Source organism: Phoenix dactylifera, chromosome 16, assembly GCF_051530095.1.
Source record: "Phoenix dactylifera cultivar Ajwa chromosome 16, Ajwa_hap1_PhDact_Kaust_v1.1, whole genome shotgun sequence".
Classification (NCBI taxonomy): Eukaryota; Viridiplantae; Streptophyta; class Magnoliopsida; order Arecales; family Arecaceae; genus Phoenix; species Phoenix dactylifera.
Window position 1 is genome coordinate 19,868,628 of NC_143205.1, and position 279,606 is coordinate 20,148,233.

General features: G+C 39.7%; 28 protein-coding genes, 1 long non-coding RNA gene and 2 pseudogenes across 63 annotated transcripts; 12 read left to right on the plus strand and 19 right to left on the minus strand.

Annotated features, from left to right (window-relative positions):
- The first annotated feature begins 4,096 nt into the window (after positions 1–4,096).
- Positions 4,097–17,373, plus strand: LOC103716654 (myosin-1-like). Of its 2 annotated transcripts, none has more exons than XM_008804750.5 (23): positions 4,097–5,000; positions 5,589–5,690; positions 5,772–5,915; positions 6,011–6,161; positions 6,273–6,300; positions 7,274–7,439; positions 7,648–7,711; positions 7,838–7,851; positions 7,939–8,023; positions 9,406–9,509; positions 9,650–9,788; positions 10,788–10,906; positions 10,989–11,141; positions 11,224–11,313; positions 11,470–11,547; positions 12,372–12,530; positions 12,627–12,830; positions 14,178–14,383; positions 14,485–14,620; positions 14,862–14,991; positions 15,118–15,264; positions 15,360–15,433; positions 16,575–17,373. In XM_008804750.5, the coding sequence occupies exons 1-23, from the start codon at positions 4,668–4,670 to the stop codon at positions 17,247–17,249; spliced, it is 3,501 nt and encodes a 1,166-aa protein (XP_008802972.1). In that variant the 5' UTR covers positions 4,097–4,667; the 3' UTR covers positions 17,250–17,373. The 2 variants fall into 2 exon arrangements, with proteins under 2 accessions (XP_008802972.1, XP_017701094.4); XM_017845605.5 differs by having other exon boundaries at positions 4,153–5,000; positions 5,576–5,690.
- A 147-nt stretch (positions 17,374–17,520) lies between these two features.
- On the plus strand, positions 17,521–20,599 carry LOC103718580 (pentatricopeptide repeat-containing protein At2g13600 pseudogene; annotated as a pseudogene). The gene has a single exon (XR_015974117.2). The product of XR_015974117.2 is annotated as a pentatricopeptide repeat-containing protein At2g13600 pseudogene (transcript).
- Positions 20,600–20,956: 357 nt separating this feature from the next.
- On the minus strand, positions 20,957–28,000 carry LOC103716648 (B3 domain-containing protein Os04g0676600-like). Of its 2 annotated transcripts, none has more exons than XM_088712723.2 (8): positions 27,879–28,000; positions 24,975–25,238; positions 24,476–24,591; positions 23,665–23,745; positions 23,311–23,411; positions 22,132–22,178; positions 21,984–22,060; positions 20,957–21,382 (listed from the first exon to the last, which is right to left on the minus strand). In XM_088712723.2, exons 2-8 carry the CDS (start codon positions 25,174–25,176, stop codon positions 21,098–21,100), a joined length of 909 nt encoding a protein of 302 aa, XP_088568849.2. In that variant the 5' UTR covers positions 25,177–25,238; positions 27,879–28,000; the 3' UTR covers positions 20,957–21,097. The 2 variants fall into 2 exon arrangements, with proteins under 2 accessions (XP_088568849.2, XP_088568848.2); XM_088712722.2 differs by lacking the exon at positions 27,879–28,000 and adding an exon at positions 25,657–25,891.
- On the plus strand, positions 27,967–31,575 carry LOC103716632 (uncharacterized). Of its 3 annotated transcripts, none has more exons than XM_008804725.6 (6): positions 27,967–28,232; positions 28,448–28,570; positions 28,724–29,459; positions 29,536–29,641; positions 30,200–30,405; positions 31,118–31,575. In XM_008804725.6, the coding sequence occupies exons 3-6, from the start codon at positions 28,747–28,749 to the stop codon at positions 31,386–31,388; spliced, it is 1,296 nt and encodes a 431-aa protein (XP_008802947.2). In that variant the 5' UTR covers positions 27,967–28,232; positions 28,448–28,570; positions 28,724–28,746; the 3' UTR covers positions 31,389–31,575. The 3 variants fall into 3 exon arrangements, with proteins under 3 accessions (XP_008802947.2, XP_089784071.1, XP_008802940.2); XM_008804718.6 differs by having other exon boundaries at positions 27,968–28,232; positions 28,640–29,459; XM_089927945.1 differs by having other exon boundaries at positions 28,448–29,459.
- Positions 31,576–33,678: 2,103 nt separating this feature from the next.
- On the minus strand, positions 33,679–35,943 carry LOC103716625 (putative GEM-like protein 8). Its single transcript, XM_008804707.5, has 4 exons — positions 34,908–35,943; positions 34,724–34,804; positions 34,176–34,450; positions 33,679–34,101 (listed from the first exon to the last, which is right to left on the minus strand). The coding sequence occupies exons 1-4, from the start codon at positions 35,074–35,076 to the stop codon at positions 33,910–33,912; spliced, it is 717 nt and encodes a 238-aa protein (XP_008802929.1). The 5' UTR covers positions 35,077–35,943; the 3' UTR covers positions 33,679–33,909.
- Positions 35,944–36,521: 578 nt separating this feature from the next.
- On the minus strand, positions 36,522–44,047 carry LOC103716590 (Duplicated homeodomain-like superfamily protein). 7 transcript variants are annotated; one of them, XM_008804647.5, is made up of 4 exons: positions 43,535–44,047; positions 43,350–43,431; positions 42,618–43,244; positions 36,522–37,376 (listed from the first exon to the last, which is right to left on the minus strand). In XM_008804647.5, the coding sequence occupies exons 3-4, from the start codon at positions 42,989–42,991 to the stop codon at positions 36,881–36,883; spliced, it is 870 nt and encodes a 289-aa protein (XP_008802869.1). In that variant the 5' UTR covers positions 42,992–43,244; positions 43,350–43,431; positions 43,535–44,047; the 3' UTR covers positions 36,522–36,880. The 7 variants fall into 7 exon arrangements, with proteins under 7 accessions (XP_008802869.1, XP_008802884.1, XP_008802917.1 ...); XM_008804662.5 differs by having other exon boundaries at positions 42,618–43,241; positions 43,535–43,974; XM_008804695.5 differs by having other exon boundaries at positions 43,353–43,431; positions 43,535–43,972.
- Positions 44,048–49,380: 5,333 nt separating this feature from the next.
- LOC103716582 (putative protein arginine N-methyltransferase 6.1) lies at positions 49,381–61,005 on the plus strand. The gene is made up of 13 exons (XM_008804629.6): positions 49,381–49,916; positions 50,834–50,899; positions 51,009–51,077; positions 53,185–53,220; positions 53,743–53,808; positions 55,110–55,178; positions 55,366–55,443; positions 56,871–56,949; positions 57,388–57,482; positions 59,648–59,732; positions 59,873–60,081; positions 60,175–60,293; positions 60,392–61,005. The coding sequence occupies exons 1-13, from the start codon at positions 49,635–49,637 to the stop codon at positions 60,432–60,434; spliced, it is 1,296 nt and encodes a 431-aa protein (XP_008802851.2). The 5' UTR covers positions 49,381–49,634; the 3' UTR covers positions 60,435–61,005.
- A 2,635-nt stretch (positions 61,006–63,640) lies between these two features.
- LOC103716573 (protein ASPARTIC PROTEASE IN GUARD CELL 2) lies at positions 63,641–65,363 on the minus strand. Its single transcript, XM_008804619.6, has one exon. It carries the CDS (start codon positions 65,236–65,238, stop codon positions 63,826–63,828), a length of 1,413 nt encoding a protein of 470 aa, XP_008802841.4. The 5' UTR covers positions 65,239–65,363; the 3' UTR covers positions 63,641–63,825.
- A 13,433-nt stretch (positions 65,364–78,796) lies between these two features.
- LOC103718571 (Leucine-rich repeat (LRR) family protein) lies at positions 78,797–81,192 on the plus strand. The gene has a single exon (XM_008807461.4). It carries the CDS (start codon positions 78,874–78,876, stop codon positions 80,962–80,964), a length of 2,091 nt encoding a protein of 696 aa, XP_008805683.4. The 5' UTR covers positions 78,797–78,873; the 3' UTR covers positions 80,965–81,192.
- Positions 81,193–81,607: 415 nt separating this feature from the next.
- Positions 81,608–83,252, minus strand: LOC103716563 (high mobility group B protein 7-like). Its single transcript, XM_008804608.4, has 8 exons — positions 83,131–83,252; positions 82,894–82,976; positions 82,730–82,778; positions 82,538–82,645; positions 82,376–82,433; positions 82,234–82,278; positions 82,035–82,124; positions 81,608–81,931 (listed from the first exon to the last, which is right to left on the minus strand). Exons 1-8 carry the CDS (start codon positions 83,235–83,237, stop codon positions 81,890–81,892), a joined length of 582 nt encoding a protein of 193 aa, XP_008802830.1. The 5' UTR covers positions 83,238–83,252; the 3' UTR covers positions 81,608–81,889.
- Positions 83,253–86,375: 3,123 nt separating this feature from the next.
- LOC103716555 (uncharacterized) lies at positions 86,376–90,800 on the plus strand. The gene is made up of 4 exons (XM_008804597.5): positions 86,376–87,096; positions 87,182–87,284; positions 89,753–89,951; positions 90,468–90,800. Exons 1-4 carry the CDS (start codon positions 86,980–86,982, stop codon positions 90,526–90,528), a joined length of 480 nt encoding a protein of 159 aa, XP_008802819.1. The 5' UTR covers positions 86,376–86,979; the 3' UTR covers positions 90,529–90,800.
- A 1,999-nt stretch (positions 90,801–92,799) lies between these two features.
- On the minus strand, positions 92,800–94,480 carry LOC120104257 (uncharacterized). The gene has a single exon (XM_039115118.3). It carries the CDS (start codon positions 94,375–94,377, stop codon positions 93,082–93,084), a length of 1,296 nt encoding a protein of 431 aa, XP_038971046.1. The 5' UTR covers positions 94,378–94,480; the 3' UTR covers positions 92,800–93,081.
- Positions 94,481–101,720: 7,240 nt separating this feature from the next.
- On the minus strand, positions 101,721–103,546 carry LOC103716547 (uncharacterized). The gene has a single exon (XM_008804586.6). The coding sequence runs from the start codon at positions 103,129–103,131 to the stop codon at positions 101,836–101,838; it is 1,296 nt and encodes a 431-aa protein (XP_008802808.3). The 5' UTR covers positions 103,132–103,546; the 3' UTR covers positions 101,721–101,835.
- A 12,963-nt stretch (positions 103,547–116,509) lies between these two features.
- Positions 116,510–128,050, plus strand: LOC103716535 (uncharacterized). 5 transcript variants are annotated; one of them, XM_008804568.6, is made up of 13 exons: positions 116,666–116,922; positions 117,456–117,510; positions 118,129–118,415; positions 118,505–118,579; positions 118,698–118,756; positions 118,845–118,980; positions 119,508–119,604; positions 119,769–119,835; positions 123,866–123,964; positions 125,462–125,551; positions 126,171–126,325; positions 126,925–127,026; positions 127,744–128,050. In XM_008804568.6, exons 3-13 carry the CDS (start codon positions 118,163–118,165, stop codon positions 127,838–127,840), a joined length of 1,230 nt encoding a protein of 409 aa, XP_008802790.2. In that variant the 5' UTR covers positions 116,666–116,922; positions 117,456–117,510; positions 118,129–118,162; the 3' UTR covers positions 127,841–128,050. The 5 variants fall into 5 exon arrangements, with proteins under 5 accessions (XP_008802798.2, XP_008802790.2, XP_088568357.2 ...); XM_008804576.6 differs by lacking the exon at positions 117,456–117,510 and having other exon boundaries at positions 116,510–116,922; XM_088712231.2 differs by lacking the exon at positions 117,456–117,510 and having other exon boundaries at positions 125,453–125,551.
- Positions 128,051–129,304: 1,254 nt separating this feature from the next.
- Positions 129,305–134,864, minus strand: LOC103716524 (Cwf18 pre-mRNA splicing factor). 2 transcript variants are annotated; one of them, XM_026808471.4, is made up of 6 exons: positions 134,732–134,864; positions 134,368–134,535; positions 132,352–132,516; positions 129,955–130,087; positions 129,756–129,870; positions 129,305–129,605 (listed from the first exon to the last, which is right to left on the minus strand). In XM_026808471.4, the coding sequence occupies exons 2-6, from the start codon at positions 134,523–134,525 to the stop codon at positions 129,547–129,549; spliced, it is 630 nt and encodes a 209-aa protein (XP_026664272.1). In that variant the 5' UTR covers positions 134,526–134,535; positions 134,732–134,864; the 3' UTR covers positions 129,305–129,546. The 2 variants fall into 2 exon arrangements, with proteins under 2 accessions (XP_026664272.1, XP_026664269.1); XM_026808468.4 differs by lacking the exon at positions 134,732–134,864 and adding an exon at positions 134,660–134,678 and having other exon boundaries at positions 129,366–129,605.
- Positions 134,865–143,889: 9,025 nt separating this feature from the next.
- Positions 143,890–154,325, plus strand: LOC103716517 (Prolyl oligopeptidase family protein). Of its 2 annotated transcripts, XM_008804547.5 has the most exons (11): positions 143,890–144,367; positions 145,128–145,408; positions 145,497–145,691; positions 146,308–146,654; positions 148,450–148,741; positions 150,130–150,288; positions 151,232–151,597; positions 151,993–152,058; positions 153,088–153,136; positions 153,218–153,341; positions 153,981–154,325. In XM_008804547.5, exons 1-11 carry the CDS (start codon positions 144,055–144,057, stop codon positions 154,060–154,062), a joined length of 2,274 nt encoding a protein of 757 aa, XP_008802769.2. In that variant the 5' UTR covers positions 143,890–144,054; the 3' UTR covers positions 154,063–154,325. The 2 variants fall into 2 exon arrangements, with proteins under 2 accessions (XP_008802769.2, XP_088568353.2); XM_088712227.2 differs by lacking the exons at positions 153,088–153,136; positions 153,218–153,341.
- A 1,880-nt stretch (positions 154,326–156,205) lies between these two features.
- On the minus strand, positions 156,206–157,358 carry LOC103716507 (NDR1/HIN1-like protein 6 pseudogene; annotated as a pseudogene). Its single transcript, XR_015973895.2, has one exon. The product of XR_015973895.2 is annotated as an NDR1/HIN1-like protein 6 pseudogene (transcript).
- Positions 157,359–163,468: 6,110 nt separating this feature from the next.
- LOC103716496 (Tetratricopeptide repeat (TPR)-like superfamily protein) lies at positions 163,469–166,997 on the plus strand. Its single transcript, XM_008804526.6, has 3 exons — positions 163,469–165,386; positions 166,008–166,631; positions 166,706–166,997. Exons 1-2 carry the CDS (start codon positions 164,087–164,089, stop codon positions 166,475–166,477), a joined length of 1,770 nt encoding a protein of 589 aa, XP_008802748.2. The 5' UTR covers positions 163,469–164,086; the 3' UTR covers positions 166,478–166,631; positions 166,706–166,997.
- A 1,926-nt stretch (positions 166,998–168,923) lies between these two features.
- LOC149751159 (uncharacterized) lies at positions 168,924–177,827 on the plus strand. Its single transcript, XM_089927692.1, has 3 exons — positions 168,924–170,155; positions 170,242–170,430; positions 177,670–177,827. Exons 1-3 carry the CDS (start codon positions 169,498–169,500, stop codon positions 177,825–177,827), a joined length of 1,005 nt encoding a protein of 334 aa, XP_089783818.1. The 5' UTR covers positions 168,924–169,497.
- LOC103716476 (phytochrome-associated serine/threonine-protein phosphatase-like) lies at positions 175,622–184,084 on the minus strand. Of its 9 annotated transcripts, XR_015973893.2 has the most exons (12): positions 183,906–184,072; positions 182,772–182,918; positions 182,594–182,661; positions 181,657–181,714; positions 180,956–181,066; positions 180,794–180,844; positions 179,691–179,834; positions 179,503–179,598; positions 179,274–179,345; positions 178,115–178,200; positions 176,272–178,025; positions 175,622–176,198 (listed from the first exon to the last, which is right to left on the minus strand). XR_015973893.2 is itself a non-coding variant. In XM_008804507.6 (11 exons), the coding sequence occupies exons 1-10, from the start codon at positions 183,984–183,986 to the stop codon at positions 178,117–178,119; spliced, it is 912 nt and encodes a 303-aa protein (XP_008802729.1). In that variant the 5' UTR covers positions 183,987–184,072; the 3' UTR covers positions 177,731–177,868; positions 178,115–178,116. The 9 variants fall into 9 exon arrangements, 6 of the variants coding, with proteins under 6 accessions (XP_008802709.1, XP_088568358.1, XP_088568359.1 ...); XR_015973892.2 differs by having other exon boundaries at positions 176,272–178,200; positions 183,906–184,071; XM_008804507.6 differs by lacking the exon at positions 175,622–176,198 and having other exon boundaries at positions 177,731–177,868.
- A 3,590-nt stretch (positions 184,085–187,674) lies between these two features.
- LOC103718561 (wax ester synthase/diacylglycerol acyltransferase 11-like) lies at positions 187,675–193,398 on the minus strand. The gene is made up of 5 exons (XM_017845168.5): positions 192,874–193,398; positions 191,254–191,823; positions 189,910–190,266; positions 189,136–189,273; positions 187,675–188,055 (listed from the first exon to the last, which is right to left on the minus strand). Exons 1-5 carry the CDS (start codon positions 193,063–193,065, stop codon positions 187,885–187,887), a joined length of 1,428 nt encoding a protein of 475 aa, XP_017700657.2. The 5' UTR covers positions 193,066–193,398; the 3' UTR covers positions 187,675–187,884.
- A 3,649-nt stretch (positions 193,399–197,047) lies between these two features.
- On the minus strand, positions 197,048–210,518 carry LOC103716466 (uncharacterized). Its single transcript, XM_008804478.6, has 10 exons — positions 209,980–210,518; positions 207,922–208,156; positions 207,512–207,598; positions 207,215–207,381; positions 205,684–205,826; positions 205,418–205,595; positions 204,706–205,318; positions 203,202–203,314; positions 201,151–201,394; positions 197,048–197,804 (listed from the first exon to the last, which is right to left on the minus strand). The coding sequence occupies exons 1-10, from the start codon at positions 210,102–210,104 to the stop codon at positions 197,577–197,579; spliced, it is 2,133 nt and encodes a 710-aa protein (XP_008802700.1). The 5' UTR covers positions 210,105–210,518; the 3' UTR covers positions 197,048–197,576.
- A 503-nt stretch (positions 210,519–211,021) lies between these two features.
- LOC103718556 (pectate lyase 1-like) lies at positions 211,022–212,326 on the minus strand. Its single transcript, XM_088712824.2, has 4 exons — positions 212,058–212,326; positions 211,636–211,983; positions 211,397–211,526; positions 211,022–211,288 (listed from the first exon to the last, which is right to left on the minus strand). The coding sequence occupies exons 1-4, from the start codon at positions 212,309–212,311 to the stop codon at positions 211,070–211,072; spliced, it is 951 nt and encodes a 316-aa protein (XP_088568950.2). The 5' UTR covers positions 212,312–212,326; the 3' UTR covers positions 211,022–211,069.
- A 1,863-nt stretch (positions 212,327–214,189) lies between these two features.
- LOC103718545 (uncharacterized) lies at positions 214,190–216,441 on the minus strand. The gene is made up of 2 exons (XM_088712991.2): positions 216,037–216,441; positions 214,190–215,303 (listed from the first exon to the last, which is right to left on the minus strand). The coding sequence occupies exons 1-2, from the start codon at positions 216,353–216,355 to the stop codon at positions 214,516–214,518; spliced, it is 1,107 nt and encodes a 368-aa protein (XP_088569117.2). The 5' UTR covers positions 216,356–216,441; the 3' UTR covers positions 214,190–214,515.
- A 3,283-nt stretch (positions 216,442–219,724) lies between these two features.
- LOC148699794 (uncharacterized) lies at positions 219,725–223,097 on the minus strand. The gene has a single exon (XM_088713087.2). The coding sequence runs from the start codon at positions 222,268–222,270 to the stop codon at positions 219,772–219,774; it is 2,499 nt and encodes an 832-aa protein (XP_088569213.2). The 5' UTR covers positions 222,271–223,097; the 3' UTR covers positions 219,725–219,771.
- An 874-nt stretch (positions 223,098–223,971) lies between these two features.
- Positions 223,972–231,683, minus strand: LOC103716417 (pyruvate kinase, cytosolic isozyme). The gene is made up of 3 exons (XM_008804402.5): positions 231,149–231,683; positions 225,477–225,938; positions 223,972–225,020 (listed from the first exon to the last, which is right to left on the minus strand). The coding sequence occupies exons 1-3, from the start codon at positions 231,404–231,406 to the stop codon at positions 224,208–224,210; spliced, it is 1,533 nt and encodes a 510-aa protein (XP_008802624.1). The 5' UTR covers positions 231,407–231,683; the 3' UTR covers positions 223,972–224,207.
- A 1,070-nt stretch (positions 231,684–232,753) lies between these two features.
- LOC103716425 (uncharacterized) lies at positions 232,754–238,451 on the plus strand. 8 transcript variants are annotated; one of them, XM_039115125.3, is made up of 10 exons: positions 232,758–232,989; positions 233,085–233,163; positions 233,726–234,119; positions 234,191–234,578; positions 234,669–234,810; positions 235,715–235,806; positions 236,398–236,521; positions 237,428–237,539; positions 237,894–237,939; positions 238,047–238,451. In XM_039115125.3, the coding sequence occupies exons 3-8, from the start codon at positions 234,107–234,109 to the stop codon at positions 237,536–237,538; spliced, it is 870 nt and encodes a 289-aa protein (XP_038971053.1). In that variant the 5' UTR covers positions 232,758–232,989; positions 233,085–233,163; positions 233,726–234,106; the 3' UTR covers position 237,539; positions 237,894–237,939; positions 238,047–238,451. The 8 variants fall into 8 exon arrangements, with proteins under 8 accessions (XP_088569215.1, XP_038971053.1, XP_038971054.1 ...); XM_039115126.3 differs by having other exon boundaries at positions 237,894–237,932; XM_017845526.5 differs by lacking the exon at positions 237,894–237,939 and having other exon boundaries at positions 232,760–232,989; positions 233,726–233,776; positions 233,999–234,119.
- A 736-nt stretch (positions 238,452–239,187) lies between these two features.
- LOC103718539 (structural maintenance of chromosomes-like protein, putative (DUF3531)) lies at positions 239,188–246,398 on the plus strand. Of its 2 annotated transcripts, none has more exons than XM_039115123.2 (8): positions 239,188–239,851; positions 240,552–240,639; positions 240,732–240,817; positions 242,125–242,203; positions 242,286–242,345; positions 244,036–244,157; positions 244,261–244,332; positions 245,743–246,398. In XM_039115123.2, the coding sequence occupies exons 1-8, from the start codon at positions 239,472–239,474 to the stop codon at positions 245,843–245,845; spliced, it is 990 nt and encodes a 329-aa protein (XP_038971051.1). In that variant the 5' UTR covers positions 239,188–239,471; the 3' UTR covers positions 245,846–246,398. The 2 variants fall into 2 exon arrangements, with proteins under 2 accessions (XP_038971051.1, XP_088569214.1); XM_088713088.2 differs by having other exon boundaries at positions 239,199–240,139.
- Positions 246,399–246,980: 582 nt separating this feature from the next.
- Positions 246,981–258,070, minus strand: LOC103716408 (uncharacterized). The gene is made up of 7 exons (XM_008804393.6): positions 257,568–258,070; positions 253,992–254,236; positions 252,104–252,788; positions 251,654–252,017; positions 248,876–248,970; positions 248,050–248,244; positions 246,981–247,864 (listed from the first exon to the last, which is right to left on the minus strand). The coding sequence occupies exons 1-7, from the start codon at positions 257,751–257,753 to the stop codon at positions 247,220–247,222; spliced, it is 2,415 nt and encodes an 804-aa protein (XP_008802615.2). The 5' UTR covers positions 257,754–258,070; the 3' UTR covers positions 246,981–247,219.
- Positions 258,071–260,334: 2,264 nt separating this feature from the next.
- On the minus strand, positions 260,335–268,849 carry LOC103716400 (uncharacterized). Its single transcript, XM_008804382.5, has 6 exons — positions 267,865–268,849; positions 266,823–267,040; positions 266,532–266,724; positions 266,353–266,438; positions 265,872–265,963; positions 260,335–260,898 (listed from the first exon to the last, which is right to left on the minus strand). The coding sequence occupies exons 1-6, from the start codon at positions 267,949–267,951 to the stop codon at positions 260,648–260,650; spliced, it is 927 nt and encodes a 308-aa protein (XP_008802604.2). The 5' UTR covers positions 267,952–268,849; the 3' UTR covers positions 260,335–260,647.
- An 8,406-nt stretch (positions 268,850–277,255) lies between these two features.
- On the minus strand, positions 277,256–277,971 carry LOC149751160 (uncharacterized). Its single transcript, XR_016398747.1, has 4 exons — positions 277,833–277,971; positions 277,673–277,728; positions 277,475–277,575; positions 277,256–277,393 (listed from the first exon to the last, which is right to left on the minus strand). It is a non-coding gene; the product is annotated as an uncharacterized LOC149751160 (long non-coding RNA).
- Positions 277,972–279,606: the final 1,635 nt, after the last annotated feature.

Sequence of the window (279,606 nt, forward strand, 5' to 3'; positions counted from 1 at the left end):
TCATTTGATGGGTAACATCTTTCCTTTAAAATGATGCTAGACAACCAATGGTGCATATAAACAATTCTTAAAAATTAGGATCAAAACCCCAAAACTTTTGAAAAAGCACCAACCACCTAGGAACGTGACCTTCTACCCCTAAGAAAGATTTAACCCTAATATTTTCGGATCGTCCAGTATTGATGTGCCATCCAAAGGATTAAGAGCTCTTCATGAATCCTACTTCTGCTCTTGTAGCACCTCAGATAGTGTTTTTTACCTAGGAGCCCCCACCTCCGAGTTTTCTCAAAGTTAACTTCGATGGATACGTGCTTGATGGTGGCAGAAGAGGTGGTGCAGGCTTCGTCATCAGGAATTTGGACTCCAGGGTGGTTGCTGCTAGCGGGTGCCATATCTTTGACATCTTTGTTCTGAAGGCGAAATTGAGAGCGGCGTGGGCCGATCTGGATTATGCACGACGTATTCTGCAGGCTAGAGCAGTCCTGCCTGAGGGTGACTCCGCCACGGTGATCGGTTAGATTCAGGGAGCATCGATGGCGTAGGTGGGTGTCACCCTCTGCTCCAGAATATCCGGGCTATAATGAGAGGCGATGTTGCATTCCAGGTCGAGCACGTTTATATAAAGGCCAATGGAGCTGCAGATTGAGTGGCTTTGTATGTGGTCGATCACTCTGAAGGACCCTATGGATCGAAGCAAGAAAGGGCTATGTACATTGATGTGTTGTTTTTTATTTTTTTTTGGATGTATTCACACTAGAAGTGTATAAGCCATCTGTTGCAGCAAAAAAAAAAAAAAAAACTATAACCATTCAACACTTTTGTACATTGATTGGATCATATGGTGACGGTCGCAAAATTAACAAGCATGGTTTATCTGTGCCATGTGGCCACGAGGATTTGTCAATCATCAAGCAAGATCAGAAAGGGCTAGTAGATCATCCACACAGGGAATCCATGCTTCATTTTAGACAGCCCAGCAATTACTGTTGCCTATTGATAACCCACTCAGTCACCAACTTCTTCTCCACTTTTCTCATTTCTTTTCAGGACACCAACACATGGTTTGTTTAGGTCATATCTCATCTTCTCAACTCATGACCATTAGACCCACCACCTTTTGATGCATATAAGGCAATCAATGCTCCTAAAAAGCCATCCATTTCTCACTCAAGGGCAGCCAGCATAACTGTAGGGCTTCTGATTCCTGCTAAGTTGGTGCCAATGTTCTGCAGACATCTGAGCAAGTGTCTTCTTGAAAGGATTTGGACATGATTGGACTTTCCAGTAATGTATGGTCTTGTGGGATTTGCAGTTCTTTTCTCTCATACTGTGTGATCATTATCACTATCCAGTAGATTTTGGTTTAATGTCTGTCTCATGCTTTTTTTTTTTTTGGCAGATTGAGAAGCCAACACCTGACCAAGTTCTTTACAGCTCACACCATTCTCTGTTGCAGACTTTGGACACATTGGTCCCATGCAAAATACCCATCCTTTTCTTGATAGGAGTCTTACAATCTCATGGATGTTCATGGTTAGATCAGCTAGTTTCGATCCATGAAATACATGTGCATGAAATCTATGAGACGTATGATGGACAACAACATCAGCAATACTTAGCAGCATAACTTCAGGTTAGGTAAATAAAGTCTAGAAATATGTTCACCTGCACTTTGATTTGCCTTGGTCCTTGGTGGAAATAACCTAAATAGATATTGGGTAATTTAGCTAGATAGCATTGTATGAAATTGAACTTGAGAGGGTATAAAACTCTTAAAACTTTGCAGCACTACATTATAATAACTTTTTGCATGTAACATGGTTACTGATTGGAGCAAAGTGGCAATTGCACGAAAATTTTTTGCGAAAGAGCAAATAAATTTGTTGATAGCGTCACTTACTATCTAAAAACATCGAAAGCAGCTATCATATGGGTAGCTTGTCACTGCCTTCTCTCCCATAGACACTTGTGCATTATTAGCTCATGATGTTAACTCAACACCATTTGATGGGCCAAGTTTATCATGCAAGTTTAATAATCTCGCAACTACATCTTTCAATTACAAGTGCCCGAGAACTATAAAATATATTAATAAACAGGAAGATTTCATCTTCAACATTTCATCATTTGTATGCTTTTTTTCTTTTTTTTTTCTGAGGGGTAAGGGAGGCAAAAAGCCACCCAATTTTTTTTTGTTAAATAGAAAAAAATATTTACATAATTATACAAAAGAAGAAAATGATTAGTGAATGTTATAGTATAGTTTTTATATTTTCTTCAGAACAAAATTTGCATCCAACAGAAAAAAAAACTCTAAATACAATCAAATAAAATAACATACTTGGCCCACAAAACAACAGATTTTTCAACGATAATAAAAAATCACTATGGCGATATATTCTTTATCCTTTAACAGCTTGCTTCTTAGTCATACTTAAACAGTGATAATATATTCTTTATTCTTACCCAGATTTTTTCAAAGTCAAGCATCAGCTTCTGATTGCACAAGAAAGACCAACAGTTAAAAGAAGCTTAGTCCCTTCAAAACTTCCATTTCACTCTTCTTAAAAAAATATATAATTTTCTCACTTTCTCAGTCCTCCATCCAAATACATAAATCTCCCTGCACGGAAATTTCAATAAACTCATGAGACTTGCTCCTATGAAACTACTCTGGCTAACGGAAGCCTTGGCAAGAATTAATAGCAGAGGATCTTCTGCAGCCATACAAGTCAAATGGTGGTGTTTGGCAGAATAAAAATGAACATAAATGAAGCTCTCCTTCCACTAAAATCAAGACCCCAGGTTATAGTACATGGGTTAGAATCAGACAATAAAAATTTTGCTATCTACTCCAGTTTTCGACGTTTTCTGCAACAAGAACTATGAAGGTGTCATATTAGTCCAAGCAATTTGTACTACCCTATATCTAGAGGCAGTCACGCACACTTGTTTCCATTGCTTTATCAAAAGAAATGAATAATATCATTGTTATTGCACCAATCCTACGACTAGCTACCATGAAAGATAGGTTTCATGATCATGACGTGATGCCAATTGTCATGACATTGCTTGGTACAAATGTAGCTGGGTCAATTAGATTTTTTTTTTTTTTTTTTTTTTTTGTGTGGCTAAAGTGGATATTTTATACAACACGAGTACATATACATCCAAAATAATTAGAAAACAAAAGGCCACAAAGTGCCCGAGACAACTCCCCCTCTCCGACCTATATAATGTCTCTGAAATGGCTGGCTACGTAGGCAGTCACTCAATTTGCAGTTCTATTTGCTTCTCTAAATAGATGCTTAGCCTAGAAGGCGGGTCAATTAGATTTTGGCCTTCTATAGGCCGAATTCGAGCCATAGTTGCATCGAATTGAAGGATATTTGGTATGCAAAGCAGGGACCATCTCATCACTCATTTAAAATATCCGGAGAAGGCTAAGCAATTGATGCAATTTAGGAGGGATCGGTGTAATTTTGTTAGGAATTGGCCACCCATTGAGTGCCATGTCAGCACCACTATAGTGATCTTTGTTAAACAACATAGCATGTAGAAAACTTTGTTTTCTGCCACTTGTTCGCTTATTTGGTCAGGCTAGACTTGTAGTTTTATTTTAAAATCAGTTCTTAGATTGGGTCTAAAAAAGTCTGCGTAGATCACGAGCCAAATCGAGTTCGATCTGCGCGATTTACGCACGAACCGGTCGGAATTCGCATCTCAATTTGAAACTCATGCCAAACGGGTCGGATCCCGGTCCGTGGTCTCCGTTCGGTCTAACTCGTAAATACAGACCGTCGGTCCGTCATCCGACGGTCTACGTTTAAAACGGGCCCGTAACGTTACTCCCCCGGGCTTCCTCCCCTTTCCTTCCTCGGCTCCTTTAACAAAATACCCATTCAATCCTCACTTATTATTCACATTATCGATAGTGTCTTTGTTATTTATGAAAGGAAAAGGGTAGTTTAGTCATTTAGATAACTCGGGGCAACTAATCTCGATTTATTTTGAAATGAGGATTATGATTTAGAATTTTTAAACGTTGATGACACCATTAAAACCCCTATAATAAACCTCTAAAGGAGTTTATGACGATAATAATGAGGGCAAAAAGGCGGTGAGCAGTGGAATTGAAAAGCAACTCGGTTCTGCAGTCTCTTTGAAGAAGGCTCGTCGACGAGACCCCAAAAGGCCAAAACCCTCCTCTCGAGTCCCTCATTCTCTCCCATTTCCTAGGGTCTCTCCGCTCCTGGATCCGTGGAATGTCTCTTCGATCCCCACGAAATCTCCTTGTTCTTTGCTCTGGATCCGAGTTCCAGCGCCATTCTCTTCTCCGAAGCCTCTAAAAGCTTCTTCTTTTAGGGTTTCGCAGTTGAGATCATCTCAGTTTGACCGCCATTTTCGATTTAATACGTTTTTTTTAAAATATATTCTGCTTCCATGCTGTTCTTGTTCAAAGGATTGCAGAGGATATCGTTCCGTTTAATGCGTCCTTTTGTTCGAAACTTTTTCTCGATCTTTTAGGGTTTAAAGCCAAGATCTTGCGGGAAATTTCAACTACTGAAGGAGGTGTCGGTGAATCTTGGTTTCTACGGGTAAAGGAGTGTTGGAGTGTTGCAGGAAAGAGTTGTTTTGGTCTCTTAGTGGAGATCGGGGAGTGTCGGATGGCGTCTGTCGGAATGCTGTCGCCGGGAACTACAAGGAGCCCATCGGAGATAACGACATCAGAGATCTTTGCTCGGAAATCGTCTTGGACGCCGCTTATAGTGGAAAACAGCGACACCAAATCTACTGATGTTGGTGCTGTTGCTGAAGAAGAAGGTTTGGAGGCTGCTGAGGCGAATGAAGAGTCTCCCTACAGTGCGAAGAGTGCCTATAGTAATGAGAACAAGCCTTCCGACGCGGATAATGGTGGAGATAATATGGTGCCTTCCCGTTTGCCTGCTACCTCGCTGGAGTCCAGATGGAGTGATACAAGTTCTTATGGTGCCAAGAAGGTAATTTATTTTTTTCTTGTTTTAGTTATTCACTTGCCCGTATTCTGTTTCTACTCTATTTAAGATTTCTTTGACTTTGATCTTCCTGTATATTGGAAACAATCTGCTGCTATTTCTTTGTTTAGATGTGATGGTTGCTCACCTTAGCGCTTGTTCTTGGACATTATTGTACCCGGTGATGTGGCGTCAGGTTTTATACTTAACTAGTTTCTGATATAGCCCCCTTTTCCATGTCGGCAACGGTATCTCATGCTTGTCTTGTGTACCGCTGTCACACTTTCAACAGAACAATTGTCATCTTCTAAAAAAAAAATTCACATTAATTGTCACTGCTTCTTAAAATGTTTGTACCAAAACATGTTTGTTATTATCAGAAAACTTGTTATTCTCCTGAATCACTCTACTGCCTGTCTCCTGTTATGGTAATATTGTAACTGTTGATGTCGACTTAGTCTTTTAGTGAGGTTATTGAAAATTTTATGCATGCAAATTTGGGTTAGTATCATATGATAACAATACTTTATTTTAGTATGATCAACATGCTGTCTATTGATTGCAAGACCTACATGTTGAAGTTCTTTGTTTCAGAAGCTTGAAGCTTGGTGCCAACTTTCAAATGGTGACTGGGCATCGGGAAAGATATTATCAACTTCAGGGGAAGAGTCTATTGTTTCTCTTCCAGAGGGGAAAGTAAGCTTTATTACTGTACTTGTTACGGTTTTTCTTCTTCTTCTATCTTTTTAGCTCATGTCATAATTTTTCATTTTTCAGGTTTTAAAGTTTGACACTGAGAGTCTGTTACCTGCAAATCCTGATATCCTTGATGGTGTTGATGATCTCATGCAACTTAGCTATCTACATGAACCATCCGTGTTGTACAATCTGCAATATAGATACCTCCGTAATATGATATATGTAAGTAGTTCTAGTTGTTACAACTTTTCCCCATTTATTCCGAAAGTGTAAATGTACCATTTATTGTATGAAACTTCTCTGTATTTGCATCTTAGACTAAAGCAGGGCCAGTATTGGTTGCTATCAACCCATTTAAGGAAGTCCATTTGTATGGAAATGATTACATTGAGGCATATAAGCGGAAAACAATGGACAAACCACATGTGTATGCGATAGCAGATACAGCTATTCGTGAAATGATAAGAGGTAACATTTCTAAAGCTTGCATCAGCATTATCGCATATGGAAACAAGGGTATAATTTATGTGTTCCTATGATTCACCTTAACCTCTAAGATTTTGTTTTCATTGTTTGCAGATGAAGTCAATCAGTCGATCATCATAAGGTTAGCAGTTTGTTTTTAATTGCTTTTAAGATTATTGGTTGAAGATGGGGCATGATCACTGAAGTTTCTTATTAGTTCCATATTGAATTCTTGGCATGCCCCTTGTATTTGCATGAATCATTTCTTGTTAAGAATATAATGTAATACAATATTTGCCACTAAAAATGAATTGTGAATTTAAAGAGACTACTGACAATTGTAGCCCTTGTTGTTGTTTTGTTCATTTAAGTTTTATTTTAGACATGCACATAAACATAATTTGTTACATGCAAACGTGAAGCATGTTTCCTTTGGCTTCAGCAGATTTAAGATATGTTAAACAAAAGCCATGTTTGCTCTTTTAGAGTTTTTTCTTATATTTACAATTAGCAGGAAGCGGTAGACTAATCAATCCTACTTAGTTGGGGCTGGGCTGGATTGGTGTGGTAATTAATTGACTGCAAATTTACATTATCGGTACTTTTTACCACATTCTGACAGGAAATAAACTAGGACTGCAGCCATTAATTGCTGCATGAAAGGAATGGAAACGGTTTAACTGAAGATCCATCGATAGCACGTATGTTACATATTAAATGTTGGCATAATATCATGCAACAGTTCTGCTTTCATGTTAATGGCCATCTGGGAATCAATCTAACGTTTGTTAAATGTAAGCAAGTTGTTTTATCCATGTGAGACACATCTTTTACTTGATTTGTGATGGTTTTACTTAGCATTCTGTACAATTTTTTTATTTTTGGTTTTTGTTGTTTGTTCAACTTTTGGTTGTATTATGATTCCTGGTTGTTAGAAGTGCTTTAGAGTTGATAATATAGAGAGATTTTGTGAAGGCTGTAGCCTAGTTTAACAAGGAGTTCTTTCTAGATTCGAATTGGCACGAAATGTGTATAAGCAACATGTAAGTTAATGAAGTTTGGGCCAAATCTGTTTTTTGCCCCTTCCAAAACTGACTGCCTTCTGCTTTTTCCAGTGGTGAAAGTGGAGCAGGGAAAACTGAAACAGCAAAAATAGCAATGCAATATTTGGCTGCACTTGGAGGGGGCAGCGGAATAGAGTATGAAATCCTTCAGACTAATCCAATACTTGAAGCATTTGGCAATGCAAAAACATTAAGAAATGACAATTCCAGTCGCTTTGTAAGCTTTCTATTATTCGCTTTTGAACTGTTTATCTTGCAAATTGCTTATATCTTTCTGTGAATGACCTAGTTGATTGCACTTACATAAAAAGTTAAAATAATATAATATTCTGTCAACTATCCCACGAAAATCATCAAGCTGTTCATCCTGGGAGCACTATCTTCTTTTTTTTTAAAAAAACAATATTTTTTTGGTGTTGATGCAGGGCAAGCTAATTGAGATTCATTTTAGTGAAACTGGGAGAATTGCTGGAGCCAATATTCAAACTTGTAAGTCATATGAACTGGGTCAAACTTTGAGAGGTCATATGCCAATCACCTTTATTTCCTTTTAACTGATTTTGACTGTTGCATTCTTTTTCTGTTTTTGGCAACGCAAATTTTATATCTGGACAGTTCTGCTCGAGAAGGTATTTGATTTGTCTTGTTGCCTAGCCTATGTTGATTTTTTGCTTTATGGTCTGTTATTTATTTTGATGTCTTAATATTTTGAGCAGTCAAGAGTGGTACAGTGTGCACAGTGTGAAAGATCATATCATATATTTTATCAGCTGTGTGATGGTGCTCCTTTATCTCTTAGAGGTATACTGTTCTACTCCATAATTTGCATGTTGTGAGTATTTTCTTGAACATCTCTTTGCACTGTAGTCTGACAATACAGAGTGCTGACTTATCTAAATGTGAATTCAATACTCTGATCTTTTCAAATAGAAAAATAAATTATATACAAGGCTAGAAGTTGTGCTGGATGGTGCATAGTGGGTGGTGGAATCTCAAGACTTGGGCTGTTTATGAGCACAAGCTCCTAAACTGGCATTTGTTGGAGATCAGAGTTTTTTTTATTGTGGGCCTACTTTTGGTCAATAATTTTGATTAGCTCTCTCTTGATTATATCACTTTGATATCTGCATATGCTTTATGCTTTAATGCTACCTAATCTAAGGTAGTTCTAAGTTTAAATAGAGCTTAAAAAGATTTCTAGCATATTTCTGAAGGAAGAAAACCTAAAGTTAATCATGATGATCTCTGCTTCTTGAATGAAGAACCTCCTTGGATTATCAGATATGGGTCATAGTTTGTTAAAAAAAGAAAAACAGAGAAGGTATATCTTGGAATTTTGAAGTGTGTGAACACAAAATGGAAAACAAATGATATATGTGATCCAAAAATAAATATACATGCAGACAGTCTTCGAATGATAATCTGAATTTAAGAGGAAATCACCAATTCGATCCTCCAGAGGAGGACTGTAGTGAAGATACATGTCAAATTAAATTAAATGCTAAACAACTGCTGAAAATTAAATTCCTTTATTCTTGAGCATAGATGCTTTCTCATTTTGTCAATAATGGATGTTACTTTTATTCTCTTGGTGTATTTTAGTTAAGAGCTTTTGTACCATGTAAGAAAAGGTGCATATAATTGGAATACATATACTGTTATAAAAGGCTTGTGTATCAATTTGTTCTCTGGAGCAATCTCGAATTCTTCATGCATCTGACAACCAGCAAGACCACAAAACTAAGCTTTGTTAACGGAATAGTGGATCAGAAATATATTATATCACCTTTTCTGTTTCTTCTACTGATAGCTTTTGTTAGCTACCCACAATAAATCACTTTTATTGTACATATTGATTTTATGAAGTTTATTTTGATATCTTCCTGCTTGGCTTTGTAAGAAGATATTTGGGTAGCTCTAGGCTTCGCACTTCATCTCTTAGCTACATGTTAATTATGCTTTAGATTTGTTTTTGGCGGGGCTGTAACTATTTGATGCATCTATTTGTAATACATTGGCATATAATGACATCTGATAGTCAAAAATATTTTATGTCTATTATTCTGTAAGTTACCTATTTCTTTTGATCCTATACCAACTGATTCCAATTTTATAATATATATTCATCTATTTGCCTACTTAAGTCTCCTTGTTTTGTTTGAGTTTTGCTTATTTTGAAACAGAGAAGCTGAATTTGAAATCTGTGGATGATTACAAATACTTGAAGCAGAGCAGTTGCTTTACAATTGCTGGTGTTGATGATGCTTCGAAGTTTCATTCTGTGATGGTACTCGATCTTGTTGTCCTGATAAAATCGTGAATTTTCCATTGTTAATAAATATGAATATAAATATCAAGTATTATGTATTCTTCCTCATCTTCATTATGTCATTATAATCACATTCTGCCAACTTGACTCATTTTCAGGAAGCTATGAATGTCGTCCATATTAAGAAAGATGATCAAGATGCTGTATTCGCAATACTTGGTGCTGTTTTATGGTTGGGCAATGTCTCTTTTACTGTGATTGATAATGAAAATCATGTTGAAATTGTGGAGGATGAAGGTAAATTCTTTCAAAACATCTTCAAGCAGTTTGAAATGCTATTGTCTTTTGAGCTACTGTTGGAGTCATTGCTTTCTGTAAGGTATTCTGTTTTACCAAAATGATCGATCAATCTAGATGTTGTATATGATGATAGAAGCACTAGTTGATGATGTACCTGTTGTCATGGATTGTAATTGTCATGCCAGCATACTTGATGCAATGATGTCAATTCTGGTTTCCTTTTTTGGCTGCACTTGTTTAAGTGACAGCATAATTCTTCTCAATGGGATGCCTGGAGGTGAACAGAAATCTGAATTGATTATGATCTAGTACTTCAAAATTTTAACCTAGGTTTAAAACATTGGTGTTGGTACCCATACAGGTACCTTACTGGTACTATATTGTACTATTCCAACATAATATGCCTTCATGTGACAGCAGAGCAAATATGAGGGCACTACATGTCAGTATTACTGGTACAATTTGATACAGCCGGTCTGCCTTGGTACTTGAGTCCCTATTTTTAACTATAGTATTTTTAAGAGTTTCTTGGTGATACAGACTTTGACATTTTGTTTAATTGTATGAACCAAATATCTCTTCTGTAAATTTTTTTTTTTTGTTACTGCTAAAGAAAGATAGATCAAAATCAGTTTTAGGAGAGCATATCTACAATACATAATTAACTAGTTATGTAAATTTTGTAGCTTTTGATTTGGAAATTGATTGGTTGAGTAATTTATATTTCTGATTTAATTTTATGCCCAGTGTATAATTGGTTCATTGAGGTATGAGAAATTAGTTTGAAATAAAAAAATGATATGTGAACGATTCTGTATTTTCTATCTCTTTTTGACATTGTTATTTTTGTCATCAAATATCCTTCCTGTAGTCTTGCTTTTACATCAACAAGAATACTTGGATGGTTGAAAATTTCAAAGTCCTCCATTTGCTTAGCATCCACTACTGGTGAATTCGCTTATGTTAAAGTGTTTCTGATGTCCTGTTTTGTGTCAGCTGCACTTACTGTTGCTAAGCTTATTGGATGTGATATTGGGAGTCTAAAGTTAGCCTTATCGACTCGAACCATGAGAGTTGGCAGTGATACTATTGTTCAGCAGCTCACTCTATCTCAGGTTACCAAGCTTTTGATGTAGATGCATTGTGCTATTTTTATGTTAATGTGATAAATTTCTCTAGCTGATGTCTTCTTTTTAGGCAACTGACACAAGAGATGCATTAGCAAAGTCGCTGTATGCTAGCCTGTTTGAGTGGCTGGTAGAACAAATAAATAAATCTTTGGAAGTAGGAAAGCTACGGACAGGCAGATCCATCAGCATTTTGGATATCTATGGCTTTGAATCTTTTGATGTATGGTTCTTTTGATGTTATTATGCATATCACTGTTGTTGCATGGACAACCATTCAACATTGATTTCATGTTATTTTGCAGAAGAATAGCTTTGAACAATTCTGCATAAATTATGCTAATGAAAGGTTGCAGCAACATTTTAACCGCCATCTGTTTAAGCTGGAGCAGGAGGTAAGTTTTCTTTATCTTTAATCAGATGATATACTGAGATTACGATCTTTGCTATGCTTTGGCTTATACCATGAGACCCAATAAGATTGTTTCCTTTATTCTATGATATGAACATTTTCACTTACTGGTTCTCTTTCTTTTTGATCATTTGCTCAGGAATACATCCAAGATGGCATAGACTGGGCGAAAGTTGACTTTGACGATAACCAAAATTGTTTAAACCTCTTCGAAAAAGTACGTGTGCTATTATCTGTTCACTTTATTAATGATTGATTGCCTATATATCACTTGTTAATTCTGGTATGTTATCTTTTCTTGAAATAAATGCCAACAATAAGGTCAATGGAACTGGCAGTGGTGAAGATTATGCCTCTTTTTTTTTTTTGACATGTAATGATTTTATTTGCCCTGAAATTTATTAGACAACTGCTGCAATGTTGAATGATATTAGTCCAGTGTTTGATAAAGATTAGCAGATAATCTCTGGTTAGTCTTCTATTCTTCCAGAGTGGCAACAATTCTTCTCTACCTATGCTGGTCAATGATTATGATTTCCAGTTGTTTTGCATCCAGTGTCATGACTGGTGGCTGCTTTTTGTTCTTTCACAATAGAATATTGAACTCAAATGGTGTGCCGTATTCAATATTTGGGGTTAGCTTTCCTATCTATATCCCAAAACGCCCTGCCATTTGTCCGAATTAGGACAGTTGAATGCCTTTGCACAAATTTTTGACAAATTGTTTAAAATATTGGTAGACACAGATTAAAGTGCATATATACTGCATTATGATGCATTTCATAGAATTGACATCATCCACATACAGTGCAACTCATGCTCCTAGCTTGGCCATATGTCAATTGCATTCTCTTATGGTTAATTTATTTCATGTATAATTAATCATTTGTTTATATGCACGTGTACACTTCTTCTATGTGTTTTAGTCTGCTGTTGCTTTTTTTTTTGTGGGTGTTCAACATGTTATAGAATCTTTTCTGTTTTTAGATAGAATGTGGAATAACTCTTGTTGGTGTTGACTTGCTCTTGTCATTCAATCAGAAACCATTAGGGTTATTGTCTCTTTTGGATGAGGAGTCTACTTTTCCCAATGGTACCGATCTGACTTTTGCAAACAAGCTCAAACAGCATCTTAATTCGAATCCATGCTTTCGGGGAGAGAGAGACAAAATCTTCAGTGTCAGTCATTATGCAGGGGAGGTTGTTGCTAAGATCCTTTTTAAATGTTTGTGTGTGTGTGTGTGTGTGTGTATTGTATTTTTGATTTACAAAATTTATTTTGTCTCCCATAATCAGGTGGTGTATGACACATCGGGGTTTCTGGAGAAGAACAGGGATCTTTTACACATCGACTTAATACAACTCCTAGCTTGTTGCACATGCTGCCTTCCTCCAATGTTCGCATCCAAAATGCTTGCACAATCTGCAAAGACAGTGGGTAATATTTATAGATCTAGTGGAGTGGAATCCCAAAAGCTTAGCGTTGCAACAAAATTTAAGGTAAATGCTTTCCAGGTCTCAAGGCATGTCACTGAATCCAATTAATATAGAATTTAGATTGAACCTGTTGTCATTTACATAGGACACTAGCAGCTATGTATTTTTCAATGTACTTTTATTACATATATACAACTTTTCTCCTCAAGTTAAGAGGTGGTTCGTTTTAGTCTATCTGAAGCTATAAGTTTTACATTTCGAGTGATTTGTTACTGGGAGATGCTAATGGTTCAGTATGGTTGTCTGGACAGTTCTGCTTTTCCTTTGTGCTTTCTGTTTTTGATGCTCATACTTTTCTTGTCTTCTTCTGAATTGCCCTAAGCATGAGAACATGGTGCTCACACTTATTGGGTGATCCTTCTTGATTATAAGAGTTTTTGGTAATCCTAAATGTAACTGGAGATATTTCAGTAAAATTTTCTGAGTTTTTAATATCACTTGCCACTTAAAAGGAGATGTAGCTACTAGCTGCAAGCTAGACATATGTTAAGGGATTGTATAGGTTAGTCCATATTAGATGCAATTGCTAATGTAGCTTCATTAGATGATGCAATTTCTGTACCTTTTGATAACATAATATTTTGCACCATATAATGGAGAGTATGCATTTCAAATAATGAAATTTAGAGCATTTTGATGATGAAAATTTGCCTCTTTGAAATCGAACTTACTAACTTGTTAATCATTTGAAAAGCACAAATATATAAATATTTTGTTGTTTTCAGGTATAATTTTTCAAGAGCTTCTTGTAGTCATAATTGATCGGTGAGGTTGTTAAGCTAGTATAACCAACGGGCTTCATGTATCACCAGGAACTGTCAAAAAAGATACATAGGCTGGGTTTAGCCTCTCCTGGTTGATGATCCTTTGCTTGTTTTATTATTTGTTTTTTTTTCCATACGGATAAAACTTATACAATATGAGAACTTTCACTACCTAACAATCTATTTGTACTGCAGAGTGATAAACTTAGTGCCTGTTTGGCATCATCGTTTTTTCTTTTTTTGTTTCTCTTAGTGAAATACCACATGGAAATTGATGTTGAAGATGGCATTTGCACAGAGCTTCTGATATCTCTTGCTTTTATTTCATTATTTTTGAAATCAATAAATCTTTGCTACAAAAAGCTCTACAGATTTTACATAATTTCAAAAGGGTTCAATGCTACATCTTGACCAGTCTAGTTCTTTTTTTATTTTCATGTGTTTTTGAAAACAAAAACAGAAAACAAAGACCATACCATTTATGCCCTTAGCATTTTTATGTTGCTTTCTCAGTTTTAAGACTTGTGAATTCATTGCCTTTGTGCGAGTTCCTCTTTGAAGTTCTAACTTGGTCCTTGGTTTTCAGGGACAATTATTTCAACTGATGCAAAGACTAGAGAGCACAACACCTCACTTCATACGTTGCATTAAGCCAAACAATTTGCAAGTGCCTGCAACATATGAACAAGGCCTTGTGCTACAGCAGCTGAGATGTTGTGGTGTCCTTGAAGTTGTACGCATATCAAGGTCAGGCTATCCCACGAGGATGTCTCACCAGAAATTTGCCAGAAGGTACAATAATGTTTCTTTAGACCTGTTATCGAATGACCTAAATTTTTCCTGTCACCGTGGTACAGTTTATGCATAATGTTCTTGTTTCGTAATATTGCCAGGTATGGATTCCTTCTTCTTGAGAATGTTGCATCTCAGGACCCACTTAGTGTTTCGGTGGCAATTCTTCAACAGTTCAACATTCTTCCTGATATGTATCAAGTCGGCTACAACAAATTGTTTTTCCGAACTGGACAGGTATGACTGGTACTCCAGATGATGCGAGTCTTCCTGGATGACCATCACTATCTAAACTAGCAACGACAAGAAGTACTGCTGTGATCCTATCATATTGCATCAGATCTGGCTATTGCCTTTTTTTTATAGGAGTACTTTATTATGGAATGAGATTTATAAAACCCTACTCTGACTGTTCATTTCTTGTCCACTTAATATACGACTACTTGCATTTTCTTACTATCTGAAATGACATCTATAGATTGGTGCACTTGAAGATACCAGAAATCGTACTCTTCATGGCATTTTGCGGGTACAGAGCTTTTTCAGAGGTCACCGAGTTCGTTGCTATGTGAAGAGGCATCAGCAAGCCATCATTACATTGCAATCATGTATCCTTTTCTCTGGAATAATTTTAAAATATTGTCAATGAAATGACAACAGAAACACATTTATGAGGCTTCTTTATTATTGTTTTTGGTCTATTGAATGCTTAGCAGAAATTTATCCTTTTGCAGTTATTCGTGGGGACAAGGCAAGGCGAATGTACTCAGTTTTGGTACATAAGCATAGAGCTGCTGTCATTTTGCAGAGAATTCTAAAATCCCAAACTACTAGAAAAGAATTTGTGAATGTTCGTAATGCTTCAATAGTAATACAGTCTGGTAAGAATCTCCATTATCTGTCTACATGCTTAGTGCAGTACAATATAGTTTTGTGTGATGTTCTTACCTTTACTAACTGGATATTCGTGTTATAGTAATTCGCGGATGGCTTGTTAGGTGTTCGGGAGATGTTATACTGAACGCATCAAAGACAGTTGTAGATACAAAGGTACACTGCATCTTTTGATTTATTTGATATGCTGAATGGTGTACTCTGCCATGATGTAATAGCACTGAATTACTGATTTCTTTGCCTAGGAAGCAAAGCAGCTACAACTAAATGTCCAGATCAAAATTTAGCTGACCTCCAAATTCAGAGGCTAAATTAGCATATTAGGATTTTGACCAATTAAAGGACTGTTTCCATATGCATTAGCATAGTTAGTACTGATAAAAGTCTGAACTCTAAATAGTGATCAAGAAATCATGATGATGACCAGGTGGATTTTGCATACATAAAAACGAGCCAAATTTTCTTGTGCAAAGATTATTGGTTATACTGCAATAATTTTTTTTGACTTCTGATTTTTTTCATCTTTTATGGGATGTATGGATGCATCTAGGGATAACTCTCATGGCAGTGGAGAGCCAGCTGAAGAGAAGACTAGCAGGAGGGAGTAAAGGGATCCGGGAGGATCATGGACCCTGCAATCCATCTAATAAAATGATTTCCGTGTGCCGGAGATTTTGGGATTGCTTGATCAATCATTCTCCCCGATCCCCCAAGATGTTCTCTTCTACCACTTTCCTCCAATTCTATCCTTGTGGGAGTTATCCTGCAGATGCAGTGATTGGGCATCTGCAGACCCTTTAAATTACAGTAAAATTCATGCATCAGTCCTTTTATTCTTCTTAGTTTAATAATTTTTGACCAGAATGTTTTTACATCTGGCTATCTGGACCTCTAAAAGGTGAGGTATTTGCATGGGAATATATCTGCTCGTCTCTACTGCAAAGCTAGGAAGTGGAGTTTTGCTATTTGATTTAGTCCTGTTGTTTTTTTAGGTACCCAGGTCTCAACCTAGGATCAGAGAGTTATCCTGAGCATTAATATTTTTGTGACATCATATTTGAGGCTATAAAACTGCAATATCTTATATCACTCTTCAAATTCCTGATTCAACTAATATGCTTTTTGACATATATTCTTTGACTCAGAAATTGTAGGCCAACTCAACCTTGAAGCAGTTCCGTATTAATCCTTGACACAAGTTTCTTGAACCTCTCATTTATGAAACTACAAATAAAATACTTTAATTGTATTTGCATTTAGCTCATTAATTTTGATCTATGATTAAACTCTGTCCTAGGTAGCGGAAACTGACCAGGTGCCAGTCAAGTCATCAGTCCTTGCGGAGCTCCAAAGGAGAATTCTTAAAGCTGAGTCCGCTTTGAGAGAGAAGGATGAGGAGAATGACATGCTTCACCAGAGGCTTCAACAATATGAGAGCAGATGGTCAGATTACGAACAGAAGATGAGATCCATGGAAGAAGTCTGGCAGAAACAGATGAGATCATTGCAGTCTAGCCTCTCCATAGCAAAGAAGAGCCTTGCCCTTGATGGTGTAGATGGGAACTCTGATGGGTCCACGGACCAAAGCTTCTGCACCAATGGGAATCTCACTGGAACCGAAGGCCTAGAAAACAAAGGGCCGCCTCTGGGATCACGACTTACTGGCAGAGAAATGAGCGCGAGCCTGAACATTATCAGCCGTCTTGCCGAGGAGTTTGAGCAACGGAGTCAGGTTTTTCTAGATGATGCCAAGTTCTTGGTGGAGGTGAAGTCAGGGCAGGCGGAGGCAAGCCTGAACCCAGACCGAGAACTAAGGAAGCTAAAGCAGACGTTTGAGACATGGAGGAAGGATTATAACTTGCGGCTACGAGAGACTAAGGTTATAATACACAAACTGGGAAATGATGAAATTAAAGCTGACAAGGTGAAAAAGAAATGGTGGGGGAGGTTGAACAATACAAGGGCTATCTAAGTCATTTCCCGCAAATAGCAATCCTTTTGTTATTTTGAAACGGGAAGTTGTTGTTCAGAATCCATTTATCTGCCATTGCAGTTGTAAAAAATAAAAAGAGCACGGTGCCTTTCAGTTTTTGTTACACCTTCTTATCTTCACCTACAGCTTGAACTCTGACAAGTATAGGAGAGCTTAAGAATCTCCAAACATGCCACTGGACCTGCAACAGGATGATTGGCTACCTGTTGTCCTTTTAGAGATTGTGAATGTTTGATCTGCAGTGTGGGAGATATTATTGCCTACACCGTGTGCACCAGCATAGACGTGTATGCAGCCAATCATTTCTATGGTGGTGCGTCAAGATGAATGAGGCCTACAGAAATCATCAGCCTTATTGATTGCATGCATGCAGGCAATAAGGGCAGGGACTTGGTGTCTTATGGATCCACGTACAATTCTACATCCTCCTAGGTCTCATTAACTATTTATGTGCATAGGCATTGCTTTTTAGCAGGAGATTCGTATGTCCTTCGCATGCAGTAGCACAATAATTTAGGGAGTGTAAAAAAGAGGAGGGGGGAACATCATGGGTTTTTAGCAGGCAATGATTTCTTCCACTTAGGCATCCGGATTAGCTATATAAGAAATCAAATTAGGAAATACCTTTTCCAAATCGGTGCATGTATGTGCTCTCTGGGCAATCAATCAGCTCTCAATTTGGACGTTTAAGTTTTCTTTCAAAGGAAAGAGCACACTTACGAAATAAGAGGGTCCTACTTAAGCCTTTGTGCGTGCCACTTCATATAACGGGCAACTTCGCCGGAACGCTGACCGACCTTTTAACTTAAATAAACAAAGAAATAGAATGCTTTGCTTCTTCGACCAAAATATTTTTAGGGTTCTTGGTGCTGCACATAGAAAGTTTTTTTGTTGAATACATAATTTTTTTTTTTTTTTTTTTGTCTCATCTACTACTGAATGGGTAATTTGCTGTTCATCCACTCCTTGCATCTTATCCGCTGTTTGCATATCGTACCAATGGGATATCCTTTCAGGACACCCGTTCTTTCAAGAGAAACTAAATACAAACTTCATGGAGGATTATACGGAAAGCATCAAAAAGCGTACTTAAAAAAAAAAAGTTGAATGCTCATAAGAGTTGAACAAATAGCGTCAGCATTATAGTAATGGATGTAGCCAACTTCCTCCGAGAAAGAAGCCAGTCAACCCACTGCATGGTTTTGCTTTGCAATTTGAAGGAATTTTTCCGATCCAAACTCTTATACCATTTTGGAGCATCCAGTACTCACATCCCATTCTTCTACAGATTCTCTCGTGCCCAAACGAATTGATTGCTCAAAATTTCATAATGAAATTGCTGGAAGTTTAAGAAAATGACATCAAACCTAATCATTTAGGTTTCGATGATTACTCTCAGTAGAAGAATTCCAATCTCAGCGCCAATTGAGGTAGGCTGCGTCCTGCCTCGTCTCCTCAAGGGGTTTAGGGTTTAAGGATTTATCTGAAGATTTAAAGTAGCGCGCTGGCTCTCCCGCCAAGGCCATCCCTCCCAACTCCCGCTCCGGAGGGTGATGAGTCCGAGCAACCTGCACCACCTTTTGAGTAAATGTGGAACCTTGAAGGAGCTCCTACAAATCCACGGCCAAGCCATCACGCGAGGCCTCCACCCCCGCCTCCAACCCCTCTCCTGCCAAATCCTCAACTCCTATGCCCGGTTCGGCCGAACCGTCGAAGCCCGCGATCTCTTCCTCGAAATCCCCCACCCCGACTTCATCTCCATCACCAGCCTCATGTCAGCTTACCTTCAAACCGATCATCCTCACCGCGCCATCTCCTTGTTCTCCGAAATGCTCGCCTTGGGCCGACGGCCAGATGGCTTCAGCATCGTAGGCGCCCTCTCGGCTTCGGGCCGAATAGCTGATCCAGCCATCGGCACATCGCTGCATGCTTTGGTCTACCGCCATGGTTTAGGCCACGAGACGGTTGTCGGCAACGCAGTGATAGATATGTACTGCAGAAATGGGAAGATTCGGAGAGCCCGGAGGGTTTTCAACGAAATGCCTGCGAGAGATGCGGTCACTTGGAGCAGCATGCTGCATGGGTACGTCAAGTGCGAAGGACCTGAATCAGCTTGCGAGTTCTTCGACGAAATGCCGCGGAGAGACGCAGTCTCGTGGACGGTGATGATCACAGGTCATGTGCAAGGGAAGCAGCCGGTTCGGGCTCTGGAACACTTTCGCCGGATGAAATCAGAGGGTCATGATCCGACACTGGTCACGATTGTTGGGGTTCTCTCGGCTTGTGCTGATATCGGCGCGCTCGACCTTGGCCGTGCTATACATGGGCATATCAACAAGACGAAAAATGTAGGCTCTGATGTTACTGTTTATAATGCTCTTATAGATATGTATGCAAAAAGTGGGAGTGTCGAAATGGCATATGATATCTTTAAAGAGAGTATTTATAAGGATGTTTTTACATGGACCACTATGATTGCAGGATTTGCTGTTCATGGTAGTGGAAAGCAGGCTATGGAAGTATTCTTGGAGATGCTGAGTGCAGGAATTGAGCCAAATGAGGTCACGTTTTTAGCTGTTCTGTCGGCATGCAGCCATGCAGGATTTATAAACGAAGGGCGGAAATGGTTTGCGAGTATGAGCAGAGACTACAATATCAGGCACCGACTCGAGCATTATGGGTGTATGATTGATCTGCTAGGACGAGCTGGGCTGCTAAACGAAGCAGAGAGGCTGATAGAAAAGATGGGTACAGAACCAGATGGTGTTATATGGAGATCGCTGCTCAGTGCGTGTCTGGTTCATGGCAATGTTCGATTGGCTGAGATTGCAGGAAAGGCGATCATGAAGAGAGAAGCAGATGATGATGGGGTCTGTGTGCTTCTTTGGAACTTGTATGCTTCTTCAAATAGATGGGAAGAAGCTCTGGAAATGAGAAGGAGAATGAGGAATAGGAAGGTGGTAAAGAAACCCGGTTGTAGCTGGATAGAGAATGATGGCTTTGTTCATGAATTTTTAGTGGAGGACAAGACGCATTGCCAGCGAAGAGAAATATTTCTGGTCTTGGAAGGAATGGCGAAGCAGTTGAAAATGGATGACAGTGTTCTTTTATTTCAAGAAGCTGATCAAAGGTAATATTATTCAGCATGCACGATACTATTGTTGCATACGAGTTTTTTACTGATTGATTAGTGTAATCTTTTTTTTAATTGAAGATCTGTAAGTGCATAAATTATAACCAATTTTGTTCAGCAGCATCAATGCTTGTAAGATTCTACAAACATCATGCGAATAGCCAATTTTTTCATTATTAACAAAAGGTTATTTGTAGATATTGTGTCTCTTTTTAAGTGCAGCTAGCTTTCAGGAGAATTTACCATCACAAGAGGGGTATAAATGGGCCTTGAAAAGCCAAATTAGTCAAAGAATGTTGCATATCTCCTCAAATGATGATATAGTATAGTTCAAGTTACTAGGTTAGAGATGCATGACGAAACCTACATTTGATTTCTCGGTACATTATCTCATCATTTTGTTGTGAAACTGCAGATAATATTAGGGGTTTTGAGATGATAGCTTTTTTTTCTACTAAAAACCTTCTAAGTGTTTACATGATGTACTTTCTGTATCATTAAACAATGGAGACAGAAACATAAATCCAAGGTCAACAGAATATAAAATGCAGCACCAGTACAAACTTTAAAAATTCAAAAGTTACATGGAGATGTTTAATACAGAGATTGGGAATCCTTCCTCCAAAAACTCATAGAATAATCGACCAGCTGACCCTGTAACTGAGAAAGAAACATGTTTCCTTAGGACTGTTATCTAAGGAGGGAGGTTTTGAAAATCAGGACCAGCAGGGTGCCCATCAAAATCATTCAGGACACTAGTCCTCAAGGAATCATTTCTGGCCATGGTGAGAGAAGAATGGCTACCCTGTCCCAAGCTTTTACTTGGCTCTAGACACAGCTGGTGTTTGGCACCTCTCACCTTCCCGATTCTTGACAAACAAGAGTTGTCATCTTTATTCAAGTTGCATTGGTTCATGGTGTGACCATGTAGCAAATCCACAGATGTAGGCAGTCGATTGCACTTCTTGCTTGCAACCGCCTGAAAAAGAAAATTGCAATTAGATAAGTCAAATCAAATTTGAGGAAGGCGGATTTGGTATTTTAATTGATCAAATTATTTTGCACAGCCCTTTTAATTTGTCCATATCAGGAGAAGCTTGCATATTCAAGATTCTCATTAGTTGAATTTCAAGTCACCCTCACTGAGCTGTCCAAACCTGCTGAAAGCAAGTTGTTGAACAACGTAGTGCGACAAAGTTATCATCCAGTTTCATCATACTTGTAACATTGTGGGCATGTTTTCATGAGGGCACGGGCACATGTCAGTGTGCATGTGAGGGCAGGCAAAATCATGTTTCTGATAAATATCCTAATAATTTATGGTTGCAATAATACAGCAGAATGAAAGCTGGGTACATCCAAGGAAGGAAAAGAATTATCTCTTAGATGAAGAATCCAAGAGTTAACTGCTACCTTTAAAGGAGACTTCTATCATGGATGCAAGAGGGAAATTAAGAAAACCTTTACAAGAGACCTCTATCAAGGAGACTTCTATCATAGATATTTATCATATCTACAGGCAGGTCAGTTCAATTATTGTATTATGCCTTCAAAAAGACAAAGAAATGAGGTTTACTTACATAATTTCCAGATGCAGAGCTTTTGTAAATAATGAAGAAGTCCCCTGCCTCAAGACCGTGGGTTCTTACAAAATCACCTGAAAAGGGGGAAAATAAATCATCAAGTATACAGTAGAAATCATCCTTGGTGCTACCGAGATCTACAAACCTGTAGTTTCCATAATATACATTCTACTTCTGTTGTTTGGCCAGAACCTGAAAACACAGTAAGAGAAGGTATACAGCAAAATTTTTAACAGAACAACATATAAGCTTCGGTCGAACAACATAAAAGCAAAATTTTCATTACTGGCACTTTAGCTTGTTGATTCAAAAATGGAAAAACAAAAAGAAAAGACTGTTTTGCAGAAAAAGCATTATGTTTATCCTTTGCTCTTTTTTAGGGAGTCAAATAACTTTCAATTGTTTCAGCATAATGAAGAATTTTACTGTCTTTGAGTAGTTGCTATTAAAAACAGTACAAGTAACATGGATTAATATTTGGCAAAAGATTCTGGATACTGAGATTTCTCGATGTAACATCGAGAATACATTTTAGGACTGCCGATCATTTCTAACAACTACACTGTACAAATTTACACGTTTCATCTTTTGAAAAAATATGTCTGGGTTGCCGCCACCATGTTTGAAACTTGGACATCTCACATGAAGGAAGGAATGCCAATATTTTAGCTGACAAATTTAGACTTTCTTTATTTGTTAACTTGTAACATTAGTTTCAAAGTTTTGAGAGGTGATTATGTGTCCGAACTCTGGCCATGAGAAACTCCACACTATTTTACCATTATTATTATTAGTAGTAGTATTTTTGACTCTCTGCTAGTATAGTGTATGACACAGGAAACCTATTTTAGATGGAATGGTGCTGGAACTATATCTATTTGATGCATCACTGTCTCCCTTTATGATATCCTTTTTTGTATCACAGTCTGTTAGTTTCACGTATACCTTGAAAGTTCTAAAACAAAAACATTCCCAGAAATTCAAGTTTATTTTAAGAATTCTATTGTTCAGAAAAACAAGAAAAATTATTCTTGTGGGTATTTATTATTTTATCTGCAAAGCTTCTGTTTTTCTCTCATAATTTGTCTGGAAAGGAGTTGCTGCATGACTGAGATAGCATGCTTCAACTTGCGTAGTTAAATTTCTTCAAATATACTGCTATGTTTTACAAGTGTTGAAGCAATTACATTATAAGATTCAAAAAAAAGAGAAGGGTCTGTAGTTTTCTCTTCATTTGGTAAATGATTACATTTTTAGAATTACAATGACAGCTCATGTTCCGTCATCTTTTGATGATCTGGGATAGTGTGATACAAGTAAATACCTGTACTTGAATTTCCATGTTGTTGGAAGTATCAGGTCATCCATCTGCAGCATCATTCCATCTCTTTCAGATAAGGGAGGAAGGTTAGACTCGGCCTCCTTCTGCAAATTGGTATGAAATGGAAAATAATATCATTCACTCACTCACCATTCTTCATGAACATAGTATGAAGATATTTCAGATATTTACAGTTGAAGTTAGAAAGTATGATCCATCAATACTTCAGGAAAACAAAATTTAAACAATCAGTTCATTCGTAGTAGCATACATATCAACCTCATTACAAAAAAATAAGAATAATAAAGGAAAGGCATCACTTTCACATAAAAATGACAGGGTAAGAAGACTTCATACCTTAGGTAGGACTATTCTCCCAATTCTTCCAACATCACTATTTGTTAACTCTTTTTGTACAACCATTTTCAATTCCTCCAGCTGGATTACAGGAAAATTCATATCACTTTTCTTATGTAAGAGAATGACGGATCACGAAATCTTTCTAGAGTCTGCAATGGTATTCTCTCTGATAAATAAGATAAAAATGCAGCAGTGCTTGATAACATGCTTCTCAAGTCTTAAACAAACATGTAAAGTCTCGCTCCAGATGCTCGACCCTCAGCAAGACTTGTAACTTACTTGAAATGCCCCATCAATTTTGTTAGCAGCTTGTTTATCAGCTAACATATATATCTATAATATTACACAAACACAAAGGAGTTGATAGAAAAATTTTGACCATACATAGTGCACATGCAACAGCAGCAGCAAAACTATTTCTTCCAATGATAGTGCCCTCAAATGAAAGTTCAATTAAGTATTGATTTTAAACATCAAAAGAATGTTAGAAAATCAATTGAATGGCTCGAAATCATATCAAAAAAGAAAAACATGAATGCCTGAAATTAATTCTAACGAACAATTGAATATCAATTTTTCAAATATTGATCATTAGAGGTGATAAGCTGGTGTAGCAACAGCTCAAATTCAAAGCAAAAGAACATGTAAAGACAATTTGTTTCCATCATCACATCCTTGCAAAGACCCCCCGCCCCACCAAAAAAAAAAAAGTTCCTAATTCATCATTCTCCATTGATCGAAATTTTTATTCGCATCTCATGCTGCTCATGCCCATCTAACGATCTACAGAAATCTTCAGAACACTCACCCCATGATTCATAGTCTCCTTGACATCAAGATGTCCATCATCCACGAAATTCATTAGTGAACCTCTTGTAGATGCTGAAAGAACGTTTGGTCCAGCCATAGGATTACACTGGCAAGCTGCAATGCAGCAGAGCTTTGAAGTTAATAAGAGTTGCATGGATTCATATACCGGTCATTAAGGGAATCAAAGGGCTGTGCCCTTCAGCAAATACAAGAAGCTACTACTAACAAGTGCAGTACAATTAACTCATTGCAGAAATTCATACCAGTTCTATTCGCAACACATGATATATAACAGCGGAGATTAGTCTTTGCACCATCTTAAAACATGTCATGCATGGTACAGCTGTAGTGTTAATTATCATTCAAAAGCTAGTTTCAGCCATTTGTATTACTAGAGCAGATGATGTTCACCTAGGATCTAGAAAAATGACATGAGACGTAAAGATGCTTCATAAAGGAAATTAGAACTGAATAGTTTATGTACAGAAAGATGTTACCTGATTCAGGATACAACTTGTTTGGAGTGTTTGGAGAGGAGCTTTTCATTTGCATCTGAGAGGTATTAGAAGGGTCTTTGATCGCATCGTTATGTACTTTCAAATTCGAAGCAGAAAATGGATGGGGCAGATCATCATATAGAGAACCATGATATGAAAGTAGATAATTCATAAGATTTGCTCTCAGTGCGTTAGTTGACATTGGAAAGATAGACGTGAAAAGTGAGTCTAAATTGTTAGAGGAGGCCTTGAGGCAGTGACAACCTATAGAAAAAGAAGCTTAACTAAGTCAACCTTAGTTTCAAAATACAGAAGAAAAGCTCGATATACTGTAAACAATATATCAACATTACTATAGATTCCAACGATACTTCTAATGAGAGCGGTACAAATAGTTGTCAACTCAAGCCCAGACAACACTGTGTCATTCATCAAGAATACATAATTCAGCATATACAAGTTATAGATTTATTTGATTAATGTATTTGGGTTGATTCACCTACAATATAGACCATTCAACATGATTAAAGTTAGAGGAAAAAAAAAAGAAGAAATGAAATGTAAGATCAAGTTATAAATTGTGAATTGTGTTCGCATCAATCATTAGTTTTCAGAATCAGATTAAGCACAGGCATCAAATATAAAATACACGAAGCATTCACGGCTCCACGCAGGCTGTGACCTAGTTGGAATTGCAAGGCAGGAAGCTGCAACGCCTTTGACGACTCCTGCTCAACCTGTCCAGCGATCATTTCATCCCAACCTCCTGTCGCTTCCACTCCATTCGACGCCGTTTCCTCGGCGCTGTCAAATAAAGGCATCATCACCAGCTTGGTCACCGGCTGTCCCGCCGAACCAGAACCAACGCCGGCGCCTCCTCCCGTTGCCATCTCCGAAGCAACGACGAACTCGGCGGTGACTTGACCTCCTTGGGACATGATTAGGAGGAGCCAAAATCTTAGAAAAACCACTAGATATATATTAGGAGGGAGGTCATGCGAGTGTCAGAATAATGGTGGTGTTCCTTTCATGCGGCGTGGAGAATTCTAGAGTTCTAGAGCAGATTATGAGTTCATTTTGTGCCTAAAAATAGCATGGGAGAGAGAGAGTGCATGCGTGTGTGGCTTTGGGAATCGGCAAGGATATATTGGAGGGCGAAGTCAGAAGTAATAAGAGAGGAAAAGAGGAGAGAGAGAGAGAGACCCAAGTGGGGGAGTAATGAGGCCGGCCGAAGGATATCGACGTCCAGGTGGAAAAACGAAACGCACCGGCCGTTATTTTGCGTGCCCCACCTCCACCATTAATGGCGTATCATAATACCCTGGGCTCTTCTTTTGAAGCAAACTGTGAAATAGGAACTGGTAGGATGAGAGAATGGAAGCTGGCCTTTTTTAGGGTAGATGACGACATTTGGGTACGCCGTGGTGCTGCGAGATAAAGTTGGTCCCATCTGCTGTTTCGTAGCGTTAATGGAGGAGGGGAGCGTTTTCGAAGCTTTTGCGAAGTGGGGCGAGGGATTGATGGTGGAGTTGTTCCCGAGCTCTATCGATGGGGTCTACGTGGAGTCCATCCATGGAATGGTGGTTGATGCTGTGATGGCGGTGGTATCGGGTAGGATGAGCCAATCATTGTCGTCCAACCGTTGGATTTCTGCCAAGTTGATTCGGTCAAATTGACCGTCTTCCATCAAGGGGAATAAATTTAAGAAGAAAGATCTTCTAAGCCACCCTACTCTAACGGCACCCAATTTATATTCCTGCGACCCTAGAAGCTGTATGCAGTCATCGCAGTGATGACCCCAGGATGATGGAAGATGTAGATGGACGTAACAAAACCAGTGTATTTGATTACATTTTCAAATCGTCCCCACTTTTAAAATGTTTGCTGAATCTAATGATCTAGACCCATCCTTAAAAAATCACCCGAAGATAGTGACGTGGACGTAGAATTTGGAGGCAGAAATATTCCTTCAACCAGAATTAAAATATTAAAATATATGAAATATATTAGGAATAGCTTTAGTACTCGGTGATTTTGGATTTTCATAATATACTAAATAGATTTTGGATTTCTATAATATACTAAATAGATTAACCGTGAATATCCTAATATCTTTAGTCATTGGAACATAGCATACGGTAATCTTAGATCATTGAAGATCAGATAATTCTAAAATAAAAATTATTGGTGATCTCGATCACAATAGCAATTCTATTTAGATCACCAGATGCTACCTAAAGCGGCCCATCTAAACCTACGGGAAGTAGTCGGATTTATTGCAGTCGTTTAATCTTTGCTCATTGGCTTATGGCATGCAATGTATGTTAAATATAAATTCAGCATGCACACGTATGATCTAAAAATACATGCAAGAGAGTACATTTTTAGTTTCATCATTGATAAAATGTTTCTTCCAACAAACGTATGAAAAAAATATGGAGGTAAAACTCGACATTGATGTTGGAGAGTATGGTTCTGTATATTAGCATTTTTTTTATGAATTGCACTAATATCTTAGTACGATTTCGTAAGATAGTAATCTTGGTGGTTCGATATGTGAAAGTTGGGTCGCACATCCTTCAATTCCACAATCAACAAAGATACAAAAATTTTTTCCAAAAAAATAATAATAATTGCACAAAAAAATAATAAATTTTGCTGACTAATAATAAATTAAAAAAAGTCTACATATCATATATAAAACAGCATGCATAGCTATCAGTAAAAAAAAAAAGAAAAAGAACAAGACTAGCTTGCTAATGAGAGGAAAGCTACCTAAAATAAAAGATGATTACAAAAGTAATGCCTATAACATGCACAACCTATATATTCCACGAATTAGTATTTTAATTTTTCTATTTCTCCACTATTTTTCGTTCCCACGTACTGGACGACATTCCTTACCATTCGTTCACCTTGATATCTATGCCTCATCGCCAATGTTGTTGCCGTGAATCTAGTCAGGTTAGACGGTCCTTTTCATTAAATTCGGAGCTTCCTTCCATTTTTTCCGCCGCGCTCTGCTCTCATCTCGTCGCCCGACCGTCTAAAAAGCGAAATAGCCCTTCTTTTCCTCCATTTTTTTTTCACTCCACCTTCTTAATCTTTTCCCCCTCCGCCTCGTCAATCCAGAAGAAGGAATCCCTCCTTCCCTCTCTCTCTCTCTCTCCACAACGAAAAAGGAGAGGGAGGGAAAGGGAGAGAGAGAGACAGAGACGAGAACTAAGAAGAAGCCTTCGGACGACGGGAGGGAGACAGGTCTCAATCTCTGCCCCTTTCCTTTTCTCTAGATTTTCTTATAATTTTCTTAGTTCTCTTAGACGAGAACTAAGAGAAGCACGCTAATTTCGGGGACCGCGCTCGGTCGGCGCTGTTGTTTATCGTCTCCTGACCTGGCCCTGCCTCAAGCCGCGCGAACAACCATTTCATTTTTCTCTACTCTTTATCTCTCTCCCTGTTCTATAACGTTGCAGGATGGAAGAATAGAAAAGGAAGGAAGGAAGGAAGCAAGGCCTCTTCTCCTCTGGCGCTGGGCTTGGCTGTCGACGCTCTTTTTTGACAGCCGAGCCGGCGCCTACCTTTCTCCCAATTCCTCGGTGAGTCCCAACTCCCCCTTCACCTTAATGCTATTATAGAGTACAACTAACTCGGTCAACAATACCCAGCAAGTTTCAATTTTTGTTCCTTTGGCTCGTCCTGCTTCCGCGTAAAGCTCTTGTCTTTTTCACCCCCTTCGTACCTGCAATTAGTTGGAACGCGTATTTCCGTCCTGATGGCTTCCCTTTCCGGCATTCTCCACCGGCCTCTCTCCACCGCCGCCGTCATCGCCCTCGCCGCCGTGTCGACGGACCTCCCCGACCGCTTCTCTCCCTCCAAGCCATCCGAACTCGATGCCGCGTCGCCACCCGCCTCAGCGGTGGTATCGGAGCCTCCGCGGCACCCCCGGATTTCCTTTGCCAATCCCTCCGGCCTCTCTTTCATCTCCAAGGTTCAAAATTTAAGCCTTCACCATGTGCCGGATTCTTTGTTCGGATCGTGTTCGATACCAGCTGCTTCGCCGCCGGTCCTCCGTACCGTGTACCGCTATGCTAAGTTGGCCGAACCTGCTAAGTTCGATGATTCGACGCCGCCGATTCCTTCGTCGCCGGCGGAGGTTCTGTATCGATGGCATCCCCCTGACCCGAGAGCTTATGGGGTGTCAGGGAAGGATGGTTGCTCGGCTGCCAAGTCTCGGACGGTCGTGGTTTTGCTTGGCTGGCTGGGAGCGAAGCAGAAGCATTTGAAGAGATATGCGGAGTGGTACACTTCGAGGGGCTTTCAAGCCGTGACTTTTACCTTCCCCATGACGGATATCATCAGCTACAAGGCCGGCGGTGAGGCGGAGCAGAACCTTGAGCTGCTTGCTAACCATCTAGCTGATTGGGTTTCGGAGGAGAGTGGGAAGAATTTGGTTTTCCATACTTTCAGCAACACCGGCTGGCTGATGTATGCTTATTTCTATTGAGTGATTTCTCTTTTGCAACCCACTTCATGACTAAACTGTTCGGTTATCTCCTTGCAGCTATGGAGCTATACTTGAGAAGTTTCGGAAGCAGGACCCTTCAATAATGGGGAAGATCAAAGGTTCCATTGTGGACTCGGCCCCTGTTGCTGCCCCTGATCCACAGGTAAAGAAATTTATTAGCTATATTAGCACAATTCAGTACAAAATATGCTTTTGTAAGCTTTCTAGGATGTATATTCCTTAGTTTTCATGATATGTGGTCTGCAATATGTTCTGGTGCTTAATTTGTCTTGGATACTTTTTTGTAAGCATATTTAAGAACCAAAGTCTCTTTTCTTTGTTAGAAATTCTAGTACCTGTTCTTTCATGTTTATGGGATCTTCCGACTGTATAAGAGTTGACAATGACCTTTTTAGTCAAGTATTTTCCCACAATTCACATTCATCATGATTTGATTGGTTTGCATCGTTTATCATTTGCCTGAAAATAGCACACCCTTACTTCATGGGAACAATAATGTACACATTGATAGTAGAGTAAAATCCGAGCAAAGTTTGCAGGTTATATCTCTTCTTAAAAATCATCCTCCATCTTCCTGAAGGTTAAAGTTCATGACATTTACTTATGCTTTTGTGTTATCTGGATTCAGTTTTCGATGTTTTTCCTTATTTTCCCAAGGTTGTACACCCTAAGAATTCAGTTTATCTTGTCCATGTTGTAGGTTTGGGCTTCTGGTTTCTCTGCTGCGTTTTTGAAAAAGCAGAGTGTAGCAACTAAAGGAATGCTGAGTTCAAACGGATCGGGGAGTGGCATGATGGTTGCTGCTGATTCTGGTGTGAAACCTAAACCAGCAGTCATGGAGGTTGCTTTGCTGGCAGTATTGGAGAAGTTTTTTGAGGTTGTCCTGAACCTTCCTGCTATTAACAGGTAGCAACTTCCTTCAGATTGGTTACCTGTCTGTAATCTGTAACGTATGATGAGTTTTTATTCTTTACAATCTAATTAAACAGTACATTCATGCTCAATAGACTCAATCAAGTATAGGAGTTGATTTGGATCTTATGCAAGTCTGGAATATTCTGGATGGTTGCGCCTAGGAAGACCTTAGCCCTACATTTATTTTGAGTACTAGGCTAAATAGGATTAAAATCTTATAGTTTGATTTTATGCAGTGGTTGATAAGAGCATAGGTGTCCCATGGTACCACGGATATGGATGTTTTAGATGGCATATGCATTTGTATGCACATATTTATTTGTGTTCTGATAGCTCAAGCAACAGCATCAATGAGCTGAATTGGAGTTTGATTCAGGATAGTGCATGCATGGATGCAGAGGGAGTTTGCTTTTTTTTTTAATTAAAAGAAGAAAGAAGAAAGATGCAAGTGTGTGTGAAACACTTCTTATTGATTTTACCCTATCATACGGCTTAAGGAAGTTTCTTTTAGATGTCAAAATGTGTTTCCTGCAAATTCCAATAGATATTTCTTCTTATGGCATTGTCATTGAAATCTCCATGCTATCCATGAGATGTTGAACTTGATATTATGTTTGTATTACTTGATTGGTTCGACAGCTATGTTCTTGTTGACTGATATATACCAAGATATTAACTGATAATTTGCCTGCACTATTAACAGGAGGCTCTCAGATGTTTTGGATGTGTTATCATCAGACCAACCAAAGTGTCCGCAGCTGTATATATACAGCTCTGCTGACAGAGTTATTCCAGCGAAATCAGTGGAATCATTTGTAGAGAGGCAACAGAGAGCCGGGTATGAGGTCAGGGCATGTGATTTTGTGTCCTCGCCTCATGTCGACCATTTCCGAAGCCATCCAGGTCTCTACACTTCTCAGCTCACCAACTTTTTGGAGGACTGTGTGCTTACCGGTTGCAAAGATTTGTCATAAGTTCTACATATAGATATATATTGTGATGCTTTCATTCTTTTCCTGGCATTGATCTGTTTCTTGCCAGGCATAGCTAATTCAAGAGAAATTGTTCAAATTTCACTTGTGCATACATCGCATGATTCTAATATAAGAGCATATAGTTACAAAAAGAAGGAAATACATTCAATCGTTTTATTTCCCTGCACTCTTGAATTGCAATCAAAGAGCTTGTGCAGTAAATATTAAATGGCTAGTGCTTCAGCAAATAGCAGATGTTGTGGGGGGGGGGGGGGGGGGGGAGGGGGCCTTGAATTTAGTCCCACATCGGCTAGAGCGGAAAGGTTCCGTGCCTTATAATGAGGAGGGCGAAGCCTTTTCCTTACGAGGGCCCTTTTGTGGGACAAAACCGTGAGGGCAATCCCCCCGTCAGCGCTGGACGCGCGGGCCGGAAACGTCTCCCTCCGTCAGCGCTGGACGCGCGGACCGGAGCGCCCAAAGCGGACAATACCTCGTGGGGGACGCGGTCTCTTTCTGCTCGGCTCGGTTGGGACTAAGGCTGTTGCCGGGGTGAAAATCCCGCAACAGATGGCGCTAGAAGGAGGGCCAGCCTCCTCTCTCCATTGACTACCCTCCAGGACTGTGGGGGCCCGTTGGGGTAAAACCTGGCCGGAACCTTCCCGCTGGGGGGGCTATGTTGTGGGGGGGGAGGGGGCCTTGAATTTAGTCCCACATCGGCTAGAGCGGAAAGGTTCCGTGCCTTATAATGAGGAGGGCGAAGCCTTTTCCTAACGAGGGCCCTTTTGTGGGACAAAACCGTGAGGGCAATCCCCCCGTCAGCGCTGGACGCGCGGGCTGGAAACGTCTCCCTCCGTCAGCGCTGGACGCGCGGACCGGAGCGCCCAAAGCGGACAATACCTCGTGGGGGACGCGGTCTCTTTCTGCTTGGCTCGGTTGGGACTAAGGCTGTTGCCGGGGTGAAAATTCCGCAACAGATGGCGCTAGAGGAAGGGTCAGCCTCCTCTCTCCATTGACTACCCTCCAGGACTGTGGGGGCCCGTTGGGGTAAAACCTGGCCGGAACCTTCCCGCTGGGGGGGCCATGTTGTGGGGGGGGGAGGGGGCCTTAAATTTAGTCCCACATCGGCTAGAGCGGAAAGGTTCCGTGCCTTATAATGAGGAGGGCGAAGCCTTTTCCTTACGAGGGCCCTTTTGTGGGACAAAACCGTGAGGGCAATCCCCCCGTCAGCGCTGGACGCGCGGGCCGGAAACGTCTCCCTCCGTCGGCGCTGGACGCGCGGACCGGAGCGCCCAAAGCGGACAATACCTCGTGGGGGACGCGGTCTCTTTCTGCTCGGCTCGGTTGGGACTAAGGCTGTTGCCGGGGTGAAAATCCCGCAACAGCAGATATATAGGTATATGAAGAATAAGTTTACAAAACAGATATTTAGAGTGGCGAATGATTTGCAAAAAGTTTTAGCAGTTGATTCGTCATGATGTCATCCCGCGTACTATGCAGAGACATGCTACGGCGTGATTTTGGATGTTGGGTTGCTTTGCTCTGAACAGAAATCTGCACATGGATGTTTTCTTGAGACATACACTGATGTAATCTGCCTCTAAAAATTGCATTGGTTTGCCGATATCGTGGTTCTGTATGACAGATAGGTTGCTTTGCCCAGAACAGAACTCTGAACAGCGACACTTCTTGACATGTAGCTTGCTGTAATATGCCTCTAAAATTGCATGGGTTTGCCAAAATCCTGGTTCTGTATCATAAACAGATATGTGGGATAGCTCTTATCTTTCTCTATTTTTCCAAGCGAAATGTGGGATTAATCCTTGATCCAGTGGAATTACAGCACCTGTCTCTCAAATTGCAAAGGTCATTTCAGTATGCTGGCGATGGTAATACAGTCTAAGAGTCCAGTTTTGAATGTACTTGTGAGATGACGATGACGAAGAAGAAGAAGAAGAAGAAGTCCATGGATGGTTTCAGAGGCAAACAGGATAGTTGACTTACATCTCTAAGCTAAGATAGTTCAACTCTAAGAACTTCTGAAAACAGTTAAAAGTGCTTAATGTGTTCATAGATCATTAGAACAGGTCCCAAGCACAATAGTTATGTTAAATTAGGGTCTCAATTTTACAATGAATGTCATGAATGTGTGGATCAGTAGTTTTGAATATATACCCACTCTAGACAAAAGGGGCTTTTGTCTGTCTGCTAGGTTGCAATGCTGGTATAAAGACTGATTATCTAATTTATGAGGTCATCAATAATGTGAATTATTAGTAGTCTCACATGAGAATTCACCAACAAAACACTTGTATTTCACTCACTCATGTGGCATACAATGAGTACACATTCATGGTTATGTACAAAAGGCAGGCAAGGCTGATCCTATTTTGTGAATGGCATTTAACTGACTCTTCTGGAAAAAAAGAGTGGAGAGCCATTTCTACTGATTACAACAATTGTGATTTTCTTCACTCTATGTAGATAAACCATATGTTGAGGCATCCAACTCAAATCAACCAGTTTACTGCAAAAATCTTGCTTCTGAATCTGAGATAGCTTGCCTCAAGTACATGAAAGATCTCTGATAACTAACAAAACCCATAAACCAGAACTCAAATTCATCCTTAGTAACTATCTGCATGTACTTTTCGTTTGGCTTGTTCGCATTCTCACTCTGGCTGGCTCTCTTTATCCTTTCTAATGGGATCAAAACCTGTGAAAAGAGAACAAATTCAGCCAAGGCCTGCTGCAAAGATTTATTTAAAATGGCTGTAAGCCTAAAAGTACCTTGTAGGGAACTCTGGCCAATTCTCCTCTGGGAGAAGTGAGCGTTAGGGATCTATCACTACGGAACGTAATCTTCTTAGTTGAAATAAAGAGCAGCCCTGCAATAGGACCGGCCGTGGTTGACAGATAGCACTGAAAAGCCTTCAGCAGCTTCTCTCCTTTTTCAACAGAGAAATTTTGTCTGAAGACTCTCTTGACGCCTCCTGCTTGAAGAATCCTTGCACCCAAGCTCAACTTTCCCTTCACAGTTTCGGAGATATTGGGCCCCAAACTGACTGCAGAGTTTATGAAAGTGCAAGACATAAGTCCAAGTCATTACTTCTAGCAGTAGCAATCACCTACTGCCCTATGTATTGGGCTAAGCTTGTGAGCAATGTTTTCTGTCACAAGAATTTCAAGTCATTCTCTGACTGATAATAACTCGTAGTTATTGTTTTCTGGGTTTAGGATTCTTCTATTTAGCACCTATAGTTCGATCATCATATTCTATATGAAAGTAGCATTGGTTTTTCCATAATTTGAATTGAATTGATGAGATGGACAATTACCATGATCTCGGATGCCTTTCGCGTAGCTATCTGCTTTTTTGCTGAACTTGCTCATCCAATCAATCGCTGAACCCACTCTTTCTGCAAATAGAGAAGAGTTCTTTAGAACTTTTCCAAAGGCATTGAATAACATACCATGTGTCCAAGCATGTTTGATGAAGAGAGGAGGGGAGGTGGTTATTACTCTGTCTGAATTGGGAGGAACCATATGAGGTGGACTGGAGACATAAGCTACCAGCCTGAGAAGCAGAAGCAGGTTTGCCTCGACACTCAGCTGCATATCTGACACAGGTGATAGGAATGCCAATGACTTGATCATGGCTTGGCTTCTTCACATTTGATGAAGCTTCCATCTCTACTTGTCTCCTCTCCTTAAGAATGTCCCTCTGGTAGATGTCCTTTGGTCCAGAGAACCAGCAGGTAGGCCTTTTATAAGGTGAAGCAACCTTTGGAGCAGTGATTACATCCAAATAAATAAAGCACTAAATTAAAACACCACTTCATGATGCAGAGTCATCAGCAGCTCATTAAAGATAAATTCTTTGTTGTAAATCCAAAAAGAGAAAAAGAAAAAGTTCTCAATTCTTTTCTGTTCCTTAACTCTTAAATGAACTTGTATGGTAGAATCAACCCTCTACTCTGTTGCTGGTCTTTTCACAAAGTGGGGAGAAAATATGTCAAGATAAAAAGAGAATGACATACAGATGGGAATCAAAACTTTTTCTTAGTGCCTTCCATGTAATTCATAGCATATTTCCCTGATAGGCACACAGGTTTCTTATTATCCTATTGTCAGCAGAAGCAGAGGAAAAGAAAACATTATACACTTGAGTAGAGGGAAATTATTTTTCACACAGAGACATGCCATGTGCCTGGTTTGAAGTAAGGCAGCAATGCCCTAACTTTTCCTTTATGTTATTTTCTGTCATATTATGTTCCCCAACTACATCTAGTGCACTGACGCATCTCCAGGTCAGCAGTTTATTGTGCTGCCTGTCTTCATGGGCCACTTTATAGCAGCTTTCGAGACAGGAGGCTGGCTTACTTGTCTTTGTCTAGGTGGAAAGTAGATAAATGAGAAGGACCAGAGTAAGCAATTCATAACAAAATCCATTATTAAAGGATGAAGACCAAAGCAACCTTCTGATGTAAGGAAAACAAACAAAGTTTGTAAGATTGCATCGGCCAACAGAAAGATAGATGCATTGTTTACTCAAAAACAGGAAAAGTTTGATGCATTACGAAAACCCGACGATATATTCCTTATCTTAGGGTGATTCGCTGCTTATCTGTAAAGCTAACTTTTCCTGTGCTTTCCTTAGTCTGAGGTGGAAGGCTATTTTAAAGGGCCTTCCACTATAACTGCCTCCTTTTAGTCAAGATGATACAAACATTCGGATCAGATTGGATTTCCATTCAAGGTCAAGGTCCACTCAGGTCATGCAGTCACAGGACAAAATCACCAACCATACCATAACTAACAATCTAGAAGGCCACCCTTTAGATTGGGTATCTCAAGCCACATTTTTTTGGAGCTCCAAAGAAAAAACTCAGTGGTGCAAGTCCCAACTTGTCACAGCTATTTTAAATCAGCCACCTGCCTACCACGAAAAATTTTTGGACTCTAAGATAAAAGTGTTGCAAATACCACACAACGCTTTCGTTTAAATAATTCATAGAGCTAAAGGTAGAACACATACCATCTTAATGTAAAAAAAGATACAATAAACAGACACAAAGGATTATAACGCAACGAGGAAGAGTCAACTTGAGATGGAAAGAATTCAAAACACATTAATTAATGCCATGGGCTTCAGAATCCTGCATTTATTAGTTAACGTCATAGCCTTTAGAGTTCTGCATTTATACTCTTACACAAGTAGGAAGAATTAATACATCACACCATAACAGGACTCTCATGACCTAAGAGCTGCTCTCGTCTCATGTAACAACCACAACTACTACTTAATGCATGTGAACAGATCTTAACTACCGTTGCTATGGCTTATTTAGACATGATGCAGCAAGTTGACAGAATTCGACTATAGATTGAAACAGCCAGCTTATTCCACATCGAGGAAGAGGAGACAATAACAACACAGTAGGATCAACTCTCCCTTCTTTGTACACTAGGAGATCCTTTTGCTGCCGCTTATCTCATCGGTGAGATGTAGGAGGCATTGGGTAGGTCACTGGAGCCATGTTCATTGGCGCACCAGGGACTACAGCACCAGCTACTGGGGCTCCCACTCCATAGGCCATATGGGGTGCAGCAGGAACAGGCATATTAACAGGCGTGCCTACTGCAGAAACAAGGGGACCAACTGGCTGTCCTATTGTGGTTCCATATACACCAACTCCAGGAGGACCGCCTGATGGCTGAGAGGATTGCTTAGCAGATTTTCCTGAAGTTGTCGCTCCCCCATTTATTTGCCCAGTGATTGGCCCTTGTGGAGCTGATATCTCTGCATTAGTAACACTGGTGATATCATGGATGCTTGATCGTCTCCTGTCTTTGTTCATTGAGTTCAAACGAATAAAATATTTCTGTGCATGGCTTGCCACCTGCGTAGGTGTCCTTGATATTACAAAGTTTCGAGAAATGCTCCTCCAGTCACCTTTGCCATACTTATCAAGTCCAAGAAGAAACAATCTGTGGAATCAAAGATCAGGTGATAGATTCAAATAAGAGCAACTACATTCTCAGTACTGGAACCTAGCAATTATAGAATATCGAATAAAAAATATAGTGAAAACAGCAACATGATTTGATGCATATGATATAAGAAGTTATTAAATTAAAAAAGTGAAAAACATGTTCTAGATGAACATGATAAACATTTGAAAATATTCAGGTATGGAATATTACTGTGCAATATATATGCATTTCCTATTAAGCAGTCGATGTTTTCATATTAAGTATTGCTGCCATAACAGCTTTCAATGAACAAATCTAGCATCATGAGCACAACAAAATTAAGAACAAGAACAAAATTTTATGTAATCAAAGGGTATCTACTGTCCATACTTTGTGTTTGTGAATTGTGTAGCACCCAATGTGACCATTGATGTCACAACAAAGCCATCCATGAGAACATTGACTGCTTAATAAACAGGCACCACAGAGAAAGATCTAAACATGTAAAATGGATATGAATCAAATAGTAGATTCTCCTATATATAAATATTTATACACATGTAAAATGAAAAACCTAAATTATTCACATCCTAATATGTCCTGTCTATTTACCAAATCTGCAAATCTCCCTAGAAAAGTATTATCTGAATGATTCATATAGAACTAAATAAGGGAATCAAGTAAAGAAATATTTATTCATTCTAGTCACTGTGTGATGTAAAGATCTGGAAAACCAACTAAAAGAAGTTGCATTAGGCTTGTTTCCAATACATGTCTATTATCAAAGTAACAGTTATTCAGTTTGGAAGGCAATGAAAAGAAGATATTAAATAAGCAAAAGGATGCATCCAATAATTCATATAAACCGTCACATTTTGTAGTTTCATTAATGGTTCAGCTCTGGTGGGGTGGCTTTGACATTTGAAGTTTTCCAACTAAGTTGCCAAATAACAAAATTGGTTATCCTCCAAGAGTCTAATCCACAATAAATTTCTAAAAGAAGGAAAAGATAGCTTGTAATAAAATTATGTGCAAAATCGGTTAACTGGATGATACCATACTTTTAATACTCAGGCTCATCATAATACTTGCATTGGCATTTTATTGTTTAAAAAGAAATCTTTCATTTCAAAAATCCTCAGGTGATGATTTTAGTTCATCTACAAGTATTAACTAATAGAACAGAATCTATAGCGACATCAGAGCATCTAGCATTATTTATTTCTGAGACACTATGTTACTGATAAATAGGTGATGATTTTGGGCTCACATGGAGGGCCATAGGCAAGTGTTACACAATAAAAAAGCAAGCCCAGAAATAGTCACAAGAAATTATACAAGTTTTTTACCCATGCTCAAGATAACATCTAACATGTCACATCGTCCTACAAGATTTCTAGTCATCTATATTTTGATAACACTATATTTTAAATAATATTATAACTAGTATAAAAAACTGAAAGGCTCAAAAAGAAAAAAATGTAGCTCATATAACTCTTAAAACACATGAACAGAAACACTAAAATAATGGTTTCATCCTTTGTCCATTCCGTTCTTTCTATTTAATTACAGTTTCTTTTACTGATTCGCATTAGCATCAACAGACTGACAGGATCAAGACTAAGATGAATTGGTATGGAAGTGAAATCCACATCATTATCATCATTGTATGGTTAGGGCTCGAAACAGGCTGGGCTAGGCCACGCCCCTACCCAAGCCCAGCCTAAAATTTTAAGTCGAGCTTCGGACTGGTTTTAGGCCTGAAACTTTTAAAAAATCCAGGCCCAAGCCCAAGCTCGGGCCTAACCAGAAATCCAATTAGGCCGACCCAATTTAGTCAAAGCCTCTCCCAACTTCTGGGCCCACAGCATCCACTACCACACCCACCTCATCAAGGTTTTGATCTCATTGAATCCTACCAATCTGAGCCCTCCTGACTCACATCGGCATTGGTGCCGCTCAAGAATAACCACCAATGCCAATTGGCCCTCCTGATCTCCCTGCCAAGATCTTCGATTGGGAGTGGGATCTCATCTATTACGCCAAGGTCCTCTGGATGCACAAAAAGATATGGATCACTGCCGGCAACATCATCCTCGCCGGCCTCTGCAATTGCTAGGATGACAAGGCCGATGTCATCCTCAAGTACATGCCCAATGCCTATGGTGAGCTCCTCGAGAGCACCTGCCTCGACAAGGGTATCAGTGGAGGTCTCGATGAGGAGGATGAGGGTGCCAGTGATGACTACATCGAGTTTGAGGATGATGACATTGACAAGATCTAAGAGAGCTCAGGGGATGCTTTGCCTCCATGTCACACCTCTCACACGATCACAGTTGAAGCCTAGAACCCCTCACGCAATCCGGGCTCGAGTTTGAGCTTAGTTTCGAGCCTTGTGTGGGCTCAAGCTAGGCTAGGGATATACCCAAGCTCGGCCCGAAAAATATATGGGCTTTATATTTAAGCCCAAATTTGACCCAAATTCTCTTAGGCCTACCCCATAGCCCGACCCGAAGTCGGCTCCCTTTGATGGGCCTCGAGCAACCCGATCCCATTTCCAGCCCTACATATGGATTACACCTTTAGCTTAAATGAGTTCCTTCTTTGTGAGTTAAAATGCAAGTATCCACCTCATAGCATGCACACACACTTCACCAAATACAACCCTCAATATATTGAAAAATTAACTGATTCTTTCCGGCTTGCAACTGACCTATTAAGCTTCCGCACCATATGACCAACTAGTGAGTGACCTTTGCCTATGTCAGCCCATACTCTACCAGATAACAGCCCTGTGTCCAGCTCTAAATTGTTTCCAATACAACTGAAATACACAAGTTGTCCTGAAATTTAATGAATTAGATATTGTTGTCATGAGCTTCTACAAGTTAAATGGTTGTCGCCATGGTGATTGAAACAAAGAAGCTGCTATCTAGGTTTTTCAAAGCCAGCAACCTCTCCAGGCTTTCACATATTACTGGCTAGTTTTGTAGCTTTTCAAAATGAGCAGCTTAGTTACAAAGGCTCCTAGCACTAATTGGCCATCTGAGCATTTATAGAAAGTACATGAGTAATCAGACTGACATCTAACCTGTTCTTCTCCTTCTTTAACTATGAATGGAATAGCAGTAATATTACCTTGAAAATCATGTGAAACGATATCACTTATGGGATATTGACAAGATTTAACATTGGCAACTGGTTAACTTATCTGGTTATATATTCCGATTTTAAATAATTATGGACCGACCACTCTCACTATGAGAGATCGATGTTGGTGTAATAAGAATATTAGATCGGATAAAATAAAACAAATTTAATATATGAATACATTCAAGTCTTAAAATTGTGGATAGTGAACGAATTCCATGCAGTTCAAGCCAAAGAGGAACTTTCAATTTTAACTTTTATGGAACAGAAAAGAAAAAAATGTATTAACATTAAGGGGCACATTTATTTACAATTAGTAGTCAACCACCTATCTTTTAGATCATGATGTCCTTAATACTCATTTTGAAACCTTCCCTTTTGTTCGTGATTGGAGGAAGGGGAGGAGGGTGGGGGTGCATGGGGGAATATGGGCTCTTGACCATTAACTTTGTATATTCACATGATATTAAGTCAAGCCAGCATTTCTAACTGGCACGTGATCCATCACTTCTAGTGACTAAAGAGAAAAATAAGAGATTGAGGAAAAGGTTGGTCACTTACGAGTCACTCCCAAAGTAAATAAACTTGCTCAAAAAAAAAAAAAATATATATATATATAAATCAAGAAGAAATGTTAACCACATGCTGAGCGAAAAATGATTTTCAACTGCTCTGTTCAGATGGCAGGAAACAAGCCTATGAGGCAAGCCGCTCCTTTGGGGAGGCAATAGAGCCTTGTTCAAGATGTAGAGAAAGTTGGGAAGAAGGAAACAAAGAAATGGGTGCAATCCAACTTCCACATAAAGGCAATAAGGAAATAGGAGACCCAAAAAGGATAGAGCTTGGGAAACTCCTACAAATAACTAGACTGCTTGTGATGTTGAATGAAGGTATCTAAGAGTACTGTAAAAAGGAGGCATGAGAACAGATAGGAGAAGAGCGAAAGAATATACTATTTTGGCCATTGGCACTGGTTGAATTGTTGAAAAATGTTGGCAAGATGGTGCAACAACAGTGAAACTGATCAATTCAGAGAGTGGTGTATTGGTTTACTATGAATGACAACATTAGGTTGCACTGTATCTAGAAGACTGCCATGGTAGTAGGAGATAACTAGAACTAGCACGACTTTCGTTTGCTATCAACTATCATGAAGCAGGGAAATATGGAACAAGAAACAGAAAAATTACAGTGCCAATTTCTCTTAGAACTGCGTTACAGTTACTGTATGTAATATTAAACAACAGGTAATAAATTCTAATACACCATAGGGGTCAGAACAAGGAAGAAAGAAAGAAAAGTGAAAACAAAAGATTCATCACTCCTGTTTTATACTCATCAATCAAAACACTTAATGGCACGCATGTTCTTAGTTGCTAAGTCAAAATAGGTTATAATGGCCATCTCCTGTTGGTTCATAGTTCCAGAACACCCTAGGATGGTGCCATACAGTAGTACCATGCTATTACAGGAAAAATGGAAAAGCATTTTTAATGCTTAGTTGTTTATAAGTCATGTTTTTTTTAATAACAAAAACTTCTTGAAAGTGCACTAGCCAACTCCTTTAGTCTCAACAGATTAGATCTGACACAGATGAAGGCTGATGTTTGCCTTCAATTGTTAAAGGAGAACCAGTAGGCCTACCAGATAATATCAGGAAACGCATAGTCCAAAAGCCAGCAGAACATGTTAGCATCATTTTATCAGGGCATGAAATGATGTCCCTAAACTGCTAAATTGTTGAAAGCAGCAACATTGAATGGATGCAGCATCAGAAGTAGATAGATTAGAAGTCATTTTAGAACGTAAAGTCATCCACAGTGAATTAACCATAACAGTAACCTCAAAAATAAAGTTCAATTTGACAAGAAAATTTGCTGAGTCATCAAGAACTTCATATATTAAACATCTGTCAATGTACGGATCCACATGGCAAACACCAACTTTTCTTGACAGCCAAATCTTGACTAGTTAAAGATGCCCAACTATGATTTTTTTCCCTCAATAAAGAAATGCAAAAGTAAAAATCAGTAAAAACAGTAACATAAATAGCATCTTTTGAGCTAATACCTGTGAAATCTGAGAAAGCTTAAAATATGAGTTTACCTGTGTTCATCCTCAGTCCATGCTATTCCTTTACGACGCTCTTGATCAGACCTTGATGCCTTACCACTATGACTAGAATCACCATGTGAGTGTCCGCCCTTTTTTCCGCTGCTGCCTTCATTGGCCTGGTCACCACCATCTGAGGAAGAGGGGTAGCAAGGTACAGGAACTCGTCCAGATTCGATGGCATTGACGTCTTCCACTAAAAGCTCATAGTGGTGCTTGATATCCTCAAGAGTTTTTCCAGGCACATCAGCCGCAATTTTCTCCCACCGATCACTGCAATCCTCAGGATGAGTCACCAGAGCATTCTCAAATGCCTTTTCCTGCTCCCGGCTCCACGAGGAGCTGCTGTTTGCCTCTTCCATCACCATCTTCCCCTATTCAAGCTATCTAGCATATAATTTGTGGAAAAGGAGAGATTGAAACAGCTGAAAGGAGGGGCTAACCAAGGTCCCTAAAACCAGAACCTCTCCAAATTCATCAACACATACACACAAGGTGAGAGCTTTTCTTTTCTCTAATTTCCCCTCTCCAAATTCATATGACTGCTAGACCCTCGCAGAATTCTCTGACAGCTCTTGGGAATTGGATCTGGATTACTTCTTCCAATGACAACAACACCTGCTGGCAAATTGATAGCTTGAAATTTAAGCAAAGGAGTTAAAATATAACACCTCAGGCAGGAAAAAGGATAGTAGATGTGTCAGAAGCGGGGCGAGGAAGGGTTACCACCACTGCCACAAGGAGCCAAGAGACAGTTGCACAGGGAGAAGAACAGAAGCTCGCCAGTCCACAACAAAAATAGGGCTTTCTGGAAAATGCAAAGAAGACCGTGAATCGAGGCCACAATTGCCAACCCTAGTGATAGAGGATGAATCAAGATTCAGCAAGATCAAGGGAAAATATCCCGTTACCTGAAACAAAGGTAGCAAGTGGGAAATTAGGGTTTCGATTGCGAGATGGAAAGAGACCAGAGCAACCAGACAAAGAACCAGTTGAAGACAGCAGAAGGATTTAAATCCCGCAACCCAAATCCCTTGATAAGTTCACAGTGTCTGGTCCACGGATATGAATCGTTCGAGCCCAAAAAAATCCTAGCCTTTTCTATTGACATCTAACCTTGCAGTAAAAACTAAGAATTTTCACTTCTATTTTTACACTGAAGTCAAAACTCAAAACCCATCACCAACAAAAACCTCTTTTTCTCCACCGACTGATGTCAAAAGAAACAATCTTTTCCTCTAAACACAATTTGATTCAATCGGAATGATCCCTAATACTCCAATCATTCAAATCCAATTCCACAAAACTTCTCGCTAGTTCAGCTTGTTTCCACCGAACTGCCGAAACCCACCAAACAAAAGAATCCAAGTTGCCCTTTAGCGACCGATTGGGACGCAAAAACCAATTTTTCTCCTACCAAAAAGTAGACAAAACTCCACCCGGCGCTCCTCCCACCAAGTAATAGTCAAGCAACGATTCCAGCCACTTCTTTATATCGTTTCAATTGGATAAAGACCATCCACATCAGTAAAAGCCCGACCCCAATTTTCTTGTCTTCTATCCAGTTTTCGCCCGCAGTAAGAGCACACATCCAGATGCCTTCACCTCCACCCAAACACCCATTCATCCAATGCTATCATAACTTTTAAATCTTTTAACCTTTACCACAGTAAAAGGAAGGGGAAAACAAGAACGCTACAAGACTAGCCAGAGATAAAGGTATGATTTTCCGGAGAAAAAAAAAGAGATTTTTAAGTGAAAAGATGATATTTTGAAGTAAAAAAAGATCGAGATTTTTACCTTGGGGAGCAAGAGCTGTGCGTATGAATCCAAGAATTACGCAAACCCTGGGAACCGCTTAAGCCGGAACCCTCTCCGGTCCCCGCATGGACTGGGGAGGGCCTGTCAACCAATCACGACCGTCCGTGCTTGGCACGACGGCCGTGATTAGCAGAGCCCGCGGTCCAGTCATTCACAGCTGTCATGCCAGAAACGGATAGCCGTCTTGCCAAAAACGGATTAGCTAAAAAACGGATCGCCGTGATTGCGCCGCCAGTCCTCCCCATTCCAAGCCAAAAAAACCTCCGCTTGCTTAAACCCTGCAACGGAATTGAAGCTTTTGAGTCGATGGTTTTTGAACCGGACCCGGTCCAGCCTCCATAGGAAAACCGGATCGGTATGCAAACAAAATGAAACTAGTGGCGGCTAATTTTGATCAGAGGACACTTTTGAGTCACGTCCGAGCACGCACGCTTTGGCCAGCGTATGTATCCACGTGGCGTGAGAGGGTGTGGGGTTGGGTGCAATGCAAGTACATGCAATGAGAAAGGTTGGAGATCAACCGCCAATCATTACAAGAGACAAGGCCTGAGTGATTCAATTCATGACTGGCTCATGAGCCTGATGACTTTGAACAGTGATCTTGACCTGCTGAATGGCCGCATTCATATCGAATCTAGGCGCAATTATTTTTGATTTATATTAGCAGTATTTAAGAAAGAATATTATTAGAGAGGGTGAGCGACATCCATGATCAGCTAAGGGTCTTCTGGGTATTGATTCTATTTTTCTTAAAAATAAAATTATGAAAATTCAGACAAAAAAAATATGTTTGATATTATTATTTTATTATGTTATTTTTTATAAAAAATAAAAATAAAAAATTCTTGCTTTCAATATTTTTAAAATTATGAAACTTGTGTTTTTTTATTACTATCGCTAGCATTGCCTCTACCACAATCATCGCTACCGGTATTGCCAACATCATCACCGCCTTCATCGAATCACCAGCACGTCCACCACTGCCGTCACTGCCATTATTATCTTTGAGGATCCACGTGGGTGCATATTTAGTCTATATCTGTTATGTGCTAGGAGATCTTAGGTACTTATACAGAATTAAGAAATATAAATAATACTTTCAACTGATATTTTTGGATGAGGTCCTCGGTTGTTACAAAATAATATCAGAGCGGATCTAATCTATGGCCCATATAGACTAGAGAACATATTAGTGCAGGCCCTTATAGGCTGACCATGGTATAAATGATCGAATTTATTGTATTTATAATTGGATTTGACTGAATTTGGATGAATTAAAAGTATTTTATGATTGGATTTGATTGAATTTGAATCTTTTAACCCAATGAAGATATAGAGGCTTAAATGGGAGATTACATGAGTATCTATGTAGATGCGTGTTTGGTCTCATATAAATTATGCACTCGAAGAACTTTTGGATACTTATATAGGAACAAGAAATTTGAATAACACATTCTAATTAACTACATTCGGCGAAATCCTGAATATTACAGTATCACTACTAGCGTGGCATCCACCACACCATTGCCACCTTGCAACATCTGCTTCTACTATTATTGCCTCTATGGCCATCACCATGTTTGCCTTTAAAATAATCAACTACACTAAACATCTTTTTTTTAAAAAACAAGATTAAAAAGAGGGGAAAAAAAAAAGAAAATGACACCAAATGACATCTGCAACCCATATTTTTGCTAGTTAACAAAGCCGGCCAGCCAACCTTGCCAAGTTGTAGGCAAGAAGCATTGATCTAATAATACATTCATGATTAACAAGTCTTATCTTCTTCTAATTATTAGTCAAGCTAAAGCTTGCCTATAATGCCAATTACTTATGCTATCTTATGTCATAACCAAGAAGTTTCATTCCAATTATTTGGGATTAGCTTTTTATTAAGGTTCCTAAAATTATAATCCGGTACAAAGTCACCTAGAAGTCATCACAATTATATATTTCACCATGATCTCGTGTTCTCTCCGTTCACGTGAATTTTGTGGGAAGCTGTTGCGGCGAAAACAAGAGTCAGTGGAGCCCCAAGGTGGTAGCACAGTTGGAACGAGACTTTACTTCCTTCCACCAGCGCAGTCCAGATTCGAAACGCACGGGCGTCGATTAAATATTGGGGACCGTATGCTTCCTACCTGGATACGCTCGGTGAAAACGCTATTTAGTCCAGCTGACACTGAGATGGCGCTGGAATGACGTACTCACATGTGAGGTGACCCACGAGTCGGAAAGGGTATGAGCAAAAATTTCTACCCGCATCGAACATTTTTTAATGGAAGGGGGGCTCAGTGGGAGCTGCTACGCAGATGAAGTTTCCCCTCCCTCTCCCCTCTCCTTTTGTCCTAGCAAAAAAAAAAAAAAAGAGTCAGGGGAACAAGCGGCCGAGGGAATCGCCGGGGACCAGAATCCCTACAAATGCCATGCACCGAGGACTAGAGAGAGAGTTGGTGGAAGATCAAAAGGCAAAGTATTATTGGGATCAGAGAGTGAGGTTTAACCATTTGTAAGCACATGAGAGTGCACCATAAGTCCATAACATGTTAACGTCGGTCATTTCCCTGCAGCCTGCAAGCAGGACACCATGATGTTCTCTACAAACAAACTTCGCTACCGGCCAATTGTGCCCATGCCTTCGGTCCATCACTCCTCCTACATCTCAGAAAGAGACAATTGGAGAGGGTCTGATTCGTTTGGAACGATCCGTAACAAAAAGTTAACGCGTGCAAGCGACGCAGTCATCTCCTGCAACCAAGCCCTTGAAGGATTGAGTCTGACATGATTAGTATTATGTAGATTATCACATTTTTTAAGTTCTCTGGTTTAGAGGTTGGATCTAGTTCTATGGCGCCCACCATTCTTTCTCTAGTCATGGTGACTGTAATGACTGATGACTGACTCTCTGATCGAGGGCTTTTTATTCCAACCTTTTAAGCCTTACTCATGCAGAAAAAATCCAAAATTTCGGACAGGTATCAACAACAAAGAGTAATGGTTGGTTTGGACCATGACAATACTAATTTAAATAAGAGCTTTGATTGTTAAATGGTACTCATTAGGCAGCCAGACAACCCTTGTAATTATGCTATAATAGAGTCTAACATGACTTCCTGATAACTAGTAGCCTCACAATCAAAGATTTTGTTCCTCCTAGTCAAACAACACACACTTCAAGTCTCTTTAAAGTCAAAACTAAAGACCCAACAATGCACTGAAGAGCTTGCTTAGTTCTCTATTTCTTAAATAAGCTAGAATTCTTAGGTTTCTAGCTCCTGCCCGAGCCATATAAATCCCATTCTTGGTTAAAGAAATAACATTTCAGCGAACTCATAGAAACAGAGCACATGTTGACACGGTTGCTAGAATGCTAGTGTAATACTCCAAACTTTATAGCATTCAATTGCCTTGTAGTTTTTTTTTTTTGTTTCATTGAATCTTTGGCTTCTTGTACATAGTTGTGTTTTTAGAAACAATCTAATTATAACGGTCACTTGCCATTATAGAAAACCATTATGACACATATAAATATCTTGTTGATATCTCTAAAATTCATGTATGTGAGAAATCATTATATGCTACCAAGGCAATCAGTCACATAACTATATTGAAGCTGACAAAATGGAGCATCAGAGGGATTCAACTCAGTATATCAGTATAAGAATCTTTAGAATAGGATTTCAACTCAGTATGTTTGGAGGTTGCTTACGTATTTTAACCCTATGTGGTGGTTCAGAATGTGAGGAATGGGTTTTTGAGGCATCTGAGGCAGTCTGAAACCTCTTCTTGGGTGAGTGACATTGCTGCCATCTAATGATGGAAATCCTTGGTTCTTTGGCATTAAGAACTACCTCCAAGGTCAACGCTTCCTAAAATATGCAGTCACAAGGAACAAAGAAGCCAGAAGAGAAATGTGAATTGGGGCTTGTCCTAGTTGTCACAACTTTTTGCTTAGAAATTAGAATTCTAAATTTGATTTTCAAATAGTGCATGCTTAAAAATATGCACTCTTAACTAATTACTAGCATGGATTGGTCTCCTCTCTTTTTCTTTCCTAAAAAGATTACATGTAACCTACTTAAAACTGCATGATATTAACACTGCTGATTTTAACCTAAAGTGCCAATAAAATAATGCAAATTTGAACCTACCAGCCAGAAAATAAATCCCCAAAAACATATACATCCTCCTTCAATAGATGTGCCAGAAAACAATTAACTTAGCTTGCATCATACAAGAACGATACACAAAACCTAGCCTTTGCAATCCAATGAAACACAAATCATACTTCATGAAAGACAATCAATACCACAACTAAAATGAAAAATTTATAATATAAAAAAATCCCATCTGGCATAGCTTGTGGGTTTTTTTTGATGATCTAGTTAAGACTAGACACATAAATTAAGATTCTACATATTGTCAAAGAGATAGCTAAGAAAGTTATTAGTGCAGTATCATTATCATTGCTCTTCGACCGTATATCACTATATCCAACCTCATTGCCATAGCCAAACAAATTAAATTGTTGATGTTCCAAAAAAATTTTATTTGTATTTTGTAGATTAGAAGGAGGGGTTAATTTCATCTTCCTATTCTATCCACCCTACCTCCCAAGAGGGGACTCTAATTGAAATCAAGCCCCTACCACCTTGCCATTTACCATGCGAGCAATGACTCTTCCTAAGCTGCATATTTACAAAAAGTATTACACATAAGCTAAACAAGAGAATTAGCCACATAATGATAGTAAAGGAGCAGTGAAAATGGATCATTAATGACAATCAAAATACTTGCACCAGTCTTTATGTTATCTGCTCTTTTCTGATTTTGTTGGTTGTACTCAACTTGTGAGCTGGTGAAAAAAAAAGAAAAAAAGAAGAAAAAAAAGAAAGAAAAAAAAAAAAGAAGATGCTGTTTGCTGTCCGAGAAAGACAGCCGAGTGAGAGATACCAAGTGTTCTTGGAGCGCTGGACTGCTGCTATTCGTCGTGCACGTCGCCGTGAAACCTAGAGGAAAGAATTAAAAGAACCCAAGCCCCCAACCCTTCGAATCCCCTCTGCCTGCCCCTTTGCCCTCTCCGCCCTCCTCGAACGCGAAAAGGAGGAGCGTTTTCTCTTCGGATCGCGATAGATTTCCTCTTCCCTTATCCTCGACGTGTCTCCTCTTCCTCCTCGGCTGCTACTCGCGATGATGTACGGGGATTCGGGTTTCCGCAACGGCTACTCGCAGTACGGGGCGCGGGGGGAGCCGCGGTACCGGAGGGGGAGAAGAGGGCCTGGGGACTTGCGAGGAGGGCGCGGACCGTTTAGGGTTTGCTCGTATTACCCCTCTTCTTCTTCTTCTGCCTCGACTCCTTCTTATGCGCAGCCGCTAGAGGGGGATAGGGCTTCGTCTCCGCGGTGGTTGGAGTTCGATCGGGCCTACTTTCAATCTTACTCCCATGTCGGCATCCATGAAGAGATGATCAAGGTGAGACGTTTTCTCTTGTTGTTTCTTGAATCGTTTTTGCATTCTTGTTGCGGCTGGGACGGGTTCTGTAATGTTATTTTGTTATAAAACAGTGCTGGAGTCAATCTGGAAGGTAATAGGTTACTGCATTGTTGGTTTATCTATCTTTTTTGGAGTAACGGTTTGAAAATCGTGCATTTAGCAGGTAGAATATTCATCCCCCTGTCCATCCGATCTTTTTTTACTAGAAATTTGTTAGTCAGTCAAATTTGTCGGGTGTTCTGGGATTGAATCTAGTAGGTTCTTTGATTTCACTTGCTTCTGTATGTTAGACTCTATGGTGGAGAGATTTCACTGAATTGTGATATCAGATTCTGGCTTTGTAAACGGATGGTATTAGTGGAATGGGCAACATAAGAGATGAAGGGTAGAAGGGACAACCTTAGCAAAGTTTCTGGTGAAATCATGTAGTTATACCTATTCATTTGTATGGTAGTATTGTATGATTTCCTTATCGATGAGGCTATGAAATAGTTTTCCTTTTTTACTAGAGATAGATAAAATGCAAGAATTTTGTTGTTTAGTGGAGAACACACGCACTATTGGTGTCAGCTTAGAATGAATGAAATGGTCTAAAAACACAACTTTAAATTTTAGGTTCATGATTGACATCATCTTCATAAATAGTACGATGTCCAAACAATCGATCAATAATCTGAAGTGATGAATTTGTTTTTTCTATGTAGCATAATATCATCTTCCTCCTCATCCTCTACATTTGGCCTGGATTGTGCTACTTTGGGTGGAGTACCACCCACTGTTATATCTGTTGTCTTAGAATGTGGTGGCAATGGTGCTATGCAATTGAATTTGAATATCATATTATCATATAACAGTTTGTGTCTCGACAACTTTAATAATATGATTATGGTAAATAGGATCGTTTGCGGACTGATACTTATCGGGCTGCTATCATGCGACATCAACATTTCATTGCAGGCAAGGTAATACTCTCTGCTACATATGTAGAAATTGTACTGAATTAAAGATTAAATGTCTACAGCTCTTTGCATCTGATTTTCCTTCATAATACAATATGAAATTTTATTGTAGGTTGTTATGGATGTTGGCTGTGGAACGGGAATTCTCTCTATATTTTGTGCTCAAGCTGGTGCTAGACGAGTAAGATATGCCACATTTCACATTACCATTCCACATCATGCATGTCTAACACGAATGTGATTAATATTGTACAGTTATTGAGTTACATTGTCTTCTTTGTATGGTTAAGCAATAAATTTTGAACCAGTGGAACCATCCAAGTACAAATCACATCTGCATTAAAATTGTAATTTTATCAACCTTCAGCACACCATACACCATAGTAACAAATTTAAATAACACTTAATTAGAACCACAAAATAGTGAATGAAGCAAACTCATATTCATGTTGCATGATGTTATATCAGGAGAGATCATTATATCATGGAGTGAGTAAGAAAGTAGAGGCACAATATAACAAAAAAAGAAAACTGTAAGAAAAAAAGGTCTGAGTAGAGGTTAGCATTGCATATCATTAATGCCCCTTTGAGTTTTGGGTATCATAGTATCATATCTTTATAATCTTTCAGAGTTGGTTGTTGCATGCTTCATGTATTATAAAAAAAAAGTTTTCAGACTCATCTATTGGTTTTTTTTTTTTTTTGGCTTTCCATCATGTAAGCCTAGCATTGATTCCCTAATGGTATTGACATGACTGGAGCAACAAATATGGAATCTATATATATGCAGATGTGGAGAGACCTCATGGTAATTTGGGTCAGAGCGAGAATGTAGGACCTGTAAATGGATACTAGACTGGATGTCATATAGCCTAGTTATTTATAGATCATGACGAATTTCCTGCCAGCACCTGCCGCATAAATTCCATGTTGATAATCTCAGTGGTCATGGACTGCATCTATCACAGTAGCAGAGTTAGGGATGAAAAATAATTTCCTAATTTTGTCTGATGCCTTTATTTGTCTAGTACATGACTCTAGAAGGTCAAACCTGTACATCTAGGTTGGCTTCTCGATTAAGCGGCTGATATGCCCCTTTGTAGAAGTGTCGAGGTGTCATTATTGGCATGTGATCCCATCCTTCCACGCATAACTCCACCTTATGCTGCCAATCACCATCAGGATGATACTTTTCTATACAGGGCTACTTAGGTTGTTGATGTTAGTGTAATCATGATATTAAGTATCATCAGGAGGCTTATTTTTAGAGTATCTAAGGATTTTTTTACAAGCAGTGCTAAATCCAGTAGCACTCTTACCCATGATGGACAACTAATAAAGTTAATCATCTGGATGGCTTACCCTATCTTTGACCCAGTAAGTATCCTAGGTTTCTTCTGCTGCAGGCTTGTCTTTGACCAACTGATAAATCTTGTGGCCTAAAAGAATCACGTGGATCTACTTAATCATATATTAGTTCTTGTAATATGTCATCATTGCTGTGTTTGTTGTTGGGGTCAATTATGCCAGCCATATTCATCTTATCAAGCTTGATGTTCTTTCATTTACTGAACTGGACATGATTTCTAAAATTGCTGGTTAAGAGTATATAGAGCTTAAACATTAATTCATGAATTTCAATGTCTATAGCTGCTGGTTAGTGAGTGAACTTACATAAAACTATAATTGACTTCTATCTAGTAATAGCCCTATCAAGCTTAGTCTTGCTGCTTTGAAGCTTCCTATCATGGGCAAAACTTAATTTGTTTTTGTAGCTCATGTATGTAATGGTATCTTGGTTTAGATAATTTGCTTCAAATGTAAACAATAGATTCAAAGTTTTAGTATTCTGCTAGAAATCATATGTCTGACACCTAATATTCAAGTGGGTTTGCTTTAATGAGTTTTACTATCAAAACTATAATGCATGCAGATGAAATTAGAGGATCTCTGTTTGTATAGATAAAGCTCTCCCATACTATGTGCTTATTCTTCTCTTTTCTGGTTAGACATGTACAGATATAGTATTCCTTAACATACTCAGCCTTAATATTAAGAGTTAGGTGGAGAATTGATTAGTAATGGAGTTAATGTACTCTGAGAACTATCACTATTTATACTTTAAGAGTAATGCTTCAAGCTATTTCTTTTTTCTTATAAAAAAGGTTGTCTATTCACATTCTAAACTTTATGATTTAGGAATAGGTGTTCCTTTTTCATTTTTCTTTTTGTTATGCAACAAAAGCTTCATTTCGCTTTCAAACTTCTTGGGTTGCTCATGTTTTCAGGTCTATGCTGTAGAAGCAAGTGAGATTGCTGTTCAGGTACATTCTTGCTTTGCAAAATTATAAAATCAATATGTAACATTTTGTCTTATTTTTTTATTAATGTTTTCTTCTTTTGTCTATTTTGCTTTTTGCTCTTTATAACCAAAACCTCAACCACTGAACCTTGTGCCAGCTATAGGGGTTTGGCTTTATGGATCTTGATTCACTAAGCCTAACATTAAGTAGTATCCATTCCAGATCCATATCATAGCATGACATGCTTTTTGAATATTTTCTTATTGTAAATCCATGATTATGGATTTATGATTACTGAAGAACAATCCAAAAATGATAAGATATCAGCCAGCATCATATTTACATGCGTATGTTCCTTGGTACAAAGGCACATGGAATGCACTTGAGAATAAAATAAAACATCCTTTTGATATACATTTTATTCCACTTATCTTAATTTGTTACAGCTCCTACATTTCTACTAAGGTTTTGATGTTAAATTGCATGATAGTTCTGAAGAATAAACATTGCAGTAATAAGTTATTTTTTAAAACATTTCATCAGGCTAATGAAGTTGTGAAAGAAAATGATCTATCTGACAAGGTCATCGTCTTGCATGGACGAGTTGAGGTAATTTTCTGCTGATACATATTTGTGATTGCTCATTATTCTTCTGTGTGATGCTTATTTGTATTGTTGCAGCGCTTCTAAAGTGTGGTAGTATCATTCTGTGCAAATCTATAAATTACAAATATAATAAAGTCATTATTCTAGTCAATTTCTGAATTTTGCATCTAATCTGTAGAATGATATAATTTCAACAAGTTTAGACTAAAGATTAGAGCATCGTAATGCTGTTCATCAATGCTTGGTTTTCAGTAGAAGAGTCAAATTCTTAAAAGAAAGACAGTTATCATAAATAAATATGAAATAGTCTACAAAATAATTTCAACAAGTTTAGACTTTTGTTCTTTCTTCCCATTTTCTGTAATTGCAATCTCATGCACCTTATGAAATCATTATGTAGGTTTTTAATCATAAATTGGTTTTTGTTCTCCCACTACTGATTAATGTGGACATCATTCATCTCATATATTCCCTTCTTCATTCACTTTCATGCAACCAATTAATTTGGAGATCATTCAACTCATAAGCTCCCCTCTCCCTTCACTTTCATTCAGTGACCTAATAATAAGGAGACTCTGAAAGCCACTGGCCAAGCTAATAGAGTTGCTGATATGGTGGACACCCCACTCCCCCGACAAAAATAAAAAAAAGAAAAGAAGAGACTCAGGAGAGAGAACAGAGGTGGTAACAAAAAGAGCTGCATGTAGAAAGAACATAGCCAACATCCATATTTTTGTGTAGTCTATTATCAATCTTGTTGTGCTTTTGTCACATTATAGTTCCCTAATCAAACTATTGTATTGTAAAAAGGCCCATTATATATGCTACCTTCTTTTGTAACTATGATGATCGTCACCACACCCCTACACCAAAAATTGCAATCACCTTGAACTATATCAGCTTTGTAGCACTTATTTCTTATCTTTTTAAGAATTTAAACTCCTTCATTTCAGTTTTTTATTTTTCATTGGGGATCCAAATCAGACTTGATTCCCCTAATGATATCAATCCTTATTTTGTTTCTGAAAACTTTCATCTGAAATTTAAGCTGATCAGTTAGAGTTTAAAACTTAAGATAGTAGCATGTTTTTGTGACACTTAATATGGTTTATTATGGAATTCTCATTTAGAGGTTTTATGTTGATCTTCTTTCTTAGGTGATCCTAAAATGCAATTGGGGTCTGCAACTAGATGCTGTCTTTTTCCTTGTCCAAGATTGTCCATTGATTTTCATATTTTATCCAGATTGTTTTTACAAATGCGAAGTTCATGTTTGCAACTCATCCTAAACTTAATGACTGCAGGATGTTAACATCGAGGAAAAGGTTGATGTCATAATTTCTGAATGGATGGGCTATATGCTTCTTTATGAGGTGCTTATACTGACCTTTGTCTAGATGTTTTTTTTTAAAGTTTATTGATACTTGTATGAATGTTTCTGATGAATACATGAATTTGCATGAGGTATTCCAGCAGAACGTCTGCTTACATAACACATGATCCAAATTTCATTTTTCTTTTGATCCATATAGGTCTCTAATGCTGTGGGTTCTGTTTCAGAGTATGCTGGCTAGTGTAATATTTGCCAGAGATAAATGGCTTAAACCTGGGGGACTTATCCTTCCTTCACATGCAACGGTAATCTATCATTCCCTTATAGTAGCTCCAGAATACTTTTATTAGTTTCCTTTTCATGCTGATTTATATAAGGTGGTTATTAAAACATGAAATAAAGTTGGAAGCTATTGTTATAAGAGAGAGAGTTCTCTCCCCCTTGGGAATGAACATGCTTCTTCAACATTATACCACTTAAAAGATTCATGATATGATTGGAATGTTTATTGCAAATTTAAGCCGGGCTTCCAAAATTAAAAGCATCCACATGTAAACCACTTGAAATAATGTAGAAAAGTAAAATCTGCACAAATATTTTTTGGGAAACTTTTATATGTGTGAGTCTAACCTTGAGATGTAAGATATGTTTCTTCAAGTTGATGCACATCAGGTTGGTAGACATGTGTTCATCAGAAGACTTGTTCTTTCTAGTCCTAGACCTCTCTGTGGAAGTGTTGACTAGCCAAAATGGCTGGTCTAATATAAATATCTAAGGAAAGAAAAAGCAAGAGGGTGACTATGTGGGTGAGGTGGCATAGTTTAGAGGGATACAGTGAAAGATTTATATAAACTAGCACGCATCATATGTGAATTTTTTATATTAGAACATGGCATGATGCATGTTATGTCTCTTATTCTAACTGATATCACATGAGCATTATATAATTTGACGAGCTATGACACAATAGTTAAAATTTTCTATTTAATAAGAAGTATTTTTTCCATGAATTCACTTATCAAATACACATCCTAGTGGTGCACCCATCTATATTTTCCTTTTCATTCCAGCTATGTTTGTAAGTTACCTTATTAGGGTAACGCTTCTTTATAACACTTCATGTGCCTTTGGACCCCTTAATGTTAATTAATATTCTAGCCTTTGTAGTCATGACAATTTTTTCTAGTCAGCTCAGGCATTCATATTAATTGTTGATGTAATTACATGGATTTTGACACCTCAAATTTCTTTCCATTTCCTCCCAGTTTGATATCCGTATGACTGTCGATATAGTTCCTTATAGTTTCACGTCCTGAATACCATCTCTTTTCATCTCAGTTTGCTGTCTCATATTTAGCAATGCTATGTTGTGTGGCTTTAATTACTCTACCAAGAAATCCAAAATTATGGCATGATTATCCCTGTTGAAAATATTAGAAAGTGCATAACTGATTTTTTAGGAGGTTTATCATGACATTAGAAACGGAAAATATAATTGATTTGCTATATAAATTTGCAATGACAAGGCGTTGTAACCAGGATCAGCTCCTAAAGGCATCAGAATACCCGTAATATACTGTTATTCTGAAACAGTAGAATAATAACTAATAAAAGTTTGTCATTGTCTCAATTAGTTTACCAACCAGTATGAGTGATATGTTGATTGTAAGTTTTGTTGTATAATAGATGTTATTTGAAACTCATGCTGGACAATCTTCTGTCTCTTTTGCAGCTTTACATGGCACCAGTTACAGATAGCGAGAGGTATCGTGATAGCATTGATTTCTGGCGTGATGTCTATGGGATTGACAGTAAGTGTGCAGTAATTACCCTAACAAATTTATTATTTGGATAGGGAAGCTGAATGTCTCTCCAGAATAAGGTTGTTGAAGTATCAGGTGCTATTATGTGTTTGACCATGTTCTTTGAAACTAATCAGAACTAGGAAAACCAGGCCATGGGCAAGAGGAAAGGATCTAGTTAAATGGGCATTGGAAATATATATCTATCGACCAATATTCATATGCATGCATGTGCTGGGGCATAGGTCTATGCATGGTATGCATGGTAATATCTTTGTTTATTAACAAATTCATTAGAACAGTTCAAAAGACATGGCCTCTCAGTTTTATTATCAACATGAGTATGATGTTTCCAAAAAAACAGATCATTTTTCAAATTGCAGAACTATATCTGTGGTTTGGCTTGAATTTTACAAGACATACATGAATATTTTTTGATGATTGCAGTGTCTGCAATGTTACCACTTGCAAAACAGTGTGCATTCGAAGAACCCGTTGTTGACACAATTAGCGGAGAGAATGTTTTAACATGGCCTTTTGTGGTGAGTCCTTTATTCTAAATGTTACTTATAGCCCATGTTTGGTCAATTGTCTTGTCTGATCATCATAATTTTGTTGTTAGAATTCCTTTCTGTTTATTGGTAAGCTATTGCTCTTCCTAAGAAGTTAGAATATGGTACTGCCAGTGTTTCAAGTCTCAGTTCTGGTGGGAGTGCCAGTCATGGCTGGCTCAGCATGTGCCGTGCCAATGCACAAGCCAAGCTATTTCAAGTCACTAGCTGGCACAGTATATGCCATGCCAATTCACAAGCCAAGCAACACCTAATGAAATAATATTAGAAAAAAGAATTAAAGATTAAGAAAAACCTTTTTAAAATGAAAATATGATTTAACTGATGCTATGCCAACTTTGTGCTGATCCTGATTCTGGCCTGGCATGGACCAGCATAGGCCGGCACTTGAATCCTTAGGTTCCACCAAAGTAAGTCTGAGATGCTAGTTTAACATTTGAGCACCACAGGTAAAATTTTGCACTTCCATGCATCTGGTTGGTAGATAACAATTGGGCAGCACTTACTCAAATATCAGCATATATCAGACAGATTCTAAAACAAATGGACTGCTGATTCAACTTAGGCTATTCTTTCGGCACAAAATAAGGTTAGTCAAGCTCCTATAGTGCATGGTAAGATTAGAAGAATGATCTAAGAGTGCAATCAAGAATATCATCATTATGCTGATATTGATCGGTTACTTAACAAAGGAAGCAATTTGCCACTCATATTGAAGAGAAAATATCTTAGTAGATATTATCTTTGATTCTTGAGAGTATTCCACAATCTCATAAATTTTATATGATTTTCTTTTGTGTCACCGTATGGGTCTATATTACATCCTGCTGAATGAGACTCTCAGACAAATGTCTTTATCCAATTCTGTGTTCATGTCCATGCAGCTCCAGATATAAGCTAGTGTTTGCTATCTATGTTCTTATTTAATAAGCCTATCGACCAGTAATACAATTGGCTCTCGGAGGTTATGTTGATAGATCTTTTGAAGATAACATTTGTGGCTGCTAATAGTTAAGTTGGCTCTTGAAACAGTGGCATCAAGGTGTTCCTTTTTATTGTGCTTTGCCTTGTCAGTATTGATCTGTAGATAAATTTTAGATATGTGCTCATATGATACTTAAATATTTATTATTAGTCTCATGAAGTAATATTAGAGGGAAGCTTTTCAGGGAAGGACTTGTCTAAGTTAGCTCCATTGGATGGTAGGGAGACATGCCTTCTTGGTTATATAGTTCGAACTCATGTGACCAAGGATCAAAGATTTAAGGTTCTTCCAGACTTGGAAAGAATCTAGACAGAAAAAAAACAAGGTTTGATGCGGGAATCTTTATCCATCTATGATTTACTAGTTAAAGGCTAAAGAGTTAATTGAAGTGTAATTCATAATGGTAGATAATTGCAATTAGTTTTTTAAATAGAATAGTACAATTGGACTTAAACATTTTACCAAGCATATAAATGGGGCTTCACGATATTATGATGTTCCAAGCTTGGCGAAGAATTGCAAAACTAGCTCTTTCCAGGCTTTGGTTCACAATTAATTTGGAAGAACTGAGTTCAAGAGAACGTATTACCCCCTCTATCCTTTAGACTTATCATTAATTGGGACTTAGGACATTTTCTGGCCTTACTCTATGTAATAAGTTGATGTCTACTTGTTTACGAGGTCTTTCCTTTCCTCCTCTTCTAGGTATCACAGACAGCTCTCGCATTATTTTTGGTAGTGCTCCCTTTCTATTTTATTCTGGAGTCTGGACATTTTTAATCTCAGGAAGTTTCATCGTGCAAGGAAAATGGAAACAAAGGTAGGTGGTGTTGTCTCATTGCAGATAAAGAAAAGCTGCAACAGAGAATTCAATACTAGCGGGCTTCCCTTGGCTGTGACCATCATTGTATCTAATTCTATGGTGTTACTTTATAGATACATGAGAATTTAGATAAGTATGCTCTGGTTGTGCATTCTTTTATGTGAAAGGTAAAATTAATCAGAAGCAAATTCTTATTTGTTCGATGACTACTTTTCTTGGTTATGTATACAACTGATTACCTTGGAATATACATGATTCATTTTCATGCATATATAAATTGGAGGGTGCCTTTTGTGAATGAAATGCCTCTGTGGACTACATGAACAGGTTAAGTATGTGGATTGCTACACTGTCACAGCTCAAGAGCTTGAATCTATTACCACTAAGTATAGATTCGCATCAATGATGCAAGGTAAAATATAATTATATACAATTGCATGTAAAATTTGTTTCTTTGCAACCCTCCATTGGTCTCTATACTCCTGTTCCATTTAGAAAATATATTCTGTTCAAAGAGGAGATAGCTTACATTTGTTACATCTTTTCTGGAAGCCCCTCTCCATGGATTTGCTTTCTGGTTTGATGTCGAATTCAATGGGCCACCAATGTTTCCATTGAACAACCATTTGCATTTCCCTCCTGCAAATTCATCGTCAGACTTTTATGCGCATGGTTCTGGCCACAGAAAGAAACGGGTTAAATCTGATGACGTAATTGTGCTGTCCACTGCACCTGAGGATGCTCCAACACACTGGCAACAGGTTATCAATCTCCTGTCATTCTCTCTTTATTCATATTCAATGGCATTTTCTGTTCTTTCTCTGGCCTGAAATCAATTATTAAATATTTTGCAGACAATGCTCTATTTTTATGAACCTGTAGAGGTGAAGCAAGACCAAATTATAGAAGGTTCCATAACGTTATGTCAGAGCAAGGAGAACCCGAGGTTTCTGAATATTCACCTTGAATACTCGTGAGTGCTTAAATTCGTTTTTAGCTTAAAAAGCAGGTAGCACAATTATGTGTTTTAGCGACCTCATATGCCTCTCTTTTTGGGCTCTATGCTAACAGCTCAGGAGGCCGATCTTTTGTAAAGGAGTCTGTTATGCGATGATTTAATATGGGTGTTTCCCTTTGGTTGCTTCCAATTGACCTTCATTAGCTGGAGTCAGTATGGCTGGACAATGACAGGTCAGCTTTGATGATATCGTGCCTTGGTTTGAAGACTGAAGGAACAAAGTGACTTTTTTTGACATTCCATTTAACTTGGTGACGCGTTTCGGCCTATGGGAAGAGATGTTATATGACAAGTCACCTGCAGGTGGCTGCATATATTTGCTATGGAGGATGCCCTTATTCTGGGCATTATATGAGATCATTGGTTTGGATGGCGTTGTAGTTTTTAGGATCAGACATTTCTCGCGAGCTGCTGATGACATTTAGATTCAGCTGGCCTTGTCATTCCTGCTGAGCTACATTCATTGAGTTCAACACCTTGGGCATTGTCATCCATATACTGTATGGATCAAAGCAATGGTGTTTCTGAGGTTCATATGACTATATTTTGCATCTGTTATGTTAACCTACAAATTTTTTGGTAGCTTTTATGATTGATTGTTTCTTTTTTAAATATTTGCCATGTACCGAAAACCTTTTTTCTGAATTGAAGAAAGAGTTCATTAGCATACTGTGGAAATGCCAAACGACCTATTTACTCTAGGATATTTTTTAAGATATTACCCTCTTTCTTTCGCATGCTCTCTTGGTGGTTGGTTTCTGATGCTATGCTCCTAGATATGATTTGCTTAAAAGTGATCCATCCTCGAGATGTCTGAAAATTGGGTGCATGTTTGGTTGAGTATGAATCCTCTACTTTCTTAATATCCAGATTAGCAGAAATGCAGATGATTGTGACTTGCATGAATAATAAAGTTTAGAAAACCGAATTAAGGTATTTGCTATCCTGCTGTAATGGGAATCAGATACTACGTAGGATTTGACAAGAGGATCTTGGATGTGGATGTCCTTTGTCCTGTTGGTAGGTTTTTCCTTTGTTAGCTAGGGTTCTACTTTATCTTAGCAGTTAGGAAGCTGTTGCAATGTGGTGATGAGAAAGCGGGAAGTAACATCGTCGAGGATGAATCCTGTGAGTTTTCTCCAGTGGCTTCAAAGTTCTCAAGCCAATCTTGTCTTCTCAAACATGTACAAAGGTACCTTCTGAAGGGGAGAGATTATCCGTATCCTTGACCAGATACTTGTGGCTTATGTAAACCAAAATTATGGGGCCAGATTTTTTTTTGTATATTTCAATAATCAATTTTTTGTCTCAAAATTTCCTCCAAAAATGGTTACTCTGTCCAAAGACATAATATTTTTTTTATCTAATCAAATAATAGAAAAAAATAGCGCTGCTATTTCTCGTTACTTCCGGCTGTTCCTCACTATAAGACCTTGATGGTAGCTATTATTTTAGTAATTATTTAACATTAAAATTTCAAAAAATTATTTTTTTGAGTCAAATAATAGCTGCTATAACCATTATAATGGTTATAATGGTTAGCTTGTTAGGAAGTGTGTCCTTATTTAGAAGCTGATCCTTTGCTACTTTCTGTCGCTCATCTCTCTCATTCAATTTTATTAATGAAGCATGATGGCTTCTTACTCAGTTTTATTCATGCCGTACGATGGTTTCGAGCACGACGAAATTAATAGATGAAATATGATGCCGATATTCCGACAACGGGGTGGTGTTGTTGGAATTGATTGAGTTGACAGCAGCATATAAGGCTGAGGCTTGTAAGAAATGAAAGCAGAGTGGGATCCCATGAAGCCCGTGACCTGAAAATAAATAGGCGGCCATTATCCCGTCCCTTTTTCAGGCAAGCTTAGTCACTTCCAATTCATGATTGTGTGCTTGTCAGAAAGATGGATTTCTCACTGAGAGATTAGGCTTGTGCTTGATGCCGCATGAAAATAAGGTGCTTTGCTTCTAATAAGGTGCTGTTTAGGGAGGGTGAAAAGGTTCGATAGGTAGCCCTGGACCCAAAGCTTGGATTCCCTCCTCTGCATGTTTGACACATGAAGGACCCAATTTTTATCTTCCTCGACAACCTTTTTGTTTCTCAAAAGAATCAAGGTGCTGAGCGATGACTTTCAATTTGCCATTCCTCATTCAAACTATTAGTTTGGAATTTATAGTTCAAATCTAAATCACTGATGTCAACAAAACTGGCGACTTGCTAATTGAGGTGGTTGGCACTCTCATGTCCTGCCCGATGCAATTAGCATCCAATTGCTCCTCCAACCTAAGATGAATTTATTGTGTTTTGATTGAATAAGAGGAATGAAACCACTAAACTCTCTCTTGCCACCTTCTGATATTCTTTGTTTCATAAAATAAGGTTCCTGGCTGCGCATTCTTTTTAACTCATGCCAAAAGGATAAGACTTTATTATAAAGCTCCATCAGCAGCAATACAAGATTCTTAGCTTCACATTCACGATCCATAAACTCAATAATGACTCCTAAGTGCTCCAAAAGCACTCCAAGGGGTTCCGGCCTGTTCTTGGAACCAAATAAAGATAAGCTTGCATATCCCCAACGATTCTGGCACCAAGGCCATGGCCTTGTCTAAAGCTGCCGTCTCTTTGCTTTGGGGGATTCCTCCCTTTGTCCGGTGTCACCAATCCTTGACTTTAAGTGGGCCTAGGTCATTGAGGAAACCCAGGAGTGTGCTGTATTTGAAGCAAGCTCCGCCCAAACTGGGAAGGACAAAGAGGAAATACCCTTGCCGAAGTCATCGGTTAATTTTTTTTTTTTTTTGTAAATGCGGCAATTTATATAGTTCTAACTTAAGTACATCCTGTCAAATCACGAGAAAGCAAAAAGTACAAAAAAAAAAAAAAGGAATATCTTTGATTCGCACCATCTCTGCCTGGTCATGGGCAGCAACCCCAAGGTGAATCACATGCCCTGTTGGGTTCACATACTCGTATACTGTACATTTGCGTGTCTTTTGTGCGTGTGTATGTGTGTGTTTATGTATGAGAGTGAGTGAGCGAGCGAGCGAGAGAGAGAGAGAGAGAGAGAGAGAGAGAGATTGTGATGCTGGTATTAAGCATAGATTCTAGTGAAATCTTTTGAGTTTATTAAGTCGTACAAACCACAAATCTTATTATGTTGCAAGACAGAACCTCGACTTGCTTGAGTCTGACAGTTCATGATTTGTAGGGGACCCTTGGATTCACTTCATAGCCCATGCTCCGCGCATTGCATGGTATCTAAGAAGTAAACCATGGCAATAAATTGACAAAATTCGACTCGCCAAGTAAGATACATAGCAACATTAAAGAATTCAGCAGCCAAAATAGTAGGCTCCCTACAAGTTGTAATAAAATTATCTCATAACCCTGAAACCCATAAACAGTTACACTGAGCACATTTATTCTTCTCAGTAACATATAAAGTAGTAAGGTTTCTAATTGTATCATTCTTCACATTATTGGCTAACAAGTAGTAGGCCCAAACCCCACAAAACCATTGGCAGAATCCAACGTAATCTGAATACCTTCCTGCTGAATATTCCCCAGTATCGACATCCCCGACGAGGACGGAGCAAACGCAAAACAAAACGTCCCCGAATCGTCCACCGGTATTAGAAAGTTTCGTGCCGGTAGCGTCAGTATCGTACCGCCCGAAAAATAGAACGACACGGTCGGCACCCGCACGCTCTCGTACCCGGCTAGATCGTAGCACGTGTCGAATATCGACACCCCCGACCCCCGTGGTAACCCCACCGCCCCCTCCACGAATGCGTCCCGCAGCGCCTCGTACGCCTCCCCCGGCAGTCTCGTCACCGCCGTCCCGGTGTCCATCACCACTCCCCCCTCCCCATCCTCGTTTAATTTGAAGAGCTCTTCCCCGAGCGGTAACCTCACGCCGCCGACCCCGAGGCCGGAGAGTCCCACATAGTAGAAGCTGGGGGCGCGTGGGCTGCGGAGGAGCGGTACCCAGACCGCGCCAACCGGGACGGCCGAGCTCCGGCCGAAGAGTAGCGAACCGGTCGAACCAGACCCTCGGCTCACGAGGCAGTAGCTGAAGGCCCCCCCGACCTGGCCGCCGAGCTGGCCCACGAAGGACATGGGCCCCCAGCCCAGACCCAGCAGACCGGCCGCCCCGGTGAACAGACCGCGGTTGCGGTGACCGCACCCGATGGCGACGTTCTGGACCGCGGTCGGCCCGAAAGTCAACGTCTCCAGAGCTAACGTCCCCTTGGTGTAGGAGCCGTCTCCGTAGGAGACTTCGTAAAGGCAGAGGCCGGCGCCGCCGCAGGAGGCGGAGGCGCCGGCGCGGGCGATGTCGCAGATGGGGGATTTGCATGATATGCCGGCGAAGGAGGTGGAGTCGGCGGGGTCGAAGACGGGGTCGGACTGGGCGTAGCATTGGGTGCATGGCCGGCACTGGACCCACACGATGTCGCTGCCGGAGTCTATCACCATGAACTGTTCTTTCGGCGGGCTGCCTACGCCGATGCGGACGAAGTATTCGCCGCTTCCTTCGTCGAGGCCGGAGACGACGTCGGAGCCAAAGTCGTCAGGGTGGTAGCCGGCGCCGAGGCGGCGGAGGAGGAAGGAGACGCGATGGGAGTCTCGGATGAGGCGGTCGTGGAGGGTGGAGTGGTTGCGTCCGGGGAGGGAGTGGCGGTGGAGGAGGTTGAGGAAGAGCTTGTGGGGGTCATGGTGGTGGGATTTTTCTTTTTGTGGGGTGGCGTCGGGAGGGCGGTGGCCGGCGGTGAGGTCGTGGAGGTTGACATGGTGGAAGTGGAGGGCGAGAGTGGTGAAGGGAAGGGTGGAGAGGAGTTGGAAGAGTAGTAGAATGAGAGAAGGTGTTAAGGGCGGCACCACTTCCCTTTGTCGCATTGCTTTGGTTTGTGTGAGAGAGCTATGATGGTGTTGGGGTGGGAGGGGTGGGATTTATTTGCGAGGGTTTGGACCGTGAACCGTGGAGGAGGTGATGGTTGTGTACGTTGCCGGTTGTATATATCTATAGTTTTGGTATTTAGCTACTTAATCCTATCGGACGCATGCAACACGCGTGACAGTCAATAACGGGCACGGGGATTTTAGGAATGGATGTATGATATGATGATAATATTAACCAACCAAGAGGCTTAGATATTGATATTTTAGTGTGTAATATATTTGCATGATCTTGTAAGCATCCTCTAAATTTTCATTTATACGTTTCTTGTCTCTTTGGAATGTTAGATGAGCTTATAAGTTCGCAATTAACTGAAAAGAAGCAGTGAAGAGCAGGAGTCAGGGGGCTATCTTTGGCATGAAAGAAGATTCATCTCTAATTCTTTATCGGCTAGTTGTTCTGAGATCCATATAGATAAATAAATGGTAGAGTTATTTTGAGATCTGTGCAAATAGATGAATAAAAGAGTGTGGAGTGCTTTGAGATCTATATAGTTGATAATCCAATAGTACAGATTTGTGTGAAGGAAGATGAATTGCATGCATCCTCAGCGCAAAAAGTAGAAAGGTGCATTATGTGTAGGAAAATTAGTTGGATATGATTTCAATATTCTTTGAAAGATATTTCATGTGCACAAGCTTGCCCAGAGATGTCGAAACATTTGATGCAATAATTACATGATCGGTACTAATATACAATAATGAAAAAACAACCAACCTCCTCTGCAGTGTGCAAGCCACGCCGCAAAGTGCTGTACAACATTCGATAGTAACCATCAGAAGATGGACTGCCATCAAACAATATGTATCGGTATGACTTGTTACACGTATTGAGAACTGCACAGTGGGGCCTCATAAAAAAATTTCTATCAAAGGTGCGCTCTTTTCTGAAAGATTTTTATTCTTTCTGCATCAAGTAATTAAAAAAAAAAAGATTTAACCAGGATGAACAACATGAAGCATTGGTTTGAATATCAGTAAATGCACAAGTAACTCAAAAGGTTACCAATGAAGCATAGGAATTGGTGGAAAGCATCTGAGTGACTTTTTTTAGTAACATTTCTGTGTCAAAAATTTCTCGACTACATCTTGTAAGCATTAAACTTATTCCCTTGTATGGACCATGTATTGTGGATGTGATCGATAGGGATGTCTATTTGGTATTTTAACTCTTTCATTTTAACTTTTTCAGCCTTTTTCTCTTTCAGGTGTCGCTGCTGCTGGTTTTTTTCTGCATCATTTGTTGAGCGGTAGCTTTCGCACGACTGCTTTTTGGTAAAAGACGAGAGGACGAGAACTAGTTGTCTCACTTCAAGCTGATTGAACTGAATGAAGCTCTAGAAGTTGATAAGAATACTGTAGGTTTGCATATATATTTACATGCGTCTTCTTAAACCATTCTCCACTTCCCAGCCGTTCATTCCAAACACCAATCGGCACTCCACACGTGCGTGTCCATATCTTGTTTGTTTGCCTAATGGAAATGATACACAGAGAGGTTCTTGCGAATTAGCCTTTCGAATTCCTACTGTGCCAAGTTTATCATTCTTTATGAAGCTTTTTTCTTCAGTTTTTTTTAATTCAAGCACAAGACTCTGGTGGCTCTACGCTGATATACAATATACAATGGAAAAGCAAGCATGGCATTACGTGTCTACAGACAGGCAATGCTTTATTTAAATGGCATTTCAGTTAGGTTTGCTAGAATGATCTAGTTCTTTTAAAGATCACTGAGATTTGTTGAATTTGATAGTTGAAGCTGGCTCATCATCTTGAAGGCCAAGTAAAAGCCACAGCCTACCATATTTAGCTACGCCATACCTTCATCAACAGGCTTTGGATCTTAGTATGCTTGTATCCAACAAAAAAAAAGAGCAAAGAAAAGCATGCAACATATTGAATATGTTCGGTGCTATACTCAGATAATCCTGACAAGATGTGGGACTTGAATTCTGCAGCCAAGGTAGTATACTGAAGAGCGAAGACTTCGCATGGATGCCATACGCAATAATTTGAAGTACACTTCCTATTAAGAAATTTATCTTCGATGTCGCACACTCTGCAGGGTGAAAAACTTTCAAAGCATTGTTGGTAAGATGCTGACATCCCTGAACTTGAGCTCTTCAAGATGGTATAAATCATGTTGGGAAGTGGTTTCAGTATCCTGACAAAACTGAACTTGAGGATTCAACAGCTCTCCCAATCCTTACCTCTTGTTTAGCTTCTCTTCTACGCACAAGCATGGAAGATATCAGTGGAATAAGGGAGTCATGCATCCAATCATAGAAGACTGTTATATATTTATATACAGGGCTTGCCACAGGATATCCAAATTTATATAGAGGACCTACTTCCAGCATGGTTATGGCCAGCACTATGTATGATATGACAGTTGTTCTCTGGAAGAGAACAGCCTGAGTTTTAGCAACAATTAGGAAAGGAAAATATCTGATTACTACCCAACCTAATTTCACTTGGATGAAAACTTGTAAGAACCCTCAAATTATAAGAGAAGAAATCTCATCAGATTTTATACGTTTTAGTTTACTCATTTTATTTTGGAAATGCTCAAATCAAATTATAAGGATAACCAATTGAAATATGAAAAAGAGGGGGAAAAAAAGGAAACCCCTTGATCAAAGATCCAATGTTTGCATATGTTCGCTGTGAAATCATACAATGGTAACAGTGGTGTATATCATTTATTGGGCTTACACTGTCTCTACGAAACTCCATTCAGAAATTTCTAAATAGAGAGTTGTAAGATCTATTACTGTGATGGAAAATATTTAAAAAGCAAAAGGCCGTTTTACTTCAAAATCAACATAAATCTATGCTTTTATATATGCCTGTCCAGTAATAAGCAGAGCTTTTTACAATCAAAACTAAATCCTCTTATAGATGCATATTAATTCTCTTGATGAATTCAACTTGCCATGGCAGATAGCAACTGTAAAGTATCAAATGCCATGCATCCATACATTACATCACACTTATAACCATGAAACCCTCTATCTACCCTTTTTTCAAGGTATGAATGTAACATTCTAGGTTTCAAAACTGCACCAATTTTATATCCATTGCTCTAAATCAACATCAAATCAATTTGAAAATTTGTAAGAGATCATTTTTAGCTCTGCCACATAAATTACATGATCAGAAAAATATACCCGAGATAACAAATAGCTATATATCATATCATTATGCTTATAAGATGGTCAGCAAGAAAGCTGAACATTATGGGGCATAGTGACTTCTGCCGCCCATAAAAGAGCTTGGCCTTTTCATTGCGCTCTACCAGGCTGATGTAAAAGAGTTTATTATTTCTGTATATGCTATATTTTACTTGGGAGCCTTGTGAGAGGCTTGCATCATTTTTTAATCAGTAAAATAACTCATACTATTAAATAAATCCACCTTTTAAGCCTAATGAGTGGGCAGAGTTAGTTAAAAGGCAAGATCACAAATCTGTGGTTATGTAGACCCCTGAATCATGGTGGCGGCAGCTCATTTTATTAGTGTGGGGTTTGGTAAGTATAGCTACCACTGAGAAGTGGAAGGGATATTCAAACTAGATGTTCAAAAAGATAGCATGCTACTGTTGCATATCATTATTGTAGAAAGGTACTCTCATTTTTTTTTACTCCTACCATCATTCATGCTTGTCTAAAGTCCCTCAACACAAGAAGTTCGAGCAGTGCTGCAGCGAGTGGAAAAATGGAGTTTTATCAACACATATGAGCTTAGGTATTTGTTAAAGCAACACATATCATTGGAACTATGTAGTTTTGCATCACATTACAAGTCCAGAGGAAAACTTACTACACATTCCTGGTCAGAGCAATTCACCCCTTTCAATAACCAACCAGAAAGTGATCATACCGTGATGCTGCTGAATGAAACCCTTCAACTGCTCAATAAACATGCTATCTAAAGCATTTAATGAACAGACTGATGCTAAATTAAGGGCTTTCGCCTGCCAAGTTTGAACTGCACACTTTATTAGGTGTTCAAATTCATAGATGGGGTTAAAGTAGTCCTGAATTTTAAAAGCCATGAGTTCAACCAAAATGGTTTCAGATTAGTGCTGCAACAGGAACTGCACACAATATAAACTATTGAAGATAACATGAATGCGACAACACCAGAATCTGGTGGGCTAAAAAGAATTCATAACAAAGTGGAGACATCACCAAGATGAAGAATGGAAGTTTGGGAGGTTGTGGGGTATGCACGACTTTCCAATTATTGAGGCATTATCAACAGAAAAGCAGAAGTTATTTTAAATCCAAGTGCTCTCTCCCTCAGCTTTTGGCCTGTGGGCAGGTAACATGTGTCTCTCACAAGCTTAGTGGTGCCACCTTAAGTATAGTACCTTCTTCTTTTCTAGCAGCTAGGCAAGCTAAACCTATAGAGTAAAATAAGATTTGAGGAGGACAATTTGGTCTAGTTGCAGAGAGGAGAATGGATCCCTTCTCTTTTATGAGTTATGAATCTTCGAGGATCCTGAAAGGGGAGAGATGATGCAGCCAGATGCCTTTTAAACTAAACTCTCTTGCACTGAAGGAGCTAGCAGGATGCACTAAAAGGAAATTAGCATGAACTCTTGGTCTGATAAAGATGATGAAGCACAGAGGCAAGAAGATAAAAGCAACCACTTGAAAAGGCCAGCTTTAGCATTGAAGATCCACTATTATTTTTTTTTAAGAAAAGGGTTGTTCGTAATTCGAAAGATGCTAAATTTCTGAGATGAATGCCTTGCATATAAAGGCATACCAATTGATTTTTCTACCCCAAAGCTACAGAATATATCAGAAAAACATGATACTCCACTGCTTTTCATATTTGACATAGCTTTTTTCAGCAGCAAAACAATCAAAAGAAAACTAATACTTATCAAACAACACCAAGGGGTCAAGAATTCAGCTCTGGAATGGTACCGGCACACTTCATGAAGATTAATATTCATGAAATATATTTCACAGAAGCAGATCATCTTGCCACAAAACGGATAAATCCACAAGGTCTATAGCAACAAGTCCTGAGAGCCATATGCTTTCTGACATGCATCAATCAATGCTTAGACCCTGATGCTAGTAAAATGATGAGTAGCTACTCAACTGGTTCCATGTCACTTTCCATAGTAAAGCAAATACACAAGGAATAACAGGAAGGAATTACAAGATGAATCTTTGTAGAGCTATAAGGTTGCAAGATAAGCAAATTATAAGGAATAATAGTTCGAGCAACATAAAGCAGAATGCCTGGTATCAAAATAATTATCTACTCAGAATTTCAAATTTGTGCTCTTCGGGAAAATGAACACAAGCTGTATCAATCGCATATTAGAGTTTCCCATGCAGGCAAAAGTTGATAATGGTGGCCGTCACAAGAAACCAGAAAATTCTGTATCCTATCTTGCTTGCTTATTTATTAGTCAGAAAATAATGGAAAGTTTGCTCTCTCAAGGGTGGCTACAACTGGGAGTGGCTTAAGGGTGGCTTTGGGAACTGCTCTTTAAGTCTGAAACCACTCCAAATTTGGACACAAACCCAAGACAAAATCTAGAAACATGGTCAGGATAGGGGTTGAATAGGTAAACCCATACATCAGTTGGGTTTTGAACAGATCCATTTGCTCTTGTCTACAACCTGCTCCAAATCTTAGATATATGCACGAGGAAATTCTTTCTGGTTTACACCCAAGTCTTGGACCCATAACTAATTTGATACTGAACTTGTCCCATTACTCAATACAACCCTAAGGACAGTGCTTTGTTCCCTTCTCAGCACTATCAATGTAGGCAAGCCTGCGCTCTCACCAACTTTCCCACTTGAAAAACTTGTTTATCAAAATGCAAACTAAAGTTCCTTCACGAAAGAGGTCCCTTGAGAGTTCTTTATTAGTAGAAGCAGCACAAAGCATGCCCTAAGAAATTTAGAGAGAAATCCTTTAACGTTCGGACAAAACTAGTTGGTTTTGTTGAAAGATAACCAGAAATCAGTGAGTGCATAGGTCTTGCCCCGGTTTCATTCTATTCTAAGTGAAACCAAAAAAAAAAAAGAAAGAAAGGGACTTCGAATTCATGTCTGAAGGTGGACTGCATCCATGCATTAAACTCAGGACTTCTTAGTTCTTCGTTGCAAGAAATCGAAATACTAATCAAGCTTTGAAGCAATTGCACTGCATATTGATGGATTGATCCAATGGCATGATAATAAATCTCAGAGGTTTCTCTAGAGCTTGGGTGCCGCTCTCTACTCTTCATGGAGGGTTGCAGCTTATATATATAGTAATTGTTTCCAGTAACGGACCTTACTGATCTTTCCCCAGAACCATTTATCGTGGCCACCGAGACGTCATCTTTGTGAGAGATGTATTGAGTGTGAGTTCCTCCTCTCTGGATTAGAGCATGCTCAACCAGGGATCTTCGTGGGACGATTACAAAAGAAAGAGAAAGGGAAAGGTTTCGTAATTAAACTACAAGAAAACAATGGAATGGAGTACAAGACGCTTGCTCCTCCCCCTAGTAAAAACTCCTTAAAAGAAAATAACAAGACAAGTGATTGATCTGCCTAGTCTAATATATACATGCACAGGAGGAGACTATATATGCAATGAAATAATCTTTAAAAGAGTCTTGAGGTACTACTAATGTAAGATTGTCTACCAAAAGAGATCATCTAGCCTTCAAACAGAAGAGTCTTGATGAGCTACTGTAAGAAATATGCGGAGTCCGCGGTAAATTTAAGGGATCAGCTGTGTCCTTCAGTCCCTCAGTTGACCGACAACTGGCTACTCAATCAACTAGTTACTTTGGAAGATCTCCAAGCATAGGGAAGTGTCTGGGTGTACAAATCTCTCCAAAAAGGCTTCTTTCTCTCCACTGATCTGCAACTCTGCAACTCACCAACAATAAGATTAAGGCACGCCTTGGTTCATGGAAGTGGAGATATTTGTCTTGGCCTGAGAGCTTGGCCCTAGTTAAATTTGTGCTGGGCATGCTACCCCCCCATTCGCTTGTTTACAAACTGCTCGGTTCCTATACATTTCATTCATCAGCTGGACTCCTTATGCAGCTCATTCCTGTGGGAACGTAAGTTGGCTGGACTCGTTCATCTTCTGGGACATTATTTGCACCCCAAAGAAGACGTACCGGAGGCCTAGATTTCCCAAAGATAGATGTTTGGAGGAGAGCAATGATTACTAAGACTGTAGGAAGGGTTGCGTTTGCACCATCTAATCCGTGGAGTAAGGTGGTCAGGGCCAGGTATTCCTTTTTCTAATTCGTTTTATTATAAAGCTCCTCGGGATATTTCACCAATGGAAGTCCCTGGGCTCCCGTGTTTTGGCGTCTCCGGTCGCCCCTCAGGTGGGGAGGCCCCCCCCCCAGCCAGGAAGGTGGTCAAAGACTTCACCACCTTCCTACCGTGGAATCCACCATTGGAACATTCAATGGTAGCTTTGAGATATGTGCACGTAGATGATTGAAAAGCTTAGAGTGCTTTGAAATCTGTGCAAGATATGATCCAACTGCCAACATTGTCGAGATCGAACATTCCATCGCATGGACGATGACCAATCATTCTTTCACGCAAAGAGTACAACCCGAAGCCATAGTTGTTGGGACGGCACCGTATCTTTAAGGATTCACCTTCCTTCATGTATAGATGGATGAATGTCAAAGTTCAAAGTGCTTCGAGATATGTGCAGTGCGGTTTATCTAATGACGGATTTGAATGGAAGATACAAACTTTTTTTTTTTTTTTGCTAGGAAAAATACAACCCTTCTCCGGAGTTGTTTATTTATGCAGTTAACCATCTACATGCAATTCAAGTCTGGTTAGAGAGAGATTCAACAACAATTGTGCCATGGATCCTTGGTATCTTAAGGTTGAAGACCAAACTATCCATATTTATTGAGAGGGGAATCAAGTGCCAAGTCTCCTGGCCAATTTGGGTTCACAGACCGAGCAACTCACTATTTGGATTGCCGTCTTCCCACCTCTAGTGTCTTTGTTTGCATCTGCTGACGCCTTTGGTGTTCCTTGCATGAGAGCGTAACGAGAGCTTTGCCTATCACCCACATAAACCCTTTTCACTATCTATTAACACATCACCTTGGGCTCTAAAGATGGCCTTAAGCAGCCCAAATACAGCCTACCAACGTTTAAGTACTAGGATTAGCTGACTCGGCCCAGTCACGCTCTGAACGACAAAGAGAGACTAAATGAAACAATATAATCATGGAGGAAAGATGATAAGGCTTTGCGAAGAAAGGTCATCCAATCTCCTTTCTCACCAGCCCAATACCCCAGCCCATAAGCTAACAAACAAATAGCCCATAAGCTAGCAAAAAAAAAAAAACGTCCCACCGCACCTTCTGCCAAAGCCCATTGGCCCATTCTTAATCATGTTATTATTGCTTCTTTTTTTGTGTGTATGTGTGACAGAGAGAGTCAAATAAGTACACCAATGAAAAGTGAAATGTAGCGGTGTCAACAACAAAAAGTGCAACAATTTGGGACCTCACCCAAAATGGCTAGCTGGAAGGTATTTTTTTGGGTTTCTTAGTCCTGTATAAGTATCCAAGATCTCCTCGGTGAATAATCGATGTGGAACTAAACACATGCCCGCACGGGTCCTTACATACTCCCCTATTCAAGCCCTGACATCCTAATCGGGCTAAGAGTTCAAATCCATTCATATCTAATCACAACCACTACAATCGGCTTATAGTCAATCTTCATGAATCCATACTGCAGGATCCTCTAGTCCACATAGATTATGGGCCGATTTCGCTCTAATACCATTTATAACAATTTAGGACCTCACTTAAAATGGCTAGGCGGAAGGTAATTTTTTGGATTTCTTAGTTCTGTATAACTACTACCGAAGATCTCTTCGGCGAATAACCAATGTGAGATTAAACACACGCCCACACGGTCCTCACAAAAAGAAAATCACGTAATTATTTGTGCCTCCTTCTAGTCTCTGAACGTGTCCAATCAAGAAGCAGAGAGGTAGCGTTGATGGCGGACGAAGAGCTCAATTGCCAGCATTTAATAGTGCTAAAGGTCCCGAGCAAGGAAACACAAAGCCAAGATATCGGCTTTCTCGCATATAAATTGAACGAAAATGCCATAAAATAAGCAATTCAGAAGAAGTCTAAAGGGCCTATGAAAATGAAAACAGTAAGTGAATCGTTAAAAAGGGCAACCGAGACCCCACAGTTCCTTTCCGAGTCACTGATGTTAATGAATGCAAGCAGGCCTGTACCTTGCCATCTCCTCTTGAAAGAAGCTTCTTTGAACCTTTTATGAAAGCCATTAATCATTTATAAAGACAAGGATTATTTCGGTTGTTTCTCCTTCTCGGTCTCTCTTTACTTCGTTTAGCTCTTTGGTGGAATTCAGGTTCTAATAACAAGCTTGTGTCCACCATGACACTAGTAGACCCCATAGGCTCATGGCCCGGCTACGATTTCCAGCTAAACCCCAATTATATCATGCAATGTGCCAATCCTTTGTCACGATCACGATATTATTACATCCATGTGAATCCTTGAAAATTTCTGGTCTTGGAGGACCACAGTGTCATGCATTGGAAGCTCATTGGACCTTCTTTATATCCCCATTAGGTGTCACCTCACTTATGTTGACTCTTTTGGAGTATTAATATCATAGCTGCTATATATAGCTGTGCTTCATCTTGTTGTCTTCATTTGATTTATTTGGGCACCATCATGCCTCAAAAAATCTTAGCTAGCCACCAAGTGATTCCATGAACATGAGCACGACTCATAGTAGTGTAGTCGCAATGCATGGTAATGTAGTCATTGCTTAGAACACTTTCTCTCTCTCTTTTTTTTCTTGAAAACTTTCCATGATTTTGTTTGCATAGGATAAGTACTATTCAAATGCTATTCTGTTCATTTTCACAATTCAATATTTGGTAAGCCAAAAACATTCTAATCAGTAAGTAATCACTTCTTTGATTTACTAGAAGAAAAAAAAATAATTTGGAGTCCTAATTTGTGCATGAAAGGTGTTTATGTGGTTTGGACAAGTTGACATAATTTACCATAACATACGTTTTTATCTGGATAAACTATAAACATCAATTGTCAGTAAGAAGGACCGCTAGCGCCATTTTCACAACTCATAAAACTTAGGGCCCAAAATGTTGTCCTGCCTTTTTTAACTTTAATTTGCTAGTACTGCAAATGTGCAATTTAAATGCACAAATTCAAGCCTAGCAGAGCTGGAAGAGCCTGGCCTTTCATAATGTTGTTTGTGCCATCATTTTCAACGGTGTGAAGTATTCAAGCATATCATGACGCTACCCTATAAATTGGCTCGTGAATCACCTAACGCATATATTATGAGGACCCGTGCGGGAGTCTGTTTAATCCCACATTGGTTATGCATGATTTTGGATACTTGTACAAGGCCAAGAATCCAAATAACATTTTCTGGCTAGCCTTATTAGAGAGGTTTTGGGATGTGATAAAATGATATCAGAGCGGGTTTGATCCATTGCCTATGTAGACTAGAAAACATTATAGCAAAGGTTCATGGGGCTGGCCACTAGCTAATTGTAATGCTTGTGATTAGATTTGAATCGACTCAAACTCTTAATTTGGCAAGAACGCCATGACTTAAACGGAAGGAGTATCTAAGGATCCATGCGGGCATGTGTTTAGTTCTATATCGACCATGTACTAGGTAGATCTTAGGTATTTATACAGGACTAAGGAAATCAAATAATATCTTTCGGCTAGTTTTTTTGGAGCAAGATCCTCGACTTATTTGTATCAAGTGTTGTCGAGTTCGATTGGCAAAACGATGCCTGACCCAATTGAGATATCAAATCTGGGTCACAAACTGAAAGCAGTCACCAACTCCTGAGTCCTGAGACAATGTGGTCACAGCCAGGTGCGCCATTGCTAGCCATGCTAACAAACACAAGCCTGCCTCATGTGATGTTATGATGGAGAAACAATGTCATCATGAACTGCCTTCTAAGACTAGCAAGTAAGTGATGGAAGGAGCACCAGAAAGGTGGACATATTCAATGAAAAGAGAGTATGTATCCCCTAATAAGGTTCATCAGCCTATCATTCTTGTGGTGTCCCACATAGATGATGCCACCGCGTAAGTTCCACCAAATGACCCGAGTTGTAAAGTTCACCAAGCTACTAATTCCACTGCTGAGGTGTGGTGGTTATATGTGATTCTAGCCTTTGTCGCATATATGGCATAATTATATCTTTGAAGCAATCATCTTCTCTGTTCTGGAGTCACTCCCATTCAAGTTTGATCACTGATGGAAATTATTAAAGGAAAGATTTATCTAAGATCCTGTTAATGATTTAAGATCTCAAAATGATTTTTCGAAGATATTATTAATTCTTGGATTAAGTTGAGAAAGTTCTGTTTAGGTTATAATTCGATAGTTTAGGTTTGGGTTCTTGCATATGTGAAGTCTATGAATTCTGTGAAATAGTTTAATTTTCGGAATAAAAAAAAAAGAGTGATTTTATAATTTTAATTAGAGCGCAAGACACATGTGAGATACATATAATTTGGCTTTAAAGCAAAAGGAAAGGGAGCAGGAACAAAGTTGAAATATACTGTTCCATTACCAAGTTTCCATGGCTATCGAGTACTGTCTGTGAAAGTGTGGCTTTGAGTGTTTATGTAAAAATTTCCTCTAAATAGTTTAGAAATTTCCATATACCAACCAAGCTTTTATGATGACCCCAGTCCCTGGCTATGTGCTGGACTCAAAACGGACCTAGAAGATCTAGTCAAAAGCTTGGTCCAAGACTGTCATGGGCACCACACTTGATGGAAACTCAAGTGGACCCATTACTAGGACTACATTACCATATCATAATGTCTTCTTCTTCCCATAGCCGTGATTAGCGCAGGGCCAAGAAGACCTGAAAATATTTTGGTGATCGAGATCAGGAAATTGTACGAGGGAATCACAAGACTAAGGAACTTGTCTTTTTTATTTTTCAAATAGATGCTAGATTCCATGCAACAACTCTGCTATGGTTTAGACTGTGAGGTTTGAAGAGGTTCTTCTCCATGCAGCTCACCACCACTCTTCAGTCTTCGTTCATCAGCCAGATCATAACTATTGACATCTTTGAGGCAGTTGGAGAATTCTGTTAAACTTTCTAATGAAACCTAATTTTTCGTGCAAGATTTATCGTCTTGATACTGAATCGCATACCAATATTATCTTTTTACAATATCGGGATATAGTATAGTACGAAATAGCAAGATATACCAAATACCGGTATGGTAGGAATATTGTTACAGTATGATATGGTACAGTTACCGACCGATACCATAAATCTTATTTTCGTGTCAACAAATTTACTTTATTAATTAAAAAAAATGGTAACTTCCCGAGTACTGGGCTATACAGTCTTCCTGCATAGCATAAATCAAAAGGAAAGAAATCTGATGGGTGTATGATCTGGATCACACTAAACAAGGGATCTGTAAAGAGTCAATGTTACAAAACTTCAACCTGGTGACAGGACTAGCGCATATTTACTCGACCCAGAAAAACCAGCTTTAATTAAACTTGGCAAATAAAGCAGTAAAAACACAAAACTCGTCCATCTTTATGACTCAAAACATAGCCCAAAGTCCAGTTTGCTGATTTATTACATCGAATAGAAGCTTAAAATTTGTCATGTATGTGACAATCCATGCGGGCGCATATTTAGTCTCACATCAATTATTTGTTTGGTAGATCTTGAGTAATTATACAGAATTAAAAAATCCAAATAATACATTCCGACTATTTTTTTTAGTAAAATCCTGAACTGTTACAAATATTATCAGAACGGACCCGGCCTATAACCTATGTAAATTATGGGACACTACAACACGAATCCATTAGGGCTCACTACGAGCCGATTGTAGTATTTGTGATTAGATATAAATGGATTTGAACCCTATACCTGACAAAGACGTTAAAGTTTAAGTGAAGAGAGTATGTGATTACCCGTGCGAACATGTGTTTAGCTCCATATCGATTATTCGCTGGATAGATTTTGGATGCTTATACAGAATTAACAAACTCAAATAATATCCTTCGGATAGCTTTTTTTGAGTGAGGTTTCGAGTTGTTACAATGCTAGGCTGCCAAGTTTACGCGTAAGAATCTCAGATATGTGCATGATCTGGACCACAATTCACAATCATTCAATTGGAACATTAGATGTTCGTGAATTAAGGGAGACCATCCATTCTAAATATATAACGACTTATGCTTTAAGTGATACCTGTCATCATGCATGCTCTTTATCCCTGTCGCAGCTTTAGCTGAAACATTATATATTGGCCGTGCAACTTTTCACACGCAAAGGATATCGAAAGCAGTAAGGAAAACACGCATCAATGCCCTTTTGTGCTTCATGAACACAGCATAAGACCCAAGCCACAAAAGAAACCATCAGTCATCTCCATGAGGCCATTAAACCACTAATCTCTGAGCTTCACTGAGTCCCTCTTTGATTGGTGTTCATCGTTTAGTTGGTATTCATAGATGGGAAAAATTCAAAAACAGTGCGCTCCAACGTTCAAAAAAAATATTATAACCCTCGTGATGTTTCGCAAAGTTACATGTGAACAAAGTAAAAGAAGTCATCCCATACCCTATAAATTGGCAGCAGCACCAGTTCATCATCAGGCCTTCCTCCCTACGTTAAGAAACAAAGGAACTCCCTTTTGCCCTTCTCCCATTCCCTTTGCTTCTTCTCCCACCAGCTTCCACAGTCCCATATATTCTCTCAACCACAGCCCCAAACAAATCAAAACCCACTACCACCAAATGAAGAATTCCAAATGGGCCTTGAAGCTTTGCTTCATCTTTACTTATCTGGTTATGTTCTCATCTCATTCCTTGGCTCAAGGAGGTGGTGATGATGGCTTTCCACCTTGCTCACAGGCAGACAGAGCAGCCCTCCTCAGCTTCAAAGCCGGCATCTCAATGGACACCACAGGCATCCTGTCCTCATGGACTGGTCTTGACTGCTGTGGAGCTTGGGAGGGAATAGAATGCCACCCCACCACAGGGAGGGTCATCAGCTTGCAACTTCAAAGGCCTCAAGGTGAAGGTGGTAATGCCCTTTTCATGAGGGGCACTCTCTCCCCATCTTTGGGTAGCCTCCAGTTCTTGGAAGCGTTGGTGATCAGTGGAATGAAGCAGATTAGAGGTACCATTCCTGAGAGGTTGTCAGGGTTGGCCCACCTCACCCAGCTTTACCTTGAGGGCAACATGCTTCAAGGCTTCATCCCTTCAAGCTTGGGGAGGTTAACCTCCCTGAAGGCCCTCTCACTGAGTGGGAACCAATTGCAAGGCCAGTTGCCTCCAAGCCTGGGGTCTATTGGTGGTTTGCTTCAAATTAATGTTGGAAGGAATCTTCTGACAGGTCCAGTACCACCCACTTATAAAAATCTTCATGGTTTGCAATCTCTTGATCTCAGCTACAACTCTTTCTCTGGGGGAATTCCTAGTTTTTCAGGCCAGTTTCAGAACCTGACCCTTTTGGACCTTTCCCATAACCAGTTCTCAGGAGAGATACCTATGTCCCTTTGTAGTTTGTCTAATGTCTTGGACATCTCATTGAGCTACAACAAGCTCACAGGTGAAATCCCAAGCCAGATTGATAGGCTAAGGCCCCTCAGTACCCTGTCTCTAAGTAATAATCTTCTTACTGGCTCCATTCCAGAATCACTTGCAAAGCTAGAAAAGCTATGGTATCTCAATCTTTCAAGAAATGGATTCTCAGGTTCCCTGCCAAGTAGACTAGCAAATGGATTGCCTTCCCTTCTATCCATGGACCTGTCCTACAATAGCTTGCACTTGGGAACCATCCCAGATTGGGTGAAGAACAGAGGGCTCAGAGATCTCCACCTAGCAGGCTGCAATATAAAGGGAGACTTTGCAACTTATACACTACCAGATTCCCTAAACTCCATAGACCTCTCTGAGAATTATCTCACAGGGAGGATCGACAAGTTCTTCAGCAACATGACAATCTTGCAGGAAATAAAACTCTCCAGCAACATGCTTAGATCCAACATCTCAAGTATTGTGCTGCCAGATGGTCTCACCTTGCTTGACCTCCATTCTAATCAGCTCTATGGGTCAGTTTCAGGTCTCCTGCAGAAGGGCAGCAAGTTTTTACAAGTATTGGATCTCTCACACAACAAGATCACTGGTGGGCTCCCTGAGTTCAGTGAAGGGATGGAATTGAAATGGCTTGACCTGTCAAGGAATGGACTCACAGGCCAAATACCAAGCTCCATTTTGAAGCTGGCTAGCCTGGAGAGGCTGGATCTTTCTAGGAATCAATTCAAAGGGATCATACCTGCAAGCATGGGCCAAATGGTGAGGCTGGAATGGTTAGACCTGTCAAGCAATGGTCTCACAGGGAGAATACCAATGAGTTTCACTGGACTTGTAAACATCAAGCATGCAAGCTTCAGGGCTAATAGATTCTGCGGGCAGATACCCCAAACACGGCCCTTCAACATCTTTCCTGTGGTTGCTTATGAACATAATCTATGCCTTTGTGGCAAACCTCTGCCACCCTGCAAGAAGCAAGAAGCTTTCATAGGTGGAAGAAACTAGTCGGCAAAATGATGACTCAGCTATCAAATGGCCAACAACATTCCAAGTCAGTATCAGTGGGAGGGTAATGAGGGTATTACTTTGCTTCATGCAGGATTTGTATTCTTCTCTTTTTTTTTTTACATATACAATGCTTATTCTTTTGTCTTCACTAGCGCTGTACTTAGACTTACCAGTGTTCAAAAGAAAGGTTATGAAGAAATAAGTAATCAATTTCAGTTCAACAAATGTGATGCATTACATGTTGCTCTCCAGGATATGAAAAAAAGAAAGCAAATTAATGATACCTAGGCAAGCAGCGCAAGCAAGTATATGCCCTGCGGTGGTTCTTAGATTTAAAATTTGACATGAATAGTCATTAGATAGCTTCCCTAGTTTCAAATTTAGTTCATGCAAGGTGGTGCCAATCATATAGAACTAGTCAGCTAGTCAAAGAATTCCATTCTATGCAACAAAGGTTATTAACAAAGAAACGAGCATAAGTCTATGAACTTGAAACTGAGACACAAATCTCTTAAGATATACAGTTGAGGCTCAAAATTCATCAACGGTTGCCATATCCTGGATGCAGCATCAATGCTGTACAAGTTGCAGTGCACAACACAACAGCACAGATAGAACCAAGGATAGCAATGTATCAACATGGGACAAAATCTAGAACAAGTTTAGCCTGTGACACAGAATATTGCTATAGGATAGGTTGGAAAAAAGCTGAGATGTATACACTGTGGAATACTATTGCTGATACCATCCAAATGAAAGGCTAACAACTTAGAATAGCTTCAAAATTTGCTCACTGAAAAGTAAGCAACTTTAAAGGGACAAAGCCCCTCCATGCAAGCAAAGAAACTCATCAAAATTTACAGGTAGAAAACAAAGAAGCTATTCTCACTAAGACCCTGCCAGAATCAAAATCCTCTGCTTCTCACTCTTCTTCCTTCTCAGATTCCTCTTTTTCTTCTTTCTTCTGCAAAGGAAAAGAGGAAACAATTAAAAATGCAGTTATTCTAATAAAAGAGATAAAAGGAAATAAGAGTGAAGCAATTAAGGAAAGAAATGGCTCTGCATACCTCTTCCTCATTTTCTTCATTTAATTTCGCCACTTCTTTCTCGTACTCTGCTTTCAGCTCTGCTGCTTTGTCCACATACGGCTTCTTCTCCTGTTATCAAAGCACGACACGATGAACACATCAAGCAAAAACATTTCAAAATAGAAAGGGTGAAAAAGAGGTCATGACAACTAAAAGAAACAGGATTCTTTATAGTCACCTCATCGCTCATGGATCTCCACTTCTCACCACCGTCCTTTGCAACCTGTTTTATAACCAATTATATATAGATCAGTAAGATAATAAATAGTAGCATAAATTACATTGCAGTAATGCTGAGAGATGTCACGGATGACTCATACCATAGAAACACTCTTGGAATCGGGATGGGCTTCTTTATATGATTTCCTGAAGTCATCCCTGAAATATAGAACATAAGAAATTTAAAATTAACTCGAGACCAAACCAGAAAGAGAAGAAAAATGTAAATTATTTCACGAAAATGAAGTGTTGCAAAGTGGTACATGAAGAGGAAGAAGGCAGTGGGAGGGCGTTTAGGTGCTGTGGGATCCTTAAATTTCTTGCCTTTCTTGCCCTTTCTTTCCTTCTGATCAGATGACGCCGCCCTCTTCCTGCCACACATTTCAGACCCCCATTAGATGATATCAGTGGCCATCAAGAACACATTCTAACCCGAAACAAGTGTGAGAATCTACCTTTCTGCAGGCTTGTTAGCCTCAGCTACTTTCTCCACTACCTGAGCCTCTGTTTCAATAGATGTAAGGAAAGGAAATCGTAAGAAAACCGGAAGAAACCACAGTAAATCAAGGATGAAACTATACAGTATGAGATTAGATCCCACGGAAGGAGGGATGAATACCTAAGCTCGTTCTGATCTTAGAATCAAGGCTGCAGATATGCATGTCAATGAGAACCACTGGAACATCTTTGTTACACGCTTCACTGCAGTCAAATCAGAGCTAAATGAATCTATAACATCGAATGGTTGATCGCCCAACAAAAGGAAAGAATCCAGAGAGAAGACTAGCTTGATTGATGAAACGCATCGTATCAAAGAAAGGTAATAGAAACTTGGAAGGAAGGAGAAGGAGAGTACCATCTGGTGAACGCGCTTCCATCCCTGGCGCGCTTCAGCGTATTAGTCTCGGCCCCCACCCTCTTCCGCCCCCTCGGAGGGTGAGTCCTCGATGAAGCCCCCGCCATTGCTAGAGCCCGAGATAGAGAAATTAGAAGGGGAAGGGATCGGAATGGCCGTTTGAGGTCGAAAACCCGCGGGAAATTGTTTAAATTTTACTGGGAGGGAAATTTTTCAAATTTCACTGAGTGGGGTCCGAACCGAAGGGGCTGATTTCTCGCCTTCCTGACCGTTGATTTGCTTGATTAGCTGGACGGATGGGATTGCTCCGCTGAGTTTTCCAGCGGAAGGCCGGGATGGGAATTGGGGTTGTCGCGGTTAAAAACTTTAATAAGTGCGCCAGCGATGATGATTCGGTGATCATGCCGTCCATTCCATGGACCTTTCAAAGTTGACCAGATTGCTCAACCCGCGATAGGTGAATGATCCCCACCTTCCATCGCTGGATCCAAAAGGGCTTCACTATAAGCCAAAGGATATCTAGTCCCGGCGTACATGTGACTGAGATTAGTCAGCTTCGGTGCACGCCACTCGAGGATAAGCCAAAAATTTTGATCGAAGTTATATGTGTACCAATGAGTGCTTGAACCCTGTTTTTCATGGGGAGTCATTCTATTGTATTAAGTGTGAAAACTTTGCTCGGTGTGATATTAATTTATTGTATCATGTCATAGGCCCCAGAAACTAAGGCTGCAAATGGGTCGGATTGACCTGACCCGCGTAGACCCAACCCGACCCCGAATTTTAGGACCCGTGGGTCCGAGTCGGGTCCTAAAATTGGACCCGAATCATTTTCTGGGTCGGATCTGGGTTTACCGAACGGATCCGACCCGACCCGAATGGACTCGAAGATAGAAAGAGAGAGGGGGAAAAGCAAAATAGAGGTTTTTTTTCTCTTTTTTTTTGTGTGGGTCATGGCACTATTGGTCCGTCAGGATCCTCTCTCGGTCTATTACATTGTTGATACCTCTGGGTCGTGTCTCGGTAGCTGGCTTTTCTTTTTTTTTTTCTTTGATTTTTTGGTTTCTGTTTTTTTTAACTTTTACAGGGAGGAAGTGAGGGAACACCGAACTGAATATGGGTCATGTGCCAGTTTTCTGCAATGGAATTGGATTTTGGAAGAAGGTCTGGGATTTTTTTTGTCCTCGTCAGAGGGAGCTGGGAGACACCAAGTTCCGTTCAATCAGTCGTATGGACAAAAAATAGTGTGATATGAAATTCGGCTTGTAGACCGATAGTGTGATATGAAATTCGGCTTGTAGACCGACTTAGTTAGTAAGTCGGGGTCATCTGTTCTGACTAGAGATCAATTGCAAGTCTTTCAAGTCATGGGTCACCCAACACCTCATAATTATGATATGACCAAATTAGATTTGCCTAAATTCTTTCTCAAAAATACAAAAAAATTGGATCCGATTCGGATTCGAACCCGACCCAACTCGGACCCGGACCCGATCCGGACCCAACTCGGAACCGACCCGACCCGACCCGATCTTCAACCGGGTCGGGTTTGGGTCCAAAATTAGGACCCGAATAAAAAACCGGGTCGGATCAGAGTCACCCAGGATCCGACCCGACCCGACCCATTTGCACCCCTACCGGAAACAAAGGAAAAAACAATGTTTATCAAATCATATAGATATTGAAAATATTTAGTTCAATTAAGAAATAACAGGCATGGAGTTAAGAGGTGCCCATGATTTGGATTGACTCCTTTGACTGAACCAAACCAGACAAGCCTTATTGGGTTAGTTTACTTTGATTGGAGCTTGAATGGGATTGTTCTCAGTTCCAATCTTCAAAAACCTGGTCAAATATTTCAGGTTAGTTCAAGTTAAGAAGCCAAGTGACCCAAGAAAGCATTTGGTATGGGATGATCATACCAAGGTCATGGGCGATATGGGTGGAGGTGATAAAATTACCGTATTTAGTTACACCATGATAATCCTATATGGTAATGATCCCAAATTATCTCCACTCTTCAAATCACCATCCAATTTAGTAATAGAGCACCCATCTTCGAGGTTGGGTATTCAAAATCACTACATGATAATGATCTTGAACTAAAATTTGGAGACAAAAATATCATTCGGTCCAGCAAGAAAAATTAATATATCAATATATTGTCAATATATTATATCAATATTATATATATTATAATTTATTATATTGATATTACATATATTATATTTATGGTATATATTGCATCATTAATTATATTATTGTCGTATTATTATTCAATGTTATTTTAAAATTATAATATAAAATATATTATTGCACTTTATATTTATATGATGAAATTATTTAATACAATACTTATATTTGCCTCATTTTTCTAATTAAAATAAATATTAGTATTTAAAATAATATATTATAAGTATAAATAAAATATTACTTCCAAAAGAACAACTAATATATCTTTATAGGATTAATAAATATATTTCTATAAAAAATATTCATAATTAATATATAAATAAATATACTTATATTTTTATTCTAAAATAATATTTAATATGGTCAATAAATTTATTTTTGTGGAATATATTAATGATAGTTTTGGTATTACATAGCCAGTGATCTTCGATTTCTATGAAATACCAAACATGTTATTCGTCGATATCTAAAAATTTTTAATTATTAGAACATAGCATACAAAACATAATAATTTTAGATTATCAAAAATTAGATTATCTCAAAATAAAAATTACTAGTGATTTAAAATCACCATGGTGAGTTGGTGACCCCAAATAGGGTCACTAAACAACACCCAACTGTAAACAAACTCGATCCACATTCTCAAATACACATATATATACCCATAATTTTCAATCGTAAAAAATTTATACATATAATTTTATAATAATATTAATTACATATTAAACAATACATAGTTGATTTCTATAAATTATTTACCCGTCGATTACTGCTTCTTGTAGTATGGTACCAATTAGTTGTCGCTTAAAGTTGTGACGCATTGGATCTTAGATATATAATTTTTTTTGATTTGATTGATGTGAAATATCGATGAATATTGCTATATTTATTTATTTTTTAAAGAATCATTTCAAAATTAATTTGAGGCACCTCAGGTCCTCAGTCTTGATTGAATCACGATGGGCTGATTCTTATATTGATGGGTTCGACCCTGGTCCAGAAATTATAAACCGACTCAGATTAGAAGGGTACAGGGTTAGCAAACCACTCCCACACAAACCTGGAACAACGATGCGTACCCCCTAATCAATAGCAGTCGTCACGCGCATCACTTTATCATCCCACGCTCTCTCGCCGCCGGTCACCGCACGCCCAGCCATAACTCCCATGCGCGCCTGCTCCGACCGCTATTCTCTCGACCCTCCCAATTCCCAAGTGCGCCTCGCCTCTCTCTCCCCGGTCCCTTCTTCGCTTCCCCATCTCTTCTTCGGGCGCGGGACTGCACCGAGACACGGGACCCTTCCACCATCCATCAGCCCTCGTGGCCTGCTGTTCCCGATCGGCGCCGCGCGCACTGTCCACCCCGCGCCCTCAGTGGCTCGGCCTTCTACCGCTGCGTGCCTTCGTTGAAGCCCGCAAGCTTTTCGACGTAATGCCTGGGACAACCCAATGACGTGCCCGCTCCTCCACCAGAGCCAGATCCAAACCTGAAAATCCGGGTTTGGCGCGGAGTCAGGTCACTTTGGTATTCGGATCCGAGCTCAGTTACAGGATCTAACCCGAATCCGGCCTGCCCTTTCTTCTGCGAGTCGCCGGTGATTAAGCCGACGCCTTTCGAAACCTTAAAACCCTAAATCCCCGTTTTGTTGGCTCCCCATGGTCTCCTCGAAGAAGAATGCCGCCGTCCCTGGGTCGGACGGCGACGGAGAAAACGGCGTGGCTAATCTGTCCCAAGACGTGGAGTGGCTTTCTTCCCTTTCCGAATCCGAGCTCGTAAGTTTTGCTTCTCAAAGTTAAATTCGGAAGCTTGATTATCTGCTCACTCTGTTTGGAATTTATATCGAAGACTATTCTGCAGGATTTTCTTATCGGTTTAAAAGAATTGGTCATTAGAAGGGCGAAGAATGCGGGCTGTAAAGATCTAGCTGAAAAATTTGATGCGAGGATGCTCCGCGCTCTTGGTATAACACGATGACTTTGTTACATTCATTTTTGGTCAATAAGTTGAAGCTTGATTTCATTTTTAGTTCGGCAACTTTGAAGTGATTTCGAAAAGATTTATGTTGATGTACTATAAGACTTTTTGTAGGAAAGCAGTCAAATTGAAATATGTTGTAAAAATTTGAAAGGTATAGTCATGGTTAAGTTTTTTTACATGAAAAGATAAATATAATGAGGGCTGATAGAACTAAATTTGCTTTATTGGATGGAAAAGTTTAGGAAGAGGGAGTTGGCACAATAAAAGCTGGAGTTAGGTTTACCATCTCTCGCGAAGGCCCTTTTATCCATTGACATGTAGAATTTTTGTTATAACAGTGCAGAACTCCCTTTAACTAAAGCTATTCTGTGTCATTTGACAATGTATCTGTAACTAGTGCTGGATGTGTCTTCGGGGGAGAGCAGGTTAGCATTGTTGAGACACGGCAATGTGCTATTTTTGTCTGATAACTAGTCATGAATCCTGATTGCCTTGCCAACTAGGAATTAGGAGAAGAATTCCACAAGGCTCGAGGTTTCCTTTGGATCACCTCTGTCGGCAAAAACAAGAGCCACTTCATGAAGTTAACTATGTATTTGAATTCAGACTTAGTCTTTCAGTCTAGAATTAACTTTTAGTCTTGAAGATTTCTGTTTTTGGGTTATGTCCATAGGTGTACTTTAAAGTGCCATAATTCAAAATTCACTAGTTTTTTTTTCAGCTATACGACATATGATTTTGGGGTATCTCAACAAAAAAAACTTGACTTGGATCCATTAGAAGCTAAAAAATTTCTGCTTCAATCAAATTATCATGCCCCTAAGGTGCTGATGTGGGATGACATGCAAATGCCATTCCTCTTTCTTTAATAATAACATAAATTTGAGTTTTTCCAGTTGATTAGTTAAATCTGTGGCTGATGTTAAGTCAATGTTTTCGTTTTTCCTTTTTCTCAAGGTCTATATTCATGGAGTTAAGGACAGCCTCATAATATTGGGGAATATTGGACCAATGTTTCTTTAGTTTGTGTTTTTTCACCGATATTTTTTACCCATTTATGGCAATTCCCATGTTTATAAATAGGTTTTCTCTGAGCTTGACCATATATTTGACTTCTATCTTTTCCCTTTGCTTTCTTGAGGTCAGATTCAGAAAACAAATAAAACATTAGTACTTGTGTTTCCAATCATCAATGATTAATCTATACTGGCAAGGGGACTGCATTTTAATTTCATGGCTCTCAGTCTTTAGTAGAAAGTTTGCTCTTTCCATGTTGTTCATAAGTTAATTTGAGGTTTGCTTCTTGAGGTGGAGGTTATGAACAGTCTCGTAGTTTATTGGGGTATATTTTTTTGCCAAAAATTGCTCTTAAAGTTCCTGTCATGCTGCTATTGAGAGATTAATGTTGGAAGATCCTAGAAGCTTGTATGTTGGCTTGCCTTGGCAGGTTTAGCGACCATGCAAGAAGATAAATTTAATTTAGACCAAGTACTTCAATTTTGGGTATTATGATAACCATAATTTTTGGGGCTTCAACTTGAGCTCTAGGTGTTCACTTCAGTGTTATGATGTGCTAGGAGTTAATATCATTTCTTTTTTCTTACCTGAGTTGGTTTCATGCTTTTTGTTTTTGTTTTTTTAAGACATGCATTCTTTTTTTTTCAACATGCTTTGGCATGCAGAAAGATAATTCTGGAATGAACCACAGCAATGGCCTATTTCTGATGTAACTTCAGTGATCCTAATCTATATTCATAATAGTACTTATCTTAAACAGAATAGTCTTAGATCTAAGGTTTGGTTCCAAAACTAATCTGAATTGGCGACTTTTTAAAGATTACCAGTATGTACACATATATCCTGTTCAAGGTTTTCATTTCTTGTAATAATGAAAATGTATGTGACTTTGGGTATGACTATCTATAAGACAGATCAAGCAAAACATTGGACAATCTAGTGAGGTAAGCAGACAAAGTTTGCATTATCTGCAGTTCATTCAGCTAGGAGGGATGTTTCACTATTACATTTGTATGCTGACCATGTCACTGGAAAGACTATAATCCAACTATCCAACTAAGAGAAAAAGCATGATGTTGTAACTGATTTCGGTGCATGGAACTTTTGGAATCTTAAGTGTTATCTCTATTGTCTTTCTTGTAATTCAAGGTTCCTTTTCTTTTCTCTCAAAGCTTTTATTTGGTTACATGATACCACAAAAGTACTTTTGAAAGTTGCAGACAGTAGTTTGTCCTGAAGGATGATGCATGCCTTGAAATGTTGATTTATAGCTTGTTATCAGGGATGCGCTATCTGTTAGCCATTTTATCTCCCTTTCGCCTTTTATTGTCAAAAATCTTAAGGTTCATTAAGAGGGGCTTCATCCTAGATCTAGACTTCATGGTATGCATAAAATTTGGTGAGTATTTGTTATTCATTCTGATTTCTTTCCAGGAATTGTCTTGATGGAACATTTTAAGGCACACGCCGAAAATGCATCAATAACTACAAATGTGCTCGAGACATCTGCGTTGTTGAGAGACTGCAATTTGGCGACTCCAAATTCTGAGAGGAATCCTGGCTCTATTACATTTAGTGAAGATGTCAGAACATCAAGTTTTGTCACTCCAAGACGAAAGCGGTTGTGGGAAGGGTAATGCTGTCCGTAAACACATAATATTTTCTTCGCGTTATTTTTGTGTTTTAAATCATGTCTGTATGTGTATGTGCAATGTCCTATTGGCCTAAAAAATCAGATGTCCGCGACAGGTGATTTTTTTATTTATATCCTTCTCTGCAGAGGTGTTATTTCCACCCATGCTTTTCAATATCAGATGTTAATTGCTTGTATAATGTGTTTGTGTTACTTAAGTGGGCCCATGTAAATTTGATCAATGGAAATTCTTATTTTTAGTTGCTTAATTATTTGGTGTGATCAGCAGTATGCATCACCTATAAATCTTATTTTGAACCAAGCTAGTGCTATCTTTATGATCATTAGTTATGTAGAATGATTCTGAATTGTTTTTTAGACGAATGATTTCAATTTTTGTCCCATGCTTACAGGGATTAATCTGATATAGCTTATAAAATGATGATTCTTTACTGCTTTAATTGAAATACTTAGTAATATTTGAAGCAAGTTTTAATTGCTTTGTTTTATGTCTAGACTATGTGAAGAGAGAGCTTCCAGCAGCAAGAGAAGGAAAACAGCAAGAAAACTCATGTGACCTTTTGTACCAGTTTATGGACCACGAACGTGGCTCTTTTGCACTCCCACACCATCATGTCAGTGTATCATTTCAGTTCTCTTTCTCTCTCTCTCTCTTTTTTTTGAGATGGTTCATCTCATGCAATACTGCCATTTGTTTGTAGACAGAGGTGCTCTAAAGTAACTGAATATTCATGAAGTTTATGAATATCAGGACTCATTGTAACTGTTTCATTACTTCGAATTGGTGATTGCATTGTTTTTATCAATAAAGTCTCATCTTTTTAGATAGGGCAATTTCTTGAAAACTATATGTCATAGCCAGATATTGTGAGTCATCTTCATTATTTTTTATTTATTGTGTATTTCATGCATTTTCTACGTTAGCATGCAATCTGGGACACGAAACATTTCATTGTATGGATATCGTCTCCATCTATTGGATAAAAGAAATGTTAAAGGTGGCTCATAACAAATGGCACACACACCTCTTATAGATAATTTCTTTATTTCACCATCATGTGCAAGTACGGATCCAGCATGATGGTTGATGGATATTTTGTTGCTCAACTTGATTCTCTAAATTTATTTATATTACCCTGTAGGATTCCATGGCAGTGTACTTCATGAGTAGTTTCGAGTAACCTGGAATAGCCTCTGAGTCTCTGCTCAATGCTTAGATTTTACTTTCAGTTGGGTTTTGTTCAAGACCATCAGAGTTCCAAACAAGGTGCTGCATATTTCTAAGTCCTGCACACGTATATTTTCTGCATATACGTGTGTACAAGTTCTACATAGATGAGTCATGATTCATATTTCGTAGGGCAATGTTGTTGAACATGGTCCAAGTGCAACAGAGGACAAGAACTCGTTAATGGACATGGTTGACGCTCTGGAGAGAGAAGAAGCCATATGTTCTTAATGGCTTCTTCTATCTAAGGGCTTTTGATTTTTGGCATGGTTGAATACTTCCAGTTGCAGTCCATGATGGAGTCTTTTATGCAAGATGTTTTCTCGAAGCTGATTTGTGTCGTCGTTGTTTTGGTGGATTTTTTTTTTGGTATCAGTAGGATTACCTCCCAGCGCACTTCTTTGCCTTCCGCCAACTTCAACTGAATGTTCTTAGCCCAACTACTAGCTTTCGTTTAGATTTGATCCTCTTAATTCGATTTCTTGATGTACGAGTTGGGAGTAAGCAGAGTAAAAGAGGCCACAACGGAAGACAGCACCAGAGGCATGCCACAACTTGAGGACGGTGATGAGAGAAAAGAGGTCGTCATCTCATTCTTTTTCTACACTCTTTGCAAGCATACTCGAAATCGAGAGTTGTTTTCCTAGGTGCATGACTTCAATCATGGTCTATAAGGGCATTCGTTTTGTGACCGACATGGCGATTACATATGCGTGCTTAGAAATCAGATGCTCGTGTTTTTCGCTCAATTTCCTTTGCTGATATGGTGTTTGTGAAATGGCCAAGTTCCACGGGAGTCCCAACCGAGAGTCATCCATCCTTGTCTCGCATCAATCTTCAATGCTGTTGCATAGGACGGAGAGACAGACATGGAGAGGTAACTCGGAAAGTGTTGAGTTCCTCCGAAATCTTGAAGATGTTCCAAAGTAACGGGTGCTGATTGTCACTACTGAGCCGTCCTTGAATCCAATCGATCATTATGGTCGAATCATCTTTTGAGTAGATACAATCGGTGCGCCGACCACTAGCTGCTACGAGCTTAGATTCATGGTTTTGAATTACAAAGCCCATTTTTTCTCTGCCTTACCTTTTAAAATACTGTAATCAAAATTTACCTTTAGAAAGAAAGGTGGTGCGGCTCGCAGGAAACAAGAATCGTGGAAAAAAAATTATTTGTTAGCCAGATGTGTCGAAGTGGCCGATTTGGGGTATTACCGACACGGCTCAAATAATATAACATCGCGTGGCTTGCCCCGCTTCGCTTCATTCACCGGGCTGGTTCGACGACGATGATAACGATCGAGGTTCACATCGAGCCAAGTGTCTCTCTCCTTCTGCCTTGTGAGATGGCGATGGGGAAGAAAAAAACGAGGAAGCTGAGGCAAGGGCTTTCACAAATTTTGAACGTGCCGTGAGGTTTTAGTGAACCGAGAGTGGACTTAACTTGGGGGGGGGGTTGGATCGGGAAGGGACGGTTTCAGCTGGCTAGACGTTACATACATTTCAATTTAGTGGTAGTGAACATGACACAAATTTTTCATTTGTACATAGTTACCGCTAGTGAGACAAGAAGAGGGCCTAAGCTATTCCATGTCGTGGTTGATCTCAAACCACATAATATTTATATTTTCTGCTTCACTGACAGGAACCAACATAGTGTACCTTAATTACTTAGGCCAAGGATTTGAACTAATTAGTCTTTAGCTTTATCACTACTACCTTTTGCATGCTAATCTTACCGGAGTTACAGATTTTTGGATCTCTAGTTTTGATGACACAAACAAGTTTCCACAAGCTTTATTTTACTAGGGCACCACGGAGACAAACTAGTTTCTACAAGCTTTATTTTACCAAGCACAACAGATAATTTGTGCACTGAGTTTACCTCACGAGTCCGAGATTGATAATACCCCATGCTGCATGGGGCCATGCCTTCTCCTTTGCCTTGGCAAGCATCACCCTTCCCCAAGCGACCCAGCCCTCCCAGGTCATCCTCTTGTCCCAGCTGCTCCCCCACTCTATCGTCAGCCTCAGCCCCATCTCTGCCTCCCTCTCAGCTTCCTCATACCTCTCTAAGTTCATATAAACTTGAGCCAGCACCAGATGAGGCTCCCCAACAAATGGGTTCTTCTCACAGCTTCCCAGCAGCAGCTCCTCCACCCTCTCCCACTTCCCTTCCCCCCAGTCACCACAAACAGCCTCCCAGTACAAGTCCCTTGCAACAATCTGCTCCTGGGCATCCAGCACCTTGGTGCAGCCATCAAACACAGGTGGGATCACCAGCTCAATCTCCTCATCTCTATCACCTTCGCTTCCCCCTCCTCCTCTCTTCCTCTCCTCCAAGTAGATCTCCTCCTCCCTCAGTATAAGAGTGTACAACGCACCCAGCTTTGAATTCAAATGCATCCACAAGCCTGGCTTCCCAGTGCCAGGCCACAGCACAGTCCAATTGCTCCCGCTGTACTGCAGCCGCCCATCATCATTGGCGAACATCTTATCTAGGTAGTCGAAGTGCTGATCGCTGGCGTCGGCGATGGTCATTAGAAGGAAGATAGCGACCATTCTCCTCGACACCGCCACATCCTCCCCGGTCTTGATGTGCCTCACCGTGATCCCTCCTGCTGGGAGGAGCGACTGCAGCTTTCTCCGCCATGGCTCCGAGGAGCTGAACACGCCGTTCTCCTTTGCCTCCCTGAGAGAGGCTTCGGAGAGGGCAAGGTGTTCGACGAACTCGGCGTCGGAGTAGCGGAAGAGAAGGTCATCAAAGATGAGGGTGTGGCGTGGAACGACGCAAAAGAGGTGCATGAGGCGCTCGGCCGGTGCACCGACGAGGCTGCGGACATAGTCACGGCTGGTGCCGGCTTCGAAGATCGCGAGGTTGACGTAGGAGTTGGAGTAGGCGGAGTGGAGGAGGCCGCAGCGGGCGACGGGGTCGGGGGCGCACCACAGCTTGAGGATGCGGTAGACATCAGTGAGGTGGGAGAGGAAAGAGCCATGCTTGTGGAAGCACTCCCCGGCGCCAACAGAGCGGAGGACGGTGATGAGGGAGGGGAGGGCGGGGTCGACCAACTCGAGCTGCTCACGGAGGAAGGGGCGGGCGGCGTCGAGGAGGGTGCTGAAGTCCCTCTTCTGAGGGTAGCAGCAGGAGGAGGAGGACTGAGGCGTGTAGGATGGCATGGTTAAAAGCTCAGCTAATCACATGTGTTGGAGGAGGATTGGGAGGTTGGTTTTGAGAAGGTGATGGAGAAAAGGAAAGGCCAAGAGTAGAGGAATTAAAATGTCGACAAAAGCGTGGAGACGTCAGAGGCGGATAAAATAAGAGACCGTCCCCACGGGGTTAGGTGGCGATATTTGGAGGAGGGAGTCTTGCCAATAAGAAATTATTTGCACTATTTTTTGAAAGAACCATACGTCCCTCTTCTTTGCGCTATTTTGTTTTTCTAATTTTATGGGTTGCACCCATGTCCGTTGCGTGTGAACCATTGTTGCATCAAAAAAAAAAAAAAAATTAGTATGAGCTAACAAATTCATGCTAGATATACACGTGCGAGCCGTTGTTATTGGGTTGCTTGTATAATGGCCGGCTTGTTCACGTGTCAGGGAGAATCACATGGTCCCAGCTGGACTTGACTGAGACCTGGGCTGATGGGTCTCAGTCAAGCCCCAAGCCCATTAACGAAAGTGGTATCAGGACCTGTCCGGATCTAAGAAATGTTATGGCGTTACTTTTGTTTAAATTGTGCATCTTTTGCCAAGAGTCACCGTATGTGGCTACACATCTGGCACTTGTTATGTCACTAGTTTTGTCAATATCAAGTTAAAAAGATAGATTTGTTTGCTTGTAAATCAGGCAATTGGAGAGAGTGAATGACTCCAAGATTTAAAATATCATGGCTGATGAATCTAACCTATAACTTTACCTCAGCTTCCATGCATGGTAAGCAGGGTGATGACGCTGTTATCCCCTATGTATTGCACTCATCGAAATGAAATGGTTTGGACTAGTGTGTTATGTCCCATAAATATTGGTTGTTAAGTATTGTTTAATTTTCGAAATGTAATATACCTGTGCTAATGATTAGACCCAAGACACACCTAATTGCTAGCCATTTGCAAAGACAACAAAATCTGACCATACGATCTAGGTCACATGCAACCCATTCTCTAATGTGCATTCACATGTCACCATATCTCAGTTTGAGAGTTGGTGCGAGGAGGGCAAAATAAATGATTTTTTTTTCTTTTCTTGTAGTTATATTTGTAGTTACATCGAAACAAATGGATGGGGCACTCATATTCTTAGACCTGTCTTGGTGAGTAATGCTTTAGTCCGTGCATATTAGATACCACTTGATGGCACATTTACTTTCTTGAAGTTCTAATATCTTGCTTTGTTGGTAAAAAATTGCATGAATCTCAAAAGAAAAAAATTGTGCACATCTATGCTTGCACTCAAAATGTGGACATGCATATACATATACACATGCATGTAAGCTTGTGCATAAACACGTGCGGAGATATTGAAAAAATCAACTGTTTTCAAATAATCGTTTATTTTTTTTCGAATGAATTGTGATTCTGAACATTTTGTTCCTCTATTGGAATAGTATAATTTTTTTATCGCTGCTCAGCAAAGCACCCATATAGTTATAATGTAAAAAATAAAATACTGCATGTAGAACGGCATACTATGCAAAGTAGATCAATCGTGACGGAGATGCTAGAATAAAACTAATTAATAGAAAAAATATTTAATCATAAAATTGAACCACCAAAGGTGAACTTTGGCTCTCTCCCTCTCTTTTTTCACCCTAAATGTTCCTTAAATAGAGTTCATATGGCTAGGAAGTTTGGTTGCTACTCAAATTCAAAAACCAAGATAAGAATTGATAACTACTAAATGATTAATATAACTATTTTAGAAAGATTAACTAAATAGAATAGAACTAGAATCCTAGTATAAATAGGATAAGCAATGATTCTTGCATGATGTACTAAAAAAAGCCGTGATTATTATAGAACTCGATAATCATAGAAACAACTTTAAATCAAATCATTTTTTTATATTTACTCTTCCTCTTATCGCTGTCTTGGTTTTCTATTTTTGCAAGAGTTTGCCTCAAGAAATGCCAGAAAATTATTCTCATTTCTCACCAATTATTTTTTTTCTTCAGTATTCTGAAAGAGGTGTACTTATAATAGAATTATAAGAATATATAGGAACTATATTTAATTAGGAATAGAAAATGTTTTCTGGATATTTGAAGATATCTTTTTATGGTTTTTACCTAGTTAATTACTTATTTCTTCTTTATTGAGGTTTTAAATTTGAAGCAAACCAAGTGTTACCTGTTTGAAGAAAAAATTTAAGTTTTAAATAAATACTCTTGGCATCTTTCTTGCACTCCTCCTCACATATGGGCCAGACTTTTTTTTAATAAGTAAACCTCTTTTCTAATACCATATTGAAATCACCACTTGTCCCAAAAGCTCAAGCTGATAGAATGAGATAAATTTATTTATATATTTTATATTTTTTTAATATTAGGAAATGCATGTTATTTGATTACATGTAGTTTTAATTGTTTATTTACTATTATACTCCCAATGTCCACTTTGGTTGGTTTACAGATGTAGTAAAAAAAATCATCTTAGAGCTCTGTGTCTCGTGCATCCCTATGATCTCCTTATCAGAATATGGGATATACGGCCACTAAGGCCTGTTGTTGCCGCTCATGATGTGAATCCAACCGTTGCATTTAAGTTAATAGCTGCAAGTGCGATGCATGTGAGGAGAATGGATTGTTTTGAACACATGCGAGGAAGCAGCCATGACCATGAGCTCTGTTGGACAAATGCATTTCTACTTCTGTAGCTCTACCCACCATTGCAATTGATTTTCTACATCGAGCAAGAGTGATACTAGTTGGTATATTTTGTTCAAAGTGGGTTTATTTCTAGAATGGTCGCGATCGCCGCCGCATCGCCCATATCGGAAATGGAGAATTCTTGCTTGTCTTGTAAGTATTGGAATGCCAAATACCTAGGTGGTTGCCAAATATGTGGGATCAGAAGATTGTGCAAGAGTCCTCTATTTTCAAGACGAGCAATTTAATTGTGATTTGAGCATGAACCACTCTCTATTATATAAAAGATGCACCGTGGAAAATCCGGGATCTATTTGAAGAGCTTTTCATCAACACCATCGCAGGAGGAAGTAAAGGTGGGTCAATTTCATGGACGGTGACGAGGGAGGGGGTGGTGGGATCGACCAACTTAAGCTCGTCGTGGAGGAAGTGGCATCATTGAAGCTAATTAGAATCCTCCGAATGGGTGTTGTGCATAAAAGAAGTTGGTGACGGGAGTGAGATTTATAGGGAGCTAATGGTGGAATGAGACAATGAGCTAACAGCTTTGTTTTCACACGCTAACACAGGTTGCATCTGCTAAGCTCGGTTGCAGCACAGGCTGGGGAGTGCAACGGCTCTATGGAATGAGAAATTTGGCTGTTAGCAGTTATGTTTTCATTTGGAGAACAAGTTTCATACGTGCAAATTTCCAGGCTGAGGGTGCACCGTGCGCATGCGTAGGCCACGGTCCATGACCAAGTGGATTTGGTGCAAGTACTCCTAGGCCTGGTTCACTTTGTTGACGGAGAAACGGGCTTGGCCCATTTGGTTACCGATGGCCGCTTAATCTCGCTCGAGTCTTGTCCTTCACAGTTCGTGAAATTCTTGGCCCAACAATGTCATGCAGAAAATCCCTCACCTGACTTCGCATTCTTTTTTTTTTTTTGTTTAAAATATTGCAGCATTGTTCCTTGACTACATGAGCAAAAGTCGTATAATTAATAACTTGATTATCCAATCAATCAACCAGCCTGGGGTGCCATGCAAGGCTAATATCTTGCCAGGAGTATGCATGGCTATGGATTTGACTATAATCAGAAGAAGTTACTGCCATGCTTAGAGGTAGGTGGGGTTTTTTTTTTTTAATGACAAGGGAGGCTGGTAAAGCAGCCACCCAGCTTTTATTATAGGGAAAAAGTAATTATAGAAGAAGAAAAGAAAGAGTTATAGTAGCTAACAGAGATTAGAATTGAGTGAGACAATATAATAGAAACAGAAACAGTTGCAAAAATAGAATAGCAGAAAAAAAAACAAAAAAACAAATGATGCAACTTCAGCTCAACAAACAACCAGCTTGCTGTCCCACATTAAGTAATCCATTTACTCAAGTACTGGCAATGTCGAGATCTAGGTAATTTCCTTACTTTATGCCAGATTTTTGCGTGCTCATTAACCAACTTTGCGTTGCAGAGGTTGGACCAAAAGGAGAATAGCTATAAACTTTCGGCATCAACCAAGCTTATAGAAGATTGCTTATTTATGAAAATTATGATATTTCTTTCTTTTCAGCACGATCTTGAAATGGCACCTATGAGCATCAGAACCACCGCCGTGCAGCTTTAGAAAAATTCCTCTTCCTTCAATCCAAATATAGTCATTCAAAAGTTCCGTGAGATTGCAGGACATCAGCCAAAATACAAAACCCTCCCCTGACAGTAGCAAAAAAATTGCACTTCGAGAAAAATTGGTCCTCGAATTCGACGGAGTGGCAACATAATACACATCCTCCCATATTTTTTCTAAGCTTCCTTTTGATGCTATACCTAATATTGAGCCGTTTGTCCAACAAAGCCATAAGAAGCATTCTAGTTTAAGTGGCATTGGATGGCTCTAAAGTGAGGAGGCGAAGTTGCACTTCACTCCTCTAGAATTAATGAACTGATAGTGGGATGCAGAGGTGAACGTTCCTTTACTGGTTAATTTCCAAATAATTTTATCCTTTATCTCTATTCAAAATTACTAAGGTGAGCAAAGAGAGCAATTGATTTTGCTGTTGGAAGATCTTCGCCGATTGATTGCTCGATGGCCTAAATTTCCACAACATAGATCTATAATTGAAAAAATCAGATACAATGCCATTCTTTTTTTGTGTTGCAAGCGTAGAGGGCAGAGAAGATCAATTTGAGTAGTACATCGCAAAGCCAGCTGTCTTTCCAAAAAGTGGTGTTTTAGCCATTGCTGATCCTGAAGTGAATTCTATTCCTATTTCAAAAGGCCAAGAGAGCCTTAATAACATCTTTCAAAGTTAGAGCATCTCTTTGGTGGTTTCCAACACATTGATAGTTTCACTTTTTATAATATGCAAATTTAATTTGCTTTCTCCAATTACCCAGGTCTTTCATAATAAACCGCTGATCCCATTTCGCCAAACGTGCATTGTTAAACTGTCGAATGTCCTTGATTCCTAGCCCTCCTCCTTTCTTTTGCAAGCAAATAGTTTCCAGTTAACCTTATAAGAAAAGCCGTGAGTGCTAGAGGTATCGGTCCAAAGAAAAAGCTCGCCTATACTTGTCAATCCTTTTGATCACCCAAGCTGGAAGCTTGAATAAAGACATGAAGCATAGAGGTAGTGAAGTAAGAACTGAATTGATCAAAGCCTACCTCCAAATAATAGATCCCTGCTTTTCCCAGAAGCCAATCTACTCTCAATTCGTTGCAATAGAATGAGCCAATCTGACTTGGAAGGTTTCGTATCATTGAGCGGCAGATCTAAGTATTTGAGAGGGGTTGGAATCTCGGGACAATCGAGCCACCTACCACACTCCGGCCTGTCTTCATGTTTATGGCCGATGTAAGAAATTGAGCTTTTTGGAAAATTGATGGATAACCCTGAGATTAGCTCAAAACAAAAGAGGATGGTTTTCAATACCGCCCAATGATTTTTTTTCTACTTAGAAACACTAATGTATCACCCACTACTGCGCTATCTTAGTGCCTCCACAAATTCATGGGTTCTCCAATCCCTTAGATTTTTTTCAATACTGCATAATGATCTTTCTCTAATTCAAGATTGAAGCACAATAAACAAGGTTTAGAAAAAAAAATCTGTACCACGTAACCAAGCACAAATTCCCGTCAACAAGAGGAAGTCTTCAAAAAAAATTTCATCATTTCAAAAAAAAAAAAAAAAACTCTTTAGTGAGTTCGCCTTATGCCCCCAAATGCATTGAGCCTCCTCTGCCTAGGTATAGATTTGATGCTCTTAATTCGGTTACTTGATGTACAAGTTGGAGTAAGAAGAGTAAAAGAGGCCACAATGGGAGACAGCATCAGGGGCATGCCACAGCTTGAGGACGGAGCGGAGGATGGTGATGAGAGAAGGGGGGTCGTCATCTCATTCTCATTCTACACTCTTTGCAAGCATGCTCAGAAATCGGGAGTTGTTTTTCTAGGTGCATGACTTCAGTCATGGTCTATAAGGATATTCGTTTTGTGACCGACACGGCGATTACATATACGTACTTAGAAATCATATGCTAGTTTTTTTTCGCTCAATTTCCTATGCTGATATGGTGTTTGGGAAATGGCCAAGTCCCATCGGAGCCCCAATCGAGACTCATCCATCCTTGTCTCGCATCAATCTTCAAATGGTGCTGCATAGGATAGGGAGACAAACATGGGGCGGTAACCTGGAAAGTGTCAAGCCCCTAAGCATAGAAAATGAAGATGTCCCGAAGCACCCTAAGCCTCTCCGAAATCCTGAAGATGTTTTGAAGCAGCAGATGCTGATCGTCACTAAGGCTAAGTCATTTTTTAAGTAGATACAATTGGTATGCATTAACTGCCGGCTGCTAATGTGCATGAATTCGTGGTCTCAAATCACAAAGCCTACTTCCTCTTTTCCTCCACCCTCCAAAACAGGCAATCCAAATTTACCTTCGGAAGATAAGCGGTGGGGGCTCCAAGAAAACAAGAACCGTCCAAAGATGTCCATCGTTTGCTAGAAAAAAAAATATTTGTTAGCCAAGTCGTGTCAAAGTGCCCGATTTGGGGTATTACCGACACGGTTAAAATCTTCCTTTAGGTTCGGAATAAAAAATCGCCCGAGTTGCCCCACTTCGCTTCATTCACCCGGGCTGGTTCGACGATGATGACGACGAGGTTCACATCCAGCTAAGTCTCTCTCTCTCTCTCTCTCTCTCTCTCGGAACCAAGGAACTCTTTTGTCTTGTGAGATGGCGATGGGGAATAAAAAAACGAAGAAGCTGAGGTAAGGCTTTGAGAAACTTCGAAGGTGCCGGGAGGTTTCAGTGAACCGAGAGTGGACTTAATGGGGAGGGAGAGCAAGATGGGGAAGGGACGGTTTTGTCGCTTGTGATAACAGCTGGCTAGACGTTACATATATTTCACTGTTTAGTGCTAGTGAACATGACGCAAATTTTTCATGTGTACATAGTTACCGCCAGTGAGACAGGAAGAGGGCCTAAGCTATTCCATGTCGTGGTTGATCTCAAACCACATAATATTTATATTTACTGCTTCACTGACAGTAACCAACATAGTGTACCTTAATTACTTGGGCCAAGGATTTAAACTAATTGCTCTTTAGCTTTATCACTACTAACTTTTGCAGGCTAATCTTATCGGAGTTACAGATTTTTGGATCTCTAGTTTTGATGACACAAACAAGTTTCCACAAGCTTTATTTTACTAGGGCACCACGGAGACAAACTAGTTTCTACAAGCTTTATTTTACCAAGCACAACAGATAATTTGTGCACTGAGTTTACCTCACGAGTCCGAGATTGATAATACCCCATGCTGCATGGGGCCATGCCTTCTCCTTTGCCTTGGCAAGCATCACCCTTCCCCAAGCGACCCAGCCCTCCCAGGTCATCCTCTTGTCCCAGCTGCTTCCCCACTCTATCGTCAGCCTCAGCCCAATCTCTGCCTCCCTCTCAGCTTCCTCATACCTCTCTAAGTTCATATAAACTTGAGCCAGCACCAGATGAGGCTCCCCAACAAATGGGTTCTTCTCACAGCTTCCCAGCAGCAGCTCCTCCACCCTCTCCCACTTCCCTTCCCCCCAGTCACCACAAACAGCCTCCCAGTACAAGTCCCTTGCAACAATCTGCTCCTGGGCATCCAGCACCTTGGTGCAGCCATCAAACACAGGTGGGATCACCAGCTCAATCTCCTCATCTCTATCACCTTCGCTTCCCCCTCCTCCTCTCTTCCTCTCCTCCAAGTAGATCTCCTCCTCCCTCAGTATAAGAGTGTACAACGCACCCAGCTTTGAATTCAAATGCATCCACAAGCCTGGCTTCCCAGTACCAGGCCACAGCACAGTCCAATTGCTCCCGCTGTACTGCAGCCGCCCATCATCATTGGCGAACATCTTATCTTGGTAGTCGAAGTACTGATCGCTGAAGTCGGCGATGGACATTAGAAGGAAGATAGCGACCATTCTCCTCGACACCGCCACATCCTCCCCGGTCTTGATGTGCTTCACCGTGATCCCTCCTGCTGGGAGGAGCGACTGGAGCTTTCTCCGCCATGGCTCAGAGGAGCTGAACACGCCGTTCTGCTTTGCCTCCCTGAGAGAGGCTTCGGAGAGGGCAAGGTGTTCGACGAACTCGGCGTCGGAGTAGCAGAAGAGAAGGTCATCAAAGATGAGGGTATGGCGTGGAACGACGCAAAAGAGGTGGATGAGGCGCTCGGCCGGTGCACCGACGAGGCTGCGGACATAGTCACGGCTGGTGCCGGCGTCGAAGATCGCGAGGTTGACGTAGGAGTTGGAGTAGGCGGAGTGAAGGAGGCCGCAGCGGGCGACGGGGTCGGGGGCGCACCACAGCTTGAGGATGCGGTAGACATCAGTGAGGTGGGAGAGGAAAGAGCCATGCTTGTGGAAGCACTCCCCGGCGCCAACAGAGCGGAGGACGGTGATGAGGGAGGGGAGGGCGGGGTCGACCAACTCGAGCTGCTCACGGAGGAAGGGGCGGGCGGCGTCGAGGAGGGTGCCGAAGTCCCTCTTCTGAGGGTAGCAGCAGGAGGAGGAGGACTGAGGCGTGTAGGACGGCATGGTTAAAAGCTCAGCTAATCAAATGGTTGGAGGAGGATTGGGATCTTTGGGTTTTAGAAGGTGATGGAGAAAAGGAAAGGCCAAGAGCAGAGCCGTAGGAGATAAGGATCTGCCAGTGGTTAAGATGGCGACAAAAGCGTGGAGCCGGGGCGGATAGAGACAAGAAGACCGTCCGAGAGCATAGCATCCTATGCGGCGGACGGTAAGATTTTTTTTTTAAAAAAATAATAAATATTTCATACATTATGAAATGGATATACTCAGTAATACTAGCAAGCAATAAATTGCGCAATGCCTTAAGCAAATCTTCCTCCTCTGCCACAGAGTATTTTCTGAGTGGTTCGCCACATACGTCCCCACTCCATTACTCACCATATTCGAGATGTCTCAAAGCAAAATCTGAAAAAAAAAAAAAAAAAAATGCATTTATCCCTTCTCTTTTGTACTATTTTTTATACCTACTGTGTGTACCAAAAAAAAAATAATTACTGCTAACAAATTCAGCTAGATAGACACGGTGGTCCAACTAATAATAAGATGCACGTGTCGTCTTGGTGGACAATTTTTTAATTGGACGGGGTCCATCTGCGCAAGATTTCGCTACGAGCCGTTGTTATTGGGTTGCATGCGTTAAGGCCGGTTTGTTCACGGGTCAGGGAGAACCACATGGTCCAAGCTGGACTTGACTCAGGCCTGGGCTGCCCAAGCCCATTAACAATAGTGGTATCAGGACCTGTCCGGATCCAAGAAACGTTATGGCGTTACTTTTGTTTAAACTGTGCATCTTTTTCTAAGAGTCACCGTATGTGGCTACTTCTTTTATGGACTGGTGGGGTTCGACTGCTTCTTTAAAATACTTCCAGTCCCCTTGATACCAAAAAGACGGAATCGAAGAAAAGGAACGGATAGCATGACTTCCACTATTTCTCTTTACAGCTAATTTTGTTCGATCGTCTATACTCGGGTATTCTTTTCTTGTTTTAATGAAGGAATTATAAATCCGGTCAGTGAAGGTCGTTTTCTGCGCGGCGTTAGACTGAATCATGCTTAAAACAAGGAGAGAAACTGGAGGTTTGCCCAAGTATGCGTGTTATATTATATATATAGATATATTATTAGAATGGAATCCCAGAATAGGAAGCGTATAGTTTTGCTTTCACCTCTCTCCATTTACATGGACGAATTGTAAATGTTAAAAAAGGGAAACAACTTTCAAAAGTTCTGTGCTTCCTTCCCAGGACTGCTTTCTCTAACAACATACGTTATACATCGGTTGGAGTTTGCTTGCTGCCACGGAAAGCATTTTAGAAAGGATAACTATTTTAGAAAGAATAACTAAATAGAATAGAACTAGGAATATAATCCCAGCATAAATAGGATAAGCAATGATTCTCACGTGTGATGCATTAAAAAAGGTAGTGATTATTGTAGAACTCGATAATAATAGAAACAACTTTAAATCAAATCATTTTTTTCATATTTACGCTTCCTGCTATCGTTGCCTTAGTTTTGTATCTTTGTAGGAGTTTGCCTCAAAAAATGCTAGAAAATTATTCTCATTTCTCACCAATTATTTCTTTTTTTTTTTTTTTTCAGTTTTCTGAAAGAGGTGTACTTATAATAGAATTGTAAGGATATATAGAAATTTGGTTTAATTTGGTTGAATGTTTGGAGATATCTTTTTATGGTTTTTACCTTGTTAATTACTTATTTCTTCTTTATTGAGGTTTTAAATTTGAAGCAAACCAAGTGTTACCTGCTTGAGAAAAAAATTTAAGTTTTAAATAAATACTCTCAGCATCTTTCTGTTTAGTATCCTCCAACATTTCAAAAAAATTATAAATTTTAAAATTGTAAATCTTATTTGTCACCAAAGCAAGAAATTCAGGACGAAGAAAATTTGCTTCATAACAAAGAACCAAGAAAATATATATTCCTAGCATTTAAGATGAAATTGCATTTCTAGCAGTTTCCATATCATGTCAATTGTATGAATTTTTTACTCACACCTTTTGCGTCATCTTTAAGATAATTAACGAACTACTCACGCAATTTTATTATCCACATATTCAATATTCCTTTGGTTAAAATCAATTTTTGAATTTTGGCAAAGAGCCGGTGTTTGGCATGGGGGATTCAATTTAAATCAAATTTTGTTCCATGTGCCTAGAATTTGAATAGTTTTAATTCCCTAAGAGCATGAGCTCAAACAGTGCGGGCTAGAAGGCCAATTAGCATGATTTTTCATGGTTTGATGCAATGAGTTCTTCAAATTTAGCAATACGAAGGGCGTCTTTGGATGCATGTAATTAGGACATGCATGTCGTCCGATTACATGTAATTAGTTTTAATTGTTTATTTACTATTATACTCCCAATGTTCACTTTTGTTGGTTTACAGTTGTAATAAAAAAAATCATCTCAGAGCTCTCTGTCTCGTGCATCCCTATGATCTCCTTATCAGGATATGGGATATACGGCCACTAAGGCCTGTTGTTGCCGCTCATGGTGTGAATCCAACCGTTGCATTTAAGTTAATAGCTGCAAGTGCGATGCATGCGAGGAGAATGGATTGTTTTGATCACATGAGAGGAAGCAGCCATGACCATGAGCTCTGTTGGACAAATGCATTTCTACTTCTGTAGCTCTACCCACCATTGCAATTGATTTTCTACATCGAGCAAGAGTGATACTAGTTGGTATATTTTGTTCAAAGTGGGTTTATTTCTAGAATGGTCACGATCGCCGCCGCATCGCCCATATCGGAAATGGAGAATTCTTGCTCGTCTTGTAAGTATCGGAATGCCAAATACCTAGGTGGTTGCCAAATATGTGGGATCAAAAGATTGTGCAAGAGTCCTCTATTTTCAAGACGAGCAATTTAATGGTGATTTGAGCATGAACCACTTTCTATTATATAAACGATGCACCGTGGAAGATCCAGGATCTATTTGAAGAGCTTTTCATCAACACCATCGCAGGAGGAAGTAAAGGTGGGTCAATTTCATGGACGGTGACGAGGGAGGGGGTGGTGGGATCGACCAACTTAAGGCTCGTCGTGGAGGAAGTGGCATCATTGAAGCTAATTAGAATCCTCCGAATGGGTGTTGTGCATAAAAGAAGTTGGTGACGGGAGTGAGATTTATAGGGAGCTAATAGTGGAATGAGACAATGAGCTAATAGCTTTGTTTTCACACGCTAACACAGGTTGCATCTGCTAAGCTCGGTTGCTGCACAAGCTGGGGAGTGCAATGGCTCTATGGAATGAGAAATTTGGCTGTTAGTAGTTATGTTTTCATTTGGAGAACAAGTATCATGTGTGGGGCTTTATTTTAGCAGTTATGTTAGCCTCTAGTCGCGCAAATCTCCAGGCTGAGGGCGCAGTGTGCGCATACGTAGGCCACGGTCCATGACCAAGTGGATTTGGCACAAGTTCTTCTAGGCCTGCTTCAATTTGTTGATGGACGAACGGGCTTGGCCCATTTGGTTACCGATGGCCGCCTAATCTGGCTCGAGTATGGTCCTAAGTGTTCGAGCCCGGTCCTGTCCTCCACAGTTTGTGAAATTCTTGGCCCAACAATGTCATGAAGAAAATCCCTCACCTGACTTCGCATTCTTTTTTTTTTTTTAAAAAAAAAAATATTGCAGCATTGTTCCTTGACTACATGAGCATAAGTCGTATAATTAATAACTTGATTATCCAATCAATCAACCAGCCTGGGGTGCCATGCAAGGCTAATATCTTGCCAGGAGTATGCATGGCTATGGATTTGACTATAATCAGAAGAAGTTACTGCCAAGCTTAGAGGTAGGTGGGTTTTTTTTTAATATATATATATTTTTATGACAAGGGAGGCCGGTAAAGCAGCCACCCAGCTTTTATTATAGAGCAAAAGTAATTACAGCAGCAGAAGAAAAGAAAGAGTTATAGCAGCTAAAACAGATTAATTTAGAGCGAGACAATATAACAGAAACAAAAGCAGTTGCAGAAATAGAAAAGCAGAGAAAAACCAAAAAAAAAATGATGCAACTTTAGCTCAACAAACAACCAGCTTGCTATCCCACATTGAGTAATTCATTTGCTCAAGTACTAGCACTATTGAGCTTTATTTTATAGGATAGGTAATTTTTTATTTTGTGCCAGATTTTTGCGTGCTCATTAAGCAACTTTGCGTTGCAGAGAGTAGACCAAAAAGAGAATAACTATAAACTTTCTGCAGCAACCAAGCTTATAGAAGATTGCTTATTCATGAAAATTTTGATATTTCTTTTTTTCTGGCACGACCATGAAATGGCGCCAATGAGCATCAGAACCAGGCTGCACAACTTTGAAAAAATTCATCTTCCTTCAATCCAAACATATTCCTTCAAAAGTTTTGTGAGATTGCAGCACACTAGCTAAAAGACAAAACTCTAGAAAAATTGGTCCACAGATTCGATAGAGTGGCAACACAGTACACATTCTTCCATATTCTTTCTATCTCTAGTATTGAGTCGTTTGTCCAACAAAGCCATAAGAAGCATTTTACTTTAAGTGGCACTGAAAGGTTCCAAAGTGATGAGGCAAAGTTGCACTTCACTTTTCTAGAATTAATGAACTGATAGTAGGATACAGAGATGAACGTTTCTTTACTGCTTAGTTTCCAAACAATCTTATCCTCATCTTTATTCAACACAGGATATCCATTTTAATTTCCTTGAAATTAGCTGATTTGTGGACGGACGCAGTATTGCTATCACCCTCGAGCAGCCATTTGACTTTTGCCCTCTGTTTCCAACGGATTTTCTTAGCTTTATAAAGATGAAACAACTTCCCTTTGCATGACTCTCGAAGCTCCTTCTCATCATGGATAATGGGATTGAGTGCCTCCTTTCGATCTGGATCCTGAATAATATTCATAAGCTTGATCTTCTCAGTTTTAGCCGAAGATCTCACCTTAGCTGACCAACCTTTGAGTGCATTCCTTGTTGACCTCAGTTTGAGCACAAGATTCACAACTACATCATCCGAGAAGCTCGAGCAACCACCTCATGAATGCCATCATAACTAAGCCAACTTATGTCAAATCTAAGTAGCCCTTTTGGTTTCTACAAGCCATTTAAGTATAGCTTAATCGGCACAGATCAGAACAGGGGTTAGGTAGGGCCTCTTGAAGTGAATTAGGACACAAGTCATCCATCTAAGTGGAGATTAAAAATCTATCTAACTTTGCCATTATTGGACATTCTCTTCGGTTGCTCCAAGTATAGCTTTGACCAAATTAGAGGTAGGTGGCTGTGGAGTATTCTCAAAATAAATAAGATTAGCAATTCACTATGATTGACAGCACTAAATTCTCAAACTGAAGTTTATGATGATTTCAGACCAACATTGTTTATCTTCGATCTTTGCTAGCTGAGGTCCCAGGCCTTTGTAATGTCATCATCAACAAAATAAGGGGAAAGTAGTGCTATTCCATGCAAGAGCAAATGTTGAAAGCTCTCTTTTAAAAGATGCCAGGATAATTCTAACATATTAAGGAGATGCAGTACATACGTTAGCAAGAGACGGTAAAGAAGAAAGGGACTCTCTTGGTCGTTCTTGGTGACACTTTGCTGCTGACTTGAGAAGAGAGGTGCCTACTATCATACACAACAATTAATGCAGCTAAAACGACTCAATCAACAGGACACATGAAGGAGCCCTTGAAGCCTCTGAAAGGTGCATGGACTATTTTTTATGTTCTCAAGTGCCCCATGATTGCCTGTAAGAGTTCTGATAGCTGCTTGCGCCACCAACGGCTCTCTTTGAAAGACTGGAACGCAGCAGAAGGTCACGGACATGACGAGTGTTCGGCCAAGGAAAAAAAATTAATAAGAAAGCAACTGGGAGTCACGCATCAAGGCCAGGTGGAGAGCTTCTCAGACGGAGCTATTGCTATCAAAGATACCACGTGGTTTCATTCAGCGGTTCCTTGGACCCAGGGGGATGTCTCTTACGTAGGTGTAAGACAAGTAGGTGGTCGTCTCAACAAATTCTGCTTTCTGCCAGTTCTCGTGTGGCATGAGAGTACTATATATATAACCCACAAGATGCTTGTGATGTAATTATTTTTTTTCTCTCTCTTTTTTTTCAATCATTTTTGAAATATAATATATCATTATAATAAATATAAGATTTCAACGGTCAAATTTTTATTTTACATTAAACAATAAACTCTATTGATGGTTGGGTAGAAACTCTCATTATTAATATTAGTATCATTGATATCAACATTCATATGACGAATGAAAAACTCTATACTAACTGAGCCCGTGCAGAACCTCCTCTTATTAACACTAACGTTGCTATTATTGGTTTCACGTGAAGCATGAATTTTTTCCCCTTGTTCTTCTCTTTGCTTTTAAAATATAATATTGTAATGTAACAAATTTTAATAAAATAGAGCGTTTTGATAGTCAAATGTTTATTATACATTAAGCAATGAACTTAACGATAATAGTTAAGCATGGTACTATCAGAATCATTATTTTTTGTTGCATAGTAAGCAACGAACAAAATAATTCTCGTATGGCATAACAGTAATATATAACTCATGCATATTGTAATTTTTTTTATTTTTTAATTATTTTTGAAATACAATATAATAGTATAACAAATTATAGCAGATAGGAGGTTCAACGGTCAAATTTTTGTTACGCATTAAGTAATGAACCTTAATGATGGCTGAGTAAAAACTCGCTATTAGCATGTGTATACCGATATCAGCGTCCACATAATGAACGAAAAACTTTGCACCAACCAATCATGTGTAGGAACTTCTTCTATTAATACTAACATTATTAATATTATTCTTATGTAAAGCATGGATCTTTTTCCCTTCTTCTTCTATCTATTTGAAAATAAAATATAATAATATAACAAATTATGATAAATAATGTTTAGAAGTTATTTTTTTTTTACATTAAGCAATGAACCTAATAATGTTTGAGCACGTTAATACCAAAATTATTAATATCCATAGAATATTAAGTAATAAACTTTAATTAATGATGGCCAACATATTAATACATACGTTTGTATAAGCTTAGTGATCGAACAAAAGCTTCTGCCATTAATAACAATATCCGTATGGCGAACGAAAATTTTTGCAGAAGCTTTATTTTCATATAGAAACTTTTGCCATCAATACCGACATAGTTACTTTCTTTATTTTTAATTATTTTTGAAATGTAATATAATAATTTGACAAATTATAATAAATACAAAATTTTAATAGTTAAATTTCTGTTGTATATTAAATGATGAATTCTATTGATGGTTTTATACGGATGTGATCAAAATGGGTGGTGAACGGATAACCTCTGTATTGGTGTGTGTGTGGACACACATACACACACACTAATTTTATAAACCATGTGATGCACGGATATAGTCATTTTCTCGGTTTTCAATTTGCACTTGAAATGTTATAGCGATGTAATTAATAAATTTTATTTGAAATGTAATGCAGGGTTGTCGAAACCGGAGAGGCGCTCTGGAGAACGGTAGCGGACGAGAGGCGGGCCACGTGGCATGAAACCGATGATGTGGCATATACACGCCAACGACTGCCACGTGGTACGGTCGGTTGGGATATTTTGGTCCCTGTCGGTCCAAAGCCTTCCCATGACGTCGCGCCCGCATCATCTGGCGTCCGTAGAAGGCCACGTGGAGGATTTGGGCGGTGGCAGGTACGATCCGTCCTTTTCCGCGCGCCGCCCGTGTGATTATTGGGGACACGTGGTTAACTTTATAGCACACGACAGTGGATGGAACGATCCACGCCTCTTCTGCCTCTTTTCTTAGAACCTTACATTTTGTAGTCCAATCAAACCAAATAAAATAGGCCAATTTTTTTTAAAAAAACACTTTGAGGAACAATGTTGACCGCCCTGATGTGATTTTTAGCTACTGCTCTAGTTATGCTGATCCTAAAATGACGTATATATGCATGAGACTTTTAGTCATCAAGAATTCCTTGGCATGATTTAACAAGGATATGATTATAGTTGAAGATAATGGATTACGAAGGTTGATCATTGTTGTTGTTTGATTATATCCTTGTTTATATAACAATAATTGTTATATAAATTGGTGTAATAATTTGAATTACAAAATATTATTTAAATTGAATGATCCGTGCATGCAAAGTTATTCTCATTTCACAGTAAAATGATGGCTATGTGATTATGTAAATGCATGTCATGCATATAGAACTATAGAACTATCTGATATATCTTTTTTATTATAAGGCCTCGAAATCCAGCCATGCATGGAACAAGTGACTATAATTTATTATTTCTCACTAATATAGTATAATTAGAGTTCATTATTTCTCTCTTGACAATGAGTTGGATACTAATTATTATAGTAGAATTATTTCTGTTATTTAGAACATGCTTACATCATTTCACAAGGACTAAAGAAGGAAAAAGGATGAAATGTGTAAGGCTTGCATATTCTAGATTGGCACAAAATTATAGTAGCCTTTTGCTTTAGTTTGATGCATATATCTATCTCTGCATATTTGAGAATTTTTTTTTGTCATAGCTATCACACAAAAAAAAATGTAGGACAAAACTTAAGCTGCTTACTCAAGTGTTACACCCTCCCATTCTCCAATGTACTATGCCATTCTCCAAAACTTAAGATATTGTACATAGACACATACAATATCCATGGAAATCCTTTTCAAATGGAACAATCCTAGATATCAGAGACCTTTTTGTCCAATTTATGCAGGGGAGAACGGAAATTGATTAGCACAATTACTTGTCATCTGCTTGTGGAAAAATGCGGTCATTATTTCTTTTTTTTTTTGAGGAAAAGTATTTCGATGTTCCTGCTATCAAAGAAAATCATTCATTTACTTCTAAACAAATTTAAATTTCATTAGTTCATAGACATTAGCTACTCATCCACAGAGTGACTGTAGAGACGCTAATCAACTAGATGATATTAGCACTTGTTTATTAGCCAAACCAGAAGATCCAAGCTTTCTCATTCTAGAAGCTTGGTACCCCTCTATGGTGGTGATAGATGATTGAAAGATATTTTGATGATACAATATTTTAACATCTTCTATACTAGGTAGCATGGAAACATTCTTTGGACCATTTAAACTTCACAAAAAATGTTTCCTTGTTTGCCATAAGAGCCAATTGGCAAAAGACAAAGGCAAGCCTAAGAGAACCAATCTAAAAGCATGAATAGTAAAAGCGTAGGACTTATTTAAAGCCTCCAGTTGCTGCATCTCTTGCAGCAGCCAGGCAGGCCTAATCTGCAGGACATTATTGAAAGAGAATGAACTCTTTTCTTCATTTTCTTCCAATGCAATGAAGGTCCAAAAAGATGCATGACTCTTCTGAAAAACTTGTTGATTGAGCCACTTAAGTAGCATAGCTCGTTGAATCCACTGAACGGGATAGACTACATATGAATTCACTGAATTCATTGATCTACTTAGTGAATAATCTTTAACAACGTTTTTAATTGCATGATGGATACATGTATACCTTGTCACCTTTAATCCCTTTGATTGTGAAGTGGATGTCAATTGTATATTTTGCCCTCTAAGCAATGTTTTAGATCCTAGAGAGATTGGCGCACTGACAGAAGAAGGTAGTTTTCTTGAGAAACAGGAAGAGGTAGTTGTTAGTATAGTGTGATGCTATCATTTCTCATGATAGTGTATTTAATTGTTGTTCTTTGGTCCTACGTTTTTAATAGTCAATAATTTTATGGTCCCAGGTGATGTTCAGTTAATTGAAATGTCGTTGGCTTGATCACCAGTTAACTAATTTATGTTAATCGTAGCTTATCCATAAAATATTTTCTTATAAGCACATAATGATGCATACTGAGGCCTATTCTTATCATATCCTAAAAGAACCCGGGAAGTTTCAATTTGATTTGTCGCCAAAGTTTCCACTAGTTGACAAGTTCCTATTAAAACAATTGCAAGATAACTCTATCAAAAAGAAAAATTTCAACTAATCCTTAGCCCTAATTCATTATGGGGTAAAGTTGTATCGTCGAAGTAGAAATTTCAGGGGAGTTGGCAATAGTATGAATGTGGAATAAGGAAATGCTCTACTATTTGGAAGTTTAATTGAAAGGAAGCTCATCTTGCAAATGAATGATTTCATTTGGATGATTGGTTTAGGCAGACAATTGATCCTTTTCAGCATATTGGATTTCTACCACTCCTGTTAATCTTCAACCTCTGACCATCAATATTGATAATTATAGGCAAGACCTTAAGTTCTGTGACATGATTACTGAACATAGGACCTATTGATGTCCAAAGACTGGGATCTATTATTCCACTAGAATTGGTCAACCATATATGTAGAATTTCTATAGCTAAAGGTTGCTGGTCAGCTCAGAAAGCACGGGGGAAGAATAGGGCTAACAAAATCAGCTTGAAAGAGGTCTATCATGTTGAGGAATAATCCCACATTCGAGAGGTTAAGGACTCTAATCGTGTTTATAAAATTATGGGCCCATCCACCTACTAGTTTAAGCTTAGAGTTGGATCTTAACATGGTATGGGTGAGCACTTTTTGGTGGCATATGCAATGGAGGAAACCCCCTTAACAAAGCGAAGCTCCAATCTACCCGAGTTATTTCATGTTCAAAATCAAAGTCCTTTCTCCATACAGCAAGGTATTGGGACAACTTAGGTTCTTCTGAGCCCCCTTAATCTTCTCCCACTTATGTCAAATGGTTGTGCCCTCCCATTGGTAGAAAATTTTGAAGGCTCATCGGCAGGAGCTAGGTTTATAATAAGAACTATTGACAATAGGATGATTCAGTTCTCCGCAAGATTACTTCCTCACAGTTCTCTGGTTGAAGCCGAGTCGCAGGCTGCTTGGTTTGGGTTAGCACAAACCACATACAAGGCTACTCAGGTGTGGCACAAAGGTGATTCATACACTATTGTTCAGTGGCTAAACGATTCAAGGAGGCTGCATTCTCATCATCAATGCCTTCTACTTCAAGATCTTTGCTGACTAAAGAAAGTCCTGCTCATTTATAAAACTACACACATCTTTAGAAAGGGGAATCATGTTGAGATTCATTGCAAAGTCCTAATTTTATTAGGATTTGGGTCCATGTTAAGTTAGGTTGAGCCTTAGCGTCAATGTACTTAAATTTGCTTTTTAATGGAGGTGGGAGATGGTGATGTTTTGATCCTGTAGTGGGAGAGAGAGTATGGTTGTATAAAGAAGGGGAGAGAGTGACATGTGAGCTGGATTTTTTTTCTCTCCCAAATTTTTTCTTCCACCACTGTTGCTTGATTTGATTGGTGATTACTCCGAGACACATGATCTACATTGAGAATTATGCCATTGTACAAGCCAATCAGTTGATTAGTTAGCAAATCAAGGCTTAAAAGGGAACTTAAAATTTGACTATATTCCCTTTGACTCTTTTGAAGGTTTTGGATGTGTTTTTCTTAGGTTTTAATTGATTCGTTATACTCTTTTTTATTTTGGCTTTAAAAAAGCAGTAGTTTTAAATGAAATAACCTTTGACATTCCTGATATCCTAGAAATTAGCAATGTTTTATCAGTGCAATTGTGCAATATCATAATCAGCAAGTTTGGTTTGCCTATATGTGTATTTATGGTACATTATTTTATATTGCTCACGAGCATAAGTCAATGACTAAATAGATGAGAAAAGAATAAGTTTGGATTTTCTATGGTGTGTGGTTTGCACTATGAAATAGTTGCTTTTTTACTTTTTCATAAAATCTAGAAATCACCAAGAAAGATGCAAAATCTAGTAGTGGATCTGCGATCTTGAATATCACCATCTTAGTCTATGTAAGAATAAGCTTGAAGATCAACACAAGAATTTGAAGAATAGTACACTACAGGAAATTATGCCCTCAATATAGCATAATAAACAGAATGAGGGGCTCACATAAATGGACTAACAATGTAGACAACATGACTTTTATTAGGCTTGCAATAGTGAGATAGATAAACAAGTTGTCGATATAATGTGAGATTTGAAAGAAGAACTCCATTAGTAGATCGATATTTAATATTAAGCTCAAGTACTATAACAACAACTATACTATCAGTCAAGCTAGCACTACTGATATTCTGGCATATTTCACTTTCGAGAGAAACTATCTTCGAGATATATTCCGCACTTCGATCCCAATAAAGTGTTTACAGGACTTAAGTCATCCATTCAGAAGTATGTGCTTAAGTGGCATTGCATGGCATGTATACCATCATGATCACTTCCTATAAGGATCATATCATCAACAATCTAAGAAATCCTAGACTTACTTAGCAGTCTTATATTTTCCAAGTTACATACAGATAGTGGGATATACCGTGCTAGCAATTTAGATGATAATTTAAATATTATCCATGTCCCATTCATCAAGTTTAGGAATATAATTATCGCCAAGACGCTCCTTCTTACCACTAATATATTTTCCATTGGCCTCTACCTTAAATAAAGCTATGCATAAGATATAACCAATGATTATAGTTAGAACTATCTTCATCTGACTTGATTGAGATGTGTTGAAGAATCTCAAAAACCATTCTAGAACTGTATAGGGAGTAGAGATCAGCATAATACTTGATCAGATTCAGTGCGTTGCAAGTCTTTGTAGTACCAAAGAAACTTCTCTTATCAAATCTGAGATGGCAGCAAACTAAGATCTTTGAAGTTTACTAAGCTTCAAGTTGGATCAATTAGTTGGTGATATCATCGGGTTTTTAGTCATTCTTGCACTGGAGCAAGAAAGAGGTGATTTGACCGACTCTTCCAAAAAAGCAGAAAGCCCTCTAATTGGATCATATACAAGTTCCAGAAGAGGCAAAGCTGATCACAATGAAGCTAGAGTCTCCATAGATTAATATATAGATTGACTCTGAGTCGAGCTAGGTTGGGTTGGAGATTTTATAGCCGATGAAAAAGCACAAAACACAAACTCAGAAACGTAGCATAACTCAACTCATAACTATAGTGGCTCTAATACTATAACAAAATATTGGTAAAAAAAAACAGAAATTCCATTTATTCTTGGGCGGACCTCTATCTATAAAGATGTACAAATGCACAGCAGATAATATTACAAGATATACAACATATGATGCAAAGTAAATATGAAAGACGGCGATGCAACTAATAAAGGGACCGGTTATCAATTTACCATTAATTTTATAGGTCTCTCCTGATATTAAAGCCTGAAACCTAGTTTTTTAAAAAATGACCTCTAATCCCACATCATCCTTGATTAATAAGATAATTAATATTTAATTCACTACCAGAGGTTACAAACCTAATGAAAAGGATTAACTAAACCCTACCCCCAAAAGGAGAGGTAGATCCTCTCCTTCTGTGCAGAAAACTCCAGATCCCAATCATTCAGCCAGCCAACCACAAGCCTGCCAGGAGTCTAACGGAGACGTTTGTTTACCTTTCGGCAGAAAGGGGCCTTCCCACCCTTTAAAAGCCTCCATCTTGGGCGCTATTTGGACGCTGCTCTATTCTCCGCTCTCTCGACTCCGAGCTCCGAGACCTCGCCCAAGAATTCGCCAAGAATCCCCCATTTCTAGGGGTGCGCGTTCCCAATTCTCTTGCTTTCGACGGCCTCTCCGTTGATTCTTTCAGCCGCACCCGCGAATCTAGGGTTCCCGGTTGAGTAGATCTCGAGACGGTGGCCCGCCGTCTCGACCCAATGCTTCTACAGGAAGGAACCTACAGATGAGATTCGAATCGTCTGATTGCAGTGTAATCTCTGTCTCTTCGTACTCTTCTCTTTCTTGGACTGTTTCCTGTCTCAATTCCTCCATGTCCTTTTAGATAGAGGGAATTGTGATTGTTTCTGGGTTGCTTTTGATCCGTTTTAGGTCATATTGTCTTCAAGATTCGATCTTTCTCTCTGGGTTTAAACTCGTTTCTTTGCAGTGAGATATACATTCAAGAATTCTGTTGTGGAATTCCGATGGTCTTGGATTTGTTTTTCGTTTGTTAGGATGATTGCTTGGATCGATTTGTTTGGAAATCTTCTACTCGAGTTTGTTAGGATGATGAAGGTTTTCGTTTTTTTTCAAATTTAACATACTGCTTTCCTTTGAAGTTTTCATTTCCTCGAGGAATTTATGAGAACCGGTACATGTAGGTCAAGTTGCAAACATCTTTTTGATGTCTGGTTACCATCATCCAAAGAAATTAATCCATCTCATCATGCCTTTTGTTTTTGTTTTTTTTTTCTTCATATCTTTTTGTCGGTTTGTCTTGGGACGTGTGAAACGCTTGTGCAGAGATCAAGCATCGCTCGAGTGGCTCAAGTTAGCTTCTGAAAGGTAGAAAGAAAAGGTGAGCGTAGTAGTTGTCATATGGACTTACTAGTTTGGAACAAGTCTTTTGAGTATTCTAGACATGAATTCTGATGTAATGCCCGTGAGTCACCTAGTGCTTTGTTGGTTGGCATTTATTTAATCTCTCTGTTTCAAGCCACGTATCATCTATGTCCTATGAGGATTCCTTTAATCTGAGAGTGTCAAAGTGAGTTGTCCTATAGATTTTGGACATTTTTTAGCTTTAATTCTGAGGAGGTGTGCTGTCTTCTTGATTATCAAGGATTGCCTTCTTCTTCTTCAGTTCTCTCGTTTTCTTTCCTTGTTTTGATTTTGTGGGGGCTCTACTTTCAGTATTCTCCTTGCAATTGATTGCCGCCAGGGTTTCATCCCATGTTTATACTCTGCTCGCCATGTGGATTCCCTTAATTGTTATAAAAGCAAAGCGAATTGTACAGTAGTCTTCAGGCATTTCCTGTTTAACTTTCAGTGCTATATTCCTTATCTTGATTATAGAGGACCACCCTTTACTTTTAGATTTTGCCTACCTCTTTTCTGGTCTTGATTGTATCATCTTATATATCTATTCTTATCACCTCTAAAGGATTTCTAATTATGTTTTTTGTTTTATTTTTAGCATAAGTTGCTTCGGCAAAAATAAATTCCAAGAAATGGGATGCCTGGCATCAAAACCTAAAGATGCGGGTGGTAACAAAAGATGGCCGGGGACTGCTGGAGTGGTGGCTGTGTTTGTGCCAGGATTGCGTATCCCTAAAGGTGTTGACTTATCTCGCCCATTGGGTAATAGCTTGTCAAGAAGTTTAGTGGAACACCTCTCAGCTCTGAGAACTCGCATAGTTGTCATGGCTGCCCAAGAGGCACCGACTGTGAAAAAGCCTAGGCGGAAGACAGCTACACAACATGGTTTGCAGCTTTGCAGTCTTTATGCTGTTTTCAGTTCAATCAGTTTGGACAGGAAAGCACCCAATTAAAACTAGTTTTGGTGTCTGCAGGAGGTTCTTCATTGGCTGATCTTCTAAAGGCTTTGGAGGATTACTTGCCAGTGCTACTGGGATTGGTTAAAAATGGTAATTTAAACGTAGTTTTGATGACTTAACTTTATATTTTTTTAATGTTTCTACTCTCATGCCATATTTATTCAGTTTGTTTTTGACTCTTGACAGTTGCATGAACTATAATTTACAGGAAGTCAGTTAAAAGATACTGTACAGTTTGTGTGGGTTAATCAGGAGGATGATGCAGAGGTGGGTCTCCATACCATTAGATCATAGAATGTTTTCTTTGACGAAAATGGGCAGGCCTGATGGCTGATACTGATAACTATTTTTGCAGGAAACAGGCATGGCAAATGCTTGGTATGAGGTGTTGTCAGTTCTACATTTGATGTCTATGCTGTGTTTTTCTGAAGCCAATTCTTTGCTTCTTCCTAAAACGTCTAATGATGATTGCCAGCCAAAGGTATCTGAAGGTGGGTGCTATACGCTAGATTATGGGTGACTGATAGAGCATCATCATCTTATGTCCTGTTTTCACTATTTCTTGTGCAGCTGTCATTATGCCTGAACATGTTCTCACTCAGTTGCATATACTCTTTTTAATGAAAACATATATTTGTTTTAATTTCAAAGCTCACTAAAACCTAGACTCACAGTATCTCTTTTATCATGGTAACCCAGCTCACTTTCTTCATGTGAAGATTTATGTCTTTTTTTGCTAGCATAATACTGATAGTGTCACAAAGTACTAAATAATTGGGCTGGTCATTTGCTTTATGGGTCATGTAATCCTGCTCATCTAAACATACATGTAATCTCACAATGTGGTGATCCTAACCATTTTCTTGCACTCATAAGCTTATTTTTTCTATTATTATACTTTTATATCATTTGATTATTTGTTGTAGATGAGCATATTCCTTTTTCTGGGTACTGCATACATGTTGATGACTGTCAGTAATGCAACTTATGATCATGATTTTGTGCAACTTTGTTGCAGAGAATAGACGAACCTCCATTGATGTTTTCTTAAAGGCAGCAGGATATTTGGATTGTGCTATTCGGGATGTTCTTCCTCAAATTCCTCCGGATATGAGGTTCATAAATCATGTTCTCTTTTTAATTGTCAAAGCTTGATGAAACTTCCTGAAACTTTTTTCCCGTATAGAACTTGTGTAGAATCTAGGATTCCTTATGTGGTGTTTGTATTGTTTTGGAGCTTAGGGTGTTTTGACATTTTCACCATTGTTGTAACTTGTAGGAAAGATCTTCCTCTAGACCTAGCTGAAGGAGTGCTTCGAGCTCTTTGCATGCAAGCATTAGGTCAGGTACTAATTTATTCTCCAATATCTTTTGGTACATTATGTGCTGTCTAGACAATCATTCTTGAGTTGGTGCTGTCAGTTTCTTCTTCTTAATTTCTGAACTATAACTAATAATGATTAGTGCAACTATTTAGAGTTTTTACATTTCTTGCTAGGGTTGGCAATTGCCATGTATTATAGTAACTGTATTATCTCTAAACTCATTGAACTTAGAATATAATATGTGATTAAACTATTCATGATGTAAATATGCCTTTTATTTTATTCCATATTATTCTTGTGTTCTAAAAGCATGTTTGCAGATGAATGGATCTTTGGTTACGGAGCGAGGCAGGATACTCAATTCTCCCATGTTCTTAATTGTGTTAATGAAGGTTTGATGTGTTCTAGGGCTGATGAGGAGAGTTTGAGTAATTTTTTGTGCTCTAGCATTGATAGGGAGAGTCATGTGGTTGTAAAGTGTGCTTTGGTAGTGAATCTTGTATCCAAGATGGCATATTAATGTTGTGAGTCTGAAAGAACATGGTTAGTCCCATGATGAACTTGTAGATTTTTATTAGGGTGGTGTGGGTCAGGTTTGTGGTATGAAGTATTGGAGAAAATTATGTACAATTACAATCAAGCTGTGGCTATGTTGCATGGTTTGGTGGTTGGGCAACAAATGCATCTGAGCTGATCTTAGGGTAAAGATATAGTAAAGCTAGAAATGATGAGATTAGTATGAGGAAATAAGGGGAAGCCAAAAAGTTGCATTGATAGGAAATGAGGTTTCAATATGCCTCGAGATACCTTGGTCATGTAAGACAGAGCAAAGGCCCCTGTGAGAAAGGGAATGCAGGTGTGGTTATAGAAGGGAAAGGAGGAGTTGCCCTAAGATTATTGAGATGGAGTTGACACAAAACGAACTCAAGCAGCTTGATTTAATTGTAGATGTAGAGTTAGAAGGTATGGATGTTGAGAATGACCTACTATGGATGTAATGACAAAATATAGTCTCAATAGTACTAGCGGCAGCAGGTTAGATTAGTAGCAGCAGGTTAGATTATATAAGCTCCATTTTTATTGTTTTTGCTTGTGGTCTATTGTATCATCTTTGAAATTCTTTATTTCTTTCTTTATTCTTGTAACACTAACTCTGTAATTATCAGGTGGCTACTGCCTACCAGCATGGTATAAGCCTAGAATATTTACAGCTGGCAAAAACTTCTGTTCAATCGTGGTGCCTCCTTAATAGGACTTTTATTCACCTGGTCCACCCCATCTTTACGGAATACATACACGCGCGCACATATATAGTGCAGCTAGTATGTGAGCACCTTCATAATAACCCAAATAAGGTTGCTTTGATACTCAGCACCAATAATCTGAGGTACTGGTTGTGATCTACTATCTCTAGACTACTTACTATCAAAAAGTAATGTGATTTGGAAATCCTAGCCTATGTATCGCTTGCATCTAGTGGTAAAAAATAGACGGTTTACATAATACAAACTATACATATATCTGCATCCATAGGCTAGGGATCTCTAAATCATATGATTTTTCGTTAGTAAGTAGTTTAGAAATAGTATATCACATCTAATGGCTTGGATCATTAGTGTCGGGTTGCTAGCTCAAGTTTTACAACAATTTTTGGATCAGGATTACGATAAAAGAAAATGATTATAAGATGAGATTGTTTAATCTTGCAAGATCGGAAAGCTTCTATTTATTGATCAAAGGTTGATCATTTGTTGCTTTTAGGGATCGGAGGAACTAAGGTGCTTTGTTAAGACTATATGACAAATTGGTTTGAATGGTTTTTGGCTGGGAAGAGATTTATTGTCATTTGGAGTACCTACTTCATTTAAAGATTTATTGTCATTTGGAGTACCTACTTCATTTAAAGCTATAGTAATAGTAATCTATTTTTCAATGACATGTGTTTTCGGAGCTCCTCAGTCGGTAATAACAAAAACCAAAGAGCTTTCCAAGTGACTTCTGCTGAAGCTGAAGGTTTAACCCCACATGTAGGAATTCATTGTTTGAAGTGAAAAGGTCTGTTGAATGAGAAGAGGGGAGGATTAGGGATTGAAAATATGGAAGTTTGTCTTTGGCCTAATTGGCAAACATATTACTCATCTAAAGTAACACTTCTAGTGTTTGGGATCTGGGTCCTTGAGGAATTTGCATTGTAATGGAAGTATAGCTTTGGCTTTATCAATGTAAACCATTGGCTATATGCATCAGATAATTAATAAATGTCTTCCCACTTATGCTTCGCTTGGATTTCACTTTTTATCATTAGTTGGTAAATGATCTAGTTGGCCAGACCACCTAGCTGTGCTTTGTTCAGTATACAGCTCATTTATGCATTCTTGGCTTTAGCCTTCATTAAAATTGTTGGCCATTGCCCTAATAAAAAATTTTCTCTTTGGTTACCTTTTGCACCATGTTATTTGAAAGCTAGATAGTCTCTTCCACCCTACTAAAATAGTTGAATATTGAGCAGAGATTGACACCACTGCACTATTTGTTCTGCTTTGCGGGATCTCTTCAATTTGTTAATTTACTACTTTGTTGGTTTTGAATGTTATCATATGGCTATCTATTCTGTTCCCATGAACGAGCCAAGCAAATTAGTTTGTATATTCTTTAGCTCACCAATTGAGTCTGGTACTCTGCCATTTCCTTATATCTGGCCCATGCATCTAAGGAGATTCTTCATAAAATCCTTGTTGTGACATGCTTTTAGTACCTATTAGGGAGCACTCAATACACGATACTTTGTAAGTTTGATGGGCCGTTAAATGTATTGATTGTATCCTGGATTATGCGTCTGGACACAGACATTCAGAGTTACATAAATTCTTTTGATAATCCTGGATAATCCTGTAATAATTTCATGCCAAGACAAACCTAGTTGTGTTTAAACTATAATTTGGATAACCCCGCATATGCAAGCACATAAGATTCCACGCCATGTTATGAGCATATTGTCAAATTGAACTACTAAAATTGTAATAAAAGAATTATGAGATGATGGTAGATGGTACAAGGCTTGTTTCTTTATGCTATATATTTTCACACATATATATAGGTGGCAACATGCATAATCTTCAGCGCTTACATTTTTGAAATTGGGAATTTTTAATTTTACCATGCATATTTTCAACAGCTCAGTATTTTGATGGCTATCAAAGTTAACAACCGATGAGCAAAACTGTTGAAAATTGTATATATATGATCACTGAGGTGTGCAAAATTTAGGTTTTGCAGTTGTATTGGTTCTGCCATTTGTGATACTAAGAAACTGTAAACCTTCAGGTCCAAGTGATATTTGTTTCTGTATGGTACTGACCAGGGATTTGCCAGCTTTCCTTTATTCCCAATAAGCAGTCCCTATGAATTGAAGATTTGAATGATTTGTTTGTTACATTGAATGGATTAGGGTCATATATGTTCTGGGCTTCCTAACAGTAGCGGGCTCACTTCATTTTTTCATCAGTCATGTTCTTGAAGTTTGAGAGTATTACATACTTGAAGACTGTTAACAACATTGTTGGAGGACAACATATTAGGTGTTCTTATATTGTAAATGTTAAATTACATGGTAAGCTTGGTAACATCTAGTGAACAGTCTTTGTCAATCACTTAGAAATTGAAAATCACTTCTATATATTTATGAGCATTATGAATATTTATATTTGCTCATGTTGGTCAGTAAATTAAGACAAATATTCAAGTATAAGGATAAGAGAGCGAAAAAGGAACTAACTCCAAAACAAAGCAACCCACCATAGTTCAAGGTACTTTCTTTAAAGTATTGATATGAAGAACTTATGGGTGCTGCTTTTTAGATTTTTATCACTTTTCTGTACAGTATTTTTAAGATACTCTTAATGGACACATTATCTGAACGCTTTCAATGTCAGGTCACACCTTTAGAATGGTTGGTCTATGCATGAGTACTTTTTGTTTTTTGTTTAGCAATAAATGTTAGTGAAAATCTCTTCAATCATTTGACTTATATGTGGTTTTTTTCGCCCTATAGACCATTGAAATTCAACTTGGAATGGCAATGGATTGTCCCAAGGCCACACTAGCTGTGAAACGACGGTTGGCATGTGAGATGGTGAAGTGTTGGCATGAGGTATAGTGACATTTCTTCCCTCATCCCTGGGCCATCTACAACATTTATCCTTTCTACCTTTCTGTAAGTTCACCATCACTGATGGGGATCTCTCTCTCTCTCTCTCATGCATATTTGAACCGCACTGGACATTGATTCGGACTAGGGATTGGGTCACTGGTTCAACCTGCTGGACTAGAGACATATAAAAAATGTCTAAAATTATTAGAATTTTTCTAACTTTAAATACTAAAAGTTTGAAATGGCCTCATATTTTTTGTAATAATTTCCTTTACCAATACTAATAATTTATTGTCAACTCTAGAATAACATTAGTGGCCAGTAGGGTTTGGGATGGGATTGGGAAGTTTGAAGAGGGCTATAGTTGGATGTTGGTCAAAGGGGGAGGGACTGTGGCTTAGAGGGGGCTGCATTTGGATGCGGAGGAGGGCTAGGAGTTAGGGCTGGATTGCTTGAGGTAAGGGTGGTAGTACGGCTTCAGGCGTAAGAGAAGAAGAGACGGAGGGAGCCAGAGGTGGGGGGAAGGGCTGGAGCAGGATCTGGAGGTGGGTATAGGAATGGAGCAAAGGGGAGAGTGATGTCAATTTATTCGTAAATCTTCTAATTTTAAATAGGTAAAGTTTGAAAGAATTCAAGCATTACTTTTATAATGATTCTTTTCATAAATACTAATGATTTATTTATGTCAAGTTTCAAATAACAATTGGCAGCTCTGGGGGTTTGAGGATCGTACTTGCAGGAGGTCTGTGGGTGGGTACAGTTGGATTACTTGAGGCAGGCGCAAAAATGGGTCTGACAGCTGGTGCTTTTTTTTTTCTTTTGCGCGCCCCGGGGGGGGGGGGGGGGGGAGTGATCATCAACCATACAATTTTCTGGTATCCGTTGTTGTCATTCTTTTCTGATATTTCATCTTTGCTATTTTCATCAGTTTTGCACTTGTTCTTTATATTCATAAGCTAATTTTGAGTGGTTTTTATTTTATTATGTTAATGATAATACATGTTCGCAGTGTTGTCACCTACCCCTTTCCTCATGAAGAAATTAATCAATTCTCGTCATCTTCAAGGAGTGGGCACTGAATGCATAAAGCTTGCATCTGCTCCTTAATTTGCTTTTGTTAACTTGAATGCAATGCTTGCTTCATACTTTAAATTTAGCAAGAATTTCTTCCCACTTTTACATATCATCCTGTGTGTATTGTTTATTTCTGCATGGAATTTAATCTTTGTCGCACTTACACGATGTTTAGGTTCTCTGTAAATATAATCCTGCTATCTAGGGATCTCTGCTGCCCTGCGTGAACTGCAGTTTCTTGGTCCATTTGATCTGTCTCTTACATTTTTTTATCCTATCATCAACTTGCTCGCAAGTGATATAATGGTTGGGTGTCTCCTGTATTAGATCGTGCACGAAATTTTTGCTTAGATGCCATATTAGTGTAAATATGTTTTGCATTGGCAGGTACAAAATTGTACTGAAATATTTCAGTCTTTGCAGGCCCACGACAGCATTACACAGGTTCCGTTAACCAATGGTTATGGGGGGAAGCATCGTCTCTTTATTAAGTGGAAATATGCTGAAGCGAAGGTAATTAATTGTTTTTTTGTTTTATTTTCATGATTTCTGGAGCATTCATTTGATAATTTACTGATAATCAGATGTTGAACTGTTTGACTAGGAATGGATTTTTCACGTTGCATTTTTTTGTGTGTATAAGCGCTCCTGCTACAATTCATTGTGGACTTGAGCGAGCACCCTTCCCAAAGACCATACAAGCTTAAGAACTTATAAGTTATATGTTGGTTCAAATTGTTGGTCAAAATGAGGAAAATCTCTTGACTGATAGGATATGCAATTATGCATTGAAAGTATGGGCTATGCAATTGTCTAGAAGCTATTTTGGAGAAGATGGGTTTGGATAGCAATTAATGATGATGTACAATCTATTAGCTTGTTAATCATGTTAAAATATCTAAACAAGAAAGAGAAGTCACAATTAGATATTTTATACATTCTTGTATGTTTTTGAAAAGATACTTATTATCCTTCTAAGTGCACTTGCTTGCTTCTGGCACAGATTCAAAAATTCTTGTCTTTTTATCTTTTGTTTTCTAGAACTGTAGTATCTGATATAGTTACCTGCCTCCTTTCTAGCATATCATTTTTACACTTGATGACATATGTTTAAAATTCCTTATCATCACAGGCAGCTGCATATTACTACCATGGGCTAATCCTTGATGAAAGGAATACAGAGAAGTCCCATGGGATGGCTATAGCTGCTCTGCAAGCAGGAGAAGAGTTCCTCAAAGAAAGCAAAAGGGCTTGCGAAGCCTTCAATGCAATGCCTCCTGCATCAACGTAATTGCTATCCTTCCTCTTTTACTTGGTTTTTGATGGATCAGTGTCCTTTTGTTTTTGCTATTTTTGCTGTAGCATATTTAGCCCTTATTATTTCTTGGTGGCCTAAATGTCAGCTATCGTTCTTTATTGAGTATGCTTCTGATATGGAGTTGTAAGCACTCCATGACGGAGGGTGCAGTTGGGGAATAGTTGCATTTTTTATCATAATCACTTGTTAGACTTAAGGGCAATTGTTGTCATAGTAATTTTATTTCCCTCCGCTAGCCTTACACCAGCAATAATTTGGTTGATATCAATGCTACATTCAGCTTGTTATCATTTGGAATATTATTATGTGGAAATACTAAAGCGGATGCTGCAAATGACTTACAAGCTTGCTTTATTACATGCTTCAAATATTCTTTTCCTTTTTTTTGGGTCCCAAATTTTGTTTCTTTTTCATCTACTATTGTTTTCTTGCCTTTCTACTGGTATAAATATATTTCTCTGCCACATTCTGAAATCAAATTATGGTCAATATTGATAGTAGGGATTCATCATTTAAAATTATGGGATTATATCATATCTCACATCTGTAACTGTTGGTTTATCTATAGGAATCCCCCTCTTTGGGGATCCGCAAAGTATCTTTCTGAGAAGATCCCCAAATATGTGTCCAGCAAGGTTCGCATCGATAGGGACCTCTATAGTCATGAGAGGTAAGTCTGCAGTTCAACTTAAGATGTTCGATCTAATTCTCTCCTAAAGTCAACTGGCAATCATTTCAATACAGTTTTCAACCTAGACAATATTTTGTCCAAGTTGATTCCTTAACACTATTATTCACTAAGCTTCAAACTTTAGAAATGCAAATTTGCACATATAATATGTGCCATCAACCTCTTTCCATTGGGCTAATATTATTCCTTTTCTGATATTGTTAGTCCACAATAGCATATTCCTCTGGGGAACTCACTCTTTCATAGTTTCATTCTTTCGGGACCTCTGTTCATTCAACTAACATGTGTTACTAAGATGTAAACTTGAGAAAGATAAAATCTAGTTGACATGCACGAGCAAATGGTTAGTCTTCTTGCATTTATGCATACAAAATGACATGACCATGCACACTACATTGTGAATGTTAATGAATCTATAAATGCAAATTCTGAACATGGCAATTTGTACTGCCCGAGATTGTTGTAACCTGAAGTAAAATATTTGTGGCCTATAACATATTTGTCTTTTTTCCCACTTGGCAATTCATACTGCCAAAGACTTTTGTAACATGTCATGGAGTACATAGTGTGGCCAATATCATATTTACGTCTTTTTTCCCACTGAATGACACAAGCTATACATTGATGCAAAAATGGAAGACTACTGATCATCATGAACAGGCTGCTGAAACCCAGTTATCTTGGTGGCATTTGCAGGGGCCTTGAGACAAGACCAACATTGCCAGAATTTGCAGTGGCTGTTAAACCTGATGATTATCAACTTCCCCCATTGGATCCCTCATGGAACGAATAAAATGATCATCAGAAAGCCCAGATCATATGGAGCTGTCGCATTGGAAGAGTACCAGTTGACCTGTAACGTAGCTATATGCCTACACATCAGGGAGAGCCATCTTCTGTCAGTAACAAATGTATGATATATTAATTTACGCACCCCCCCCCCCCCCCCCCCTCCTCGTTTTATTTCAAAGAAAATAAAGTCTTTGCATAGCTTGCTTGTTTATGGGACGTTGTTGTTGTTTACAAGTGTTATATTGCATGTGAAATGTAAATTATGGAAAAAAAAAGCAAAAGAAAAGGGTTTTCTATCAATTTAACTGACCAAGAAATTTTTACCAAAAAAACAAACAAAAAAAACTGACCAAGAAATAATTTTTTCTACTGTGCACTGTTATAGGAGTTGGGATTTATGCATGTGGTATCATCTTGAGAGTGATTAATCTGATTAATGTTGATTGGCAAGCAAAGATTACTGCTACGACTGATTAACAACTTGGTGATGTCATTCATGGTACTCTGTCGTAAGGAAATCTAGGGGGACAAAGGAACTGTTTTGAGTGTTATATCTCCTGCTGCTGCTTTTTTCACAGTAAAGTGGTTCTGAGAGATGCACAATAGATGAGTCCAATGCAAGTATTACAGATAAAGCTCTTGCATTCAGATCTTTCAACAAAAGTATTTGCTGGGTAGAAATCAGGCATAAAAACTTAACAAAGTTGCAAATGCCTTTACGATCCCTGGTTTGGCAAGATCATAAGCGATAAAATGTTTTCCCTAACTTTAAGAAATTGTTGCGACAAGATGTTGGTTGGTTGTGCATATTAAGAGATGAAAGTGTCTGGAAAAGTGACTTTTTTTAGTTGGTTTAAGTTGAGCATCATAAGCCCTTATACACCAGTTGAGTTCCTCCATACAGCTACAGCCAGATGGATTGTTATTAGCCAACTATAGGTTCGACGAAATGGGCGTCGCACAGAAGCAGCGCTGACATGCATAAGGGCAGCAGGGCTTTTGCTAAATGCTCCTTCTATTTAACCTTGCACGTCTAGAATGACATTTTAGGTTTATCTTATTTTAATACTTATTCTATTTTCAATTTTGCTACAATTTGATTCATAGATCTCATCAAAGATGCTTACGGTCTGCCGCTCTTTTTTTTTTTTTTTCATTCATTCTCAAACATAACAGAGTAGACCATAAGTATCTTCTTTAACAGGATCTACTACTTGGACACCATCAAAATTGAAAATAGAACAAGTTCTCGAGCACTAATCAGAAGATAGCTTCAACAAGCTAACGATTCTTCAGTGCCCAAGCAAGAAAGAACAAAAAATGGCATCACTAATACATGGATGGAATCCATTTCCATTCCCGTCTGCCACCTTGTTCATCACATATTCATAAATGAAGCTATTATTCTATGCCATGTTGGCCATACAGTTGAGTCCAAGGACACCAGGAAGTTTCAGCCACGTGGTGCAAAAAACATTGTGTTCTCCTTTCATCTGTTATGTAAGGCACTACACTGAATCTGCATCTCATACTAATTAACGCCTCGTTGTTGCTATCGATGTTTTTGTCCAGTACAGAAGTTTCAATGAGATACTATGGTTCATATCACTCAGTGCAAATGCCCCTTTTCACCCACCCCTTTCCCTCTGAAACTTCAGAATTCTACAGCCAATTACTTGAGTCACTAATCAATTCCAAGCCCCAGCATTAGTCTTCAGCCTCACCATTTTCTGCCTCCAGGGCCTCTTTCTCTTTTTCTTGTTCTTCTGTAGAAGAAAATACAAATGAGAAAAAAGATATGAAGACATACAAACACATGCAAACGTGTACGTGTGCACACTTCCATACACATGCATGCATGCACGCAGACACAGGCGAAGAGAAAACACATCCATTTGCTGAAAGCAAGTGCATACGCATGAGCTGGTATATTGCTTTCTGCGTGCGCCTTTCAAGTTTGTCGAGCTTCTTCTGCACATCTCTACGGAGATCCCAGTTAGGCTTCTTTGGAGCAATATTTACGAAAGGATCCTGCATTTTGAAATCCAACCAGGTTGAGTGACCAAAGATGCAAACGAATCTGGTGCACTTTCAGCTTGTGACATTACTGAATACCTCAATTTTCTCAGGTGGTGGGGGCACAGCAGCGGCTGGGTCTTCAAACTTGGGTAAGACAGCTGGTGTCAACTTACCTTCTTGAAGCTGTTTGTCATGAGGAAGGTAGTTCCTGAACTTCATATTCGGCATTCTGTTAAATAAAAAAATAATTATCATAAGATGATAAATCATCCAATATTCGGTGAATAAAATGCATATTTTCAGAATCTTTTAATCAAGAAAGGAAAGAGGAACCTGGAATATACAACAATTGAAAATGAAAATGAAATGGAACATAACGCTAAGCATGTTATCTTGGTGAAAATTAAACGAGGAAAGAAGAGGACAAAAGAAAGAGAAAGAAGAATATGCACAAAGGGACTCAAAGATTCTGGTTTGCACTGTAGAGGATTCATGACAAACAACCACAACGATAGCTTCTTTTTGAAAGAACAAACTTGGATACTTAAAAATCCTAAACCTTATTCCCTCAAGCTGCAGTTCACCTTGAAGCACCATCTAAAAGAAGTCTCCAATGGAAACCTCATGTTACAACCAACAAACCAATTCTAAAAGCAGTCTCCAATGGAAACCTCATGTCACAAAACCTCATGACATAATACAAATAACTCCGGGGCTTTTGTAGTCGAAACTGTAACTGACCTTAGACTAGACTTTGCTAGTCGAAACTGTAACTGACCTTAGACTTCATAACACCAACCCTACTCAGATAGGAATCCTAAAAATGAAAACCTGTACTTCCTCACTCAAATGCAAATTCCTATCTAACTAAAGATTAACTGTTTTCACCTTAAAAGATATTAAACAACTAAAGTGCTCCAAATATATCTTCCTCGTTTTCATTCTCCACTGTATTAAGACAGAATTTTCTCTAGCTTGAATTATCACCTCCAGTCAGAGTGCAACTCGTCTCTTAGTCAATGTGCTTTAACCGGGGGGTGCAGCTCATACAAGTTGCAGTGATTACCTTTCCTGAGACTACATGCACCTTCTGCTTCGAAATTCCTTACAAACAAATTCGTGTCAGAAATCCCATCAATATCATTACAAATTAAACCAGATGACAATAACAAATTTGGCACCAAATTTATGTAAATGCATATGAATTAATATATTGATTAAAAAGGTAGGATATATAGAAATCCAAGTGAAAGAAAAAGATGAGAAAGGTCATTAACAGATTTCATCAGCGCCTCAAGGAATAAGTGGTTATGATGATGAGATTCAGATTTCTAATCTATTTATATAATTTTCTAAAAAAAGGTAAAAGGAAGGATTGTCTAGAGAAGCAAGGAGATGTAGAATTTTTTTAGGAGGAGGGAGGTAAGAGATAACAAAGAAGAAAATCAGCTAGGGTCAAGGAAGGACACAGAGAATAAGTGATTCTTAAGAAAAGAAGAAGAGGGCAATGTAAGAAGGAAAGAGGTTGCTTTTCTGTGAGGGGGATGACAAGTTAGAATGAAAAAAGCAAGATTAAGAATGGAAAAAGAAAGAGGCAAAAGGAAAAAAGATGTTGATCAATATGTCATTGAGTAAATATAAATTATAAAGATGCTAGATCTTCTTTAAAATATTGCTTTCCTCCACCGTCCTACCCCCTTTTGCTTAGTATATTGACTGCATGACTGGGGGAGAGTAAATAAACGGAATTAAAAAAACCAGTGCTCCTATTAAAGGTTAAACCTTGATAGATAAATGTAAACATTAAAAAAGAGAAAAAATTGTAACCATAATGTGGCAATTGGTATCTTTATTTCATTTCTAGAAATGTTAGTGAGTTAATTCTAACAAGGCCAGGATTGTAGGATTAAAATAACCTGAACTACAATCTAACAAACTCATCTTCTTGTACCATACAAATACTCATGGAGTGATTACTTCGTAATTCCATCATGATACTAAGATAACAACACCTGAAAAAGATTGTGCTTACCAGGAAACTTGTCCTAAAGCGTAGTAAGCATTTGATACAGTTTATAAGCATGATTATTACATGTAATATTTTGTATTACTCATGATCAGAACTCTCCTAAAACATGTAAACTAATGCCAGCTAAGGAATTTCATATAAAAAAAAATATTTGTTTTTTAATCAGAATAGTTGTCATGAAGTGATAGTCCCATTGTTCAAGATTTGAAATATGGTGCTATCATCAGAAGCAAGGAGACTCCATCTTTTTTATATACACTACAAAAAGTGCATTTCTGACTCCAACAAGAATCTTGATGTAATTTAAACCTGAACAGCAGAACAAATAAGCATCTCTTGAAATAGCAATTTCAGCTAGGACATAAGAAACGGCAAAGGAAATAATATGTTGGACAAAGAAAGAAAATTTAGCTCATTGTGTATATATAATTACTCATAGAGCAGCCGGGAACAGAAGAAATTACTTGTCTTCTTCATTTTCCTCAGAGTCTTCTGCATTGCTGTGGCTGTGCACTGAACCTTCATCAGGCATGTCTAAAAGCTCTTTTGCTGTCCTAAGAGCCTTAAGCCTCTCACGGCGTGCAGCAGCAGCTTGCTCTATTAAGTCTTCTTCAACAGCCACGGCTTTCCTGATTATACACATATGTTGAAAGAAAGGAAATTATTTCCAAAGTAGCGACAACAATTTTAAAGAGCAAAATATTTGTTTTTACATTGGACAATTAAAAAGGCACTTCAATAACTAAGCTAAGGTAATAAAGGTGGAAAAAAGCCATGTGCATAACTGCTGGACATAAAAATAATTTTATTGATGCACTCACACCTTTTTGTTTTCTTGGAATGTAATGTATTGTCTTGTAATAAAAAAAATCTTGATTTATCTCAAACATTATCAAGATGCAAAATCACCAGCCCGCAGGAAGATTAAACTCGGCCTTCACTTGAGGAAAATGGTCTTTTATTGCTGAGCATTCTCTGAGTTTTCATCATTTCTATTTTCTCAATTGAGCATCAGCCTCTTTTTTTACTTTTTTCGAAACACTAAGACTCCGACAAATTTCGCCCTTATGGCCGAGCAAAAAATAAAACAAGAAAAAGAATCCTAGAAGAGATAGGAATATGAGAGAAAAGTAAAAAATGGCCATAGATCACGCCCCATGAAAGGCAGAAATATGTAGCTGGAAAAATATTGCCACCTCATAATGAGAAGGAAAATATTGCCACCTCATAATGACAAGTCTCACAAGCGCAACCAGCAAAACGGGACATGTCAAAAGAAAACCCCAAACAGTATAGCTGGAAAAACCGAAAGCAACAAGCTGCAAACCAAAGAAAGCAAAGGTAGTTGCACAGAAAGGGAATCGACCAAAGTCCAAAACCTTCCTAGGATTTACAAATTAGTGCAGAAGCTAATTGAGAGACATCAATTAGCAATGTAACTAGATCCCAGCAAAGCACCCAGAGAACATATATGGCTTAAACCAAAAAAAGGGGGAGCAAATTTCCCAAGGATAGAAACAACGGATAGGATGTGTTTGTTTTAATATCACAAGCATAGATTTTGTCACAAATCTTCCAATTGCCCATCTAAGTTTGCAATCATCCACTAATACTCTATCTCAAGTCAAGTTGCAACAGAAGAAAAGAATTCTTGGTCCATGAAAGTTTTATCCTTCAACAAGTTACCCAAGAACTGAATTCAAGGGCACATTAAGAATCAATATCAAAACATGGTGTGACAACATATTGTATGAAATTTTAAGAACCAGATATACTAATGAGCACCTCCATGATGTATAAAGACCGAGCTAAGAGAACTTACAAACTGCCACCAATTGTTGCAGTTCAACCTGTGATTGTGTGGGCTGTATGTCTAGTTACAACAGTTAGGGCAAAATATATAGTCCCAAATCCATGTACATGGCTGTCTGCAGCAGTGAAACAACGGCAAGCAGATAGCTAGTTGTGGTTTTCAGTTTTGGAATGTGTCCAGCTCTGTTCAGCCAAATATGCCTAGATGCAAGCAAGAGCCATAACATATGATCGGTCTCAAAAGTACTTAATAAAATGGCCATCACATGACCCAGTGGAATGCTAAGGTTTAGGATTATAATTTTTCCTTGTGAGTTCCTTTTTTTTTTTTTGATATATACAAACAAATACGCTCCCCTTTATTTTTAGCTGTTGGATTAGTTTATATCCTGAAACAAGAGCTTGAAAAGGAGAATCGAGTCACAGACAGATTCACTTTAAGTCCATATGCAGCATTCTCATTAATAATTATTGCCTCGACACTCCAGTGTTGAACTTGAAACACCATCCCTACTTCTCAAAGCTAAATTTTAAGACGGAAAAACCATTGTTTCTTGGAAAACTAGTTGCCCGAACTAAATAAAGTGCTCAGAAAGATGTAAAGCACAATAACTAAAGAAGATACCGAAATCAAAACAGAATAAAATACCGAAATCAAGAAATCTCACTTGTCTCCATGACCATCGACCGGACCTTCTCCTTTGCTCTCATCCTGATCGGGCCCGTCGTCCGGCGTGCTCAGATACTCTTTGGCCGCTCTAAGAGCCTCGAGCCTCTCGCGGCGGGCGCTGCTCGCTTGATCGATCGAATCCTCTTCCGTGGTCATCGCTTTTCTTCTGCAACAATCCACAAGAAAGCATCAACAAAGAAGACAGGAACGAAATCACCGAAATAGGTTAAGATCTCCTGGAAAAAAGGGTCGAATCGAGTTAAATCACTCAGGAATTGTTCATTAATTACTTTGAAGTCGATCTGAAGGTGAAAAAAGAGAGAGCTAAAAAGGATTAGAGAGAGAAGGTCGGGATCCTTTACTTTTTCGTCTTCCGGTGTCGCGAGAGACGGGGAGAGAGAGAGAGAGAGAGGGAATTTTGTGCTTAGGCACGGCGGTCTCGAGCGGCCGAAGGAAAGCAGGTCGGTTCGGGAAAAGGAGAGGGTTGGATGCCCAAAAAAAAGACATAAAATTGGGAATCTAGTTTTAGGCACGTGCAACTAGGGCTGGAAGTGAGCCGGGCCGGGCCGGGCCACACCCCTACCCAAGCCCGGCCCGACATTTTTTTTCGGGCTTCAGGCCGGGCCGAGGCCCGAACAATTTTACAGGAACGAGGCCCGAGCCCGGCCCGAGCCTGTTTGGGCCAGCCCATTTGGGCCAGCCCGATTGGATATTAAATCGAAACGGCTGCAAACGGTTGCCTTCATAAGAACCACAGAAGACCATCCAAGATTGCCTTGCCGTTTCGATTTAATAATCACAACAGACAGTGTAGCAAAACCCTTGTCCAAGAATCATCACAACCTCCTCAGATAAAACCACATACCAAGAAGAAGAACAAAAGCCACGGAAATGAAGGAAAAGAAGAAAGAGAGAAAGAAACATAACTTCATTTTGGAGTGGTTCTTTAGGATCATTCAGAGTAAATCTAGTAAGGAAAATAAATTCATTTAAAATAAGTGTTCTTCTTTAGCATTCACAGGTGTAGGCTTCATTTTTCAGAGATGTTCTTTGTACATGTTGAAATGTATTGCAAGAACTCTTAGACTACTAGGTATATGTAATCAACCCAGCGACCGGCGACGAGCTGACAAGAAGCGGAGAAACCCTAGCTCTACGCCTCCGCCGCTCGTCCGCTCTGCGCCTCGGCAAATCCCAACCAAAACGAAGAAGATCCCAACCAAAACGAAGAAGATTCATCTAATCGTACCTCAAAACCTAGCTTCGCCGATGATAGGGTGGTCGGGACTCCTCTTCGCCACTTCGCCGAGCTTGGACGGTCGACGACGACGACGACCAGTCGACGACGACGACGACGACAACCGGAGAAACCCTAGCTCCAGGGGGACCACGCCTCGTCGCCTCCACCGCTCGTCCGCGACGCGCCGACGCCTCTGCAAATCCCTCGGGCTGCAAATCCCTAATGGCAACTCGGGTAGTCGGGTTACTCGGCCGCGATTAAGGCATTCGGGCTTCGGCAGACTGGCCCGCGTCGGGCTGGAAATGGGCTCGGGCTTGGACGGGCCCGGGCCGGGCCAATGAAATACCCGAGCCCGGCCCGAAATAGAAATGGGCTGAATGATGAAGCCCGAGCCCGGCCCGAAATGTTGTGAGCCTGGCCCATAGCCCGGCCCGCAGGCAGCCCGACCCGATGGGCTTCGGGCCGGCCCGAGCCCACTTCCAGCCCTACGTGCAACGTACGGTTTTGATAAGTGCAGAAAAATTTTCATAAAAAAAAATAATGATATGAGATATGCCGAACTATTTAAAAAATTTTAATCTTTTCTAACACAATTTAGTTTAATTAGTCCATCAAAGTTTTAAAATTGTTTGATTCACATCCTGACTATAAATTCTATTTAACTACCATGACAAAATTATCACATGATGTGTTTATATGGCACAAAAGAATGTTGCATGGTGTAACATTACATGATAATTTGGTCAGGACATCCGGCGAAATTCATAGTCAGGATTTGAATTGAAAGAGCTAAAAAGTTCGATGGCTTGATTGCACTAAATTTAAATTTTAAAAAAATAAAAATCTTCAAATAATTTAGAATTTTTTTCAATTATTCCGAAAATAAAAAAATATAGCCAATTTTTGGGCGCAAATGTGACATGAAGGGAGATAAGTGATGCAGTGTATTAGGGTGTAGAAATTTTATTTCTATTTAATTTCTTAATTCATTACTTAATCATATCATTTTCAACTTGCCTATTTTTTTTATTTTTTTTCAAATTTACTTCCTAGAATGTACGGCAAGCCTAAAGTGAGGACGAGCGGAAATAGCATGACCAATGTTACCCATCAAAAGATGCAATTGCTATAAAGAGATAGCCTCTTAATCCATTTGATGGCGGTAGTAGAATAACCTTCAAGCATAGATTTGGAGCCATTTGAAGTATGATCATTTTTCCTCCATCCCTCAAGCAACCATTCATTTTTTCAAATAGCATGTTAAAGTCCATCATTCACAGCATTACTTCAAGATAGAGCTAATTACTAGCCTTAACCATGATCCCTAGCTCAAAGGAGATATTCCTCTTTAAAGCAACATCTAAGGCCCTGTTTGGGAGAGCTTTTGGAGGGCCAAAAAGCACTTTCTGGCCCTCCAAAAGTACTTTTAAGTAAAAAAGAGTGTTTGGTAAAATTTTGAAATAGCTGTTTCAACTTTTGCGGGAAGCTAAAAACAGCTTTTGCGGGAAGCTGAAAACAGCTTTTTGGCAGAAGCTCCATTTTGGAGCTTTCCGAAAACGATGTTTTCAGCTTTGTCGGGAAGCTATATTTTTGACCAAAATACCCTCATTTAAAAGTTCACTTTTCCTCCCAAAAATCTCCATCTCACTGCCTCTTCCTCTCTCACCATCCCTCCTCTCTCCCTCTCTATCTCCTTCTTCTCCTCAATGCCGCCGGCCCTTCACCTCTTTTTTTTTTGTTTTGGGAGGCAGCCCGTGGCTGCCCAGCCACCCGTGGCCGTGCTCCCCAGCCACCGCTGCGACCCACCATAACAAAAAAAAGAGGAAGGAACGGCCATGGCCGCCGCCTCCCCGGCAGGCGCCGCAGCCCGCCGTCCTAGCCCCCTCCCGAGGCCCCCCTCCCTTGCGGTCGCCACGGCCCGCCGTCCCGGCCTTCTCCCGAGCCCCCCTCCCCCCGCGGCCCGCCGTCCCGGCCTCCTCCCGAGCCCCTCCCCCTGCGGCCGCTGCGGCCCGCCGTCCCGGCCTCCTCCCGAGCCCCCCCCCCTTCGGTTGCCGCGGCCCGCCATCCCGGCCTCCTCTCGAGCCCCCCTCCCCCCGCGGTCGTCGGGGCCCACCGTCCCACTCCCCTCCCAAGCCTCCCCCCGCGGTCGTCGGGGCCCACCGTCCCACTCCCCTCCCAGGCCTCCTCCCGCGGGCGCCGCGGCCCGGCCCTCTTCCGGCGCCACCGGCCTCGCGGGAGAAGAAAGGAGAAGAAGGAAAAAGAGGAAGGAAGGAGAAGAAGAGAAGAAAAAAGAAAAAGGAAAGAAAAAAAAAGAAAAAAAAAAGAAAATAAATAAATAAATATGTATATAAATGAACGAATAAATAAATAAATAAATAAAAATATTAGTAATTATTTAACTAATTTTTTCATCTAGCTAGAAAATTTGTTAGAGAAATAAATGGTATCAAAAGAGTGAAAAATTAATTTATACTAATAATTATAATATTTTATACATTTATTATTATATTATACTATAAATATAATATAATATAATATTATGTTATGTTAAATAATTTAATATTATATTAAATTATTATCCTATAGTATACAATGTTATAGTACTATATTATAATAATATAATATTATATTACACTAATATTATACTATATCATATATTTATGTATTAATATATATTATATTTTATTATGCACTATTGTATAATACTAGTAATGTCCTTTATGGTCATTTTGTCATACAAAAGTACTTTCTCAGTTTGTTTACCAAACAAATGTTAAAGCGCCACAGCACTTTAGAAATGTAGTTACCAAACAGCAAACTGCTTTTTATAAAAGCTCTACTTCCAACAGCTCTACTTCGAACAGCTCTACTTCCAACAGCTCTACTGCCAACAGCTCCCCCAAACAGGGCCTAAGTCATAGGACCAACGAAGAAGATGGACTTATTAGTGTCAATATTTTGAAAGATTTAGGCAATGGAAAAATTTGATCCTCCTCAGCTACCAACAACAAATTGTCAGCGAAAAGATGTGAATCCGCGGAACCATTGGTACCAGGTTGGTACACTTCACACTCTTTTGGAAAATTTTAAGACATATAAGCCTGATAAAAAAATTGTTGAGAGGACAAACTCAAACATCTACAAGAAAAAAAGACTTCACCAACTTAATTTGCTGGCATTATCATCTGTTGGTGGTAAAATGGACCACCCCACAAATGCAATTATAGCACCCAAATCCGTCAGCAAGATCGAGCTCATCCAAGTGATCGGGCTCTTCGGCTCATCCAAGTGATCGGGCTCTTCTAAGTGATCGAGCTCATAGGCCGAGCCGAGCACAGCGAGCCGGGCACAGCGAGCCGGGCACAGCGAGCCGAGCACAGCAGGCTGCCGAGCACAGCGAGCCGAGCACAGCGAGCCGGGCACAGCGAGCCGGGCACAGCAGGCTGCCGAGCACAGCAGGCTGCCGAGCACAAAAGGCTGCCGAGCACAGAAGGCCGAGCACAGAAGGCCGAGACCAGAGAGCACCGACCTGAAAGGCAACCCCGCCGAGCCCATGCCTTTGCCAAATATCCAATCTCCGCCTAACCCTCCAAAGGATCTGACAACTAAATATATGACTCCACTTCAATCTGCCACCATCCCCAAGTCATTAAGGCACAAGATCTCCGCAGGCATTCGGCACACCCTATCATTAATGCATGAGACCCCCTCAGGCCTCCAATGCACTCAGTCATTAAATGAACACGGCTCAAGATGATCTCCGGATCACTGAACCATCAAAGCGTACGGCTCTTTCTGACCACCGGTTCACTCAGCAATCAATGCACTTGTCATCTACGGACCCCAGGCCCACCACGGCCGGCGGTTCAACCACCCCAACGGGACCGATCAATCGTGACAGCTCCCTGACAGTGACGGTAACCCATTAATTCGCCCAGTCACATCACAGGTAATCCGGCCACTCTCCCTATAAAAGGGGAGCTTCTCCCTCTAAGAGGGGAGAGGCCTTTTCCTCCCAAGGGAATTATTTCGGGCTTCCACATACAATCTCTCTCTCTTCTTCAAAGTTAAGCCCCCCTCTGACTTAGGCATCGGAGGGCCGGCGCCGGGGAGCCCGGCCACCGGCTTTTTGCAGGACTTACACCCTCCAGGAGGACATCGCCGGCCGGCGCACCGCCGTCCGCCCCCTGTAGCAGCGGAGCTCCTCCTTCCCCGGCTTCGCGGCGGCCCCCGGGTCCAATTTCCAGCAACAGTTGGCGCTAGAGGAAGGGCCCGAGTTCGCTACCATGAAGCTGAGAAGCAAAGGGGCTTCCAACGCCTCTCGACGTCCTCCACCAAGCCCAGAATGTTCCGTTCGGAACTCACCACCCCCGGTTGAGCCAGCACCTCAAGTTCAACCGGAACAATTTGATGCCCTGGTGCAGCAAGTGCAGGCGTTGGCTACCGCCGTCCAAAGCTTGCAACCCAGGGGCATCCCAGCAGCACCGCCTCCCCCGGCTCCAGTTCAACCGGAGCCCCCTACAAGCGGGCTTCCTCTTCGAGGTCAGGACTCTCAAGCCCAGGCCTCCCTCTGGAGAGAGCACTCAGTCAGAGATCACGGAGGCTGGCCACAGCCTTCAGAAGCTGAGTCGGTTCCAGGGCAACCTGCACCCGAACGGACCGCTGCAGCGATCCCCCAGAATGATGAACTCGACAAGAAGGTCGAGAAGTTGGAGCGCCAAATCCAGGCACTCCACGGGAGAAAATCAGGACGTGATAACGACTTCGAGTTCACTACGAAGTCTCCCTTCTCCCCGGAGATCGAAGATGAACCGGTCCCACCACGGTTCAAGATGCCCCAGGTGGAGCCCTACAACGGCAAGGCTGATCCTCTGGACCACCTGGAGAGTTATCGGGCCTTAATGGCCCTACAAGGAGCCTCGGAGGCCATGATGTGCAAAGCCTTTCCAGCAACGCTCCGAGGACCGGCCCGGCTTTGGTTCACCGGGTTGAAGCCGAGTACTGTCTCCTCCTTTGAGCAGCTCGGCAGGCAGTTTGCCAGTAATTTTGCCGCTAGCCAGCCCCAGCGGCGGACGTCGGACTCCCTCCTTGACATCAAACAAGAGGAGGGAGAGTCCTTCAAGGAGTACTTGGATCGGTTTACTGCCGCAACATGGGAAGTCCGGGAGCTGGACCAATCAATCGCCATGTCGGCACTAAAGACTGGAGCCCGGTCTTACAGGTTCCTTTTCTCTATCGAGAAGAACTTCCCTGCGGACCTCACCGAAATGTTGACCCGAGCTCGCAAGTACGCCAAGGCTGAGGAAGCCATGGCCTCTCGGCGGGAGGAAGCCGAACGACCTGCCAAGATGCAGAAGAAGCACCAGGAGCACTCCCAACCAAGTAGCAGATTCCCCTGGCATGAGAAAGAGCCTCCTTGGCCCAAGAGCCTAGCTCGCCCGGGGTCTCCCCTCCAAAAATTTCAGACGTACACTCCTCTCACATCCACCCGAGCAGAAATCCTCATGGAGATTGAGGGTCGGGGCTACCTCCGACCTCCATTGAGAATGCGTCCGACAGAGTCGCGGAAGCACTCGAAAAAGTACTGCCGCTTCCACCGAGATCGCGGCCATGATACGGAGGATTGCTACGAGCTTCGTGATGAGATCGAGGCACTTGTCCGCCGAAGTCGGTTGAGTTATTTTGTCCGTGATCATGCCTACAGGAGAGAGCCCGAGGAACAAAATCCAGTGCCGCATAAGGAGCAGAATGACCACTGACCTCTCACGGGCATCATCAATACCATCAGAGGGCGGGCAACTAGAGGTACCAGAAGCTCCGAGCTCGGAAAAAAGAGCTTCCTCAAAGCATCCGTGCTCTGTGAAAGTCATCTCCTTTTCTGATGAAGACCAAAAGGGTGTTGAGCCCTCTTTATGACGACGCTGTAGCTATTTCCCTCATTATTGCAAGGTTTTAAAAAAAAAAAAGGGATTTTAGTACATCATGAAAGCTCGGCTGATACCTTATGTTGTATGCCTTCCAAAGGATGAGCGCTCCTCTGGCTAGATTTATAGGAGATTCTACCCCAAGAAAGTACTATGAAGCTAAATCCTTTCATGGTCCAGAAGGCTGCCGAGCTTAGAAGGCCGCCGAGCTCAGAAGCCGAGCTCCGAAGGCCGCCGAGCTCAGAAGGCAGAGCACCAAAGGCCGCCGAGCTCAGAAGGCTGCCAAGCTCTAAAGCCCGAATGCAGAACACCTCCCCCAGAAAATCGAGCCAAAGAAAGCTAGTGCCAAGCTAAGTCCTAAGGGACTTCGAATCTCGGAAGCCATTAAAATATCTCCAAAAGGTACAGGACGCCACTTTGGCTTCAAATAATTTCAATATTTTATCTATTTCCAGGTCGGAGAATCCAAAAAACGACCAACGTCGCCCCGAATAGGGCGCACGATCGCCAACGGACGAGGTCCGTCTCCTGTATGCGTCTCCAATGATGCTCTAGCTAAGCTCGGGACGCCGATTCGACGCCATTCGACGCCATTCGACGCCGTTCGGCGCCGTTCGACGCCGTTCGACGCCGTTCGACGCCATTCGACGCCGTTCGACGCCGATTCGACGCGATTCGACGCCATTCGACGACACTTCGACGCCATTCGACGCCTTTCAACGCCATTCGACGCCTCCTACGACAAGCCAAAGAAGGCCGCTGAGTCAACCCGGAGCACTTAACTCCAACTGCATGAGAGGTACACCCTACTTGGCACGTACATCTTTATATATATTTGGCTATATTACAGGATGATCGACGACTGGACTACTTCCTTCGTCCGAGCCAAAAAGCAGCTCGAACTCGGAAGTCGGGGGGTAGTGTTGGTGGTAAAATGGACCACCCCACAAATGCAATTATAGCACCCAAATCCGTCAGCAAGATCGAGCTCATCCAAGTGATCGGGCTCTTCGGCTCATCCAAGTGATCGGGCTCTTCTAAGTGATCGAGCTCATAGGCCGAGCCGAGCACAGCGAGCCGGGCACAGCGAGCCGAGCACAGCAGGCTGCCGAGCACAGCGAGCCGGGCACAGCGAGCCGAGCACAGCAGGCTGCCGAGCACAGCGAGCCGAGCACAGCGAGCCGGGCACAGCGAGCCGAGCACGGCAGGCAGCCGGGCACAGCGAGCCGAGCACAGCAGGCTGCCGAGCACAAAAGGCTGCCGAGCACAGAAGGCCGAGACCAGAGAGCGCCGACCTGAAAGGCAACCCCGCCGAGCCCATGCCTTTGCCAAATATCCAATCTCCGCCTAACCCTCCAAAGGATCTGACAACTAAATATATGACTCCACTTCAATCTGCCACCATCCCCAAGTCATTAAGGCACAAGATCTCCGCAGGCATTCGGCACACCCTATCATTAATGCATGAGACCCCCTCAGGCCTCCAATGCACTCAGTCATTAAATGAACACGGCTCAAGATGATCTCCGGATCACTGAACCATCAAAGCGTACGGCTCTTTCTGACCACCGGTTCACTCAGCAATCAATGCACTTGTCATCTACGGACCCCAGGCCCACCACGGCCGGCGGTTCAACCACTCCAACGGGACCGATCAATCGTGACAGCTCCCTGACAGTGACGGTAACCCATTAATTCGCCCAGTCACATCACAGGTAATCCGGCCACTCTCCCTATAAAAGGGGAGCTTCTCCCTCTAAGAGGGGAGATGCCTCTTCCTCCCAAGGGAATTATTTCGGGCTTCCACATACAATCTCTCTCTCTTCTTCAAAGTTAAGCCCCCCTCTGACTTAGGCATCGGAGGGCCGGCGCCGGGGAGCCCGGCCACCGGCTTTTTGCAGGACTTACACCCTCCAGGAGGACATCGCCGGCCGGCGCACCGCCGTCCGCCTCCTGTAGCAGCGGAGCTCCTCCTTCCCCAGCTTCGCGGCGGCCCCCGGGTCCAATTTCCAGCAACATCATCATTTTATCATCATTAGTACAAATGTAAAACCACCAACAAATGTTATCAGCTTTACAAACTAGCCTCTACAAATATGTAACCTGAACTAAAAAAAAAAAATACTGGCATCCTATGTAGCACCATTACAATTTAGAATTTCATCAAAAAAACTAGCCAAGAGATATTTTTTAAATTTTTTAGTCCATGAGTCCTTACATACTTTTCTATTTAAGTTTTGATATTTTTATAAGATTAAGAGTTTAAATTCATTTAAATCTAAATACAAGCATAATTAACTTTTTTTTTTTTTTTAATTCATATAAATTTAAGCCAAAGTTGCTCTGATATTATTTATGATCTGTCTAAGATCTCACCAAAAAAACACTGCGGGCCTGCAGGCAGCTGCGGTGCCCGCGGAGCCACTTCCGAGAATCCGAGGCTTCGGAGATCGAGGCCTGGCCGGGTTGGGTCAAGCAAAAAGGCTACCGTTTTATCTCCGAAAAACCGGCGCATGTCTATATGTTCCGTCTGGGCGGAGTCTCGTCCTTCCCCCTTCCCTTCGCGGGCCGGCTTCTCTTCTCCCTTCTCACTTCCCTTCCTCCTCTCGCTTCCCATCTCTTCGCGAGGCCTAACCCTAGCGTCTCGATCTCCTCCACCTCGGCGGCGTCCATGGCGGCCCCTCCCGTGGCCAAGAAGGCGAGGCACGAGATGGAGATGTTCGGCGACGTCCGGGTCGACAACTACTACTGGCTCCGCGACGACTCCCGCTCCAACCCCGATGTTCTCTCCCACCTCAAGGCCGAGAACGCCTACACCGATCTCATGATGTCCGGTGAGCTCTAGGGTTTTTGCGATCATTGCACCTATTCTCCTTTTTCTTTGCCGAAATTGCACCTATCCTCCTTCGCTTTTTCATGTCGTTGAATGCCCGAGTTTTGTGGGTTTTTTTTGAGATGGGGAAGTGCAAATTTTGGGGTTCTAGTTGTGTGAATTTTAGATTTACTCGCTGGGATATGATGTTATGGAAGAACGTTAAGAGTTCTTGTCAGGTTGACTGGAGAATGGGACACTTGCTAGAGTGCCTTAGTTCTTTCAAAATGGGATCTCTATGTAAAAGATTAAGATTGTAACAAGGGAAAAGAAACTTACAATACCTCATTAGCATTTGAGTTGTTTATCTATCGTTATTAAAATCATCTTTTGATTGAACGAGAATGATCTAATAATGATCAATGGATCTGAGTATCGCTCTTCATCTGATAGATCAAGGCTTGCTTTGATTAGCTAGTTAGTCAGTTTGATGAGAATGTATTGGAAGTCTGAAAGGTGATGACTTCAAGTTGACTTAGGGTAAAACAATTTGATCTTTGTTGACAAACCCTGATAGGCCCCATGCCTTTATTACTGGAGATAACTCCAAAATACAATCTTTTTGGCTGGCTATTATTGTTTTGTATCTTACAAGTTGTTGCTTGTTTGGAAGTAGGGAAAAAAGTTATAATCTCATCAAGGGCTAGATTTTGTTATGCATTATTGTTTTTCCCCAGTTTTCTTTGGGATAGATATGCTGATGTTTTCAAATTCTCTTTTAGATGTGAAGCAATTTGAGGATAAAATATATGCTGAGATAAGAGGAAGAATCAAAGAAGATGATATTTCTGCTCCTGTTCGAAGAGGGTCATATTACTACTATGAGAGAACATTGACGGGGAAGGAATATGTTCAGTATTGCAGGCGCCTTATTACAAATGATGGCCCTGCTTCTGTATTTGATGTTATGCCCACAGGACCGGAAGCATCTGAAGAGCATGTTATCTTGGATGAGAATATCAAGGCCCAAGGGCATGATTACTACAGTATCGGGGCTTTCAAAGTATATCCCTTGTATGCTTCCTATTTAAGTAATTATGTCATGGTTCTTTATTCTAGCATTTTCCATTCTTATATCCTGTGCTTTTCAGGTCAGCCCAAATAATAAGCTGGTAACATATGCAGAAGACACTAAAGGTGATGAGATATATACTGTTTATGTCATTGATGCTGAGAACGGGACTCCTGTCGGTACACCCTTGAAGGAGGTGACATCAGACATTGAGTGGGCTGGTGATGACACCCTAATTTACATAACAATGGACGAGATTCTTCGGCCTGACAAGGTATATGCTACCTAGTTGCTATTATTCAGAAGTAATGCCAGCTTATGATTCATGTTAAACAACTTACTCATGTTTTATGACAGAAAGATCATCACATAGTTAACTGAGGTAATATTCTTATGAATATAAACTTGTTCTTGGATTAATAGATTGTTTCATGATGTTATATAGGAAGTTTCCTATCGTTAAGAGTTCTGTCTCCATGTTAATATGTTGCTTTATGAAATTGGATAGCTTACCTTGAGCATCCATTGTCATCTTGCCAGTTGCTCTTTTTTAGTAAAGTTGTATTAGTATATAGGATCTAATGCATTACTTTAAGTGCAGTTGGCTTCTCTTAAATCAAGTAACTGTTGAATTGTTAGTCATATCTGATTAGCTCAGCTACATCAAACACCAGTTTATTTCTTAATGTGCTTCTCAATTGGTTTGCTTGATTGTGCTTTAGATAGTTTCTCTGATGTTTGGCAATACTAGTCAAAAATTTGGATACCAATAATTGTCTCGTCCTTACTCTTTGATCCATTAACAGACTTTTTGTTGTTTTTTCCTCTGTTTATTGAAACTCATGGCATATTTTTATCTTTGTTGATTCTCATATACTACTCTTTCTCAGGTATGGTTACACAAGTTGGGGTCTAACCAGTCGAGCGACCATTGCCTTTATCATGAAAAGGATGACAAGTTCTCTCTTGACCTTCAAGTTTCTGAAAGCAAGCAATATTTGTTTGTTGGGTCTGAAAGCAAAAATACACGGTCTATCTTTTACCTAGATGTTTCCAAAAAAGAAAGTGGGCTCATGACTTTGACACCTCGTGTATATGGTGTGGATATATCAGCTAGTCATCGTGGAAACCACTTTTTTATCAAGAGAAGAAGCGAGGAGTTCTATAATTCAGAATTGCTTGCATGCCCACTGGACAATGTATCTGAAACAAAAGTTCTGCTTCCTCATAGAGAAAGGTAGTGTGCGGAATGTTTGCTGGAGTTTTGTGTTGTGCATGTTTTGAATCTTCTTTTATTAATGTGTTTTGATTATTGTTTTCTTCAGTCTTTATATAGCATAGATATACCCTTATAGTTGACTTTTTAGTATGACTAATTCTAAGTAAGAGATATTTTAAAATGCTTGTCAGAACGATTTCTTATTATGAACATCATGAATGATTCAGAACTAGTACCTAGTTGTCCTATCGATTGTCTATGTATTCATGGAATAAAATGTTACTTGTTTTTCCACTAAAGTTTACTTTGAATATTCTCTTCAGCAGCTTTATCATCAGCTATGGGTTCAAATCTAAGAAAATTTCTAGATAATGTTCATTTTTGTGTTTTGAAAGATGCTCTGGGTGCTCGCCTAGGCGCTCATGTGTGTTAAGGAACCAACAGAGTACCTGAACATGACCCAGGCGAGATGACATTAGTGTGGTGACTCCTAGGCAACAACCTCTCTAAAGTTAGGATTTGGTCTACAAAATGTCTTTTGTCTCCTTCAACAAATGAGTTTCTTTAATTTCATGTCAGGGGTATTTTCCAATGCAACATTATAAATGAAAAACTAAAAGAAATGAAAAAAAAACCCCATGCCTGCTTTCTTTATTCACTTGGGTAATGGCTTGAAGCAAGATGCATCAGGGTCCAGGGTCTTGAGGGTACAGAGGTGAAAAAGAACAGAACTTGGCAATTTTAAACATAATGTACTGCCCTTCTCTCTCTATTTTATAAAAGCAGCCAGCCACCATCCATCTAACAGTTTTTGGCATTTCATTAGGGAACAATCTGACAAGACTAAAAAATTCAAATTTCATAAAAAATCCTGTAAATTTGAAAAAAATCAGAAATTGTTTGAAAAAATTAAATAAATAAAAATTTAGACATTAATATATTTAAAAATAATAAATGTATAAATAAACCTTATATTATATGGTTTGATGTAAGATTGTTTTCAAAACTATTAAAAAATTGAAGTAATTATATTTCAATCCAATAACAAAAATGATTTAAGGAAAAATAAACTTTTAAGATTTTCAAAATATAAGAAAGTAGGGCAGGTTTTAAGAAAAACAAGTGGTACAAACAGTAGTCGACAACCGAGTGAGACCCATTATTAATGATATTTTACGATTTACTGTAAGCTAAAACATCCTGTTCTTTGTTGGAATTCATGTATTTTTATTTTTCTCCCCACTTCTCTCGGTCTTATTTCCAGTCTCCTTACCTTCTTTCCCACTTTGCACCCTGCTGTATCCACATTGCGAGTGGCAAATGGTATGGATCTCGTGATTTCTCCACGAAATTCACATATTTCGCAAATGTTATATGATTTGTTCATGAACCACTGGATAGTACGGAGATCCATATGGCCAGCTCCCTGGTGCAAGAGTAGCTTACGACTTTTTGAAAAAAGTCAGCGAATTCTGTGACTATGCAGGGGAGTCTTATGATGTTTATCGAACAATGTTTGACATTTTACCAATGGCATCTTTGCAAAACTTGATCAGAGATGTCGTATCATGCTTATGAAATTATGCTGTGGAAATGCTTGTGAGATTATACTATGCAATTTTTTTTTGATCTTCATAAACTCGTTTGGTATTTTTTTTCTTGTAACTATGGGCATTTGTGGTCCATTTCTCAATTCTTCCTCATGTTGGTTTATTTAAAACGTATCTTCTTTACTGCAGTTACTTTCTCAAAGAAGTCTCTAATAATTTAAAGTGTTACTTTCAAGAGCTTGATGAAGTTTAAACTCTTTCAGTGTGAAAATACAGGATTTCCAACTTTTTAATGATCATATTGCTGTGTATGAACGTGAAAATGGTTTACCTAAAGTAACTGTATATGGACTTCCAACCACTGGGGAATCAATTCTACAACTTCAGGGTGGCCGGACAATTGATTTTGTTGATCCTGTGTACTCGGTGGATTCTGAAGAATCAGAATTTTCTTCAAAAATCTTACGATTTTCTTATAGCTCTATGAGAACCCCACCTTCTGTGTATGACTATGACATGAATACAGGCACATCTGTTTTGAAGAAGATTGAGAAGGTAAAGTGACCACATGTTTTATTTTCATTATGTTATATTCCTTTATACATGTTGTACGTGCTAATGAGGAATGAAGTTTTTGTGTACTAAAAAAGATGATATTTGTTAACTTTGCAAATTCTAGAAAATCCTTCTCTTCATACAATTGATAACATCGACAGGAAAATAGATAACCTGTTTCTTTAATTTTTTTTAATCATAGCGAACATTTTTTTTTGTATGAATAATTTCTTGTCAGCATTATGAATTTTCTATAATTCATTAAATATATCTGTGGAGGAGCAGTAGTAAACTGAATGTTGAGGCCATCATATTGTTCCGATATCTCACCACTGTTTGAGGTAAAAATGGCAAGATAAATAGATAATACTTTACTAGTTGTGTTTCTTGTTGTCTTATTCTAAGGCTTATTTTGCTTGCAAAACAAAATAAGACATCACTTGAGAATAAAAGGGAAACCATGGTTTATCTGTCATCTTTGCAAACATGATAGCCTCCAAGTTTGGCTACAGAAGCATTCCAAAGCCTTGTGCATTATACACAAGGCCTGCCATTTGCTATTACAACAGAAACTCTTTGAGCCTTCATCAATGAGACCTCTTGCCTCCAGATGTGAGATTCTCTACATATTCCTGCTTCTTTAATCAATGCACCCCGCTTAGTTTGATTCTGCTTAGAGAGAGGAAAAAGAAGCTTGCACCTGCTAAAATTGGGAGAATATGTATGAAGTAACTTAAGTGGTAGAAAAATCTCAACTTAGATGGGTGAATCACAGCTATCCCTGCTTCCTCTTATGTTCATCAGAGATCAGACATGTTCACTTCTAGTCTGCAGAATTCCAGAAATTTAAAATGGAACTGCATGGAAGAAAAATGCCTTAAAGAATCGGGAGCATTAGAAATAAAATCCAAAGAAAAATTCAGATTGAGCATATCTAGAAAGAAGTGTTACTTGTACAGTTGTAGGGACCCAGCTCATGGTTGCGACTGGAAGTGCATGAACTATACTAAATAGATAATGGGTTTATCTGTAAAAAGCTCCTCACTTATGGCATTTTCCATTTTTTTTTAAATTTCTTATCTTAATGCTTCAGATCTAATTGATGTACTTTGCAACTGGTTGTTTTTAGACTTCTTGCTGTTTCTGAATTTGCTGCTATGTAGAACATTGCATCAGCACTGAGCATCAGTATATTGTTATGTGCTTTTCCCTTCTATGTTAGTATTATCCTGTTATTGTTGTTAATAAAAAGTATGCCATATTAAATTTTAAATTGTGCTTTCATCCCTTATTTTTTTGTTACTTTCTGCTTGGTACAATAATACCGACTTTCCACTCTGCCTTCATACTAGAGTTAATTGATCAATCTTTCCTTTGTCTATACCCAGGTATTAGGTGGTTTTGATGCATCAAATTATGTGACTGAAAGAAAGTGGGCAGTTGCGTCAGATGGTCCTCGAGTGCCAATTTCAATTGTTTACAGGAAGGATCTTGTAAAACTTGATGGGTCTGACCCTCTTCTACTTTATGGCTATGGTTCCTATGAGGTAATTTGCAATTATATCACTTATTTGATGGGTTTGATCCCTTGCTATTTTATGGTTACAATTCAGTTGTGGTACTTACTCCTGTAAAACAACTTGGATTTTCTATAACAAAAACATGTGGAAACTTCAATTCTGATTCTATGTTGTTTGAAAGATATGGATGCTCTCAATTGGTCTTGTTGAACCAGGGTGCTTCAGTAGTCAGCTACTGCATAACCTGTGTTTATGCTTGGCACTTACGTTTTGGTTTGTCTTTGGACCAAAGTGATGACAAGGTGACAACCTACAAGAGGGACCTCAAATTCTTGTCTTGGCAGATGGAGGTCAAATAAATAGTACAATTTCAAGAGGAAATTCCATCTTGTTTAATTTTTCCCCATTTTTTTGTTTTTCAATTTAGTTATGATGTCCTATTGCGGATAATGATTAAAGAATGAAAGATCAGAACAAGATAATATCTTTTCTACATGGCTGAGGTCAGATTGAAATTCTGAGACTTTGGCTGTGAGAATATGCACCTTGAACAAGATAAAGTAGGTATAACTAATCCTCACAGGGCACCAATTTAAATTAACACTGTGGACGGTATACCATCTTGCCATGGGAATCCTTCTTATTTTAAAGAATTAAAGATCAGAAAATGGACAACTCACTGTAACATCTTTGGTATATTTAATGCAAACCGTTACATTTTTCTGCCCTGAACATTGTCATGTCTTGTTCATCCGATCCTTGTTCATTGATGCTAGTCAAGTTCACCTTAGGCTTTTGGTTTGTGCAAAGATGGTAAAAAGTCTCATTATGAATGGAAGTTTAAGGAACTTATTTAGGCTATGTGATCGTTGCCTTTGTCATCAGCCATCATCTCCATCTTGTTAACTATGTAAAGCTTTTAGGCTTTAGCCTCATTAATGCTTTTTTTCCCTTTTTTTTGTAATAACAGGCATGCATAGATCCCAGTTTCAAGGCTTCAAGGTTGTCTTTGGTAGACAGGGGCTTTATATTTGCAATAGCTCACATTCGTGGAGGAGGTGAAATGGGAAGACAGTGGTATGAAAATGGGAAGTTGTTGAAGAAAAAAAATACATTCACTGATTTCATCACATGTGCAGAGTATTTAATAGAAAATAAGTATTGTTCAAAAGAAAAACTATGCATTAATGGTAGGAGTGCAGGAGGCTTGCTGATGGGTGCTGTTGTAAACATGCGCCCTGATCTGTTCAGGGTAGCTGTGGCTGGAGTCCCATTTGTTGATGTACTAACTACCATGCTCGATCCAAGCATCCCATTAACTACATCTGAATGGGAGGTACTTACATTCCTACTACTAAGGTTTCCTCTTATGCATATTCTAGTAATTAGTCAAGTCCTATGCTCCAAAATCAAGCAAACATTTTTCATACTTTGTCTTGTGATAGCCAGCCATGATTGCAGGGTCTGGTTTTAATTTTTTTCTCTTTTGAGTTATATGGATTTTTGTATTTGGAGATGACCAGGAAAAAATTATGTCTGGTTTTAATTTTCTGCTCTTTTGAGTTATACGGATTTTTGTATTTGGAGATGACCAGGAAAAAATTATGTATTTTCTCATTCTTTTGACTTTCTGTAATGCATGTGTTTATAGTTTTTTCAAGGTTTCATTGCATGAAATGAGTTTTATGTGATTGCCTGATTCCTTAATATCTTTGCAAATTCTCTGTGCAGGAATGGGGTGACCCACGAAAAGAGGAATTCTATTTCTATATGAAATCATATTCTCCAGTTGATAATGTGAGTGCTGATTAGCCTACTATCTTGTTTCACACATTTATTTGCAAGGCATTAGCATAAAGTCTTTTTTTTTTTGGTCCTAGATGCTTAATATCTCTTTTTGATAGTGGGCCTTCGAGTCCTGCCTCATATTGCTTTCATATTGATTTAATAGACCATCGAAACTTTTTGGACTTAATTCTAGAAGAACTCCTTTTGTCTGCTAAATATTCATGATCTTTTCATTTAGCTGCTTTTCTTTCACGCTCTTGCATTAGCTTCTTTATCATTAGAACGTAGCACTTTGGAGTTTTCCAGCCTACAGCTTCTTATTTGAGTTGTCTGGAAAAGGTTATTGGGGAAGGCATTGAGGAAAGGGGTTTATTTGAAGGGCTTGCATACACGACCAGTAATATATAGTGGTGAAACACACTGAACTGGAGAGTAGTAAGCTCATTGTGAGCTGCAGGTAGTCATTGAAGCTACTGCAATATGAGCTTGTGGATTTTGGCTTATAAGCTGTTAAATGTTCGAAACATTGATTTGGGGCTAGCCTCAGCTCTCACCCACTTAATTTGCAGGATTTTTGCCTATACTATTTATACACATGTTATTGCACCTACTATGAGGATCCCACTCTGCTGCTAATTCTGCTGCTCCATAAATCACCATTACCCTTATTATTTTCTTCTTTGTGTTCTGCTTCTATATTTGTTATCCACTTCTAAAAATTCTCCCGCCACCCCCCCCCCCCCCCCCCCCCCCCAAAAAAAAAAAAAAAGATCTTTATGCACTTTATACACAATGATGAATCATTAGTTTTCATCTTACCTGCCTGTCTGCTCTAAGTTTGTACATCATACCACCCAGTTTGTCTCTATGCGAGTGTTTCTTTATTAATTCTGCAATTTGTATTTTCCTTCTATAGCTTGTCTATTTCAATATGAACTTGTAACATGTAATATAAGCTGATCATGACATTTGCGTGGCTATATCCTGCTTCTTCATGAGAAGTATGTGAAATTGATGCTCAATTTGGCTGCTTGGCAGATAAAAGCACAAATCTATCCCAACATTCTCGTAACAGCTGGTTTAAATGGTAAGTCAAACACCTAAGAGTGGGTAATGATGGGCTATCTCAAGTAATATCATGTAAATTTATTTGCATTGTGAAATATAGATCCCCGTGTTATGTACTCGGAACCTGCTAAGTTCGTTGCAAAGTTAAGGGAAATGAAGACTGATGACAATATGCTTCTATTTAAATGCGAACTTGGTGCTGGGCACTTCTCAAAGTCAGGAAGGTAATTATTCAACAATTGCAGTTTCTTTGTAATACTGCACCTTTTGGATACAGCGGATAATCAAATCTGGTGGCAGCTTTTGTTCATATTTAGCAGAACTTGGGCAAATTAGAGTGGAGAATTTCTGGGAGTAGGAAGTGGGAAATAATGGTATTTGACCAACAATGCAATTTAATCCAATAAATGAAATGCATATGGAGCTGGGTTCTCAGTTATGGGTACTATCAACTGTGCTTCGTATCAAGCAGCAGTTTAACCTGAACAATGTTTCCACATTACTTAGTTGTTGATGGAAATAAAGTAAAAATACGATCCATATTATGCACCCAAATGAAGTTTAATCTGAATATATAGACTATGTTTTGGTGCCAACATTATCCAGACACTTGGGTAGACAGTTCTGAGGCTGCACACATGTTGAGCTAGATTAGACATTCCATCAACTTGCAACACCCTTGCAAGACATGTTGTAGACAGGTCATGTGTCAAATAACATTTCCCAATTATTCCTTTTCAGGCTTAGGACGATAGCTAAATCAGCCTGCATTTGTTGGACTAACTCAACTGGGATTCATTCTGATTTTTTAAGCTTTTCTTCTTAAGTTTTCATACTTCTGACTTCATGTCAATTGGATGCAGATTTGAGAAACTGCAGGAGGATGCCTTCACCTATGCTTTCATCCTCAAGGCGTTAGGCATGGTTGCACCTACTTCTTCCTAGTTGACCATTTAAACGGCCTAGACAAATCATTAGTTTTTTTCCACATATGTACCATTTCTGTTGTTTCATTTCAAACATGAAATTTTATTGTTTTTAATTGTGGGCCTCAGAATGACTCCAATTGCTTTGATTTTTGGGTTTTTCTGACATGCATGTCAGACATAAATGCCTATTAAAGTTTCCATTGTTTACATCAGAAGTGAATTATTGGAGGGAATTGTGTAGATTTATGTCGCAAAGGTTGAAATATTTATGTTGCAATATTTCTGTTGCATTCCTTTAGCTATTAGTTCAGCCACTGGGAGCCTGCAAATATTCATGTTTCCCAATGGATATCAAGGGATTCTGCCTTTGCATGCGTATTTATCATTATTGTTTTTTTTCTTTTTTTCAAGTATTTATCATATTTTCATATTGGTTATATGAAAGCATCTAGGTTTTCCCTTGGTTATCTCAAATGAGTACTCATTCGAGGGTTGCATGACTTCCGTGTTAGCTCTCAGCTAATTCTTGGCCTTCGATGGCATACAAACCGAACATTTGTGATTCACATTCTAGGCTTATCACCTGAGGTCATACCGATAAATACTTTCTTTTCCTTGTTCACCTTTTTCTTCCAGGACATCACCTGTCTTTATGTTTAATACAATTTTTCTAAAGCAGGCAGCAAGCATGAGGGGGCATGTAAGCCGAACTGAGTTTGATCTTGGCTTGAAGTTAATTTCGAGCTTGAATTCCAAGATCTTGATTTATTTACTTTTATTTCAAGCTCAGTTTAAACTTAATTTCGAACCAAGCTGAAAATAAGTCCACTTGTTTAGCTTGATAATCTTAAAAATATAGCAGAAATCAACTTGAGAATAAATCGAGCTTGATTAAAGCTTAAATAAATGCTTAATTTCAAGTCTTAATTCAAAAAATTTTTCAAGTTTAAATTAACATTTAAGTGATCCAATAGAAGAAAACATCAATTAAAACTTTAACCCAATGATATGTATTATGTATGAAATAAATTATGTATACATAATTTAAATATATTTGCACCTTATCAAGCCAAGCTTGATCAAGTTGAGTCGATTTTTCGTTTGATTTAAATTAGATTTTCTTTTGAGCCTGTTTTGGTGATTCAAGCTTGGTTTTTTGTTTAGCTTCAAATCAAGCTTGATTCGAGCTTTTTTGAAACTAAGTACGAGCTGAACTCCAGCAGCTCAGTTTGTTTGACACCCCTGAGAGTTAATGTAGATATTGAATGTGGCTCAAACACGTAGATGAACATTTTATATATGTATAGATGAATAAAGTATGCACATTAACTTTCAGAAGGCAACAGGTTTGTTCCCCAATATTATAGGTATTTGCCCACTTGGATTTTGATGGTACTCTTCTATCATATTGTTACAAAGTACAATTTTGAAAGAGATCGAAGATACTATTTTCATTTCAATTTCTTCATATATTTCTATTATCGTCTTTTTATACATTCTGGCAGTATCTCATTTACATATTACTAAGTAAAATGATTGATGGTAGCTAAGCACCGATGAAGCAAGTCAGAAACAAAACATGATAAACACCAATGAAGCAAATCAATAGCAAGATGTGATATTTTAATATCAGTCACAAAGCCGAATCCATTGTGTTTAGAGATTTAGTATAAAAACAACCAAGGAACCACTTGTTCATGCGTTTTCATGTTTTTATTATTTGGTATAACGTTGTTGATTCCTCTGTATGGGATGCATTTCTTTTTTTTGCGTTCTTTTATTATGTTTCGCCTAAGAGTTTGACCTGGTGGACGTGTATAAATCCCTGTAATCATCAACTCTATACGTTCATGTTGCATCCATTTCGAAATTCGTAACAATTTTTTTTTTCTGACGCATAGGTTTTACAAATTGCTATATCTAACACGGGATATAGCTTTCTCAATAAACATGCATCTTATCTAATAAGAGAAGATTAGAACAAAAACAAACAAATATCGGTGAAGCAAAATAAATAAATTTAACATATAGCAAAATGAAAGCAGTATTGACAAATTTGAAGAGGCACCGATAAGTATGATTACACAAGAAGAATAAAGTTGTAAATATTAGAAAAAGAAGAAAAATATCATCATGACACAATAGAAAAAATATCAATATGGCACAATAGAAAAATATATATCATTATTTTACTAGTATATTCTAAATAAATCAATACAAATCCAGCTACACGAGGTAGGGTGCATGCCTGCAGACAACCTCCCTATCTCTTGTGAAAAAGAAAAATAAAACCGTAAAAAAGAACGCGAAGAATAACTGAGCCTTCTATATGGAAATAGCACCTCCTCAGCTAAAAAATGAAAGAAGTAAATGAGATCAAAGCTTCAACTTAAACTTGCAGCTGCTTGATTTGATGCTAATCTTATTGCTCGCACTCAAACTATTCACCACCAGATTGCACCTGACTCTGAAGGTCATCTTCCACAGCTTGAGGCTTCCAAACTTCACCCTCACCGGCACATCACCTTTAAATAGCAGCGGTATCGTCCCGGTCTGCTGCTGCTGCTGCAACTCTGTAAGGATCTCGCTCCCCAGCTGGGTCTCTCCGGTGAGCGTGACATTCAGCACCGTCGTGTTCCGGTGGCCCTGATAGAACTCTGGGAAGCTCCCATTGCACAGGCTGCTATCCGTATACCACACGCTCAGATAGCTCCCATCCTCATAGTAGATGCCAATCTTCTTGTTTGGATTCCTCGCAGTGACAGTCACGTCGAAGCCGGCCCTCACAGTCATGTTATTGTCCACATCAAATGCTGAGATGCTGAGGCGGTCGACCGAGTACTTCGGTATCTTAGGATCGAAGATGAGGTACAGAATTCCAGCAGTGGCTGCAACAAGGATGATGAGGACGATGATGGTGAGGATGGTCCAGCACAAACACCTGCAGCAGCAGCTCCTCTTCTTCTTGGTTGGTTTTGCATGGGCTACCGGGATGGTGGTGCCTTGCGGCAATGGAGCTCGTTGATCGCCAGCGTCGCGCTTGGCGGACTGCGAGAAGTTGCCTGGTGCTGGGGGAGCTGATGGAGGTGGGGCTTCGACGTCCTCCGGATGAATTCTCTGGTGCTCAGCCATGCCTGAGGCCGAATCTTGGCCACCAAAAAGCTATACGTTGGCTACTATTGTTCTCCTATATGCTTCGGTTCTAACCTGAAGCCCTTGAGATCGATGGGAGGCTCATTTAAGCCCTGTGGACAGGCGCTTATATGGAGGGTTCCTGGATGAAGCCTGGAGGCTTCGGATTCTAGTTTTGTAGGCTGCCATGCTTGACCTTTTGTCCTTCTTTATGTTGTGGTAAGTTGCCGGGTGGTGGAAAATTATTGTGGTTGGTGGGGCCTCTACCTTCCCAGTTCCTTCCACCTAATTCAATCAATTGTTTAACTGAGAGCAAATGCTTTAGCCACAGTTGTGTGGAACGTGTTGTTTTAACAGGGTACGTCGCCCGTGTGTGATCTCAACACGCCAAATACGCCTACCGGAGGACGAAAACAGAGTTGATTTGTTCCCCTTGGAAGCTTCTTTTCTTGCTTGCATTCAAATTAAGCGCCCGATTTGACCGGAAACGGCATCCAAAGTGATTGGAGGCTGCCTCTAAATCGTGGCAGAATACTTGGTAAGAAAAAATTTCCGCCAATGAAATAAAGCTAGAGAGGTTTGGGGGAAAGAAGTTCTGGGTAAATAAACCATCAGTTGCTTGGCAAACTAGTCTTGCTCATCTTGTAGGCCGCAAAGTTTTGTTTTTTTTTTTGGGTCAAATGGTGACGATGGTTTTGTTGATTTGAGTTTCCAAAAGGGATAATTTGCCCTCTCTCTCTCTCTCTCTCTCTCTCTCTCTCTCTCTCTCTCTCTCCAATTTCAGTAGAGAGAATTTGTTTGCAAGCTGAAAACTTGTTTTGACGATTACTTTTGTCAGCATTGTGTCATGAGTGAGATGTTGTTTGCTTGGCCTTGCCAACTTTGATTGAGTTTAGCTTGCTTTCGTTGTTTGGGTTTGGGACTCATCAAACGTCACTACATGCACATATGTTTAAAAAGTCCAATCACTATATTTTACTAGGTTAATTTGTTTATTTAAATTAGGATACTATTTTATTGTCAGAAGTGTGAACGAATTGCGTAGGGACACACATCCGTCTCTGAGCATGGATGCCTTGGACTTGTGATAAAGCGTGTAGTGGAAGTATAGGAAATGGCACATAAATGAGGCCGGAAACAGGGACGAAAAGATCCTTGGAGACTGGATTACTTAACCCCCAGAGAGAGAGAGAGAGAGAGAGAGAGAGAGAGAGAGAGAGATTGGATGCATGAAATTGGTGGGTTTCGTTTTTGGAAATTAGAGCACTAGGTAAAATGCCAAGGTAGTTGTTCCTATTTTATTTCTTTTTCATGTGCTTCCCCATCCTCCAGTCTCTTAGTTTTGTCTAGCCAAATCAAATCCTTTTTTCCAAGCGTTTTTTGAGAACTACATAATATTATACAAATTTTTTTTTGGCATATCGTGCCCAAGATTCTATCAATACTGAATATTAAACTTTTCTTATCCCCGTATCCAACGTAGGGGGATTATATTATACAATATTTAAAACAAATTATAAACCATTCATCATCAAATTATGAACATATCTGTTACATCAATTTAATTTTTTATTAAGATTTGACCTACTCATCACGAGTATGACTTAAGAGGTGAGATAATCTTCATGTTTGATATGAAAGCGAGTAGCCATATCTTGTCCGAAAATCCTAAGACCACTGTGATCCTACCTTGTTCCTAATCAACTTGCAATGGTTGTGACCTACCTGGTTTTGCAAAGACTTCTTCAACTATGAATGCATGACCCCTGAAGTCCGAACTTGGCTGCCCAGCCCTCTTTTTCTGACTCCCATGAGCCACAGGGACAGCTGACCTTCCTTACAGAGGATGAAAGCATGAGGTGGTTCACATGATGACCTATGGTTGTGATTTATAATAGCGCTTTGATGTCGGCAGTGGCTGTTGGGGCTTCTTCTTTGTTTTTTTTTCAGTAGGTGGCATCAGAAAAGCACCAGCCGGATCCAACTTTGGTCACATTCCAAGCACTCTCAGTTCCCCTTTTCCTCAGTGAAAGAAAGCTGCCGCTGAAGGAAGACGAGTGTTTTTGAGTGCTTCTGACCAGTTACAGTACTAAGGGTAGAACATGGCAAATTGGTTTATATTCCTAAGAATCAAATGGAGTAAAACCGCATGATTAACAGTGAAGCACAGAGAATGCATGGATAGCTCATGAAGGCTTTTGATGAAGGGTTTTGATCATTCAGGGAGGCATTAGGTTGGATGTGAGAAGAGCATCATACTGAACGTGCCATGAATTTGCATCATTTCATCACACTGATCCTGATTTCAGCCTGCATGGTACCTAGATAGCTTAGGGTCTGTTTGGATGGTTAAGCTCAAAATTCTGTAGAATTTATGGATTGGGCCAGTACTATCAGCAACAATATGGGATTATAGGTTGGGCTAGGCCTATATTAATAAATATTTAGGATTAGCTTTGGAGTAGGCTAGCCCGAGTCCTATAAGAGAAAAAAAAGATCTGCCTAGCTCAACCTGTAATCCTATGATGTTGCCGGTTGTACTGATTCAATCTATGAATCTTATAGGAGTTGGAGCCCAATCATCTAAATAGATCCTTAAAAATACGTCCAAAAAAGAAATGAAACTTAATAGAAACAAGCAACAAGCCTACTGATAAAAGATTCTGCTCGATATTTATTTTATATTGAAAAATAGATATTTGATGTCACATGTTGTTTTTTTTTTTTTACTACAACGGATGACTTATACAATTCTAGTATGAGTACATCCAAAAAATTCAAAAATGTAGCAAGTCACGAAGCACTCTAGGCAGCTCCCTCTCACTAGTCTAAAGAACTCTCCCAAAATAGTTCGCCATAAAAGAAGCTACCTAGTCTGCAGTTCCATTAGCCTCCCTGTAGATATGTTTGGCTTGGAAGGCAATGTCTCCGCTTGCCATACCCCAAATGTCTCGGAGTAGGGAATGATGGCCATCCATGTCACAAATGCACCTTTGGATCCAGCCGATCATAGTAACTAAGTCACCTTCGAGCAGGATTGTGTTGGCCAGCAGTACATGCCGAGCATGACACAGACCAACCCAAGTTGCTCTCAGCTCCACCCCAGGGATAGAAATGTCGAAGATTGGGCACCCATCGGCTGCCACCACTCTAGATTCCATGCCTCTGATCACAAAATCCGCTCCACCCCTTCTACCACCGCCCAAAACTTATCCATCGAAGTTGACCTTGAGAAAACTTGAGGGTGGGGGCTCCCATGTGATGTACACCGTCCAAGGCACTACAAGAGCAGAGGTAGAGTCCCAGATGTCTCGAGCAGTCAACGGATTGTCCGATGGACCTGCATGGATGATCTCCGTAGCTTGCACTCTTGCCCTCTCCATGACGAACTTTGGTGTAAGACTTTTCTCTCCAAAAATCAGGCATTGCTGGTCAGCCAGATATGGTAAGCAATATATGTTGCCCTAATGGTTACATACCAAGTCTGAGGTGTGTCAGCCTATCATCTAAGCATTTAGGTGGAGTTGGACTAGCACAAAGCATCCAACGGGATATCAACAAGTCTCCACACACTCATGGCTCAATCGCACTAGAATAGAATGTGGTCCACGGTTTCCTCCTCCTTGCATCCAACGCAATGCGGTTGGATGCTTAGTTTGCGTCTACTCAAGACAGACCTCGTCGGTAGCCGACCCCCCAAGTCACCTTCTAAAGGAACAAAGCTACCCTTGAGTCAAGACCAAACCTCCAGATCCAAGGTAGTCCTGCCTCAGATGTTATTCACTCTTAAGAAGGTCGTAGATGTCCCTCACTCTAACTCTAGGACTGCAAGACGTAAACCAAACCCTCACAACCGGACCAGTGCACTCCTAAACCGTCAGCGACTGTTTTTCTCTACAAGGTGCTCTTCAAATAGATGGCCAATTCGGTTGGATCCCACCCTACCTCATCAGGACGGAAGAGATCACTAACTCACAAACCATCCATGGCCTCAACATTGATCATGGTCGGTTAGAGCCTCATCGGAAGAGCATCTACCTAAGGGTCCTTCACAACATCCACGCTGCATCCATCTCCAATCAGCTATCTGGTGTTAGCCAAAACAGTAGAAATATACCTGCAGATTTCCCTCCATATGAAGGAGTACCTCTGACTGCTTTGAACTACAGTTCCACACAAGAATCTTCTTTCTTCAACATGCAATAAAGGACTTTGCTCCTCGTCGCACGAAGTCTCGTTTTCTTGCTCTTCTTGGTGGGTCAACCCACTTCCATCACCCCTTCCCACACTTCCCAAAAGCAGTGCAGCGGATAGGAGCTAGTCCGACTGCCCGCTTGTCGGCCCGCCACCATCGGAGGCCTCCCCGATCGCCAGCACTGCTACCTCCATCGCCAGTCGAAGAGCCGATGCCATCGGGTCTAGGTCTACTGGTCCACCGCCACCAAGAAGGGCAAGAGCCCGAGCAACCTTGGAGATCGGAGAAGGCGAACCCCTCGACGGTGTTAGAGAAGAGCTGGGGGTCGCTGGAACTAGAGGCACAATTGCAGGGTAGATGTTGGTGCATGGGCGAAGGGAGGGGCAGCGGTCGGCTCCTGCTCACCAGGGCCCCTTCCCTCTCTAGTTTTCGACTCGGGTGCCTTGGCACGCTGGGCCCATCCACGTGGGCAGCTCGATCCATGTCACCAGGCTGGCCCGAGTCTGCCGAGCAAAGACCCACTCTCGCTGACCTTATCACTAGGTTCCTGGGCCTCTTATTCAAATAGCCCAGGTTCGCATCTACCATCGCTATCTCTAAGCCAGCTTGCATAGTGCTTGGCCCAACTCAGCTTGAGTCATCAGCCGAGTCGACTAGCTCGTTCAATAGATCGAAGCTCGACCCGGCTTGGCGGCTCCCCTGAGTCTCCCCAGAGCTAGTGCCCAAGTCGGCTCCCTCGCTGGCCTGCTGCTCCGTCGGGGATGATCGTCATTGCGCCACCTTAACCGGCTTCTGCCACCCGTTCGAGTTCGGTAGTGAGCCAAGGAAGCTCGGATGGTTAGGGGGAGCACGGCCATGAGGACGACGATTCCGGGGTTGACTCAATTGTCTTCTTCGGCTGCGGCGGCCCCTTCACAGCCTGTGGTAGTCGGATCTTTGTTGCCGCCAACCAAGGGTCCGAAGATCGGCCTTCGGGCCATCTCATCAGAACTAAAATTTGGCTCGCCGCTGTCCTCGAGTCTCCACTCGTCTCTACCACCATGAGAGCCAGGTACCGCATCCGATCCTATGCATCCCCCTCCTCCGCTGCCAGCTCTGGCGTTGGATACTTGCAATCAACTTCGGCATGCTCGATTTGCCCACATCCGGACCAAACATCGGGGACATTTTCAATCACAATAGGTTGCCATAGGACCTTGGATCTGCCCTTGATCTAGATTTCGGGCAACAGCGGCGTGGTGGCATCGATGACCACCTTAACCCTTGCAATCTGCATCATCCTGTACTGCTCCGTGATGCCTTCGATGACTAGCCGATAACGATGGCAATCTACAAGATAGTTTCTCTCTCTCAGTACTTTACCAAAAGCTTCGACATCCGAATCCACACCACTATCATTTTTTACTGTGTCCAAGCTTGGGACGAAGTCGGGAGCCCATGGTTCTCTAGTTAGTAGCTACCCCGCCACCACCCGGGGCTACTGGCGAGGGCGATGTCCCAGTCGGCCTCCCGTAGCGCCACATTTCGGGCCACCCACTCGCCGGGACCTAAGGCTTCGGACGACCACCACCAAGTTCTCCCAAGCCTTTCTCGAGACTTCAATCTGATTCTTCGGCAGTTTAAAGATTGTCATGAAGTGCCGCCGGAGGTTTTCTACCTCATGCTCTAAGATCCGATGTGCAGCCCATACCTCCATCTTCGCCCAGTGCTGGCTGTCCCCGGCTCCCTCCAGCGGATGAGTCGCCGCCGCCTTGCCCACTCTCTTAAAAACCAAAGGAATCCGACCGCGCACGAATGTTGGTGCGAGCGCTCACCCGAGCGAACTTCCTTCAACGGGAATCACATAGGCATGCCGTTTGAGCGGCGAACCCACCCAACATTGCGACGTGTTACCTGAATAAAGTACTTTACAGCTTCAAATACTATAAATGGGTGTCTCTCAGAATGCTACGCGGTGTCACCTGAAATAATTCGTAACAACAATTAAATTAAAAGGTGACATTATGGAAATTAAAATGATGGATGTTATCAAGGTTTAGCAATGTCACATAACCTAGTGAAATAGGTAGAAACAAGAATAGCAATTTATTTTCTTATATATATATATATATATATAAAACTTCTGGAGGGTGGAGTTGGCGCGATTATAGAAGAGCTCTAATTTGGATATCAACGGTTCAAAATATGAAAATAATCTTTTTGTACGAATCTGATGCATTTAAACTGTCATTTTTATGGATATAACCTTTGCCGAAAATATGAGAGCTGTTCTTTATTCTGACCTCTGAATTTTAGTTGAAGTACACCGAAATTTATTAGGGACTCATCCGGTTCGCGGTCGTCTCGGCTTCGACCCGGCCCCCGGTCGGCCCATTTCTGAAGCATCCCCTTGGTTCGAATTCCGATCTTGTCCGATTAAATCCTCAATTTCTATCTCCACTTCTCAGCCCAAAACTCTCCTCTCTTCTTGTGTTTCCCTCTTGGGATCTCGGTAATCTCTCAAAACCTTCCTCATCCCATGATCTATAACTCATTGCCTTCTTCTCTATTCAAACCTCCCAAACTAATTCCATAGATTTCATACGGCGTTCTTACCCCTTGATAGTGTTGGATTGACAAATAAAAAAAAAGGAAGATTATATATGATTTTTATTGGTCTTATGGTGCTTCATGGCATTAAAGAAGATCAATAAAAAAGAGAGTTTGTAGTCACATGGGAAGTTTGATTTATAGAAAGAAGGATGTTGCATTCATACAAGGTGTTTGTGCAATTGTCTCAAAGGGAAACTGGTCCAATTTGTCGAACACTAATGTCAGTCATGGCTTCACCACCTCGAATGTGAATCAGATTTTACTTCAGCTGTCGGCGGACACTTCAGTCTCATGGGGATTCTTCAAGTGGCTGCAGTCTCTTCCCCATTACCATCACTCCCTCCAGCCCAATTGGACCATGGTCCACCTCCTCACCAAGAACAGGCAGTTCAAAGCTGCACGAGAATTGCTCGAGAGGTTCGCTTTCAAGGATTTTCTCTCATCACCATCAGTGCTGAATGCTTTGCTGAGCAGTTATGAGGATGCTGACTCGAATTCTCAGATCTTAAGTTGGCTCGTAATTATTTACTCGCAGTCAAAGATGACTCAGGATGCAGTTCAGATATTTGAGCAGATGAAAAGCAATGGCTTGAGGCCGGATCCGCATGCTTGCAGTGCTCTCTTGAGTGCACTTGCAAAGGCTAGACTCACTGCCACTGCATGGAAAGTATACAACGAAATGATTTGGATGGGGGTTGTTCCAAATGTCCACATGTTTAATGTTATGATCCATGCTTGTTACAAGTCAGGCGATGTCGAGAAGGCTCAAAATTTGGTGAATAAGATGGAGCGGAGCGGCGTCCGTCCCGATCTGTTCTCTTATAACACATTGATCTCATTGTTTTGCAAGAAGGGAATGCATTATGAGGCTTTGGCTGTTCAGGAGAGAATGGTTAGGGAAGGGATCCATCCAGATATTGTAACTTATAATTCTCTTATTTATGGGTTTTGTAAAGAAGGTAGAATGAGGGAGGCATCAAGGCTTTTTAAAGAAATCAAGGGTGTCATTCCTAACCTTGTAACCTATACCACTCTCATTGATGGCTACTGCAGAGTGAACAACCTTGATGAGGCACTTCGTTTGCGTGAGGAAATGGAGGCTAAAGGGTTGTATCCTGGGGTAGCCACCTATAATTCAATCATTCGTAAGCTGTGCGAAGAAGGAAAAATGAAAGCCGTTAATGATCTTCTGAATGAGATGGACGAGAGGAAGGTCCAACCTGACAACATCACGTGCAATACCTTGATTAATGCTTATTGCAAGAGAGGGAACATGGCCTTTGCATGGAAACTGAGGAGTAAGATGTTGGAATCAGGATTGGCTCTAGACCAGTTTACCTACAAGGCTCTGATCCATGGCTTCTGCAAGGTCCAGGAGTTGGATGAAGCTAAGGAAGTCCTCTTTGATATGCTGGATGCAGGTCAGACCATTCTCTTTTTCTCTAGTATGTTTATTGGTCAAAATTGTTACGTTCTATATCAAGTTATCAACTTTGATTCCTTAGGTAATGTCAACCTGTTGTAGTTTGCTTCTGTTCACATGCTTTACAAATTAGTGATTCTATAATTAAGGCTTGTTGTTTACATTGTCTATTAGAGAATATGAGCAAATACATTATAACCAAGGATAGAGACCAAAAATGTTATTTCTCGTTGAACCTATGTTATTCTGCTGTTCTTTTTTTTTTTTTGGTTTTTTGGGTGCTGCTTGCTCTTGTTGTTTTACAAGCATATATGAGGTAGATCTGTTTTACAAAATGTTATTTCTTGTTGAACCTATACTATTCTGCTGTTCTTTTTTTTTGTTTTGTTTTTTTGGGTGCTGCTTGCTCTTGTTGTTTTACAAGCATATATGAGGTAGATCTGTTTAACAAACATAGAGGAAAAAAATGGCCTTGACAACATGTGATCTATGTCTTATTCAGTGGCTTGCTTATACAATGTTCAAATTGTTCATATTATTCTGTGCCTTCTTACTTCTCTATTTTGGTGATTGTGCTAATGTCCTTAGATAATCCATTTTGCTTCTTGATTACATACAGGATTATCTCCAAATTATAGTACTTACTCATGGCTTGTGGATGGTTACTGCAACCAGAATAATGCAGAGGCAGTGTTAAGGATCCCAGATGAGCTTGCTAAAAGAGGTCTTTCTGTGGATAAGTCAGTGTACAGGGCTTTAATTCGAAGATTTTGTAAGCGGGGATTAGTTGATTTCGCAGAAAGAGTGTTTATTCAGATGCAAGGGAAGGGCTTCTCAGGTGACAGTCTTGTGTATACCACCCTTGCATATGCTTACTTGAGTGCAGGAAAACCAATTGCAGCTTCTGAAATGATAAATGACATGGCTAAGAAGCAACTAGTAATAACCGTGGAGATATACAACTGCCTGAATGCTTCTTATGCCGATGAGAATGGCATCTTAGAGCTGCTTTGGAATCATGCCAGTGAGAGAGGTCTGATTGCAAAGAATGTTTACAAGTTGAGGCAACAGGCCAGGTTAAACTTTTAAAGCAGTCAGAGATACAAGCAGTCCATTTCTAGCAGATATTTTTATATGGTTTTGAGATCATTCAACATTGTTTACAAGTGCAAAATGTTGTTATAATCGTTGGAGCCTCTTCTTTTACCTTGTAAATTAATTGGTCCATAATTCGGTCTATGAGGTAAATCTCTTACTATATGATTTGAACTTTGTTATCCACTAAAAATCCCTTTACTAATTCTCCTGAAATTGCAGGGGACTGGGAAGTATATTCAAACCCGATTTGATCGATTTGCACGTAAACTAAGCTGCATGGTTTAGCATGCTGAAGGCAAATGAAAGTATGACGTAGTTCAAGACTTCAAAAGTGAAGTGTTGATAAATCAAGGCGTTCTGGTAAATGTCCCCTTCACGAAATCTAAACAGCTATTGCCATCTGCATGTCAATTTGTAGTGATGCTGTGACAGTTCCTCAAGTTTTGGCCATATGAACTGGGTTTTATCTGCTACTGCCTTAAATGCCAAATAAATAATTTTTGTTATGGCCGCTGTGGTTTCCCATATTATGTTGACAATTATTATGATTTTTTTTTGAATTCTTGCATGTGATGCAATTTCATTGCATGAGTATGGGATATATATATATCTTACAGATGCTTATTTATTCTTAGGTCCCAGAGCTTGCTCATCCGTTAAGTTGCTGATAAAATGAATACCTGCAAGGCCATTGGACTACTAATAAGTTGTTGTTTAGGATAATGGAATTATCTCAGGTGTCATTACAAGAAAAATTACCACAGCATTTAGGCATGAACTTTACTTTGAGAATTAGATTATGCACCCAATTTGCAGAAACTATGAGCTAGAGCAAGGAACAGATAATATTCTCTGAGCAATGACTATTCAGTTTCTGTCTTTCCCTGGGTGATGAGACCATACATTATTTTAAAAAGAAGATTAGGACATAGAAGAGTTCAATAAGCAGTTAAAATTTAATATGCACTAATTGATCTCTCTGCTCTGATGAATCTCCTGCTGATCTTTTTTTCCTCCGAAAGTTACTTTAAATTCAATAATGGCAGAAACCATGAGTAGAAGTGTTGCTGGAAATTGGACCCGGGGGCAGTCTTCGGTCGAGGAGAGGGAGCGGCGATGAGTTCTCACGGTGGGGCGGCGGTCCGTCGGCGAGCGGCGTCCTCCGTCTGGGGCAGTCGGAGAGAAGGGGCGGCAGGTCCTCCTGGCGAAGCGGCGATCCGTCAGTTGGCGGCGTCCTCCGTCCGGGTGCCTGCACACAAACCGGTGGCCGGGTTTTCCGGCGCCGGCCCTCCGACGCTCAAGTCAGGGAGGGGGCAAATAGTGTAGAAAGGGAGATAAATAATGTCTGTAGAATGTATCAATCTTCCAACCCCCTCCTGAGAGGCCAAGGCTCCCTTTTATAGGCGGGGGTCGGTTTATCTGCGATGTAACAGGGCGAGGCCGTAGTACGGCTCGGCATGTTGTTCAGGTCGGCGCATGGTCAGGCGAATCATTGCTCTGATGTCGGCGGTGAGGGCGTCGTATAACCCGAACTAGCACGCTGTCAGACGAATTATTGCATTGGTGTCGGAGGTATGGCCGAGATCGGAGACTTATCATAGTTGACTAGACTCTGCTGGGCTGATTTGCCGTGGAGAGCTGAGAGTCCGTAGATGACAGGAGCCATGCGCATTTATGGTGGAGTAAGCCGGAGATCCGCATTTATTATGGAGTAAGCCGGAGATCCGCATTTATTGTGGAGTAAGCCGGAGATCCGCATTTATTGTGGAGTAAGCCGGAGATCCGCATTTATTGTGGAGTAAGCCGGAGATCCGCATTTATTGTGGAGTAAGCCGGAGATCCGCATTTATTATGGAGTAAGCCGGAGGGTTACAGCGACCATGCGCAATAAATGTCAGGGTATGGTCCTCGGCCGGACCTCTGAGGCGCACGGCCGTAGTAGGTGGCTGACAATAGTAGACCTCGAACATCGGGGTTTTTCTTAGGTCGGAGGTCTCGAGGTCGGGCGTTCCGAAGTCGGACGCCGACTTCGGCCGTCTGGGGTCGGAAGTTGTACGGCTTCTTAGGGGTATTTATGTCATTTTGGGAAAAAATCTTATTCCCCCCAACACTACCCCCCGACTTCCGAGTTCGAGCGACTTGTGGGCTCGGACGAGGGAAGTAAAGTCTGTCACTGAGGTTGGGGGGCGAGTCTCGTCCGCCCCCTTGCGCTTCTCGGAGCTTTCATGGTGAAACCTGCGCCCTTTGGCGTCTCGAGGCTGCTTTATTCAGTGAGCTTATGATGAAGCTCGTATCATTACGCTTCTTGAAGCGGAGGTGGCGTCTCTTGAATCGCCAGGATCGCCTTACGGCGGATTAATGATGGGGGTCCTCGGGCTCGTCGAGGCGGTGCCTCAATCCCGTAATCGAGGCTTCTCGCTCATTAATAAATGTGCCGTTACGGGGTTTAAAACGGACACGCGGCGTGACCCAAGGTCGGACGCTTCCGATTTCGTGTTACTGGATCACAATTCCGGAGAGGTGGAGGCCACATCGAGGCTCCACGTGTCCCAGATCTTATTAAATGAGGGGAGCGGGGCGGCGTCCGTTCGTTCCTCAAGACGATTTGATTTTGCAGACCCATGATGAGGCCCCGAGATCCGACGGGACAACGCTTCGATTTCGTACCCGATTTATTAATCCGGAGTGAATACGGTGCCTCGGCTTACGAGGTCGACGCGTGGCGCAACCCGATCGGGGGATGGGAACCGACCCCATCGATCTGGGCCGTCAGGGGGGTCTATATAAACCCCTCGAGGTTGCCCTAAAGGTCTTATTTGGCTGCTTCTTATTTTCGTTGCCTTTCTCCCTTGCTTCCTTTCTTAACCGAACCTTGCCGTCGGTGCCCGGAGCGATTTCCGGCGATGTCCAGTAGGTTTTCACCCTGTTTTCACTAGGGTTTCCTCTTTTCTTCTCCTCCCCAGCTTCCATTTTCCGCTTTTTTTTAACTTTTATTTCGCTCTTCTGTGGGAATGGGTTTGGGTCCTGAGGAAGTGGGATCGAGCCTGTCGGGGGAGGAGTTGGAGCTGATCCGCTCCCGGTTCTTCTTCCAGCCCGGGTTTCGTCTTGAAACTGCGGGGCCGGAGGACAGGGTGACGCAGCCGCCCCCAGGTCGGATCGCGGTCTACCGCGAGACACTTTGGGCTGGCCTGCGTTTTCCTGCCCACGAGTTCGTGAGCCAGCTATTGGCCGAGTACCAGCTCGTCCCGGCGCAGTTGGCTCCGAACTCGTGGAGGACCATAATCGGGTTCTTGTCCCTGTGCCTCGGGCACGGGATCCCGATCTCGGTAGGCCTCTTCCGCCGGTGTTTTCTGTTAAAGAAGAACCCGGCGGATGCAGGGTGGCTATACTTCGCCTTTCGGGGCGGTATGTCACTCTTCCAGGGTGCCCCTTCCTCGATTCATGAGTGGAAGGGGAAGTTTTTCTTCCTGGCGTCCGAGGCGCCTTGGGGGTTCGACCCGAGGTGGGGGAACCCTCGGTTGAAGACCCTCAATAAGCTCTCCGAGCCCTCGAGGAGGGAGCTGAGGACCCTGGACTCCGTGCGAGCCCTCGGGAGGGGCAACGACCTGACCGAGCTCCTGCGGGAGGACGCCCTGGCGAGCGTAGGTCTGAGCTCGGCGCGCCCCGAGGGTAAGGGTGGTTACATTATTTTATTTTTTCCTCGTTCTTTGCTTTTACTGTCACTGGTCTGATACTTAACGAAATTTTGATTTCAGATATTCCCCGCCTGCCGACCAGCAACACATCACTTTTCTCTCGCCTGAGGAGGCGAGAGGCCGAGGTCGGGGGAGCTAGGCCCCAGCCCCGAAAGAGGGCGAGGTCGGACGGCGCCTCCAGTTCAGCCGGCACGAGTGGCCCCGAGGCGGGGGCCCCTGCAGCCGACCCGAGGCGGGAGCGGGTCGTTAGTGATGCGGGCCCGTCGGCCCCTCTTTGCCCTGCCCCCCTTGCCCAGCGGGGGGAGTCGTCCATGGCCCCGCAGCAGCCAGAACCCGGGCTTGCTCGAGGCCCCGAAGCGAGCGGCTCTGGGACCTCGGGCCCGGTCGTGCCGAGCTCTTCCCGGGCTTTCCGAGAAGAGTCGGTTGAGCCGGACTCCCCTATTCCCGAGGGGAGCTCGGCCTTTCAGGATGCCGAGGTCGCGCGCTCCATGTTGCGGCGTGCGGTACTTCCAGCGGACCGGGCCGTGTTCCGGAATGTTTCGCTGGAGGAGGTCGTTGGCAGCGCTTACTGCAACACTGCCCGGGTAAGCTTCCTTCTTAATTTTCTTGAGTTACTAGCGTACTTGTGTGCTTTTCAACTCACAATACCCTCGTCTCTTCCTTTTCAGCATATTCTCGAGCTCGACACCTTGGCGTTCATCGCCCACGGGTGTCGGGAAGAAGTCCGACAGCTAGAGCCGGCCAAGAAAAGAGTCGCCGAGCTGGAGGCGGCGTTGGCCGCGGCCGAGGCTCGGTGGGCGGCCACCGAGGCTGAGCGCCTCGCTATGGCGGAGGGGCTCGGGGAGGAGAAGGCCGCCCATGCCCTAACCAGGTCGGCCTTGCGCGGCACGGAGGCGCGCTTAGGGGAGGTCCAGGCCGAGGTCGCGGCCCTCAGGCATGAGGACGGGGTCTCCCGCCTCCGAATCGAGCAACTTGAGGCCCGGGAGAGGAGGGCACTCGAGCGAGCCGAACATGCCGTGGAGCTCTTCAAGGAGTCGCAAGAGTTCCGCGACATGTTGGAGGAGGAGACAGTGGACGGGTTCCTCCGAGGTTTCGAGAACTTTCGGGCTCAGATGCGCCGGTACTGCCCTCAGTACGACCTCTCGACGGTCCGTCCGAGGGAGGACCTGGGCCTGGGGTCCGACGTGGAAGCCCTCCCCACCATTTTGACATCCGAGGCGGGGATATACGAAGAAGACCCCGCCGAGCCTTCGACGGGGGCGGCCGAGGCGATTGGCACCATAGAGGCGGCTCCGGCGGCCGAGACGGACGCCGTCCCGGAGGCGGTACTCGAGGCCCCTGCCCCCGACCCCGAGCCTGTGCCGGCTGAAAACCTCGAGATCATCAATGTGCCGGACGACCCCCCGGACGTTGCTCCCGTCGCTTAGGAATTAGCGTATTTTTCCTTTCTTTTTCATTGTATCCGAGGTCGGCTCTTAAATGGTCGACCTCCAATTTTGTAATCGGCCTTCGGCCTTCTGTTAATGAAAAACACTTTCATCATTGTGTGTTTGCCTTTCTTTTTTGTTGCGAACGAGGCTAGAGCCTTAGCTAACTGCCTCGACGACCTCTAACTTCACATCTTAGTTTTCAGTTTGCTTAACGAAGTTGTCCCCTTTTCCCGGGCTATGTCTTAGCCTTCTCGGGTTCTAGTCATTCCGACCAAAAGGAGCTCCGAGCCTTAGGTTTTTTTTAGAAAATTCCTCTAAGTCCCATAGCTCGGATCTAAGAATCGTGGAAGTCATCACGTTTAGCCTTTAGGGAAATCTCAAGGCATCGAGGTCGGGCCTTAGCCCTTCAAGTAAGACCGGACTAGGTCTATGCCTGCTGCTATTCGGAGATTTCAGTCGGGTTTCTAAACTTAACTCCGAACCCCTCATAGGGAGCGCGGGCTAATAAGTAAGTCATCGTCGAAGGTTTTCGTAGTTATCGTTCTCGGACTCTGCCGAGATCTCGGTGAGCAAGGCTGGGATTTCCAAAAATTGCCTTGGTATCCATGTTTGGCTGATACACTCGTGGTCGGGACCACTTTCTCAGCTAGATGTCGGAGTTTACGTAGAAGAGCCGAGTTGGGCCCTAATTTATGAAGCCTTCGTACAGATTGCGGAGACTTGACGAACGGAGCCTGCATAATGTAGTTAGGGGGTCGATCTTAAGCCGACCCATTGGAGAGGCCCGACTTTGGGGCGAGATAAGACTCCAACGTTGGGATTCCGCTCAGCGGTATGTAGATAAAATTTGACAAGGAGGGCGTCTAGTTAGACGTACCTCTTGCATTCTCGGAGTTATGCTTCGCATGGTGGAGTAGGTTGCCTCCTTTCCTCGTCGACCTCCGGAGCCATTTTGACTTAAAGGGGGGCTCGGGTTTCTCACGGACCCAACAGCTCCCACCGAGGTTGAGAGGATTTGGCGAGGCTTTATTGAATCGTAGCTCTCTGCGAGGTCGAGGGAGTTTCCGACCCCATGGTAGGACCTCGGGCGCCTCAACCTTGGTCGAGGGATCTTGCGTCAGGTCGGCGAGTCCGTGGACGCTTCGCTGACCTGTGGTGCCTCCCGAGGTCGAGGGAGTTTGGGACTCTACGGTCGGCCCTCGGGGCATCTCGGCCTTAGTCGAGGGATAGTTCGTCAGGTCGGCGGGTCTGGGTACGCTCTACCGACCTGCGACGCTTTCCGAGGTCGAGGGAGTCTGGTTCTCTACGGTCGACCCTCGGGGCATCCCGACCTTAGTCGGGGAATAGCTCGCTTCGGGGATCGGGGATCGTCGACCGCTCCCGGGGGTCCACTTCGTGGCGCCCCGGGTGGAGCCACCCTTTCCACCCCTTACGGCTTCTTCCCGAGGTCGAGGGAGTCTGGTTCTCTATGGTCGACCCTCGGGGCATCCCGACCTTAGTCGAGGGATCGTTCGTCAAGTCGGCGGGTCTGGGCACGCTCTACCGACCTGCGACGCTTTCCGAGGTCGAGGGAGTCTGGTTCTCTACGGTCGACCCTCGGGGCATCCCGACCTTAGTCGAGGGATCGCTCGTTTCGGGGATCGGGGATCGTCGACCGCTCCCGGGGGTCCACTTCGTGGCGCCCCGGGTGGAGCCACCCTTTCCACCCCTCACGGCGCCTTCCCGAGGTCGAGGGAGTCTGGTTCTCTACGGTCGACCCTCGGGGCATCCCGACCTTAGTCGAGGTAGGAGAACGAGCCGAGCTCGTCTGGTCAGAGAGGACCGTGCTCATAGATGGAAGTTGATGGAGAACGAGCCGAGCTCGTCTGGTCAGAGAGGACCGTGCTCATAGATGGAAGTTGATGGAGAACGAGCCGAGCTCGTCTGGTCAGAGAGGACCGTGCTCATATCTTGACGTCTCGAGTATCCCTATAGCCGCGGCATCCCGACGAACCGGGGCATTCTGACCTTAGTCGAGGGAATTTCGCGCCAAGTCGATATTTCGTCGTCCTGCGATTCTTTCCGAGGTCGAGGGAGTTTGGGACTCTACGGTCGAGCCTCGAGGCATCCCGATTTTGGCCGGGGAATCTGAGGATCATAGACGACCCAATATTAGAAGAGAATTACAGCCATCAAGATAAGAGAATTGTTTGCGAAAAGGAAGCTGAGTCCATTGTCCTGATTGTCTTGAACCCCTAGGGGTTGCCCTTCCTCTAGCGCCAACTGTTGCTGGAAATTGGACCCGGGGGCAGTCTTCGGTCGAGGAGAGGGAGCGGCGATGAGTTCTCACGGTGGGGCGGCGGTCCGTCGGCGAGCGGCGTCCTCCGTCTGGGGCAGTCGGAGAGAAGGGGCGGCAGGTCCTCCTGGCGAAGCGGCGATCCGTCAGTTGGCGGCGTCCTCCGTCCGGGTGCCTGCACACAAACCGGTGGCCGGGTTTTCCGGCGCCGGCCCTCCGACGCTCAAGTCAGGGAGGGGGCAAATAGTGTAGAAAGGGAGATAAATAATGTCTGTAGAATGTATCAATCTTCCAACCCCCTCCTGAGAGGCCAAGGCTCCCTTTTATAGGCGGGGGTCGGTTTACCTGCGATGTAACAGGGCGAGGCCGTAGTACGGCTCGGCATGTTGTTCAGGTCGGCGCATGGTCAGGCGAATCATTGCTCTGATGTCGGCGGTGAGGGCGTCGTATAACCCGAACTAGCACGCTGTCAGACGAATTATTGCATTGGTGTCGGAGGTATGGCCGAGATCGGAGACTTATCATAGTTGACTAGACTCTGCTGGGCTGATTTGCCGTGGAGAGCTGAGAGTCCGTAGATGACAGGAGCCATGCGCATTTATGGTGGAGTAAGCCGGAGATCCGCATTTATTGTGGAGTAAGCCGGAGATCCGCATTTATTGTGGAGTAAGCCGGAGATCCGCATTTATTGTGGAGTAAGCCGGAGGGTTACAGCGACCATGCGCAATAAATGTCAGGGTATGGTCCTCGGCCGGACCTCTGAGGCGCACGGCCGTAGTAGGTGGCTGACAAGAGTAGACCTCGAACATCGGGGTTTTTCTTAGGTCGGAGGTCTCGAGGTCGGGCGTTCCGAAGTCGGACGCCGACTTCGGCCGTCTGGGGTCGGAAGTTGTACGGCTTCTTAGGGGTATTTATGTCATTTTGGGAAAAAATCTTATTCCCCCCAACAAGAAGCAATTCAAACTCTGAAGAGTTCCTAATCAATAACTGTAGACGGTGCCTCAATGAGGTGAGAAAGTGGGAGTCTGAAGTAGGATGCCTGTCTAGAGTGGAAATCTATTACCCTGATTCAGAAACCAATTTTCTTCCTGCTGAACTTTGTGTCAGCAAAAATTCTTTATAATATATGATATGAAATCTTTTTTCCCCTTTTTCCTATTTCATGATCAATCTTTTGTACTTTTTATGATGTAGAACATTCTAGTAAGAATTTTGGAATATGCTCATCTACAATGTTCAGATTTTGACTTAAATGAAAAGTGGAACCACAGGTTTGATAAACTGGTACAATGAAAATTAGCATCGACCTATCTCAATTATTGATGCAGCAAAAAAAGAAGGTGTTCCAATGCATGAGGCTCCCGCTATTGCAGATTTAAGGAGGGCCAGATATACGAGCCTTACCCCTACGTGCGGAGAGACTCTTTTCATATTTTGAACATGGCACCTAGGTTAAAATAGAGCAACCTTAATATTGCGCCAAGGCCAATTATTAATATAGTGACAGGGTGATGAATAGCTTATGTGCATCACATGCCTGCAAGATTGACATGCATGCTCCGTGATTATATGCAGTCTGAGTTGGGAAAATCCTGGGCCTACGCAACCAAAGCAATCAAAATTATGCAATTGCAAGGTTCAGTTAGGCCATCATAGTTGAGCCCAAGCTTCTGGCTCTTTACTAAGACATTTCTTGGCAGATGAGGGCAGCATAGCAAAACATATTGCGATCATATTAAAGTCATGAACTTTTCTTTATATTGCAGCTAAGATTGATTGCTGAAATTCTTAGTCATTACATTAGTTTGTATAGTTAGAAGTTGAATATAAATCTCACAGACAAAAAGTTTCTGTCTCACTTGATTATAATCCGCTGTATCTGCCACTGAAGTATAACATTTGTATCAGGAGGAATGGCCTTCTCCCATTATATATGCTTTCCCAAAAAAAAAAAAGGTTCACGGTTTGGAATTTCATAGACAATAGGACTCTAAAACTTTAGCATGAAGACTTCTTGCTCGCCATATTTCCTCCGGGACTGTTTTCTATTCTTCAAATATAAATGCCAAGCTCCTCCTGTTCGCTGCACTTTCACTATGTTATACCTTCAACTGAAATTAGAATATAAACATTAGAAACTGGAGTCATTTAGAAAGATATACATTTTGAGTGAAACCAAGATAGTTCAGAATCTCTTCAGCAAGACAACAGTTCTACTCAGTTACTGCAGCAATCGAAATGCTATTGTGTTTGATCAGCATCACCAACTAGAAACTCCTTTGCTGCAGTTTCGAAGAACTCAAGCACAGCATCTGCCAAATAACATGGCTCAGATAAGATCCTCTACTGGGACTTCAGAGATATTTATTAAAACTTAGAGACTACCATTGCGGAATTCTCCAGCCAAGAAAATTGTTGTATAAGAAGCCTGCAAGCTGCCTTGGCGTAGACAATAGATATTTGACTGCACTTTTACTGAGATTACATCTGATCCAAGTACTAAACATTACCATTACAAGTCAGTAAAGGTGGAAAAGTTTCATAATAAAACCCCCACAAACAGCTAAAAGCTCGTCTTGACCTCCAATGCATGTATTATATTGCCCTTGAAAGTGGAGGAATTATCACAAGTAGATTTTTCTGAAGTGAAACCAAGAAAAGCATTCAAAATTAAATTCTTGAAGCCTGCCGAAAATTGAAGGAGAGAGATTCATTTTGTTTGTGTTCAACAGTGGCACGGCAAATCATTATCGGAGTAGGAGCATGATTCTGAAACTGATTCGTTATTAAAGCCTATTGATTAGCGAACTCTGCTACCGAAGTTCCATGAATTTTGGATCCCTTGGTCATGACTAAACCTTGGAACAGTAGGATATAACAAGACTCTCTCTCTTATTTTTGAGTGTTCTTCCATACCTCAGTCATTTACAATTACTAAAAACAAACTAAATTTTCACAGTATCATCTTCACAACATATGAAAATGCCATTCAATTTTAGTTTTATAGGTGTCTTGATGCTCAGACGATGTAGAAGAAATCCGCAAAAACAAACAAGATCAGAAAAGATTTGCTAACGTTGGTCAAGCATGGCCAAATTTAATTTCTGGCATCGCCCACCCACCCTGAGCCCCCAATTGCTCTACAGAGAGAGAGGTGCAGCAAGCCTAAGAAAATGTTAGGGGCTGACCAAACTCAGGCGGCGATGGGTCGATGGAATTTAGAGAATTATACGTCCAAACGTCTGCTTCCATGGTAGCAGAATGCATCTTTAAACTATTCTAATTTTTCACTCATACAAGATATCCCAGACATTATTGAACTTTCAAGAATGTGCTTTATCTCGGCACCTAATATATGTGTTAGCGTACTCTGATAAAAAAATCAGCTGGTTCCCCTTCTACCCATGATGTACCATAGTAGCAGCAGCAATGCTGCTACTTATCCAGGATACTACACCATCCTATAACTGTACAGGTGAGAAGAATATGTCCTCACTGAGGACAGAGATACCGGCAAGAAACTGAATCCAATGCCCAGAAGGCGCCTGACAAAAGTTTTTCATGCTTCATGTTGCTTTCAGAGAAACCTCGAGAGGGCAGCGTAGTTACAGTTTCAGAGACCAACAGAAATGTCATACTGAAGCACCAAGTTCCAACATGCAATGATCTCTCATTTTATGATCCTAGAAACTGCTTTCACCAAAAAAAATTGATACTGAACTGCATTGTGAACAATAATTATTGTAAAATTGTATGTTTGTGCTCCTTCATATTGCACTGCAGACTTGAAACCTGAGAAGCAAAATTGTCAGACAGTATACAACATGAATGATCTTAGAATTGCAGGACCGAGACTCTGGAGCCATATCGATCCTCCCGGGGTCTTGACGAAACCTCAGCAGATAGCCATGGCATCTGTCACCCTCTTCCTGAAGCCCTAAAATGTCATCCCAAACCTCCAAATGACAGTTGGTGTCAAAGTCTAACCTCGGAAACAACAATAAAACAGAACTCATGGTGACAAGAATATCATAACATACAACAAAAATTAATAATCTGAAGCAAAACCAGAAAGCAGCACGTAGTAGGATCTGCTTGGAAGTCACCCTCCTAAGGCTCCATCAGATCATGACATTCACCTTCCACAGAGGGAGAGCTAACTTTTGAGGCATAACTTTACAGGAGGCAGGAAAATATGATGCTAATAAAGGGTTGAGCAAAAGACCACCTTCATAAAAAGTATGGGACTCCTGTCCTGGGCCCTCTCATTTGATTATTCTCCTCAGTTTCTGTGAAGAACTTCACCTCTCTTTCCTATCAATAAAAGAAACAGACAGCTAAGAATTTGGTGAGAGCACATACGCAGAGAAAAGAGCCAAAACACTTAGAATGACATCTACCAACCATGCACCTTTCAAGATCTATCCAAATATTTGAAGCTTATTTTGAGTATATTCAATTAAGATACTGCCACCTTAAGTGAAGCACAATTTGTGTTAATTACATGACCAGAAAATTTCATACTCTAAAATTTCAATGCACGTTCAGAATATTTAGTGGTCGTTTGGACCCCTGCAATTCTACCCGCCTCTAGGTCAACCTGCAAGCACGGTCTAGCCAACCTGTTTGGTCATCAGGCATCTCGATTGCAGGCTGCAGGTTGATATGCAGCTGGGTCGCAGCTCAGGAGCAAAATGCTGCAGCTCGATTTGCGACCAAAATGGGTGTAGGATGAGCTGCCCTTGACTCTTTCCCGAAATGCCCATGAGGCCCTTCTCACATGATTTCCACCTTCAAAACAGGCATTCAAGACCCCTTCCCTCCATTCACCCCCGACCTCTCTGCCCACCCTCAACTCCATCCACCCTTGATTCCAACTGCCCACCACCCACCTCTTGGCCTCCCTTCCCCTATTGCCACTGCATATTGCTGCTCCCTTCATCTCTCTTGGCCTCCCTTCCCCAACCATCGCTTCCTGTCACCATCCCCTTCACCTCTTGCCCCAGACCCTCCCCCTGTTGCCATCCTCTTCACCTTCCTTGCCCCCCCTCCCCCTGCCACCTCCACCCCCCACCACCCCCTTCACTTCTCCTGCCTCCTACCTCAGTCCCCTTAGCTCTACCATTGCCACCCTCTCCTGTCTCGGCCCTCCTCTCTTCACCTCCACCCCCCAAAAAAAGTAAAAAAAAAACAGCATCCAGAAAAGGGCGCCAGAGCCCCTGCAGCTGGTCTGCCTGCAACTCAAGTTGCATTGCAGCTTGAGCTGCACTGCAGCACCACCTACAGGGCTTCAAACAGTCCCTTAGTGCAAAATTGATGATGGACAAAGGCATGCAAATAAAGGCAGATCCCAAGAAATGGCATATGATAAGGTTAATTAACCATACCATATTCTCATTGAAGCTGAGTATAGAAGCTACATTCCCACATCTGTAACAATAATTAGGTGCAGACCACACCTGGACAGACCAAAATACCAAAAGTTGCATATCAGGGCTTAGAATTCTGAATGCACATGTTTTGTAAAATTAACTAACTGGAGAATCCCATGGAACAACAGCAGAAAAATCACATCAACTTCATTAAGCAAGTAGCAGATCATATATGTTAACTCACAGTTACGAGGCCTTTGTCTTGAAACATGTACTTCAGACCTTCCTGGACAAGTTGGTGTGCTCGACAAACAAGATCAAGATCGTTTATGTGGTTGAACTACAAGAAAAGCGGATACATGATTTTTTGAATGCAGCAGTTAACTCAGAAAGAAATTCAGCTTATAAAACCCAAAGAATCTATTTATGTACCTCTGACGTCACCCTGGATCCAAAAAGCCAACCTGCACCACGAGGACTGACAGCCCATGTTTCAATATCTTCTGGGTCACTCCACATTAGGTCACAAAAGGGGCCCTCATGAGGAATTTCACAATCACGATCTATAACCCTTATCTGTTAATAAACAGGAATTGCAGAGGAAGCAAAGGCCAAGCAATCAATGATAATTTTTCAAAATCATTAGTGAAAATTGCAAGATAACATCAGGTCATAGCATTGCTACGCATGGCCAAGCAAAGGCTTCGAATTATAATATTAGTGGGGTGTGTACATGAGTGCATGTGCAAGAAAGAAGGTGCATACATATAAATGAGACAGCATAAGAAAATGTTGCATGTCAGATTAAATGGAAAATGTTAGTCAATCCTCTCTCTCACACACAAAAAGCAAGGAAAAAGAGTTCACTGAAGGATGGGAAAATAATGCAGAGGCCACTCTTTGATCAAATCATTATCTAATGGGCAAGGTAGACATAGTAAGAGAAAAAGATGTGAGAAATCTTGTAAACAGACAAGGGTTAGTAAAAGAACTTAAAGCAGAAGATGAGAAGCAATTATTTAATCCAGATGAATATCCGTAGGAAACACTTGAGGAACCATAGATACACTGCTGAGAAACTGATATTTTATTGGTTTCTCATTGTTATCTCTATAGATATTTTTAATAACTCAAACAAGTTTTCCATGTCTTTATCCCCATATTTTGAAAACTGAACCACATCCATTTCCTGAAAGTGCTCCTAGGAAATGCAAAGTCACAAGCGAAACACGACCCTACATCTAGATAGAAAGGCCATGTAAATCAATTGCAGATTAATGACTTTAGTCGCCCGTTGTAATAGTGATTAATTATTCAGTTCTTCATGAATACCACAAAAAAATTATAAGTGTTAGTAACTAACATAACATTCCCTTATCTACAATGCATAGATAATGCCACTCATGGGAAAAATGAATCACCAGTCAAAATTTTACCATTTTGAAATGATAGATAGAGGAAAATGCTAAGAAATAAAGGGTTCAAGAAGTTGATTCTGACGATGAATCTCTACAATAAAGTTGAGAAGGGAAAACCTGATCAATTGTCCGTATATCAGGAGAAAGACCACCATGGACACAGAGAACCTGTAATTCCCAAAAGACACCACATGGGATAACAGACATAAGGTAAAAAGAAGGCAATAATAGCATCTAACATGCCATCTGTATCTGAGTGCAAAAATGTGAGGGGCTTACAGTTCCATCTATGATTGCTGACAATGTTAGGTAATCAAAGACATCAGTGCAATACCGCCATGCATTGGCATTTCCGTACTTTCTCTGGCACTCATCATAAAAACCATATACCTAAAAATAAATTACATTCATCATTACAAAATTTCATAGGGAAACAAATTATGTGCTTATGTCATGCATGTTCATTTGGTGGACTTAAGAAATGAAGCAAAAGTTAAGACAATCAAATTAGTCGTTATAATTAGCAAAAGAAGTAAAGATTTAAAATTTATCACTCTATTTCTGGAATACCAAAATGGATCTGTGACATAACCTGAGTTTAAAGAAAATTAACATCTGTTAGATAATGTAACCAAGTTACACAAAGCATGGTATGAAAAGCGAAAGTATTTTCCAACAGCTACAACTTTCTATGATGCAATCTCATATACAAACAGAGTTTATGAAACTTTAGCCTGCAAAATTGTATAAACAATATAAAAATCCCTTCGAGAACAACTTATGAAATTTCCATAAGTATAGGTTAAAACATTAATGTCTGCCATCGTACATCTTGTGTGACAATATAGTCACACTAACAAGAGCATATATTGCATCATCAAATTATATGAGCAAGAAGGTATCCTGAGCAAAGAAATAAACTAAATCATAAACTCAAAACTTTACAGTCATTCTACAAAATGTTTTAAACAACAGCATACCTGTGTTAGCTGCCTGCTTTCATGATTCCCACGCAGAAGAGTTATATTTGCAGGATATCTAAAGAAGATACAGATTGACAAACAAATTAAGTGATGTCATAATTTCATCAAAATTGCTGAAAAACTCTCAGAAGTAAATATAGAGCAAGCACACACATGCGCACACACAGAAAGCATCTTACTGGGTAGAAGAAGCACATTGAGCAAATATATCAACTTCTACAAAATGTCTTCGCAACCAATTGATGTATTAAGTGGAAAAAAGAAACTTGAAGACATGGAGTTCAAAGAACAAAAAATTGCAAACAAATTTAAGAGGGCAATGACAGAACCAAAGGAGTTCTAGGTGCTTGCCTTGGCAATCAAGCAAGGTAATGTAACCTAGAGTGTCTCAACAACACCAAGGAGAGGATGGCTTTGTTGAGATGGTGCCTTGGTAAGCAACAGAACTGATAAATAGGCTTTTGGGTAAGCACCTCTCTGATCAACAGCATTTTACTGTGTTAGCTTTACTTTGGGGGTACTGTGGTCTGTTAAAGTACTTGAATAAAGGGTTTGATAAATAATAAGAAGCCCCACTTCCCTCCATACGCTGGGCTCTAGTTTTCCCTTCAAGAGGACAGACAGGACCACAAGTGGACTGCGAAGCATGAGGTGACTATGATCATGATTCCTGAAGGTTTGAAGCTACTCCAGTCCCTAGGACGATTGTCTAAAATTATAGAAAAAACATATATTTTCCTACTGCAGACTTTCTTACTCTGATTTCTGATAATTCTTATTCAAATAATGCTAAAAGAAGCTTTTCTTGCATCAAATCAACAACAGAAGCAAGCACTTGCATGCTGATACTATACATGCATACAAGTTCACCAGGAAAGGAAAAAGGTGGATAGACAAACCAAGGAGAATCAATATGCCCTTGTTCAAGAAATACCTGGCTTTAAGAAGCAAAAGAATAGTAAAAACTTCCAGACTGTTATAACCACGATCAACGAAATCACCCTGGTAGAACATACACAGGTTTTAATCATATGATCATCATATGGCACCAATGAGGAAAACTTAGATTGGTACAAATGCCGCAGATGTTTCATGGGAAATAAGAAGCATACCATAAAGATGTAATTTGTCTCAGGAACATGACCACCAGTCTGGAAGAGTTTCATTAAATCATGAAATTGACCATGGATATCTCCACATACAGTCACAGGGCTATTCACAGGCTGGACGTTCGACTCCTCGATAAGAATTTCCTTCACCTGAAGGCAATAATTATGAAAGTTGAACAGACACAAATGGTAACTTTTCTTCCAGACAAAAGAGACCACTAAAACAAAAGATGTTAATGGAGATAACAAGTGATGTGCGAATATGCAATTATTAATTTCTCATACAAAAGCTGTAGATACAAAGATCTTAAAACTGATATAACTTGTAGATGTAGGAATTAGATTTAAAAGGAAATAATTGGTATTGCACTGGTGAGAAGAATACTTGATATTAGTAACCACAACTACAACCAGAAAGCATTTCATAATCTGGCTTGTATAATGATATGCAAACCACAAACATCTTTTTACTTCTTCCAGCTTACGGCTTGAATAAAATAAAAATCGCCTGGTGCATGAAATTGCTACTATCTAGCAGTATCTAGGGAGAACATCTTGTCCCCGAATACCACCTACTGAATAAAATTACATTAACTCTTAGCAGGCAAAAAACAAAAAACAAAAAAAAAAAAGAAAAGCCTCTTAACAAGAATAATATATGCGCCTTCTCATGAAAAAACAAAAATCAAACCCAGAAAAAAGAAAGAACTTCAAGAAAATGCGTATAGATGCGCTGACAAGGTAAAAAAGAAAAGAAAAGCTTTGTAACAATCGGAATCAACATTTATGCACTTCATCCATCCAGAGAGAAATTATATTCAATAGAGTGCAATAAAATCACATCTACCACATCGCATGCAATCCCAATCCTCTAATTCGCATAGTCTATGACCCTTTAATTTGTCAAGTTCACATCACTCCTACATCTCGACCAAATTAACAGGTCCAAAAACACAATACGATCAACAATTACAACACAAGGAGAGCGAAACCTACGGCACGAGTTCACACAACGAACAAACAAGATAAACCGACCGCATTACGAAACCCTAACGTCGAATCAAAGCCCTGAGACTCGGACAGAAGCGACATACCCCAGACTTAGGGCAAGAAGAAAGAGAGAGAGAGGGCTCGTACGTATTCGCAGACGAGCTGGAGTTCGTCCTCATTTAAATGCTGGCCTTCCTTCACCTTCGAAATCCAGAGATCCAACTCCATGGCTTCGTCGCAAGAGAGGAGTCTGTTCTTTCTTCGCCCTAAAGAACGACCGAGAGGGATGGGCTTTAAAGTCCATTTTAACCTCCATACGAAGGGGTTACATAAAACCCCAAACCCGAAACTCTCGTAACGAACCTGCTACGATCCAACATCGGTACTCCTATTTATCTGTACATGAGACATCAGACATGAGATGTATCTGACGGCCTGTATTTCCTCATCGCACTCTTTTGTTTTTTTTTTTTTTAATACATCGGTAGCTCACGTCAAAATGAGCACTACTCTCAGCATCAAGAGAAAAAAACGATATAAATGTAATGGGGCACCTGCAATCTCAGTCGATAGCACCTCTCCAGAATATTGAGCAGCGAAGTAGGCGATCTAGTATACAGTCCTATTCGCTTTCCGAAATACATAAACAACCTATATCGAACATATATGTTTTTCAATGCCGCTCATTTTCTCCTATATTACAATTTTATGTTTTAATTTTTCAGCATATACTTACCATTTAAAAATAAACTAGCATGCGCATTGCATGTCCAACATTCTAGTGTATATGAATAATAGGATCAAGAGATGGTTATAAAATTAAATGGTTGCACTCTTTTAGTCTATTATTGTTTGATACTAACTTTTAAATCCTTAGATCATTATAAAAAATCTTTAAATTCTTAGTATTCTTTTTTTCGACTTTTAACGTTTGTAGAAATATATAAGTATGTCAATGATCATGTGAAAACTTAATAAGCTGGTGGGCTGTTAGCATGCAAATTTCCAAATCATCCCTTGATCATCTAGGGCTACATGTTTTATCATTTATGCAGGGCAATTGCCTTGAGACTGGTAGAACCTCCAGATGGCTCAAAAAGATGGCTTACTATAAGGCAGGATGGATTTAAGTATGTAATGTGATTTGATACCCACATATCAGCATTCAAATTTTAACTAATATAGAAATAAGTCAAGGCTTTGCTCTGAAAAAAAACGGTGTTGATTATCAAAGAGATATTAGAGACATACATCTGTCATCAGTATATAGGACTAAACACTCCGTGAAAGTAATACGGATTATAGGCATTAGGATGATATGATTCTGGGAGATTAATTTCAAAGCAAAAGAGTGCCAAAAGGATATTAGAAAGTTTAATGGGCTAATTACATAAACATGCATGGATACCAATTAGAAGATTGGACTCAAAACCTCACATGATGTTAGGCTGGCACTACAAGATAATAATTAGGGTTGGGGTAGTACAAATAGGGGTAAAGGTGATCTAGGGAAATACTTGGAGTTGGGCTTGGGAAATCCAGGTGTTACTCGTGGGTGGCGAGAAAAAAAATCAAGATCTTCTTGTGATTGCAATCAGGTTAGTTTCAAGATTAAAGCAAGACGCATTAATAGCTTCATCTTCGTGTAAGTTTTATTGCCCTATACAGTTTAATGGTTCGATCTTCATCTTTGATGTGTCCGCTAATTTAATATAAGATTGATTGATGCTTTGTACTCGTGTCAAATGGGACCTATCATATCATTTGTGTTTCCATTTTTCTTTAGCCTCATTTAATTCACCTAATGTCTAAAGTTCTTTTTATTTCTTTGAATGATTTTTAAGATTTGCAGATGCAACATAGTTTGAGAGAAGGCAATAAAGCTGTAGACTAGGTGGCTAATCATGCCAAGTCCTCTAGGCCTGATCGAGAACTTATGTTATTTTGATCCGTGATGCATCAAGGGCTTAGCATGTAAGGATGCAAGCTTGTAATTATGGCTTTTATGACCAGTTTGAAATTTAAGAAAATCTATTCCTCTCTCTCTCTCTCTCTCTCTCTCTTCCAACCTTTTTGTTGGAGGATTAAGCTTGATAGACATTGTTAACTTTTTCTCTATTAATTTAAGTTTTTAGGATCAATTGATTATTCAATGGTATCATAGCTCATTTGTTGCGGATTACAAGTTTGAATCCTTTTAGTTCAGTTATTTATTAAATTATCCTTTGGTTCGACTCAATTACACCTCTACATACCTTGCTCGAGTGGGGGTGTTAAAATATATATTATATATTAACCCTCTCTTCATTAGCTTAAGCTTTTAGGATCAATTGACTATTCAATAAAAAGTACATGCCCAAACCTAGCATGCTATATTATGCCTCGATAATTTTTGTCTATGTTAAATAGTATTGGCAGGAGATGGGAGAGAATATAATACTTCTTAGACCTCCTTTCTTGTGATATTTATATATGCTAGGATCGTGTCCTGAGTGCCATTTTATAGACATGCCAAATGTTGGTGGAAATAATAACAAAAAAGAAACTTTAAAAGCAGCATATATTTTTTTGTTTTCTAAGCGTGAAACAAACTATAAAAGTAACATATCATTAGGAATATATATGTATCTTTGATAAGAGAAAATATTAATCTATTTTTCTATTGTCTGTACAGCAACTAGAGAATTTTGAGCCGATTCGATCATACATCTCATGCATTATGAGAGCATAAATGGCATATCACAAGCATTACTGCTTATTAAAATGACATAAAGTTCTATTACATTATTACTTATTAACTCAGGATCTCATAATCTTATGTATATGGCAATACATCCCATTCTGTTACTACCATAATGACAAAAAGCCGCTGTACTGTTATTAAAATGGCATACAACTTCACTACAACATTAGTTATCAACTCAAGATTATGTAATCTTGTGTATATTTTTCATTTACTAGATTTTTTTGGTATAGTGTACCATAGTGCACATATTATAACAACATAAGAATGTTACACTAAATTTTGGATGTAAATTGATAAAGCTAATGTAAATTGGAGATATGTGTTTTTGCTGCTGGCCCGAAGTAAGGAGTTTATAAATCTCAGATTCCTTCCCACTTCCCCGAACCCAAATATTTTTTCTCTTATCTATCTTGGAGTTGGATATGAATGTATGAAAAGAAAGTTGGCTGAGGGGCTAAGGTAAGCTAATAGATAATTCATTAATCCAAAACACATATAAACACAAAAAAAGATGACAATCATCGCTAATTAGATGCTACTAAATGGGTTAATAGTGTTAAGATGTGGGCTGTAATTGTTGTAATGATGTCATTTAAACCGGATATCCAAATGAAAAGTGCTTCATTCCCACTCCATACTTTAATCTTAATGTATAAATTAATCTAGTGTCAAAACCTCTCATACCGTCTTTTGTTTGATGTATGTCAAGCAGTATGAGTATATTGACATATACATAAAAATAATATAGCATTTTAAATATATCAACGTAGCGATATGAACACTAGAGTATCAAATAAACATTGGCAATTACTGCTGCTGCAACTATAATGAAACACAACTCTTACATGAATGATGATCATGAGTTTGTACAGGACTGGGTTGCAAGGCTGCATCGTAATCGTTATGATGAAAACGTAATCCCAAAAAGGCTGCTTTAATCCGACTACTCAAGTTGGACTACAAATAAAACTAATCAAGGGTTTAAAATTCTAAATCTTCAAATAATAAGCTCTAGAGTGTTTTACTCAAAAGAAAAGCAAAGGGGCCGGAAAGATGCTCGGATTGGATTAGATGTTTTTTTTTCTTCCTTTTTAGTTTGTTTTTCTCCTAATTTGTACTACTTTTGCCTCATTTCATTTTTTTAATAAAATATTAGGTGGCTTACCGCCATTATATTAGAAAAGACAAAGTTATACATTACATTGGACCATCAAATGACAGAGACATGACAACTTTAATGGGAAGGCAACAATTAATTCATGTTTAGGTACATATTAGCATCCTTGTTATACCCGAAGGAGTTATCTAGATCAAATCATCTAGAAAAACACCTGTCACGGATGCTGGAATAACTTGTGAGAGCCTACGTCAGGCATGCAGCTATGCATTGAATTCCGAAGTGCTAGTTTGCTTGCCAGCCGCTGCTTTGAATATCCTCTGAAATGACTTCTCCATGCAGGAGACAAAAACTTCAGAATTTATGAAGCCCTTCTCCATTCCAACGGCCACCTTTACTTTTCCCGCATAACTCGTTATTGTGACTGTAAGGCTCTGCAGTGCAATAGTTAATTAACTTTTGTTAAAGAATAGAAAATAACTATCTGAAAGGATTGCTCTTGAAGATATATTTTGTTTGCTAATAGGTTGGTCTATCAGTGGCCAGTGGGACCTCTCTTCTCAGCATTTAAGCTACTGATGATTGCAGGTTTTGATGACAGAAGACAACACTCCCCGACAATGTTTAGAGAAAAAAATATATTCATGTAATACAGTTTCTTTAGAATTCATCAGCCTGTTCTACAAAAAAAAAGGAGTCCACTCCATCAGCTGGCGACTAAAATTTAGTGGGTTCCAGCACTTGCAAATCCATAAATCAAATTAATCCATTTATTTTATTGAAAGTTGTCAATTTTGTGAGATTGAAATGCATCAATAAGACACTTTTAGGACGTTTGATAATTAAGTTTTAGGCATTTTTTATTTTATTATTACATGAATGAAAACTAAAGTCCTACTCTCTTCTATTTGTGAAATGCAGTATATTTAGGAATTGGCATAGACTAATAATGGTTATGCTAGATGCAAGGATTGCCATTACATGATTATTTTCCTCAAAATGATATGAGATATCATATAGTACTATATTAACTATTAGCAAATAGATTCTTTTGTTTTATGCTATTTAAGGAGGTGAGGGTGTTACTCTCGTTCTGCAAATTTTCTGCTCTTCTCCAATGGTGAGGCTGTTGTACAAAATACGAAGACCCGCATGTTACAGGGCACACCAGGAAGCTCCTTGGTATGTGGTTTTGGACCTTTTTTTTAACTTTTCTATAAAGATATTTTGTGAATTGAGGTTTGTCCTAATGGTCATTCTCTCTTTGCTTAGCAACCAAAAATTCTAGATTCAAGTCTTGGATGATGCATTAGAGCCTAGATAACTCTAGTACGGATGGGTTTCTCTCCAGAATTAATATCATACCATACCTTGATGTACATCTCACTGACAACAAGGCAATTGACTTGAAAATAGGGACTTCCATAATCAATAGTTGGTGATTGAATTGGACTGAAATGGAGAAAATCAAAATCAAACTCTCTAATCTATACTAGTGTAGTTTTTTTTTTCACCTGAGGCACATGTACCATCATGAAGTATAGGCTCTGAACTGGATGTCCTGCAATCTGCACTTGCTCCATGGGTCCAATCATGTTTGAAATCACCAGGGTTGTCTTTTGTGCTGTAGCATATATATACCGGGCAGCAGCCTACAAAATCAAAATGAAAGATAAGCAATATTGTTCAGCATAATGCATGCTGCAATCCAATCACAAGCTCAGATTAGAAATCAGCCGTGGTTTTAGGATGATGAATCATAATGGAGATACCTGAGTCAGAATTAGGTTATGTTAATTCTATTCTATCGAATTGTTGTTGTTAAGAGTTAGGATTTATCGGTTTTAGTTGAACATGATCCATTTGCAGCACTTCTAACCATAATCAACAAGAGTTAGACATTAGTAAAATGGGCAATAACTTTGTAGCTGCAACCATCTTTTCTTGAAACAGTAGGTGCATGTTTTTCTAAGCTTTTGATGCAGCCAACCCTTTCATCTTTTGCATAAATAAATTATTGATAGTGCACCCATCATATTAGTCAAAGATGCAAAAAAAAAAAACATCAAAGATAGTGCGCCCATCATTAATTAAAAGAAAAATGCTAAAAAATCAGAAATTATTAGTTGGACCAATAGGCGTGTCCAACCATGAACCAATACACGCAAATGTGGATTAAAAAAAAATAATAGGAGGGTAAAGAGAGAAATGGAGATATGTTTGTGCGTGTTTGTTGGTGGATGGACTTCCAACTAAAAATTTCAAATAGAATATTGAGTGTGACATACCTCAGGACCTTTGAGTTTTCGCAAGAGTTCCAGTAGTCCGCCGGTGAGGTAGATGGCAAGGGAATTTCTTTTGGACCTTATGATTCGCTTGGCTTTGAGAACAAATTCAAGTGGATCAGCATTCTCTACATCCTTGTACCTGGGAATGGACACATGTAAGAAGGCAAAGTGGTTGCCCCATTGAGACTTGGAGTTCGGTTTAGTCATCTCTTGGATGCTTTGGTAGCTCTTGATGGCCCGGGTGTTAAGGGTGACCAAAGCTGTTACTCTTGAAGTTTTGGTCTTGCCTTGGCTAGCAGCTTGCATGTAGAGTTGGATGCCATAGAAAATAATGCCAGTTATCACATCATTTACAGTCTGCATGAAAAATAAAAACAAAAGGAGAGGGGATAGATGAATAACTAAAAACAGAGCATCATGAGAGGAAAAAAAAAAAGGTAGAAAATCTACAGGAATCTATGCTTTTTGCCCTTTCCTTTAAACAAACGTTGCTAAGCTTTCGTTTTGTTTTAGTAATTAATGAGCTGAAATCCTCTGAAGTTCATATTTGAATTGGAGAGGCCCAATTTTCTATCACCAACTGCCTAATTTCCTGAACAAGCAGAGTTCAATTGCTTCCATAGCTTTGAAGGGGCTAAGTTTTTTTCTTTGGAGTCAAAAGCTTCTTCCCGAATTTAGTAAAATCTAGGCAAAAATCAGGACTCTCTCATGCTCGCTCCAAGACGATTAGCTGTTGATCCGCAGACCAAGTTTTCTGAAACTGTTGCTGAAGTCGAGAAGTTTCAGTCCTTCATCAGTTCTTTCTGGTTTGTGACTCTTTTTTTAGATGGTGGTTGTTTTCCTTTTCCTGTTTATTGACTGAGTTCTCGTAACAGGCCAACTTGAACTGCTCCCCAAGGGAGTCATCAAACTATCTATATATTCTCCTCTTCTCTGATTCATCAAGAAAAAAAAAAGGTATTGGAGAGCGTTGGCCATATATGTCTTAATCCCAGTCAACAACCAGCCTTTTTGTTATATATTAACGGCTAGTAAGGGGACGCTGGACCTCTCCAGTTCAACCAGGAACTTTGGAACGTTTGGATCAGAATTATAAAATAAAAAAAAGAAAAATGTCTTAGAAAAACTAACTACATTCCGTTTCTCCTACTGAACTTACCGTGGGCTCTGAAACACCAGAGAATTGGCTTGTTAGAGCTATCTTAATCTAAATATCATGCTAAAAAGGCCTTCTTAAGACGAGCATTATGGCCGAATTCCTGAGAAATTTCAATTCTCTCGAACAACGGTCAACTTACAGAGCTTTCCAACATTGCACTCACCAAACATTTATCTCAAGCTTACCGCTTTGAGCTTGGCTTTGATCTGCTTGATATCATTGAGGGAAAAAGTGATAGTAGATAAGGTGATAGGCCGGAACTCTATACCGGCATCGCCGGACCTCATCGGAGTTCTATCATCTTCCATGCAGTTGCTCATCAAGAAGCTCCAACCGAAGTCCCGAAAGGTGTTGAAGCACGTATTGAAAAGACGATAGATACTCTTATCAATTCTGATCCATTTAGCAAAATGTCTCGAACTTTCACTAGATGAAGGGAAGGTAAGAGGAAGAGAAGGATCGTCGGCTCTCCGCAGGCAAGAGAAGAGGGCTCCCATGAGGGAGAAGCCATCTCCTAAGGAATGGTGAAGCTTGAACGCCATGGTCCCAGGTGCATTTCTTGTTGGGTACTTGATGATGTGAATGTCCCATAGGGGACGGTCATGTGGCAGGAGCTCTGTCCCTACCTTCGACAAGTACTCTTGCATGTAGTCATCATAAAATTCTAAACCAGGCGGAAATAAGGGGATGTTCACGTGCTCCTCCAACTTGACCTTCACCTTTCTCCAAGTTAGAATCCCATGCTCATTTTTCACCTGGAAACAAGTTATTGTGTTAGTCGCATTGAAGCAAAACAGGCTATCATGTTAATAATATTGGAGCCAAATGATTCATAGTAGGAAAGAAAGTTGAAAACAATTTTTGCTCTCTCTTACAGACACGGACTAAAAAAAAGGAAACGAAGAACAGTGACCAGCGGAAACTTTTTTTTTTCTCGAATACTGACTGGGAAATTACTATCTTGTAAGTGATTGGTTGAATCACAAGTTAAACATGTCTATGTTTCATGTTTCAAGTCCTTAGTTTACAGGGATATGGAAGGCGTGATAGCCGCCCACATGCCGCATGACCAGCTCCAATCCCTCTCTCTCTCTCTCTCTCTCTCTCTCTCTCTCTCTCTCTCTCTCTCTCTCTCTCTCTCTCTTTTGAGGTAACAGCTCCAATCGCTTTCAACCATACAAATAATGAGGACAACCGACTCACTGGGAACGTCCTTAAGACGTGATGGAGCTCAAGAGAAGGTGTCTGAAGAAATTAAAAGAGGTAGCGCAACCATGACCATGATGGAGCAATAACCGGATACCTGTAGGTGGCCAGAGAGGAGCAAAGGCCTACCGCTGGACCCGCTTCGATTAGTTGGCTGACCCTGAGATCAGGGTGATTTAAGGTAGGCCTTTTTTCTGTATCCATGCAATTGGCTAAGAGTAATCATTCGAGAAAAAAAAAGAACCTCCAGGTAGAGCAAAAATAACAAAGAAGAGAGAAATAGAGGTGCTCGCAACCCGGAAACTGGAACAGTTGAGGTGTGCAGTGGTCATATATGTAATCTTTGCTCAAAACATATATGTAGCCACCTTGGTGGACGAGCTTGCAAAGGTCTAAAAGATGCACAAGCTACGACCCTTGCCCCATGACATCTATGCCTACCTATTCTCACAGAGCCAACTTAATTGGATCACTGATGAGAGAAGATACTCTCTTAACAATATCCGGTCCGAGTAATTGACTGATGATTTATGTAGAGCCACAGTAGTGATCAAGTACTTCATGGCAGTGAAAATATAGATAAATAGCAAAGAGCTAACCATGATGGAGGAGAAGCGTGGGTTGATAGGCAAGAAGAGGTTCTCCAATGCCCACATGGCCTTGGAGTCGTCCATGGGGATCTCTGACTCGAATATAGCCAAAATGTTCACAGAGAGCACCGAACTAGAGAAATATTGGCCCATGGGACTCACAGGTTGGTTCCTGGCCATCTGCCCTCCTTCTACAGCCATTCTGATTGATATTGTTGCGTTACGCTCTCTCCTCAAGCTTCGGTTCTCAATATATAGAGGAGTGTGAGAGAAAAAGAAAAAAAAAAGCAGGTGAAGGCATAAAGCCGCCTTGGGTCTGCCCTCTGACACCTCATTGGTGCATCGTCTTGGTTGAGAAGGGTTGGAAGAGTTTCAACCGCTGAAGAAATAGATTTTTTTGGAGTACACTAAAGAAATATAGTTAAATTAACCAAAAAGATAACACAGTCTTATCACTTTTTTTTTTAAGAAACGCGATAGCTTGGAGCATTGGCATCCCTGCACACGGAGGAGGTACTATGTATGCCTTCTCGTACAAATACAGAGAACCTAACGTCTAGGTGATCTTGGTCTTACCCTTGGATGTTCTTATTATTATTCTACAAAAAGCTCTTGGAGGATACAATTCTCAAGACTTTGACTACACATTTTATTGTGAATATGGCTGTCTGATTTAGTCAACAAAATCCAATCAATGACGATCCTTGTTGAAAGTTGTATAAAGATTTAGTTCCACACTGAACGAAAAGCATCCAATAAATATTGTAAGATGGAAGGATTGATATGAAAGATTGGGCTAAAAATCTAACAATTAATTTAAGTCTGGACATGTATATCAAAACCAGTGTTGAAGTCTCCGTATCCATAATAGATTGGCAAATCTAAGCAATTAGAAAGTTTGATCATATTGTAACCTGAGCATTATGAAATTTCTACAATTATAGTACATCCGTGTGCATGCTAGATAGGAATTTAGGTAGTCTGACACTATCATTTTTTTTTCCTTCTCTTAGGAAAGTTTACAATGGTTCTCCACCAGCAAGTAATTGTGCAAAAATTATATTGTATACGATGTGTACCACATGGCTATGCATGCCACCAATTACAACCACTCGTTCCTGTAGGCCTTATTCATCACAAGCTCATCTCAGTGCATTGCTATAGAAATGAATGGTTGTGTTTGGCAGCATGCACAGTCATGTGGTGCATGTCGCGTAGGATATAATTTTCCCAGATTGTGGCTGTTTGATCTGCCAAGTGTCATGAAAAATGTCATGTTTTTCACAATATATAATAGTGGTTAAGAAGATGTTTCTCAACTAAAAGTTTCCGTCTCCAATGTAACCTCTTTATCAAAGAATTTGGGCACAATACTAATAGTTGCAAATATTTTTAAGTTGATAGATAACCACCAAGTTATAGAGCTTGGGGCAAGTTTCTTGCTTACTCTATTTTCTGTCAAAAAAGAAGAAGACCAATAACCACCAAGTTTTTTTTTTTGAGAGAGAGAGACAAGGTAACTACCAAGTTGTTGACCCAACAAGAAGCGTATCCCTAAGAATTTGCACCTATTTGGGATCAAGCCATAATGGCGATAACCTCAAGCTTTTTGCTGATAAAAAACTTTTCTTTTGTTTAGGAGGCACAAAATTAGATGACCCTAAAGTAGATACAACTTGTAGCATTAGCACAAAGAATATCTCGTAACTAGGATAAGACCTACTGGACGGAACTCAATTCTACATAGCCTAAGTGGTTAGCCACATTAGAGGGTACCTAATCACACATCCTGTTTGTCTTTCTATAAGTGGGAATGACCTTAAAATATGTCAGCATAGAGATAATCTTCATCATATTGTCCAGTACATGACGAGAGAAAGCTGGGTCAGATAGTGCTCTGGTTAGCCAACCGATGACAGTCCTTAAGTCTCCCTCTAAGATAATACTAGGGGCACTCAATACTATAACAATATAGATCAAGCCCTCCTAAGCACCTCTCACCTTAGCCAGTAGAATAGTTGTATCATAGAAGTGAACTCTTCCCACTGCCACCAATGAAGGCCCCTAAGTATGATCACATAGCCAGCTCCACCATACTCACGTCCATCCCGCACACTGCCATCAAATTTTATGTTGGAGGAGCCAGGGATGGGGGCTCCTAGGTGAAGTGCATCACCCTAGGAAATGCACAACGTGCAGAATGGGAGCCCAAATTTTCTCCAATTATCTTGATTCTTTGAGTAGCATAGGCATGGATATTATTCTGTTGCCTCCACCCGAGCTCTCGTAAATCGTAATAGTGGTGAAAGGACCCTGATTTATATTACAAACATTCTTAGATGGCCCGATTCTCAATCGGGCATCGTATGACCAGGTCATGGCCTCCGAAAATTTAGCATGTGACTCGATTTTCAGATGTGGTGGATCTCGCTTCTGAACCCTGTCCAATCCTGCTCGTAGTGGCCAAAATATTCCATATCGAGTTTAGTGATCCTTCTGAATATCCGTAGTGGCCAAAGTGGTCCACATCGAGTTTGGTATCTTTCTGAATACTAGTAGTGATTAAAGTAGTTCACATCAAGTCTTGTATCCTCTTGGATCAGTTGATTTTTCATAGCCTTCACTCATATTCGTTCTTCTCACTGGTGCCTTGAGTAGTGCATCCCCTATTTGCACCGGCATCTATTGTTTTTCTAGCTTCATGAGTGGCCATGGCTGGTGACCACTAGATGTTCGACAAAATGCCCACGAGAGAACACAAAAATTAAGGCTCTTGCGCTACTCATGTTCTCCTAATGAATTTTTTGATACAATCTCATCTTTTGCTCCAATCTAGACATTTCTTGGCATTGTCATTCTTTTTATTCCATCCTCTTTCATCATTAGTGGGTAAGGATTTCCACTTAGTTTTACCGGCAATTATTCTATTATGGTAAGCTACTATATCAAAACTGTAAGAAATTTTTTTGGCTTAAGCTGAAGAGAATTTCTAGCTCACTCAGAAGAAATGGATGGTAATCTATCCACTGACAAAATGCTATTAAGTTGTAGTTGTACCTAATGCTTAATGGCAATAGTAGGTCAGGCCAAACCATTTTCTGAAACCTGGAGAAGAAAAGATATTAAGGGCCTGTTTGGATATTCCTACATGATTGGGCGAAAAGTCCTATAGGATTTCGGGCTTATTGGCCCATCTAACTTGTATTTTCAAAAAATCTATCCAAATCCAGCCTAGATTCTAGCATTTGAGCCACGGGAAGATAAAAATCCATGGATGCCTTTTTTTGCTTTCCACAGAATTTAGGTTAGATGGTGTTTGGTTGATACAAAACCATGTCTAAATGGATAGCTCAATCCATGAATCCTATAGAATTTCAGCCCAGTTCTATAGGAATATCGAAACAGACCTTTCATTGCACATCTAACCTTCCATAAGTTATTACCTTGAGTCAGTGCAAGGAGAATTTCTTGTTCCTTCATGCTTATACTTGGTAGCTTCAGACGTCACCGTTAATAGTATTTAGACGTTTAGAGACAAAGATGTACCCCATAACATTTAAGTAGTTAAAACAATCAAGAAGATCTAGAGATGGATTCAGAGGCTGCTCTCAAAGCTACCGAATTCAAGCATATTTTCACCCCCTGAACCACTCCTGTTTCCCCTCCACTTCGTCAGTGGCGTACATGATGTGTAAGACACAGCTGGAGGGAAGTCTTCCCCTTCATCTCTCTTTTAGCATTGGTTCCGCTTCATCCTCTCAATGAAGGCCGATGGGTCCTATCTGGATTCTCATCTTTTCTTTCAACAGAAAAAAAAAATATAGAAGATTACTCTGAAGCTCATAGTTTCAGAAAAAAGGCCTTATTTTCATATTACAATATTGCTCATAAGGACATTATTCGGTCCAAATGAAAGATATATCATTTGTAGCATAAGTATAATATTATGATTATCTTGTATAAATAATATAAATGCAGTAATGCTGTAAAAAGAAAAAAATAAATTTAAAATAAATACATCAATATAAATGAATTAATGCTTAAACCTTGAATGTACTTTTGTAAATAGCAATTGTTAAAACAATTTTACAACATTGCAAATATTTACAATGATAATTATCCCTATGGGGTCAAATAGATTGATAAAGAGTAAACTGCAAGATTGAAATGAACAATATAGTCATTATGAGTTGTTAATGCTTCATTTCTCTTCCACACTTTGAATTCTAAAACCTCAACATGATTTGATTTACATACCAAGATGTGCACAACCCTCATTTTTTTATTGATGCTAGTGTGGTTGGCTCACAACTCGAGAAAGACCTTGGGAGACTAATTAGAGAAGATGATAAGAGCCAAGCATAACCATTGATGCATTTTTGCTCTCTCTGTAATCTTTGCTTGATTCACCCAAACCCTGCTTCTAAATATCATTACGTTGAATACCACAACTTAACAAGACCTTTTGTCCATGTTCTTGTGAAATGTGACTTTGACGAGACAAAAGATGCCGACCTTTGCACATTGTCTCAACCGGCATTCTTACAACAATACCACTCTGATTGATTTGGAGCAACCATGACCCACTAAGTACACATACAAGACCAAAAAGAGAGGAGGGAAAGCAGCCCATAAAGAGAACAAGCAAGCTAGCTTACATTAGGAAGAAATCATTTGCAAGTTACTGAAGCGGATGCTTCGAGCTACTTGCATCATTTCAATTTCTTGTGCTCATTGGATCTGACAACCTGAACCGGGGCTGCTGGAATGCGGACCCACCACTCCCTCATTCTCCTTTTCAACTTCTCACTGCTATTTTTCCTCAATGGCATCTCCCTTGTGTACGCCTCAAGAAGCACCAACAAGACAATATGTTTAAAAGGCACGAAGGCGAACAGTACTGCAGTGGTGATCAAAGTGATTGCAACTTTGTTTGTAGTCTGAAAGCAGTAAGTTTCCAATGTCAAAAAGTATGCACCACAAAAGGCGGACTTCAAGGAAAGGAAGCCCCGAAAATTTTAACAAGCATTCGAAGACTCATAGTGAACATGAAGTTATGTGCCATTGTCAGAGTAGAAGAAAAGACAGGATAATCATATGATGTATTGCCCCCCCCCCCCCCCCCCCCCCCCCAAAAAAAAAAAAAAAAAAAATCTTAATACTATAGATAACGGTAACAGAAGAATTATTGAATCTATTACCAAAATAGCTACTTCATGATTTCTGAACCGTTTTTCTTATTGACGTTACCTCATATTGTCTACACAGTACATTATATGACTTTCCTTTACCCCTTTAGGAGAAGGTGGGTGGCACCATTGACACATTAATTAAAAGAGACGGGTAATAAACCAAGATCAGAAGGAAACATGATCCTGATCATAGCCAAAAAAAAAGGTCAGAAAGCAGCCTAAATCTGCCCTTACCACGATAACTATCAAAGGCATATACAAGAATTAACAATAAGGAATCAACACTAATAAAGAAACTCCTAATCAAGCAAACTGACAAAAAAATGATTTGCTATTACCTGAGAATGATTGACACCATAAGTAATAGACCTATAAAGGAAAAGAAATGCAAAACCAACCAAATATACCCTAACCAGGACATCTCATGATTATTATAATAGTATTCACAAATAATCCCAACAAGGAAACAGGTCAATGAAGAAATCCCTCACGATGCAAAATGTCCTCTGAGTGGAGAATACTTGCTATGATTAAAGATACTGCTTCTGGCAAAGTGCTTTGCCAAGTTCACAATATGTGAACTTACAACCAATGTTTATGCTTTAAGCTTGCAAAAACATTGATGAGCTTCCTACCATTTACTTAGGGGAGAAAACAAGAGAGTTTGCTCCTTTTCAGTTTTAGTGCAGATTTTAGTCGGAAGTTGACTATTACATTTCAACCAGAAAAAATCGAGGATATTTCCTGATACAAATAAGAACAGAGGAAAAATCTGAAAAATGAATACATAAAAATCTGGTACAATAGTAAATGCAATAATTTTTTGATTTCTGATATGTTAATCCATCTGCAAGTCACTCTAGGAAGGGTCAAATATATGCCACTTTAACTTTGGCCCAGTATACAGGGCTCCCACCACTATAGGGTCTAAAGAGGGTGACATGTATGCAGCCTTATCCTCTCGTACAAATAGGTTGTTTTCATGTTTTGAACCTGTGACACCTAACTAGACCAACCTCACTATTGCGCCAAGGTTCACCCTCTAGTAAGTATCCATTTTATGCACTTGAGAAATTTTGCATAGTATAAAACATGAATACCTTTGAAATCTCACATCAGACTTAGGGACTTTCTTATAATCCACCAATTGTTTGTGTCCATATGAGTTGTGGGAACAATTTAATATTTTTAACTGACAATATTGCAATGGATATGGGTAGCAGTTTCTTTGCAATTATGTCAGTTGAATGACTGAATAATGTTTTGACATGTCCGTGGATTGTCGGATGTAAAAGACTTCGAGAGCCAGTTTGGGAGAGTACATGTTCTGTCCATGGGAAATCTCCCACGTGGGACAAGGTAGAGGCAGAGAGAGAAAATAGATCTCTGGTCAGGTATGCCACGATCCAAGAATCCTAAGGCCATAGGGACTTCAGAAAACACCTTCAAAAGGGAATCCAGTACCTTCCAGAAATTTTGCAATCCCGTAACCCCCTCTCCTTACCTTCAGCTCGTATGGGAGATATCCCACAGACATGACATTCAGGAATCTGAAACAGGCCTGAAAATTTGAAGAAATTCAATGGGTTTAAGGAGTTTCTTTTACATATGTATAAGATTTGATGATTGATCACTCATGTTTGTCATCTTCTCCTTGTAATTAGGAACATGCCTACTGGATTTCATGCAATTGGGCCTAGGGATGCAAGTGGTTTGGTAGGATTCAGTGTACGTCTAGCTTCCCACAAATCCGATCTGATCTAGCTACAGATCTATTTTTCTAGATATTTGGTATAGGCATATCTTTAGATGGTCATTCATCCTGTTTTTTCAACCATTGGATTCTAGTTTCAATTGTCCAGAAGGTTAATTGCCCAGGCAAGAGAGCATGGGCCTGTTTCCTAACTTTAATGACATCAAGAAGTGAATACTTATTCCCTGACAATAATGATTGTATCATCAACTCTCATAACCATCATCCTGCAGCCTCATCGTGGCCATATCAAAATAATAACTAAGTATCATCTGAATTCAAATTTTCCTACATATCACCAATCCAACTACCATCCTACGCATGCAACTTTTCATCCTAGTGACAAATTTAGAAAGTTGGCATACATTTTTTGAGAGAAGAAAGGTAATACACTTCAACATTCCAAGTATCACATATACACTCGCTCTGCTTGTTCAATGACACCTGACTTAAATGACAAGGGTACTTGACATTTGAGAAAAAAACAAGAAAATATTAACTATAAGGTTTATCTTCTTTTGATGCAATAGACTGTTTACTGGCCCCATTTAATATAGTAAAAATGAAAAGAGAAAACCTTCAGAATTATATTTTCTTCTTCCTAAGTGATGCTCTCAAAAAATTAACATAACGAAATTATAAGCAAGATACTTCTGTTTTGGCGTTTCCATATATTCATATTTGTGGATGCATGCTTTCAGGTAGTGCCATCTCATAATTCTACTCATCTTGCCATCCTTAACATCATGCATGGAACAAAACTCAAAATCATGAGCATTACACATAAAGAACCAAGTTACCGTGTAGTTGAATGATGTGGCACTGTACAAAAATGTCTGAAGCTTATCTACTCATCAGCTATGATTCAACACATGGTTTATGGTTATGGATGGGTATGTCATGGTATTAAACAAAGTATGTTCATGGATGAGCTCCACAATAGAGCTCATCAATGTTTAAAATAAAACTCGTAGTTCGTACGCAAAGTTTCTCCATCTATTGCATACCATTGTGCAAAGAGATCATATATAGGATAATAGGAAAACTAAACATGAAAATTTGGGACATTATCATGACAACAGATGCACAACTCAATAATATATTGCTGGTCAAAGATACAATTAATCCTTCTTTCACAAACTTAATAAATACAAAAGCTGACATTCTTGAAAAAAAATGCAAAAATTCAGAATATTGCATATCATATCTGTATATAAATGTACATATTCTACAAAATTTCACTAGATCTCCGTATCAGGAAATTCAATCTTTCCATGAATCAATCCTAGTTCATTCTGCAAGATGCAATTAAGAGGTTGGTTGGAGATTAAGGTGTCAAACCTGTGGAAAAGCTGCAAACAGGATACCTCTTATTTTAAGAAGAGTAATAACTGCTGCTTGAACATTTGTTTCAAGCTGAGAAACAACTTCTTGTAATGTCACAAGCTGCTCAACAGGATTCCTATTAGGAGGAGGTTCGATTTGAAAGGCTTCCAGTGGTTTCCCTCTGTTTCGATGCTTGTGACAGAGCATGAAAGTAGCAAGAGATAAGAAAATGCAAGGCAAGATGTACCTGACCCAACCCCTACAAGTCATGGCATTACCTTGTCAATATAGAACAAAAGAAAAACCAAACAAAATTAAATTTACTTATTAGAGCAGATGAACCAAATATATGCAGTAATGCACAACATCACTAAAACTATAATAACCAAATGAGGACAATGAATGTACTTATTTTGAAGCTTAGAAAGGAGTTACTGAGATGCATGATCTGTAACTGACAGAGCAGGAGCCCTCCATAAAAGTGCAAATATAAATGGGAACGTCAATTTGTTACCAGAAGAACTGCTGTCTAAACAACATACCTATAATCATTAGATGGCCCATTACGTGGACTTGGTGTTCATTTTTTTTTTCATATTCAATAATAAGGCATGTAATTTAGTATGGTGGGTGTATTTATCCTATCCCGCCAATTGGTTTAACTAAAGCCAAGCTTGGACTTAAATATTGGAGGGAAAAGGCATGTGCTATGTCCTACTGAGTGGTTCCAATTTCCACTCATTCTCTTATCATTATGTTTTAATTTTTCTCTTATATTCAAAATTAAAAAAAATCCATCAGTCTAGGTAGGATATGTAAGGGATAGTAAAACAGAGATCATGAAGCAGAGCATCATGAGCATGAGTGCATGCACATACAAAATCATGAAAGCGCATGCACACACATCTAGACACTCAGAGAGAGATCAATCCATGAAGTTAGCCCTATTACAATGAAAAGTATAAGGTACTGCTAGGAAAGAAGTCATTGCTTGTCAATGCAAATAATCTAGAACTCGTACCCTCCACTAAACAATTTCAACTCCTTGAAAATTATTTTTTCTGCTTATAAAAGATACTAAATAACAATCCCCTGAACTGTAATTTCAGAAAATCAACAAAGTTCTTAGCTTTTAAAATCTAAACAGTTTGAAAATATAGGCACTAAAAAAAGAAAAAACTGACTTGTTACCTTACAAGCTGCATTCAAATTTTAATCCTGCATTCTTTCTAGGAGTATACTTTGGAAGTGTTTGGTTGGTGAATAAAGCAGGCATAAGGTCTGGATAAGCCTTACGCCTGCCAGGCAAGTATTTTAAAAGCAGGCATAAGCAAGGAATAGTTAAGCCAATCAAACTTGCTTATGCCATGCACAACTATTCCAAGGAAAAACTATCATAAGCTATTCCTGGCATAAAACCATTATCAATGCTTGCTTCCTATTTTTATGGACAAGAACACCCCCAACCAAAAGTTATTCCAGAAACTGTAGCCAAGCAAACATAGTAATAACTTGTGGCATAACTATTTCAATTTGCATATTTCTTCCTTTTCCGCTAATTTATTCCCGAATGAAACACAACATGTAGCCTCGTGGTAATGGTTAAAAGAAAAAAAGGAAGAATTTGATTTGTCTAAAAGAAATTGTGTGAATTCAGTCTTTCTGGATGCAGTCTACCCTGGAGGAAAGAAAAGGATATTGATCTTACACCTTATTCAATAAGGCCCAAATGAAAGGCATGCCATAAGTAAAATTTTGCATGTGCACGGATGTTTATACATCACTCAGTGCAAGAGAGCTCAATATAGAAAGTATTATTCAGATCAAATAACTAAAGCTAATAAATACACAAACTGAGACAAAATTTTCTATAATTTGCTTAAAAATGGCCTGCAAAAATTCTTTCTACAACTACTTTATTAGTGCAAGGCAATCTTCCAGATACATCAAAACACAACAAAACTAAAGGATGCAACGACTTGGATTTATATATCTGAAAAAAAAGAAAAAAAAGATTTACTTCTCCAGGATCAAAAACAAAGAGAAAAACAAAAACAAATGAACACCTGTAGACAACACAAAGGATCAAAAACAAAAACACCGTTGATTTAAGAGGATCTTCCCATTCTGCTAAAAACAGGAGTCGTTTCCCCAATTCAACCAAAGGCAAAGTTAATTCCTGCAACGAAGAAGACCATGCATTAATACAAAGTTACAAACTTGAAAAAAACCTTTATACATATTTCAGAATCATCTCAGCATGTTCAACAATGTAAACTATCAACTGCAAAAGCATACCAAATGCATTTTCTTTCTATACGCAGTGTTTTCGTGATCTTATGCAATCAATTCATATTATTTGATCGCTTATAGAAAGTTGTCTCTTTTTACTAATACACATGAAAAAGCACGGAGAATCCTATGGGGGATCTGAAAGTTGACAACTTGATGTTGCCTACCATGAATCAAAATCTACCATTTTACCACAGAAAAAATAAAAGAAACAAGCTAGAAAAGAGGAAAAGTCACTAAGACATGTGGAAAGGTTTGGATCATAAGCATGATAACTTCATTTGGTGTTAAAACCAGCGTCAAAAAATACACATGCCTTAGCAACTGTCCTAACTTTCTAGTAACTTTATCCCTATTAACGCAATTAAGCAATTACATGAAACTATATTGATAAATTCTGTTCACTAATGACAAACTAAAAACAGAGTTTCTCCTCTTTGATGGCCAAAATGGCCTCATTGTGCTGTTTGCAATCTTTAATATATTATATGGAAGACCGAAGGTTGCAGAAACAGACTTAATGATGTAGCACCACGATGGCTAAAGCAGAAATGTGCCTCTGGAATATTTGTGAAAGATACAAGATAGTATTTGTATCACCTTATTGTGAGCTTAAACATGTCATTCATCATTATAAGCTTCAATTTAATTAATTTTTCTCACCACCACTAAATTATTGGTTTAACCCAAAGCAGATGGCTCGACTTGTCCCATTTACTAGACGTATATCTCCAGTTTCTTGTTCCTCAAATTATCTAATCTTGCACAATGCTTATGGCTTTCTTTTGAGCTGAACATGTTATACAAATCGTAAGCTGCTATTTATCTTTTTTTGTCAAAATGAAGTTGAGAACAATTTCTGCATACATCTCATTGGGTATGTAGCATCCTGTTTTCTTGCGAAACAATAAACACTTCTCTTCTGTAGAGCTACTTTGGATGATTACAATGTTAATTTACAATCTAAGCAATATGGAAAGCATTTTAACTTTGTCAAACAATCATAGTAATGTTTCTCATAACTTGATCTTTCAACATGTTCTTGCAATCTGTATAAATGGTTACGAAAATGAAACAATAATAGACACGAAAATGTACCTGTTCCCTTTTCACATTTGTGGAATTGTTTTTTTAACAACAAAGTGAGACTAAGGATATTACCTACGCCCAGATTTCTTTCTACAAGTTCTTTTCTAATCTATAAGGTTCCAAATGGTTTAATCATATATGCTCCATTTTCCAAGTATAAAACAGGAACTGGAAACGACAGAAATGTACCTTCACTACAGCTACGTTTGTATCAATATCTTCAACTTTAACTTGATCCAATGTTGCACGTGCTGCCTCAACTCTGCCAGAGTAACAAACTGATTCTTTTACAGCCATTTGCAGGGGACTTGTCTCACCAACATGCACATCACCAACTGAAAAATATATTTTTTCAAGATTATCTTCTTTACGCAGTAGCAGTATGCCCATTCTAGTAAGTGTACATAAAGAAGCTGGAAAAGAACCAGTCTGTGGCTTTTCATCAGATGAAGTCTCAACAACATCATGACCAGCATCATGGTGCAGAAATCTGCTATCCAAAAGCTCCAAGTGTTTATATAAAGCTTTCAAGATCTTGTCTCCTTTTGGAAGTTTTTCAGCCAAGTTAAAAGCAAGTATTGTCTTAAAGTGTGAGGGTATGATATGGAAGGCCTCTTTCACAGTGCGATAGTGGAAGATGCCTAAAGTGGCCTTCGAAAGAGCTTCTGCATGCTGAAACTTTTTGAGATTGAACTTCCTAATGAATTTGTGGACATGCAAGACTTCCCGTATGATTGCAAACCAGTAATCTCTGCGTGCATGACCTTTAATTTGAGGGAACTCTAAAAAAATGGGCTCTGCTCTGTAAAAGAGCAAAGTTAGGTAGGGCTTGAAGTGTCAAACTCTTTGAAATATCAGACATGAATAGATATGCACAATACTTTCTCAGCCACACACTTACAGTGAGTTTGACTTATACATCACAGCATTATCAAAGAGACGAGCACCCCACGGTCCAGTCAATTCACGCTTGATCATCTGCTTCAAATCCTTGGCCAGGTCATATTTAACAGCTTTGGCATATGACCCAACCCCTGAAGACTCAAAGTAAAGAGCATGGGTGGTAAGCGTCAACCGTCCTGCCATAAAGAATATCCTGCTGAGGCTTTTAGAATCGAATATAAATCACTAGTACACAGCCAAATTACCATAAGAGAGATGCTTAACCAGGCCATGTGGACATTCCAATGTGTTGCAGAACAGGTTTAGTGGGCATGACACCATCAACATCTAAGATAAGTTCCCCATCAGCAAGGTGAAGGCTAGAAGCATGTGGGGGTCCTGACATACATTTTGCAGATTTCAACACCCTATAATAACAGAATGAAGAATAACTGTCATATGCCTGACCATGAAAATTAGCCTAATATATCATACAAATGATGCATGTGCTTGTACAGCCTTTGCCAGTGGTTGACAGAAAAGTTCTAAAAATCATAACCCAGCAATGTACTCCTTGATTTTCAATTGCTGTTCGTAGTTTATGGAGAGAACAAGATAATATCATCAAATCAAAATGCCAATGGCAAAGTTTTAAATCTTGTGGGACAGGGTTGTCCCGATTTTCCCATGGAATGGGACGCATTGCCATCCCGCCCCATCACAACACTTGGGATAGGGGTGTCCCAAGACGTGTCGATTGGGATGCTGGGACGATGGCAGGATAGTCCTATCCCAACACTTGGGATGATACCCCGTCTCGGTGTCCTATGGGACGTCCCGCCGGGACTTGAATCCTTGGCCAATGGTCAAGAAACAAAATATCATCCATATGGGTTTCTACATAATGGAAATTCAGTTGATATTGGAAATTTAGGATTATTCAGTGCAAGGATATTAAACAGCATAAATAAGAAACTATTGAAAATGTCATTCGTGTGGAAGATCAAGTACTTGACACAACCTTGAAGAGTGGCTGTTGACTGCATCTTAAGGGAAATAGACAGAAGGGTCACAATGCAACAAAATGTAATGCATGGGTCTAATTTTAAAGAAGTTTTTTTTTTTTTGGAGGGGCCGGGGGGGGGGGGGGGGGGGGGGGGGGGGGGGGTGTAAGAGGCCAATGTTGAGGGGGTCATTACGTAATTTTCCCTTTTGTATGATTTTCTGCAACGAACTATGTTAATTAAAAAGGTGGACAAAATAACTCATGATTCATGATATAAAAAAGTAACTCCCACTATAGAAACACATTTCCAAATTGTATTTCTTCCAACAAGCTGATATTCACTGGCTACCAATTTATCTCCAAGATTGTCTTAAATTACGTCTGCCCATTAGGTCCATGAGGTGTCAACATATGATTTATTTTCTGAGGGGAACAAATATTAGTAAAAGCAGCAGAAATATATCCAAGCAACGGCAATGCCTCCAGATGCAGCATCCTATATTGTTATTGGTGTTGCACCATCATTGTGTTATGTAGATTCTTTATTTAAGAGAGAGGTTTACATTGGATGCAGTGAGCATGAAATGAACATGTCGATCAGATATCTAATGGTTAATTATGAAATGACATAAAAGGTGAGGCTGCTAAATTATATATCAAAAGTCTCTTAAACCTAACAGGCTAATAATAATTGAACCAAAAATTTTCGATTGATCTGATCAAGATCCCTCTCTCAATGAACCTGTTGCATAAAAGGAAACAACCATATTTAATAAAGATGTGCACGAATCAAGAAATCAGATAGCGTACTTGTCTAGGTTTTTGAGATACTTGTCATATATAAGAAAATGAAGTCGGCCACTTGACATTGTAAGTGCATCAAAAAGGTTGTGAACAGTGATTGGATCAGCTAAAGCAGGGCAGGAAGGAGCTATACGGGCAAAAGCTTCCAGTCCAACAGTCTTCTTGCCATCAACCTGATGAGAGAAAGATTACTTCATCTACATGCTATAATTTAAGCAGGATAAACAAAATATGTGCTAAAAAGTCGGTACAAATATCAAGAGAAGAATAAAAAAAAAGGGGAATGGTAAAGGAACAAACAACCTGACTGGCCATTCTTGTAACGCTTTCATAAAATAATGATACCCTATCATCATCTTCTACTTTTGGATGGTTACAGAAAGCAGTTTCCTGTTACAGTCAACGGTTGCCTCATTAAAGTTCAACAATATAAAAGGTCCCATCACCATAAATATCTGTTATAGAACACAAAAATAAAGCCATGGGCGAGAACCATGCAAGAAGAGAAAACGAAGAAGAAGAAGAAGAAAAGAGGAAGGAAAGGAAATGATGATCAAACAATAGCTAGTATAAAAGCATAGAGTGAGACTAGTAAACAATGACCAAAGGATTATTACACAAAATCAACAGATAGTCTTTTTTTAGCAAAATGATATCTGATAATTCCAAGCTTCTTACGCATGTCCAGTTGTAACAGTGCATAGATGTCTTACTTTGGGTAAGGATTCACTCTCTTTATCAGGGGCTTCCCATGCAAGCATCATATCATAAGTTAAACGGCGAAACTCCTTATCAGCCAGATGATCTGGACGCTTAGTGTCCGCATGGAGAGCTTTGAAAGAACAGTATTCTACAAGATTTCTAGCATATGTTGAAGGTTGCTTAACATGGTCAGGAAAATCAGCCTCAAAATGCTGCTGCAACTGTTCCATCGAAAGGAGAAGAATCCTGAAATTATACAAACCAATCAATTACGCTTTATTTTCACATGTGAGATGAAATTGAGTAAACTAACATGGTGAGAACAAAATGGTGATCCAGAAAACAAATCATAGAACAAAGACAAGCAAACAGAATTTATAAGCATAATCGACCTTGACCAAGGCAGATTTTTTAGTACATCAGAAATGCTGCAACAGCCACTGTCTGGATCTTATAAATTGATGTTTCCATATGCCAAGTGAGGGACCCCATTTCGTTACCAATATTTACCACATAACAGAAGTAATGGCCCTTGCCCAGATTTCCTTGGACATGGAATGTGTGAGAATAACATAGCTTATGTTATAAAGGCTGTTATCTGTAATTATAAAGGAATACTGGACAATATTGACAAGTAATAGCATTATTTGCTTAAATCATATTCACTTACTAAAAGCATTATCTTAACCTGTTGGTGCAGAGATTTGAATTTCAGAAGATCATTTGATTTAGATAGGAAACGAATAAGTTAAATAATGGCTGTTATTTCCATTATATAACAGCCATTATAGGGAATCTAAATTCCTCTAACTAATATATAATGGAAATGGAAGCCTCCACAACCATTATAACGACCACCACTTTCTTCTTCTTCTTCATCTCCTTCTTCTTCTTCTTCTTCACCGTCAAAAGAACCAAACAACAATCACCGTCATATTCAACCTTGACTATCAGCATATGTCTCTTTTCAAATGTAATTCCATCACTTTTCATAGGATTCTCCATGATTGCAAAGAGTAAAAAACTATAACCTTTTTGCACCTCATGCAACTAGATCCATTTTACCTAAAATGATCTTGACCAGCAGTCCATATAGGGTTAACCTCAAATTCACAACCAATTGTGAAGACATTCTTGAATATTCATGAACCTTCCATAGAGCCTTTCAGATTATAAGTGGTCTTATGTAGCCAAGCCATTTTGATAGGAAAGTCTTAGCTGATTGGTTTATCAATTGATTGATGCCACACACAAAGAGAAATTCTGAATGTCTTCTTTCTGATTAAAAGAGAAACTTTGATTATAATAACAGGTTCCGCCTGATAACAGCAAGCCAGTTGCTTCATAGGAATTCTAGTTCAATACATTTCAAAAGAACGAGGAAATTAAATTACAACCTCCATTCTCACTTTAAGGTGAAGCACTCGACATGTCAGTGCTATTGCTATGGTAATTATGCAACTGTTAACAACCAGCAGCCATTTACAGAGTAGATCAAAAATTAATAGGAGACACATGTTGCACCAGGTATGAATTACATTTTCAAAACAATTGTGTGCTAAAATACTTCAATAAGCCCAATTTAATCACAACAAACTTGGATTCCAGATGCTTTCCAATTGAAACGGCATCAAGATCCTAAAATGATCGAACCAAATTGCACCAAACGCTCAGATATCCCATGAAATACTTCAGAAAAAACCATGTCAGAAAAAGCAAGGTCCTCCTAACATATATCAAGCTATCACAAGTCCAACCGAAAGGATCTTGGATTTCAGGTGTTTTCCAATCAAAAACATCTAAAAAATAAGATTTTAATAAAATTCGTTCTGAGGAGGCTCAGAGATCTCCACGACAGAATTCTTGACAAAAAAATCCAGAAGAGAAAAGCATACTCGTCGTAAAATAATCTGCATTACCCTAAATCCCAATTACAAGGGACTCGGATTTTGCGTGTTTTCCCGTCAAAACATATCAAGATCAGATTTTGATGAATCCTTCGTAAAAGCAAACATTTCGAAAGAAAAGGGAAGGAAAGAAAGAAACAGGGAAAAGATGGGGAAAGGAACCTGGAGCAGCGATAGACGACGGAGTTGGCAACGGAAGAGAGGAGAGGGATGGGATTGGGGACGCTCTCGTCCTCCATCTCCGCGTCCTTCCCCCAACCAAGGAACAGGTCCTCAAGAAACCCCATATTGCCTCCTTTTCATCTCCATGGTTCGATCCAGCGATCAAGAACGATACTTCTCTCCCTCTTCCCTTCTTCTTTCCTTCTCTTATTTCCCTTCTTCTTTCCTCTCTCTTCTCTTCTTCCGGATTCCCAGCCACCATTTTCTTCGAGCGAGCGAGCGAGCCATCGGAGAATTTCGCGCGCGCCACCGACCTGTCGAGAGCGGCAATTTCGCGGATCGTGTGGGGCGTTCAAAAGCGCAAGAAAAGGAGAGAAACGGCACCCTAAACCGTCACTCGTGTCGCGTGAAGCATCATACGCCGTGTTTTAGATGGACTCGGTTGTACCTTTCGCGCAAAAAAAAGGACTCACTTTCCTTCTGCGCGAATCCGCGGTTGGATTGCACAACATGAGCTTTGAGATCTGTGCATATTCGAAAGAAAAAAGTACGGACTTCGGATTAGATTTGTGCAAAATATGATGCAAAGGTCTAAGCTACTAAATTTTTTTCTTTTTTGTATCATTTTATTACTTTTGACTTGACTATGTTTGGCAACCGTTGTGTTGTTTGGTTTTGGATCGAACCACTGAATGCCGCTGTTACTAAAATAACAACATGAATCCTTCTTTCGCATGAAAGATACAATACAAACCGTTTGAGATGGGGATTGCAGGAGATGTTCACATTTTTTAGCATATTTTAGGTTCCTAGCCTTGTGGGTTGTGAGTTGGATTAGATTAGTCTTATTCTCGCAAAGAATTTGGCATCCAACATAAGTGACCAGAACAAACCAGCAATGGAGAAACAGATACAAATACGATGTAGAATAGCATTTGGATCACCGAAACAATTACAACTAGCTTACAAGTTACTTTGAATCTTTAATCCACTCATAGAGATAAGAGGTAGTAAACATATCATTAAACATGCTCTTGGCCGCATAGCAGTGGGTGTACACGACTCATCTTCCTTTCAGGGCTTCAACTGATCAGCACCTAGATCTTATGGAGCAACGGATGGCGCCTGCATACTTCGTCAACATCCCAACGTCCCTGACATTGGCAACCGGAAAGCTCTGCTGCTTTTGATACGGTGGCAAACCTTTAACAACCCCAACTGCCTTGAAGAAAGCTCCATTGACAAAGGCATCGTTCACTGACTTCCAGTTCCATGAATTCACCCCTTCGCCAGGAAGTCTCATTGTTGCCTGAAATATTGCCATATTCATCCCCATCATTAATTACAGCTAGCTTTAGAGGCTCCTAAGAAGTACCATCCAACTTGGAGAGATTAATTTTAAGGTTACAGTGCTCACCTTCCTCTTGCCTGAAGCTATGAATAGATTCCCTTCGCTAAGGACGCTAGGATTCATGCTTCCACCAATGGCGTACTCTCCCCATCCGTCGTACACATTGTTTGCTATATGAGCATATCCATGCCTTACCCTACACAAGTTAGCATTAATTAATTTTAGCATGCAAATAAAGAAAGAAATGGATCAAGCAGTATCATGATCAATATATAGTATAATGGAGGACTACAGCGATCGATCACCTTGGCATGCGCTGGTTGCAGTTTGGACCAAACCGATTGTACACAACTGTCACCTTCATGTTCCTGTCCTCGGCGAAGCTGTCGTCGTGGCCCAGAAGCATCACCTTGTCATGGTCCCGGAACCAATTGTTGGAGATGGTGATCTCCGTCGAGCCCCTCGTCGCGTCCAAGAGCCCATCCTGGCACCGGTAGAGTGAGTTGTGATCGATCCAGACCTTCTGGGCTGCTACCAGTCGGATTGCATCACCGTCCACTCCCAAGTCCACCAGGTTACCCTCCGGGTCCCTTACTGAACCAGCTGGCTGGGCATGTATATGGTGGAATTGAAGCCCGTGGATGATGACATTGCTTGCCTGATCCCGTATTAACGTTAGACTTTATCCATGCATGGATTCATTACGTCTATTCTTTTTTCTTAAAACAATACCTTGTTGATTAAGAATCCAGCTCCTTGTGCTATTTGGACGTCGACGCCACGACCATCGATGGTGGTGAAGCTCTTCACGATGAGCGGCTGCAGGAGCTTGATGGTCATGTCCCTTTGGAAGGTGACCCATACTTTACCTTTGAGTACGGTGGCCCCAAACCGTAATGTGCCAGGACGAGGGTTTACAGGGTCGTCGCTAGGGTCGGTGACGGTGTAGAATATCAACCCACGGCCACTGTTCTGCACCATCTTTCCGGCGAACCCCGCCGAGCACTTGGCAAGCCGTTGCCTGTTGGCTGACCAGTTTGGATGACGACGCCAGCATCGATCTATGACGTTCATGTTCCTTGTGGCTTCGGTGCTAGCGAGGAAGGTCAGGAAGAGGAGGCATAAAGCTAAAGGAGCAGAGGCCATGGTTGAAGTGTCAACCATATGGAGAGATGAGGGATGGGAAGTGGGGTAGAAGGTCTTGGAGATTTATAAGGTGGGTTGAGCTTGGATTTAGATGCAATGCTTTGTTTCCGGAAGGGACAGTAGTGTTTGTTGTATGAGATGTTGGGGCTTGGAAGGCTGTGGTGAGCTTTTGCTTGGAATAGAAAGAGTTTGGTTGGGGAAGTTCAGTGGCCATGAAATGTGGGGTTTCAGGAAGATTGTGAGTCCTGACTTCCAAGTGTACGCTGCACCAGCAAACTTTTCCATCCTATATTTTGACAGTTGATATCAAGGCCAAACAGTCCAAAATAAGGGGGCCAGAATTGTTACGTACGTCCTCCATCCGATCAAGGGCCTTCATCATGAAACAATTTGTTCCATAGGTATGATGGAATGAAGCCATGCCATCCTTCTTATCCCATTGGGTTTTTGAGATTACCGAAAAAATCTCTATGTTGATGGGTGATATGAGAAAAAGAAGGGTGTAGCTATAATTACGTTAGCTATATTATATATTAATATAATCATTAAATGATAAATATTCTTACGTATGGAAGTAACTCCCATCAGCATTTGAGACGACATCACAAAATATAACAGAAAGGTATTCAAGCAAAAATATAAAAGAATAACACAACAAACACCAGACTTTAATGTGGTTTATTGAAAATTGGCCTATGCCCTCAATCCAAGGGTGTCAAAAGAGAAATCCTCAAGAAAGCAAGTACGTAAATCCATACAATATTTAGTTTTTGAAAGGAACCCCCGCTCGAAGAAACCTCTTCTCTTGATACCCTTTCAAACCTTTTGCTTTCCATCCAGACTCATCAGAACTTTAGAATTAGAGCTCTCTAGACTCTAAGCAATTCCCAAAGCAACATACATGGAAATTCCTTCTGCTAGATTTCAATCCCAAATCATGGCCACGTGGATTTGAATGTGCTCGTAAACAGGGAGGAGCTAAGATTTTCGTATAGGGGTGCAAAATGTTAACTGGTCTGCAAGATGGTGATCTGACCTATCTATTAACATAACCTTACATGATAATAAAATTAGTAAAAAATAAATATATGAAATCCAATTTATCATTCATATAAGTAAATCCAATTTACCAATATATGAAGGACAATAAAACAGTAGCTATATATATATGAAAACAAAATCTTGTTTTATTCAATTTTCTAATTAGAGCTTCACTAAAAGATGGAATTAGGACATGGACAAGGATTTGGCTACCATAAGAAGTGGAAAATTAACCAAGAGGTAGGAAGTGCTGTTTTGGAGAACTCATACTAAGTAACCGGAATTGGGAGGGAGATGAGGATGCCACATTTCAAATAATCTATTATGACCCGCCAGGGGTGTGCAGGGGTTGCATCCTGAGTTTGAGATTATCTTTTTTGAGGTGGTTCCATCCATGTTTGTTAACAGTGGTATTTATAAGAAGGAGATAAAAAAAACACTATCAAAATTTTCATGTGTATTTTTGTAATGACCTAAATTCCTCACTCAGCAAATTTAATATAGCTAGAAGTTGCGATCATCAATATGAAATCATCATCCCCCGATCTAGACTCATGACCAAGTTGGAGTAGAGATCCACACGAGTCTAGTTAAATCTACCTATATATATACTTACACACTCATCAACTATGTATTATGGCTATCTGCCCACTCTCATTTGGTCAAAATACATCTCAAATTGGCTTTCTTTATTCATTAATGTTGGCGAAGCCTCTGCAAACGCAGAGTAAAATGATTCCAAATTATAACTACGTTGCCATCCATACACTTACCGTCCAGCTTTCTTTCCATATAGGCATTACAAATATGAAATATACCATGTAACTGTTGTCCAGTTACTACTTATGACTACTTAAAAACCAATTAAGCTGCATGAGCTGCTACCACTATCGGCAGCAGCACCATGCCATTTATTCAGTAAATCATGCACCTTCTTAATTTGGTCCCCAATCTCCCTTTCTCTCTCTCCTTCCTAACTAGCTAACGACATGTCATGCTTATCTCCGGCAAACCACGCCATACCCACTGCTCATCTTTCTGGTGCAATCCAAGGTAGCGGCGGCGACGGCGTCCTCCAGGGCGGCCACATTTTCCTCCGGCGAGAAAATGCAGCTCCTGCAGTTGGTCGACAGCAGCGATGAGGTGTAGTAGCGGTCCTCACCGCCCATGATCGGCATAAGCACCCCGCGCTTCACTGGGTTCTGGAAGTCAGGTCGGTAGGTCTGCCCCAGCACTCCCTCCACCTTCTCGGACAGCCTGAAGAACTTGAACTGCACCTCCAGGTGGGCGAAGCAGTCGTCTTCCGGTATGCCGTACTTGTGGATCCTGCTGTCCTCCTGCGTCACCGGGACGACCATCGCCATGATCTCGAACACCCTGGGGAGTGTCACGGTGACACTGTTGACAGTGGCGGTGCGCTCGACGTGGAGGTTGGTGGAAGGGGAGGACCAGGAGGAGAGGTGGCCGACGTCGAGGTCGACGGGCTCGCTGTCGAAGGAGAAGGAGAGGTGGTCGGCGCGGGGATCCCAGGAGGAGGCCGGGGTGGCGGCGAGGGTGAAGGAGTGGGGGCCAAAAAGAATGCCGAGGGCCTGGATCCAGGTGAAGTCACGGGGGCGGCCGGCCGGCCGGAGGCCGATGAAGCGAGCATTGATTTGGAGGTTGGGGTCAGAGACGAGGGTGAAGTGCTCGTTGGCCTTGCCGTGGAAGTAGAACACGATGCCATCGCCGCCGACGAACCTGGGGTCGAAGCAGGCGGCGCCGTTCCCCTCGCAGTTGCGCTTCCGGGCTGCAGCACCAAAAGGATGGTGGTTTAGTCATGCTACTCTCTCCCACTTACATGTGATGTCTTATCTACGTATCAAAATTTTATAGTTTATTTAGATTTATTGCGAACTTTTAAAGCCAATAGCTTCACAGCTACAACGTGTCACGATTCACGAAGGCATTGCCCTTCAGCTACACTATAAGAACTTGTGGTAAAAACGATTAAAACTTTTTTTAATCCTTTTATATTTTTATTGAAGAGGTTTCGAACTTTTTCTTTTGCAATACACCTCAAAAACTTATCATATTTATATAAAATCCACTTATATTTGAATATTTCTATATCAACTCCTCCAATTATCTGGGTTGGCGCGAACCTACTCCTAGTGTTGAAAGCCATGGTGAAAAAAAGTTTGGCGCTCCTCAGACAGAAACACCCACGCACATACACACGCAGAGAGAGAGAATTTTGCCAATATTAACTTCAAATACTAGCTAGTGCCATGCTCCGATGATCACAACGTTCTTGAAGGGAGGAAGTAGTGCACTCTCTTGTTTATTTAGCTTAGAGGGAAAATGACCCATTTACTTTCTGGTTAAATTTTACATGCAGAGCTTAATGGTAATGCCAAAATGCAACTCAAGACTTTCTTTAAAATTCTTATTTGCGAATCCTATATACTTCAGGAGCATAACTATAAAATTACCCAAACCAAAAAATTGCCTGGTTTGTAATCAGGTCTAGTGCTACTCACTCTTGCAGACCGCCTCGCATGTGGGGTTGTTGCAGTCAATGAAGCAGCCCTTCACCTTCTGATCGGCCGGTTTGAACTCGGGGCACTGCTGCGGGCACGACAAGGTCTTGCCAAAGCAGGTGGTGTTCGGGTCGTTGCAGAAGGTCGAGTCTGGAGGGAAAACCTTACCCTTCACTGCAAATGGTGGCGGCGGGGCTGGCCCAGTCGGTGGCAGTGCTGCCGGCGGTGGAGGTGAGGGGTTGCCATAAAGGTCGGCATTGCTCAGAGCCAAGGAACCCAAGAGCAGAGCCAGGAGGAAAGGCGTCCTTTGGGTGCTCATGGCTTTTGTGCAAATGAACGCACTCACTCACTCACTCACCGGCCGTGTGCTCAAACTTATGCGAGGATGAGGACAGTCTCTCGGGGGAACGCATCTATCTATATATAGCTCTAGTTCGTGACTTGGCATCTTAAAATTCTATGGACTGGATCTAAGGAAGTCAAAAGGAGTTAATTGCAGTCGGTGCTTCGTAATTAGTTTTGGGTTTTCTTAAATCATCGTTATGTGAGAGGATTTATTGAATCATGTGGGAGTACTGGCAGCTATTTTATTTCAGTTCCATTATTACCCACTTGTTGGAAATTGCATTGATTAGCAGAAGTGGGGTGCAGTACCTGAAGAATATAGAACTAATTAACATGGTCAGTACTTGATGGGTGTAGATAAACAGTAAACCACTTATTATTAATTATAGAACTAATATTTTCTTTATATTTCACCATTTTTAATGTGCAACTTAAAAAACGTTTTCCAAAGTTTAAAGAGAGTTTTGACTTATTCAGGATTTCTTCTCGGCCATATGATTCTTCAGATTATTCCTTGATAATTGAATTAATAAAAGATAATCCGACCATTTGTAAGTTTTATGATTGATTTGCTTATTGTTGATGATTATTTCAAGAAAATAATCTTGATTTGTATCAACAAATATATAAAATTATACTAATATTTTATTTTTTTAAAATTCTTTTATACAGTTATTCTAATTATTTTCAATTTTTGATGCATTTTTCATTTTTTCCCGAAATTTCAAATCTTTTATCCTAGAAAATATATGAAAATATAAACACTGACGATCTTATTCTCGTTTTATTTTTAATAAATAAGTGATCATATTCTTCATGCTGTGGACCCGGCCGTAAAAGAAAAGCTATCACACTACCGCACGTGCCAGAGTTCTGCATCCTGATCTCCTCCCGCATATCTATGAGTACTTGGTCCACATTCCATTGTAGATCCTAAAATTTTAATCAAATGTAGAGTAAGCATGGAGATTAGAGCCCAAAACATTGATCCATATTATACGCCTTCACTTAAGCTGACTGTAATCAGCCTATGATTCATCTTGAACTATTTGGCAGCCCTTGCAAGATTTGTTTACACTTCATAGCTTAGTTGGAATTGCTTTAGGTGGTGAGGGGCTCGTATATACATGGTTTTGTTTGCATGGCACGTCTTTCCAGAAACTATTTCACGTTTCCAACCCATGCAAATCCATGCATAGGATCACCCACAGGGCCATTGTCTATGAGAACATAATCACATCAAGAAAGCCGAGCGATTCATCCTCTCCTCCTTTGCCCCGCGAGATTTCTCTTCTCTCACTCTTCTTCTTCATATCCAAGGTTCTTTGGACTTGATATGAACTATTTTGGCCATTAAAAATGAAATTGGATAAGATCTAAAAATAAGATTTACCATATTGGAAAGCCGAATCGCGAGCCAAACTTTTAAAAACTATAACTTGGTCATACAATACTCAGTTGAGATATTTTTTTTCACTTAATCAGTAACTTTTCGAGATCTACGACATGGCGTCATTCCCTAAAGTGAGCCGTACCCCTAGCGATCGGCCCTAAATTTTATTGTTGGAACTCTGAAACAGACCAATTAAACCAAATTCTTTTTTTAAGAAAGATTTTGTACATGCATATCGATCTCTTTATCCTAGAAGAATTTGGTGGAGCGACAATAAGCACAGGTGTTACAGAAGTCGCCTATTATAGAAAAGTAAATCCTATCAGATGAAAAGAGGAATCTGACTTAAATTGTGAAAGGGCGGACCTCGCAATTATAAATAAAGATAATATATCTCAGTTTTATCATCATCAATGGAAGAAAAGATGATGTAAATCCTATTTAATTTTTTTTCTTCTAAATTTGTTATTGAGCGATTCAAGTTGAACAGATGAAAGGGATTCTTCTTTATCCCCGACTGAATCACTCCTCCTCCTCTTCCTCTTGATCCCTCTTTCTCTCTCTCTCTCTCTCCTATAATATACTCTACCACAACTAAAAGCACCATCATCGCCTGTGTGGGCCTATCACTAGCAACGGTAATTATCACTGCATGCCTATCAGGCCGCAGCAGCAGGGAGAGAGTGGTGCCGGAGGATGGCAGCGGCAGAGGAGGAGGGGGAGGGGAGGCGATGCTCCCTTACAAAATTTATGTTCCACCAACTTTCCAGACCATTGGACACTTGGATGTACAGTAGATACCGAGTCTTGAAAATCATTGTCAGGGAGGCGAATCGGCCTGCATACTGGGTTGCCTCCTTTGTTGCTCGGTATACTGGGGAGGTCCTTTGGACTACAGCAGTAGACGCTCCCTCCTATCTATGTTCTTTATTTTCTCGTGATTTGGCAGGATGTACTCACGTTAGAGCTTTATAAATTGCTGTTTTTACCAAAAAAAATAAATAAATCATTGCCAGGTTGGAATAGTAAGTAGCTAGTTCTTACTTTATGAGAATAAAATTTAAGAGAAAATTTTCCAAACCTTATAAGAGGATTTATAATGACCACGAATGAGAGGTTGCGAATCGAATGCAGATTCATGCATCAAGGCTGTCGTGATCAACTAGTCATTGGTTCTCAGCTCCCCATCGCATGCATCGAACTGTGAATTATAATCATAAAGGGTGCTACAATTTTATCAGCCGTCTGTTAATTAGATGGATTCCACCAAACAAAGATGGGAGATCGAACGAGACTACGAGACCAAACATGTACCAGAGTTGGTCCCATCGGTCACACCCATAACGTGACGGTGTTGCACACCTGAATAGACGGGATAGGCGATTCAATTGGATAGTTGGAAACTCAGAAATTGAACTCTCACCGGGGTCTGGAAGCATAACCAATTTCATTCACTGAATCAGCCAGTATAAGTGATCTCTTGTATGTGTTCCCTGTTCTCAGAAAAAAAAAATGAATTTGGCATGTAAATGTCTAACGAGCCATGCACCGATAATTTAGAGAACGAGGACGCAAGTGTGAAGCCTGCGATGGTTTGGAATTCCTGGTTGTGTCACCTGCAAACAGATGCATGTCAAAGGTTCTCAGGAGACGCTAGAGTTAGGTAGATGTTAAAAAAAATATAAATTAGAGGCAAAACGAGAAGTTAAAATGCTTTATTTAAGATAATGACTTTCAAACCGTAGTTTCATTCATTATAAAAAGGAGGTATCAGAACAGCATATATTGCTATCCCATCCTTCTTTCCAAATACCTAACACAATATGGAGATAGCTAGCTGACAAGCAGATGGCTAGGGTTTTCGAAAATGGTTCAATACCATCAGGGGCGGCTCAATGCATTTGGGGGCCTAAGGCGAACTTTCTAAGAGAGGCCTTTTTTTTAAATAATAATAATAATAATAATAAATTTTAATAAGTGCAAAATATTTTAAAAATTTATTTAAAAATAATCCGTCTAGCTTTTTGAGATGCAAAATTGCTAATCAAACTTTTGTACTCAAGATTCATTAAAATACTATTTTCAATCGATAATATAGCTAATCCATTTAATTTTTCTTGTGACATAGTTGACCGCAAATAAGATTTTATCAACTTTAATTTTGAAAAACTTCTTTCAGCAGAAGCAACTGTTACAGGTATTGTTAACAATATTCTGTAAGCAATGCATGCATTTGGAAAAGAATCTGTTTTTTTAATAAAACTTAAAGTATCAATAGGGGTACAAGTTTCTATTTGTAAAATTTCTTTTAAAACGTTTAACTCTGAAAATAGATCAAGACCATCAATATCAGAATATTCACCATGCTTTAAATAGTTTTCAAGATTAAGACAACACCTTTTCAAATTCTCTTCATTCAAAGATTTTAACTTTCTAAAATTAAACAAAAAACCAAAAAAATCTTCATATATGGTGAATTGTTCAAACCTACTTTGAATTGAAGAAATAGCTTGATCTACTACATATAAAAAGTAATCAATTCTAAAAGATTCTTCAGCTGATCTTATTGTCTCATCATCAGTATTTTCATCAAATTGTTTTTTTCTACGGATCACACGTTTTTCACGAAATGTAGGTTCTATTTCCATTTCATTTGCAATTTCTTTAGATGAATTCAAAGCATTCATAAATCCATTTTCTCTATAACTTTTTAAATAAGAAAGAAGACCTTTTAATTGATCTATAGCAACATCAATATGCATGTCTTCAGATTGTAAATTCTTACTAACTGAGTTAACAGCAAACAATATATCGTACCAAATATTCATGCCTAATAAGAATTCAAAATTTTCAATCTCATATGTAGCTAAACATATGGCTTCACTCTTTATTTTAGGATCTTCACTAGTTTCCGCTAATTGAATTAAGGCATCTCTTATTTTAGGAGCTTGATGTTTAATTGCTTTGACACTTTCAATACGACTTTCCCAACGTGTTTGTGATAAAGGTTTAAGAGTTAATGTAGATACATTATCTTGTAAAATTTTCCATCGTTTTGTAGAAGAAGAAAATAAGGTATAAATTCGTTGTATTACTCCAAAAAAAGATATAGCCTTAGGACATGAGTTAGCAGTATCACATAATACTAAATTCAAGTTATGACATCCACATGGTGTGTAAAATGCTCTAGGATTTATATCTAATAATCTTTTTTGTACACCTTGATGTTTTCCTTTCATATTAGATCCATTGTCATACCCTTGTCCTCTTATATCATTAACCTCAAGTTTATGTTTTTCTATTATATTTATAAATTCATTAAAAAGGCCCTTTCCAGAGGTATCATCTACTTCTAAAAATTCTAAAAAATATTCTTCTACTTTTACTGGACTTGTTGAAGTATCTACACATCTTAAAACTAGGGTCATTTGTTCCTGATGGCTTGCATCAGGAGTGCAATCAAGTATTACAGAAAAGTATTTTGCTTCTTTAATCTTTTTAATTATTATAGCTTTAATTTCAGACGCTAATATTTGAATCAATTCATTTTGAATATTATGACCTAAATAATGATTGTGAATTTCACCATGTTGAATGCGTCGAACATGTTCTTGCATTACTGGATCAAATTCTGCAATCGTTTCAATAAAACTTAGAAAATTTCCGTTATTGCTTTGATAGATCTTTTCATTCTTTCCTCGAAATGCTAAATTATTTTTTGCAAGATTTTTTACAACAGCAATAATTCTCAATAAAACTTTTTTCCAATGATCCTTCTCTTGATTTATTTGTTCTTGGAGACTTTTATCAATTGTCTTATTTTTTATCAATCTCACTTCTATATCAATCCACCTATTCATGCTAATGATATGCTCATTAGTTGTTTCATGACTTTTAAGCTTGATACCTAGATTTTTCCAATCCCTACTTCCTTCATTGACTAATTGACTCGTGCTAGACTTTGAATCAAATAATTTACAACAAAAACAATATACCCTATCCAAATCCTTTGAATACACTAACCATCTTCTATCATATTTTTCGCCATTAGGTAACTTACGAATATAATGTATAGTAGAAAAGTGTCTATTATTTTCATCCCTAGGAAAATGAAGATCATAATCTCTAATTGGACCTCTTTCTACTAATAGATCTCTCAACTTTGTATCAATATTTTTCCATTGACCAGGATCATATATATTTATAGAAATAGAACTAGTTTCATTAAATTCTACACTATCCTTATTTATCCTATCTTCATCTAATTTCTTATTGTGTTCTTCACTAGATATTGTTTGGTTGTCAATCTCAATTTGTTTCGTTCTTTTTATATCATCTTCTAACTCTATTTCGTTTTGAGTTGAACTTGATGTAGTGTTTTGTTTATTTGTGACAATAAATCTATCTAAAGCACCTTTTTGAGATTGAATGAGTTTTTCGATTTTTCTTTTCTTTTTGAGTTTTTCATACCCACATTCAAATTTTCTATTAGACATTTGAATCCAAAAATAATATTATCAAACCAAACAATTAAGACAATCACTACAAACAAATCAGAATAGAATAGAGTTGAAAATGATAAAACCCGAAATGCCAATAGAAGGGGTGCCGGACTCGACGACGAACTCCAGTCCCAACAAGCGGTGCCGGACTCGACGACGAACTCTGAACTCAAATCCCAACAAGCGGTGCCGAACTCAATTTTAATGGAGACCCTAGACATGAAAAACTATTATCAATTTTTAAGAATAGACATAAAATTTATTTTCAAGAATCCGACAATAAAAATTTTGATAGCATTGAAATATAAATAGTAAAGTGGAAATGGGTGCCGGGCTGCCGGCTGCCGGCACAGTTCCGGCAGCCGGCACATTCTGCCCAAAAAATAATTAATAAATCCCCCGTTCCCCAGTGCGTGGTTACCCTCAGGCCAGATTTCAATCACAACAGACATCATCTTCTCAAAAGAATAAAAAAAGTTGCACGGGACTATATCAAAGAGTTTGAGACTCAAAATCTTTCATACATATCATAAAGTGAATTTCTATTGACTATACAGCATACCGATGAATTCAGAATGTAATGCTTCAAGAATCTAAAGATAGCAAGAATGCCAAGAAAGGCCATAATTTGGGAATGGAATGCAATACTTTGGGGAAACACAATGCTATCGATGCATTTCCATCTTACAAGAATAATCAAATTGATTACAGTGGCACAAAGCCACAAACTGTAAGAAATCCCCACTCCCCAGACGGCCAGACCCAGACTGCCAGACAGGCAGACACCCAGGGGCGGAGCCGCGGAAACAAAGGGGAAAACGGAAAACAGGGACGGAGCCGCTGAAACAGGGGCGGAGCCGCGGAACGGAAACAGGGGCGGAGCTGGACTGCTGGAGAAGCCAGAAGGAGAAGGAGAACTCACCTGAAACAGGGGCGGAGCCGCGGAACGGAAACAGGGGCGGAGCTGGACTGCGGAGCCGCGGAGGGCCGAGAACGAGAAGGAGACCTCAGACCTGGAGAAGAGACGCCGGCGTCAAGTCTCAAGAACCGATTTATCGAGATTCGAGGAACGGAAAGCCGGGAAGGAAAAGGAAGAACTGTTGAGTGACTTGAGGATTAGGGATTTAAGAACTCAAGGATGAAGAAGAAGACGCCGTCCACTTTGGTTATTTGGGATTTAAGAAGCAAGAAGACGGTGGCGTGCCAGGCGGATGGTTGGATGGAGAAGACGGGCTACCTAGTTGGCTACGCTAGGGCTTGGGCTAGTTGGCTACGCTAGGGCTTGTTGCCGTTGGCCTGGAAGGCTGGATGCCGGTTGCGGAGGACCGTTGGTCGCTGGCTCGCTGCCCGCTGGTCGCTGGCTCGCTGTCGCTGCCCGCTGGTCGCTGGAGGAGCTCGCTGGGCGGAGGCCGGAGGCGGAGGCCTTCCTTTGGTCCGAGGCCCTAGGCGACCGCCTCGATCGCCTAGGGCTCGGGCCGGCACTGAATACCATTAGGCATCCAATACCTCCCCCAATAATCGCACTGCAATTAAAATCAAGCACCTAATACTTGCTCAATCACAAACAACCTCATTTATCTTTTTGCATGAACATTCAGAAATTGCTCAATTACAAATCCTAATACTTTTCGCAAGAACATTCAGAAATTGCTCAATTACAAAGCTCATATGCATAATAAGATCTTCCCGGCAAACTGAAAGCTCAATTACAAAGCTCGTTATTCATTTACTCAAGAACACTCAGAAATCGGTGATAGTCAACCGAAAGCTTGCATCATGAAATACAGTAACCAACACAAGGCTCCTGAACGACATGGGAGTTCCTCTAACACCCAGCTCATTAGATCTTCCCTGCAGACTGCAGGATATACTACAAATTAAAACAAAAACAGCATTATAAATGGAAATTTTTGGTTTCATCCATTAATCATTCATTTCACGATGCAGATCTTTATAACAGACGCAACACCGATGCGGTGCAGAACAACAATAGAATCGCCTGGTTTGCACAACAGCTTCTGCATGGCACACTTCAGTGCAGCCTTCAGTATCACCTCTGTTGACTCTGAATCAGTAGCTTTGGCAGAACCCTCCGCCAGCAGCGGGATAAGACCCCTGTGAACAAGGCTTAACCTAGCTGGGCTTTCGTCGCTGACAGTCCAATCAAATGAATCTGTTGTCAACACTGGGACAACCACTGAGAAAACTGGAACTCGAGGTCGATACTTGGCCACTAGCTTGGCAGTGGTCCCACCACGTGTCAAGACAACAATCAGTGCAGCCTTGGCCTTGTTAGCTGTGCGGACAGCTGAGGATGCAAGGCTCTCCAATGGGCTCATAGGAAGAGGAGCAGACCTTATCATCTCCTTGAAGATGGCATCATAGTCAAGGGAGGACTCTGCCTCAACACAAATCCGAGCCATGATCTTCACTGCCAGCTCAGGGTAGGCTCCAGCTGCACTTTCACCACTGAGCATGACACAGTCCGTGCCATCGAGAACAGCATTGGCAACGTCAGTGGCTTCAGCACGTGTTGGGCGAGGGGATTTGATCATAGATTCTAGCATCTGGGTGGCAGTCACTACAGGCTTACCCACAAGGTTGCATTTGTAAATCATCATTTTCTGAGCAAGGAAAATCTTCTCAACTGGTATCTCCATTCCAAGATCACCACGAGCAACCATGAAGAAATCTGTCTCCCTCAAGATATCATCAAAGTTAACCACCCCCTCCTGGTTTTCAACCTACACAAACCAACATTAAGAAAAAGAAAATAGACTGATATAAGTATTTAGAAGAACTTGTTCACTATATAAAATTCTATCGCTGAATCCAGAGATGTAGAAAACCATTAACTATCAGTGTAGCATGTCCTAACAAAATCAATGAAACAAACTGCACAAGGAGCAAGGTGCAAAAACAATTTTTGTAACTGCATACACAATAGCCTACACATAGACATGCATAAGTAGATACGTGATGTCCTAAGAAAATCAACTACACAAACTGCTCAAGGAGCAAGGTGCCATAGCAATTTTTGTAACTACATACACAATAGCCTACGCTCAAAGGCATACATGCACAAGTAGATCAATGATAGATACATGAGAGATAAATGATAGATACATGCATGACATATACATACATGATGGTTTTTTTTTGGGTGGGGGGTGGGGGGGGGGGGGGGGGTGAATACATACCTTTGACATTAATTTTATGCGTTTTGCATGAGGCCCAAGAACTTCTCGAACATGAACAAGATCGGACCCCTTGCGCACAAAGGACAGCGCAATCATATCAATACTGTTGGGAACACCCCATCCCAAGATGTCTTCTTTATCTTTCTCTGTCAGTGTTGGGAGATCCACCACAATACCTGGCAGATTGACATTCTTCCTCTCACCTAACATAGCAGTGTTCTGACAACGGCATCTCACAGTTCCAGCATCTGGATCACATGACAGGACAGTAAGGGTTATAGTACCATCCGAGCATAATATGGTATTTCCAGGCTTCAAATCTACAGGAAGTTTCTTGTAGCTCATGGAAATCATGTTCTCATCGCCCTTAATGCTGTAATCAGTGCTTATTGTTATTTCTTGACCCTCCTTCAGCTGGATAGGTTTTCCATCCTTCAAGAAGCCAGTACGGATCTCCGGACCCTGTAACAATATAAGCAGGAAAGTATGAACGAGTGCAAATGCTAGGAAGGGCTCTGGTAATAACAATCACTATGGCTTGCCTTATCTAGCAATCTTAATTAGAGACAGAGAGAAAGATCCAACCAAGATAAATCAAACATATTTCTGATAGTTCACATGAGCGCCACTGCATAGGAAAACAAGCAAGAAAATGCACCAGTGAAATAAACGAAGAGATGCCCTCAAAACATGTGAAAGTAGGAAAGGATTACAAAACAATTCATGAACTCCAGTGAAACTTCCCTTCCTTATCACTGCATCCTCTTCGATCTTCTTCTACCATCTACTCCTGTGACTCCTATCCCAATTTTGTTAGCAGCTATCTGGCAGGAGCCTCATCAACCATCCACATAGATGAAACATGTCCTTTTGCAGGGGCATTAAGTCTTTTTTAGCCAGGTTTATTTCGTATCCAAAGTTGTTTACACATGTTCTCATATCACCAAGTAACAATGCATCCGTAAATAACCTATACCATGAGGTCTCATCCCGATATTGGTCATCTTACTACATCTATGCCAAGTATATGAAGAAGTGAAGATAATAGCTACGAGTCGAATCTTAGTTCTGGCCCTCTAAAACTGATCACCCATCACAACTAGAAACTCAATAGTCCTACGAGGAATCGATTGTGTTGAAATATATTCTTTGCAATTAGGACATGACTAGATCTTCCAAGAGAAGAAGTAGGCTGGTGAGTTGAAGAAAACTTCAGAATATAATCAATCTGGGATCGATTCCCTGAAAATAAAAAGGCATTCCTTTCATTGCATCCACCCTTCTAATCTAACAGAATATCTCTTCTAAGATAAGACAAAGAACAATCAGTTCCTCCCTTCTTTACCTTTATATAGACCCTAATCCACCTTTTAATGAAAATTTAATCAAATGAGATTTCAGCCAGATTTTAAACAGGATGAATGGCAAATAACTTCTCATTGTTAAGGCACAACCTCCAGAAAAGGTTAAGGTAGCGACTGTTGACCAAGTTTCATCACACTGATATTCAAGAGTCCAATGATAACTATTGTCTACAACACTTATAATGCAACTAAGCACACCAGAGACTACAGCATGGATGCAGGAATTGAAGAAACCAACCACATATTCCAAATGTATGGTAACTGTTTCAATCATTTAGATGACTACTTTAAGAGGATAGTGCAAATGGCAATACCATTGAAAGAGCAACAGTTAAAACTTGTAGACAGAACGTTGACAGTGCCCTCATCTAGGTTGGTGAAGAAAACCAGCCTCTGAAAAAAGGGATCGGTAGCCACCAACTGGTTTGATCGTCAACAGGCATCAGAGGTGGAATTAATCAAAATGTCAGCCCACAACAAGCTCTAAAGAGTAAGAGGCTGATTGAAAATTTCAAAAAGAAAACTACTAGAATCAGTATTCAAGATTTGACCATCTTGCAGTACAGGGGCATACCGGTCATGTAGCGAAATAGTACACACCCCCATATCTATTCTTAGTTTGCAATTGCAGTTATGGCATGCAAAAGCATACCAAAAACTAAAGCATGGATGCAGGAATTGAAGCAACTAACCAGATATACCAAATGTATGGTAACTGTTTTAATCATCTAGATGGCTACTTAAAGAGGATAGTGCAAATGGTCATACCTTGAAAGAGCAATAGCTCAAACTTGTAGACAGAAGGTTGACAGTGTCCTAATCTAGGTTGATGAAGAAAATTGGCCTCTGAAAAAGGGGATCAGTAGACACGAACTTGTTTGATCATCAACAAGAATCAGATGTAGAATTGATCAAAATATCAGCTCACAACAAGCTTTAAAGAGTAAGTGTTTGATTGAAATTTTCAAAAAGAGAACTCCTAGTATCAACATCGAACATTTGACATCTCGCAGTACAGGGGCATACCAGTCATGTAGCAAAATAGTGTGCAGAATAGTGTGCTCCCCGTATCTATTCATGGTTTGCCAGAGCAGATAATACACCTCTACAATGCTACAAGTCAATATGGAATACAATATGGGGCAGTAGGATTGGCAGCAAGGTATGATACATTTGGCATTTTAAACCTTGTTGACATCTATGAAAATGGTTCCACTACATTTATATAAAGCACTGATCATGAATCATTGTTGCAAGCCTAAGGATCCCCAGAAATAGTTTTCCTCAAGGACGGAAACAAATGGCCTTAAATTAATAATTATCAGTTTCAGGCTGACAAGTAAGTTGATGAGATTGGATGTGAGAATAATTTCCAAAATTTTCAATTAGTTCTCCAACTATGACAGCTTGTTCTTTGGTGTTATATGATACTGTCAAGGCCAGTTCATTGCAAATGAAACCAATACATGTTGCCCATATCGACAGCTAGAGATCGGAATATGGTCAGTATGGAAGGATAAAAAAAGGGTAAATGCATGCAGAGGTTATTACATCATAGTTCATTTTAACTAGATTACACTCATTCTATTATTCCTATAGATTCATGAGTTGCACTAAGAATGGCTGTCAAAGATGCACTTTTTGGCTGCCTGATACAATATTATGTGGAAGAGAATTTTGTAAAGTGAGGTGACATGCATATTTGAGGCATGTCGTATAGGATTTCAAGACAAATGTGTGATTCGGACATGCAATAAATATATTGAGTAATCCTACAAATGTGAACAAATAAATAAATAAATTGCAACTTTGCTCTCTACTTGTATGCACACTTTCAATGGAGAAATGGTAGTTCTGAAGCCCACTGTTGCTCCTAACTTGACTTCTTAAGAAAAGATAATGCACCCACCTCTTATTTCAACAATGCAATGACATGTTTCAAAACATCTGCCCCATGAGGAGAGCTCCTCTGACCATCACTAGTCATCACAGCAGAGAGAATAAAGAGCACTCCACAGTAGAACTTGTCAATAAACAGCATAACGCAAAGAGAAACCTCGTCCATTACTTGATTCATGTCTTGCAAAATGGTCCTAGGAGAGACCAGGTATCACAAAGGAGTCTCCAACACATGTCATACCTGATTCTGCAAACTTCTCATAGACGGAAAATGTGAATTTTTCTTGTGATTCAGGCTTAAATGATGTGCTTACAAGTGACTCAACTTGTTGAAGCCTATGATTTTTCTTTTCTAGAGAATGTGATGAGCCCTAACAATCTATACAGGAAAGGAATTAAGACCCATGCTAGTCAGGGTGCTAAATTTCTTTAACTAAAGGAACTTGAGGTAATATGAGGAGCATAGATCAGAGGTAGTCACAAATGAGAGAATGTATGCAAAAGGTTGTAAAAAAGGGAAGAATATTGGTGAGTAGCACACAAAACTGCAATTATAATGACTCCAACGGAGAATTATTTTGAATTTCATTTGCTGCTAAAGCAAAAAAAAAGTCAGAGAATATAGTTATCCTTTAATTCTAACTGAAAATAATAGGATTTGGGAAGCTTAGCTAATTCTTTTTAAGAAATGGGAGAATATATTTCTTGAAATACCTAGTCAAAACTAAAAGCAAAAGAAAGGAACTCAAAAGCCCCTATAAAATAGAATTGAATATGATACAACAAAATAAAATATGCAAAAATAAAGAAGATCACAAAGACATCTAATCAGACATAATATACAATACCTGCACAGACTAGAAACGAATACAATCTGAAATCAGTCGTACAGAGAGAACATTCCTATAAGGAGCAGAAGATAAAATGCATCAACACTATTTCTCCAGCCACTGGCCTCTCATACTATGTTTAGGTTGTTTCCTAGACAATACCATGAGGTTTTTTCTATAACATATGCCCCTACATGTTCTTAACCCTGTAGTACAGTGATACAATGTCCCTCCTATTATTTCTCTGAGCACCGGCATGGCAAAGAATGTACCGACTCATGCAAGGCCAGCATATCACCAGCATGCAGTACATCAATCCAAAATCCTAGACAGCATTCTCTACATTAAATGCAGGAATTCAAATTGAAGAAATGAGACCAATCAATATCATACCAAACAAAGGTCACACACCGCACTGACCTACAAGCAATTAATTATGCTCATATTATCATAGTTAAGATCTTTTTTCCAAGGTTGAGTCCTGAGTGGAAGGTGAAGAGACCAAACTCATCACCTTACTCAGCGACACATCTCAAAATTCATAGTCCCAGAAGAATGAGGGTCACATTATTCAACAAGCTTACCATTTAAAATCTCTTCCTTGGCCCTACATATCATCTTCCATCTCATTCATCCGGCTGACTTCTTCACAGGTAAAATTGGAATAACTGCTTTACCTCAGTAAGTAAGCTCCATATGAATCCCAGAACCCAAGTAAGTGCCTAAATAAACTAGACCTCTTCAACCTTGCCAAATTGACCATGACCAGATTAATCTTTACAACTTAGCATGATTTGCAGGACAAAAGTACATATTTATCAAACTTACAGTCTGCAAATACTACGTTTAGTATATTGAGTAAATTATGACTTTCACATTTTTGAAAATGATGAGATAGTCCAAAAGACACGTCATTTGTGCAATCCCAGCAGCACAAACCCTGCCAGAAAAGATGAAATCCCCAACATAATGGTCTTGAAATCAAAAGCCCGAGAAAAGGCACATCATGCAAATACCTGCAGTCCAGATATTAAAAAGTACTGACTATAACCGAGGCCCAACAGAGCATATTCAAAATATATTTCAGATTCGCCAATTAAATATTTCCCAGGATCAATTCCAAGGACTATGGTGATGGCCCGAATTATAGTTAGCGAGTTTAGATTTATTCAATCAATAGAGATCATGATATCACCCTACTAGCAAGTCTAGCATGATACTTCTATCTAAGTAGATACCAGTCTAATCTCACTAGAACCCAAGAAGAAGAGGAGCAAAAAAAAAAAACCTCCGTGTTCAATCAGCAACAGGATGCTGCAAATCACTATTAATTGAATTGACGTATATTTGAACTGCTATAGTACCATCCAGTGTTTAAAACAGCAATAATAACTTAAAAAAAAAACTTTACAATCAAGGACCTCGTTTTTCTTCCCTCGAGCTATTTCTACAGAATTGGACGTATTAAATCTTTTCCAAGTACGAATCTACAGTTTCAAAGTTTCCCAATTTGAAACAGAAAAGCATACAAATCGATCAGTCAAAGGACATGACAGCATCTCGAGGACCAAAATCAAACCTTCGTGTCAAGCATGACGGCGCAGAGAATCCGGGTGCTCTGCATGGCGATCCTGAGATTATCGAGCGTCTCCTGATGGTATTCGTGGCTCCCATGGCTAAAATTGAACCTCGCCACGTTCATCCCCGCCCTCAGCAGCTTCTCCAGCATCGGCACCGACCTCGACGCAGGGCCCAGCGTGCACACGATCTTCGTCTTTGGCACCCGGCCATCGTTCGGCAGCTCCTTCAAGATCCCCTCTATGTCGATGTTCGCCATCCTTCCGATCACCAAAAATCCTAATCCCTCACAGGGACTTTAGACTGGAAGCTCTCACAGAAAGATTGGAGGAGCAGGGTTTTGAGCGATTCGAAGGCAATAGATCTGGGATTGGATTTTAAGCTGAGAGAAATCGAAACGATGGGGTTTTTAAAAAGAACTTCCTTCTTTTGTTCTGTTCTAGAAGGTCTTACCACGCGGGCGGCGGATTTCCGTGGGATTTGAGTGGTCGCGAGTCGCGACCAGGACCTAAACCCCGGATATTTCGTTTCCCACAGGGTCGTTTCCCTGTCGGATCTCCTTGGGAAGAAAACTCGGGATTGGATTCGGAGGCGGATTATTCGGGGGATATGCTTCCCGCACTCAAAGCGTTGAGGTCCGAACCCGAAGTCGCAAACCGAGTGCGGACCCGCTGATTTGGTTAATTGACCGCGGCCGCTCGTAAAATGGGCGTGGGCAATATGATCTGTGCATAACCCCAGCATGATGTCACATCTGGTGATAAAGAAACTTGGATTACTCGCATAGGAGCTAGTTTTGACGCTCCAAATATCGGCTATTTCAAAATTCAAATTTAATGTAATGACTCAGCTATCAAACTTAATGAGAAAGATTTGTCTTGATATATAATGGCAATTCTACTTCCATGGATCTGCAAATTATGCTTCCCAAACAATCTAGGCTTTACTTCTTAGTATTTTCTTTAGACCTTAGTCTTTTTTCGGTATTTTATTTTTTGATTTTTATTTGCTTTAAAAGTTGGATTAGAGGTTCTTGGAGAATCACAGCTATTTATACAATCTCTTAGGTACATCAACTGTCTAGGTTTAGTGTGTGTGTGTAACAATCTCGAGTAACAATGAATTATTTTTGGCATACTGTGAATGATTGAAATCAAGTTATTTATATTTATTTTGTTTGATGAATATATATGGAAATCAAATACCAGAAATAAGAATATTAATAAGGATGCAAATTGGAATATTAAGTTTCATGACTATATAATTAAAAATATTACTAAATGGGTATAAATTATGTTAATAATATATTAATATAATTACTTATTTTTTTAAAAAAATTATGCCACTATATAAAATTAAATAAAGTTGTAAATAAAATTAAATATTTGATATTAATCAAATTCTTAAACTTTTATTAATATTCAAATAGATTCGAAAATCAAAATAGATTGGAACCGACTCATTTTCACCAGTAGCGCGGGCTACAAGGATTTCAAATCTATGTGATGAGATTATGGTAAGGGGCTTTGATACGTGATTATTCTTAAGCCTTTAATTTGAGCTAGTCCGGACTCCGGCAGCTGCAGGAACCAGTTCAAACTTCCGTCAATCGGGATTATTTTATTAAAGCCCATATTAGGTTTCTAAGTTTTATAAATCACCGCCCTCCTCGAGTTCCCCCTTTGTCGAGTTCTTAAACCCTAACGGCCCGGGGTTATTCCCCCCTCGTTAGAGCGGTTTCTTTCGCGAATTCTAAGTGGCAAGCGGGAGTTCGCCGGCGGCGGAGCCGTCGTTGTGGATTCACCGGCGTCGGCCGTAGATATCTTCCAGTTCGCCTTAAAGGTAAGTCTTCCAGTTTAATATAAAAAAGAAGGTAAATTTTTATAAGATTATGCTTCAATTTTTGATTTTTCCCCTCCTTCCTCACAATCTTTTAGAGAGGCATCGATCCAGGAAAGTAGGATTTGAGGTTGATATTTGGTAGTCGGCTTCTTCTGATTCACAGCATTTCTGAAGGTATGCTCGTTGTTTATTTATTTTCTAAATTTCTTTGAGATTAAGTAGTCATGAGCTTTGATCACATATTTAGAAGTATTTACTCTAAGAACTTGTTGCTATTAAGTGCTTTGTGTTCTGTTGGTAATCGAGGAACATAGGTTGGGCTAATTTTATGTGAAAAATAAAAAAAAATTCTAACTTTTATATGAAAGCATCTCAAAACACTAGAGAACAATTTCATGTGTGCTACCTCAGACACTTGTCACTATTTAAGCATATTTGAGAGAATATTTTATAGTGGAAAGTGGGAATACAGATGTAAGACGTAGTTGGATTTGATTTCAACGTGGATTTACTGTTTTATGAATAAATTGCATTTTGAAATTTGTTTCTCTGGGAGTACAAACCATGCCGTTTTTTGGTTCAATCCATGATTCAATGTTTCTGCAGTGCACAGGCAGTCTGTCTCTTGGTGTTTGCAGTATCATGTTTCTCAAAATCATCATTAAAATTATTTTATAAATGCTTTAATATGAATATTGATGCCTTGCTTTCATTGTCTGTTTGATATGCCTAACAGGGTTGGGAAGCTGTGAGAAGTGGGCAAAGGGGAAAGGAAAAAAATAGGAAGGTCCGGCAAGGCCACTTGATCCAGCAATTCCTACAATTTTGAAGTGTGAATATTATAAAGGAGATTTTCAGTATCCCGAAAATATTGATAGGAATACTATACCCGTTTAGAGCTTCAACTGTCAATACTATAAGTAATTGTAGTGGAAAATAAGTATTCAAATATTACTTCATCATTTATTTTTTCACTTACCTAACTAAAATTGAGTTCTTTTTCACTCAGTTCAGGTCTATTCATGATATTGCACCTAAAATCCATGTTAGAGTTTTGAATTGCTGTATCTTGAGGTGAATCTGTTCTGAAATTACATAATCAACCCTTCTTTGAAGTATGCAATCAGAAGGTAGAGTTATGCAGTTTGAAGTTTACAGCATCATGTAACCAAATGAGTGTCTGACACAACAGACATTGCAGATATTGAGCTTGCTGTCCTGGAAACTTCAGAATTGACGACATTTCCATGCTCAATAGATCAAAATCTAAGAAGGACCAATGCAGACAAGACCAAAACACCACCATCACTTTTGAACCGAAAGAAACGGAAGCATCGGATAAAGCAAGGCCCTTGCAAAACACTTATCCCAAAGCAGGGCCTCATCACCACCAACATAGCCAAATATTGGCATCAACGATACTCCCTCTTCTCTCGATATGATGATGGCATTCAAATGGACGAGGAGGGCTGGTTCTCAGCCACACCTGAAGAGATTGCTGCCACCCATGCTGCCCGGGCCGGCAGTGGCACCATTGTAATTGATTGCTTCTCTGGCGTCGGTGGCAACGCCATCCAGTTTGCCTTAAAGTAAGACCATTCTTTTCAAAACAAAAGGAATTTGGATATGTAGGAAACTATTTTTTAATTATGAGATTTTTCCATGCTTAATTTTTTGAGAATTAGGGGATGTCACGTGGTTGCCATAGACATTGATCCATGGAAAATAGGATATGCAATCAATAATGCTAAGATTTATGGGGTGGAGGATAACATTGATTTCATTGTCGGGGACTTCTTCCAACTTGCACCCTTTCTGAAGGTATGCCCCCCATCATCATTCTTTTCTTCCTCTCTCTCTCTCTCTATCTCTCCCTCCCTTCCCCCACCACACCCCACCAAAATTTTATTCCAATAGAATTCTAGAAAAGATATATTTTTCCTGTGAGACTAGAGAAGAGAAGTGCAATTAACTTGATATTCATGAGATGGTATATTTAATTTTCTATGATTTTTTTTCTGAATTTTGGAGGGAGTGGAGTTTCTCTTCCCTTTCCATTGATTATGTGTAGAAGTAGTTGATTGGTATGGCATCTTCTAATAATGCTGGAGTTGTGGCTGAGCCTAAATTGGGTAGACACCCCAGATCACAGCTCATGCTGACACGGTCACGACCGCCGGACACAACACACCCCTTCCTAGCGTGTGGAGCCTTCTAGCCCTAGCATGCGCGAAGGAGGGGTTGTCATAAGGCCGCCAAAAGTGGAGCACCGCTATGTACGATGTACCAGAAGGCAATTGGGCACAACACGACGGGAGTCCCCTGAACGAGAGTGAGCTCGACCAAACCGATGAATGCCGTCATGTTCTTGCGTATGCGCGGACGCAACTTCGACCAGAGGTGTTGGGATGGAGCCTAGTTGCATTATTTCTGTGGAGGGTGTTATTGTAGAAATAATTAAGTGATGATAAAAGTTATACTTCAAATTTCTAGAAGGAAAATGTTTTGTGCGCCCCTTAGTGTACCCTGACCTTTTTTTGTGAACAACTATGGATAAAATGGGCAATAAAGCCCTTCATGAACCACCTACCCTCTATATAGCACATAAAAACCTGGTTTGGTGCTCTTTCTGGGTATGCAAAGCAGTACTTTTCCTAGAATGCCAACAACCATGAATGAGAGGATAGTTTCATTCCAATTTCAGCTGATTGTCTCCATTTATCAGGCTGATGTCGTGTTCCTTTCACCACCATGGGGAGGCCCATCATATAATAAAATTCAGAATTTCACTCTTGATTTGCTCAAGCCAAGAGATGGGTATGTGCTTTTTCTTCCTCAAACTGATGTTTTCTTCCTTTTACAATTACTTTTTCTGAAGATGACACAGCCATATGAAACTGCAATTTAGGAGAGTACATTGATTCATGGTTCATTTTACATGTAGCTTTTAGAGCATGGACTGTGGTCTCTGGTTAACATGTGGTGAATATATTAGAAATGAATCACCCCGCTTTCTTGTATCCTATCATCAGGCACAATTTAGAGATCTCAGTGGATTATGAAATGAATTCCTTAATGTTCTTGTAGATGTTTGATATGCATCCAAAAATTAGATCTATGTGGTCCTTCTTCTCTCTTTCTCCCTCTTTTTCCCTGTCCTGCATCACCATGTTTTTATTCGGTCATTCTTTACTCAAGATGCCATTTGAGAGACAGATTATTGCAATCAAATTTTGCTTGAAAGAATAGCCCTTGTCTTTTAGCCACAAGTGTACTCTATGTAGAACTACTACTTACTCTTGAACTACACTTCATAGTTGGTGTCCGTGAATGTCAATGACTATGATATGAAAAGATCTGAAAGTTTATTCCACCTTTACCTGAAACTAATAGCTGTGTTATATGTAGATATTCCATCTTTCAAGTTGCTCAGAAAATAACACCTAATATTATCATGTTTTTGCCGCGCAATGTGGACATAAACCAAGTGGAAGAGCTTTCCTGGTTGTCTTCCCCTCCCCTTAATTTTGAGGTATTTCTCATAATTTTTTAATATTTTTACTTGGTGTCACAATCTTTCTTTGTGTTACCTTTTATTCTGTTATACGACTATTTGGCATGTGCTACGCGCATGAAACATCAAATATGCATCTGCTTGTACATGGTTCACTATTATAAAACCAATGGAAACTTCAAGCACAACTTCACTTTTGTTGCTTTCAAAGAAGATCAGTGTACATAAATTCTCAAGTAATTATGTTACCTTGCAATTCCCTGTTCAGGAAAGGGTTTGTCGGCCTTCTTGTTTTTCCTTCCCCTGAGAAAAAAGGAGTACATCTTTGTACACCACACTCCTGTATAAGTTCCAATTCTTGCTAAAGGACCATTTCTTACCATAAATTTTTGTTGTAATGGAAGGTAGCTTCTGCTATATATCTTTTTTTTGCATATTGGATGAAGAAAGTTTTAAGACTAACATCGACTCTTTCACTGAAATATAATTTTTTTTTTTTAAAATGGAAGTTTAGCTGCACCGTTAATTATATAAGCTTATTTTTCATACTTACATGGGTGAAGAAACTGAAAACCATGGAGAAGAAAATCCTTCATGGAAGCTTTTTATTTCCCTGTAAGGGCCATTTAATGTGCCGTCATCATATTTTGAAGTTTGAACGTAGCCTATCATAAACTAGCCTATCTTCCATTCTAACTACCTACCTGTTATTTATCTGGTTCTCATCTTGCATATTTTTCTTTGGAATCTACCTCTCTCGCTATAGGGTGTATGACTACTTGGAACATGAAAACAACATGCATTTCCTACCTGACTTTAGTTATTAACTTTTGTTTTTGCACTGCTTTACATATCTTGCTTCAATTGTTGTCTAACTAAATATAGATGTCCTTGTTTTGATATGTAACAACTTTCTGTACACAGATTGAAGAAAGCCATGTACAAGGCTACACTAAAGGAATTACTGCCTACTTTGGCTATATTGTATCAGGATCGCCTGGATTATACAAATTGTCTGAAGTTGCAACTTCATAAGGTAACATCCAGTGGAGAGTGCAGTTAACCTCCCCTAGTGCAATATAACTGAGACTTACTATACCAACAAAATAAGAACCAATCGTATGAGCAGTTTTCTGAATATTAGTAATTACTCTTTAGGTTTCAATCTATTGTTCATATCTGAAGTTCATCACCCAAACACAGAGCCATCACTTGGTCATTTCGATGAACTTGCAGAGATTCAGCGATGGCTAGAATTATAAATTAAACTCATGTTACCTGGATACAGAAGGCTAGACTCTTGAATTTATGTAGATTTAATGACAACTTGAGTTTTACAAACTAAATCAAAATGATGAATAAGTTGATTTATTCGAGTCTTGTGTTACAGAGTTGGGGGCATTACCACATGGATAAGTTTCTGTCGATGGTGCCTAGTATTTCCCCTCCCTTTTGGACATGAAGCATCCTTTTCTTTTGTCGCATCTGCAAGTTTTGTTTTTGTACATTTCTAATGATGTCGTTGCTTGTTTAACCATTGCAGGCATTCCTCGCTCCTTGATTGCAGGAATGAGATTGCTACGTTTGTAGAGGGTGTAGATGCAAGCCAGAACATTCTGCAAGATACAGGATGGAGTAGGGTTTCTGAGGCCAGTCGTCTTGTTCAGTTTGTTCCTTTTGCGTGCCAACAGAATGACATTTTGATGGAGGACCATCAAACTCGAGGTTGCTCACACTTGCTGCCGAGGGCCTTTCAATATTCTTTGCATGGAATGGAGCTAGCAATCAAGCGCGCGCGCACTGGCAGGCCACTAAACTTGCATCCATCTCGGGTTCATGTATATAAATCTCCCTACGTTCTAGTAATGGAAGAGATCCATCTGTGTAGTTTATCTGTAAAGAATATTGCCCATATGAATATATATATATATATATATATTAAATCTGACGTCTTTGGCATTTGGGCACACCATATTACTCTTTCCTCCTGCTGTCCTAAACAGAGATGCCTGTTGAACTTCACAAAGCTGACTACAAATTGTAGAGACAGAAATGCCCGTTTCCCATCCCAGTTCGCCGTCTTCCTCTCTCTAGCCCGCTGTACACGAGGACAGCGGAGACGGAGAAGTTCGCCGGTGCTACACCCACGGCCTTCTCTCAACCCGCATATGGGGCCGACTTCATCAAGCGCCAGCTCGCCGTCGCCGGTTGCTTCTCCAACGTGCTTGCCTCCCCCAACCTCCGCTTTAAGCTCTTCGTCCGCGTGGGGCTCCGCCAACAACCGCTAGGGGGAGAAGACATCCGCCTTGTTTGGTTCCATTTGCATAGAAATCCTGTGCAGGTGACGCCGCATAGGAATCCTATGCGGGACGTTGCCGCATAGATATATCCTATGCATTATGTTTCCGCATAGGAATCCTATGCGGGACGTTGCCGCATAGATATATCCTATGCGGTACGCTTCAAACATCCCGCGGGGGATTCCTAATCGGAACGGCCCGCATAGGATATTCCTATGCGGAAACGTATCGCATAGGATACATCCATGCGATAACGTCTCGCATCCCGCATAGGAATCCTATGCGGGACGTTTGAAACGTACCGCATAGGATATATCTATGCGGAAACGTCCCGCATAGATATTCCTATGCGGCACGTTTCCGCATAGGCATCCTATGCGGACACGTCCCGCATAGGCATCCTATGTATTACCCGTGGACGACAGGGAGGAGGAGTGGGTTGCGGTTACTGCGTTTAGGCAATCGGCCGGTCCGATTCCTATGTATCACCCGAAATTTCAAGATCTCGATCCGATATCCCCCAATTACGGTAGACCTGCAGCAACTCCGAAACGGGAAGGGCATTGTAACGCAACGGCTTGTTATTATAAACCTTGATGGATGGTGGTTGATCGTTCATCCATGAGCACGGGCCTTGGAGTGCGAGAAAGGGCGCCAAAAAGGAAGCGATGCTCACGCGGTGCTGCTTCTCAACTCCTCCTCCGGCCATCTCCTTCGCCTCCTCCGTACATGAGTGGCTGCCATCTCGTCGCCGTCGTATTCTTCTCCTCCCTCGACCTCTTTCTTCCGCGAATAACCTCCTTTTCTCTCCCCATCCAAGCGACAACGATGGCGAGGGATGGGCCGTGAGCCGCGTGGCCACCTCGAGAAGAGAGAGAACACCAGGGGAGGACGAAGAGGAGGATGAGGAGGGAGAAGGGAAGGAGGGTTATTCGGGGAGAGCGAAGGGGTCTGGGACGACGGCGAGGGGGAGGAGATTGCTCAAGGTCAGGGAGGAGAAGCGGAAGCGGGAGTACGATCGCCTTCACAATTATCCCACCTGGGCCAAGTCCGTATTTCTCTATCTCATCGTCCTCCTATATTTTAGTTCAGCTCTTAGTATGATATGATATCGAGTCTGAGATGCTAAAGGTGGCACCTTGGCCAAGCTAAGATCCCGTCCATAGCAAAGAAGGATGAGATGGGAAGAAGTGCTCGGTCTTTACTCTACTGTTGGGAAAAGTCGGGCGTGAAATTACTTCATGCGCAATGACTGTTTGCTAAAATGTCTCTATGGCCTTCAGTTGCTGTCTTTCTTCTCCTATTGGCCACACTGATGGACGAGATGATGTTTAAAGTACGCGTTCGTGTTTCATAATGATGCTGGCTACGACCTATCCTTCATACCTCATGGCGATTGCTTACTTTTGCTCAACTTTTTTTTCCCTCTATATTTTACTTAAAGACTGCAGAAGTAAAAGAATTCTCAGTACCTATCACCACCATTTTCTGCCAGACCCTTATTATTCACAAGCATACATAATGAACAATAAGTAAAGAACCGCCTATTTTTATCTCTTCCCCTACTTTTGGCATTAAAAGACAAACGTATCAGTTTTTAAGACTAAGTTTTAGTGAACATATAAACTTTAGACCCAACCAGATATATTAGCTCATGATCATTATTTTACATTGTTCTTTCAGATCTTAGTTGTTCTCTTTGAGGGGCAAAAAACAGTCTCAACTCTTTTATTCTTTTTTGATTGAAGGATATTAGAAAATGCATGCAAAGATGATGAGGAACTTCGTGCGGTCCTTGGGGATAGCATTGGGAACCCAGATCTGATGAGGAAAAGGGTGTGCCAAAACATACGATATATTATGTTTATGAGGGAAAAAATATAACAACGTTGGCTTTTCTGACAGGAACTCATCTGTACTATTGACAGGTTGAGGAAAGGGTCCAGAAGAAAGGTAGAGACTTTCGCAAGTCCAGAACAGGATCAGTTCTTGCCTTCAAAGTCAGCTTTAGAGAGTGAGAAAATATGAACTGGTCTCCCCTTTCTGTTTTCCCTTGAATGCAATGTGATTAATTAAAATTGTGAATCCCTGAGATAATCACTTGATAGAAGTTGGTCAAAGTTAAAAACCATGTTTTCCATGTGAATAAATTTAGGGAGTAAAAAGTGTATCTTTAGTTTCATTATGCCTTGTATGGTGGCGTATGTTTTTCCCAATGTGGCTTTATTATTTAAAAATGGATTGGTAGATATATTTTTATGTTTATAGATATCACAATTATATTCAGATTTGTGTTATACCCATGGTATGCTGAACCGGCCCGTACCGGCCGGTTTAGTCTTTACCGGACCGGTCTGGTGGCCTACCGGTACGGTTCCGCTGTGGAAACCGGTATGCACTAAGGCCGGGGAAGAAAGAGAGAAACAGCGAGCGAGCGGGGGCGGAAGGGAGAAGCAACAGCAGCGGACACCTACGGAGAGCCGCGGGCTGGGGAGGGGGCGGCGAAGGCTGTGAGGGTGCCACGCAGGCCGCAGGCGCGAAAAGAAATTTGAAAATTTTTAAGTGAAGTCGAAAAACCACTTGCCGACTTCACTTAAAAAGTTTTAAATTTTTTAATTTCGGAATTTTTAAGTGAAGTCGGCAAATCCTCTGCCGACTTCACTTAAAAATTTTCAAAATTTTTTCCGCGGCTGCGTCTCCTATTTTTTTGAAACAAAGGATTTGGCCGTGCCCCCACACCTCCCCTCGGGGCCCTCAGTGGGAGTCCGCGGCTCTCCTTCTCCCCCCCTCCTGGCTTGCTCGTTGTTTCTCTTCTCCTTCTTTGGCTGGGCTCTCCCGGTACCGAGACGGTACTAAACGAGCTGAGTCAGTCCAGTCGCCGACCGATACGGTTTCTGGTACCTGTTCAGCATACCCTAGCTATACCCTGATCTGGATTAAAAAATGGATGAAACTTTGTGTATCTTATTTAAACATGGATCCTTTAGAAGTTCTTTCAAGGATTTGTTATTCAGATATCCCTCCTTCTCTATCTCAACAAGCTACAAGATATCATCTTCAAATAAAATTCACCAAAGAACTTCCTACCCTATTAGAAATATAAAGAACCTTTTGAACATAGGAAATTACAGTTGTTGCACAATCTTTTCTGTTATAATGGTCAAAGATATTGACTCTCATAAGTGTGACTATCTTTTTCTCCTGATTTTTGTAAAAACAAATTTGACCCCATTTTAGCTGTGCTTTTGAAATCCATTTTGGCTGAGAACTATCACAAATTTCTTTGCTTTTTTGTATTTACTAGATTTTTGTCCTCTCCAGCTTTAATCCACTAGATTCCTACATATGGTTTGAACTTTATGGTGCTCCATCAGATCGTGATGTTGACCTTCTTGGTAGTGTAAGTCATTATCAATTGGATGCATCTCTTAAGTTTTTTTACAGAGAGTTGATTTCATACCTACATTTTGAATCTTGTGCAGGTCATTCAATCATGGTATGTCATGGGACGCTTGGGTGCTTTTAACTCTTCAAATCTGCAGGTCAGATAAGTAAATGTTTGATAGTTAAAATGTTTTTTTATAAACTATAACATGTGGCACTTTTTTGGAGTGTTAAGAAAGATCATAATTTTGTTATAGATTTTCTTATGTACTTGTGCTGTAGTGCAATTAGAAATGAATTCTCTCATGGCGTAAGTGTTAAAATTTAAATGGAAGAAAGCAGTTTGTTTGAGATTGAAGCCACTAGTGAGGAGCTTACATCTCAATTTTAGTCTGGTGTTAAAGCAGTAGTAGTGTGGAAAGTAGAAGAATGGAAGATTTTTGGAATAAATCGGCCACAGCCATGGAAATATGACTTTTTAGATAGTACTGAATCAGGTCAATGGAGTTGAAGGTGCGCCTTTGAAGTATTATACCTTTATCAAATACCATGGAGACTTTCCCCGAAAAAAATAACCTACTAGTGCAATGCTGATTTTTTTTTTTCATTGGGCAAAGATGATGTTCCATGAGCATGATATGAGCTTAGCAGAGATAGGATGTTTAGATAAAGAAAATAAAATAATGGAAAGAAATTAAGATCGCTTGGATATATGTAAGGGACAAAAGCAATTTACTAGGAGAGATTTCAGGTTTATCGCTTGGATAAAGAAGTGATTTCAAAGAAGACATGGATGAAAAATTGTTGAGACATGATTGGAGGAGTACTTTTATTATTGTATATGTGGCCTTGGATTATAATGAAGTCGGGCCCATTAAGTTAAGCTTGTGATAAAATGCTTTCATTCGCAGTTATGCACATGTTCTCTTTTTCAAATTTGAATGAGGTAATCCTAGTTGTCAGTCATATAGTAGTTCAAGGTTCGCCGAACCAATGCTAGAGGTTGTATCGATTGGTGGCCGGCTCAGCACAGTATGGGTTTGTACCATGCTATTTTGGAATGTACTGAAACAGGGAGAGTCAGAGAGCGAGGGGTAGAGGGAGGCAAGAGAGTTAGAGAGGAAGGGAGAGGGAGAGGGAGGGAGGGAGAGAGGAAGAGGGAGGAGGGAGAGAGAGGCTTAGGGAGAGGGCTTGAAAGTCATCGCGGGGGTGAGAGCGAGAGGGAGAGGGAGACGAGGAAGCGGAAGGGCCAAGAGAAACCCTAACCCTAGTGGGGGGAGAGAGAGAAGGGGATGCTTACTGATGACGATCGAGCAGGAGGGGGAGGGTGGAGGCTTCATCTTGAGCTCATTTTTGAGTGGGGAGGTGGGGGGCGATCGCGACCCAAGAGGCGATTGAGGGGGTTGGCTTATTTAATCGAATGGCTCGAACCAGACTTTTTTTTTCTTCTCTCTGCCTGTTTACCAAGCCGACTTGGTGCATCATCCAGTTCCCCATCAATTCAGTTCGGTGATGTTTTTTAGTGTCATCCAAAAATAGATGTTTTTTATTATCGTCCAAAAGAATGTGTTTATTGATACAGTTTCACTGAAACAAGAGGAAGGTGAAAAAAGAAATGCCCAATTTGAACCCCCTCCATGCCTCCTTGCTAGGGTACCTCACATGTTATTTAGTATCTCTATTTTAAAACACCATATCTGAATGGTACTAACTACTAAGGACAGAATTATACCATGAGAGGAGTGGATGGTAAGGATTCAAAGTGGGAACACCAAGTTTGGGGAGGTGCTTTTTTGTTGATGTTATGTTGATGCTTTGTATTGCTAATATATCTTTTGTGCATTGCAGTTGGCAAACTCATCAATGGATTACAATCCTTTGTATGATTTCGATAAAGCTGCTAGAGTTATGCCTTCATCTTTCCATGATATTGGCGATGTTGAGTTTCAAGACAACTGGGGCAGGGTTTGGTAGGATTTTGTCTTTGAGATCCCTTCTTGTAATATTACTATTAATGAGTAGCACAGAGTCACATCTACTGTAGATTTTATTCAATTAGAATTTTCATTGCAGGGTGGACCTTGGAACATCGGATTTTTTTGCTGTGGATGTATTGCTAAATTGCTTCACTGTCCTGAGCTCAGAGTAAGACTTCTTCTAGAGGACATTATTTTTTTTTCTTTTGTTTTGTTTTTGTTTTTGTTTTTATTTATTTATTCATTTTTTGCGGCTTAGATTGACCTCGTTGAAAGTTTCAATTGTGAATTTTATTGTTTGATGTTGAACTTTAGAAAAACACTTCTAGATTTGGTATTCTTCTATTCAAGGTTTGCCATCTCGTTACTGGATCATGTATCGGTACCAACCTAGTACGATGTTGGTAAATCTAGTATGGCAGTCGGTTTAGTGTACTGACACTCGATACACCCTCCATATTATGCATTGGTTCGGTATCAGAATGGTATGGTATGGGTACGGTTGGTACGTACAGGTATTCGATCGGTACAGCATACCATGCTTTTGATAGTTTACTAGTTCACAAGTCTCATATAAAACTGATTGAACCTCCATCCTATTGAAATGTCTAACAATGATAGGTTTTTACCATAAAGCCTATATAGTTATATTTAAAATTCGTCGTCTCGGTACCAGACCCGTACCAATTCCATCCTATTATAGTGTTGGTGTGCCCGGTACGGTGCCTGTTTGGCGTACCAAGTATCGGCATGCCTCTCATACCATGTACCAATTCGGTATCGGTATAGTCAATGCGCACCGATACTGATCGTTACAGCAAACCTTGGTTACATTAGCCTCTTAACTTGCAAATGAAAGCATGAGATGGTATTATATGGATGGTTAATGAAACTTGGCTGGAGATCATGACTATTTGTGAGTTAGTTGGCCTTCAATCATATAATCTGACCTGTCTAGGCATCAAAATATGGTAATGAACCTGGTCTTAAGCAAACCATCACTTAACTCCAGAGAGAAGTAGATAGTTATGATTGGGACTAGTTGAAGGTCTCCTGGGTTTATTTTCTTGGGAAAAGCACGATTTCACTCTTTCTTGTCTTCCTGGTTTGACTGTTAATTATAGTTAACATCCATCCAGAACATGCAACTTAAAGATCTCCATTACTTGTTTCATCTAGTGGGGAGTGAATTCCTTGAAGCCAAAACCTTTTCATTAGAATATGCAATCTAGTAAAATTTGGCACTTTCTAAGAGATGCATTGAGCAAAATATGATGGTTTGAATATTGAAACAACTGTGAGTGGGACATATCTTCTTTCATAAGTAACAGTGCATGGTGAACAAACAAATTATAAAGCTCAGAGATATGGGGATAATGCACAGTAACTGCTGGATATCTCTGCACAAGAATATTGTTGATGCAATATCTTAAGTATGGTAAGCTTTGAGAGGTTTCTTGTTTTCAGCAACCCTTTTTTCATGTTTCTGGAATTCCTCCATAGAAACTCATAATATTTTCTCTTTATCTTGATTTGTCCGCTTGGAGTTCATTCTGTGGATCTTTCTTTCTCTTGGCAGATACTTGGGCATTCAACAGGTGGTTTTTGGTGGAAGATGCATGGGTGACTGGGAAGAAGGCATGACAAGCTCCGAGTATGGATACAAGCACTTCAAGATCTGAGATAACATGTGATTCTGGTTTCCAACATGAGCCAAGTCATCAAAGCTACGTACAGATATAGAAAGGACTACAGAAGCCTGAAAGAAGAGTGATATCAAACAATGCTATATAGGATTGGTGGGAGCTGTTTCCTACTGCTGCATTTTCAATGAGGTGCAAAGAGGGGCTGTTTCCTAGCACATCCATTTTCAGTTATTAGCAAAGAGGAGCTAATCCTCTAATTGGCAGGCCATTATGAAGCTTCACTTTGCAAGAAGAAAACCAACCATATCCCAAAATGATGAACTGGGATGGGCAAATCAAGTGTTGTGCCATTAGGGAGTAACACGAGTGCTACTACATTGCTTGGTACAGCTAAGAATCTGCATTTGATTAAGTACTAGAGTATTTTGTTGTTTAGAGACGAATTTAAGTGAATTACTACTACTGGTAGCATCTCATAGAGTTGTTAATTCGCCATTCTCATAAAGAAATTAAACCATCCAACATCACTTGCTGTTGTAATTTAAACGTCCAGACCTTTAGCAGAGAAACTAGTAAATTCTTTTTAACACGTTCTGCTCCATCTTGGTGATAGCATGATTTGTCAGCAGACTGCAGGTGCCTTGAAGCATTGTTGAAGATCGCTAGAGAGATTGGTAGGATTACCTACTAGCGCATTAGCTCTTGATGCCATGGAGAACTTGTTAAAAGTTTCTGAACCCAATTTCTTATGTACATGTGGGATTGCAGGGTAAAAACTTGCGCACTCAGCTGAATTTTTGTGGTCCGAGCGTGGTTGATGAGTAAGAAAGCACCATGCACTTTTCGCATGTATAAAAAAGCAGAATTTGAAGTTTAAAGATCTTCAGCCCTATTAACAGTTCTCTTGCCCTAAATAAAGCTCTTTGCTGCACAAGATGAAAGAAATGATACACTGCACGAGTTGCAAGGAATCACACCAGGTTGAGAGAGCGAGAGCTACGCTGTTTTAGACCAAATAGAATTGCCCTAGTATCCTTAGCAAGGTAAACACGTTTAACTGCAATTCTACCATAGTTGAGTTAAATGGTACAACTGTTTCCTGCAGTGTTTATTTGCAGACGGTAAAATGAAATGATATCATGCACGCTAGTGTGAAATATCGTCCTAAATATGATCAAGGAAAAGAAGACACCTTTTTATAGATAATAGTTGATACTGTACAAGCATTTTTAAAATAGGTCTAACTTCAAGAAATACCAACACCTGCAGCACTTCACAAAGAATCTAATAAGTGGTTAATAGCCTTTGTTGCAAAATCATAATAATTTCCTTGCCATGAACATCCCACTGTTACACAATATCTCAGCCCTCCATAATTTGTCGGCATTTCCTGTTGGCTGAACCAAAATTTCATGTCCTTGTATTATCTCGCATTTTTTCAACAATGTGCCTACTTTTTTCCTCGAGGTGGCGTCTCTTTTCTTCTAACTTGTCTCCCACCCTCTTCCCAATTTCCTTCATCCTAGCTCGCCTACCAATTTTCTTTGGTTTTGCATCCTCCTCAAGAGGAATTGTCTCCTCCACTGTTGTTACTATGGCACTAGAGGATGAAGTCGTGGGAGACTCCACTCTGCTCTGATCACAGCTCTCTTGTGTTTCATTTGTCCTTAATAGCAGCATCTGTAACTCCTCATTTATGCTATCAGAAGAAGACTGTCCATCAGAAACTGATGCAAGAGACCCACCATGAGAACTAGAAAACTCGGAGATGGGTTCTTGGGGTGGCTGCTCAGCTTGTATTACATTCTTTTCTTTCTCAAGCTTGTCATCAAGAAAAGCAGGACCAGCCTTACTTCTGTTGTTACCATCAAGCTTTGTTTTAGCTTCCTCAGGTTGGTAGTTTGATAAATCAAGACCTCTAACATCCAAGGCTTCTTGATTGATCCATATGAATGGTGCAACTTCACGCGGGACCCAGTCATCCTTTTCCACTAACATCCACGGAATACATAAGCTTTCACAGTTTGGCAGTACTAAAGTTTCGCGAATTGCAGCCTGCAGAATGATACCAATGTCAAAATTATATGAGGTTTTCTAGATGTAAAACCACATCATGCCTCCTGGAGAAGTGCTGAAAAGCCAAATGTATGCCATGCATGCAAACAGATTCTACCAATAGAATCACTAGGGAATCTAGAATATAAATGAACATAGCAATGAATCAGGAACCCATTTGCTACCTTAAATCGATTGCCAATGAGCAAAGCAATGTGGCTATTGGTGATTTTTCGGTCCCCAACTGAAGACTCCAAGTTCCAATCTATTTCTGGCATGGATGTGAATCCAAACCACAACTGGTCAGAAGGTGGTGGCTTAATATGTAAGCGTAGAGTCCCTCGAAACGATGCAACCCTTATTGCCAAGGAGAGTGGCACCTTCATGAAAAAAAAAGTGCAAGTTTTGTAAGTTACTCTGAAATTGAATGTACTGTGTCAAAAGGTCTAACCAAAGTTTTGCACATTATAACAGTATAATCCCAGCCTTCATGAAATTGGCATCTCTACTCATTTTCCATAATGTAGCACTAGCAAACAGCAGATCATATATATACAGCATTGTTATTACTCAGTCAACTTGCTGATGAAGCAGCGCAGCGCTATATCACTTCCAACAAGAAAGAAAGTGAAGCAAAAAATGGAAAATTATAAATAAGAATGGAAACTGTTGCACTGATACTTAACTGAAGCAATAATAAAAACAATAATTTCACAAAAACGAAGTCAACACGGATACAGAAATTACATCCAGCAACATATTCACCATGAGATCATACTTCCGAGAAAACATACTAAAGTATCATTTACAAGAAGAATTTTCCAAAAAATAAAGGATTAACTAAAAGGGAGGTATGAATGCTGGAGAAAGTCACTGTCAAATTATTAAGCAACTGGGCCTATTTCATCTACTCAGGTTCAACTCAATTGACTGATTTCCTTCAGACATGAATTATCAACAAATTGAGAAATTACAATGAAACATCAGAATAGAAAATGCATAATGACTAACCTGTGAAACTTGGTCAGCAATAGAATGAAGGATGGCCTTCCACCTTGACACATAAGATGACGTCCAACTGTTGCTCCTTGACTGTTTCAACCCATCTGCAATAAAAAGGCAATCCCTAAACATAATATATAGCTTACAGAAATAATTTTACAATCCATTTAAGCATAACGAGTATGACTTCTTTCTCTGGCAACTCAGAGAACCAAGCATTTCCATGCCCTATTGGAGTACATACATATCTGCGAGAATGCAATTTATATGGCTGCAAGATTATTAAAAAATATTTACCTAAAAAAAGAGAAAGATGTCCAATTTTTAAAGGGTTTCTTGATCATGGTGCTCCAAGGTAACATAGAAGACTCATGATATTATATCAGGAAAGGACACAGAGCAGGGTCAGAGAATTTTGTGCATGTTATAGGTGAAAAAGAATAAAAACAAAGTTTTTTATTTGACATTGATTCATTGTACGCATTCACCTGTAAAATATATAATAGCTATAGCACCACAGAAAAATAGGTGAGAATCTACAGGTTATAGTTGTTGGTTTCATGGAATTTGAAAATGCATTAACACTTCTAATTATAGTTTAGGTACTGGATAACACGACCAAACAGCCTATGAAACACCGAATGTGCTAGCAATCATCTTTAGGTCTCTGCAGAAACTGAAGGAAAACAGTTCAGTTTTAGAAAACAACATCGCTAACTCATTTGCAGAAGTCAAGAAACCTTCTTTCATGAGCAGTGATGATGTAACTTTCATTAGGTCTGTTAGAAAAGAAAACTTAAGCTTAATTAAGACGTGATAGCTTTGGATCTGAAATAAAGCAAACTTGTAAAGGGGCCTAACTGGCATATCCAAATAGAAATTGGGTTGACTTAAGCAGGTCAACCATCAGCAACTATTTTGATTGGTAAACTTGTTGAATCGTATTATGGCACGTCTCTGACACATGTGCATGTGCAACACATTGATCCTTAACTTGGAACGGGTGTCATAGAAGGTGAACAGAAGGACATATCAAGAACACGAAATATATGCATGAGACCATACTCAAAATGCTTAGAATAATCATAGCAAGAGTTCCAAGCTCTCTTCCAGAATTCTGATAAATAAATTGCTTCTAAAATGTTTAGGATGAGATGCCATGATATATGTCTTCCTGCAAGTGTATTATATTAGTTGATGAGTTTAAAAGAACCTAAATAAGAAATGTAATATCTTGGACAGTGAGAGTTAAGATTTCGTAGACTAAGTCAGGGTATACAAGAAAAATGAAACAAAAGTGAAAGCTGATGGCCAATCGATATGCTATTGCAATGACTTTATTTAGCCTGGACCTGATAAAAATAGGGTTAAAAGAGGCACCATGATATATCTAATGCAAATATGGGAATAGAGTGGTAACATCGAATGCAGTTTAGGCACTGCATGACCATATCATACCATTGAGAATGATATCAAGGCCAACAATTTTTCTGCATCAGAATGCAGTTATGAAACCAGCAAAAACAACAATTGTTGACCTCAATATTTTGTAAGAATGGAAGGTTACAAATGAGTAAAGACGAGACTATAATGTTTACCCCATCGAGGATAAAGCTACAGAGAATTGACAAATGGTAAACAATAACATTCAACAAAACACAGGGGAGAAAAAACTTAATATGAAGAGAAGCTCAAATTTGTTTTTAAGATTAAAGAAGAAGATAGCCTAGTTGTAAGTTGCCTTTATTCCTTTGAGAAAAAAGCGCAAAAGCACCACCTAGATATAAGTTGTAATAAATGATAAGATAAACTTGTGTTGAAGGATAAACATTTTTACAGTAAGAACGGTCAATAAGTTTATAAACAAATGACCAATAATTCAGGAAAGATGGTTATTTATGAAAGCACTATGGAGAAAATTTATAAATTATTAATCATTAATCAATATTTTAACACAATCTTTAGGATTGAATTTCCAGCTCAGAGCTTTTGTGTTCTTAATTGGTTATACAATTAATTTTAAATCATTAAAAGAATACCAAGGTTTATGTAAAGCTTTAAATGAAACACATATTGCTTTTAAACATGAGAGTGGGGATAAAAGTGAAAGAAGTAAGAGATACCATATAGCACTTTGCATTTGCATGTGGAAGCTGGTATGCAATGATATAGGTTTCCACAATTTGGGATCGTAAGAAATAAAACAAATGCAATAGAAGGATAATTAAGTATTGCATTCATTGGCTGAAAGTTTCAGGAAGGTAGGCCGAGTAGGAACTCGCCCTAAGGAAAAACAATAGCCTCAAAAAGAGAATCCACATGCCAGGAAGAAGAAGATAAGGGGGAAAAGAGATTTGTGGACGAAGAGAAGGAAAAAAGAGATTAAAAAGGACTAGACGAATGTGTCCACTAACATTAAAATCTAAAAATTTTGATTGATCACATTATTCATTTCATAAAAAAAAAAGATAAACGTATCTCTTATATTAAATTGTAAAAGATATTATAAATTTATCTGCAATTATTTACTAACATAGATCTGCCTAATATCTGTCATATTTTGAAGGAATAATAATGATAAGATATTAATGGTAAGATGACTTTCATTCCTCAGAGGTGCAGCTACAAACTCAAAACTGATGTGCAACAAGAAGCACGAATTATTTATTAACCTACAGTTGTTTTTCCTCCTTTCCTTCTAGAAGGTTTACACATTGCAGTCTTACAAAATGTCTTCTAATGAAAATTTAATTGAGATGACAAAAAATAACATATATTTGTACTCACCTACTTTATCCCCTTCATCTCTATTATCCACTCTAGCAGCTATGTTATTTGAAAATTTTAACTGATCTCTATAATGCTCAATACCCTCAAGAAGTTCTGAATTCACTTCCCCAGCAGAAGTTGGTTCCAAAGTTGTATTTATTATGTCCTTTTGCAATTCAGGTTCACAAACTTCAAGCCTTGTCTCAATGTCCAATATTACACCACCAGCATATTCAATATCAACTTCCATAGCCCACACCTCGTTCAAGTCCATGGGAAGAACCCTCATTTTATGAATATAAGGCGGAATATTTCCAACACTTAAGCCAGTGCATGTTACTTCACCAATGTAACTAGGGGTCCTCATATTTGACAATGTTCTCTGCTCCCAAAAAAAGGAGAAAAATTAGCATCACATACAAGGTTTGAGAGAAAGGAGGGGGGGGGGGGGGGTATTATATTGATTACCTGGATGCGTGTTTTTATGGCATTATGTATATCAACGCTTTTTTTGGCATCAAAAAACAGCCTTGAAAACAACAAATTCCAGCAAAGTGTACCCTCATCACTGAGAAAATTCTCATCACCAACTGCATCAGAAAATATGGGAAACAGGCTTTTGTTACCCAAATAAGCAGACCTTGGTGAAGGAGGTTGCACCGAATCTTGCAAAGAATTGCTCGAAGACCTGTCCTCTAAAGAACTTTTTAAAAGTCCATCTGTTAATGATGCATCATTCAATGGATGAAACTTATCACCAATCCTTCTTTCACCACGGATGGATGCTGAAGCTGAACTTGCTTTACTTTCTACACCAGTCTTTGTAGTTGCCTTCTTTGCAAGCTTTTTCAGAAAAAGACGAACTCTTGAAGATCCATCGATCCTACTTGTTTTATCTGTAGCCTCACATAAAAGTGCTGAAGGCTTGAGAAATGAAGGGTATTCAGCATTTAAGGATGCCACATAATTGTGGAACTCTTCACTCAACTGCAAAAACCAGTGCCACTTTCCCCCAACAAGACAGGATGCAAGACGAAGAGCTTTGCACCATGATTCCTTCTCCCAAGAAGTGTCAGCATATAAGTAACACATCTTACTTCCACTATAAATTACTGAGTCCTTGCTTTCCAATTTAATGGGGTACCTTTTAGCCCTAAAAGGTGTTCAGAAGCAAAATTAGGTACCGAATGTATATTTGTCACCAGCACTAAGCAACATATTAAAGAATGCATGTTGGACAGACAAGAAGCATGATGTCCTCTGCACAACTGTAGGGAAGCCAACAAACTGATAGATCATATTTAGTAATAAAACAGACATGAAATAAGCCATTCTTTATCAAGGAGGGGACAACACATCTATCTAGGGCATTAATATGTGTGTGTGTGTAGAGAGAGAAACAAACTATGCTCCTCTCAAGAAAAGAGAGTATCTACTACTCTCAAGTCCAAAATCAACAATTGAACAACTAAATAAAACTACACCACCGATCATGATCTATATTACCAAAAATGCCTAGAAATCAAAATCATGTATTTTAGTTGTCTCTAAATGTGCATTAAGTGGGTAAAAAGTATATGGTTAAAATGATTTGAGAGTATGTTTTTCTATGATCTAAACGATAAAATTTATTAATTTCAAATTATACATGTTTTAACACGTCCAAATCATGATCAATAATGTGGATTCTTCTTCATACTTAAATGCTTTATCGTGTAATTTGATATACTTAAAATGAAAACTGTCCATTTTTTTATCTATTTGATGCATTGGTTAGAGCACCAAAATGCATGATTTTTGGTTTTTAGGCATTTCTAATGGTACAGAATAGTTAACATTGTGGATCTTTGATTTGACATTGATCTTGGACTTGAGAGGAACATATTCCCTCTCCTCTCGAGACAGAAGCAAATTCCTTCTCCTCTCGAGTGGAGTATAATCCATAATATATATTATTATGGACGATATAATAAATACAAGAAATTGTACATTTTCAAATAAAATTCAATAGTCATAATTTGCAAAATATATAATATATTCTTCAAGGAGAGAAAATAGCATGTTTAAAAAGATCATGACAAATTGTGTCAAAATGGCAATTTTCTTTAAGGAAAATGTTTTTTTACATAGCTCTCCATTTTCATGAATATGGGTTAAGAGAAAGATTTATTATGTTAGAATATCTTATAAGAAATTTAAAAATACTAAAAAAATATATCTAGACTAATATGCCTATTTGTAGACATTGTAATATACTTCAATCGGAAATAAATAGCAGAATTTTGTTTAAATAGCAGTGTAAGAATGCGCCAACATCACGACTCTGAAAGAAAGGCATTGGTTGTATACGACTCACCACTTTCGTGAAGATAAATTTGAAGCAGAAACAGCTACTACTGTACAATCCAGGAGTTCAATGGTTGCTTGAGAACCATCTTGATCTGACAAGATTAGCACATGATCTTTGATTTTAGCAATTTTTTTGGCAGGGAAAACCTCCACAATGTTTTTCTTATACTTTTGCTCCTTGGACCCTCTTGTAGGTGATCCATCAGTATTAACCTTTGGAACCTTCTCTTGTTCTAATACCCACAGTACTCCCTGTGTATTCACAAATTGACAAAAAAAAAAAAGAATGTTTGTTCACATGCACATGTAACACAACTATATGAATGTATACAGAACAACAGTTAGCTAATCGCTGCTGATCATATTCTGTTGACACATAAATGAACTCACCCAGAATCAATGTCATTTTCTTTTTAGCATAAATGACAAAAATGAAATCAAATGCATGATAGAATATTTTTGATTGCCAACCTCAGGAGATATTATCACAAACTGCCTGAAAAGCTTAACAACCCAACATGAATCACACATAAAGAAGCATGCTCACCAAAACTGAGAATGTCAAATAAAATTCATGGAAAAATAAGATTCCTTCGCTATACAAAAAAGGGTCAAAGAACAGCGCACAAGAAAGCATGTAACAATGTCAATGGTAATGATTATCAGCATAACTAAAACATATTATTAAAACATAACTCCAATTTCATCATCATCACATAGATATTATAAAATATAAACCACGTAAGAACTTGATGATGTCAATGCAGTTTCCAAGCAATCCAAGGTAACCCAGCATGAAGTTTTGATAGGACTTTCATGAATACCGAATTATAATAAATATAATATGTTTTAACATTCAGCCAAAATGATTAAGCTAAGTTTTTACAAAAATCAAAAATAAAATCTAAAGTTAACTTATAGAATATATGCAAACTAATTTGGGTGGAAAGGACTGAATAAAAAATGAGTTGATTTTATATCAGGTTATTTAGTGGATGAATGATAATATGGACTAAAACTGGCACATTAAATAAAGAAGCAACCAGACAGGTTTTCAGATTATGGTTAAGCAGAATAACAAGCCCATATCTCAGTATCTCACATCTTATACCAAATTCTACAAGGTTTAATAATTCTGACATGCCAAACACAGTGCGATCGATTATTGTCCTTGTCAACAAACAAGACAACAAAACTAAAATATTAGCAATAAGAAAAAAAATGTTACCTCTAGTTTTAGAAGTGCATGACCCTTAAAAGTTGAAATAAAAGATACGGAACCCACTAGTTTTCTTAGAGGGTTTTCTGTTTTTCATAAAATATAGCAATTTTCATAAAAGATTCTCAAAAATCAAAAAATCAAAATACCTTGTAATCAACACATAACTATATATTTTCCTTCAGTGCCTCCTCTAGTTGTCTAATTTGGTCTGATGTTGAACAACCGACCTTCGCTACTTATTTATACATTGAGAATACGCCCTGCGGTTTAAAGCTGCCTCCCTCGTAAGAAAAATAAAGACCTTAAACCCTTCAATCCAAATAGTTGGAATGAGTCTAGTTGGTTGTGACTATCTTTTCCAGGTCTGTAACTCATTGAAGATGAAGCCACAAATAAGTTTAACTCATACGCTTTTTATGTCTACACTGACTTGTTGACTGTTGGTTGTTCCAATAACATATTCATTGGATGATAGGAATGGTACATTATCTACTAAAGACAACTTCAAGAATTTGTTTTTTTTTTTAATTCTTTATCATGGCTTCATGTAAATTTCAATTTGGACCAGTAGCAGAAAAAGAGGCCCTAAAAATTGTTGTTTGAGTAATATAAAGTTCATTGAAACTTTACTGAGAAAAAACATTTAACCACCAGATAAAATATAGTTTTCATTTTTGTTGGTTCTAGATTTTATTGAATTTGGGTGAAGCGAGATAAAATATATTTAGTCAATTCTCTCTCTCTCTCTCTCTACTCCCTTCTCTCCATCGTGGCATACATGTATTAGTTTTACAATCTATCTTCCTTCTATTGAATAAGAATCCTTCCTAATAGATCACACACTAATCTATTTATACGAAGAGAAGACAAGCAATAATTAAAGCAAATTTTAGAGTTGGGAAAAAGTTATTTGGCAGTCTCCTTTTCTCTCCTTTCCTCTCGTTAAGTTACACCCATCTTCTTCTATTCTTTCTTCCTCTTTTCCAGTACCAGTAGATCTAATATCTGGATCTATGCACATTCAGACCCCACAAAACAACCTAAAATCCCTTAAATCTCTTCCCTCAACTGTCCACATTAGCCCCAATACCATATTATTCAAAATAAGTACAATGCTGAAAACGTTAAATTCGTACTATTTCCTCTTCAATTTCTCTCCTCTCCTTTTTCGGAACCCAAAATGCTTCTAAATCTGACTACAGCAATAGGTGTTGCACAGTGCAACTAGGCGTTAAACTGTTTCTTCTATAATTTTCTTTATTGATTTCCTTATCAGCCTAGATTTTGCCTCAGCTCTATTATACATTAAAAATCTACACACCTAATCCCATCACAACTACTGTTTTCCCTTCCTTAAAATATATTTCATGTTTTGTAAAACAAATCCTCCCTTCACAATATCTTCCATAGTGAAACTCTAGCACTAAAAACTAAACCACTACCCTTCATAAACATAGACAAGAAAACTTTAGAGCCATCCAAGTTCAGAATATTACTTCTAGGCAATGTTTTAAATCCCGTGGGATCGGATCTCCCAGTTTCTCCATAGAAAGGGACACCCCACATCCCAACCCATCTCAAGGGCTATCCCAGTCAAGCACCCTAGTACGTACCCTCCATCTCTCTACCATTCTTCTTTCATTTATTTCTTTCTTTTTTGATCTCTTTTCTTTTTTCTTTCCTTTCTTCATTCCTTCCATCCTTCTTTCCTTTTCTTCTTCTTTCTTTCTTTTCTTTGATTTTTTGATTTCTTCTTTCCTTCCTTTCTTCCTTCCTTGCTTTCTTTCTTTCTTCTTTCTCTCTTCCTCCTACCCTCAGCGTGATTTCGCCCAGCATAAGTGGGTTTCAGGGTCCAGCCCCTCTCCCGCTTCCCGTTTTGTCACAGGCAGGAATGGGCTGGATGGACGAACATCCCCATCCCCCAGGATTTAAAACCATGCTTCTAGGCACATCCTTCACTCTTCAATACCAATCAAATGGAGGATGGGTAAAGCCTAATACATACTAGTTGCACTGGAAAATGGTCGTGCCATTTTTCCCCTCCTTTTCTCATTTCAAGAAATTCTCCCTCTCAATCTCTCTCTCTCTCTACATTCTTTCACTTCTCCTACCATTATTTTCTTGTGTTCAATGCATTTCTTTCTTGTTAACCGTGAAAGTTCCAATGTTTGCCATCAAAACACACCAAAAAATGTATTCCCTACGAGGAAAAAGAAATCAAAATTAACTACAACCATGTTTTGACAAGCGAAATCAAGAATTTCACCGAGAACAATCAAGAATCTAACAACCCCAGAAACAAACATTAAGAATCTCAACTATGCAATAAAGGGGAGGGGGAGACGGGGTAAGAAACCTGACCTGCTTGTTGCACGGGTAGGTCGGCAAACGCTCGCTTTCGACATCGCGGCCTACTTCCCGCTCCGGCGGTTCGACGACGGCCCCCTTCCGGCGGAGCCGATCGATGACCCAAAGAACCGTCAAGCCCTCGACGACCACGAGGGCAGCGACCCCCAAGAAGAAGCCGAGCAAGAAGGAGACGAGCATGGCGGCGGATTACCAGAGAGAGGCCGCGGCCATAGACCGATCCAAAGATTTACGGAAAAGAAACGGATCGGGGAACAAACGGATAAGCATCACATTCGGATTGATAAGGGAGGGAATCGGATTCGCCGACTCGGCTTCTTGGGTAACGGACCCGGAAGGAGAAGATCGGATTTTAAAAACGATTGTTATATGTCTCCTCGGACGGTATCAGAGAGAGAGAGAGAGAGAGAGAGATAGAGAGAGTTGATGGGACGCGGTGGCGTAGCAGGGAAAAAAAGGTTTTGGAGTTGGAGACTTTGGAAAGCAGGGCCGAAGAGGGGCGTGAGAGGGGTTTAATATATGAGTTATGGTCGTCCAGCCGAGCCCAAAATTTGTCTGGTTTGGACACTAAAAATAGGCTCCTGGGACGAGCCTAGGCAAAAAAACAACAAAACAAAAAAAAGCCCGATCTGAGAACGGGGCAGAGCCGGCAAAATTAAAAAATGGCTCAGCCCAGCCCAGACTGGCCCAGATAATTAATTATTATAATAATGAAATCTTACACTAAATGTTAATGAATATATGAATATTAGATTTGTTGGGTGGGCCTGGTATTAAGCTTTCAGGCTAGGGCCGGGCCTAGACCAAAAATAGAGGCATGATGTCCGGGCCGCACTTAGGTATAAACATCAAGCCTAATTTCCAAAGTTCGATCAGCGCTAGTTGGGATAGGAGAAAGGGGTGCAAACGAGGTCGATTAAGTACATGCCCACATGAGTTCTCACATACTCTCCCCGTTTAAGCCCTGATATCATAGTCAACTCTAGTTTGGATGGAAAAAGGAGGTGCGAACGAGGTTGATTAAACACATGCCCACATGAGTCCTCACATATATTTTTCTATTTAAGCCATGACGTCCTAGTCAAGTTAAAGGTTCAAATCCAATCACAAGCACCACGATCGACCCATGGTCTGCGCTAATAAATCTGTGTTATAATGTCTCCTAGTTCACATAGGTTATACATTGGATCCACTCTGATACCATTTGTAACAACCTAGGACCACATCTAAAATGGCTAATCGGAAGGTATTATTTGGATTTATTTATTCTGATATGGGACTAAACACACTTCCGCACGAGTCCTCACAGGACCTGTCAGCATACCATATAATTAAACAGACGTAACCTCACAGGACCAGGTATTCAAAATAATCTTTCTAAAGTGCGGATGAGAGAACCAGACAGCTTCACACCTGAAGGGACGATTAGAGGGTTTAGCAGAATGCATACCTTCTATGTAAATGATCATAGGATAGTAGTCTGAGGTGGTACGAGGGATGTTTCCAACCACAGCTTATGGTAAAATCTCTTTCAACTTCTACTTTACTAAGGCTAGATCCAATCGAAGCAGCGTCTTAGCTAACCCTTCCCTACCATTGGTCCAAGTGGGGACTAGTTAGGATTTTTTCATCAAAATGCCACTGGGATTAGATGCTAAGGAACCACTAGACGGCGTAGCTTTAAGCCATAGACCATCCACGAATCATGCAATAGGATGTGAGTGTAGTGGAGAATTGCCCAAAAAAAATCAACTTTAGTTGTACAATGTACGATGGCAACAAGGGTTCCGTTTTGAGATATTCTGATCCATTGCAAACATCTAGAATACCTTTTGGTTCTGGAGGCTTCTCTCTATATCTTTGTTAAGAACAGAGGCCTCCCGTCTTGGCTTTTCCTATAAAGCTCTCTCACTTCAATGAAAGAAGGTACTTCAAAGGTCTTTATCATAGCATCTAGGTACAAGAATGTTGCTTTCACCCTGCCATCTACCCTGAACTGGTCCAAAAACACTCAAGTGTGTGATAGATGCCGGAATGAGTTCGATTGGTGAAAGATTTGTGGTGAACAGGGGTTTGGAGCAAGCGTCACTCGTAAAGAGAATCTCAAAAGCAAATAATTGCAACCTCATGATCTCCCATCCAAGTAACCTTGTAGCCATGCCTAGAGAGAGCCTTCAAATTCCTTCCAAATGGGTGGACAAGAATAAGCGACAGCATTAAGTTGAGGTGATAAAGAGAGCATAATTTTTGAGGAGCTAGAATCAAAGCTATCCAAAACTGTGTTTTTCCAAAATGGAGCAAGATTGCTCTCAGCTGATTTACCTCCACCAAATCTTGTATAATAGCCAAATATACAGATTGATGAGCACAATGATAGCTAGTATTCTGCATCAGCGAATGACCATTTGCTTCAGTTCCAAACAATTAATACACGAAGATTTTTATAAGCAGAAGTAAGCCTTCAACTAAGGATGCTATAGAAATGGCTTTTCAATGAACAGGTTTAACTAACAAGAACCTATACCAAAGCAAAAGATGATCATCTTTCTCCATGAAGGCCTGCCGCAGAAGTCGAACACCAACCAAAGATTCAAACTCTTTGATTGCTATAGAAGCACAAGGAAAACAGAAATGTGAGGATATGGGTCATCCATGCTGATGCTGATGGATATCCCACTTTCCGTTCATTTCCTGTCCCTCACTTTCATGCAACCAACATATGAAAGACGTAATCCAAGAGAGTATATGAAAAAGCCAGACATACAAGAAAACTTTTTTTTCTTCTTTCTATATCTCAAATTCAACAAGAAAAACTGTCAATAAAAAGATTAACGTGCCAAAATGCAGAAATTCATGATCTCTCAAAAAGGAGATGTAACCAAAACCTGCTTTCAGTTCTACGCACCGTCAGCACTTTTTAACTAAAAAAGCACTGATTTTGTTCCGCCATAACCCTCCAACCTACTCCGAAGCTAGAGTTCACACCTTTCGCAGAATTCTCGAAACTTTAGTAGGGCGATATGATGGCAACATGCAGCAGCCTACTAAGAAAAAGGAAACAACAACTATTTACATCAGTGAGTAGTGAAGAAGTCGAAGTCATGGTGATGAACTCCAAGCTGCCTCAACCAGGAGGCCGCAGCGCTGTAGAGGTTCCTGATCCTTTCATGGTCTGCACATTCAGGATTTGTCCAGATATTCCCCTGCACTTTGTAAGTGGCCAGTCCAAAGGGAGAAAGAGTGATGCAGTTGCTCCATTTCTTTAGTTCAAGTCCATTTTCTGTGGTAAAATGTACATCTTTCTCCATATCCCCAACCATATTATCTGCAAGTGCCACAGTGAAAAAGTGCATCAAAAGATGCATGGCAGTGATAGAACTTTGAATGCACGCCAGAACCAGCAGAGAACAGCTAGCAAGGAAATTTTTATCAAGGGGCAGTCATCCAAAATGACATGCACAAAAGTGAATAAAAGTAGACTACAAGTATACAAATATGTTCAACTTTTCCTGGGATTTGAATTCACAGTACAGTCAAAAATCCATATATCACAGTGATTGTTACAAAACTATGTTTTACTCTCTGTCCATAAAGACTAACAAGTTGGAGAAAAACGATAAATACAGAAAAGGGTAGATCTTAATTGCATCAGATGTGCAGGTGATTTATAAATGCTGAGATTGCAAAGGCTGGCAACTGTAATATTATATGAATGTGAAAGGACAGTGAATGAAGAGAAAGGGTGACTTCATGTTGAACTAATGCTACTTCTCAGTGCCAAATCATGAATATATGTAAATCCACGCTAGATACAGTATGAATATAATTTGAATATTCAGGATGCAGACTAAACTGGGGAAGTATGTTTCCACATAAAATGAATACGTATTGTAGCATATAAAAATGATACTTCATCATCCAAGAACTGTTCAAACGTCATCCATTATAGACAAAAGAAAAAGGAAAAAAACTTTTGAATTGTAAATATGATGCTTGGCCACCATATCCTATCATCTCTGTTCTGTTGTGAAGATAACAAGTCACTTTGTTCCTAAACAATTTAAAGCTCCCCATGTCATTCAACTTTTCTTGACAGCATTGGTGCAGGTACTGCTGTCAGACACATTATGACTACCAAACAATACCAACATCACTATGACTTCCCTTCATGTAAATCCTGAATCCAAGATCCTAAATTCAAATCTTCAAAGGCTTAAATACATTTATTTCTTTTGCTACCTGGAGCCCGCCAAATTAATACAATAGCCAACAAACATAAAGCACATTAAAGAGAGACCAGAAGTAGTCGGAGACAGATAACCCTACCATAAGGTCAATATAAGATATATTTTGCCTATAGTGCATGTTTATTTCATGAGCAAACTATCCCATGTTTCTGCTTATTCATTTATTAAATTTTCAAAATTATATGTGTTTTTTGGTTTATCTTATTGTAACTGCTTAAGAAACAAAATGAAAAGCTATCTAATGTGGGGCAGACCATTAACGTCCTAACAACATTCTGCATAACAAGCAATTATAGGGTCTTCTCTGGACAAACATGTTATCACTACACCATGATTGCAGCAAAAGCAATCAAAGTGTGGGGCAGACTATATTGATGCAGAGAAAAGACAATCTCCCTAACATCGGCAAAAAGATTATGTTTAGTCAATACTGAAATGTTAGGGATGAGCAAGTAGAATCTCTATGTAAAAACCAAAATAATTGTGGCACCAAAATTACTGACATAATAAGATTTATATTATTCAAAGATGAAAATTATCAACAAACACTAGAAGAATAATCAAATTCAACAATTAAGTGACGGGACATTTAGATACCAGAGTTTGTCAAGGTCTATAAGCCTCAGAGTGTATATGCTTAGATCCAGATGGTTAATGGAATACTGCTTAAGCAAGCATAAAAGCAGTGCTTGAATAGATTAAAATGGATACAGAATATTTAAAGCACATCGCAGCACAAAACTTCCGTAGACTTGCTGTTCACATTTCATAGTGCCTAACCATAATATTCCTTCAGTACCAAAGCATTTTACCATTTGTTTTATCATCTTTGTTCTTAACAAATAAATAAATAAACTGTCGGTCTCAAGAGACTCCAAACAGCCTTTAGGTTCCTGAACTCTCTTGGAAAATGTGCAGCTTCCTATGATTAATGCACTTGATATTTAAGTAGTATAATTTACAATGTGATAAATGCAAGTTGTGGTATCAGTCCAAAATTACATGAAACATGAAACTCTTAAAAAGCGTGACATTTGAAAACTAACTCGATTGATTTATAGAAAAGATTTAAAAAGTGAATAAGTTAAAACACAAACCAGTACTGCCCCAAAGCTGCAAGTCATTCCAGTATATTGAAGAAAGATGGTTCAAGTACCTTTAGAATATAAAACAAATGCACATATAAAGTTGTAGCTTTATATATGCAATTATTTATTTCCTCAGTTGCAACAGGATATCGCTTGCATATCTGAATTAGTAGAATTCATGCAACACCTAAACAAACAAAACCATTTGCTAGAAACTGGTAAAGCATTCAAAGCTTGTGGACAGTGATTAGTAAAGAATCAAGAATAGATGCATACTTGATAATTTTATAATTAATTTTCCTAAAAACAAATCTCATAGTTAATATCCCAATAACCCCAAATTGAATGAGTCTTAATATTGTACAATGTTTGCCTAAAGAACGAGTCTAAACCACTATTCAACACATCCTCAGCAGAAAAATAAGAGCCTGCTGACAGAAACAATGCAGCTAGTTGTTCGTTATAATTTTTTTTTTAAAATCAGAGCTGTAAAATCAAGCTAGAACATTTTTACCTCATTAAGTGCCTTATATCAATTAGAACATCATATTTTAAAGACTAATGGCCTCTGAGATTTTGAATATATGAATACTTTGGCAGGAAAAAAATGCCACAAATTAGGATATGCAATTTGCATGAGCAGCTACTTAATGACCGCAAGCATGGCAGAATATGCGTTGTCTTGAGCTAGCATTCACTGAGGAGGGAATTACATAATCACAGAGTTGCAAAATTGTAAAGTAGCAGTTGGTGGGTGTACATAGGCACCTGGGTAAAGTCTAGTGTCTAGGTGGCAGGCAAAAACCTCAGCAGCCACCAAGGTGGCAGTGGAAGAGGAAGGAAGGAGTAAAAAGAGGTGAGGGAGATGGAGGGAGAGGGGGAAGTTAAATATATTCTTTGGGACATGTATAAATATTTAATTTTATTCCGTCATGGAGGGTATGTTTGATCAATAAATAACATGGGAACCCATACTATTTAACAAGAAAATAAATTCCAACAGACTAACACAGCAAGTGAAATATAAATGTGACTTTGGCTTTGGCTTATTACATGTGTCTTAAAGATAAAAGTGATTCCTCATGTCATATGTTTCTTTTTTCAACTTCCAGCACAACTCTTATTTAGAGATTTTAGGGGCTTGCTTCTAGGTTTCATGTTCTTGTGCTACTATGACCTACAAGGTAGGTTTTCCTGCCTGATAATTTGGCTCCCATATATTACAGCAGGCCTCTTTAGTGTGAATAATTACCTCGGGTAGAAATTATGTATCAATCTAAATATTGTCTATATTAGATTGAAAGTGAGTCATAAATATGACAAGTTGATGGATCATAATTTAAATCATGATGCCAACCTCATAGATAAGTAACTTACTAAGGTTACCTCGTAGCAAAAAATATGAATCCCCTGGACAACTAAACATCATTTTTTATTTTTTTATTATTTTTGGTGATGATATGGATTTGATATAAATATCAATATTTTGAACAAACTACCGTTCAAAATGCATTGAGAATTTATTGTTTAAAAAAAAGCACTGCATGAACTTAATACTTCCACCTCTTGGGTGCTGTGGGCTATTTCCCACTCCAACTTGTCAAATGTTTTTCAAATATCTCCAAAGACGGCATCATTGGTTAATTTCTTTTGGCCTTGTCCTTGCAAGGATTTAAAACTTCAAATCCATTCCACTTTATCCAGGAAGCAGCATGTGTTACCATAAAGTTAGCCAAAGGGTTAACATATTAGACATATGATTCACAATTTTAATTGCAAAAACAAGATGGTTGAAAAATGCAAAATGAAAATTTCCCAGGAGGGGAATGACTCATGGATCACCTGAATAAAAATATTAAATCATCAACTTCCTATTGCACTGTTGGATGTTATATCAGCTTCCTGCTACCCTATTGGATAGATTGTGTACAAAAAATTGGACCTGTCTTAAACCATAACTAGAGCAGGCACAGAACTTTACATGACCATGCACGTAGCCAACAACAAATGCACTAAGTTAGCTTAAAAATTTCAGAGTTAAAGTTTTCCTAAAAACTGTTTTTTTCATGATTCTTAGACAGATATTTTAACAATCATAGAACAGTTTTGTCATCATAGATCACAGAATGTAAGATCATGATCAACTGATCATGCAGGTAATCATGAATTATAAAACTTTGAAATGATAAAGGAGAAATTAGCTCCCTATGTCATGACCATCAGATGATTGGGATGAATTTCAGAGCTCATCAAATCCTGAATCCCTGATGGCTATGATGAAGGCCAGGACGGAGCAAAAAAAATGACACAAAGCTCAGCAAATTTGGAGAAAGGATATGGGTGGATAAAGAAATTTATCATAAGTCCCACTAAACCTCGAAGCAGTTAGTGAATATATTGCCATATTCCTCGTCTGGAAAAGATCGTATGCCTCACTTTTATTTGTTCATCCATCAAGAGATGCTTGTTTATGAGTAACAAAATCTCACTAGGGCTGTGCTAATTTCACTAGGGAAGAAAAAATATACACATGCAAATGCTCATAAACAAGCATGGTGTAACCAATCTCACTTAGGGCTGTGCTCATAACTTAGGGAAGAAAAAATATCGTAATTCTGGCAGTGCTCATAAACTAGCATGGTGTAACCAAATCTCACTAGGGCTGTGCTAATTTCATGTATCGTTTCAGATCGTACTATAATTTTAAACCTTAAACTGCTGCGTTGAGCATCACATTCACATATAAATTCAGCTGCTTTATTATAATATTATGAGGATAGCTAGGAATATACACATGCAATGCTCACAAGGCATCTCCTTCCTAATAAATGGAACAGTCATGAGTATAAAAGAGTAAATTGACAAAAACTAAATGAAAAAAAAGCGATATCATGAGGTAATAACAAAAACAAGTGCACAAATTTCCATTCCTCTTGCCTCTTCCCTCCAACATGAATGCATACCTTGAAAAGCTGAGGAGATTGTATGATAAGTCAGAAAGCATGCAGACAAATCTTTGACATATCTACGGGCTGGAATATGATAAATAGGGTACCTGTCAAAAATAAATAAATAAATTTACTAGAAATCAATAAATTCAAATGCTAATCTGATTTTCATGAAAGGGACCATTACATACTATGAAAAGAAAAGCATATATTTCTTACATATCAAATCCCTTCTGAGAAATTTCCACAGAAAAATGCATGCTTAGTAACTCCCTATATCTTCTAAAGGCAACAAAGCGACTTACTCATGATACAGTTTGCATGGTATGTTATCAGTGATATTACATTGCTACAAAGATCAGGTGGTATTTCTACCTCAGCCATGGATTTTCGAATGACTTCTGTAACCCATCATTTTCAAAATTTTGCCTAGCATCTCCAAACTTGAAAAAGAAACAAAAAAAAATGAAAAAGAATTAAGAAAAGATGGGCGTACCATGCAACTGACATCCAGCTAGCAGGTGAGAGTTCCACACTCTTAAGGGTCATCAAACCCGGATAAGTCCGAGCTAGCTCAGCCACCTGACCAATGATACAATTAGGAAAATAAACTCATCAAAAACAGAAATTCATGAAATTAAATCAAATAGATAATCTTAGCAAAACAATCTGTACCTTGTCCGCGAGTGGCAGTCTTACATAAGGAGCACCATACTCAATATACTGAAAGCACAAATGACCTAGGTGTTCCCTAGTAGGCGAAGCATCCTGGTCGAAGTCATCCGATACAGCATCCCATGACCTAGACAGCTTCTCACTCTCACTGTCATCGCTGCAAGAATCACTCTCACTCTCTTCCAGCATGTTCCTTTATAAGAAAATCAAACTGCAGCTTAGTCTAGAGTTGCCTAGAATGGCTATCATCAGAAAAGGGTGAAATTCAGTAGGTGGGATCCGATTGGAGACCTTGAAGCCACAGGAGATTTGCTGGTGTAAATCTGGATTGCAGACAGGTAGGGTACATAGTACTGGACCACAGTCTCGCCATTGTTAAGGACAACTGGGACACCAGCACCATAGACACTCCACTCAGTATACTGATCCCAGAGGTCTTTGAGAGTGAAGTACTCCATCCTGTCCTTGATGACTGGATGCCAGAGGCTGTTCAGATCTCGAAAGCATGTCTGCAATGATACAATCTAACATTATCATTTCTGTAACTTCGTGAAAGTATCACAGGATTCAAAAAAACATTCATTGGAATTGAAGAAGAATAATCTAGAACACGGTTAGCAAGAAGTAATAACAGGAGCGATCCTTGATACATCATAAAAGAGAAGGTTATCAACTCAGGTCGTGCAATTCTCAAAGATACAAAAGAAAAAGAGAGAGAGAGAGGGGGGTGGCGATCAGCTTTCTCCTTTTTTTCTCCAGATCGACCTGAATCCATATTTCAAATTTTCCAAGCAAGGAAGAGGATCACAAATATAACTCAATTGTAGCTTATAACCTAAACCCATAAAAATGGAAACTGTAAAGTATCCATGACTACTGCATGCCCAAAGGATCTGCAAGTGAGCAAAAAAGCAACAAAAGGGGGTAGCCATTTCCACAATTCACATTCCATTATATCTGCATATCTTTTCAAATCTACTTTGTATATATAGATAGAAACACCTATAAAACAAAGATAGAAATTTTGGATCTATAAATTAGAAGCACAATGAATCAATTAAAAAAAAAAAAAGAGAAGCTCTTTTAGAAAAACAATAAAAGAAAAATCCATCGGGTGAAAGAGGCAAAAGATGATATGAGAAGTCAAATTAGAAACATAAAAAAGATGAGCAAACTGGTGGCACCACTACAGATTAAAAAGAACAAAAAACCGACCAACGTACGAGACAATTAGCTCAAATCTTAATAAATCAATTTAGACAATATAATATCCGACTAACATCGATAAAGAAAATACAAACGATTAAAGAAAAAGGAAGAACCAAAGAGGCACCTTTGGGAGAGAATGCGACGGCACGGAAGGGGTGGTGCGGGTGAGGAAGCACTGGAGATTGGAGTGCCTTCGCCGATCGGCCGCCATTCTTTTTCTTATTATAATACTAATATTTTGGTGTCCTTTTCCCCTCTTTTACTCTTTTTCTCTATTTTAATATCCAAATACCAATATTCAACACCCCTCCATATAAAATCAAACAAAAATACCACTATCTATTTCACAAAAAGAAAAAGAAAAAGAATAAAAAGATCAAGAAAAGCGCAGAACTTGGGAAGAACAAGAAAAGGAACAGATGAGAATAAGAAGAAAGAAGAAGAAAGGAGCAAATTTTGAGAGTACAAAAAAGAAAGGAGCAATCTCTCTCAAAACTCTCTCTGTTTCTGACCCTGTGGAGATGGAGAATGGAAGAAGAAGGAAGCGAAGACGGTAAAAATCTACGAATCACACCAGGGTACTCTCTCTTATACCATTTATTCAAGCATCGGATAAGATATTCGCTTGAATCCGCTTCCACCTCCCCTTCCAATTTAGAAAACTCCGCAGCACTAATCAATGCTTCCCCATGCTCCTCTCACCAAATATCTCCCAAATGCCCCGAAATTAATACAATTTATTCCTACTACACACCGCCTCTGGACTTCAATAAAGAGATAGATACAAAAATCAGAAGCACATAGACTATATAACAGAAGAAGATTAAGAGAGAATTAAAGAGACACAGAAATAAAGAGGAGAAAACTGAGGGCAGTGGGATTTATTCCGGGGTAAAAGGAATGCCGTTTCCACTCTGGAATCAGTTTCCTTTTTGCTTCGTTTTCTTCCGGCTAAGAACACAAGTGGCGCTGCTATTCCTAATTTATTCTCTGTCTATTCTCTATTTTTTTTTATTCCGGTTTTTAGCCGACGGGGAGAATAAGGTGGGGGTGTGGAGAGTCGGGGAAGAGACGGAGGCGGAGTTGTCCTGGCCTTAGCCTGCGGGCAGCCAGTCCCGATCCTCTACGATTCTTATATCAACCGAGATCTTACAATCCAATCATCCACCGTCCATTATCATGGGTCCCACCATTTAGCATAATTGCAATTGATGGGACCCACTTTTTGGTGGAGGCCGGACGTAACGCAGGCTGGAGAGGATCCGGGGCCGCGCACCGCTCGCTTCGCCGCGTGTACCGTGCATGGATTTCGGTGTCCTTTTCCTCTATCACTATGCATCCCCGACTTCCTCCGCAACAAGCGGGAAAACCGGTTCTTGGCACCAACGTGAGGGTCAGTAGTTCATAGGAGACTGGTTTTAGAATTCTCTGGGGACGTTTTAGGGGGACGAGTATTATTTTCTTCGTTTTAAAAGAAGTCTTGCGTGCTTCATGGATTTAGAGGGGCGGGCCGGCGGTTTTTGGTTTTCGTGTGCGGGGCTTGCGCAGCCTTGGACGGGTGGTTTAGGCTTGACTCATAACCCCCACATTTAAGGATGTGTCCATGGACATGGTGGGACATGGCCCATGGGGTTAGATCTTGATGAGAGTTCAAATAGGTAGATTGGGCATCCTTGTCCCACATTTCACCATCACAAGTATGAATTAGATGAAGGGAGTTAACAAAGTATTGTTACTATACCTAACAACTAACTATTATGTGTGAATCGGGCCGGTGCTATTAAATCTAGTCGTTATCTCATACATATGGCGGAATTGACATGTCACTCAACCTATGGCACAAGTGGATGGTTCATGAAATATGACCTTAATTTTTAATTTTGAGCCAATTTTGGTCCCGGTTTATTGTGTTAAAGCTGTGCCCTAACGAACATAGGGTCAAAATTATTGGATAAGGTTGTGCTTGGCATTTTTGATAAGGATGTCATTTTTGGACATCCAGATTAAACTTCTATGATTAGAATTTTTTTGTTGAAAGATGTTTCGACATATTATAGTTAATGTTTATATATTTATAAAAAATATATTAGATAGTTAGAAAATAATATATGCAAAAAAAAAAAGTATGTCAAAAATGACTATGTTAAGATGAATATGTAGTAATACAAGAAAATATAGATTAGAAATGAAATTATTTGTAAAAAGATAGAGATAATACTATTTAAGATAAAATTTAGAGATAGATGACTTTAGATATTTTAGACATGTATGATATAGGGCAAGGTGTGCACTAATATCAAAGAGTGATTTGTACATATAGAAGAAAAGAGGAGGTAGACTAAAAAAAACACATGAGATGGAGCAATGAAGAAGGAATAGATATATCAATGGAATTTGGCTTTACTATTGATCCTACTTGATTAAAATAATTGCTTCTTATGCCATAAAATATAAAGAACATTATATCCCCAAGTAGATAAGGTGAATAAGTTATAAAACTATGACCACATATTATTTTGTTTTTTAAAAAAACATATTCTCTACTAGCATTTTAAATTTGCCTTCAATTTATATTTAGAATTAGTATACTGCATGTTGTATGTTTCATCTCACGTAGTAAGTGCCCGCACGATACTATATTGAGGTAGCCTTTTTTAATATCTTGTGAGAATAATTATTTCCTTTCATATCTCCCATACATAAAATACTTTTTTTCCATTAATTATTTTTGTATTATTAAAAATTATATATTTCACATACTAATTTAATCAATAAATAAATTTTACTTGCTTTGCTAGAGAAATGCTCCTCATAAGACTTAGAAAGAGGCATGCTATATATGGACATACGTATAGACTAATAGCACTTGGAGACACTATGGGCCACATGATGCCCTGATGTCGGCCCCCACCTAACCCTTGCATTGAGACCCTACAGAAAAGGAAAAGTTGAGCATATTTGTATTTTATCTAAAGTCTAAACATTAGGGAACATAGATTAAGTATTACTTGCCTGATGATATGGGAAAAAATTATCCCCGGCATATCACTTTATAATAATAGTTCGACCGCTCAATATTGAAGGAAAGAACATTGAGTCCCATCTATCATAGCTTATAGAATTTTACATCGAACATAATTAATTTGACCCGAAGGAAAATGACGGCCCTCTACTTGAATTATTTTTATGTGCCATGGTCAAAGAAATCAATCAACCATAGTAGAATATTGTTGACTTATTATGTACATATAATCTTAATAAAGATATGAAGATTTCCTAAAGATCCTTCATATCATCTCATTTTGAGCTTGAATGCACATAAGACAACATTGTAGGCCCTCTCACCTTTTAAGTAACATAAAAACCCTAGATTCTAGAATAACAAAACACATGTTGACCATCTCCTCATAATCTTCTTCGCACCTACTGAAAACATTAATACATATAACAAGATCTTCCACTCTGTGTATTCTGTAACTCCAATCAGAAAAATCATATACAAGCTTCGTGCAAGATTGTGTATCTTGTTCTTCTTCTTTTTTTTCTCCCTCTCCTTTAATTTATTATGATTTTATTAGCTCCATCCCATCCATTTGGGTATGGCCTCCTCATGGGCAGCTTGGCCCTTCTCTTACATTTTAAAGGCCAATTAGTCCAATATACCACAAGAGTTTTTGACCAAATATTTGATCGTTCTATATTAATTGACTGGACCACTTAGTTCACTGGCTTTTTGTGCCTACTGACTGAAACTAAGGGGAATGGTCCCTTTTTTTTCCTCCTTTTCTTCTTCTTCTTCTTTCTTTTTCTTTTTTTTTTAATGCATCGGCTGCTCATATACGACGGATATGAATGCAGCCAATAAAATCAGAAAACAAAATACTCCATAAGAGCTCTGGTACAGACCCGTGGTCTGCTCAGGTGAAGCCTCTAGTGTGGTGAGCCATAAAGAAAGCCATCCAGTCTGTCCCACTGTTCGCCTTTCGATATACGTATGTAGCTTGATGGGAGTCGCCCTCCATCAGTAATCTATGAATATTGTAGAGCAGCGTGCGATCTTCGACTGAGCAGCCCCGACCCCAGATCCACTCAATCACCATGACTGAGTCTCCTTCAAGGAGAAGAAGGTTCGCGCCCAGTACCGGTCTCGCATAGGAGACACCTTTTTAGACAGCTCGAAGCTCGGCGCACACTAATAACGAGTTGAAGATCCGCCGACCTTCTACTGCCACTATTCTAGCATGTGGTTCCTGATGACGAACCTTACACTTCTGTCCCTTTCATTTTCAGCAATGCTGCCATCAAAATTTATCTCAAAAAAGTGAATGATTAGGTGGAAATGATCTCAGTGGAGGGCATACATTAGATGGGGAACAGCTTAGTGCTTGGTTCAGAGACGCGTTCATCAGCACGTTCCAAGGGGACATAGAGCTGCCCATGTAGTACTCTGCCACGTTGTGTCGGTGGCCGTACCACTGTGCTCGAAGAGTTCTCGTCAAACCTCACCGCCAAACTAATCCCCCCGATCTTTTAATAAAAGCGAACACGAGGTGATGGACGTAGCCCAAGGAAAGAGAAAAAAATGGTCGCAAGAGATTTCTACGGCCACAAGCCCTTTGCATTGGATATTGCCGGCTCGGTTGCGTCCAACTCCACGCCCGCAAAGGTTTGAAACTGGAGCTTATATGAAGGAGTACTTGGAAAATGGAATGACGTTTTCCCATGAAGACATGAAGAAGTCCAAAGTCTCTCTCTCTCTTTTTTTTCTTTTTTTTTTTTGAGATGAAGGAAGGCTTAGCCACACAAAAATTTATTCAATTGAGATAAATGAAGAAGTCCAAAGTTAGTAGATTTTGGTGCAATGTAAATTTATCATTGACACACTCAAGTACTCTGCCCACAGCCCATGCAAAATCCTTCAAGCATGGTGGTCCTTCCTTAGGGGGGACCTAAATGAAAAAAAAATCTCATCATAGAATCATAACTGCAAAAAATCGTATAGGATCAATGGCTAATATTTTGTCTGTAAATTTTTCTAAGTCTCGGTTTTATTTTCTTTGTATTCTCTTATTTTTTTTAACTTTATGGGCTGCACTCATACCCGTTGTGTGTGAACTGTCGTTGTACCAAAAAAAAAAAAAAACCTAGTTGTCTTTAATGAAAGTCCTTAAAAATATCCTTTAAAGTTGTGCTTTATGTGGCTGTTAATCACATAACATATTCTGCTAATTAGTATCAAGTTAATTTTAAAACTTATTTGTTCTAAATTTAAAGCATCCCTCCTACCCAATGATTAGAAAGCTAGCTAGCTCGAGTAACTATTCAGCACTTTCTAATTATCTTTTAAGCCATTGGATGTTAATTCAAAAATGAGGACTCGACAATCTGATAATATGTTTGAGGTTCGCGCTCAAGCTTTAGGAAATTCTGTAAAACCCTACCGGCTTTAACAATGTAATCCAATCAGCTTCTTTGCTATGTTTTTCATAGACTAGCCATTGATGGAAACATGCTATTCTAAACAATGGCCTTTAAAAAATGTCCATGACCACATTGGTGTTATCTGAGCTTGTCAACATGGAATAAGCACTAAGCTCATGTGCGTTGCTATTGATTGAATAGATATAATAACCTAAAAACACTTCTCTAATTAATTAAGGATAACATAATCATTAAAATCTTTGTAGTTATTTTAAATTAGAAAAAAGAAACATACTCTACAAATATCACTATCTTTCTTTCGAGCACTACGGCTGCCTCTAATGTATAAGAGCTACGATGAAAAAAAAATGTAATCGGATGGACTACTTCCATCATGCGTAAATATCACAATAATTAACAGATCGTCTTATGAGCTATGACGAAAAAAGAAATGTAATCGGATGGACGGAAACAAATCCTTTTTAACATTAGCAGACAGGGTCGAAATTAAGCATGGCAATGATAGAGGAAGATTAAACCAAGCATATTCCTCTGCCAAACTTAGTTGCTTGTAACCTCTGGTCTTTCTTTAGTCTTCTACAATTTAGTGTGGGACCGTAAGGAGCTTAGTGCTGCCCTGCAACACCGGAAAAGAATCAAATGAAGCCATCAAATTATCTCCTCCAGTCAAGCCATCATAGATAAGTGGGGACAAAGATCAAATTATCTCTTCCAAGACCACTTTTAAGTTTCCCAGAGGCCTAGACCTCCACGGCAGGGCGTGGGAGCTCCATGGGGTCCAGAATCCACAAATCCTCAAGCACGCCCGTTCGAGTACGGCAGTCAAATCAATTAAGTTACTAAGGTGGCACCTTGGAAAGAGACTAAAATATTAATATCATCAATTTCCAATGTAAACAGAAAAGAAAAAAGATGCAAGTATGGCCAATGGACCAGTTGGTCCCATCATGAAATTCAACAAAAGCTTTTATTAGGATAAGATGGAACCAATGCAAACAAAAAAACCCAAAGCGTTTTCTCTTTGATAACCTGACTTTTAGGAACCATGAAACAAAATCAAACTTGGGCTAGACTAGAAATGAGATTAGGGACTTCAATAAACTCCGCCCCATTGGGTATCGGACGCAACCCTAATAGGGTGGGATGCATTCTCTTTTTGATTACCTAACTTTTAAAAACTATGAAACAAGATCAAACTCGGGCTAGACTACCTCTACATGTCCTGTCTAACTCTACCAACCCCATTCTGTCTCGCTCTAAGACGAGTATGAAATAGATATGGATAATGATCTATCCGATCTATATATGATCGATTACCATTCATAAACAAAACAACCGGCGTTCCTTTGTCCTTATAAATAGCATTTGAACAAATTTTAGTGTTCCAAAGGTCCACATGAAAGTAAAATAAATCCAGAGCTTGCATGGAAAAACATGAAGCTCAACGTACGTGCTGGATCGTTGTGGGATCTCGAGACTTGTGTGGTGCAATTGTTGCATTGAAGTTCTGAAGGCCTACTGTTAATGCTGCTTGCCTGAATTTCCCAGCTAAGCTGCTAGTACTGTGGCTCGAATGGAGGCCTATGATCTAAAATTCCAGCAATAACTGGTAAATACAGGCAGCTTCGTCAAAGAAAACCTATAAAATTAAGAAGTTTGCAATGGATCGATGAAATGAAGCAGAATAAAACAAAGTCATGGTTCCATCAAAGTTGCAGTATTTTGACTGATCCTAGAGGTTCATACGATTGACTGGCCAAATTCTTCACCTTGGGAATTGACAAGACACAAGTATATGCTTGGATCCAAGAGACATCGGAAAGTGAAAGCAGAGTGGCCAAACTTCCGGACTTTGATTCGTAAAGCAGCCTCATCCTGGTTTTGGCATCATATTTCCTTATCCTAAAGGTATCTTCCAAACTCTGGAACACCAAGAAAAAAGAAACGTCTAGCCAATGAACTAATCTTGTTAGTATGACTTCCTGCTTTCAAAGAGAGGCTGCACTGAGCCAAGTCCTTGGCCAACTAGATTTAAAAATTAATTTGTACGTGAGATAACTATCTGCTTTAGGAATTGAAGGAGTAGACATGCTCAGAGCTGACCGGGACCAGATCCAAACCCATGGACCTATGGATTGGGTTGGTCCAAAAATAAATCCACAAAAATTCGCTTCTGGATTTGGTAGCAATAGTGACATTTATAGGGGGATTAATTTGAAGTATTCTACGCATGCTCTATTGACGGGAATAATTCTACAAGCTTAGCAGAAACGTACGTAAATAAGCTGGGACACTTATCTAAAATATTCACGTTTCTTAGGGGTTAGGTGTAATTTTACTCTTAGCAAATTTGAACTAATCTCCTCACGTCGCGGGGGGTCGGGATTAGCGCATCACTCATACGTATAGGACACATCTAAAATACTCGGATTCTATAGGGAGATATGTGTAAATATGCTTCTAGCAAATAAGAGCTAGTCTCCGCAAGCCATTCGCCGAGACTAGTTCAAATGTAAATTATAAGCATTTTCACAGTTAACCCCCTGTCAAATAATATATTATTATAGTTTGAATGCTTTCTTCCCGGAAGCAGGATCAGCTGCCAACGGTGGACGGCCGAAGAAGGCAGCGGAGGCAGCGGCGTTGTTCGCCTTCTACGGTGGTGAGGTAGTTCTGGGCTTCCCCACCTTTGTATCTCTTAATCTTGTTCCCCCCGCGTTCTGTTCGATAAAATGTCTCGCTCTGGTAATCTCTTCAGTAGATTTCGTCTTCGAGCTTGTGTTCTCTTCTGAATAAAATCCTTATGAAAGATATCAGCTTTGTATTCTGACAATACTCATTGGTCACGTAATCAGGGAAGTAGGCGAGTGAAACCATTAACAAAGCGAGATTTACTAGAACTTCTTTATGTTTAGTTGGTCTAAGGATGCTGGAGATCAGCTCAATCTGGATGAGGGGTTCATATATTTACATTTATGCATCACATACTCATCTATAATATTCACATTTCTTTGGAGGTTACAACTACTCAGGCTTCTACTAGATTTGAACTAGTCCCTGCAAGGCTAGCACCAGTACTTGTTCAAAATCGAAGCAGTATTATGTGCATACGCCAGAGGCCTATCTATAATTAATACTCAAAACTTTTCAGCAGGTTAGTTAATCTTGATTCTGCTAAGTATGAATTAGTCCCCGCATCACGCGTTCCAAGACTAGTTCAAATTCGCATGAACCCCTTCAAAATGTTAAAACTATTGCGCTTGGAAGATTTGGCAATCAACTTGCACATGAAGAAGGCTTTTGTTTCATAACATTACACTTCAAAACTTCTCTGTTTAGAATGCAAATTTTGTCCTGGCCCCAGTTTGTGTTTGCTCAGCCTTGTGAAGATTTTTCATTTTTCTTTTTTTAAAAAAATTCAGTATAGCCCCTGTTGGCAAATTGATTAGCAAATATCTGGTTAAGGATCTATATTTTTTTTTGGTTATAACTAGATTATTTTTTCAATTATGTAGTGGAAATGCATGTTCAAGTCTCGGTGATACTCGAAATTAAAGGATATAGAACAGCAAAGACCAACTGACAACGTGTAATTTGCTTCATTTTTGACAAGGTGCAAATCTTCTAGGACGCGGGCAACAATTAAAAAAATTGAGAGAAAACTAGGGACCGGAATCAAGTGTCTATATATGGGAGTTTGCCACTAGAACATGCTTTCACCTGAAACCAGATTACAATGTCATATACGGCACAAAAATCGAACTGAAGATCCTCACTTGAAAAAATGCAGCTTTGAGTGGTTAGCAGAGGTCGCTGTTTGTTCTTATCAGGCATTAGTGTCTACAAACATGAATTAGTGGTCTATGAGAACAATTATAGTCATGAACTTTAAGAAATATCATATAGATTGTTGTGGTTCTAAATCGGAAAATGCAATTCTAATGATTTTCCTCATCAAAATGTAAGTCTAATGGGACAAGCAAGCAGTTATGGCACCACCAATGACCTGGCCTGCATACCTCCTTCCTTGCGTGCAACTTCATCCTACCAACTGCTCTTCCCTATTAATTGAACTCACACATTTAAGCCTCTCATGCATTTGGCATTCTCCCCTATAGTTCACACTGTCCATGTTCATCAGCACGCCACTTCCATTTCCTGAATTTGTTGCACCATGCCATACTACCAGCTCTAACGGCATCGCTTCATCCCTATATATACTTAAACCTACTCCCATGGCATCAGTCATACCAGAAAGAAAGGAAACCAGGAGAAAGGAACAAGCAAGATACCAGCAAAATGAAGAGCTCTTGCTTACTGATCATAGTTCTTCTTGCCATTGCCGTTGTCAATGCTTCCACGACGACGGTGCACGAGGCCTCAGGCAGCATACCTGCAATGGTGGGAAGTGAGAAGAATGTGCTTGCTGATGAGACGAGGACTGGGGAGAGAATCCAAGAAAGCAAGCAAAGTTGGAAGGAATGCATGACCCAAGAAGCGTGCCACAAGAAGGCGGCAATCTGCTCCAAGAAATGCACCAACTTGCCTGCAAAAGACCACGAGAAGTGTATTGCTAAGTGCAACAAATGTGTTCCAAAATGCTGAGCATTTGGTGCCTCCCTCTTGAAGTTTGGAGTTCTTAGTCTCTACCTTGTTTTCACTCTCTTGTACTAATGTGCGTGCTCTTGCTCTCTTCCACCTTTCCTGGTCTTTCTGTAGTTCCCTGCAACAATAAAGACAATTCCTGTTAGGGTTTTGTTTTGTTGAACTCTATCTTTTGTTTGGAAATAAACATGGAAGTTGGTTTCTTTTGAACTCTATCTCGTGCGTTTGGAAATAAACATGGAAGTTGGCTCGTGTTTTTTTTTTCTTTTTTTGGATTTCACGTTACTCTAGTGTGGATACATCTTTAAAAAGTCAAAAAATAAAATATCCCTAATAGTTCTAGGGACACATGCATGAGAAGACCAGAAAAGTTTGCTAGAATAATAGGCCATATAGGAGGTCATCCAGTCTGAACTTCATTCTCCTTCCGATAAACGTGGTTCGCCCTAAAGTAGATGCAATCTCTTACCAAGCGCCGGATGTCCTAAATCAGGAGATGCGACCCCGCCTCCCTAGCTCAATCCTGAACCTAGCCAATCACCATCGCCGAGTCACTCTCCCCAGTAAGATAGCATCATCCCTTAACATGCGTCGCACATGGCTGGCAGCCCTAAAGGCTTGTTTCTTAGAAGCACCTAATAGGTGCTGATTTGAGTTGGGCCTTTTGGTGTAATTTGGTTCCTTAGCACTAAGCATATGGTGAAGAATAACCGGAAGGCACCATGGTATTTAAGATTTCCTGTGGACCATATGATATGGTAGCAAATCAAATAGAACAGTGCATCTGGTGATCTGGGCATATCAAGATATCAGCTGAGCTAACCAATTGTAGCTGATTTGTTGGCTGAAGAGGGGTTAACAATTAATGATCTGCTCTTTTCACCTTCCATGCGCCTTGCCTAATGGTGGTTGATCTCATTTTTACCATGTCTGTCGTTATTTTGATATTAGCCATCATCTTTCAGCCAAGATCTTGGAATGCAAGTTTTTTTTGAACTTTCTCGAGCCTGTTATAGACCAAGATAAACCTTTATCTCGGTTTAAGTTCATCCCAGCAATCGATCACACACTAAGATTATCGAGATATAGGCAGATTTTGAGCAGGATTAATATTATTGTGCATATGAGCTTTGTCTTTTTTCCTTTTTTTCTTGGGACATGTTATGTACCACATATTTAATTTTTTTCTAAAAGAGTCATACACAATTACAATTTTTTCCAAAATACTGAAAGGTTCTTGAAGTATTCCTGAATTTTTCATGGGCCAAATGATTTTTAAACTATTTTGAATATTTGAGGTATGTGTTACTTATTCAATCTTCTAACGTCTAGATTTATGGATTGTGCATAACTAATTACCTTCTCAACCTTTTCTGCCAAACCAATTTACAGCGAAAAATTGAAACATCCTTTAATTTTACTTTTATTAAACTGATTTTTTAAAATTCCTACCAAACATTTGGGGAACTTTTTTCATACATCAAATTTGTACGAAAATTTCCTGCCATCGTTTGCCCACAACAATAACCCTGGCACACCCTTGTAATGTATTTAACATAAATAATGGTATATCCAAAAAATCACTTAGATAGTAGATTGTCGTTCAAAATTTTGCAGAAGTAGAAACTTTTATCTTGGAATTTCTAATATACTCTAATATTAAAATGTAGAAAAATTATCAAGTTGTTTAGATATAAAGATCCAAAACTCTCATATTTCACCATCACTAAAGCCAAAAAATAATCGTGAAACAAGTTTTTGCATCTTTAAAACATTCATTAGACTGATCCTCAATGATAAATCATAACAGCCATGAACA

What these genes read in the sequence shown, in the direction of transcription:
- LOC120104257 (XM_039115118.3), bottom strand. Translation starts at nt 94,377, where the DNA reads ATGCCATCCTACACGCCTCAGTCCTCCTCCTCCTGCTGCTACCCTCAG.
- LOC103716408 (XM_008804393.6), bottom strand. Translation starts at nt 257,753, where the DNA reads ATGCTCGTCTCCTTCTTGCTCGGCTTCTTCTTGGGGGTCGCTGCCCTC. An exon ending in AATTTATCTTCACGAAAGTG is followed by an intron (nt 252,789 to 253,991) that starts GTGAGTCGTATA and finishes AACACCTTTTAG; the next exon opens with GGCTAAAAGGTACCCCATTA. An exon ending in CCATAAAAACACGCATCCAG is followed by an intron (nt 252,018 to 252,103) that starts GTAATCAATATA and finishes TTTTGGGAGCAG; the next exon opens with AGAACATTGTCAAATATGAG.
- LOC103716476 (XM_008804487.6), bottom strand. Translation starts at nt 183,986, where the DNA reads ATGGAGTTGGATCTCTGGATTTCGAAGGTGAAGGAAGGCCAGCATTTA. An exon ending in AAAGCAGGCAGCTAACACAG is followed by an intron (nt 181,067 to 181,656) that starts GTATGCTGTTGT and finishes ATTTATTTTTAG; the next exon opens with GTATATGGTTTTTATGATGA. An exon ending in GATCCAGGGTGACGTCAGAG is followed by an intron (nt 179,599 to 179,690) that starts GTACATAAATAG and finishes CTTTTCTTGTAG; the next exon opens with TTCAACCACATAAACGATCT.
- LOC103716648 (XM_088712722.2), bottom strand. Translation starts at nt 25,864, where the DNA reads ATGGCAACGGGAGGAGGCGCCGGCGTTGGTTCTGGTTCGGCGGGACAG. An exon ending in ACATGGAAATTCAAGTACAG is followed by an intron (nt 22,179 to 23,310) that starts GTATTTACTTGT and finishes CTGTGTTTTCAG; the next exon opens with GTTCTGGCCAAACAACAGAA. An exon ending in GTATATTATGGAAACTACAG is followed by an intron (nt 22,061 to 22,131) that starts GTTTGTAGATCT and finishes CCCCCTTTTCAG; the next exon opens with GTGATTTTGTAAGAACCCAC.
- LOC103716625 (XM_008804707.5), bottom strand. Translation starts at nt 35,076, where the DNA reads ATGGAAGCTTCATCAAATGTGAAGAAGCCAAGCCATGATCAAGTCATT. An exon ending in GAAAGGCATCCGAGATCATG is followed by an intron (nt 34,451 to 34,723) that starts GTAATTGTCCAT and finishes TAAACTCTGCAG; the next exon opens with TCAGTTTGGGGCCCAATATC. An exon ending in TGGCCAGAGTTCCCTACAAG is followed by an intron (nt 34,102 to 34,175) that starts GTACTTTTAGGC and finishes CTCTTTTCACAG; the next exon opens with GTTTTGATCCCATTAGAAAG.
- LOC103716573 (XM_008804619.6), bottom strand. Translation starts at nt 65,238, where the DNA reads ATGCGACAAAGGGAAGTGGTGCCGCCCTTAACACCTTCTCTCATTCTA.
- LOC103716517 (XM_008804547.5), top strand. Translation starts at nt 144,055, where the DNA reads ATGTTCCGTCTGGGCGGAGTCTCGTCCTTCCCCCTTCCCTTCGCGGGC. An exon ending in ACAGTATCGGGGCTTTCAAA is followed by an intron (nt 145,409 to 145,496) that starts GTATATCCCTTG and finishes TGTGCTTTTCAG; the next exon opens with GTCAGCCCAAATAATAAGCT. An exon ending in TTTTGAAGAAGATTGAGAAG is followed by an intron (nt 148,742 to 150,129) that starts GTAAAGTGACCA and finishes GTCTATACCCAG; the next exon opens with GTATTAGGTGGTTTTGATGC.
- LOC103716466 (XM_008804478.6), bottom strand. Translation starts at nt 210,104, where the DNA reads ATGGGGTTTCTTGAGGACCTGTTCCTTGGTTGGGGGAAGGACGCGGAG. An exon ending in TATCTCAAAAACCTAGACAA is followed by an intron (nt 205,827 to 207,214) that starts GTACGCTATCTG and finishes CTGTTATTATAG; the next exon opens with GGTGTTGAAATCTGCAAAAT. An exon ending in TGGAATGTCCACATGGCCTG is followed by an intron (nt 205,596 to 205,683) that starts GTTAAGCATCTC and finishes TCTTTATGGCAG; the next exon opens with GACGGTTGACGCTTACCACC.
- LOC103716547 (XM_008804586.6), bottom strand. Translation starts at nt 103,131, where the DNA reads ATGCCGTCCTACACGCCTCAGTCCTCCTCCTCCTGCTGCTACCCTCAG.
- LOC149751159 (XM_089927692.1), top strand. Translation starts at nt 169,498, where the DNA reads ATGGGTTTGGGTCCTGAGGAAGTGGGATCGAGCCTGTCGGGGGAGGAG. An exon ending in GAGCTCGGCGCGCCCCGAGG is followed by an intron (nt 170,156 to 170,241) that starts GTAAGGGTGGTT and finishes TTTTGATTTCAG; the next exon opens with ATATTCCCCGCCTGCCGACC. An exon ending in GAGGCGGGAGCGGGTCGTTA is followed by an intron (nt 170,431 to 177,669) that starts GTGATGCGGGCC and finishes ATTGCACTGCAG; the next exon opens with ACTTGAAACCTGAGAAGCAA.
- LOC103718571 (XM_008807461.4), top strand. Translation starts at nt 78,874, where the DNA reads ATGGGAAAAATTCAAAAACAGTGCGCTCCAACGTTCAAAAAAAATATT.
- LOC103716590 (XM_008804647.5), bottom strand. Translation starts at nt 42,991, where the DNA reads ATGGTGATGGAAGAGGCAAACAGCAGCTCCTCGTGGAGCCGGGAGCAG. An exon ending in TGGACTGAGGATGAACACAG is followed by an intron (nt 37,377 to 42,617) that starts GTAAACTCATAT and finishes TTGATTCCACAG; the next exon opens with ATTGTTTCTTCTTGGACTTG.
- LOC148699794 (XM_088713087.2), bottom strand. Translation starts at nt 222,270, where the DNA reads ATGTCTAATAGAAAATTTGAATGTGGGTATGAAAAACTCAAAAAGAAA.
- LOC103716654 (XM_008804750.5), top strand. Translation starts at nt 4,668, where the DNA reads ATGGCGTCTGTCGGAATGCTGTCGCCGGGAACTACAAGGAGCCCATCG. An exon ending in TATTCGTGAAATGATAAGAG is followed by an intron (nt 6,162 to 6,272) that starts GTAACATTTCTA and finishes CATTGTTTGCAG; the next exon opens with ATGAAGTCAATCAGTCGATC. An exon ending in TGCTCCTTTATCTCTTAGAG is followed by an intron (nt 8,024 to 9,405) that starts GTATACTGTTCT and finishes ATTTTGAAACAG; the next exon opens with AGAAGCTGAATTTGAAATCT.
- LOC103716496 (XM_008804526.6), top strand. Translation starts at nt 164,087, where the DNA reads ATGGGAAGTTTGATTTATAGAAAGAAGGATGTTGCATTCATACAAGGT. An exon ending in CTTTGATATGCTGGATGCAG is followed by an intron (nt 165,387 to 166,007) that starts GTCAGACCATTC and finishes GATTACATACAG; the next exon opens with GATTATCTCCAAATTATAGT.
- LOC103716555 (XM_008804597.5), top strand. Translation starts at nt 86,980, where the DNA reads ATGGTCTCCTCGAAGAAGAATGCCGCCGTCCCTGGGTCGGACGGCGAC. An exon ending in GAGGATGCTCCGCGCTCTTG is followed by an intron (nt 87,285 to 89,752) that starts GTATAACACGAT and finishes ATTTCTTTCCAG; the next exon opens with GAATTGTCTTGATGGAACAT. An exon ending in CGAAAGCGGTTGTGGGAAGG is followed by an intron (nt 89,952 to 90,467) that starts GTAATGCTGTCC and finishes TTTTATGTCTAG; the next exon opens with ACTATGTGAAGAGAGAGCTT.
- LOC103718556 (XM_088712824.2), bottom strand. Translation starts at nt 212,311, where the DNA reads ATGGTGCAGAACAGTGGCCGTGGGTTGATATTCTACACCGTCACCGAC. An exon ending in TTCTTAATCAACAAGGTATT is followed by an intron (nt 211,984 to 212,057) that starts GTTTTAAGAAAA and finishes GGATCAGGCAAG; the next exon opens with CAATGTCATCATCCACGGGC. An exon ending in TGCAACCAGCGCATGCCAAG is followed by an intron (nt 211,527 to 211,635) that starts GTGATCGATCGC and finishes TAACTTGTGTAG; the next exon opens with GGTAAGGCATGGATATGCTC.
- LOC103718545 (XM_088712991.2), bottom strand. Translation starts at nt 216,355, where the DNA reads ATGAGCACCCAAAGGACGCCTTTCCTCCTGGCTCTGCTCTTGGGTTCC. An exon ending in ATGCGAGGCGGTCTGCAAGA is followed by an intron (nt 215,304 to 216,036) that starts GTGAGTAGCACT and finishes TTGGTGCTGCAG; the next exon opens with CCCGGAAGCGCAACTGCGAG.
- LOC103716524 (XM_026808471.4), bottom strand. Translation starts at nt 134,525, where the DNA reads ATGACCACGGAAGAGGATTCGATCGATCAAGCGAGCAGCGCCCGCCGC. An exon ending in GTCGATGGTCATGGAGACAA is followed by an intron (nt 132,517 to 134,367) that starts GTGAGATTTCTT and finishes GTGTATAATCAG; the next exon opens with GAAAGCCGTGGCTGTTGAAG. An exon ending in GAGGAAAATGAAGAAGACAA is followed by an intron (nt 130,088 to 132,351) that starts GTAATTTCTTCT and finishes TTTATTTAACAG; the next exon opens with AATGCCGAATATGAAGTTCA.
- LOC103716400 (XM_008804382.5), bottom strand. Translation starts at nt 267,951, where the DNA reads ATGGCGGCCGATCGGCGAAGGCACTCCAATCTCCAGTGCTTCCTCACC. An exon ending in CGTCGCATTCTCTCCCAAAG is followed by an intron (nt 267,041 to 267,864) that starts GTGCCTCTTTGG and finishes GTATCATTGCAG; the next exon opens with ACATGCTTTCGAGATCTGAA. An exon ending in AGCTGGATGTCAGTTGCATG is followed by an intron (nt 265,964 to 266,352) that starts GTACGCCCATCT and finishes TATTTTTGACAG; the next exon opens with GTACCCTATTTATCATATTC.
- LOC103716582 (XM_008804629.6), top strand. Translation starts at nt 49,635, where the DNA reads ATGATGTACGGGGATTCGGGTTTCCGCAACGGCTACTCGCAGTACGGG. An exon ending in TTTTAACATGGCCTTTTGTG is followed by an intron (nt 57,483 to 59,647) that starts GTGAGTCCTTTA and finishes CTACATGAACAG; the next exon opens with GTTAAGTATGTGGATTGCTA. An exon ending in AATATTCACCTTGAATACTC is followed by an intron (nt 60,294 to 60,391) that starts GTGAGTGCTTAA and finishes CTATGCTAACAG; the next exon opens with CTCAGGAGGCCGATCTTTTG.
- LOC103718561 (XM_017845168.5), bottom strand. Translation starts at nt 193,065, where the DNA reads ATGGCTGTAGAAGGAGGGCAGATGGCCAGGAACCAACCTGTGAGTCCC. An exon ending in TCAAAGCCAAGCTCAAAGCG is followed by an intron (nt 190,267 to 191,253) that starts GTAAGCTTGAGA and finishes TTTTTCATGCAG; the next exon opens with ACTGTAAATGATGTGATAAC. An exon ending in GAAAACTCAAAGGTCCTGAG is followed by an intron (nt 189,274 to 189,909) that starts GTATGTCACACT and finishes TTGATTTTGTAG; the next exon opens with GCTGCTGCCCGGTATATATA.
- LOC103716535 (XM_088712228.2), top strand. Translation starts at nt 118,163, where the DNA reads ATGGGATGCCTGGCATCAAAACCTAAAGATGCGGGTGGTAACAAAAGA. An exon ending in ACTGGGATTGGTTAAAAATG is followed by an intron (nt 118,580 to 118,697) that starts GTAATTTAAACG and finishes TATAATTTACAG; the next exon opens with GAAGTCAGTTAAAAGATACT. An exon ending in GACCTCTATAGTCATGAGAG is followed by an intron (nt 127,027 to 127,743) that starts GTAAGTCTGCAG and finishes TGGCATTTGCAG; the next exon opens with GGGCCTTGAGACAAGACCAA.
- LOC103716632 (XM_089927945.1), top strand. Translation starts at nt 28,747, where the DNA reads ATGGCTTCCCTTTCCGGCATTCTCCACCGGCCTCTCTCCACCGCCGCC. An exon ending in AGCAACACCGGCTGGCTGAT is followed by an intron (nt 29,460 to 29,535) that starts GTATGCTTATTT and finishes ATCTCCTTGCAG; the next exon opens with CTATGGAGCTATACTTGAGA. An exon ending in AACCTTCCTGCTATTAACAG is followed by an intron (nt 30,406 to 31,117) that starts GTAGCAACTTCC and finishes CACTATTAACAG; the next exon opens with GAGGCTCTCAGATGTTTTGG.
- LOC103716417 (XM_008804402.5), bottom strand. Translation starts at nt 231,406, where the DNA reads ATGGCGAACATCGACATAGAGGGGATCTTGAAGGAGCTGCCGAACGAT. An exon ending in CCGTCATGCTTGACACGAAG is followed by an intron (nt 225,939 to 231,148) that starts GTTTGATTTTGG and finishes ATATTGTTACAG; the next exon opens with GGTCCGGAGATCCGTACTGG. An exon ending in GCATAAAATTAATGTCAAAG is followed by an intron (nt 225,021 to 225,476) that starts GTATGTATTCAC and finishes TGGTTTGTGTAG; the next exon opens with GTTGAAAACCAGGAGGGGGT.
- LOC103718539 (XM_039115123.2), top strand. Translation starts at nt 239,472, where the DNA reads ATGCTCACGCGGTGCTGCTTCTCAACTCCTCCTCCGGCCATCTCCTTC. An exon ending in TTCAAAGTCAGCTTTAGAGA is followed by an intron (nt 240,818 to 242,124) that starts GTGAGAAAATAT and finishes TGTCCTCTCCAG; the next exon opens with CTTTAATCCACTAGATTCCT. An exon ending in TTCACTGTCCTGAGCTCAGA is followed by an intron (nt 244,333 to 245,742) that starts GTAAGACTTCTT and finishes TTCTCTTGGCAG; the next exon opens with ATACTTGGGCATTCAACAGG.
- LOC103716425 (XM_039115125.3), top strand. An exon ending in AACTTGCACCCTTTCTGAAG is followed by an intron (nt 234,811 to 235,714) that starts GTATGCCCCCCA and finishes TCCATTTATCAG; the next exon opens with GCTGATGTCGTGTTCCTTTC. An exon ending in TTGCTCAAGCCAAGAGATGG is followed by an intron (nt 235,807 to 236,397) that starts GTATGTGCTTTT and finishes TGTTATATGTAG; the next exon opens with ATATTCCATCTTTCAAGTTG.
- LOC103716563 (XM_008804608.4), bottom strand. Translation starts at nt 83,237, where the DNA reads ATGGCGGGGGCTTCATCGAGGACTCACCCTCCGAGGGGGCGGAAGAGG. An exon ending in TAAGATCAGAACGAGCTTAG is followed by an intron (nt 82,779 to 82,893) that starts GTATTCATCCCT and finishes CTATTGAAACAG; the next exon opens with AGGCTCAGGTAGTGGAGAAA. An exon ending in ATTCCAAGAGTGTTTCTATG is followed by an intron (nt 82,279 to 82,375) that starts GTATGAGTCATC and finishes GTTATAAAACAG; the next exon opens with GTTGCAAAGGACGGTGGTGA.